Source organism: Spermophilus citellus, assembly GCF_964194105.1.
Source record: "Spermophilus citellus genome assembly, chromosome: 14".
NCBI lineage: Eukaryota > Metazoa > Chordata > Mammalia > Rodentia > Sciuridae > Spermophilus > Spermophilus citellus.
Genome location: NC_138194.1, coordinates 97,743,508 through 98,031,865, shown reverse-complemented (window position 1 = coordinate 98,031,865; position 288,358 = coordinate 97,743,508). Strand labels below are relative to the sequence as shown.

General features: G+C 46.3%; 1 protein-coding gene across 5 annotated transcripts; it reads left to right on the top strand.

The window, feature by feature from the left end:
• The first annotated feature begins 79,272 nt into the window (after nucleotides 1-79,272).
• ZFAT (zinc finger and AT-hook domain containing) lies at nucleotides 79,273-273,471 on the top strand. 5 transcript variants are annotated; one of them, XM_081266608.1, is made up of 16 exons: nucleotides 79,273-79,469; nucleotides 108,018-108,194; nucleotides 122,018-122,269; nucleotides 145,862-146,047; nucleotides 147,708-147,858; nucleotides 153,022-154,505; nucleotides 155,325-155,557; nucleotides 164,422-164,509; nucleotides 166,186-166,335; nucleotides 169,529-169,702; nucleotides 195,097-195,185; nucleotides 230,944-231,082; nucleotides 243,305-243,423; nucleotides 248,867-248,993; nucleotides 249,469-249,599; nucleotides 272,679-273,471. In XM_081266608.1, the coding sequence occupies exons 1-16, from the start codon at nucleotides 79,451-79,453 to the stop codon at nucleotides 272,916-272,918; spliced, it is 3,759 nt and encodes a 1,252-aa protein (XP_081122734.1). In that variant the 5' UTR covers nucleotides 79,273-79,450; the 3' UTR covers nucleotides 272,919-273,471. The 5 variants fall into 5 exon arrangements, 4 of the variants coding, with proteins under 4 accessions (XP_081122734.1, XP_081122735.1, XP_081122732.1 ...); XM_081266606.1 differs by lacking the exon at nucleotides 79,273-79,469 and adding an exon at nucleotides 79,504-80,276; XM_081266607.1 differs by lacking the exon at nucleotides 79,273-79,469 and adding an exon at nucleotides 85,342-85,363.
• Nucleotides 273,472-288,358: the final 14,887 nt, after the last annotated feature.

Here is a 288,358-nt window from a genome sequence, read left to right as displayed (position 1 = left end):
AGAAGTGAAAATGGTAAAAGCCCTGGCAAACTTTCTATTTATTGCATACTAGTTATGTACCTGCCTCTGAGCTCAGTATTTAATGAACAGTCCGTTATCTTATTCAATCCTGACAATAACCCAACAAGATAGGTATTTTAAATATTATTTTACAGATGGGAAAGTCATCACAGAAAAATGAAGTCACTTTCCCGAACTCACTGTCCCAAAGTCACAGAATTAAATGTTTGGCCTAGTTCTGTCAAACTGTAAAGCCTGGGTTCTTAATTACTGTCTAATCCTGCCTTCCTAGGAGTAGCCTATCAGAAAGTCATTCTAAAAAAAAACTTTAAAAGGACAAATGCTCCAAGGTTGGAGTTCAAAACATTAAGAGAATTATAACAACAAGGATTCATATGTTCACGTTGTCACTGTGAGTGATACCAAATACTGTGTTTGCTGGTCATTTTGAAAGACTGAAGAGAAACATTGTTCAGTTCTTGCTAAGCACACGGTTCCAGTGATTCACTATGGATATACTTGTCTTTTCTGAACTAGGATGATGGCATTTTGGTTATTGGTATTTTTATTTATTTTTTATTAGAAATTATGCAAATTTCCCCAGTGATATCCTGAGTGGCACCTTGGTTTGACTGCTGTTTGGGCCCTCTGCAGCTGCCTGCATCAGAGAGCTGTCTGCAGCCCTGCTTCCCCATGTTCAGTGTGCATGCTTTCATGTTTGTGAGATCTGTTGGAATATAATTAGGATAATCTTGTTTGTTTTGTTTTTTTTGGGGGGGGTTGGGTTTTTTTTGGTGGTGCCGGGGATTGAACCCAGGGCTTGTGCATTCAAGGCAGGTACTCTACCAACTGAGCTATATCCTCAGCTAATTAGGATAATCTTAATTCTGCAGCTTATTCCTTCCATCCTCCAGGTACATACCACCTCTCTTTAGAAAGTTTTGGAGAATTTGTAATTCCATACTCATACTTTTTCCTTTCAAATGTCTCACTGGTTTTATTAAGACTTAAATTATAAATTTTTCTGTGCCCACATTCTGCTTTCTGTTCATTAGCTTATTCTTGGTTTTCCTCTTCTATGTTTGTATTGCCTTTTGTTTACTATTTAAAACTCTTTTCAGAAGATGCAACCCTAACTCAAGTGCTAGCCTTGCTTCATACTTTATAAAACTAGAATCATATTTAAATGAACTGGAATCATTGTACTAAGATCTTCCTCTAGAACTTATATAATTACCTTCACTTTTAAGAGGAAAGAACATTATATGAAACAATAAACATTTAACACTGCTACATAGACTTCAAGGAATTATGAACTTTTTTACCTTTAAGCAAATCTCAGTTCTATAATTTTATTTAATCATCCACTGTGTTAGTCAGCTTTTCATCATTATAACAAGTATCTGAGCTTATCAACTTACAAAGGGAAAAGGCTCTTACTCGTTAGAGGTTTCAGTCCATGGTCAGTTGGCTCTATCATTTTGAACCTATGGCAAGTACATCATGGCAGAAGCATGAGGTAAAGCAAAACTATTTGCCTCATGGCCAGGGAGCAATAGAGAAAGGAGGAGAAGCTGGGGTTCCACTATCCCCTTCAAAGGCACACCCCCTGTGTGACCTGAAGACCTCCCAGTAGCACCACTGGGAACAGGCCTTTAGTACATGGGCTCTTGGTGGGCATTCCAGATCAGACTATAGCACTGATCCTCACTGTGAAGCAGACCTTCATGGTCTGGACCATCACAGCACCTTATTGCCAGTTGCTTATCCTTATGTGTGTCACCAGCAGTTTTGTCTGTCTGAAACAGGAATCTCATTGTTTCAAGTCTTAAAACTCTCCACTGGTTCTTCATTGTTCTATAGTCTCGAAGCCACTAACATGCTTCATCCAACTTTACATGCCTCTTTTCGATTTGTAAGCTCCATGAAAATAGGTACCTTACCTGCCTATTCACCATTCCTTCCCAACACCTAGAACAGTGGCTGGAAGAGCTGCTTACTCCAGGGCTTCCCCAAAGGTGTGTCCTGTAGCAGGTTTCAGGTGTGTTGAAAGATTTTGATTGAAGTCTTCCATCTTTGGTACAGCCACATGGGACAGGACTCATGGTTTAGGGTTCCACTAAAAGTAATTGAAGTCCAAGCCTTCATAATGATGATGATATGCTGAGCAGTGGCAAGAGGATGCTCCGCTACCTGAATATCTACTTTGGCAGCTCATTTCAGAGTATGCCTCTACCCACTGTGCATGAGGCCACATTGTTGCTGGAGATCAGTGTTCCAGGTGCCTGAGGAGCTGGCTCAGCCAAAGGGGCTTCTAGTCAGAAGTCGGGAGCTGGAAGCAGTAAGAGCCAGGCAGGGTTTCTTGACTCCAGAAAGAAGTCTGAACTCTGTCTGCATAGGTAGCATACATTCAGTATCACTGCACCTGATATTCCCGTTAGTGGCATTTACATTAGCGTAGGCTTCCCAGTGTGTATAGTTCATCTGCAGTTATTTTTAAATCATTTCATCTGGTGTGAACTTGATTGGAAAGTGTTCAAATGGCTTTGACACCTATTCATATTATCCTAAGAATTCTTTACATTACTTGCAAATGAAAACGTTTTTAGATGTTTAAATATAATTTTAACATAACTATTTTAATGATTGAAAGTTGTTTTCTTTTTATTTAATACCTTTATTTTATTTATTTTTATGTGGTGCTGAGGATCACACCCAGTGCTTCCCATGTGCTAGGTGAGCACGCTACCACTAAGCCACAACCCCATCCCAACAAAGTTTTTTACTTGAGTAAATACAGCATGAGTTTTGTTTATACCTTTATTTACATAGTAGTTTATTCTTAAGATATTTATTCTTAAACTAATTTTTAATACTAATATATTTAATTCACTGCAAAAATTTACAGGAAATCTGGATTATGTTATAAAATTAAAAGCATGATTAAAGCCAACTTTATCTTTTAAAACTTTAGCTTTTTAAGATTTTCTTAACTGGGTTTGGGGATGTGGCTCAAGTGGTAGTGCGCTCACCTGGCATGCGTGCGGCCCAGGTTCCATCCTCAGCACCACATACAAACAAAGACATTGTGTCCGCCAAAAACTAAAAAAATTAAATATACATATTAAAAAAAAAGATTTTCTTAACTGAAAATTAAACAGGCAAAGGAAAGTGTTTCTAACATAATAATGACATCATCACTATAGATGGATGCAGCTGGCTTATCTGACACCAATGAGGCCAGCATCACTGATCCCCCACCTTGGGTCAGATACAGCTGTCAGATACAACTCTGGAACTCCCTTCTACTCACTCAGAACAAGGCTCTCCTGGTTGTCAGGTCATTCAGATGCAAACTTTTGCTTTCAGGGAGAGGTTTTCAAGGAAGTATTAGATACAAACCTATAAACATCTACTTTAGTAAAGTACTTTAGTCAAGAAATATAACATCTTTACTATTTCACATGTACTTTTTATACCACATAATTTTATTTAGTCTTTGCATTCAGTATGTAAGAATTTTTTCCTTCCTGTTACAGGTCTTTCTTGTTTTACAAACTGGGGAGCTGATTGGGAGTGATTGAGTGACTTGACTAAAGGTCACACAGCTAGCATATAAGTGGAATGTAAGGGTTTAAATGAATAGATGTGACCTCTTATAGGAAGCTGTGAATAGTCTGACATTAGGAAGGACAAATTAATAGGAAAGTCATTTATCTCTTGTGTGTATAAGAGGATTCTTCTTAAATATAGCCATAAATGGATTTTTAGTAGAAAAGCTTGAAAATAGATAACAGATATGATTTTTTTCCTGAGAATTAAACTGCTCTGAAATTGAATAAGTAATAAGAAGCATGCTTTAGAGTATGCCATCCATTTGAGGTTAGATGCGTGTTCTCTGTATTACAGAGGTTCACAAGGCTTCTTAAATCCTTGTTTGCTGACTTATTTTTGTTTATGTGTTGAGGCTGAAGTTGGCAATTTTTCTCTAGGTATGGATTTTGAAAATAAGTATACTTGTTGAAATGTGATTTGCATTATACTGATGTATTTATCTGGTGCCTCCTTCCAGGATTATGGGAAATTTACCTGTTTTTGTTAGTTTATAATAGACTCTGTGAATCATAGAAAGCACTCTAGAATCTAGTTATCAGTTTTATTTTGGGTGCAGTCTCTAAAGCAGTTTTCAATCTCTGCACACCATATTACCTGAAGAAAAAGACTGCCTTTTGGTTACCAAGTGCTGTGGGGTCCCCAACTCACTAGCTTATCCTTACTTAAGTGGACTTAATACAGCTATGAGTTACTAGTAACTAGTTTCACCATATTCATGACTTAGGATTTTCTATGGCCAGTGTATCGAGAATCTAAAAAATGATGCTAGTTCCCATTCATTTTGCTATTAGCTTTGGTCAGAAAATTTGGGAGGGGGGGACATTTTGATCTGTATAAAGTTTGCTAAAAAGTATTTGATGGTTTTGCCCAGATCACTCCCCTAACTACCTCTCCCTCTATGTTTCTTTGTTTTTGTTTGGTTTTGGTGCTGGAGATTGAAGCCAGTGCCTCATATGCTAGGCACATATTCTACCACTGAAATATACTTCTAGCCCCATCTAGGTTTGAAGTACTCCTATGTAGACTGTTTTAAGTCAAGTATATAACAAACCAGAACTTATGTAAATATATGACTATGTTATAGGAAACTAAGTTACACATTCTTTGTTCAGAATAGTAATGGAGAGAATATGTAATTACATTAAATGATAAACTAAATTATCTATTAATATTTTGGGGAGGTTTTTAATGTTACCTTTGCCCTCCACCCAAAATGGAACATTCCTTTAGTCCATCATATAATCACTCCATTTTAAGTGAAGAGTTTTTTCTTAGCTTTGACCAGTAATTTATAAAGAAAGCAAATTTATTTCTCACACTTTTGGAAGTTGGGAAATCCCAAGTGTAAGGGCCAGCATCTGGTAAGGAGCTTCATGGTATAGCATCTCATGGCAGAAGGTGGAAGAGCAAGAGAAGACATTCACATGTAGGCCAGGGAGTGGGAGGGAGGGGTATAAATTCACTCTTTTATTCATAACCTCTACTCCATCTATAACAACATCAATCTGTTCATGGAGGAAGAATTCTCCAGATGGATCACCTCTTAAGGGTCCCATCTCTAAAGAGTTGGATTGGGGATCTCCAACCCATGAACTGGGGAATAGATACCAAAGCCATAGCAGCCCATACAATAGCAGTTTTGTCTTTATTACAAATTGTCACATTTTAGGAAGAGATATATTGAGGTGTCAGAATTTTTTTCACCATTGCACTGGAGGGATCTGTGGTAAGTTGAGGCATGAAATCCAACATATATTGATTGCCATGAACTGATTTCAATGACCTGATTTGACAGACACTTCAGTTACTGCACAGCAGCACTGCTCCAGCCAGTGGAGCAGTGAAAGTCATTTTTATCTGGACAGCAGATTGTATGCCTGCCTGTACATTCTGCCCTTTTTTATTAAAAATGAGTTATCAAAAATTAAAGTGCTAATGCTAATAGTAAGAAAAGTAATTCTCAAGCACATAATATATTTGTGACAAAAATGGAAATCATGGGCTGGGTGGCCTAGCACATGTGAGGCACTGGGTTCAATTCCTCAGCACCACATTAAAAAATAAGTAAAATAAAGGTATTGTGTCCATATGTAACTAAAAATATTTTTAAAAATGAAAATCATAAAGCATGACAAAAATGGCAGATCTTTCGCCTCAGCTACCCCCTCAGTAAACATGACTTTTTACCATATATTTGGTTATGAATAAAAGAACATTATGAGATATAGGTTGTATATTTTAATGAAAATTGTATCTCAAAGATAATTGTGTAATTATAGAAGGTATTTTGTAATAGGTTTTCTTATAATGTATACTTAATTTTTCAACTTCCATCCATTTATTTTTTATGTCTTCAATAATAATACATTATACAAAAATACATCATTTGATAAAACTTACTCAAAACTCGAAGAAGAAACAGATAAAGGATTCTTTTGATCAATCTTTTAAAAAAATGAATTGAAAACAGAGATAAATTGTTTAAAGCAGATAGCTGTAATAACTGGTTCATTGCAATTTTATGTGCAGCATCCTCATTAGTCAAGTATCATGTGCCTATCTAGGCATGAAATAGCCTTTTTTTTTTTTTTTTATAATTTCAATCTGGAAAGTTTCAGTTGTCGAACAACTTGAATAGTCTTTGTTGTAAATAGCCACTGAGGTTTTTTTAAGTATTTGTCTTCAAAAATAATAGAGACCACATGCACCTTTCCCTATTATTTTCAGCATTATTTCTATAATGAATAGAGTTATTTACATATTTAAATTAAAAAAGAAATTAGATACCAACCTTTAAATATTATCACAGAAAATTTCAGTGACCGAAAATCTCTATTCCATAGTTCCTCCCAAAAAAGTGTTAAAAATTATGACCTTTCAAAATTATTTATATTGGTTTTTTCATTCTCTAGGGTGGGGGTGAAGTACACATCCTCATGTATATATGTTCATTTCTTGGAAATCACTGTGACTTAATTGCTTTAATAGGTTTTTAATTTAAAGAAAAATTATTTTGCATGTTTCAGATTAAAGCACATCAATGGATTGCAGATTTATCATATGTCATTTAGATTTCTTTCTCTTTCAGGAAAGTAATGTGGGAAACAAAATGGTTTCAGTGTATTGCTTTGTAAACAAAGCCAAGATCATGAGTTTATTCCTCTTATTAACCACTTTGCCTTGCTCATTTTCATTGACTGTACATACCTAACCTAGATCAGCTGGGGATAGTGGAAGAAAATATTAGCCTCTCAACTTACTATAGATCCACTGCAAGTAAAACTGCTGTTATCTAAATTAGGACACTTTTGCTAAGAGGACATTTTAATAATTATAACAGAGGCTGGGGATATAGCTCAGTTGGTAAGAGTGCTTGCCTCGCATGCACAAGGCCCTGCTTGTTAAGGTATGTGTAATCATTAAGATTGTTTATTACTAGTTTTCAACTCTGGGCTTAGAAAAAGAAAAAGCCATATTTACATGCACTAGAAAAATGTATCCTCATGTTAAGATAATAGGGGAAAATCTTTACTATTGCATATCTGCCAAGAGAATCTTGTAATGTGTATTTGCTTTCTAAGTAGATAATTCAGGAGAAATTGCATGTAGTGAGCCACTTCTTCCTTGTTAATTAGTAGGCTTAACCTTACCGTTTTTGTTCCAAGATGGCACATCATTCAGCTCTAGAATTCTGTAAATCTTTAGCTAAAGGTGGTGACTGGCAACATCTGTGTCTAGTCCCACTGTTAACTTGCCATTCAGAAAGTCTGTTGCTGTAAACATCCCCGACTGGAAGCTGTAGGACACAGCTGAGCTTTCAGTCAGATGTTTGCTGCTGCCGGCTCTCTCAGCCTGCGTGAGTACACTGAGGGGTGGCGCTGGGGATGCTGGGAAGATGTGGGCGGCCTCCCTTCACTGGCCTCTCTGACACAGCATGTATGTTAAAAGTAGGGTGCCGACAGAATAGACATTATGATTGCTGTATGTATATAGGTGACTCTGTGACCAGTGTGATTCTGCAATCTGTACAATCAGAAAAATGAAAAATTATACCCCAATGATTCAAATGTATGAATTGCCAAGATCATTGTAATATCGTGTGTAGCTAATAAAAATTAAAAAAAGTAGGGTGCCGAATTAGGTGCTGCTGGACTTTAAAGAAGTTAGTTTTTAAAAGTTGGGTTTTTTTTTCCACTCTTGGGTTCTATCTGTGTTTTTACCCTGTCACAAGTGTTTATTCTTTTAACCTTTCTGAGTAGGCTGGGGTTTGCTTCCTAGTAGTTCACAGCCTTATTTTCTCATCGACAAATTCTCTAGAAGGTACTTAACCACTACTGCCTAGCTGCATACAGTCCAGGGATTTCAGTCTTTTCTGTAGTGTTGAGATGCACCCATCCCTTTCCCTTCCTCCTCTTTTCCCTTGCTCTTCTCCTCAGTGATGCTACACTCTGAATCAAAACTCCTCTCAGCAGCTGTAAGTCTTCAAGCCGCTACTCCTGTTTGCAGCATTTGCAAATGGTCACAAGTGCCTCTGTGTTAAGTGTACTTTGCTAACTATTTCCAGGTATCACTGGCTTTGGGCTGCCTTGTGGGCAGGTGTGCTCTGAATAATCCAGAACTTCTCATGTAGATGACATTCAGCATGAACTAATTAATAATGTACAGTTTTACAGTTTTCTTAAGTTTTAAAAACTTGTTTTCTCATTTCTGTTTTTCTTTTAATTACTGGAAAACGTATTTTATTGACATTTTTCTCTTTAATAAGACATTGGTATTTTTATCGCTTATTAAGAAATTGCCAGGCATCGAAATGTGTTAGTTTCAGTACATGATTAAGGCAAAAGATAAAATTCTTGTTAATATATTTTATATGCCTATCTTATTTGATTAGATTACAGACTTACCAAGGACAGATTTAGCTCTGTTTTGGTTTCCTGCTGTAAACATCAGGTAAAGCACCTTGATATATAGGGCTCAAATAATTGTATTATTTTATTGCAGCAATATCTACTGTTTGCCTTCTTAATCAAACAAATAAATGACAGTTTGTCATGGTGAAGTGAGTCCACATATATCTGTGCTACAGCATTTATTTCTAGAAAGGTAATGTGTGTACAAGACTTACATGGGTGGAAGGAATTAGTTACTCCAGATAAGGTAACTTTTTAGACTTAATGATTAGCATGCATGAAGCATTCCTTCCTATGAACTCTTAATAAAGCAGATTTGTTGTATATTCTGTGACCCTATATTTTAGCACATTGGAAGCCTTCAGTTCCAAATAGCAATTGGATAGAGCCATTGCTTGGAACCCAGAAGTGCTCCCTGCCAGAGATAGAGTATAATGTGTAATCTGTTAATAGAATTTTTTGTTTGGCCAGGTAACATTGTGTTTTTCCCATAAAAACTTGGTAACCTTAAAATCCACTGAGATGAATAGAAATTGCACAATTTAATTATTTGCATAGCTGAATTTGAAATGTTTTCCAAAATGATAAGCCAAATCTAAGCTAAAAGAAGGATAGGTATTCTGCATTAAGCTGTTATACTCTGCCCAGCTAGTCCAGTCATCTTTAGATGCTGCAGGATTAATGGCGCAATCTGTTATGTAACATTTGCTGTATATTATTCTGCCCTGGTGAAGTCAAAGACCATGTTAGCTTTAATTCTGAATGTCCTTGCTTCATGTACTTAAATACAAACCTTTAGTCATTTGCAGTTGATTTCTTTTTATTTTAATTTTGAAGAACCACAAACTTGCTATTGGCTTACAAGGTTAACATATGATTGTTTAGAACAAATGCCTTAAAATATTAGATTATCAGTATTAATAGTAAATTAATAACAACTTGTTTCCTTATCCTTTAACTTAGATACTTAAGAGAAAAGTGTGTGGTCTTAATTGACAAGATTTAGAAAACTCAAAAATTCTTTACTATTTAAGATTGGCCTGGGGCTTAAGATTGGTGGGTCCAGTTAATATTAAAAAAAAAAAAAAAGTACTCAACACCATTCTGCAGATAACATGTTTCCTTAGTATATGCTTTGACATTACTTAGAGGTTCTTTCTTTAAGTAAACAACCACAAAATTTTTCGAGTCAGCTTTATACAGGATATTCTTGGTTTGAAAATGGTCATAGAAATACATGATTGGTTAGAAAAATTGAGGCTTGGAGGGAAAAAAAGAAATACATGATTGGTTAAGTCCTCATTGGTGTTAGTGCCTGAGTCACTTCTCTATAGAGGCAGAGGGTTGAAGGGCCTAGCACACGAAAGGCCCCAGGTTCTGTCCCTAGCAGTATTGGGGTGACCCAGAAGTGGACCATGAACCTTTAAACCCCCTTATGCCCATTGCATGTAACATGTCCCAGCTGATTCCTTCCCACTCCTATGATTAGACAACATTTTTCAGTTGATGAATGTGCCATTATTTGCTGAGTATCTCAGGAAAGTTTTTGTTCTTCATTTGAATCGGTCTAAGCTTAATTACTCACTAAAATTATACTATTTTAGTTAGTCTCTGCCATAGTTTCCCCAACCTGATTAATTGGGGGCAGACATTTGGTCTATATTTGTCCTTGCTTCTGTAGCATATTACACACTTCCATATTACACCTCTGTTTTTGCTTTAGCTTTGCAGTATATTTGAACAAACCATCCACTGGTTTTCAGATACTAGTGTGCATCAAAATTACTTGGAGTGCTTAATTAAAACACATATTGCTGGGTCCTGCAAGAAGAGCTGCTCATTCAGTACTGTGGGACTTGGAAACGTGTGTTTTCCTAAGTTCCCAACTGCTGCTGCTCCTCTCAAAACCCTAGAACTCATCTTACTTTCCCTCTTAGGTACTGTGCCCAATTAGAGTCTAAAGTATGACACAGAAAGTCCCGCCCCACCCCAAGAAAAGTAGTCCAAAAGTTTGATTATAAAAAGGTACATTGGAAATTTGAAGTCCTTTTACCCCTCCCCCCTCAAAAAAATATAGCTTTTGTTAACAGCTCTGATGTAAACAAATGCCAAACTGGGAGTATTATATCCCTTTCCAACTATTCGCTCTTCTAAACGAACAGCTGGCTTCTGTGGTTAAGTCCCTGACAATTGCTAGCAGGGCACTTTCTGTCCTTTAGCATTTTCACAGTAGAGCTAATAAAGTAAAACAAAAAAAAAAGTATATTAATTGTTTAGCCCACAAAAACCTAATCGAGCTTGATGTGGCGGAGCACACTTACAATCCCATCTACTCAGGAGGCTGAGGCAGGAAGATTGAAAGTTGGAGGCCAGATTCAACAATTTTAGCAAAACCCTGACTCAAAATTTTAAGAAAGTTCTGCATACATAGCTTAGAGAGGCATAATGCACCAAGGTTCATCCCTAGTACCAGCAGACATTCAAATAAATAGATTTTTCAAAACGGCTGGAGCTATAGCACAGTAGTGGAGTGCTTGCCTAGCACAACTGAGGCCCTGGGTTCAATTTACAGTTCAGAAAAAGAAAAAACTAAGAAGAGTAAAAATCTAATTGAACACGTTTGCAAATATAAGCAAAAGAAAAAATGTGCTTGCAGCAGTATTAATTAAAACAGAAAAACAATATGTTTATGGATATGTGAAGATGTGCATTTAATCTTGAAAACCCATACTTTAAGAAACAGCCCTAAAGAGCCAGGGTCCAGGACCTGGGGTGTCTTTGATATGCCAAAGATGTTTAAAGTTTGCTGGCAATGTTTATTATATTTAATATTGCTTCCAAATTTGAGAATTTCCTCTTCTTTGATATGTGATAGGGCCACTTTTAATGCTTAGCAGAAGTACTTGCAGTTAATCAGAGGAAGGAAGATGGAGAAAGACTTTGAGGCACCTTAATAACACTTGGTACAGAAGATGGGAAGAGGTGAAGAGAACTGAGTTATGAATGGGACAGAAGTGACTGAGCTCCTCACAGGTATTTCATTAACTTTGTCGTTGACCCAGATCAGAAATCTTAAAGACAAATGGTGGTCAGTGCTTTATATTGCCCATCAAATGGGTTCCTGTAAAAACAGGTCCAGTTGTTTGAAAGGGAATAATGGAGAAAGATGGCAGGCTGAGAAATCAGTGGCATTAGATTCAGAGCACCAACAGGTGCTATAAATTCCTTCAGTGAAAATAGTATATCTCTCTGCCTTTTCATTGGATTCTACATTTTGACTTGACTTTGCTGTGCCTGTTATTTTTTCAACAGATTCTACAAAGTTATGTTTTTAGAAAATAAATTTGTCGTGTACCTTAATGTAAATTTGAGTCTCCAGTAAAGAACCATTATAAACATAGTTAAGAGTTCCATAAATCCTGCTGTAAACCAAGTTGCAGTTTATGTAAACATCCTACACTCAGCTGTAATACATGGATTGGCTGGGAGGTGGATGTTTACTTCAGCTGACTTGGAATATCAACCAATTAACATTGATAAAGGGTGTGATGAGAACCTATACAGAAGCTTGATTTTTATTTAAGCTTGATTTTTCTAAGTTACTGTTGTGTCTTTTCCATTTTATTACTAAATCTCTGGCATGAAATAAGGCTCTGGTATCAGGACAAAATAGTGTCCTCCTTTGGGAATTGTGGTTAACATTTATAGGCATTGCAGTATTCGTTTAATAAGCATAGGTTTTGACATCAGATTTAGTCTCTGTTTGGACTCTACCAGTGAGTTGGCTACAAGAAGCAGTTTTGAACCTCGATTTTCTCATCTACAAAATAGGTATGGCAGTGGTTCATTAATACGGTACTTGTCATATTAAGAATTCAATAAATAATTATTATTACTGCAGTTGTGTTTAGGTATTCAATAAATGGTACCATAATGTTTAAGTATACTTTGTTTTAAGGTAAAGATGATGCCAACTTTTTGATTAAGTATACATGGTTTGATCTCTAGAGACTGCTTTGGACTGGCCACCCCAACTAATTTCAAAGGCCTTCATAAATTTCAAGTTCAAAGTGAAATTTTGTTAGATTTTCAAAAGAGAAATACACATTATCAATAAAGCAGTTTAAAGCCAAAAAAAAATATATATATACATGGTTTGAATCTTTGAAATCACAGTAATTTACTGGTAAAGAGTTTCGAAGACCAACTTCTGGAGCTGTGTTACTTTTGGTAAGTTATTTTCCCGTGCCTCAGTTTCCTCAATCTGCTAAATTATAGTTATGACAGTACCTGATAGCATTATTGGGACTAAGTGAGTTAATACCATTAATGTGGTCAGTATGATTCCTTGTACACACTCAGCTTTTGACAAATGGTACCCATTGTTGTTATTTTAAAAGCATATTTATCACCCATTACTTTTTCCAGAGTGGGTTGTGCCATATATTTCTAAACAATTTTTAAAGATAAGCTAATACCCCATAATTAGTTATAGATATGTATTGTTTGAGCAAAATGATACTTCCACATTTGTGCCTTTATTAGAAATAACTCAGAATTAATTTCATACAGTTTTGTTTTCCAATTCCATGAAATCAACCTTTTCCAATTCTGGTGACATATCCACATTCTTTGTAGGTAGAAAGCAAAACAACAGCTGCAAAACCAGAATCATGTTAAGAGCTTACATTGCTCCAGCAGCCTGACAGGTGTCTTAAGTTCTTGCCAGTGCCTACCTCCAGAATTAGAATTCGAATTTTGTGCTGCTTCTATGGAGGATGTCTACTTACTATAAGAAAAATAATTAAATAAAAATGTGAAATGAAGGCATGGGACTTGTTTCTGAAGGTGAGTGCTGTTTTTATTTGTTTAATAAACATTGCTTGCTATGAATAGGGAGCTATCTTGTTAAGTACTTGGATGCAAAGTATACCACATTTGAGTGAGTTCCACATGTTTATTGGAACTTGTCAAATGCTTACATTATTTTATAATTTACATAGTACTTTAAGAAATAATATAATCCATCATGGAAGGATATAATTTAAAAATAGTTCTATAAAATATCTTTTACAAATTAAGCATATTTGGGAAGTCTCCAACAATTCACATTTGAACATCTCAGGGAAAAAATTAATATACACGTGATTTAGGCTCTGCCAGATGGCCTGTAGGTTAAATTCCAAATTCTGCTGTCTAATTAGGTGTTCTTTATTCTGTTCCTTGATAGTCATAAGTTTATATCTTTACCTTATGTATTTTCCTTATTATGTAAAAGGGTCTTTGATCATGTGGGCTAGACTCTACATGAAGCATTGCACTTGTTTGAATGAATACGATGAAGGGTTTTAGTTGGAGTGAGACACCTCCTGCCCTTATAGGAAAATGCATACTTGATTTTGTTTTATTATATATTTATTAGAATTGTAAAAAGAAATTTTCTTCTGATGAATATGTGCTTGTTAGTTTTAAATATTATAGAATCTGAGCAAATGTTGAAATTTTGCTTCTATTTTCCCCCCTTGTTTACCATACTGCTTTTTGTTATTTAATTATGTTGATAGAGAACATAATATAAATTGAATTCCTTTGATAATTTTAGGATGTTTTGGAATTGAACTATTTTCTGTCAAGTTTGAACATTCGATATTTATTTCTCCCGTTTTATTGTATTTTTCTAATCATTTTCTCCCATTTTATTGTATTTTTTCTGAATGTCTCCTACAGACTTCAGTAATTGTCATTTAAGATGTGGGGAATCTGTGATTAATAGAGTTTATCTTTTGGTTATACTTACTTCAGTGTTTTTGTTTGTTTTTGTACTGTCGATTGAACTCAGGCTCTCGACCACTGAGCCACATCCCTAGCCCTATTTTGTATTCTATTTGGAGACAGGGTCTCACTGAGTTGCTTAACACCTCGCTTTTGCTGAGGCTGGCTTTGAACTCGTGATCCTCTTGCCTCAGCCTTCCTCCTGAGCTGCTGGGATTACAGCCATGCGCCATCACACCTGGCTACTTCATTGTTTTTAAAAATATTTTTTTAATAAATGTCAAAGTGTTAAGTGTGAAATATTATGCAAAATTATAGTTAGTAGCTAAGTAACTTCTCTTCATTATTTATCACTTAATATTGAAGATTTTTAAAACTAGTAATATTCTTTTTTCAAGTTGTAGGGTTAGAATGAAGGGTGTTTTTATTTTTTAACTTTTAATTCTTTATATAGCTCCCAGTACATGATAAAACCAACAGCAGAATTTTTATATGTATGTAAATCAGTATTACTTTTTTATATTAGCCTTAACTTCCTTTAGTTTTACAGAAAAGAAGTAGTCCTAAGGGTATGTTTTACAATTTGATACACATTATTCCTGTGAGGCTAAGTAACACTATTCCATGAACACAAGTCTTGGCAGTGCCCTTCAGCTGCTTTCTTGTCTGGGGACTGCCTGGGTTCAGTTATAGCTGGCTTAAGGCTTGTGACCTTTTACTAATTTCAAAGTGATTTTTAAGGTCTGTTAAGTTATAGCCAACATATGTCTTTCTGTCTGTCTAAAAACAGGATTTGGGCTGTTTTGCTTTGATTTTATGAAGTAACTTAAGAAAGTTTTTTTTGCCACTTGTTCTCCATATAAATTTTGCAACTCAGATTCCCTGGAAGATTAAAAAAAAAAAAAAGTACTTCTGTGAGTTTTGTTTTGTTTTGTTTTGTTTTTTAACGTATAAAAGGTGCCTAAAGGTATACAGTTACCTTTTCTATGTAGCCTAACCATTTTGACATTGTGAAATGCTTTTCTCCCCCTGTAGATTATCCATGAATTGTTTTGTTTTGGATGTCTTTATATTTAATAATCACTTGCTTAAAAATACCCACTGTGTGTAGTCAGTAGCACATACAGAAAAACCTCTTGTTTGCAGTTTATAGCATAGTCATTATTAACCAAAATACTAATTTGCTTTTGGGTAGACATATGAGTATGAATGAGAGTTTGGGAACCAGGTATTGTTAATCCTTCTCTTTCAAATAACTTTCTAAATATTTGTTCTGTAATTTAAATTTGTTAATGTTATAAATTCTGTCAGTGTCTTTGTATTAAATGTAGTGACCAAACTATGTCTCTAAACCTGATATAATTTTATATATTAGAACATGGATAATAAAAGAACAGTGAACATGCAAACACAGAAATTAATATCAGTAATCTAAGACAGCAAGTGAAGTTAATACATGCTTGCATTCCATATGTATTTAATAATGATGTATGAAGAATCTTTATGCTTCATAATAAATTTGACCCAAGGTAGATGCAGTTGTCAAGAATGACTGATAACTATTCATCTATATGGCCAAACTGAATTTAAATGTTTTCTTATGTTTTTCTTTCATCTCTAGTACCCATCACAAGTGACTCAAGTGATGCATGTTAAAAGCAAAAAAAAAAAAAGTGCTTTTTTCCTATTCTCACACAACACTACTCATCTTGCTTCTATCCCCAAATGTATGTGAGGATTTCTCCCCACCAGCAATCAAGGAGGGTTTTTTTGCACATTTTCTGTTGGACATCAGCTAGGTATCCTTTAATTATGATACTGCATACCTGGACATAATGCCAGATCTCACAGGTTGGAGGATAAGTCCTACAAACTGTCTCCCCACTTCACATGCCACCTAGCAAGCATAGTTTGTGGCCTGTGCCTCTGAAGTACTGGCTATAAACCTGGGTTCCCACTATCCCTTCTCAGATGTGATTAATTTGCTAGAATGGCTCAAGAAATGAGGAAAAGGCTTTATTCATATTTACCAATTTATTATAAAGGATATTACAAATCCACATGGAAGAGATGCACATGGCAAAATAATGGAAAGTACAAGTGGAGTGAAATCCTGCTTACTCTGGATATGCACCCTCCAGAAACTGCATGATCAGCTATGTAGAAGTGCGTCTGAACCCTTTCTCATGAAGGCTTCATTACATAGGGCAGTCCTGGAAATTGGTGAGTGGCGCCCAGAGTTTTAACTTTATTCTGAAGCTGTCTGTGACTCTAGCCACCAGTCATCTCATTGGCTACTGCAGACATTCATCACTATCCAGAGATTCCAAAGTTCTAGAAGCTCTGTGTCAGCAAACAGGAATGAAGACCAAATATAATTTCACAGTTATCACAAACATGTCCTTGAGAATTAGACTGCCAGTCTAATCTGTGTTCCATCACTTAACATTGGTGTGACCTTGAGTAAATTGCTGAACTTCTTTGGATAGTTATTTGTAAAATAAACAACCAACATCAGGTTGTAGGGTTGAGAGAGAGAGGGGGGGGTTGTAGGGTTGTGAAGGACCCAGCACAGTTAAGGTGTTCAGTGGATACTATTGCTTTTAGGCTCAAATGAGCTCCCTCAGTGTCCATTCCCAACTATGATGTTTATCTTAAGTCAGTATTAAAGTCATCCACCTTGAACCTTTAGGGTACATTATAAGATTGGTAGTTTTTATTATGACCCCAAGTCAAACCGTTTTCCCACAAATAATCAAGCCTTTAGCCTCATATTGAACAAAATTGTATGAAATGTCTAATTTTTATTATGGTTTGCATATAAGCTGTGTCCCCCCACTCCATGTTAATGCAGGAATAGTCAGAAGAAAAATGATTACATTATGAAAGATGTAACCTATGTAACAACCTATGGCTGTTTCAGTCCATCTTGTTTGAATGGAGTAACTGGACATGTGGGCATGGCAGGAGGTGGGTCACTGGGGCTGCCCTGGAAGGGTGTATCTTCCCTGTAGCCCCTCTACCCACTGCTTCCTGGCTGCCATGAGCAAAGCAGCAACCCTTCACTGCACCCTGCCTTATGTCATGTCCTTCAGAACAGTGGAATAGCCCTCTGTGAACTGAGACCTTGGAAACTATAAGCCCCAAATAAGTTGGTTTTGTCAGGTATTTTAGTCACAGTGATGCAAAGCTGAATAACAGTCTTGTATAGTTTAAAAAAAAAAAATAGTCATAGTCAGCTCAGACAAGGCAGGTAGAAGACTTCCTAGGACTGACATACCAAAAGACTGTATCAGAGTGCCTATTAGAAATCTCAGTGCGAGCCACGCCGTATTGGATGTTGGAATCGTCAGGACAGTAGATTACAAAGTATGAAGGGTGAGAGATGAAACTCTGAGTAGACTAGAACAGAATACATTAGAAAGTCTTTTTTCCAAAATTGTGTTGGATATCCTAGGATTTGATTCATGCCTTGTGTTTATTTCTGCATGTAATAGGTTGAGTATGGAAGAAGCAATATGCATAAAAATTGGCAAACTTGTTTGCTCATTTTCCAACCTTTCCAGATCATTGCTTATAAAACACTGGTATTTACAGTAAATATATTGTTTTAAATATTTGCTAACCCTACTAAATTGTGTTTCCCTATGCAATAGTCACTTAATGACTTCATCCTCCAGTAAGTTGGTATTTATTTGAAATTGCTTTTAGAGCTTAGGGGTTGTTTCAGAGAGTTAAAAGCAAAAGCGGGAAGAGAATAGCATTTTCAGGACAAAGTGATCCAGCAGACCCTTGATAAAATATGAGATATGTCTGTCTTTACTACACAGCCGTTGACAGAAAATGTGCAAAAAAAACCTCCTTGATTGCTGGTGGGGAGAAATCTGTTTTCTCTTTGACTCTATAAAGTAGGGTTTATCACTATTTGATGGTTAGTGGTTAATATGAGATAATATTCTTACAATGCTAGCACTGTGCCTGGTAAATAGAGACTCTCAAATATTTTCTGAATAGAGTTAGCTTATATTATACTCTATAAATTTTTCTCAAATTTATAGAGTATAATATTATACTCTATAAATTGGAGTATAATATTATACTCTATAAATTTGAGAAAAATCCAGTTTATTTCACCAGGTACCATAAATTTACTGCTTGAAGTATTGTTCAAATTAGTTGATACTCTGGCTTTATCTTGAAGAACAAAACTTAAAAAGTGACCAAGTCATTTTACTTCCATCATGTTAATGTTGTGGGGAAGAGTAATGAAGATCAAATGGCAAAAACGTACTGACAATTCAGTTGTGTGATTATGTTCTGAACACGCGAAGGTGGACCTTTACTTCATACTACTCTCCTAAAGTGAAAGCAGTGAGAACTCAAGTCATGCATGGGAAACTTGACCACCATTGAACTATCACTGCCATTATGTGAGAGTTTTGTCCAAATCATTTCCCAGTAGTCATGATGGAAAGCAACTCTTAAAATCCCCTCCTCATTTCTTCTCTCCTTATTACTGCTGAATAAACATTTTCTTTCAACCTTGTTTTGTGTTTTGCTTATTTGATATGCTTTTCAAAGTCTAACAGTTAGTGATTCAATTAAGCTATAGGGTAACAGAAACCCCAAAACAGAGGCTTAAGCAAGACAGGTTTGTTTTTTAAACTCTTACATGGAGTTCCAAAGGTGATTTTTAAAATTGCCACCATTACATCCTTAATAAAGACTGCAGGAAGTGGGAGGGATTAAGCCAGAAGTCTTGTCTGCGTCACAAAGTTCAGAAACTTCCAGCTTGTCTCCTTTGTCACAGTTTTATCCTGTGGCTGTTCATGAGCTGCAGCAGAGGCCAAGAAACAAAGTTCTTTTGCTGGGCACATTATCACTTGGAACAAAATCAAAGTTTGGCTTGGGTCACTATAACAAACTTCTTTAAGGATTCGGGTAGCTCTGTGTCACAGATTAGGAGATTTCCTATAAGGCTGAAGAACTTCATGGGATATGTCTGGAGATAGTGAAGCTAATAGCTAGGAATCTTGGTGGCATGGCATGCTGAAGTAACATAAGTTAACCTACCAGCACCATCCCATGGCTCCAGACTCAGATGCCAGATAAAACATATCAAACACACAGCTGACTGCATGAGAAGAAAAGGGAAATTCCAGCTGCCAGAAATGAAGAGAAAACAAAGCCAGATTGGTAAAGTCAGGAACTAAAACTACACTGACCCAGAGGATGATAATCATGACTCTGAGCCTCACCAATGGACTCTGGCATTTTTATAGCAAGAGATAGGTTCCAGCCCAATACAGGGAAGCTAGTACTGAGATTTCTGCACAAAGCCAACACCTAGAAGGTGCTATGGCCTTATGAAAGGGGGTAAGCAGAATTGTACACACCGGCCCAGGAAGCTGCCAAGTTGTCTGAACCGTTGAGGTGGAGGAAGGGTTTCGATGAGAGTTGACGTTCACATCACAGTTTTGCTCTCAGAAGTATGACAATACTTGGCTTTAAAAGTATTGTGAAACCTGCAGGGTGCAGTGACACACACCTGTAATCCCAGCAGCTCGGAACGCTATCACAAAGATTGCAAATTCAAATCCAGCCTCAACAACTTAACAAAGCCCTAAGCAACTTAGTGAGACCCTCTCTCAAACAATTAAGGTACAGGCTTTAGTAAAGCAGTAAGAAGTGTCTTCTTGGTTAGGGTTAGGGTTAGGGTTAGTGTGAGGCACTGGTTCGATCCTCAGCACCGCATTAAAAAAAAAAAAAAAAAAAAAAAAAGACATTCTTGTCCATCTACAGGTACAAAAAAAAAAAAAAAAGCAAGAACCAAAACAAAATGGGTCAAATTTAAAGTTGCAAACTGTATATTTCATGAGTGATTAATTACCTAAAGTTTAAAATATCAGGCTGAGCATAACCAACTAGACACTTCTTAGAAGAGACATATTTTGAATATTAGAGCACATACAGGTTGGAAGTAAATGCCTGGGGAAAGGTAGATGAAGAAACAATAACCAAATAAAAACGCTGATTAGAGTATTACCAGAGATTAAGGCTAGAAACATTATTAGAGATAGAGCACATTTTAATAAGAGAATTCATGCAAAAAATAAGGACCCTAAGTCTGTGCCAAAAACATTTAAAAATACATTAAGTAAAAATGACAGCAGAAATCTCTAGCCACAGTTGGAGAAATCCACATGTAGACAATCTGAAAATTAACAGTTGGCTAAGCTTCAACTTAAAGAAATTCACATTTTCTTCAAGTAAACATGAATCATTTGCCAAAGTTGACCCTATGCTGAGTCATAAAGCAAACCATAAATTTCGATAGATAAAACATTCATATTTTCTGTAACAGTGAAAGCTAGAAACTAGTAGAACTCAGTTAACAAAGAGATGACAGAGAAACTTCCAGCTAATTGGGAATTGTATGATTTCAAAATAGTTCCTGGGTAAAGAATAAAAACAAATCTTAAGATATTTTGAAGTGAACAATGAAGGGGAAAAAATAACGAGAGAAGTGCGAGTTGCAGCTACAGTAGTGAAGGAAGAAAAGGCAAGCAGCCTCAAACGCATACTAGAAAGGAAGGAAGGCTGAAAATCAATGTCAGTGACATAGATAACATAGTTTAAAGCCACAAAGCCAAAAGGTTGGTTCTTTGGCATCTAAAAGAAGTTATAAACTCTATTGTTTAACATTGTGTTTGAGATCCTTACAAGTGAAAAACATCCTGAAATAAAAAGGCATCCAGTTTAAAAAGGAGACTGCTTATGTACATGGAGAATTCAAAATGGTGTTTAGTAAATGACTGAATACAAAGTCAATATATAAAAACATTTATTTCTATATATCAGGAACAAATTGAAATTGTTATGTGATACCACATACATTAACATAAAATTTTAAATACCTAGAAAATTTTTTAAAGAAAATCATGTCCATATCTGTAATCCCAGCAGTTCAGGAGATTGAGGCAGGAGGATCTCGAGTTCAAAGCCAACCTCAGCACTTTAGTGAGGCATGAAGCAACTCATCAAGACCCTGTCTCTAATAAAATACAAAATAGGGCTGGTGATGTGGCTCAGTGGTTGAGTGCCCTGGGTTCAATCCCCCATACCAAAAAAAAAAAAAAATCACATCAAGAAATTCTAGAAGATCTATGTATAGATATCCCACATTCAGAATTTAAAAAGCAATTTTGTAATTTAGTTCAGTTAAATATAGTATCAAGATCCAATTATAAATTCAAGGAAGGACACTATCAAAAGTAAATAAGAACAACAAAACTGAAACCACCACAAATATGAAGACCCGTAATTATAAAAATATAGCAGTGACTAAACTGTAATGTTGACTAGCATTAGGATAGATAAATAGTATAACAGAATAGAGAAGCTAGAACAGATGTTGAAGTCATTCAGTTTATAAAAAAGGGATATTTGGCAATGGTGCGATCAGTATAAGTAGATATTGGGTGGGAGGAAGTCTCAAGACCCCTTTGTTCATACCATACATACAAAAAATTCCATATGAAATATATTCCAAATGTAAATAGAGTGCCTTTATGTTTTGGCAATCATTCAAAGAACATAAAGCATAAATGAAAAAAACTAATGCAGTGATAGGATAGAGGTTACCATTGTCTTGGCAAAATATTCAGTAAAAAAAAATAACAGGAAAGAAGATACTGAAAAGACTTGTGTTGGTGAATTGTAGGGATCTGTTTGGAATAAGGAGAACCTAAAAACCAGGTAACATTATTTGGGGGTGTGTCTGTAAGGTGTCTGCAGATTGCAATGTGTATCTGCATGGACTAGGTGGGGAAGATCTGCCCTCCAGTAACCCAGCACCATCCAATGAGCCAGATTCCCAGAGAGAAATTTATGATAAATTTTTTTTAAAGTCCAAGAAATAGAGAAGAATATGCCCATATCCTGATCTAGAATATGCTGTCCTCTCCTGTCCTTGCACATCAGGATCTCCCGCCCTTGGACAACAAGGCTTACCCAGAATTCCCTCCTGCCTTGGGTTCTCAAGCATCAACCTGGGGCTGTGAGTTACTCCATTGGCTTCCCTGATTCTGAGGCCTTTGGACTTGAACAGAGCTGACTTCCAGAACTTGCAGCTGGCAAATGGCCTGCTGTGGGACTTCTCAACCTTCATAACCATCATGCAAACCAATTCCTCTAATAAATCCCCTTTCGTATCTATACATTAAAATATCCTATTGGTTCTGTCTCTCTGTAGAACCCTAATGAGTACAGGACATAATCAAGATTTTTTTTTAATTACAAGGCTATTGAAAATTTATGTGGATAAATTTGAGATTTTAGAATTTGTTTTAATATATTGGCTGCCAAAGTGAGTACTGATAACTATATTTTAAGTGTGTTAACAAATGTATATTACCAAATAATTCTGAACCTGTCTTGAAAATCTGCCCCAAATAATCATCCAGATATAGATGGCTTGTAATATGGCATATCAAACCTTCAAGAAACAAAGCATCTTAAAGTCTGTTCTAGAGACCAGAAGGAAGGGAAAAAAGGAAACTTCAATTTTGACACTAAAATCAAACAGGTATGAGGGGAAGAACCAATAATAGGCCAGTCTCTCTTAGGAACATGTATAAAATATCCTAGTATTAGCATTTCAAATTCATAAAGTACCCTCATTGTGACTAAGGAAGGTTTAGAGCCAGAACGGAGGGTGGTTTCACATTGAAAGGCCTTTTCATATAGTGCACCCCACCAATAGATTCAAGGGAAACCCATATTCCATCCCAGTGAACACAGGGGTGAATAAAAATTCAACAGGCACACTCATCCATGATTTTGCAAATTCAAGCGAATGAAACATCCGCTTAAGAGCGAGGAACTTCCTTATGATAGCTTACTAGAAACCCTTAGCTTGCATGACAAGTTAATGATACAGCTTTAGAGATGTTTCTGAGAGCAATAGGACCAGAATGGCTATTGTACATCGTGGGAGATCTTGACCACTGCAATAGGACTACAAGAGGAAAGGAGATCAGACTGGAAAGGGAAATGCCATCAGAGGGCAAGGTAATTGTTTATTTGAAATTCCAAGAGACATTTATAACTAAAAGGAACCAATTTAAAAAAAAAAAGTCCAAAGTATTAAATAATTCAATTGGGGGTTGAAGGTTTGGGCATAATGGACCAATATGTAAGAATCAATATTGTTCCTTTCATCTTATTTGAATGTGTACTATTTAAAAGAATTCCATTGACAATAAAAGCTATAAGAGACCTAATAATATACCCAATAAAAATGTGAAAGAGTTGTGTAATAGTAGACCAAGATAAATGGAGCAGTATTTCATGTTTGGAGATGAAAAATTGTATATTAAAGCATAATTATAAATGCAACTAAAATTCCAATCAAATTCTCAATAGAATTTTTCATGGAACCTAAAAGTTCTAACATTAAATTAACATGGAAAGACAAAGAGCTAAGACAGATTTTTGTTTTGTTTTGTTTTGTTTGTTTTTAAGGAAGAATTAGGTGTACATGGAATATAACAGTTTTTCAACCTTGTGACCCAAGATCTGACTTAAGCAACTTAGAGGAGAAAGATTCATTTTGACTCATCCTTTCAGAGGTCTCAGTCCACCTGCCATTGCCTTCATTGCTTTGGGACTAAGGCAATGCAAAATATGGAAGAAAGGTGTGGCAGAAGCAAGCTGTCAGCTCATGGAAGCCTAGAAGCAAAGAAAGGGGCTAGGGACAAGAAATACCCTTCCAGGGAACTCTCCCAGTGGCCTACTTCCTCCAGGAATGCCCCATCTAACATTCCAACCACCTCCTGCGGATGTCATCAGATTCTTAATACATCAGTGGATTATCTACTGATGAGGAACAAACCCTTAACACATGAGCCTTTGGAGGACATTTCAGATCCAAACTATAAAGAGGAGGTTGGGAGTTCCTCTCACACAAGACAGCAGGACTTAACTGTAAAACTACAATAATAAAACTGTCCTAGTGGTGCCAGGCTAGAGATACAGAGCTACTTTGTAGAAAAGAAATACATGTAAGAACTTGATATATGACAGAGAGTGGGGAAATGAGTGACTTAAATAGATGGCACCAGGACAAATGCATGCCCATGTGGGAAAAAATTAGGCACCATATGCAAAAATTGGAAGGATTAAAGACAAAAGGGGGAGGAGGAAACATAAGGACAAGAGGGAAAACTGTATCCCATGTAAGGAAGGAGTTGTTGAATGTAACAAAAAAAAGTAAAAACCAAAAAGAAAAAGATTTACATTCTGACTCTATTAATAGAAACAGAATGTCAGAAGACATTAAATATTAGGCAAGCCACAACTTGAAAGTTACTTCAAATATGTCCACCAGCAAGTGACCAAGGAAAGTTCAGATTTCATAAAAAAAAAGCAACATATGAGAAAAAAATCAAAGGGTTAATTGGCCCCAAAAAGCTTTAAGCTTACTAGTAGTTAAGAAAATGTCAGTCAGTATAATTAGATCCCATTTCATAGTCAGATAATACCCAGGATTGGCAAAGATGTTGAGAAAATTCATTCATATTTTTTTTTCAGTCCCTTCAGTGAAGTTGAAATTACATACTGCTTATAACAGCAGTTCAACATCTGTCTTTTTACAAAACTAAAGCTGTGCATCGTGTTTAGTTTTAGAAATTAAGAGAGCACTTGTTGGCGCTTGTAGAGGAGACAGAAACTGAATTGCTTTTTCCAAAAGCTGGAAAATTGCATTGATGCTTTTATTGTAAAACAAATCTTAGCTGTGGAGAGGAAAAAAAGAACTCCAATATTTTGCTTTAAATTCAGCTACATTTGAAGATAATAGCAATAAATGCGGTTTGTAAATAACTGCAGTCTCCTACATGGGTCGTATTTTGACTTTCCACAATTATCTAAGCCTTGTTCCATAACCTTGACATTCATACAAAGATTACAGGTCAGATTAGAAAATATGTGTAATAAAACAATTTTGACAAAATTCCTTTGTTTGTATTTAAACAGAATAAAGACAGAGTACACATGAGACTCAAATTTAATATTATTTAAGTCCTTTCTTTAAAACATAAATATCTAACAAACATTTTCTATTTAGTTCACTAGATCCTAAATTGTTTTCCTATTAGAGAAAGCTCAGATTTTTATAACCCTGCTTCTAAATAAATAATTTCTGGATGCTAGGGATTAGCATTATAAACTGGTTTCCTTTTAAAGGAAATACATAAAAATTTTCTATTTTTGTTTCTGAAAAAAGCCACCTTTGTCATTGTTTCAATAATACATCACAGATGAATGCAATTTCAAAAGTGCAAGAATGTTTCTTACATCAGTATTTTAAATAGCAGGCAAAAAAATGCAACTTGCATGATCCTAGCACTAGCTTTTTCAGTCAAATCCAGTCCCCGGCCTGGAACCTAAAGGGTTTTGATGTGTGTGCATGCAAGGGTTGACTTAGCAGGTCCCACGTGATCAAGCCATGCATGTTCCAAAAAGAGGTCTGGCTCTGAGCCAGCTCCTGGGATATGCCTCTATGCCCTTGGAATGTCCTGCCTGATACAGGTGCCTGTGCTTACCTGGGTGGGGCCTGGGGTCACACCACATAGTTTATGCTAATCAGGAGTTATGATGGGGCATTGCACCTGGCGGCATCAACCTAATTTCTCAGAGACTGGAAAACAAGTAATTGCAGCCAGATGGGTTCACCATGCTCCTGTGACTAACCCATCCTAAGAACCGTGAACCCTAGGTCTTGGCTTCCTGGTTGACAATATTCCATATCAGTCCTGCATCATTTTGGGAGGATTAAATATTATTCATGATACTCCTCTGAGTGATGACAAATTAGAGCTTGCTCCTGGTTTCTCTCAGACTCTTTCCTAAATACCTCTTACCTTTGCAGATTTTAAGCCATTCTTTTGCTGCAATAAACTGAAACTGTCAGTGTAAGCATTTTCCAAGTTTCTTGTAGTCATTGACCTGGACAGTGGTCTCTAGCACTCTGACATAACAATTTAAAGTCTTATTAAATTTAATTTGTATATAGAGAGAGACCCAGCTATACCACTTCTTGGTATTTATCTTAAAGAATTAATCATACTATAGTGATACATGCATAGCCATGTTTGTACTAGCACAATTCACAATATCCAAACTATGGAACCAATCTAAGTGTCCATCAACAGATTTATGGATAAAGAAAATATGGCACAAACACATACACATACCCACACACAATGGAGTTTTATTCAGTCATAAAGAAAAATGAGGGCTGGGGATATAGCTCAGTTGGTAGAGTGCTTACCTCGCATGTAGAAGGCCTAGGTTCAATCCCCAGCATTATCACAAAAAAAGGAAGGAAGGGAGGGAGGGAGGAAGGAGGGAAGGAGGGAGGGAGGGAAGGAAGGAAGGAAGGAAGGAAGGAAGGAAGGAAGGAAGGAAGGAAGGAAGGAAGGAAGGAAGAAAGGAAGGAAAGAAAAACGAAATGTCAGTTGCAAGGAAATGGATGGAACTTAAACTATATTAAGCGAAATAAGCCAAAGTCAGGGGTCCTATATTTTCTCTCATGTGTGAAACTAAAGAGGAAAAAGGAAAAGAAAGATCACACAGTGGTGGGGTCTAGGGATTCACATGAAAATAAAAGGGAGATCAGTAGAATGGAGGAAAGAGACATTGGGGAGGAAGGGAAGGAAAGGGAAAATGGTGGGAAGTGATGTTGGCTAAATTATATTGTCATGTTGTGTGCCGTACAAATGTGTAACAATGGATCCTGCCTTTGTGAATAATCATAAACCAATAAAAATATGGAAAGAACTTTCCCTATGCTTATATGGATATGGTCTCTATATATGCAGATGGTTTCATATGGTATCTACTTGTAAACAGTAAATTAGTAAATTTAACCACTAAACTCAGATTTCTAGTTTATAAAGTTTAATAAAACTTTCTGTATTATTAAACTTTATTTTAATACATTTAACTACATTCCAGGAGTTACTAGGAAAAGCAAACAAGACAACATCAAAAAACAAACAACCCCCCCACACCTTTATAAATGTTGAAAAACCATGTAAATGAGTCTTATCAAAAGTATTGCAAGGGCTTGGATATAGCTCAGTGGTAGAGCACTTGCCTAGTGTGTGTGAGGCCCTGAGTTCAATTCTCAGAACCACCAAAAAAAAAAAAAAAAAAGCATTCCTAGCTCCCTGACTGCGATGACACACTCACATGGGCTAATAATTTCTATGGGGGGCAGGGGGAGGACACGACATCGCTCTTTGGTTTCCTGGACCAGAGGTGAGCTGGGTCAGCTAAAACAGGGAAAAGCACCAGATGTTCCTCTTGTTCTTTGTAGCTCCTTCCATCTTATATAAACAAGAAGAGAGGAAGAGGATGTGATTCCTACTCTTATTTTCAATTCAGCATTTATTGAGTACCATTTATGGAGCATGTGATAGAGGGAGGCTACATGCTTTCTATAGTGTTGTCGTCACATTTGCCTGAAATGGCATTATGCTCATTTTTAAAAACTGAGCTTCAGATAAGTTACATAACTTAAAATCCAAGAGGTCTCAAAGTAGCATTTGAAAACATCTCTCTCTGGCTTTAAAGTATGTGCATCACAAAACCAACAACACAAGGAAGTGAGGATCCAAGTGTTAAATAGTCTAGTAAAAATAAACTGTTGATGGAGGTAAAGGAAAAAAGATACTCGCGAGGACTGCGGCTATGGGGGGCTTCCTGCAACCACTAGGTTTGGGTGAAGGAGGAGTGGGAGCAAGGGAGAGTGGGAGCTGCACTCACCATTTATTGGGCAACTTGCCTGGTTGGCCAGTGTGTGTCTTGGAGAATGAGAACATTCACATGGTAGTACTACCTGTGGCAATAATATGGTTTCAGGACAAGAAATAGGGGCAGGTGAATGGGGGCATTACTGAGACGGTGTTACTGAGAAGGTGTGGAGAACCACGGATGCCTACAAATGATTGTTTCCAGAATTCAAGAATAGAGTAAAGCCCAGACCATCATGTCCATAATTTTGTAACCAGCTACATCTGAGAATGGCTTGGACATTCTATATATGACAACTGATGTTTAAATCCTTTCTAGAGTACTGGGAGTCACGGTGGGGTAGCTCAGAGTTGGGATTTTGCAACACCCGGGTGGAATGCAGTAGACCTGTATTCCGTGCCTTTTCCCTCCACAGAGTCCTGATTGTATGCATTAATAGGAATGTTTTGAGCCAGTCACGGCATTTATACTACTTCTTGGGCTGTGAATGAAAAACTGATCTGTATAAAAATACTTTTGAAAACACTAGGACTGGTGTAGACAACAGGTCTGATTTCCAAGCAGCACTGACCTCAGGACAAGTGTCCAAAGTCACCTCTAGGAATTCATCAGGACCTGCTCTCGTGGCTCTAAAGGCCTTTTTCCTTCCTTAAAAGATTTATAAAATGGATGTTTTATATTTTTTATTCTTTCGGTGATGACTTTTAAATAGAACTAGATCCTATTCTTCTGACCGGATTTTCCAAATGAAAGAGGGAACTGGAGCCAAAGGCCCTAGTAAGGTATGAGTGTTATAACTTTAGTTTTCGTATTTTTTTCATTTTTTTTTTCAAAAGGAGTACACATGGTGAATTCCCTCCACATGTATGTTCCCTGCTGGTCACCAGGGGCAGGAGATATGTAAGCTATCAAATAAGTGACTTTCTGCATCTTTATCACATCTGACCTGGCTTACCTGTTTGTTATTATGTAGCATTTTTAATCCATATTCCACCACAGAGTTTTACCAGATTTTATCTCTTATAGTTTGCATTGATAAGACAGTACACAGCTTTTTCATGATCTACATTGTTACATTTTTCAGACATCTCTCTCTCCTCCTGTTGAGACCCACTGTCCTGTGGGGAGCGAGGCAAAAGCAGACACAATGTCTGTCACTCACTCTGTCAAACATGGATTTCACAATCAGTTTCACAGCCCTCACTTTAGCACAAACACTTAATTACCCAGGCCAGTGGTTTCCAACTATTCTTTTTTAAAAAATATTTATTTTTTAGTTGTAGTTAGACACAATACCTTTATTTTATTTATTTTTATGTGGTGCTGAGGATTGAACCCAGGGCCTCGCACATACTGGGGGGGGGGGGGGGGGGCGCTCTACTGCTGAGTCACAACCCCAGTCCTTCCAGATATTCTTAGTAGTAGAACCTATTCTTTTAAAAGAAATCTTTCAGGGATGGAGTATAAACCAATGGTAGAGTGCTTGCCTCACATGTGCAAGGTCCTAGGTTCAATTCAGAATCAGAACTGCAGACACACACACACACACACACACACACACACACACACACACACAATCTTTTTGCCAAAGCCGAATAAGTAAAGCGCATAAATGTGAACCTACCTGTTGAACGGCTCCCTTGTAGCATCTGAGGTGCATAATTTAAAGACAATGGATACAAGCCCACCCCCTGATCTTCACCTCTGGAGCAGACCCTCCCAGCTAGCCACTTAACCACCTTTAGTTCCTTCAAAGAGCCCTGTTTTGTAATCTGTGCCCTTGTCTATCTTCGCTTCCACTGTAAACTCTCCACTATCCTCCTGCCACTTATTGATGGCATTTAATTGTCCTCAATAAGATCTTTTCCTAGAAATGATCCCTGATGCCCTGGCCTGTGCTTCCTGTGCATTCACTTCATTCCTGGGAGAGAAGTCACTGTACTACAACAGTGATTTAGCTGTCTGACCCCCGCATGGTAATTGTGTTCTTTCTGGAATACATTCTCATTGATAGTCTACCTCCAGTATCAGGCACATGGTTGGTAATCAGTAATGATGGATGGGGGGATGGATGGATGGATGGATGGACAGAAGTGCAGAAAAAGGAATACCAATAGACTAAGTGAATACGGTGTCCTAAAACCTGGAACTGAGAAGAGGAATTGAAGGTACTGACAAAGAAGAGACTTCCCTTCCTATAGCCAGTTGTTTGTAACTTGCCTGTTGGTTTGGAATTGAAAGTGGACCTGAGATACTTCCCAGAAAGCCATCATCATTGAGCTGGCCCCTGGGAACTGTCCGGCATGAGTCATAAGCCTCTCCCCATATCTGGTGCCATGTATTTATAGCTAATGCGGTGGTTTTTCACTTGTTAAACAACAAAAGAAAAATGGTTGCATGAAGGCCAAGTGGAAGACTAATGGAAGTGGCTTTAATAATTAATTTTTTAAAGGCTTACAAATGACAACTTATAGAAACACTTAGGCTGAAGTTTCAGCGAGAGGGTGCTGCTCTGGATTGTTCTTTGGGGGTTAAATTGGGGTAATTTGAAAGGCGAAGAAGATCAGTGCTTTTTGTTTTGCCTGCTTCTCCTCTTTCTTTTTTTTTCTTTTAAACAGAAAGTCATATCCTTGGGAAGAAGAGTGTTGTGCATCTGAGCACTATGAGAGGGTGAGCATCAATGAGATGAAGAGTGCAGGAAGCAGGAAGCAGTACTGCTTAACATTCATTTTATTGTACAGCCCACTTCCCAAAGTCAGTCTTAGATCATGTTCAAGCTTCCTTTTCCTTATAGTTTACATGGCACCTTGTACCCCCCATGTGATTATCACAGAATACAGACTTCTGTGTAAGTTTCTCCTTTCTGTAGGTGCTTCCATTAATGGGGTTCAATGAACTCCCAATTTAAAAAATTTAGAAAATTAAATTTATAACTGCATTAAATTAAATTTCCCTGGATGAGAGAAAAAAATGGAACTTGCATTTGCGGAGCATCTGCCATATCCAAAACACTGCTAGGTGTTTGTCATGCTGTACCTCTGGAAGCCTTCCCAATTGCCATTGAACAGGTGAAGAACCAGTCCTGGAGAGGGGATGCAGCCTGCCCACCCACTCAGCATGTGGCACAGCTGAGACTTAATGCTTCAGTTCTGTTCTTTCCACTGTGTGAGCGTGTTCCAAAGACCGTGCAGTGGGCAACTTGCCAACAGAGTGGGGGGTGCAACAGGAAACAGAATGCTCCAGGATGTTACCCCTCTCCTCTCCCTCTCTGGTCCTCTTTCCTCTGGAACAGGACTACAAACCTATTTCCCTACTGACCCCTTCACTACTCTATTCAGTGCCCAGGCCGATGTCTTTGAAATAGGTTGATCTACATTTGAATGGAAATTTGAGAGTTCACAAAGAATTTATGATGTTTTACTTATCCTCATTTTACAAAGGAGAAGTTAAAATCCAGTTACCCGAGGTCACAGAGCTAATTAATAGCAAAGGGCTTGTAAGTAAATTTAGAATTCCTGATCTCAGGAATGAACTCTCATCTTCCCACTACATCCTCAAGTGAGAACCTGTGATTTTTCACTAAGAGGATGGGAGCTGACTTCACTCTAGATCTGTTTTGTTCATTTCTTCTCTTGAGAAAAGCTTATCCTTGGAAGGCGTGAAATGTCTTAGGGACTCACAAGCCTATCCACATCCTAAGGTAATCTGAATGTGCAGGTGCCACTGTGCATCTTGGAGACCCCACAGCCAGTGTGGGGAACATCCAGTGTGGTTGGATCATTGGAACTCATTCCAAATGATTTGAGGATATGCTGTCCTCCACACAGCAAAGAAGCCTTACCAATCCACCCGCTGCAAGGGAGCTGCCTGCCCACAGTCCTCCCTGTGACTTCTTATATAACTGCTACATGGCCAGCCGCTAACCAGGCCCACTTGTTTTCTAGACAGGAAAACTGTCAGAGCAGAAGGGAGAATCCTGGACCTTGCTCTCTCTTGACTTCTCATTGTACTTGAAGAAAGTTGAGCTGGGGGAGAAGAGGTGACCTTGAATCGATTTGTCCAAACTGAGCAAGTTAAATGGTAGAATGGGAAGAACATGAGATTTGGATGGCAGAAGCTGGGAGCCCATATTCCACTTCTTTAAGTCCCATTTTCCTAATCTTTAAAAATGAACCATGGTTCAGCATACTGTCAGGTGATACGTGGGCAGAGGAACTCCTGCATCTGAGTAGGAGGCCCCATGAACTAGGAACTATCTATACAAAGACGGTGGGTTCAAGATGCTCAGTGTTGCTACACTGGAAAATTGGAAAACATGTTTGACCACCAGGCTCTAAGTATTATAGATTCTGCTGTTTTATGGTGATGAAGAAGATGTCAGGAATGAGGTGAGTCTAAAACCTGGCATCTCCTTTCTTCCAGACTATTGATCCTTTTACTTCCTTTTGTTGCTCTGACTATTGAACATGCATACTTTTGTGTGTAGTTATTATACTTTTATTCATGTAGAGAACTATTCCTTGATCTAGCAAATAATTTTAACCATTAAGGACTTGGGGGGAAAGAATAGCAGGATTTTCTCTTTCTAGTAATAGAAAGTTCACTAATTTGGACCAAACTTCCCCGGCTCCCCACAAAAAAAAAAAAAAAAAAATATATATATATATATATATATATATATATATATATAAAGTAAAAAATAATTAATAAAATAAGAATTGCTACCTGACATCTGAGAATAAGTGCAAGCATAGAATGATAAGCCCCGCACTTAACAACCACTTTTATCTTGATAGCATTTGCCAAGTTAAAGAGGAAGTGAAATGTCAGCACTGCATATTCCTGGTATTTTGGAGTCTATAGTTACAAAAGACAAAGTTCAAGGCTTACCAAGGTGGGTATTCTCCCAGTAAGTCCACACACTTTGGTCTGGGACTCAAAAGTTAGTATCCTAAGAACAAGAAGGAATTGGAAGTAAAACAGCCATCCGTTTTCTTAGCCAGATTTCATACCCAATGGATGGACAGGAACACAGAAAATCTTGAGTTTTGTGAGTGCCCCCAGGTATCAAGTCGAAGCAGCAAAATATATTATTATTACTGCACATTATTTCTACGAACAATTTTCCAGTTATACAGCATATAGATTACCCAGCAGAGATTCCTCTCAGCCATGAATGAGATCAATTGGAGAGTCCTCTTTCCCTCTTTGACTCTTCTTAGTCACCATTCTCTTCCATTGGGACCATATTCCAAAATAAGTTTTTGCATGCAAGCCCTTCTCTCAACCCTGCTACATTCACTAAGACTCTTGGAACCACACACAGTCCCACGATGGATATTTCAGATGGATTCTGGTACCAGACTGATAGGAAAATGATGGTGCCTCATCCTTCTTGGTAAGTGGGTGGGTCACTCCTGCTGGTATGCAGCCACCTCACGAGTGCTGACCTTTTTGCTGGTGTGAATTGAAATGATAAAAGTTAACATTGGCTAATGTGCTAACCCTAGACATAAGAAATATGTGGTTAATTTTAAGGAGCATAGAGCTAGCTGACCTTTTGGTTTATGGTCTTTGGAAGTCTTGTAGAAGGAAAAGAAAATGGCAGGCTCAGCTTAGCCAACTATCAACCTCAAGGAAGGTTGAAAGCTTCCACACAAGTGTAGTGATCTGCCTCCCAGCCTCTGCCACAGGAAGGTTGCTGGAACTCAGTGCCAGGGTTTACCTGTGAGTACAGCACAGTTACCAAGAAGAACAAAACAGCCTCACCAGATCTCCAATGACAGTGTTGGGTCCAGAAGAGACACAGTAGCCTTGAGACATGGGATAGATTATTCAAGGGCAAACGTGCCGCCTTGAACTCTGGATTTCCTGAATACCAGAGGAAGCAGGATCTGTCCTGCCTCCCAGAGAGAGTGGTCTCCTTGTCTGTGGATCCTGCAAATCCTGCACCAGATATAGGAGCCTCACCAGATGGGTTTGCACTAAGATCTGCTTCTAGCTCCTCAGTCAACCCAGGAAGAGAAACATAGCTTGGCCTGGTGTTTGTGCCAGCTGACAGGGCACTCTTGTCACTCTGCAGCTTCTCTGTAATTATGAGGACAGTGGTTAAGGCACATCTCCTAGCTGACTATTTTATAATCATCCATCTTTTGTCAGGAGATAAAAGGCTTAAGATGGATAAATAGGTCACTTAGGCAATGGCAAATGGTTAGTGGCCTGGGCCCTGGAAAAGACAAGATTGGAAGAGCAGAGACCAGAAAGTCTATAGAGAGCCAGAGGTGGAGCTATGGGAGTAAATACAGAAGAGAACCACGGAATCTGCCATTGTCTGCCAGACACGGACACCTGCCGAAGATGAGCTCAGCGACCAAGATGGACTGGCCCTTGTGAATGTCCGCCAGCTTCTTTCCTTCATCACCACAGTGCTATTATTGCTTTATGGATTTGGAAGTCTTGTAGAAGAAAAAGAAAATGGCAGGCTCAGGTTGACCAACTATCAACCTTAAGGAATGTTGAAAGCTTCCACACAAGTGTAGTGATCTGCCTCCCAGCCTCTCATGGGAGGCCCTGGTAACAGGAATGGCAACTGTGCCGGGGTGCCTTCTCACTAAGGCTGACATAGTTACTGCTACAGCCCAATGCCCAGGCTGCCCATAGCCGAGACCAATGTTGAGCCTCTAATGTGACTCCATCCCTTGAGGGGACCATCCAGTCACCTCAGTGGCAGCAAGTTGATTACATCAGACATTTTGCACCCGAAGAAAGCAACAATTCATCCTTTAGGGATTGGCAGCCACTTCAAGTTTTGCCTTCTCTGCCTGCCATGCCTCCGTGATGGCTTCGCAGCTGGATTTAAATCCTGGCTCACCAACTATAATTACAATACTTTTTGAGTGGTTACCTGATGAGACTGATATGAAAATTAACTGAGATAATACACAGGCCACATTTAGTATGATATCTAGCAGGTAGTTGATACTTATCAGGCAAAGAAAATTTCCTTCTCTTCCTAGTCTCTTAGGTTTAAAAAAAATACTCTTAGGTTTAAAAAATGTTATTAATTAAATTTGAATGTTATAAAATGCCTTTTTTGCCACAATGGTTAATTTAGTGTGTTAATTTGACTGGTAGGTTATGGTGCCCAGTCATTCAGTCAACACCTGGGTAGTTGTCACTGCCAAAGTAGTGTGTGGATGGGATTAACATTACATCAATTAACTTGCCCTCCACAATGGGTGGGCCTCAACCCGTCAGCCAAAGACTGGTATTTTGTAGAGACAAAGGCATTCAAGACTGAAGTCTGGCCTGGGTCTCCAGCCTGCCTGGATCTCCTATGGGTCTTGGATTTAAGATCGTGACCTCCACACCTGTCACACTTACACCCACATTGTATCATTGTGTGAGTCAATTCTTCAAACTCAGTGTCTCACTCCCTGTCTTTATGTGTGCGTGTCGCGCACACACACACACGCACACACACACACACGTGCATGCATTTTCTCCAAAATTGTTAGGTCTTAGATTATTGACTCCCTTTGAACCTTAATTTCTTTCTTATTAAATATGGGCTTACTAGTGTCCACCCCAGTATTATTTGGAAGGTTAAATGTAATTTGAAAGCATTTTGTAAACTCTAAAGCACTGCACAAGTGTCAGTTGAGGTTATTATGACACACAAAAGCTAAGTACAGAACTCCCTGCACCCCCTGGCCCTCCTCAGAGAACTGCACCATGTGCTCAGCGGTGGCAGGAGGACATGCAGGAGGGTCTCTGCAGTTGTGTGTAGCCTCATGTGGTTTTTCCCAGGACACCTGAGGCCACCTCTTAAGTCTGGTGTGCTAGGGGCTGGGGATGTGGCTCAAGCGGTAGCGCGCTAGCCTGGCATGCGTGCGGCCAGGGTTCGATCCTCAGCACCACATACCAACAAAGATGTTGTGTCCGCCGAGAACTAAAAAATAAATATTAAAAATTCTCTCTCTCTCTCTCTCTCTCTCTCTCCCTCCCTCCCTCCCTCCCTCCCTCCCTCTCCCTCTCTCCTCTCTCACTCTCACTTTAAAAAAAAAAAAAAAAAGTCTGGTGTGCTATTATCTGCCAACCGATTTTCCTTCTCTACGCATGGAATGTAATCATTAACGAAAATCCACCCCACATCGCACTGGGACCATTTGTTTTTTCCAGTCTACTTCATTGCTTTTTCTTTCCATCCAGAGGAAAAGATCTTATTTTTCAAGGGGGAAAAACAAACCCAGCTCAGGAGTCAACAGGTTGAGGTTTTATGGCCATTTATGTCCAGAGCAACTAAAGTAATGTGACCTTTTCATTGATCTGTTTAATAATGCTGTTCTCACCTACTTGATTTTGTAATTAGAGTACTGTGTTAGACATCTCACATAAGTTTTTGAATTAGAATAAGATTAAATAAGTGCTAAATGTTATAATTTCAATACTGGGGATCAAACCCAGGGCACTTTACCACTACAGCTAAATCCCTAGCCCTTTGAGTGTTATTTTGCCATAAGATCTCAGTAAGTCACTGAGGCTGGGCTCAAACTTACCATCCTCCTTCCCCAGCTTCCCAGGTCACTGGGATTACAGGTGGGCACCACCACACCCACCTTGAATGTGCTATTTTAATGATGTGCCCTAGGAGGAACTCAGTTCTGAGATTTGTGTAACCTTCATTAGACACAGTTAAAGGAAAGAAAGGAAGGAAGTAGCCTGACATTTCAAAATCACCAACATCCCAGGATATGGCTTCAGAGTAAATGCTTCTACGTTTGCGGCGCGGAGCCACCTGAAAGTGTTTTAAGCAAAGTGTCTGTTTGTCCACCTGGGACAAACAGGTCATGGGCACTGCCAGCGCAGGAACTCCGGAGCTCTGCCAGTGCTCAGGGAGGCACGTGGACCCCTGTGGGGGGCTGTGGTGTGTGGATGAACCGTGGCCCCTCAAGGCAGGTTGCCTGGGATTGCATCCCAGCTTTGTGTGGCCTCCATGTTTCAGAGCCTTCATCTGTAGAATGGGAGTGTTCAGCTTCTTAGGACTATTGAAAGACTAACTGATTTAATTTATAAAATGAATGGTGGAAAGCACCATATAAGTGGCTACTTAGCACCCCAATGTCGGCTTGCTCTTGTAGAGCAGAGATGAACAGAGCATCAGCTGTGGATGTAAATGAAGCTGAATAAGTGAAATGCCCTGGGATTGGGGAAACTGGAGGTGTGGCTAACAGTTTAGATGAACCATGATTAGTGGTGGCTGAAGCTGGGCAGTGGTTATGTGTATGGAGTCGTTACAATATTTTCTCTGCTTTTATAAACATTTTAACATTTACATGTTAAAAGTGCTTTCTTAAAAAAAAATGTTGGCCCGGGAAACCCAACAGTTCCATCTGTATGCTATGCCCTCATTTCAGTTCACCCTTGCACTTGACCATTTATTGGACTAGGAAGCTGAGAACTGATACACTGGAATAAAGTTATGTTCACCTCATATTCATGTTTTAGAAAGCATGTGTTCATGAAATATTTTTAAAAGAAATAATTTTGTTAAACTCTCTGCTCTCAAGTTGTGGTCATCATTATAAATGTTTATTGGTGACTAATTAAATCATTAAGAAAGTAGGTATTTGACAGGAAAATGTGACTAAATTTTAAGTCAAATTTAGGAAGTAACTTCTATATAAACAAAATTTGTAACAGAGAGAGACAGGGTCAAGGCCTCCAGTCTGCAAAGAGCATTATTTATTAACAGATCTTTCTGGGTTATACAGTAGCTAAGATAATTTGGCTGTCATGTTTAACGACTAGTTTACAGAACCTCACAACACTAAACTGAAGACTGAGCTCATTTATTTTTCATGCACACTGTAAGCAACAGCACCTGTAGTTCAGGACAGAACTCTCCTGTGAAGAGTGAGTGAAGCGCAGTTGGTAAGCAGGTGTTTGTAAAAACTGTGCCATTTCTTGATTTCCTACTGTACTTAGGTGGTGGAAGCCAATAGATTTTTTTAAAACAAAAAAGCACAAGTGCAATCAATGTCCGTGTCAAGGTATGGAGGATTTTTTAGATTAAACATTGTAACTCAAGTCTGATTTTCATCAAAATGAAGTACAAGGTCTGAGACAGACTTGGGTCCGAATCCAATTTCCACTAGTCACAAGTTGTATAATTCTTGGCAAATGTCTTAAGCTCTCTGAGCCACAGTTTCTCATTTGTAAAGGAGCATTAATACCAGCCTCCAGTGACCTGGTAAATGTTTAACAATTAGCTTCCAGTGTTAGCAAAAAAGCCCTGATTTGTAGGGTTTGCTGATTTCCATGGAGTAATCATTCCCAGCACAGCCTGCTTCAGGCTGCCAGCAGGGAGTCCCTGAACACAAATATGCGGGGAAGCCAGAGGCAGCAACAGTACACCTCACACAGTGCTTCCCTCACCCCTTGAGGGTCAGGGGACCTCAGTGACCCCAGGAGCCAGGATAATAATAAAATCTAGTGACAAAGTAACAAGGAATCAGAATGTTTTAAGTGCTTATTACTTTTGTTTTTAATATGTATTATTTAATTCTAAGTTTATGTTATTGAATTTTAAATAATGGCAGTCTGTAGACTCCAGCTCACCAGATTGCTGAGAATCGAGCTGCTGCTCTCATGAGCTGTGTATCCTAGTTCCAGCACACTGCTGCCCATTTCTGGCTCTCAGATTTCTGTAACACTGCATCTCCATGATGCATCCCTCGTGATAGGATGTAAAACTGGAAAGTGACCAGGTGTACTGCCTGATTTGTCTCCAAAATGATCTTGCCAGCTGGCCTTCCTACTAGCAGCCCCTGTGGATTCCCACAGCTCTTCTGTCAAGGTACATCACTGAGGAGAGGCAACACGTGCACACACCCTGCCATGCCATGCAGCAGTTGAAGGAGCGACAGGTGTCCGGCTTGGAACATGGACTGGTGAGCCTGGGAAGGTGAAAGCAGAGTCAGCTTTGTAGCATAGGGCTCTTGCTTTAAATGCATACAAAACAGTACGCTTTTCCCCCAGAGTATTCAAATAAGAAGACATATATCAGATATATCTGAGAGGTTCTTCACAGAGGGCAGAGCCGCATTGTGTCAGGGAACCACTTTCAATCTTGTATTCCAATTGTCTCTAATAAATCTGCATGAGTTTGCACATTTATTTTCCAGGAGAAAAAAAGCCACATGGAAACTACGTTAACTGAATTTCCATAGTGAAGCAGTATTTCCAGCATAGGAGCAATGTACAATAGTCTTCAAAGCTTAGAACCATTATCCCTAACTGATCTGTATGTTGGCAGTATATATTATGACATTTGCAGAGGAATAAGCAATTTTGATTCTGTCTTGTGTGTATTATCCCTCCTAACCTTCAGAACAAAGCTTAGAGGCGTCAAGATTTTCATCAAAAATAAGAGAATTAGCAAGGACAGGAGTGCACTGCCTAGCCAATACCAGAGTTACCTGGCACTCTGCCAGAGAAAAGGAAGACTGATATGGACCTCACTGGGCCAATGTGAGGCTACTGCACATTCTACACCTTCACTACTCTCTCAGGCATTCTTTGTCTCCAGGCAGAAGGCAAATATTACAACAATGATTAACTAAGTAATGGGTAAACTGGCAAGCACCTTGTAAATTTTAGAAATTTTTTTGCTTTTATTTGCATGATGAGAATAACAGCTTAGAGAGCTAACTTTTCTAATTTGCCCAAGGTCACACAGAAAGATTTTCATATACCCAGAATAGGAAGCCCAGTTATCTAAGAGGCCAGGTACTTTTAGTTTAATAGAATCAAATAGTCTGGGGAAATCCTGGAAATTCTAGAAGACAGGGGCATCAGCAACTTTAGAACTTAGACAGGGCATGGTGTCCTCCATCATGCGATGGGGAGAATGCCTGATGTGTGCGGTGGTTGCATTTATGCATTTACTTGACAAGTGTTTATGAAGGCAACTTCTGTGTACCAGTCCCAGTTCTAGGCACAAGGATATGGTGAAAGAGTAGATGCCATCAGTAAGATAAACAGATGATGCTAAAGCCTGTAGCTCATGGTAACACTGGGAACAGGGAATTGATTTCATATCCGATTTATAATTGAAAGATTTCTCTGACTAGATTTGAGAGGGCCCAAAAGTGGAAATAGCCTAGTTAAGAGGCGATTTCATTAACTCTCATAAAGAGCTGAAGGCAGCTTTGGCAGGGAGGGTGTGGCGGAAGTGTGAGGAGCATTTGGGATATTTGTAGGCCTGGGCAATCTCCTTTATGTTGTTTATTCTTTGTGCAAGCTGTTTAAAAAATTCAACTCTAGGCATGAATTCAGTTGTAGCATTTTCCCAAACTGTACAGTTTCTTTCTTGATTTTTCCCCAAAGGAATAATCATGTTCTTGTCTGTGGTCCTGCACCAAACCACTGCTTCTTTTCTACACCACTATCCTCCCTCCCATCAAAGTTTGATTTACTAGATCAGGATTGAATTAGCAATTACTAGCTTCTGTTCAGTAGGTGATGTGCCAGGTGTTAGGGATTTGGGAGTTTGATGCATTTCAGGGTGGAAGAAGAGGCAGCTGGGACTGACATCATGGTGGCTGTCTTAAAACATACTATATCCCATTCACTTCCAGGGATGGGGGTCCTAAGAGCCAGCCAGTGACAGGCCCATCTCTTTTTATTTTTTATTTTTTGTTTAATTTTTTGGGTACCGGGGATTTAATTCAGGGATACTCAACCACTGAGCCACATCCCCAGCCCCATTTTGTATTTTATTTAGAAACAGAGTCTCACTGAGTTGCTTAGTGCCTCGCTTTTGCTGAGGCTGGCTTTGAACTCACTATCCTCCTGTCTCAGCCTCCTGAGCTGATGGGATTACAGGCATGCACCACTGCACCCCGCTCAAGCCAATCTCTTTTTAGAGTCTACTTCCTAGGACCTCTCCTCATATCAACCTCCTCAGACTGGAATCCTTGCAAGTAGACACTAAGCCACAGAGTAGATTTCAGAAAATGTACTGAAACTGATTTCAGGAGGCGAACCTTTGCAGAAGAAAAGCAGGAATAGGTGGAAGGAGAAGCTGGCCCATGATGTGGTTGCATCTGAGGCCTCAGCCAACCAGAAGCCTCCATGTGCTGACCCTGTCAGCACATGGAGGCTCTAAGTACCTTCAGACGGGCTAGGTTTCACGACATGAGTAAGGACAGGCATACTGCACAGCAATAGGGCTTGTGGCAAGCCCCCTCTCCAACGTGGCAGCTTTTCAGGATCCTGCAGGGAGCTCTGGAGCAGAGGTGGCCTTTCACTTGTCCCAAAGGTCAGTCATTGGTCCTGGGTTGCCCCTGAGCAAGGAGCCAAACTCAGGTGGGACAGTCTCACCATGGACAGCAATTCCCAGTGAGGACCCAGCTACGTCAACTAGCAGGCAATAAGCCCATCTGGGGGTGGAGAGGAAACCCTGGGATTTGGGGTGGAGAACAAGAGGGCTCACCATACAGGAGCATCTTTAAAGGGAGCAAGTGGCACCATGCCAGAGAGTGGAAAGGAGAGTAGGTTTGGCACATGCCTGTGTTTGTATCCTGGTGCCTGGACTTCTTGTGTGCATATGCTCAAGTTATTTCACCTTCCTGAACTTTTGATTCCTCGTTTGAGAAATGAGCATGACCCTTGCTCTTCACTGCACATGGCTGAAGTTAAACCAGGTGAAAATGTGGGTGAGAGCCCCGACAAAATGCTGTAGAGCTATGAGGGTTCTCATGAGATGGGCTGGTTTGGGTGCTGTGGGTTCCGAGGCAGAGCTCACTGAGCTTGTGCCAGAATGTGGGCTGGCAGAGTCACAAGGAGGCGGAGACACTCCTGTGTATGTATGTCCAGGAAAAGAGGGCTTGTGGGGAAAAGGCCCAGTGAGAGGAGGAAACTTGGTCAAGAGAAAGATCAGGGGAAGAAATAAGGAAAGAAGGGAAGAGAGCCAGTGTTTGTTAAGACAACTACCATGTGCGGCACTTGCTGTGCTTGGCATTTGTACCTACATTCTACTAGGACCCTTGATTGTAAGTATAAGGAAATCCAACTTTGTTAAGCATTCAAGTACACACACACATACACACACACCCGATTTGTTGGTCAACAACCAGAAGGTAGTGCTGGCTTCTGGCATAGGCTGATTCCAGGATTTACACATCCGTTCCTGCCTCTTCGCTCTGCCTTCAGATCTCTGGCCTTGACTCCTCCTGCAGGGTTGACCAGGAGGGAGGCAGTAGCTCCCACGTTCATCCCTCATTCAGCACCAGGGCCTGGGGAATATCCTGTGCTAATTGGCCCAGCACCTACGCAGACCAAGTGGGCAGAGTTGACCGCAGATGGTAATCCTGGTGAAGGGAGTGGACACTGGGCAAGAGCCACAGCGACTACATCAGAGTCCTTTGGTTCATTTTAGAGGTGAGAAAATTGGCACCGGGTGAGATTGAGTGACTCACTTAGGACACAAACTCCCAACGGCTGTCAGAGGGAAATTATGATTGAAACATGGTCAGAGAGTGGTTGTTCTGAACTCTGACACTCTGTCTGCATGGCTCTGAGGCCAGAGTTGTATTCCTATCCTAAATATTGACTGCATGACTTTGGTCTGCTCACCTGCCCCTTCTAACCTCTGTCTCCTCTTCTAACTGAAATTCGACAACTCAACTTTCAGCAAACTTACCTCTAGATGAGATGTGAAGCAGAATCCAGACATGTCCTAACTGCTGCCCAACACCTGGTTCTCTTTCTTTTCAGTATTTGTTGCAAGTGAGAATAAGCCCAGTTCTGCTCAGCCACCACCGAAGTGCTCAGGTTCCCTTCAGCTCATTTGTACCCAAGTACCCAGGGGCTCGATTCCCCGTCCCTAGTGGGGAGATAATGGAAGCCGTGGCCTGAATCGTGTAGTTCATTGAACAGTTCAAATCCTCTTCCTCCTTTACCCTCCTTTCCCCAGTCCCCATTGTCCTATGCTTCATTATAAAACAAGTGCTTCTTTCCACTATATTGACCCCAAATATTTTGTCAATTCACTGTGTCACTGAAAGCCAAGTGTTTATTCAGCTTGGTGACAAACAAAGGCTACTTTGTCAGGCTGTGGCTACAGACATGCCAGCCTGGTTACCTGTTAGAGGACTGATTGGTTTTTAGTTTTTAAACTGTCTTTGAACACAATGTGTTGGTGGCACACAATCACGTGGCCCTGACAGTCTTTTGTCTCTTAATCCATACCGACTTCTAGTTTTGTCTGTCCTTTGTGACTGTATTTAGGTAGCTGTAGGATTATGCAGTTATATTTTTATATTGTGTTTGTCTTCCTTCAAAGATTTTTCTGTTCTGTTAACCTAGACTTCACAGTTTGAACTGATGCTTTACATTCTAACAACACTTATTGATTCATTCAGCAGAGCTTTATTTAATAACTGCTTAACTCTTCCTCTATGAGTTGCTTCCAGGTTTATTATTACAAATGATATAATAAAATCTTTGTATGCATGCCTCTCCTGACCTTTTGGATTATTTTCTTAGGATGAATTCCCAGAGGCGAGATCATTAGGATGAGCGGTTTTATACATCTTAAAGCTGTCAACCGTGTGACAGTGTGTCACAAGGGCTGTCATCTCATGATCCTCCTCACTCATAAGATAAAATTCACATTATTTTTGGTAAATACAGGTCTCCTCTATGAACCAGCTTTTACCTGTCTCTAATTTTCCAATAAACCTTAACTTTATTTCTCTCATTACCACACAAAATGTAGCTTTTTTTTTTTTAATGTACAGGATACCTTGTTCTGAACATTAAATTCCTGCTACTGTAGTTCTGTACTGGAACGGGTTCCTGGACATGTGTCCAAAGGCCATTGTCAAGCATTGTCCCCTTTACTTAGTGCTAAGTGACTTTAGAGGTCATTTAACTTCTCTTTTTGGAGACGCAGTGTTTTAGTCAGCTTTTTTGCTGCTGTGTCTAAAAGACCTGACCAGCACAATTATAGAGGAGGAAAAGTGTAGTTGAGGGCTCCCAGTTTCAGAGGTCTTAATTCACAGGCAGCAGGCTCCATTCCTCAGGCTCAAGGTGAAGCCCCACATCATGGAGGAGGGTGTGGCAGAGGGAAGCAGCTGACACAATACCAGGAGGCAGAGAGAGAGAGACTCTAATCACCAGATACAAAATATATACCCCAAAGGCACAGCCCCAGTGCCCACCTGCTCCAGCTGCATCCCACCTGCCTTCAGTTACCACCCAGTTAATCCCATCAGGTGACCAATTCACTGATGGGGTTAAGACTCTTGTAACCTTAATAATTTCTTCTCTGAACCTTCTTGCATTTTCTCACAGCTCCACACCCCAATCCAATGTTAGAGTCTTAACCCCAAAGTGTCAGTATTTGGAGGTAGGGCCAGGGGAGGCAATTAGGTTTAGATGAGGTCATCAATGGGATTATAGAAAGCGACACCAGAGGGCTTTACGCTGTCCCTCTCCCTCTCCCTCTCCTCTTCTCATTGTGAGCATACAGCAAGAAGACAGCATCTGCAAGCTTGGAGGTGGTTCCTTATCAGACACTGAATCTGTTGCACCTTGATCTTGGACTTACCAGCTTCCAGAAATGTGAAAGCCATCCAGTCTATGGTATTTTGTTATATCAGCCTAAGCTGACTTATACACTCTGACTTATACAATCTTAACATGCGCAATGTTAATAGATAATTAAATGAATATCTAAATAGATAACTTAGAATTTACTGTTTCTCAACATTTCTTATTTTATGTAATCTTCAAGACAGCTCTGTGAATATGCCTATTTTCTAGAGCTGTAAAGGTCAACAGGAGTATTTGGAACTCTAAGTAGCTCAAGATGGCTTAACATTGAGAGGAAATCACTGGACAGATGAGAGGACTGCAGAGGCACAACGTGAAGGGCATTCTGTGCCAGGTTCAGGGATTTGGTCTTTGACCAGCTGAGGCTCATATTTGGAAAACTTCAGCAAAGGAGCAACATGGTCAGATGAACTAACATACCAGAGATAGTAGCTCTGACAGCAGTGTGGGGGTTACCAGGGAGCAGGAACCCAAACAGGAGGCTTGCAAAAGGGAGTGTGACAAGGGCCTTCCGAGTGCAAGGCACAAAGCGAAGGAGACTTTAGAGGTCATTTAACTTCTCATTTTGGAGATGTAGGAACTAAGGAACAGAGAGAAAATAGAAATGCGTCCAGGGCCCTCCAGCTAGTTCAAGAATGTATTCACACACCTCTACTGAGTCCCCTGTGATAGGGCACTGTGCTAAGCACCAGGGACAGATTCCCTGGTGTGCAAAAGACGTGTTCTCAGTTCATCGTTTGTAAGGGAAACTAATATTTTCAAGTTAAAGTTATTATAATCATGCTATGGTGCCCCAGGAGAACCTTAGTAAGGCCAAGGTGCTACTAATTTGTGCAGCAAAGCTCAGGAGCAGGGAGTTCTGAGTCACAGGCCAGTGCTTCTTCATCGGCCAGGGCTGCCTCAGCTGCCTCATGTCAGGGACACATCAGTGATCACCTGATTACTGTTGGCTAATTTGCCCAACCGAATAAAAACTCCCAAGGGGCAAGGCAGCCATCTGTAACTCTTGTGCGCACAATCTGATAGCTTAATGGGTGTTATATGATAACATTAAAGTAATAATGCTTTCATTTAAATAGCTGATTAATATAGCAATAAGTAGTGATTTCTTTTACAAAAATACCACCACAGGACTGGGGATGTAACTCAGTGCTAGAGCACTTGTCTAGTATGCATCAGGTCCAGAGTTCAATCTCCAGCCACCATGGCTAGCTTCATTAATTACAATATTTTGGAAAGTATAAAGAAAATTATTTCCTCCCAATACACTTGCCCCTGGCAATGGTAAAGGCTGGATGTGTCCGGGCTGCTTGTCTTCCTTCAGCCAGATTTGTTCCTCCATCCTTCAGCTGGACCTCTTGACCACACCACACAGGCCGCCAACTTGACACCTCTTGTAGCTATTTCTATGGCAGACAAAGAAGGGAAGAAGCGCTTACTGTGACCCTGCAGGAATTGAGTCAAGTACTTTTATTTGTGCTTCCCAGTTAATTACAATAGAATCTCTGGTTGGGTGTTTTGGTTCTGAGAAGGCCGCAAACAGGAAATAGGAAACAGAGCTGATGGGAATGTGGGAGCCTTATGCTGGACGATCTGCATTGATCCAGTGCCTCTGGTTTGCCTGAGATTATGTGACACCACATCTCAGAAGAGGACAACACTGAGAATCAAAAGCAGTTTGAATCAGAGGGGCACTGATTTGTCATAGGGACTACAGCTAACCCTCTCTCCCTATTCCTCTTTCATCTTTTGACCCATTATGGTAGGGATGGATTTTTCCATCTTCTCTCTACAAACACCTCCCAAATTCTCCTCTCCAAGCCAGGAGGCAGAATATAATGGGAGGAGGATTTTGGTGGGAGAGGTTATTCCACTTCAATCTGGCTTTGCCCACACTCAGCAAGAGTCCAGGGGAGGGCAGTCACCAGAGGGGAGAGGAGGGCTGTTGAGGGATTCAGCTTTCTAGCCCCAGTGGATGACATGTAGCTGATACACATTTTTTTTTTTTTTTTTTTGGTACCAGGGATTGAACCCAGGGACACTTAACCCCTGAGCCATATCCCCAGCCCTATTATTATAATTATTACTAATTATTTTGAGATAGGGTCTCACTAAGTTGCTTAGGGTCTCACTAAGTTTTTGAAGCTGGCCTTGAACTTGTTATCCTCCTGCCTCAGCCTCCCAAGTTGCTGGGATTACAGGCGAGCACCACCATGCCTGGCTGTACAATGTATTTTTTTAAACCTACTTCATTGAAGAAGGTTGGAAAGTAGAAGTAGAATGAAGTTGTGTAAATACCAGGAGAAAGAGGGAGCACAGTCAAAGTTTAGTAATTAGATATGCTTGTAAAAAGTGTTTCTAAAAATATGTTTGTAAAACACCTCCAAATTTCTGTGCCTATCTCTGGGGTCCTGGTCTCCCCAGCCCTGGGATTTGAACGAGTGCAGCTTGTGGAAGGACAAGGATTAGGGGATGGGACACGCTAAATCTGTCTGTCTCCAGGTCTAGCTTCACTCCACACTCAGGCCCCTTCTAGGGATTTAAGGTTTTCAGTCTCTCTCCCACCCCCACAGTCTTCGCCCTGCCCTCCTGGTGCCCCTTGAGCTTGCTGCTTCAGCCCCCAGGACCAAGCCTCATCTGCGCGAGACTTCAGCAGGCCCGATCGCATCTCTCGGGTTCATTCCTTCTCTTCCCCACTCTGATGCTCTGCCCCATTCTGGTGGCTCCTTTGTTAGCGTGGTTCCTGCATCCCTGCCTTGGTCCTGGGGTCCCTGCGCCCCTGCCTTGGTCCTGGGGTCCCCGCGCCCCTGCCTTGGTCCTGGGGTCCCTGCGCCCCTGTCTTGGTCATGGGGTTCTGGGTCCTGCTGCTGCACCAGCTCTGCGACTGCTCTCTGCCTGTTTTTGTCTCTGCACATCCAGAAAAACACTACTATTTTTCTCAGATGCCATCATGTACACTTAAAAAATCCAAAGGAATCTACACCTAAACCATCACTGATAACAAAAATACCAATATACAAAAATCATTGTATTTCTCTATTCCAGGAAAAAAAAAGCAGTTAAAAGTATTACTTAAGATGATACCAATTAAAAGTATAATTTTATTTTATTATTTTTAAAAAATATCTTTATTTTTTAATGTGGTGCTGAGGATGGAACCCAGGGCCTCACACATGCTAGGTGAGCCATAATCCCAGTCCAAAAAGTATAATTTTAAAAGTATCAATTACTTAGGAATAAACCTGTGAAAAGATGTTAGCGAAGGCTTCTAAAGATAAAAAATTAAAATATACTGAGAGGCTTGAAAGACTAAAGGAGAGCTATATCATGTTTATGAGTTAGAAAAATCAATATTTTTTAAATGTCAGCTCCTCTCAAGCTCAGCTATAGATTCAGTATCATCTCAATCAAAACCACAATAGGTTTTATTTTATGGAATTTAACAAGCTGCTTTGTGGAGGAGAGAGAAATGTAGAATGATTTATTTTTATCAGTTATCAAGATATAATATTAAAGCTATCAAGATGGTATGATAGCTAAGCAACTTTTTTTTTTTAATAGTCCAGTGAAACAAAATAGTTTAGAAAGAGATCTCACATGCACGAACTTGATTTGTGACAGAAGTAGCTGCAGGTAAAGGGCAGCGTTTTCGGTAAATGATAGACAGAGATCCATAGCAGAAAACAGAGACTGCAGCCCTTCCCCACACTACACGTTGGATCCTGTAGACTGCTGTGGCACCCCCAGAATTCACAGGTTGGAATCAGATGCCCAAGGGAAGGTGTTGAGAGGTGAGGCCAGGTGTGGGGGGATCTACTCAAGAGGGTCCCCCACTCCTGAGAGTGGACAGGGCTCTTATAAAAGAGCTCCCTTTCCCTTCCATGTAGAGGCACAGAAGGGGCTATCCCTGAGAAACAGGTCCTGCCCAGACACCAAAGCCGCTGGAGCCTTGATCTTGGACTTCTGAACCTTCAGAACTGTGAGCAATAGTTTACTGTTGCTTATAAACTACTCTAAGGTGTTTTGTTATAGCAGCAGAACAGAGCAAGACAAAGACCAATATGATGGGCTAAAGACTGAGATACAGAAAATAGTGTAAGAGAATGTCTTAATAACTTTGGATACATGTCTTAATGTTAAGAAGCGCTTAATAAAAAGGAAAATGAAAAATTTGGGTTATATTAAAGTTAAATTTCTGTTCATCAAAAGAATCAAAATACAAGTTGAGGATATAGCTCAGTTGGTAGAGTGCTTACCTTGCACGCACAAGGCCCTGGGTTCAATCCCCAGCACCACAAATAATAATAATAATAATAATAATAATAATAATAATAATAATAATAATAATAGAGTAAAAGACAGGGAGTGGGAGAACATTGTGTTGCACTGTATATATTAGTTTTAAGTGGCGAGTGTCCAGAATCTGTAAGGCATACTAAAAGTGAATGAGAAAAGTAGACAACCTGGTAGGAAAAAATTGGGTAAAGACTGAAACGTGTGCTGACCAGGAAGTGCTACCTCGGTGGCCCTGGACCCGTGAGAAGTGCTTCACCTGGAGGTTAGCTAGGAAATACAAACTGAAGTCAGAATGAGCTGCGACTACACACTCATGTGATGGGAAAAGGTGAAAGACTGTCAGCGTCACGGGTTGGTTAGGGTGTGAAGAGCTGGAAACTCGTGTTCTAGTGATGAGAAGGTGAATTGGTAAAATTGCTGTGGCAAACATGTTGTACTGTTGAGTACAGCTGAATACCCCATGTGCCTTAGAGATGCACGTATTTACACAGGCCCAGGAAAATGAACGACAATGCTCAGAACAACATTTTTCAAAATTACCGAAACCTAGAGAGAGATGAAATGCCCACTATCTGGGATATTCATGTAGTGGATTACTACACAGCAAGAACATAAATATTTCAGTTACACGCATCAGTGCAATGAATCTTAAAAGGCTGAGCCAAAAAAAGTGTCATAGAGAATAATACAGGATAACTCCATATTTAAATAGTTTAAAAACAGACAAAACCAATATGTAGTCTAGGGAGGCATCTGCAGGCAGTAAAACAACAATGAAAAGCAAGGAAATGACCACTGGGAAAGGACGCGGTCACTTCATGGTGGCAGGGAGTCGGGTTAATTGGCAAGAACATAGAGGAGATTTCTGTGGTGCTCTTGAGGTTCCATTTCTTGGCCTGAGGGGAGACTGCCTGGTGGTAACTTAGCAATTGTGTGTTACACTGAATATATACATTTCATGCATTTGTCTATATATTTTAATTTTTTTGTACTAGGGATTGAACTCAGGGGCACTTAACCACTGAGCCACATCTCCTTTTAAAAATACTTTAAAATTAACAAAACCCCAGATATTTCTAAGAGCCAACAAATATCTTATTTTATAATAAAATGGATAGTTCTATCTGAACAAACTATGCACAGTTATTATAAGAAATAAGCTTTGTTTCTTGTTGTCCACATTTTATTAATTCTGAACTTCATCAATGTCAAAGCCCAGGTGTCTGTCATCCAGCACCCGAGACCAGTTGTGCTTCAGATGAATTCATATCTCCTGTGGTCCGCTAAGACCTCAACATGATGTGGAGACCTTCATTTTAATAAAGAGAAATTTGCAACACAAAGTTGTAGGACCTCATAAAAAGGAAAAGATTACCTTAAAATAAGAACAAGTAGAAAGTCTAGGTTCTATAAATGCAAGTTCTATAAATGTAGTTCACAACCTTGATATGTTTGGCTATATTTTGGAAGTATGAAAGTTATAAATAATAATAGTTAGAAACATTGATAGGATCTTACTAATTTGATGTTTTGAATTAATAGGATAGTGTTAAATTTTTAAAAACATCTACTAAGAAAAATACAGAAGCCAATTGCTAATATAGGTAAGGTTTAAAAGTGTACTTAAACAAACGTTTTAATCAGTTTTCCATCACTATAACAAAGTACTTGAGATTATCAACTTATAAAGAGAAAAGTTTATTTTGACTCACTGATTTGGAAGTTCCAGCTCATGAATGGTTGGCCAGGGAGCAAAGAGAGAAGCAGGAAGGGGCTCAATGACTTGAGGATGTCCTACCAGGTCTTACCTATTAAAGGCTCCATCACCTCCCAGTAGTACCACCCCAGGAACCAAACCTTTAATACATGGGCCTTAAATACGTTCAAGATCCACACTACTGTGGAAAGGTTTCAGACCATTCTAAAGATCTCTAGAAAGAAGGGAGACTGCATATTCCAGGAAAGATTATAACAGCATCATTATTGTTTGAATATGGCATGTCCCCAAAGGTTCTTGTGCAGGAGACTTGGTCCCAGTGTAGTGGTATCTATGGGTGGTGGCCAAGTAGAAGGGGTACTAGGTCATTGGGGCACCACTCTTGGAAGGGACTAATGTCCATTTTGGGGGAGTAGGCTAGTTTTTTTGGCACTGGATTTGTTAGTACAAGAGTGGGTTGTTGTAAAGTGAGTTTGGCTTCCTCAGCTCCCTCACATGCTTTCTCTCTCACCAAGTGACCTCTACTTCACAGGCACTCTTGTGATGTGAGGCTGTCCACATGAAGTCCTCACCAGAAACTGATGCTGGTGACATGATCTTGGATTTTCAGAACGGCAAGCTAAATAAACTTTTTTTCTTTTCAAAGTTTTAAGTCCCCAGTATTTTGTTGTAGCAACACAAAACAGACTAAGCCAAGTGTCAGTCCCTGTCAAAACATTAGGTTTTGACTTTTAGCCCTGGTTTGTGATCATTAGTAATGACTAAAAATCAGCATGGATTTTCCAGGAAAAGATTATTTATCATTAATCTCATTTCCATTTTAAGAGAATAGCTACGGTCCTGAATAAACAGAATGTCACAGACATATCATATCTCACTTTTCACAAAGCCTGGATGCTTGTGCAATTAAGGGCTGAATAATTTTTAAAAAAACCTGTCAGGTGGGCTGGAGATGTGGCTCAAGCAGTAACACGCTCGCCTGGCATGCACGGGGCGCTGGGTTTGATCCTCAGCACCACATAAAAATAAAAAATAAAGATGTTGTGTCCACCGAAAACTGAAAAATAAATATTTAAAAAATTCTCTCTTTAAAAAAAACTGTCAGGTTATTGAACTTGTCAAGTAAACCCCACAGAATGTTCTTCAGCCTGTTGATTGATGTCTGCAGAAAGAGACAGAAAACTGACTTAGCGCTGTGCTGCTGACCCAGGACAGGTGGAGGAGCTGACACATGCACTGCAGATTCCGACTCAGGAGGAATTAAGGGTGTTCCAGAAGAGAGTTGGAACAAGGGTTAGGAGAAGTTCAGCAACGCGTTCAGAATGGAGTGGTTCTGCCTGACGTCAGATCAGTTGAGCCGGGCACAGGGTTTCAGCCCCATGTGATGTAAATATGAGGGAACGATGCTCCTGGAAACTCAAAAAGCTAATGTGATTTTAGCATGCCTGATGCCAATACAGTGTCCCCGCCAAGAGGGTGGCTGTCTTGCAGTTGGACTTTGCAGATCACTCTTCAATTGGGGGGGATCTCATTTTAAGATGAAAATAATTAACCAAAGACTGCCCAGAGTACAGGTAGGATGATGAATGATCTGGACATCAAGTCCTGGGGGGATGGTGGTGGGAGTCTGGGGAGCCTTGAGAGCTACCGTGAAGGATTTGAGTGGCGCTCAGAAGCTCCTTTTCACGGACAGGCGGGTTGGTGGCTTTTCCAGTGTGTTGCAAAGAGCAAACTTCGAGGCAATTCACAGAAGGGTAGATTTCAAGTTACGACGATTCTGCAGGCAAAGCTGATGAAACTGGGAGGGGGTTCCCTGTAAAGCGTTAGCAGGAGAGACCCAGTGACAAGGAAGAGCCCGTGCAGAGTGGCTGAGGTGGAAAAGTAAGATGACACTTCACAAATTGCAACCAGCAAAGGCCCCGGAGCCAGACAGAGGGGCCACCCGTCCTGTCTTTCCATACTGGATAGCTCTATGACTGCCCAGGTCACTCAGCCTCTCTGAATTTCAGTTTTCTTATGTGTAAAATGGGGATAATTATGGAGACTTTCGCATCTCACAGGACTTTTGGATGAGTAAAGGATGGAACTAAAGGCACCTCGAGGAAATCCCTTTAGTGAGGCTTGGATCCCAGACTCAGAAGATGATGGAAGGAACCTTCGATTCTTACCCCCTGGAGAATCTCCTTTGGCTAGAAACCATATTTGCCTCTGGTAAAAATTGGGATAAAGGCAACACCTTAGCTAATCTAATAATTAGACAAAAGAATTTGTGATTTCACATCATTATAAGCCCCCATTTCCCCCTCTTCCGTGGTGGAGAAAGTAGTAAAGTCCCAACCAACTCTCACCTCACTGTCCCCTCCCCTTCCTGGAACATTCATCCAGCTGTGGACTCAGGGCAGAACCTTTCTTCATTTATAGCTCTCGGGTGTGGGACTGTCCCACCCATGGCACGGTCCCCACAGCCGGCCCAGGGCAGTGCAGGGGGAACCTGGACTCTGCAGGCACTGCTTGTCCTGGGGAGCTTGACCAGGGGGGGCAGGACAGGCAGAATGCCTAGTCTCAACCCGGCTGCACAGGCCTGCAGCACTCCCTTCCCTCAGGGTGTGGACAGGACACCACATGGTGTGTTCCATTCCCAAAATGAGGTAAATGGTGAAGAGATTTTGCAGATAAGCTAAGGTCCAAATCCAGTAACTTTGAGTTAATCAAGAGGATCATCTTGGGTGTGCCTGAACAAGCCTGTCCGCCCTGTAAGGGCTGAGTCCTCCCTGAATGAGGGAACTCGGAGTGCGGGAGACTGTCCTTCTGAGTTTGAAGAATTAAGCTGCCATCTTGCAAGAAGACCAAGGAGGAGCAGTGTGGCAAGAGATCCTTGGGCTCTAGGAGTTGAGAGTGGCCCTGCTGACCACCAGCAGGAAAAGAGGGACCTCGTCCCACAATCAAGAGGAAGTGAATTCCACCAACCATCAGTGAGCCTGGATAGAACCCTTGAGCCTTAAGATGGGGACACTTGGCCAACACCTTGATTTTAGCCTGGTGAGACCCTGAGTATCCCGTGAACTCAAGCCTAGATTCTGACCCAGGAAAAGTGATGCATCTGTGTAGCTTCCACTTATTCCAGCCACTGGGTTTGTGATAATATGCTGCGCAGCAATAGGAAAGTAACGCAGCAGTGAGACAAGTGTGTGGCCTCTCCCCATCGTCATCTCATTACAGCCCACATTTTCTGTCTCAGTGCAGTGAAGAACCAATGTAAGGGACCCTTTGCCCAAAAAGGGTCCCCAGCCTTGTTTGGCAGGCCCTGGGCAGAGACACGCCTCCGCCGGTGCTTGGAAAAAGAAAGAGGTAGAAAAGTGAGTTTTTAAAATTTTTCTCATTTTATCACTAAAAATAGTGACAAGAATGGAGTACAGACCTCAGGTCAGAGGCTGCTCCAATGATCCCAGATGGTGACCTGATCTTTGAGAGGACACGTGGGGACAAATGATGGTCAGAGAGGTGTTCAAGAGAAAGACTCTGAAAGACTTGCTGATTGGATGAAAGAGGAGCTAGTGAGACAGAAAATGAAGTTTCTAACCCGGTGGCGCAGTGCTCCACAGGCGTCATGTTCAGGGCTTGGGAATCAGGATGGGAGCAGATGCTGTTCTGTTGGGGGGTCTCCATTTTGTGTGTCAGTGGGATGACCGAGCAGGCAGGATGTGTGGTCTGGGGCTAAGAGAAGCCAGACTGGGTGTGGCTTTAGGTTGCTTTGGCATATAGAGAGGGTGGTAGTTGACTTTGGTTTTTAACTTGACTGAAGTGAGGAAGGCCTACAAAATGAGTAAAGCACACTTTTGGGTGTGTCTGTGAGGGTGTGACCGAGCACATTGGCATGTGAGCCAGCAAACAGAGTGGGCAAGGCCTGAACATGGTCAGTACAGTCCAATAGGTAGGGGGGCTGGGGATGGAGTGAAGAAGGGGAAGGAGGGGGTAGTGCAGGCATTGATCTTCCCGAGCAGCTGGGCTTTGGGCTGCTGCTGTCGCTTGTGCACAGCAGATTCCTGATCCTTTGGTCTTTGAGTGCAGGCTATACCAGCAGATCTTCAGGGGACTTCCAGGCCCTTAGCCTCAAGGGGCTGCGTCATGGTGCCTCTCATCTGAACCTTCCGGCTTCTTGGACTGAGCAGCTACCAGTTTCCCTGGCTCTGCAGCCTGAAGATGGCCACCGTGGGACTTTCCAGCCTCTGACTGTGTGAGCCGGTCTCATATATCCCCTTGTTGGTTCTGCTCCTCAGTAGAGCCCTGACGCAGATGGTCATCTAATCCACAGCAAGCGTTTCCTCCACGTAGGGAGAGTGTGTGTGCACAGTGAGAATGGAGAGGGGGGCAAGAATCCAGGGAAACACCTGCGTTTAAGAATTGGCCAGCAAAGAACAGACTGGCAAAGCCAAACGACATGGCACTGGTCAGGGGCAGAAAGAAATGAGGACACGGTGGTGCCATGGGAGCCAAAGACAGAGTAGGACCACACGGCACAGGGAAGGCAAGGACGGCAGACCCAGAGAGGTGTCTTGATGGTGGGACCCCAGGGAGAAGGAAACGAGGTGAGAGCAGTTTCAGAGTTGAACTGGGGCACGTGAACTGGGGCAGAGCCAGAGCACCCGATATTGAGGGGATGAATGTGAGGTGAAGAAGGACAGGATCGTTCTTTCAAGAACACTGTCTGACCCACTTCAATCTAATGTATGAAATATGATATGTCAAGAGCTTTGTAATGTTGTGAACAACCAATAAAAGAAAAAAGAATACTGTCTGTGAGGGGTGAGGGGAGTCGGGGAAAAGAGGAGGACAAGTGAGGGTTCTGTTCTGGGAGGAGAACCTGGGTATATTTGGATTCTGATGGAAAGAAATCAATATAGGTGCAGAGGCTCTGGGTTCCAGACATCGATTACAATCTATTTTCCAATTGCTCACTTAAAAATGTTCTTGAGCAGTGACAATTTATAAGGTCCTGGGCTAAGTAGGTTTTCATGGAGGGAGAAGACAGGGAGAAAGGTCACATAGGAAGCTTGATGACTTTCTAGCCTATTCTTAGAAAGGCATTTCAAGTCGTCTTAACAAGTCAGGTCTGGTAGACAAAATCCTGTGGCCCCTCTCACCTGATGTCATTTGTTACTAGTGAGTTCTGGAGTTCATAGGCCGGTTGCACTAGGGAAACCAGTAGACTGGGCTGATGCAGTTCCCCTGCTCTCCTAGGGCAAGCTCATGAGCTCTAAGTCCTTGGAAAACTGGAGGCCACAGGTCCTTCCAAAGGTCAGAACATTCCATGGTTCCGGAGGCCCCAGGCTAAATTCCATGTGAGGGGCCCTTGTGCTTTGTTTTCTACTAGGTTGGCCTCTCTGGAAAAGGCCTGGGACAAAGCACAGCTTATTTAGCTTTTGGACGGGACAAACAGAAAACTTGTGGTTAAGAAGAGAACTAGGTTTTGTGCAGAAGAGCCTCCCAGTCTCGTGTAGCAAAGCTCTGCATGGTTAGTTTCTGTCTGTCATGGATGAAGGCTTACTGGCACTCTGTCATCAGACCTGCAGCGAACCTTTCGGGGACCTGCGTGGTTCCAAGGCGCTTCGAGTGGCATGGTTCATTCTCCTCTTAGTGACCTGCCGACTCTGACTCCCTCTATTTAGCTCAGTTCAGGGGCTACTCTTCCCTGAGATTCTGTCTCACCCACTTTTCCTCAGAGGGAAGGGGTGGCTGCCGTCTTACAGTGCATTTGCCGAAGACAAGAAAGGATCTGGGTAAATAATCCTAGAAACTACTGGTGAGGGAATGGGGAAGGAAATGAGAAACAAGAAGGAGAGGAACTGGTAAAGCTGTGGGCTCCGGCAAGTCATCACGTGGATGGCGGGCACTCGGTCCTGCTGAGAGATGGCTGTGTGCTCACCTCACCTTGGAGTTAGTCTGCCCGAGGCCTGGAGAAGCGGGGATTGCGCCACCACGGTCATTCCTCTGCTGACAGCTGCTCACAGGACGTGAATTCCTCCTCACTTTCAGCCCACAGGGCAGATCCAGTGGCAGAGCAGGCTCCAGGCAAGGACAAGCAGGTGTCTGCCTCGGGAGAGTGTGTGGCCCCCACTGGTGGTCCCGTCTGTGTTCTGTGCCTGCTATGGCTGGAGTGTGTCCCCAGGGTTCACATGTGGAAAGTTTATTCCCGTGGTGAGGTACTCAGTGGAAACTTGATCTGACCGTGGTGGGGCCCTTGGGTCACTGGCGAAGGTCATCAGGGCAGAGCCCCTGTGATTGAATACCGTTGGCTCTATAAGAAGGGAGGTTCCCTAGGTAAGAGAGTCTCTGTAATAAGGTGTTATCCTTTTTCTTTCTTGTCCTTCACCACCTGTCCTCTGCTCTGTCCCCATGACGCTCCCATTTTAATCACTAGGGTCACTAAAGGCCAGGCTGCCCCGCCACCCAGAGTCACCCTGTTAATGGACTTCATTTCAACATCCGGGTTCCATTCAGCCTTGGTTCCTCCTCCTCGGCCTCTTATAGGGTTGACTGGGACCCAGTTTCCTCCTAGGACAGGTGGCTGGGCCTTAACCTTGCTGGCTCCCCCTTTGGAGCTGTTGTCCTGCCTCCACAAGACCATAAAGTGCATCAGTCAACGATGGAATCACAGGTGGCTTCTTCAGTAATGGCATCTTCAGTGATTATTTTTGGTTACTTTTACTTTTAAAAGATCCTGACTTGTGCTTGATTTGGCATAATCCTAGAATCAGTGAAAAACCTGTTTGAACCTCTTGAGATCCTGGTGAGCTTGCCTTTGATATGGCCTAGTAATATAGGAGTGAAGTACAGACTCGTCATTTGCATTTGATCTTGACCAGGGGCCTCATGGGTGATTTATTGATTTCATTGTATAATCAACAAGTAAACAAACAAAACCCCACTCCCTCAGTTTACATTAGTTCCTCAGTATTACAATTTCATTTCCAGATTCAAGTATCAGGGGAAACTCACTGGTAACAACAAAAAGGAAATAAAATATGAAAATACATACATATGCTTAAGAAAAGTCCAATTAAAACTTCAATTATAATGGGTAAACTAAAGAGTCAAGTTCTGTCAGACTTCTCAATTTTTGCTCTATTTCATATGGTAGGAAATGGGTTTGTAAAGGTGTAGCTTCACCTGACCAGGCAGGGTCAGCTCTGACCCTTCCAGTTTCAGTGGGTGCTCAGGGCCCTACCCACTGCCTGGTGCTCTTGGTGAGAACACTGCGCCACCTTTGGGCAGGTTTATTTGGCATCTGCTTCCAATGTAAAGGGTCACACAACCCTTTCTTACAAAGCTTGGGAGCCTGTCCCTAGAAAAAAAGCACCCACACCCATGTGTCCTGGATGCTCCTACGTCCTCCAAAGCCGTGGACCCAGATTTAAAACAAAACAAAAACCCTGCTCTAAACTCGTCCCAGGCCTGACATGGGAAGATCATAAAAGCCCATCTCTTGATGGCATTGTGTCAGACAGCCTATCGAATCCATCATCGGGTTGGAACAGGTGACAAGTAGACATTTGTAGCCATGTGACTTGTAGCACATGCTGAGCACGGAACAAATGGCAGGTGTGGTCCACAAGCCCTGGCTGCTGAGCTGTTGACAAGTGGAGGACAGAGCAGAAAGAAACAGAGGCAGGATGGAGCTGGCTGATCTGATAAGAGGATTGGGTTACGCTGCCCTCCCCCACCCTAATGCCCTCAGACTGAGCAGCTGCGGGAGCTTGCTGTTTAGCAGAAAATGTCTCTCTGTCCAGTCCGTAGCTGAATGCCAGCACCCCTGAGCCACCAGCCTTTCCCAGAATACAGGATGTTCTTTCACACTTGTGCCCAGGCAGAGCTGTGCCTTCTGTGGGGAACACCCCGTCTGCCTCTGCTCAGGGCCTACTTGATCTGTGAGGCTGGGCTCAGGTTTCAGCTCCTCTGAGCTGCACCCCCTAATTCTGGGGGCAGATTTTGCTGCTTCCTCCTAGGCTCAGCTGGGCACCATGCCCGCCCCTGTCCCCTGTGTTTGCCACACTGTCTCAAAAGCATTTGTTCACACAACCTCTTCCTCACTGAGATGACCAGGTTAGCTTCCTGCACAGCGTCTGGCACACAGTTGCTTTGCAGACCTTCGTGAGGTGCTCAGGACTGTGTGGTGCATGGTTAACATGCTGAAAGAGAGCGACTGACATGATAGAGGACACAGAGAGGACACAGACCCTCTGGGGAGGCACCAGGACCCATGAAAACTTCTCTCCTAAAATTGAAGACTGGTCACAAGAGTTTAGGAGCAGCCTCCTGTGGCAGGAGTAGCCTGAAGTAGCAGGAGTAGCTTAATGTCACAGGAGCACTGAAGTGGCAGGAAGCAGACCAAAGGAGAAGGGGACTGGATCCTGGAGGGTGAACACAAAAGGCAGCTTCTGCCGAAACCCCGAATGGAGTCTTGAAGCAGGAGGGGCGCATCCCCGCTCTCTGTGACAGGGGTGAGCACCCTGAAAGTTCAAAATGTTCATGCAGGATCTCATCGCCCAAATCCACCACAGACCTGGTGTTTGTTAGGCCTCTGTGCTTTTAATTAAACCTCGTGGCCTTAACCAGGAATCCACAGGGCCTTGGAGGAACAGGTGTGGCAGGAGGACAGAGTTGGTCCAGTAAACCAGATTAGAAGGGGGTATTCCATGACAGGCACAGATTTGTCATAATTGGTGAACCTCAGACCATCAGGTTGCCCTGATAGTGTCGAGGTGATCTCTCAGGGAGGAGACACTAATGGAAAACTGGGGTATGCAACAGAGAGCACTCCGGGGGGTTAGTCAAGGGACACAGCAGCCACCTTCAGCTAGTTACTGCCTTTTCAAGCCTCAGTTTCCCTATCTGTTAGGAAAATGCATTAGGCTAGTTTGTACTTGAGTTTTACTCATGGACCACTTTCCTGGAATGGATGGTAAATAGTAAGTCCAGGTGCAACTGATGAAAGAAAGGAGCAGGGGCTCAGAGCCCTGTCCCTTCCCCAGCCCTAATGCCCCTGGGGCAGGGAAGTCCTAGGAACTCAGCTCCAAAGCCATTGTAGTGATTGCTCATTTTACCCACCAAACTCTATAGGACAGACAGAAACCATAAAGGGTGACTTTCATTTGATGATGGCAGAATTGGGATGTTCTAATGGAGAGAGCCCAGAGAAGGGGTGCATCTTCTGGAGGAGGGACTCTTTTGGAAGCTGGCCATCGCTGAATACAGACCTGGGCTTCCAGACAGGTTTTTCCATTGAAGTCAGAATTTAAGGTCCTTTTGATGAGTTAAACAGTAATATTTTGGGCTAGGGCTATGGCTCAGCAATAGAGCACTTGCCTAGCATGTGTGAGGCCCTGGGTTCTATCCTCAGCACCACATAAAAATAAATAAATAAAGATATTATGTCCAACTACAACTAAGGAATTTAAATTTAAAAAATAAATTTAAAAATTAATAATATTTTTAAAATATTAGTGGACTTTATTCCTTTAAGGAAAATTTCAAGATCACAGGAAAATTGAGTGTGAAGTACAAAGACTTCTTAAATGTTCCTTCTTCTCCATTAAACAGTTTCTCCTTTTATTAACAGATTACGTGTTTGTTATAATTTGTGAACCAGATATTATTACTGCTAAAGTCCCTGGTTCACATTTGGGCTCACTATTTATGCTGTGCAGACTGTAGATTTTGACTGCTGTGTGATGACATCATTCATTCGGATATTATACAGTATGGTTTCAGTGCCCTAAAACTGTGCTCTGCCTATTCATTTCTCTCCAAACTGCCCCTGCCAACCCCTGATCTTTTTTCTGTCTCTGTATCTTTACCTCCAGAATGAGAGATAAAGATGCTCCTCAGTTTACAACATGACAAGCCCATTGTAACTTGAAAACATCCTAAGTGGAAAGTGCATTTAATACCCCTACCCCAGCAAGTGTCCTAGCTTAGTGACATGGCAGCTGTGCAGTGTGGGTTACTTCTCCCTCCTGATGGCAAGATCCCAGCTGTGGCTGCTGCGGCCCAGTCAGGAATGAGTCTTGGGCCACATATTGCTAGCCCTAGAAAAAAATAAAATTCAAAATTTGAAGTAGGTTTTGCTGAACATATATCACTTTTGTATCATGAAGTAAAAAATTAAAAGTCAAACCCTCATAAGCTGAGGACCATCTGTAGTTGGAACTCTTCAGTATGTAGCCTTTCCAGCGTGGCTTCTTTCACTTAGAAATGTCCAGGCTTTCATGTAACTCCCCTGCTTCTTCACCAATGAGAACTAATCAAATGTCCCCAAACACTTCCCTCCACACCCTTCTCTGAGTTGGGGGAGGAGGGACTCTCTCTTGCTCCATACAATCAGCATTGGGAGCAGGGGGCAGAGGTGACAGAGTCCCAGAGAGGTGAACTGTGAAGGGTAAGTGGCTCCCAAGGACGTGCTTCCAGGAGCCCTCTGGCCTGGTTCCTTATGACAAGTTCCTCCACTCTCAAGGTGCCACCACTCAGCCTCCCCGGGCAGTGGAAGCTCCTTCACCTAGCACCTGGTCTGTTCTCCCTCTCCCCAACCCCACCCATGCCCACAGGGTAGTCCTGTGTCCCTGACATGCCTGTAGCCCCCCGCTCACCCAGAAGCAGCCGGCAGAACATCATAACTTAGGAGCCAGGCTGGGGGCAGCAGAAGTCAGGGACAACTGGGCGTTATTTCTTAGCAGGGTGCTTATAGTTTATTTTCATACACGTGCAGTGCTCATGTAAGAAATGCCATGTCTGCCTTTAAAGCCCCAGGAGGAAGCTTAAGAACAGGGTGGGGTGTGGGGAGAGGGGCGAGTCTAGTCAGAATGAGCAAACCTGGGCTGGAATAGTGGAGGTGCTGCTGCTTACTAGTGGAGGACCGGCTGAGTGTGTGTCTTCTCTGGGCCCCAGTGATGTCATCTGCAGAAGTGATGTCATCTACAGAAGTGTGTACAGTAATTCCTTCTCTGAGAGTGACCATCAGATTGAACGCTGAGTCCTTGTATAGAAGAGTGCTTCCTGGGTGTTGGTTCCCTCTCCTTCCCTAGAGCGGGAGGCCTGGGTTCCAGTTTTGCTGTTATTTTTGATCTGAGACTAGTCAACAAATCATGAACTCATAGGCCAATAGCTTTTTTTTTTTTTTTTTTTTTGTCCCTGTGTTTTAAAAACTCTTGGTTGAAGACCTTTTTTTAAAAAATAAAAAAAAATTTATATACACTCAGAAAGTATACATCATAGCTGTGTACCTTAAAGAATCTTAAAAAACTGAATACACTGTGTACGCCATCTGTTTTGTAGTTTTTTTTTTAAACAGCCATGTCCATTTATTTCTGTATATGTCTATGTTGATGGCTGATTTTGCACTACAGTGACAGAACTTGAGTAGTGGAGGTGGAGACCATATGGTCTGCAAGGCTGAAAATACTATCTGGCCCTTTACAGAAAAAAGTCTGACTCTTTCCTTGCAGTACTCCTTGTGTGAACACCAAGGTTTATTGATTGTTGGTGAGCAGTTGGGTAGTGTCCAATTTGGGGCTATTGTGGATAATCTGCTGTGAACTCATCAGGTATGCCTTCTGAGTCTATCCCTAGAGTGGAATTGCTAGAACATTGGGAAGATGTAAGTTTAACCTTATTAGAAGCCAACAGTTTCCCAAAGTGGTTGTGCTGTCACCCCTTGCCCAGAGTTCCACCCGCCCCTTATTCCTTCAATGCTTGGTACTTTCTGTGTTTATCATCTTAGCCCTTTTCCCTGCCGACATTTCGATGCCTTCTTTCTCTCTATAAGTTATTTCTGTTTGTGTTTGGCACCTCCAGGGAGCACACTCAAGGATTCAGGGGCGACTGTTTCATCTTTAGACACTTCGGATCTCCCAGGATCCCTTCTGTATACAGTAGTCCTTCATATATTTTAAAAGCTCATATTCCTACTGAATGCCATCTTCTACAAGAAGAGAAACCAAAATATTTCTAGTTTCTTTACCGTAGTTCAAAAGATATGGATTTGCATGCCTTCATTATCCTGGTGGCCTGATGAACAGGGGCAGCTTCTCTGGGTTTCTGGCCCACCATCTCTAAAATGAGGGGGTTCAATTAAACTAACAGTCATTTTAACTCCAACACTGTGCTAAATGTTATTGTGGGGTAGAGATGCCCCTATACATCTCTACACTGGGACCACCCTCTCCCTGAAATGTCCCTGTTGACCTCTCCTAGCCATCTACTGACTGAGAGAATGGAGATGCTTATTCATCTATTTTTGTGTTTCTCTCAAATGGTTCCTGTATGCCAAGGAAGTTCCAGGAATGGTTCTAGGAGTTCAGCATTAGACTGATAGAGGCCTCTTTTGTGACAAACACAGCTCTGGCAGGAATGGGGAAGAGAAGAGTAGATTGTGTACCTGGGTGTCCCTGAGCATCCATGGGAGGTTGTAACTGGGCCAACGGCATCCTAAAAAGGCAAGAATCATGGGAAATGTTGAGGCTGATGATCTTCACCAGAGGCTGCAGGATGACTACTAAGAGGGGAAGAGAGATAGGTTTGCCTTAGCCCTGTGCCCGGGGGACTTTGGCCTGGGGCACTGCTCCTTTTGGAGACATAGTCAGAGCAGGTGTCCCCCTTCACATGGCCAGATGAGCTTCATTAGCAGCAAGTGGTCCCCAGGCCAGACTTCTCTTTCTGCTTTTTTTCCTGACACAGGTGTAAGGACCAGAGGACAGGTCACCAAATCCTGATGGCAGACCCCTCTGGTACTTGTATTTGGCGGAGACAGTCCTAATTTAACCGAACCAGGCACTATCAAAACTCAAAAGCAGGGAAGAGGAAAGGAAAATACTAATTCAGGGTGTGAGATGTTAAATTCTACAGTCTAAAAGGAACGAGCCTTTGAATATTTTAAAAGAAACGTAGCCCTCACATTTACATTCACGCAAGCCTCGCAAGCGCGGGCAGTGAATGCTGTCTATCTACCCCGATGTTTTACAACAGGGAACACTGAGATGCCCGGGGTTTGGGACTTGCCTAGGGCACCTCTTACAAATGTAGAGCCAGGGTTTCACACTCAAGCAGCAGAGCTTCGAGGTCCCTGCTCATAATGAATCCACTTCAGGGTGACAGCAGTGAGCCTTGTGCTGAGGGAAATATTCACTTTTAGGTCAGAATTAGGGCCTGGCACCCTGGCTAGCTCTGTGTTGGGATGGCAAGCAGGATGAATTCCCAGGGGAGCTAACCTAATCCTCGCCCTGTCTTACAGACTGGCCTGGAAATGAGTGTTCCTGGGCTGCGGAGCTAACTCATGTGTTAGTAGCAGGGATGCAAACATGCCATGAGGGTAGGGAGATCCCCTGGAAGCAGTATGCTGTCCTCAGGAGGAGGAGGGGGTGCCAGGCAGGCCAAGAGAATGGTGACTGCAACTCGCCCAAGGTCCCACAGCCAGCCAATGAAAAAGCGTCTTACTCAAGCTCAAGTCTGTGTCCTAGCAAAGCCTGTGGTTCTGTGGATGTCTCTTCTTTGTACAAAACCTTAAGAGAGACATTCTTTCTAGTGACTGATGTATTCGTCAGCAATCTGTATACGGGGTAAAAATGGGAGTTCATAACCCACTTGAATCAATCTGTGAAATATGGTATATTAAGAACTATGTAATGTTTTGAACAACCAACAATAAAATAATTAAAAAAAAAAAAAGAGAGACATTCTTCCCCCATGTCTACTCAGCCAAGCTTGGAGTCACTCAGCTGTGTAGAAGGCAAAGGGTGGTAAGTGTGGTAGACTGCATTAATGGTCCCAATTCTTTGCCCTACCCTATAGGTACATCCCTTGCCATGTGACTTATCCTCTCCACCTCCACCCCACCCCCCAAACACAGAATATATTTGCCCCTTGATTCTGAGTCTGGCCATGAAACTCGATTTAGGCGATGGGAATTTAAAAGGGCCGTAAGAAGCCCTGAGAATTTCTATTTGTCCTTTTTCGTTTCTGCAGAGGCTAACTCACTGTCCCAGCAGGAAGACAGGATCCACATGGAGCACAGTTACCCAACTAAAGTGCTCTAGGCCAGCTCAGCCCAGGACAGAGTCCCTGTTCCACCTGCTCTGCATGAGCAAGCATGGCTGAGCCTAGCACAGACCAGCCAAGCCCAGTGAGCCCCAGAAGCTGTGATAATGAATACTTGTTTGTTTTAAGCCACTGCATGTTGGGCGTTTGTATGCAGCAAAGACTAACTTTGCACCTCTTTTGCAGAGTTATAAACACACATCCAGTTAGTAACTTAATGTCACTATCTTGACCATTTTATTTGATAAAAATAAGTTGTCACTTACCAATTTTTGAACTGACTCACACAAATCCTTCACCAAGACTGTTAAATGTACATCAAATGTTCATGCAAACAAGTTTTGAAATATGATGAAGTTTTCTTGTTCTTCCTCTAATCTTCACACACCCTACATTTTGTTTAAACCCATGCCCTGATTTTTCATTAGAAAGATTATTTGAGGTTTGAGTTTGGTTTGAACATGTCTGAGCATTATTGGCCCCCATCCCTGACACAGGTGTTAGGTGGGATGTTATCACTTATTAGAATAAACATGTTTCCTTTTCTTATAGTACAATTCTACTAAGAAGAATATTTAGCAATTGTTTTACACTTTTGAATATGATAATTCTGTATGGTATTGTCAGAATTTCAATTTTTTGGGGGAGGAGGGTACGGGAATTGAACTCAGGGGCACTTATCCACTGAGCCATATCCCCAGTCCTATTTTGTATTTTATTTAGAGACAGGGTTTCACTGAGTTTGAAATTGCGATCCTCCTGTCTCAGCCTCCCAAATAATTTCAATATTGAAATTAAAAAGTCAAATTTTATCTTACCTCTGATTTTAAAAAATTCAGAAAAATTAATTAATTATTAATCACAAATTCAATAAAAGAGAAGAGAGGTATGTTGTATTATGCATAATTTAATTTAACATTTCAGAATAGGCACTCTGCTATCTGTGTGCAGGTTGATTTTTAAATAGAGACCCTAAAATTATAACATTTGAAAGCCTTGCTCAGGAATGCAAACTTACAGCTGCCACAAGCTCTGAAATCTTTTATTAGGATGTTAATCAACAGCCTTTTATTAGGCTGTAAACCAATTCTTTACTAGCAGAGGGAGTGGTTGAGCATCTCCCTAGGCTTACCTGCCTGGGCATGATGGGAGTAGGAGCCCTGCAAGCATAGCGTCCTCAGAGGCTCCAGAGTGGTCTCTGGACCTAGAGCAGGGGAGTTTGCTGCCAGTCCAACTAGTGGATGAGCTGAGCCCTGCTGCTAGCCTGGTGCATCCACTTCACATGAACCGCTCATGATCTACCAGAGGACACAAGGCAGGACTGCACAGACTTCTGGGAAGGGTTTGCATTCCTGTTTCCACATCCACTTGCTTATACATGTTTTGCACAGCTCCATTTGAGGCTGCCTCCTTGTACCTGTCACTGGGCAATAATCTCCAGGGGAGCCTCATTCACCTCACTGACCTGCCTGAAACCGTGGAAGGCAGCCACAGTGGCTGTGAAGAGCCAGATGGAGTTTGGCTTGGTCTTGGGAACATGTTATAATTAAAAATTTTAATACTGACCTCTAAAAAATGGTTCAATAGAATTACACCTCAAATAGTCTATGGGTGACTGCTTATCATGCCACCTGACTCAGTGTGTCTGCTCAATGCCAGATCATAGGACCACCTAAAAAAATACCTTGTGCCTAGCTCACAGCTATGCTAAACTAATAAAAATGTATTTTTGATAATGACTTTATCATTAGGAAGTAGATCAGAGACTGTCAAACTACACAGCCCTGGGGCCAAGACCTATTAATGCCTCTTTTGTAAATAAAGTTTTATTGAAACACAGCTATTCATTCACACATTACTTTTGGCTGCTTCCATAGGGCAGAGTGGAGTACTTCCAGCAGACATCCTGGGGCATGGAAATGTTGACTATCTGAAACTTTGCAGAAAAAAAAAAGATTGCTAACCCCTGACATTGATGGACAGCTTTAGTTTCTAGTTGTGTTATTTCTTAAACAATGACTACCAAAAAAAAAAAAAAAAAAAAAGAAAGAAAGAAAAACCCACCTCACTATCCTTTTGAAGTCATAAAACTGCCTCAACTTGTGTTTTATAATGTGTAAAATAAGTAGTACTTTAAAAAAATTATTTGGAGTATTTTAAAATTTGCTTTTATATTTCTGAGTCTGTGGAGGTCCCAAGAGAGCACACTTCCACGAAAGGAGGCAAGCAAGGGTCTTCCAGAGAAAGAGGTGGGGCAGGAGGAGGAGAAGAGCAAAGTAGAAGCAGCAATGGGCCCTTTTCCTCTCCCCCACCACACAGAGCCTGTCCCTGCCTTCCTGCCTTCTCCTGCCTTCGGACCTTTGCACTGGCTACTTCCTCTGCCCAGATCACTTTCCCTTGGTATCCCCCAGGCTGGTTCTTCTTATTGCTCAGGTTTTAGCTTAAGGTTCACCCCAGTGGAGAGGTCTTCCTGACCACCACTCTGAAGAATCATTCATTCCCTTCCTGCAGAGGCACTCTAGAAAACATTTCCCCTGGAGTAGTTTCCCCTTTTGTTGATCTGTAGATGAAAGCACCGAGTGTTGTTTAGAGGTAGTCATCCCAGACACCAGGAGAGAAAGACTCCTGCCTGTCTCACCCCTCACTGTACGCTCCAAGTCTGGGAAGGACCTGGCTCACCATGGATCCCAAAGGAAGAGAAGTAGCTAATGGAATGAGTTAAATCCATGAATTAATCCATTCCATTAATTAACTAAAAGAATGGTGAACTAAACAATTAACGATTATACCGTAATTGCTGAGTCCTAGGCCTCAGTTTCTCTTCCCACAGGGCCTGACCTCACAGTGGACAGCTGTGACAGGACACAGGGACAAAGACCAAGAGGGCAGGCATGAGTGGCTTAATTAACATATCACAAAGGACTACAGCTTGCTCATGCTGCTTCAACTCCTGGCCCATCTTCTGACTCATTCAATGCTTATAGAATGCCCACTCTTTGCCAGGCACTTGGACCTGTCCTGAGGGAGTTTACGGCTCTGGGGAGAAAGTCAGTAGGCAAGTGGTGACAGTATTGGAATAGGCAGCAGAGAGTGCCCCGGAAATGTGCAGGAACGATGCAAACTTCAACCCTCTTGTTCAGGTCGGGAACCTTCACTGCGTACATGACCTCCAACCAGATACCTGGAGAGTGAGGAAAAAATTATGCATGCCAGCTGGGTATGGTGGCAATGCCTGCCATCCCAGCATTTTGGGAGGGTCAGAGGATGGTAAATTTGGGGCCAGCCTATCTCAGGGCTGGGGATGGGACTCAGTGGTAGAGCACCTGCCTAGAAAGTGTGAGGCCCTGGGTTCCATCCTCAGTGGCCTGAGTAGAGGGCTAGGAGGCTTAGGGACACATAGGTGGCTGCTTCCTCAAGTCAGGGAGTGTGGCAGTCCTTTAAGGGACACGCAGAGATGCAATGGGAACTGAGTCTAAGATGGAGAGTACCATGGTCAGAGGCCAGCCGGGATGCTGAGGGCCTCGTAGGTGTCAATCAGTAAGGGGGGAGGCTCTTTTCTGGAAAGTGTGGGGCAAATTCCCCCAGAGTCAGGGTGGTTCTCACTCTGCCTCTTCCCTGTGAAGGTTTCTGACCTGTGCCACAAGATCTGACTGAGGTACCATGGCTAGTGCAATAATACTTGAGATGGGACCAAGTAGGTTCCTGAACATGGGACTTCCAGTGTGCAAACCAGAAAGCCCCAGACTAGTCTGGGTCAGCTGGTTATCCTGCATAGGACTGCTGTTCAACCTGTACTCAGGTAGGGTTATGGTGGGTGGGTATTACAATAGCAAACCATTTCCATATTTAGTGGTTTAGGAAAGCTGTACCCTGAGCCCCTGTCCCCATAGTCCTGCAAACTCCACCCAAGGTCAGGGCCCAAGACTCAGGATGCCCTCTGCCATATCTCAACCATATTGCAGGGACATTCTTTCTGATTATCCAGCATCTGCTATATCTAGTCACAACTGTCACCTTGGGTTGCCCTTGTTTCATTGCCCTTCCTTCTGCTATCCCTTGATTGGGTTTGGGGCTATGTCTCCTTGCCTCCCAAGATGCTGACCCAAGAATTTTCAGGGCAGTTACCATCACCCACTATGGAGAGGACAAGGGTATGGCAGCCAAAGGCAGTGAACACACAGAGTTTTCTTCACTTGTCTTCTCTCTGAGCTCTTTCACAGGTAGTGGCCTGAGCCTATTTATGGAAACCAGCAGAAGATTCTGCAACAAGCGGTGCCCACAAAGGCTACTTCCAGATCCTGAGAACAAAAGCAAAGTCAGACTGTAAATGTGTTTAAGCAGCCCCATAGGTTTTGATCTACTTGGACAGCTTAATGTGGCCGGATGGAAGGCGAATTGGTCACCTCTTTTATGTGAGAGACTGTTTTTAAACAACTGGCAACTATTGAGATTCCCATGGCAGCTTCTCTCTCAGGTTACCTGTTTTCTCTCAGCGGTGACAGCATTTTCATCTGAGCCAGGTACTGCACCTCTATTATAGGCTGAAATATGCATTTACTGAACTATTCATTGTGCCTGAGATGAGGGAGATGGCTGTTCCCAGAGGCCACCTTCATGGACCAGGGCCCTCCCAGTGGTCTTCAGCCTGGGTTCATTCTGCCAAGGGGAGACTCTGGCAGGATGCCAGGAGGGTGGGACGAGAGTAAGGTCTGGGCACTCACTCCCCAGTCTCCTCCTCTGTTAAGCCACAGAGGATTGGTGGCACATCTTGCTGAAGGTGGCCTTCTCCCTGCAGGCCCTTCACTGGTTCTGGGTCCCAGCATGCAATTCCCTGTCCTTTCATGCCTGGGGTGGGGGAGGGCACTGTGTGATACATTGTCTCTTTTTAACTTCCTTAACACCCTACTTACACATTTGATGACAGTCCCTTTATTAAGCTCTCTTATACTGTGCAGTTTGAGGTGCCATCTGTTTCCTGCTGGGGTCTGACTGTTAAGGAGCTGAGCTGTGCAGCCGAGTGAGAAAAGGAGGGTACAGGGTGCTGGGTGGGGGGATTCAGAATGCAGTGCAGCCTGCAGGTCGACCAGTTAGCTCATTCAGAGTCACTCACTTGAGGCTCTGGCCAGCAGTGTTCATATCTGTCTGTTTCTCAAGGCTGAGTGTTAGTCTGCCAGGACTGACATAATTAATATCACAGAATGGGTGGCTTAACCAAGACATTTATTGCCTCAAAGTTCTGGATGATGGAAGTACAAGATCAAGGTGTCAGCAGGGTTGGTTTCACTCAGAGCCCTCTCTCTTTGGCTTGTAGTAGGTCACCTTCTTTCTGTGTCCTCACATGGCCTTTCCTTTGTACATGTCTGTGTCCTAAACTCATGCCTCTTTTCCTGTTTGTCTTTTGGGCCAGCTGTGCTCAATCTCATGATCCCAGCATCTGTCTCCACAGAGTAGGTTGTGGGTCACAGGGTGCTGGCCAGGTGAGAGCTTGTACAAAAGTCATCACTTGTCTTGGATCGGGGCTGTGAGGGACAACCTAAAACAGACAACTGAATGGTTTGGGGTAAGGAGAGTCATCTTTGAGTGCAACAGGGTGACCCTGTTTCCTTATATTCTTTCCTCCCCCCAGGACCGCATGGCCCCGTGGCTGGCATGCTGCTTCTTGCCTCTGAACCTTGCCGTGGCCACCCCTCTTTGCTGGGTTCCCAGGCTCCTCCAGGTTCTCTTCTTGCCATCCGCCTTGACTCTTCAAACTGGGCTGTGTCCCCCTTGCTTTTCTTTCCTGTCCAGGGCGGGTTGTTACACTCATCTTCTTAGGCATCATTTTTTCTTTTGAGCCATGAATTCTGGGAGGACAGATCCTGTGGCCATGTTGTGACTTTAAAAAGCAGTTTTGGCACTTGGTGGACACTCCATAAGTGCTTAAAGGATGAATGAGTGAGCCAACCCTCTGTTCATTATGAATTCCTCCCAAATGTTATCCAGCTAACACGCTAACAGTTGTTTCATCTCCTTACACTAAATTGCCTGTTCTCTATCAATTTATTCAACCCTGTGGGTTCAGGTCATCTGGGGGAGAGGGCATAAAGAAGTGAGTTAGTACCCACTACTGGCCTGTTCAACAGGAAAGACGTGTGAACAAGTATGGTATAGTATGTAAGAATCACAGAAAGGGCTGTGGGAGTCACTAACCTGCCTGGGAGGTAAGGGCTTCACAGAGCAGGAGACATGTGGTCCATGTTTTGAAAAATGCAAAGGAATCTAGCAGGTGGAAATGTTCTAGATACATGCAAAGGACTCAGAGTTGCAAAACTGTCTGGCCCCTCTAGAAATGCCAAGCCATCAGGTGAAGTGCAGGGAGTCTGGTTTAAGATGCAGAATGCCATGTGTACTAAGAACATCCCTGTGGAATAGAACGTGCATTTCCTCAATCCTGTGGTCTCCTCCTCTACCATGCTGTGACTCCTGGGCTGGAATAGTAGGTCTGAGAATTCCATCTTCTCCCTCCAGCATCAGTTAGGGAGGCTGGACCCAAGGCTGGTGGGCACAGTGATGGGCACTTGGACTTGAGTTCATTGTTAGAAGAAAAGAAGCCAACCATTTCCTGTGGGGCTGAGAGGCTCATGGTGTGCTGACCAGACATGCTGCAGAATGAATCCATGGGCACAGGGCATGCCTGGGGGTTGAACAAGTGCCAGCAGGGTGAGTGGAATGTGGCATCTCACAGTAAAGATGTGGGCCAGGCAGCTGGGTCAGGGTGTCGCCTTTCCATAGTTAGGCCTTCTTTCCTCCTGCTCTCCCACCACACTTGTCTAAACACTCACAGTACTGCTCCCCTGCCAGCCCTGCCAAGCTTCTTGTACCTTTCGCAGGCACATGGCTAGAAGAGGCCTTTCTCTACGAGTCGACCCCTGACTAGTGTGTGGTGGAGGGGTCAGCAGAAAGGCTGGCAGGATGGTGCGAAGGCTATGTGACATGGAAGGGCCTGGAAAACTCCAGGAACCTGGGCCCAAGCCATCATTATTATTTTACTCCATTTCATTTCCACCCACTTTGGCAGGAAGGAGGAGGTTTGTTCCCACAGCAGCTACCCATGGTGGTCATATTTTGGGGCCCCAAACAGTAAATGTGATCTGATAGTTGTGCAGATGAACTTGACAGAATACTTGACTTTGAGATTCTTCTGGAAAAAGACCTTCTCTTTACCAACTTAGTGCTCCCTGAGTGGCTTCTTCTGGCCGTCTGACCTTCCTGGTGTTTTGACTGCTTCTGCTGCTAACTTATTTCAGAGGCATCTCCTGGCCTCTACTCTCTGACCCAGATTCTAAACACCCTTAACATCGCAGCCCAATTTCTCATACATTCTTCAATAGTTTCTTAATTGAAGGACAGCTTGGGGTCCATCCAAAAGGCTGTCCATCTTATTCCCCATTTGCTTCTGGAGAAGCAAGCTTAAGGCTGCTTCATCTCCTCAATGGATATTGTGGGCTCTCAAAAGCCTCATTGAAAGTAAAATTCTAGCTTTCACATGACATTTATTGCTGCTCAACAAACCACCCCCACACTAATGGCTTAAATCAACAAGCTTATCTGTTCAGCTGAGTGTCCTTCTGTGCTAAGCAAAGCAGCCAGGTTCATCCACGTGGCTACACTGGCTGGGGAGGAGCTAGGACTTAGAACACCAAGGAGGTCTATTGTCCTCTGTGTTCTCCCTCCTGTGGCTTCGTGTCATATGAGAGTTTGGCTTAAGCTTCCTTACAGCATGGAGGTGGGCTTCCAGGGCAGAGTTTCAAGAGGATCAGACCCAGGTTGCAAGAGCTTATCCAGCCTCTTGATGTTTATTAATGCTCTGTTGGTCAAAGCAAGTTACATGGCCCATTTCAAAGTTAGTGTCACAGGGAACTAGGCTGTGATTTCCGGGGGCCAGCACCACACAGACTGCCAACAGACCCATTCCTTCTGAAGGTCTTTACAAGAACAGTTGAAACAATGAACACATGCATGGCTCCTATTAGATTTAGGCAAGAACACCTCAAAGAAACACTCTGTTCTGCAATCCTGCCCCTCTTTTACCATGAAATAAGACTCAAAGGGTCAGCACCTGTCCAAGGGCTGGCTCCTCACACACTTGTAGTGGGAAATGCTGGTTTTGTGTGAACTCACCCACAGGCTTTGGTATGCCTCTGTTTGAGCTGGAGCAGCTTCTAATCAGTGCTGTAATCATGTTTTGTCTTTGCTTTATAGTAGACATGAACCTTAGAAATCACCTGGTATATTCTATATTCCCCCACAACTGCGATTTTACAGATGACACTGAAATCCAGATGCTTAATTTTTTTATTTTCGTGCATTTTAGTTATACATAGTAGAGAGATTCATTTTGACATATTTATAAATGCATATAACATAGTTTTCCCCTTTCCCTCCTCTTCCTCTACACTATACGTCTTCCATTTTTCTATTTTAATTGATGCATTATAAGTATATATAAAATTGGAATGCACAGTGTTACATTCATACATGCACCTAGTATAATATGGCCAAATTTATTCCCATTCTTCCCCTTTCCCTCTCTTCCTCACTCCCCAGGGGTCCCCCCATTTCAGCTCTACTGATCTCCCTTCTATTTTCACAGGATTCTTTTTATCCCTTTCTTCTCTCTAGCTTTCACATGAGAGAAAATATTTGACCCTTAACTTGGAGTCTGGCTTATTTTACTTAGCATGATGTTCTCCAGTTTCATCCATTTATAGGCAAATACCATGATTTCATTCTTTTTTATGGCTGAGTAAAACTCCATGTGTATATACATCACATCTTCTTTATCTATTCATTTACTGATGGGCACTAGGCTGGTTCCATAACTTGGCTATTGTGAATTATGCTATTATAAACATTGAAGTGACTGTATCACTATAGTATACTGATTTTAATTTTTTGGATAAATTCTAAGGAGTGGGTTAGCTGGGTCACATGGTGGTTTCATATGTCCTGAGTGATCTCCATACTGCTTTCCAGAATGGTTGCACTAATCTGCAGTCCCATGAACAATGTATGAGTATACCTTTTCCTCACCAGAACTATCATAAGATCCAGACACTTTAAGGCTGCTTTTTGAAGTTACATGGCTGGATGGTGGCAGCCCACATCGGAACACTGTCTGGCATGTTCTCTCTTACCTTTTCTGTTGTGTGGTGTGAACTGCTTAGGATCCCAAATGCACCGAAGCTACTTGATCCACCACCAACCCACAGTATGAGTTGCGTTTTCTGGACTGCTGTCTCACTTCCCTCCCACAGTGCTCTGATGTGGGGTTCAATATCCTTGCCTAGAAGAAAGCACAGCCCAAACAGGTGACTTGTCCTAATTCAGGTAGCTACTGAACACCTGATTCAGGCCAGAACCCAGAGACCGGGCTTCCCAAGCCTCTTCCTCTCTTCTTGTCTCATGCAGTATTTAGGATAGCCTTCAAGTATTTCGTCAGGATGATCAGTGAAAAGAAGGTCTCCCTGTGAGCAGATCTCCAGGCCCAGATGTTGTTCAAAGGCTGGCCGTTCCCACAAGAGGCTCTCCATCTTTCCACGGATTCTTTATGCACCTACAACCATGTTTACATAGTTCCTATAAAACTGTTCTCAAACAGTAGCATGCTTCACATGCTGTTCTGTACTCTGCTTTTCTCACTTGATGTGGTGTCTTGGAACACACCCCACATCTCCACATGTCAATCTCTCCTGCATCGGATTTCCTCGTAAGGCTAGACCATATGACCAGCCCAATGATCATGAACACCAGATAGACACCCATGCTTTTCCCAAGTCTGTTTCTTCTCTGTTCTGCCATCTGTGCTGTTTACATGACAGCTACAAATTAAACATTTAATTGTGTGTTGTTCCTTTCTTCACCTTCCTGGTTCACCCATGGAGTAGATCCGTCTTCCTCTTCCTTCATCAACTGTGTATTGGTTCCCTATGAGCCTGAAATCCTACCAGGCTCTGGGAGTTCTGTTCTTTTCTTCTGTTGCTGGGATCCAGAGACACCCTCCTCCTTTTTTCATGGCCCAGTTACTGCTAAAAGAAATTTGTGATGTTTATAATCTAGTCATTTTTCCCTAAACTACTTAAACACAACTGACGAGTCAAAACTTAAAACCTTATAAATCAAATTTTTTTAAAACATTTACAAATTGTCCTGTTTTGATACAGCTGAGTCTTATGTAACTTCTAAATGCTTTTAAATGCTTCAAGTACCTTAAAAATAGTTTTTTACTGCATGATACCCAAGCCTATCTGTATGAAGCATCACTACTGATAATTTTTTATCTCTGTAAAACATTTTTGTATTTTCCCAGGATTGCATTTATCAGACTCTGAAGAGAAAAATTATCTCCTTCCCAAGTGCATTAAATTCATAGTCTCTGGGCTCCTGACTGACAGATTCGCAGATGGAATGTAGAATCCTTCAAGGTGAGTGAAATGGCAGCAGGTACTTCCTACTTGGGTCTCCCTCAGACCAGGTTCCACTGCTATGTCAACAGGACTTGTAAGTAAATTCTTGCAACCTTCATACCCATGTACATTAAATTTGGGGTATGTATGTTCTGCCTCAATTTATAACAACAAACTTCATTAGGTGGCATTAGCATTTAAGTATAATTTGCAGGGTCATGTAGTTTAATTTAACAGCTATTTTCTTAATCCATTAACTTGCAGTACAAATTATGGGACTTTTCCTACCTGGTTATTTATGAGACTACTGGTCTTGGCTTGCCTTCCTGGCTTTGGCATGGTTCCTACTGTTTTTGGAAATCTTTGACTACTATGGCAAACTTACTCAACTACTGCAGATTTACCATTTTGTAGACAGACACACAGAACTTCAAGAAATAAATCCATATATATCAAACTTATGTATTTACCAAACTATCCACTTTCTATACTAGTTTTGTAATTACAGTTCTATGCACAGTTTGAATACATAACTTTTTTTTCCTTCTGTGCTGGGGTTTGAACCCAGGGCCTCGTGCATGTTGAGCATTAGGGTGGGGAGTGGGGGCAGCTCAGTGCTGGAGCTATGTCCTCCAACACTAATACTAAACTGTTTTTAATCATTAAGGATTCAGGACTTTTCAGAGTCTACTTGTACTTGTAGACCAACAACTATAGCTCAGCAGCTGCTTTTTGTGATATGCAAATAGTCACAATCTGGCCTGTTACAACCTCCTTCTACTTTAGCTGGCTCCTCTATTTTTCAGCAATAGGCTAGCATTTTTTGGAGCATCTGTTTACTAGCAATATTAAGATATTTCAGGCCATTCTAAATTGTCCCATATTGCCAACAAAGAAACCAGTTTCTTTGAAAAGGCCAGGCTACTGCTAATGAGAAATACTACTGATATCATTATCTGGGTGCTAGTGTACATCTGGGTGGGTGCCACAAGGAGACTGGCAATGAGACAGCATTTGACGATTCCTTAAAAAGGTAGAGCCAATCTTAGTTATCATCTCCTTTAGGACCATAATTATACTGACAGTGATTGTTTGTACAGCTCTAATAGTACCATACCCTTTTATACAATTACATTTTTTTTCTTTTGTGTTACTAGGCATTTATCATAGAGCCTTGTGCATGCTAGGCAAGTGCTGTCACTAAGCTAAACCCTCAGTCACTTCTGTACAAATTTTACATGAATTGTCTACAACATTTAGATTTTTGACACTTAAAACTGTTTACTCCCACCTCTGCTTTTAACAATGCTGGGTGCCCAAGACCCTGTTTTAATGTGATCTATGAGTATTCTTATCAAAATCTGCTTTCTATAACCTATGAAATCGTGTACATAAATTTTATCATATTTTCATGTAAGGGCATCTGTCACATAGCTATTATTATAACTGTAAAATTACTGATACAAAATATATTTAATTATGAAAATTGCATTTCTTACATAATTGCTATGTTATGTCCATAAGTTCATTGGTGTGAATTCACTTCTGAGCTAGCCTTCTGAGCCTGGCTGCTTCCAGCAGGCTTGCTGGGAAGCTCATCTCCTTTAGGACCCATTGTTGCAGCAGGAGGCCATTAATTACATAATTTCAAGTGATTTACAATTAATTCCACTAATGCTTTTTCATTAATTGAAAGCATTTTGAAATACTACTGGCAAATGCAAAGAATAAAGATGTTTGCTGATTGAAAATGTGCAGGTCACACAGGCAATGGAAGAGCCAGCTGTGGGCTCACCTTTCCACTTAACAGGTCTGAGTTTCCCAAAGAAGGGGGTCTTCCCTTAGCCCCTTCCATATGCCCACCTCCAACAGTTTCCCACAACAGATGCTCAGTAACTTTTCTGTGGAAGGTGAATGGAGAGCAGGAAGGAGAGGCCACAGGAATAATGAAGAAAAATCAAAGCTATCCAAATAATTAACCTAGGACCATCACCCACAGTTGACAATTTCATCTTTTGACTTTAATATTCTGAAATAATTGGGTTCTGAGGTAACTCTTAAATTGCTTCATTTCCAAAATTCATTTTGGTCACAACAACCAGGAGCAACAATCCATCTGCTAATCAATAAATAACATTTAGATACTGCTGTAAGAAAGGCAACCCAGCACAAAACCAATATTGTCAGCAACCCAGAACAACTCTAATTTCCTGACAGAAATCGATTCCCCACCAAAGTGATCATTGTAAATATTTATAGTTCTAAAAGAAAAACTCATCGCTGTAGGTTTTTGAGCAGTTCATTTCCAAATAAGTTTCTGGTGGGCCCCACCTAACCATCCATCTTGCATCCACGATGGGGGTGTGTGTTGGGGTGGCAGTAGCTCTGTGGAACGCCTCTTTTGGAGGTCCTTTGGTAGCTGGTGCTCCCGGGAGGTGATATTGCCAAGTGGAAAAACACTGGGCATGGAGAGGCAAGTCCACATACTCTAATTGGCTTGCTGGCCTTAGAAAGCCACGTGAACTCTGAACATGGCTTTCCTCCTGTTTAACTTAACCTCCTGGGTGGTGAGGATGAAATGAAGGGGGCTGGAGAGGAGATATCTCTGAACGCATACTTAATAATTATCTGGCAAGTTTGGGGTCTTGGAGCGACTCAGTATCTCCTAAGAACAGGATTAAGGAACAAGGAAGAAAGGATTCTTGAGAAATCCAAAGAGCCATGCTAAAGCTCATAGCCCAAGGGCATTTTATCACTAAAACCCAAGTGTGTTCTGAATGTGTTCTTTCGGTAATGTTAGGATGCAATAGGCGCCAGTAAACAAAGATGAAAAAGACTTGTAAGGATTGTGCTTGGGAAGCTCATGGTCTAGTGGAAAGCGACTGTGCACACAGCTAAATGCCCTTGGACTTGGGGGACTCAGCAATTCAAGTATGACCCTGAGATGTGGAAACAGAGGCATGAGCACTGGGGCTGTTAGACAATTTCATTACATGGAGGAGCAACAATAGGGGGTCACTCCAAGAAAAGAGTGAGCAAAGACTAACATAAACACACGTTTCCCAAGCTTCAGTCACTTGAATTCTGCTTTTCCATTTATGATTTTCACCACTTCTCTGCGTTATGTATACCATTTTAAGTTGAATACTTAAAAAACGAAGTAACCTAAGTTGTATTTACAGCAATAACTGCCATCAACAAAAAGTCAGTTGTTATGTACGGAAATGCATTCAATAATCGTCTAGCTCTGTTATCTGTAGGAATAGTTACTACATGGGAACTACAAAGTGACTTGGGAAGCTTAAGAGGGCCACCTGAGAAGTTATCTGAGCTGAGAACTAAAGGGAGCCTTAGAGCTAACCACCTGAACATCAAAAACAAAAACAAGGTCATCAGATTTCAAACAGATAGAGGAGCCCAGCAAGGTGAGAGGGGAGGTCACACCCAGGCGAGGGCTTCGAGACGGATCCGGAGGGGTCGCTTCTGCACATGGAGCGCAGGCTGTCCACCCTACCTACCGACCAAACCGAGCTGGGCACCCTGAGCGGCCGGCGTTTCGCTCTTGGGGAAACATTGCAACCCGAGGGTGGTGCAGGCTGTATCCACCCGAGTGCAAATCAATAACCGAGACCAAGAAAAGTTCTTGCTAAAGCAGTAGTACAGGTGGTAGGAGCTGATAAAACGGCGCCTGGAGACCAAGTCCGAACTCCGCCTCCGGGTCCAACCCCGCAGCCCACTTGCCGGTGGGAGGTGGGCGGGCAGGTGCAGGGCAGGACCGGGAAGCCGCCGGATCCGAGATCCGTACTCCGGGCACCCGCAGAACCGCTTCCTGGGCGTGGCTTAAAACGCGGAGTGGCGGACCCTCTGGAATGGAGGCAGAGCGCGTCCACTGGGCGCGAGCATGCGCACTGGCCCGGCAGCGCCGCTGGGGGAGGGCCCCCGTGGAGGACGTCGCTACGCAGGCGTCCGGGCCCCGTGGGGAGGAGGGCGAAGACTCCATCCGCCATGTTGGATGCCGCAGATTCGCCATAACCTCGCCTGCTCTTTTCTTAAAAAAATAAAAATAAAAAGCGAAGCGCCAGCGGGGCGCCCCGCCTTCTCGGTCGTTACAGGAGGGGTCCTGGAAGAGCCGAGGCTTTTTTTTCCTCCGCGGTGGGGGCGTTGCCATGGAGACGCAGGCGGCAGGTGAGCCGAGCTGGGGGTTGGGGTGAGGACGGGGTGGGGGTGGGGCGCGGCGCGGCGCGCGGGAAGCCGTTCGGAGCGTGGAGTCGGGTGCCGCGCGCAGGCCTCGGGGCGGCGGAGGGATCCGCGGCAGGATCCGGAGAGCGGACGTAGCGACGTCCTTCGGCCACACGTTCAGTGTTCCGCCGCCGAAAAAAAAAAGTTAAAAAATAAAGCTGGAGCCAAGGAGGAGAGCGCAGTGCGCGCGCGCACAGGCGCCGTTTCCAGGACAACGGGAGGCGCCGGGGTGCGCTCCCGAGACGGAGCGCGGGCGTGCTCGCGGGCGGGAGGTTCGAATCCCGGTGCCGCCAGCTCTTTGGCGGGTGGGCTTTGGCTAAGCCCGCCTCCTGTCTGGCCCCGGGTTCCTGCTCTGTGACATAGTTCCCCTGATTATCACATCCAGGCGCTTGGCCGGGATATTTGAAGGGTCAGGGCTTCGAAGGAAAGTTTCCTTGTGTCCCGTAGAGGGAGCCACAGCGCCAGGGGGTAGCGTTGCCATGGGTCGCCCTGCCACACGCTTCGCAAAATTGTCCTTTACCCCGGCCCGCTGCCCAGCCATGTCACCTCCTTCAGGCAGCCTCCCCCGGCTTCCCGGCCAGAAGCCGGTCGGCCCTCTTGAGGTTGGCGCCGTCCCTTTCCCTGCGGCTGGCGCCCTCGCCCCCGGCTTCATGCGTTTGGCTGCGCAGCCCTGCCGGCCGCCCTTAACTGGAGGTCATTCACTGGGGGGAGAAGTTCAGAGAGGCCAGAATCCTAAGGTTAACCGTGGCAGAGGTGAGGTGTAAGGGTGAAGTCCAGACTCCTGCCTGGCTTGTACCTCCCACCCCAGAATAGTGCGCCCCCGCGGTAGGTGTCCAGTGTGGGCCCTGGCAGGTTTCCTTGCTGGAGCCCAGGTGACCTTTGAAATGCAAATGTCATGTCACTAGGCCCACTCTCCACCACCGCCCCTCTGCAGCTTGCTCCCTAGAGCGCTCAAGTTCATCTGTGGAAGCCTGTGGAGTGAGGGTCCCCGTGCTCCCGGGTGGGATGGGCGCGCCTTTCGGCTGCTTTAGTTCCAACTGGCAGCTTGGCAGGCAGGTGAGGAGCGGTGGGGACCTTTGTCCTGCCCCATCCTCTGTGGCCCCAGCTGTATCAGGTAGGGGAGTGAGGAAGGGGCCCAGAGCCAGAGTGGCGGGACTTCACCTAGTGACTTCTCAGTTCGCTGCCTTCCTTCTCCCTGTCAGTCCCTGCTGCTTGGACCCAGAATGACCTGCTCACCTGGCTTCTGGGGGAATTCACCCAGCAGCCCTCAGAAAGAACCCTGGACTTAGGTTGTTTCCTTCCATTTCTGGCTGAAATGAATGAGAAACGAGCAAGTTTTGAAAAAGTAATGCAGTTAACTCAGGACAGCTTATCTCTAGAAACTAAACTTTCCTGTTTTGGTGGTTAGGTTAATTTTAAAGCAGCAGTACAATAGATGGCACCGAGATGGAGTGGCACATGCCTGAAAGGTGCAACTTGGCTGGTAAATGAGCTGCCACTGCCCTGCTCCCTTGTCAGTTGGCTTCTGATTCTTCTGGAGGAAAGGTTCCTGCTCCTTCCTTCCCAAACCTTATAATTTACATAACGACTTTTCAAAGATGGTTATCCTTAAGTAGAATTAAGCAGCTGCCTAGGGCAAGGGCAGTTAGAATTAGATGTATTAGAAAGACTCTCTTTAATTGCATTTCCTTTTATAGATAGTTTCATGCTTGTTGCCTCTAAAGACCTCTGCACCAAGCTGGGCAGATTTAATTATGTAGAAGTGTTGAGCTAGAGTTCAGTTTCCCTCTTCTCAGTGGTTTACCTTGCGAAGCTTTCCTTGTCTGAAATTTCCCAGGGTCAGGTCTCAACTCTAAGGGCTGGAATGGGGCAGAGGGTGGAAAGAACAACACCCCTGGGCTGCACCCAGCCCTGAGGATCCCAGCGCCTCATCTGCAGTAGGAGACCTGTTCCTCCTCCTGCACTGTGGATGCTGGTGGCACTTGAGATGCCAGCTGTCCCCTCTGACCCAGACCCACTCTCTCTATTGTGCAGCTCAGCACTTTGTCATGCCCTGACTTTTAGAAGCATTTGTGACTGGGACTTTTGGATAGAGTTTGATTATGATACATTTCTTCGGAAAGAGAAAAAATAATTTGAGAGCAAAGCAAATCAACTATTTTAAACACCTATTACAGATCTGAAGTTGCTTTGTTTTTTTTTTTTTTGAACATAAAATGTGTAGATAAAGTCACGTTTCCTTGTAAGAAGATAATGCTTGACATTAATACAAAAATGGGAATAAATTTGGGTAACAGAATTTTCTTTGTTCCTTTTTAAAAGTTTTAAAGATTATAAATTGAAAAATCATAGTTATCTATAGTTATGGTGTACAAAGTAGTATTATGATTTATGAATATGATATGGAATAATTAAACCAAGGTAATTAACATACCCATCACCCCCCCGAACATTTGGTGAAAGCCCTGGAGACTTGCTCTCATGCTTTGGAAATGTGCAGTGCATTGTTACCTGCTGTGTTCACCCTGCTGTGCAGTCCACCCTGGTCTCACTGAGGCTCTGGTAGAACCAGTGTTCTATTCTGTGCCTGAGTGCACTGTTCCAGATCCCCTGTGTGAGCCCCGTGTGTGTGCTGTTGTGTGCTTGGCTTATTTCACCTGTCAGGATGTTCTCTAGCTCCGCACATTTCCACAAGAGGCAAACTGTCATTTGTAAGGCCCAGTTATACTCCAGGGTACTTGTATGCCCCATTTTCTTGACCCTCACATGTCAGTGAACACTTAGTTGCCTGCACCGTGTCTGTTGTGGCAGCCTGCAGTGAACACGGGAGTGCAGATGTCCCTGGCACACACAGATTTGGAATCTGGATTCTTTCAAATCATGGGCAGGTGACATCGCAAAGCATGGGACTCTGGAATCTGGCGCCTTTGATGCCAGCAGTCTGGGCTGAGGCAGGTGGGCAGGGTAGGGACCTGGTGTACGGCCCAGCTCAGGCTGTGGATGAGATGGTGGCAGGAAAGTGGACAGGAAGGAGGCGAGGGGACCCTGAGCCATGGAGCACGGGAGACAGTGCAGCCTGGCATCTTTGAAAGGCGTTGTACCTGTTCTTCCCAGGGCTCCTTGGGCCCTGCCAGCTCCCCTAGTGTCAGAGGTTCTGCTGTACTGCTATAGGTGGTGCTGCCATAGGGCTTCAGAGGCCACCCCATTCCTCCTCCCCACAGGGCTGTGGCTTCCCACCACCAGACTGGTTCCAGCTTCCCTCAGATGTTTGCTACCCAGTGCTGGGGTGGCTCGTCCTCGCTCTTTCCCCTGGGGACTTCACCCAGTCATACCAGTGGGAAGCCAGCTCCTTTGGGAGAGCATGCCAGAGCCACTCAGTCTCCCTGTTTCCTACTTTAAGGTCATAAAGATATACTTCTGGGTTTGTTTCTCTACTTTAAAGCTTTATGCTTCTTGCCCTTAGGTCTAGCTCTGTCATCCATCTCAAATTAGTTTGTGGATGGTGTGAAGCAGGGTTCTGGTTCTGGTGTCCAGGTGGATCTCTGTTTGCTGGAGCGGCAAATGTATTGAATTACCTTGGCTCTTCTGTTGACAGTCATGTGGGTCCATTTCTGAGCTTTCTGGTCTCATCTGTTTATCCTTTATCAGTGCCACACCATTTTGATTACTATAGCTTTAAAGTAATTTTTGGAGTTATAAATGATAGGGGCATTTAGAATATTTTTTTGGAAGGACAAAAATCTAGGCAGGAATCTTTCATTGGGTTGTGTCATGGCACAGCCCAGGTGTTGAAGCTCACCCCAAGATGTTCACAACAAGGTGGTGGCTGGGAGGCACAGAGGGAAGACAGATTTGCAGATATAATTCAGAGAAAAAAAAGCCCATGGAAGTTTTGACCAATTGGATTTTACCGTAGGGTCCAGCAAGCCGCCTGTCTGTGTTTTTGGGGAAGGAGGGATGAGGGACACAGCAGGCCCAGGGATGGGGAAGTCTTTGCAGACTTTGCACCTGCTGCCCTGGTCCATGATTTTAGTTCCCTTCTGTGATGTGGGGAGGGGGCCTTTGTACTCTGCTTCCCATTTTACTTTGGAGTTGGGCCAGAGCACTAGTGTAGGGCTTGCCAGGTCCTAGGGGAGCCCTTTCTTGGGGACGGAGGGCTCTCTCCCCTTATGAAGCTCATGGGGTGGATGTTTTGTGCAGTCTCGAGGGTTCCTTGGGTGGAAGCATTCAGTTCCTTACAGTGAGCCCTATAAGGAACCAGGTAATGCAGGGAGCAAGAGAAGAACTGGGAGGTAGTCCTGGGACCTTGCCCAGTCTCTGAAGCCACCATGGCCTCTTGTAAAAAGGGTCACTGCAGGCCACTGGGCAGTATGTCTCTAAAGGTCCCATAGTGAAGCACTGGGCACACATCTGGCCTCTGTCTGATTTTTCTCTTTTTTCATCATCCATCTGTTCCTTCCTTTCTCCCTCAGCCTTTATCAAGCCTCACCTTCTTCCCCTGAACATCTTGTAGTTTTCAATATTATCTTTGAAAATTTGAAGCATGCTGAGAGTGATCTGAGGTGCGATGCAGTGGCCGGCCTTGTGCAGCCCTGCCGTTGTAGGGTGAGAGGGGCTCTGGAAGCACCATATCTGTAGAAGTTTCTTTTCTTTTCTTTTTTTTTTTTTTTAGTGAAGGAAGCAGAAGCTTGCACTGGGCCAGCTGTAGAATCACTGAACTGCTCTGGGCGGGGGGACTCAGTCATGGGTTGCTGAGTAGCCACTCAGTACTGGACCTAGTGTAAGGCCTGTGTTGGGCCTGTGACTCCTTTAAGAGGCTGCTTCTAGATCTTTTGTTAGAACCTTGCCTCGTCCAGAATCTGGGGCTTGCCCAGGCTGCAGGTGAGTCAGGTGTCAGCTCCTTAGGTCTGGTGAGGGGGGGAGACCTGAGCAGCCAGAGATAAAAGAAGCCTGGGTTGGGCTGCTGTCCAGTGCCCCTGCAGTTTGGCCATTGTGCTTGCTGATTGAGTCACACACCTGCCTAATCTGGGCCGACTGGCAGCTGAGGCCTGAGCCTTTGTGTGGCCTCATGGCTCGGCTCCTGTGGCCCTCCACGGGAAGGCTGCTGCCAGGAGCTGAGCATGGTGGGCAGGAAGGCCTATTCTCCAGGAGCGTACTGCCTACAGGGCATACAAACCAGCTCAAAAATGAGCAAAAGTTTGTCAAGAGGCAGTGGTACCTTGCTATCCACAGGGGATTGATTCCTGGACTTCCCATGGATACCAAAATCTGCAGATGCTGAAATCCCTTGTAAAAATGGTACAGTGTTTGCATATAACCTGTGAATATTCTCTTTCTGTATGTGTTCAGTACAGATACTTTTGATCCATGGTTGGTTGAATCCATGGAGGTAAAACCCATGATACAGAAGGCCCACTGCTCTTTGCAGAACATATACAGATGGCTGAGAAGCACATGAGACGATGTTTGGCATGTCAATAGGGACATGCCAGTCGAAACCACAGTGAGAAACTACTGCATGCCAACTAGAATGGCTGAAATTAAAATAATTTACAGCCCCACTTGTTGAGAATGTGGCATCTAGGACTCTGATACACCATTGGTGGAGATGTAAAACAGCAGGTCACTTTGCAGAATAGTTTGGTGGTTTCTCGCTGTGTTAAGCATACACTTAAATAACTCATCTGTCGTCATGCTCCTAGGTACTTACCCAAGAGAAATAAAGCCTGTGTCCCTTTGAAGACATGTGTGCACCAGTCATAGCAGCTTTATTTGTAATAGCCCTAAAGTGGAACCAACTCAAATGCTTATCAACTTTGTGACTGGCTCAACAAATTGTGGTATGTCTTCACAATGGAATACTACTCAGCAGTGAAAAGAACAAACTACTAATGGACTAATCTTAACAGCATGTTAAATGAAAGAATCCAGGGAGGATAGACTACATACTGTTGGGGTGTGGAGCAGTTGGATCTCTTGTGTGTTGTTATGAGAATGTAAGACCCTGCAATTGATGTAAACAGTATGGAAAAACAGTATGATGGGCCCCCCAAATTCTAAAAGTAGAATTACCTTATGAAGAATTGCCATATGAAATCGCCAGCAATTTCACTTCTTTATATATATCCAAAATAAATGAAAGTAGGGTCTCTAAGAGATACTTGTGCACACATTTTCATAGTAGCATGACTCCCTATAGCTGAAAGGTGGAAACAGCTCATTTGTCCAGTGATAGGTGATAGATAATCAAAACATGCATATACATACAATAGTATATTATTTAGCTGTAAAAATGAGGAAGATTTGATACATGCTAGAACAGGCATGAACCTTGAGGACATTATGCTAAATGAAATGTCACAAGAAGACAAATGCCATATAATTCTAGAGTAGTCACATTCATGGAGATAGCAAACAGGATGGTGATTGCCAGGATCTAGGAGGAGGGCAGTGAAGAGTTGAGGTTTCATGGGTAGCGAGCTTCCACTGGGGAAGGTGAAACTTTTGTGGAGGTGGCTGGTGCTGATGGCTGCATGCCATCGAGCTGAACACATGGCTGAGATGGTCAGTTTTCTGTGCATTCTATGGTAGTTAAAGAATACTGTGTAATGTATAATTGTATTATAAGAACTTCTAGAAAACTTGGAACAATAGGGACAGAAAAGAACCCGTGCTTGGCAGGAGCTATCAGGGAGAAGGACTGCAGAGTGGGGGAAGTGTCCTACACCTTGACTTTGGTGATGGCTCCGCTCGCCTGCCCTGTGGTGAAACTCACTGACCAATCGAGCTCCTCAGGTGTACTGGAGGTGTGTACAGGGGTGGAGTAGGACACGCCACGTATTCATTGCTGCCTGGGATGGGGAGGAGCTCAGGAAAGCCTCGAAGGTGATGTTGAAGCAGAGTGACCAGGCCAGGAGTAAAGCAGGTGAAAGGGGTAAAGGCAGGTGAGCTGCCTCTGCCCATATGCGGGCCTGGCCAGGGCAGCGACCCTCCACCTCCTTATGCCCTCTTTGCCCAGTTCCAGGCCTCTGAGCCCTGCGGTGGGGAGTGTGCTCAGCCTGCCTGTCCTGCCTGGAGCCCCCAGCCTCGCTGACTGAGGCCTGCTAGGTCCTGCTGGAGTCCTGGGTGTCCACTGGTGTTCCGTCTGCAGTGCTTACTCTTGCATTCACCCCAGCTGCCCTGGCTCAGCTCTTTGCCTTGTCTCTTGCTAGGCTGAGTGAGTGGGGCTCCCCTGCCTCCAGAAATATATGCTCTGGGAAATGGCACTTGCCCTGCACCCCGGGAGAGCTGACTTGCATTTTACCCTCACCATGGGACGGTTCTTGTGACCCACTTTAATTTTGTGGTATGGGGGATTGAGTCCTGGGCCTTGTACACACTAGGCAAAAATCCCCAGCCCTTTTTGTTTTATTTTGAGAAAGGGTCTGCGTAAGTTACCCAGGCTGGTCTCAAACTTGTGATTCTCCTGCCCCAACTCTCCTGTGATTACAGGTGCGTGCCCTGTGCCTGGCTCTCGTGAGTTGTTTTAAACTTTGGTGTCCATTTCTGTAATATTGGAGCTAAGCACGTCTTTGCCTCAGAATTTTATTCTCTGAAGAATTGAATCAGGGGAGGCACATGGGGAAGTGGCTGCTGTTCAGGGAAGAGTTTCGAGGCAGCTTGAGAGTTCTCTAAGACTCTGTCCCAGGCGGCCTGTGGTACTTCTCGGTGTCCTGGGATATCACTTCCTGACAGAGCACAGGATGCTGCTGTCCCTGGCTCCCCTGTGTTGGGCATGGGGGCCGGGACAGACAGTGTGCTGCTCAGTGCCCTTCAGGTGGCTGCCAGCCTTCCCTTGGACATGGCTCCTGCCCTGCTCTGCCCACACACCTGTCCAGCTGAGCTGTCCGTCGAGTGTCCCAGTGCCGTGAGAGGGGCTCTCAGTCCTTGTCTCTGCTGCTGTGACTGCAGTGCTCCAGCATGGCGATATTGCCTTTGATTCACGGATAAGCCGAGGGTCAGAGCGGTTTGGTGACACGAAGGCAGGTGACCAAGCCAGGATAGGTATATGGCCTGGCTGACCCCAAACCAAACCCTGTGCTCTTGAGGTTACTGAGCGGATCCTGCACTTATGGAGCACCAGGAATGTCAGTGTCTCGGTCTCATTTAACCCTCATAAGGCCCCAGGGAGGCTGATGCTGTCATTGACATCATGCGGATTAAGAAATCTGGGCCTAGAGAGACAGAGTCCTGTCTCAGAGCCCCAGGGCAAGCCCTGCTCCACCAGCCCTGTGTAGCCCCAAAGCCCAAGTCCTTATGCCCGCTGGCCTGGTTGGTGCCTCTGTGTTTTCACGTCTCTGTCCCTCCCCCTCTCTGGGTGTTCACAGAAGCATTCTGTGACTTCTGTCTAACCCTTTGTCTGACAGACTTGCTGTTTGCTCTTGCGACAGATTTGGTGTGCACTGTGGGTGCAGATCTAGTCTCCCTGTGAAGTGTGGGTGGGGTGGGGTGGGAGCAGGAGACCAGTGGGCGCTAGAGGAGGCGGGGAGCACTGCAGATACAGCTGCAGAGGTCCGAGGCGCCCGGGCACCCGGCTTCCGTTCTGCTTCCTTCATTCTCTTTCTCCCCCCTCTTCTCGTTTTCCTGTTCTCAATTTTTGGAAAACAAAATCATCAGGAAAAACATTCTGCAGTTTCCATTCTCTCAGGTTTTTGGTCTCTAACTTAAAGACCAGGCATGAAGTGCCCACAAGAGGAACATGAATTGGCAAAGAGTTTTGGGGTGGGAACCGAGAGGCAGGCAAAGCCCATGTAGATTGACAGGAGCGCTGTGGGAATTGTTGACTGCTCCTGGTTCCAGCCCAGGGGCAGAATCCAAGGTGAAAGGGTGGCCTGGTGGCCCTGGGAAGCTGGTCCTGTCTGGCGCTACGAGACCTTTGTTGTCCACATGGTGGGTACCCATGGCTCAGTTGGCCTTTGGAGGTCACGGCAGGAGAGATTTGGGTGAGTTTCATGTTTGGAACCCCTGGACGTAAAGAACCCAGATGTGACCAGGGCTCCCTTTAGTGCTACTACTTTGATCACTTTAAACAGGAGCTCTAGTAGTAAGCCTGCTGGAGGCCTGTGAGCATTCCGCGCCTGTGTTCTGTGTTTCCTGAGGGCGCTCACTCCCTCTCTTCCACCCTGGCTGTGCCTCTACCTGCACCACTGTTTTTTGGATAATCTTCTCTGTTCCTTCCTGAGCAGCTCGGTGGCCACTCATCTCAGCATTTCCTGAACCATGCTCAGTGTCGGGTCTCAACAGGTGAGAGCTATCAGGTGACAGAAGGGTCTGCTGCTCAACACTGGGGAGATAAACATCGTTCCAAGTTTCTTTCAAGATGACTCACTGTCTTTCCAAAGATAGATAACATTCAGGTTTTTTCAAACTCATTGGTGGCAGGACACATTTCGCTGAGGTCTTCTGGGGCCAGGTTACCTGCAGCCAGCAGGGGGTGGCTCCCTCTGGGCGGGGCTTGTTGCTCAGGCCAAGCCTCCTGGACGTTCTGGTTGGTTGATGGAGTGCAGCCTCAGGTGCATACACACTGGGCCAAATCAGGGTCTCCAGTGGCTGCAAGCCACCAGGTCCCTCCTTGGCCTGTGGAGATGGAGTGGCTTATCCTGGCAGAGTGAGGGGGTCTCCCTTTGCAGGGTGGGGAGGGAGGAGGCAGCCCCACTCATCCTTTGCCCTTTTGGTAGAAAGTGTGTTTTAGAAAGTAATTTTCCCTCTGACCCTATTTTCCACCCAGCCTCTCTGGGACCTGTTGTTCATGGTTGCTGGTGCATAAGGATCTACGACTCCAGTGACAGCTGTGCCTCTTGTCACTAACCTTCATGCTGCAGGAACAGGGACTGTGTGAAAAGTGACTCCTGGTGATAAGCTGGAGAAATGGAGCTTTAGGATCCCATGAGCCTTTGAGGACCTCAGTGAAGAGCATCTGTGGGCTTTCAGAGGCAACCCCAGAAAGCCCCAGACCATGCAGCCTGAGACCCAGCTGGAAATAGCAGGTCTCCCAAATGGCCTTCCTGTGCCAGACCACAGTAGGTGCTGCACACTGCGGGGATGGACCTGATGAGACCCCTTCTTCCAGACCTGCCGCCGCCTTCGGCCCACTCTGGCCCAGTGGTAGGATGACCTCTCACACCTGCTGGCTTTGGGGCTGCTCCCGGGCCCTGGTCAAGTCCAGCCTTCTCTGCCCTGGCACCTTCTCCCTGGTTTTCCTTGCCCAGGTTCCGCCTCTGAAACCAGAGAGTGTGTGCTTGTGGCCTGGCGGGCTGGCGGTATTTCTGGTGGGCTGCTGTTGGCGTGAGAATCCTCCCTTTCTGTGGCGACTTTATTTTTTATGTATTTTCAATATTGAAAAGTATTTTGAGCACTTACTTTCTAACTTTCTTTAAACCTTTGATATGTAACAGGAAAACATTTAGAGAATTTAATTATAGTAATAACTATAGTAATAACCGTTTTGTTTTTCCTCTCCAACACCCACATGCTTCTCAGGAGAGGGTTCTGTGGCACGGAAGCTTGTGTTCCGAGCAGCTTGTTGGTGTGAGGATTCAAGGGGGTAGAGATATGGGAGCTAGAAGAGCAGAAGTTTCTGTGAATAAAAGAGGATCTGGAGGCTTCCAGAGGTAGGGCGAGAACCAGCGATGGAAAGGAGGGAGGGAGAGAGCCAGAGAGAACTCAGACACAGCATGTTCTGTAGTGACCCCTCCTAGAGATGCTCAGATACTGAGGAAGCAAAACGGACCCACTGAATTATGTCCCTTTTAACTTTTACACAATTTCCTATTTGCAGAAAAAATGAGAGAGAAAAAATTCTCATAAGCCGGTCACTCTGAGTCTCCAGGTGTTCCACACCTGTGATTTTACTGCACTGGTTTACCTTGCCTGCTTCTGTCTTTGTGCTCGCTGGCTCTCATCTGGGGTGGAGTTGCAGGTACCTTGCCCCTTTACCTGCTCCTAAGTGTTTTCATGTTTATTTCCTTAGAACAAGGACGTTTTCCTACATAGTCACAATGAGAAAACAACATCCTTCAATGCGCTGTCCACGTTTCTCAGCCGTCCATATGATGTCCTTGTGGCAGGAAGAAGTCCTGGGTTAGGAGTGCGTTCAGCGGCCCGTCCCTTCACTCCTTGTCTGGAGTACTTTCTCTTCGTGCTTCATGACACTGACTTTTTTTGAGGATTGCAGGCCGTTGATTTTGTGGACTGTCCCTCCCATGGCTTTGTGCAATGTCTCCTCATGATTAGATTCAGAGTCTGCCTGTTTAGGGCAGGATTTCCACAGAAATGGGCGGTTCTCAGCACATCATGCCGGTGGACACACAAAGTGACTTGTCCTGTTGCTGGTGATGCTACACATTTGAAGCAGCCAGGGTCCTGTTTTTCCCTTTGTGATTAAACGCTGTGGGGAGGTGTTTTGAGTGTGTCTGTCCGGCTACCCCCCACTCCTCGCACTGCCTCTCCCCTCGTGGGCTGTAGTGCCCGTTGATGGCTCTTGCAGAATCAGCCACCGTTATGAGGGTGGCTGCGTGGTTTCTGCTTCACTTACTGGCTGCCTTCCCGTCTTCCTGAGCTGTACTGAGGAGGAACGGTCATTCATGCATTCAGGTAAACAGTGTGATGTTTTGACGTGGTGTGCATTGTGACAGTCACCACAGTGAGCTAAGTGACGTGCCCGTTGCCTCACACAGTGGCTCTTGTGTTCCTGGTGTCTTTCTCTGTAAGTTGGAACATTCTCTTTTCCTTGAATTATTGATAATCACTGTGGACACAGGACTTCCAACTTTAGTCGGTGGTTTATAATCCTTCTCATGATTAAATTTCCTGTCACATTGCCCCCTATCTGGCCTTTGTGTTCTTCTGGCATGCCCTCTGTTTCTTGAGCACTTCTGTGTTCTTAGTGCACCAGGCCACGCTGGGCTTGTTCCCTGCTCCCCCTGTTCAGCTCGGGCACTGGCTGTCTCTGCCAGGGGACTCTTTCTTTTAGGGAGAGTGGTGTTTAGAAGCAGGTCTGGGGACGAGGTGAGCTCATTGTTACTGGTGTCCTTGCTTCTCAGCCCTCAGCCCACATGGCTGGGAGCTAGGTGTCTGTCTGCCTGCCACACACGTGTGTCTAAGCTCCCACATGCTCCTGCATGTCTTCAGCTCTTTCTGTTCCATCCTAAAGATCATGTAGTATGTGTAGGTTTTCCCAGTCCCAGTCCAACAGCACCGTGTCTGTTCTGTCCTTCCCCCTTTCCGTATTTGTAGGTCTTTCTCTGGAAGGGGACGCTGGTGCTCTGAATGCACAGTATGCTACTCCTTTGATCAGTCCTAGAATATACTAAAAACAGTTTCAGAGTCACGAACCCATGTCTCCGGGATAAAGCAGCTTCCTAACTAGATTTCAGCATGCTACTGGTCTTTTTTCTCTTTAGCTTGAAGCTCAGGTGCAAATGCCACCTTTCAAAGCCTCTCTTCCCATTTCATGCAGTCATGGTTATTTCTTTAAAATATGGGCTCTCCATTTGTTCCAGCTTGATTTCACTGTAGGATTCCCCCATGCTTGTTTGTTTATGTTTTTTGAATATGTAAATTTTTGGGGCAAGGGAATGCCTTGTATTTCAGTGAAAGGACTGAATTTTGCTTCTTTTTCTTCTTCATCTGTTTCCTCCTCTTCCTCCCTCTCCCCTCTGCCTGCAGTAGAGAGCCAAGGCTATAAGTTTCCAGGGAGAGCAAAGCCTGGGGGAGGCTGTGGAATTGAACTGAGTTATCTCACTAAAGTGGGGCTCTGGTGCCCTGCCAGCACCTGGCTTCTCTGGGCCTTCATTGAGCATTTTTCTTCCAGGCGCTTGTCTTGGTCTGGTTTGAATTCCTTCAGACCACCATTCAAATGCTGCACTTTAGGATGAGGAGTCCAAGATCAGAGCTGTTAAGTGCTTTCCCCTGGCCAGGGGTTGGACTGCAGGCTTCCCATCTGAGCCTGCTTTCATTCCCCCAGCAAACCCTAGTCTTTGTAGCCGGGAAGCATGAGTTAATAAGGTTAGCATTGTTCTCAGGGATTCTTAGGTGAATCATCTGGAAATGTCCTTGCCACAAGGAAATGTAGCATTACTCTGTTTATAGGTGAATATCTTTTATAATATTTAACATTGTTCTTTTTAAACATTTAACTCTATTTGGAATAAAATGATATTGATGTTTTTGGAGCTCACAGTCTATTAGGGGAGACAGAAGTTAAACAAATAAATACACTATTAAATACATGATTACTAGTCGTGGTCCCATACCAAGGCAAATGGGGGAGGAGGAGTCCTGGCAGCCTAATTTATATTGAAGGGGTTTTAAAAAGTCTCTCTGGGAAACCAAGACTGGAGTGAGACTTGAAGATTGAGGTTCCTGAATTAAGAGACAAGCTGGATAAGCAGAGGGCAGGTGCTTGCCAGTCCTCCCCACCCTTGGAATGCAGCCTGTAACCCAGAGCCAGCTGCCAGCTGGACTGGAGTTCTCTTTTGCCCATTATCGCCCTCTAGGGGACATGCGTGTGAGTGGACTTACTACAGGTGGCTTGAGAGATGCGCAGTGGTGGAAACAGGCCTCTGGGCCATAGTCACAGGGTGGCTTCCCCTGACCATGGGATGCACCAGGAATGGCTGAGGGGCCAGGGTTCCAGGCTTACAGGAGAGAAGACCCAGCCTCCCTCCCCCGTGGCTCTTTCAGTTCTTATAGCTGCTCAGCTGTGGAAAGGGCTGGGCTTGTCAGGGTCACCCTGAGGCCGTACTCCTGGGCCTTCCTGGGGATCCTCCTGGCTCTGTACTTCCCACTGGTGGAAGCATTGTGGCAGCTGCCCACACAGGGGTGTCTGTGTGGGCAGCTGCCACATATGTGCTGGCCAGGGAGCTGAGCTCGGGCATTTCTGTGTTCCTTCCAACAGCAAGAGTCTACAAAGTCAGACCACAGGCAGCCCTGAGGTCATGTAAAATGATTCTCCTGGACAAAACGTCATTGCCCATCTGTATTTCTAGAGACAGGGCCTGTGTCGTCCTTGTTCTGACTGTGGCTGGCATAGAGTGTGGCACACATGGGGCCTCCGTTAATGTTGACTGACGAGGCCAATGAACATAGGCTGACTGTAGAGCCCAGGTGCTTGGAGAATAGGAACAGCCCATCCCATGATCTAGTTGCCAGGAAAGGGTCGGATCGTTGTGTTTGGCTGGGGATAGGTGGGTCCTGGGGTTTGGAGGGTTCTTCTTTTCCCACTGGCTCAATCCCTTTAACTTGAAATTCTCTTCTGGAATCTCAAATGTTGTTAGATGTGCCTGAATATTGAAGGGCAATTCTTTCTTCTGAAATTAATTTTGGAACACTTTATAACCAAAACTAATCTCAGGCTTTTATAACAAAGCAGATGTTTAAAAGATGGAGTTGAGTTTACCTGTTTTCCACATCTGCCTCCGGCTCCTGTCCAGGCTGTTATTTTATCTCATCTCTTTGGTTTGTGGCCCCGGGGAGCCCTGAGCACACAGCCCCCGCTTGAGCCTGCAATGGAAGTGTTCCTCTGCTGTGGCCACTTCCAGCAGAGGCGCCCAGGGGCACTGGCCTTGCTGTTCCTTTGCAGCAGTTTCCTAATATGGTAAGCCCCAGATTTGGGGGAGGCCAGAAGAGGGACCTGTGTGTCGCAGCTCTCTGATCTGCAGTGGAAGAGGTGTCTGGTGTTCTGGAAATAGAGGTAATGCTGTTGTGCCGAGTCTACTTCGTGATGTGCTGTAAGTGCCGAGTAATGCTGGATTCTGAAAACTTGTACAAAAAAAGAAAAAGAAAGAAAGAAAAAAAGAAAGAAAACAAAAATGAGTTTTTTTTATTGAGGTTTAAAAAATAAATTTTAGGTTAAATGACACTATTTCGGTTATATTGGGTTAAATAAAGTATATTTTTGAAACTAATTTTATCTGTTTATTTTTATTTAATGTGGCTACTAGAAAATTCAAAATGAACCCCTGGCCACCTCAGAATTCTGTTGGACAGGGCTGTTCTTACAAAGGATTCTTTTTCTTGGTCCTGGGCCTGAATTTTCTGCAGAGCTGTACATCTGTCTCCTCTGGCCTGGAGGCAGGTCTACTCACATGCCTGTCTCTTCTGCTCTGGTTGGTTAGAGGATTGGAGGGTTTGTCCAGGGGCTTCGCCTTGACTTACAGGCAGATGAGGATGAGCCTGCTCCACCCATTGGATCGTCCATCCTTGCTTCCTCCTCTGGAGCCTCCTCCAGGACTTGTCCATAGCAGGTGCGGCTTACATGTTTGTTGAATGACAATGCTGCCCAAGTAGCAGGGGGTTGAGTAGACTCATCTCTTGACTCATTTCCTCCCCACCCCTTTTTTTTTTGTGCTACTGGGGATTTAACTCAGGGCCTCCCTACAAACTGAGCTACATCCCAGCCCCTTTTTAGATTTAAAACATTTTGAGCAGGGTCTTGCTAAGTTTTCCTGGGGCTGTCCTTGAACTTTTGATTCTCCTGCCTCAGCGTTCCTGGGAGTCCCTGGGACTAGGGTGTGCACCACAGCATCTGCCTGGCCGGATCAGCATTTCCAAGGCCTTTCTTTTTTTTTTTTTTTTTTTGCCTGGTTGGATCTCTTGTCCAAGAGATTTCATGTCCATAAACTGCAAAAATGGGGAGGGGGCAGGCAGTGCCACCAGGTGTTGTGCTAAGCCCCCCTCTCTGGAGTTGCCGTCTTGGTCTTGAATCTGGAGGCAGGGGAGAAGTGCTGCACAGGAGCCCTCCCCTGTGCTCACCTGCTTCCAGGCTAGTCTGGTTTCCACTGGCTGTTGTCACCTGTGCTGCATTGTTGTCCCTCTAAGAGCTTCTGTCAGGCTGCCTCCTTCGTGCCACTAAAAGTAAGAAAGTGTGTGGATGTGCATGTGGGGCGTGTGCATTGTGTCTCTCTGTGGTGCACATGGGTACATGTGTGTATTTTACGTGTGTGTGTGTGTGAGATACGCATGTGTATGAGGGTAGCAGAAGACTCCAGGGACATGGCGGGCAGGTCTGTCAGCCAGCTGGACTTTCTGGATTAAGATGTTCCCTCTTCTCTCCAGTTGGCATCACATTTAGCAGTCTGCAGAATCCCAGGATTCTCCCACACAGTGACTCCCCCAGTCACATACCTGACCATACTCATGGTGTCAGCAGGGTGGCTACAGCTGTCTCCGTGTGGCGCTAAATCTAAGTTCCACAGGTGTAGAAGTGGGTAGCCGATAACTTAGGACCTAAACCTAGGGGATTTTTGTTTGTTTTTTTGCAGTGCTGGTGATTGAACTCGGATCTTGCATATATTAGGCAAGTGCTCTCCACTGAGCTACTTCCTCAGCCCTTTTTATTTTGAGACAGACCCTTGTTATGTAGCCTGAGCTGGCTTTGAACTTGAGATCCTCCTGCCTCAGCTTTCTGAGTGGCTTTTCTGGGCATTGCTGAGTGCTGAAGCTGACTTTGAGGCAGCCTTTAGTCAGACTAAGATGGGAACAAGTGACGGAGCCAAAGCTTGAGACCTGGGGGTGTGGTGGTGCTGGTGGTGGCTGTGGGCATTTCTCTTTCCCCGTAGGTCCACCAGAAGATGGGAGGGGATTTTGCTTGGTTTATTTTTAATGCAGGAATAATCACAGAGACTCTTGTCATGGCGGGCCTTCCTGAAGGCCTCTCCGACAGTCTACAGACAGGATCTGCACTGTTGGGCTTGCACCAGGGTCCCCACCCCTCAGTGCTCCCACATGTGTACTCGGAGCTTGGGCTGCTCTTCTCTGTATGAAATGCTGTCCTATGGACAAGGCCACATTTTTCAGCTGTGATTATCACAATAAATGTGAATATACTTCATTGCCCAGGGCTCTCACTTTGAGAGTGCTTAAAAATAACTAAAAAAAAAAAAAAATTTATGCCAGGTTTCAACATGGAAGAAATGTGTGTGCATAAAATTATAATGCAACTGTCGGCTCAGCTTTAATTATTGTGGATATTGAGCATTTCTCATTTTATTTTGTTAACCCAGCTTCAGCAAAGAAAAACACCCGTGGGATTCCTCCCTGCGTTTAATAAACACGTTAACTCTGCGAGCTGTGGAAGCTGACGTGTTCCTCGGCATTTATGAGATGCATGGTGAAGTAATAATTCCACAGTTTAGGGGGGAGCATTTACTGGAGCCTCAGAGCTGGGAGACACTTCAGGGATTATGTATGGGCAGGGGAGGTTGGTTCACGTGTGCCCCCAGGCAAGGGGAGGTGGCACTGGTGGGTCTGTCCCATCCTTCTTTGGTTCTGGTAGCCCTGCCTCTTGTCTTTGCACATTAACTTCTGGTTAGGGCTTGAAGACCAGGTTCCACTTTGCAACATTACACGGCCACTTTTAATTTGGGCTGTTCATCTTTAAGATGCAAAAAATGAGGCTTAAAGAGTTCTCGAGGAGGCTGGAGGGTAAGAGCTGGGAGCCTGGCTCCTGCCTTGGACCAGGCCCTTTCTGCCGCCTCATGTAGGATGTTACCTCTAAAGAGCTGGGCACTGAGCTAGGCACATTGCACTTGCGATGTCCTGCCATCCTCCCCCGCAGTTCTGCACAGAGGAGGAAACTGAAGCATTTGCCGAGGGTCACACAGCTACGTGGACCAAAGTAGTGTTCAGATGTGTTGTTTTAAAGAAGAGTTCACCTGTGAATCAGAGCATTGTTTTCCCCTGTATCTTTTTAATGTTTTCAGTTTAAGTTTTCTGGAGATGATGCATGGCATGTGCATAGAGAAACACACATCCCACAGAGGACCAGCTTGATGAGTGTTTGCAGACGTTCACTGAACTCGCTGTGTAACTAGTAGCAGATCGGGAAACACAATTCCCCTGTACCCCAGGAGACCCCAGCCCCCGCCCATGCCCAGGGTTGCCCTGTCCTGTCCCAGAGCGAGTAGCTGTACCCTTCGCAGCCTTAATGGCAGTGCCGGCAGGCGCTTGAATAAATCAAGTGCTTCTGCTCAGTCATTTCTGTTGTGCAAAATGTGGATGTGACTGGCAAAGCCCTGTGAGATTTGGAAGTGACTTTTAGTGAAGTTAATTGGCCAGGAAGTGGCTGGTTGTGATGAGTACAACCTGTGATCAGAGCTTTGCCTGACTCACCTGCTGGAGTAGGCCAGGTGTACTTGGCTGCCAGGACAGACCCACCTCTGCAGCATAATGGAGCTGTGTGTCCACCTGCTGTGTAGCCTTGTGTCCTGCCTGATCTCATTTGCTCTTCTTAAAATGGGCAGCAGCCCCTCAGTTGCTGGGTTAATGTGAAGGTTAAGTGGGTTACAGGCAAAGCACAGCACCTGGCAATTTATCGATTCAGTAAACCATAGCCCTGTTTTTAATATGGCTATTGATTTGCAATGCCCCAACTAACCACCAGAGGGTGCTGTTAGCACATGTGTGGCACCTGCCTATGGGACCTCCATGGTGTTTTGCTAAAAGCTGTCAAGCCTCTAACCTGGTGGTATACCACTGTTGCCTGCTTCTGGATCTGTTGCCAGGCTGTGCAGAGGACATGCTTAGTAAGAATGTGGTTGGGTGAGTTGTACTGCTCACTTCTGGCAGTCTTTCATTTTCTGGCATATTACTCCCTGAAATGAATTGTGGTAAGCAATTATAAACAGACACGGGGAACACAGTTCCCTTTTTAGTGTAGCTACTCTCAGTTGTAATTACTCCATCTAACCATGATCTGTCTTGGGTTGGGGGTACCGAGACTAGCATTCCTCACAGCAACCACTGAGTATTTCAGGAAATACCAAAGGATCTTCCAAGAAGGATGGGGCGGGCACATAGCATCTGGGCAGATACGGCAGTTAGCTTGGAAGGTCTGGGTTAAGTTCTGATTTGTTGTTTACTTGTCTGGGGACTCCTTTGGAAGCTCATTAACTAAATGCTCCCCCCCCTAAACTGTTAGGGGCTTTTCTGAGCCCCAGATTTTTCCTTTGTAAATGGGAATCATAATGATGATGATGGTGATTATGATGATGGTAGTGATATGATGTTGATAATGATTGTGAGAGTGATGGTGGTGATGACGATGGTGCTGGTGTTGGTCATGATGGTGGTGGTGATGGTGGTGGTGATGGTGGTGGAATACTGCTTGGGCAGCATTTCATTTCGTGGTGATGTTGGTGGTATTGATGATGGTGATGGCACTGCCCATTGTTCGACGTAAGAAGACAATAGGGAAGGTCAAGCACTGTCTTGAGTGTGAAGGTCTGTGTCATTCACTGGAGGAGTAATGTCATTCTGCAGTCAGTCTGGGCGGGGAAGGTTGGAGGTACCTCTTTGGACTTTGAAGTCTTTTTTCCCCACTTTTTAAAATTGGTGCATTACACTTGTACATATTGATGGGATCTGTTGTTATCACTCCCTAGCACTTCCCCCTTCGGCTGTGAAGTCTCGATACTTCTTTTTTGGATGGCGGACACATGGCAAATTCTTGAACACCCAGTTCTGGGAGCTCCCCGTCCCTTTATGTCTGGCCCGGCCCCTGGGTACATGTTCCACTCTACTCACCTGGCCCACACATTTGTAGGTTTGGAATGTGCCATTTGAGATGAGGCTCACTAGACGGTGCCCACCAGGCCTCTAGTTGCAATACATGTTATTTGTGTCATGAACATTTTTCCACATCAAATCTAAATCTAAATCTAACTTGATCTTGCTACTGGCTAAACCAGTTTCCTCTTTTTTTTTTTGGTTATTTTATTCGGCTGGCACATCATTATGGGAGAGAGGCAGGAAGAGGCACAGGACATGTCCCACCTAGTGCGCTGTCTCCTCAACCTCAGGGAGCAGCGCTCGGCATCTCGAGGGCTGACTCGCTCCATGTCCGGAGCTGGTGCAGCCTTGTTCTTTTCCTCAGAGCTTCATGGCTTGTCAGGCCAAAGCCATTGGCATCAGTGACTCTTCTTCCCCCAGCAGGGCCACCCCATTACTTTGCCAGGCATTGTTATACCTTTATTTCTAACATCGTCCTAAGTAGTTTTTTTTAAATTTACTTTTTCTTGGATTGTACACATGGTGGCAGATGGGAAAGACCTAAGAGAAAGACTCTGAGCTGGAAGATAAGTCCATTCATCGTCCACCGACTCAGAGCCAGTCCCTGGCACGGGCTCTTGAGGAGCTTTGTGGATGGCAAGGTGTGTGCCCTCTCTCTCTTGCTCTCTGTCACTGCCTGCCTTTCTAGGCCTCCTTTCCTGACTTCCTGCTGCGCATGAGCAGCCTTTCCTGGATGACAAGTTGCAGACTGGCTGCCTGGGGCCCCCTCGGCCTGCAGACTTGCTGTGCTGGGCTGCACACTGTATTTTTAATTCGCTTACCCCCTGCTGGGAGACGCCAACACAAGTTTAGCTTTGGGCCCCCACTGGTAGGACCTGGGTGGTCGCCTGTCCTACTGCAGGCTCCCCCGTGCCGCCACTGCTTCCAGGCCTTCCTGGGCAAGCTGCCGTCCCCGGAGGGGTTCCCAGAGTGGCAACGTGGCCCCCTCAGCTGCTGCTGTCCTGCTGGAGGTGCAGCAGTGTGCCTGTCCTGTCTTGAGTCCACTCCCCTCTCTGCACCCCAGTGTCAGGGGCTCCTCAGTTCTGCCCACTTGGTGTGGCTTCTGCCGCCTTCCGCCCACACTCCTAGAGCTGTGTCACACTTCCTGGGCCAGCTCGGCCTCCCCTCCCCTGACGACAGGGATTCTGGCCTTCTCCACAGACTCTCCTAGGGTGTGAGGTTAGAGTGATTGTTATGGAAGTCTTCTGTGTGTTGTGAGTGCTCCCTTGTGGGGGTTCTGGTGTCTGCTGCTCACAGGGGTGCCTCATCTGACACGGGGAGTGTGATGGGGTCGCTGAGGCTCCTGCTACTCATGTTCAGCTCCTTCCCCTCTTAACAGCAGGGTCTGCAGCGCTGTGGCAGAGGTCGGCTCGGAGTGTGTGGGGCGTGTGAGGTGGGGAGATGGGGCCTTGCAGGGGACAGGGCTGGGAGTGAGGCTTCCCAACCTGCGTCCAGCTTGGCCCTGACTTGGGCTGTGCAGTGGGCCCTGACTCGACCCACATTGCCTCCCTCAGGATAAGGGACCGGTTCTGAAGTCAGGTGATCCTGGCTCACATTTCAACACCCTGAGTCGGAGTGCCTTGGTGTTGGTGCGATAAGAACCAGCGGTCTTAGTCTACTAAGTCTACGCAGCAGCATTTTTGTCTTTTTCAGTGCTTCTTACACTAGATGTTGTCTACAGTGGAGCAAGTACAGTACAGACCTATATCATAGCTGGTCTTGAAGATGAGGTCGGCCTGGTGTGAGTCTTGTGTGGTGCTGTGTCATGGTGCGGGCTTGATTAATTCAGGCTTCTGGTCTCCTCTTCCCCTTCCAATCCATTGTCTTGGTTCCAGCAGGTCTTAAATGGGTGTGATGATGATGTGGCCTGTCCACAGCTGCTTTAGAGTGCTGTGGTATGAGCCATGTGGAAGGAGAGTACTCTGTCCTCGCCGAGTCTCGCCTGAAGACAGAGGAGCACAGTAGCTTCAGTTTGCACAAAGCTACTTTATTCATTGTGTTGGATGTGATAGCAATCTCGCTTTATGCTGTTGAAGTACGTCCCCTCCTATTGGGAAGCTGCTGGCCTTATGAATCTAATAACAAGGGACAAGTGGAACACAGGAAAACAAAAGTGTGCCTCGGGAAACATTTGCCACCTGCTTCTCTCTTCTGAGATAGATGACTTAGTAGGGTCTTAGCTGTGGCTGTTGAACTCTGTTTAAAGTAAATAAATCCAAGTAAAGATAGTTGCAGAGTGGAGAGGAAGCAAGAAATGTTTAAACTATTGCCTTTAAATGGAGTATTTAATAGTCTAGCAATGTCCATTTTGTCTTCTTGTGCTTACTGATAAATGCTTAGGCATTTTGTAGCCATCAGTTCAGCTGACACTTTTTGGGTGCTTACTGGATCCCTGGTGGTGTCAAGGCCAAGAGAAGGATGTTGGGCCAGCGGAGCTCTGGCTGCCAGTCACGTGTAGAGACCATGTGGAAGGTAGTGGGTGAAATGAAGGATATACAACCAGCCCTTCAGATCCTGCATCTCCCTTGCCCCTCAGAGATGGAATGTGGACCAGGCTACATCCCACTGAGCCTCTGTGGCTTCTGAGCCTCACCTCCTGCAGGGCATGGTTGGGACTGGATGTTTGCGATTCTTCTCCTGTAGAATCCTTGCTGGAGGATTCAGACTGGTTTTGTTTGCCATTGTATTTGAACTAAGTGTAGATTCATAGGAAGTTGCAAAGATAATACCGAGAAGTCTCATGCACAGTTTACCTTGATGGATTATGCTTAAAAATTTTTACTTTTTTTTCTTTTTTGGTACATATATGTAAGATTTACCCTTGTCCTCAGTGTTGAGAATGAACCTCGCTGGGTTCATTCACGTGGCTGTGCAACCTTCACCACTGTCTGTCTGGAGAACTTCTTTATCGGCCTCACCCGGGGGGCTGCCTCTTAAGTCAGCACCATACCTCATACCCAGCAGGTTGGCGCCAACATAGCTAGTGTGCAGTCAAATCTGCTCTTACCTGTGGATTTGCTGCCTTGCTCCAGTTAGCACAGCCTGTGGAAACCATGCCTCCCTGAGGCTCCCTGCGCCTCCCTGTGCCTCCCTGCGCCTCCCTGCACCTCCCTGAGCCTCCCCTGAGCCTCCCTGAGCTGCTCCTCTTAATAATTGCTGTGACTCTTTCTTTGCATGCAGTGAGCCCCCATTATAGCTGTGCTTCTGGCTCCAACCATTCAACATGATTTAGAGAACTCAGGAGGAAAGTCCCCTGCATGTGCCCAAGCATTTATACCATTGTTCTGTCATGTGTTTGATGGCGCAGCACTCTTGTTGATCCCTTCTGTTGGAGAGCTTCCATTAGCCACTCTTAGGTTGCATCTGCCCAACACAAGTCCCCCCCTGCCCCCGCTCCTCTGTGCCTTGCTTTTCACTTCACTCCTGAAGGACACCTTCCCTGGAGGTGGGATCCTTCCAGCACTTGAGACTGTTGTGCCACTTCCTGCTGGCCTGCAGTGTGTTGGAGAGAAGTCTGCAGTCATCTGGATTGTCTTTCTATGTAGGAGTTTGTTTCTTCTTGCCACTTCCAATTTTTGCTTTGGTTTTAGTTTTCAGGGTTTAACCACAATGTTTCTTAGAATGAATTTCTTTGAGTTTGTCCTGTTTGGGATTTTGGCTTCTTGAGTTTGCCGCTTTACCCTTTTTTAAAATTTGGGATACTTTGGGCTGTTATTCCTGTGAATATTTTTCCAGGCCTGCTCACTCTTTCCCCTCCCGGATCTGAGGGCACAAATGCTAGATCTTTCACTGTGGCCCCACGGTTCCTGAGGCTCTGTTGTTGTATTTAAGTCAGTTTCTTCTGTGATTTTGTGCCTGCTGCTCTCTGCAGGATCACCGAGTCTCCTGGACTTTCCAATCTGCTTTGAGCCTGTCCATCCAAGGCTCTGGCCTCCTGCTTTCTTGGTTGTCATCTGTCCTCTTGCGGGTGGCAGTGCCCGGGGCTTCTCCGCCTGCCTCTTGGCCGAGCGTCTGTCCTGCTGTCTGCTGTGGGTGTGTGGTGAACTCTGTGGACGCGTTTTTAGGAGGCTGCTGTTCTCCTTGTTGGGTGGTCCTGGCTCCATGTTGTGCCACGCTGCTCTCTGTGGATGGCCTTGTCTCATGCCACTTGAGATTTTTCTGGTTCTTAGGAAAGTGAGATGAATGATTTTGGGTTGAATCCTGTGAGAGCCTGGATTTCACTTAAATCTTCTATTTTGGCAGACTCCCTGACTCTGCTGGTAGGAGGGGGTGCTGCCTCCTCACCGCCGGTGGACGCTGAGGGAGGCGGTGAAAGCAAGCTTGCCTGCCTGCCTGGTGGCCACTGGGGGTGTGTGGTCCAGCCCTGTGTCTGCTGTGAATGTTATCTGGAAGGATCCTGTCCTTCCGGGCGGTTGTCTCTTGTCCCTTGGCTGCAGAGAGCAGGCTTTTCTGGGAGTTGCTAGCCTGTGACTGTTGGGCCCTTGTAGCCCTGTTGGCGTCAGGAGGCAGAGAGACACCTGAGCACGTCATCACTTTGCCGTTTCTTGGGTTGGAGCTGGTGAACTGGCCTGTCTTCCTCGCAGCTTTCAGCCTTCCTGTATTTGTCTGACCTATAACATCCAGATTCTTCAGCTGTTCTTGGTGAGAGGAGTGGGGAAAAGCCCCCTAGTTCATCCTTAGGGGACGCTTTGCCACTGCAGCTGGGAGAGTGAGTGCTGGTCAGCGGGCTGTGGGTGCTGCTGTGCAGGCTGCAGGGTCCTTCCGCTCCCGTGTTGGCCTGACTCGAGGGCCTGGGGTTTGGGGAGGAGTTCTTCAGAGCAATCCAGCATCAGTGCACACTTGTGCCCTGCTGTTGAAAGCATTGGCCACCCCCGGCTATGCATTGTCAACTCACAGCAGTCTGCAGAGTTGGAGGGGTCCATTCTGCTGGGACCCAGGGACTCATTCCCATTCATGGCCACCTTCTGGGAAGGGTGAGGCAGAGCCCTTATTCATCCCTGGGTCCCCTGGGCAGGCAGAGAGGCCAGAGATCCAGATAGGACCTGGCTGTTCCTCAGATCAGAGACCAGAAGCAAGGACCAATTAATGCACTTAAAGTTTTCCTTTCTATAGTACAGAGTAGCTGCTTGAAAACCGGCAGATAATTCATAGCAATCGCATGCCCAGACCCAAACCACTGTGATTGTTCTTGTTCTGAGTACGTCATTTTCCCCTTGAATTCTTTTGTTAAGCATGAGAGCACAGTAATTGGACCTAGAAATGCATCCAAATTATAGCATCTTCATCAGAATTAGCTGACAACATAATTATGATTGTATTTCGGGGCACAGATACATTTTTTTCATATTAGTCCACTATAAAAAATAGAAGTGGCGCCTTGGTTGCTATTTCGGCAACTTAACAATCTTAATACTTGGGGAATGCACCCTCTGTGTGCCTGGCATTCTGCTGTAGACACACTACTTTAGCATGTCTCCAAGGGGCACACCATCGCCCTCCACGTTGGACCCTTGTCTGAAGAGGGTGCACCGTGTACTTTGCCTTGGGTAATGGGACATCTGTTTTTGCAGAGGAGAGTATAGTGTTGGTAGCAAACAGCCTGTTGCCAGACACGCACGTCAGCTCAGGGTGATGTCCTGCCTGCTGGGCCCAACTGCATCTTGGTCTTTATCTCTGCTCTCAGCCCTGGCCAGGCCTCCCTGACTGCAGTCTTCCCCTCAGTGTGTCAGAGAACTCCTCCCTTCTTCAGCCCAGGCAGCTGGCTATTTTGGGTGTGCCAATGTGACCAAGGCTTTCAAATTCCAGGGGCACTGGAGTAGTGGGCTTTGCAGGCTCCAGGAGGGCAGGCATAGAGAGCTGCCATGGCTCTGGTGTGCGGAGCTGCAGAACTGGCCTCAAGCAGGAGGCTGGCCCTCTCAACCAAGGCCGCCTCTGTCTTTGCTCTGATGGTGGACTCCCAGCCCTTCCAGGAGCTGCCTCTCCTGCTGTGCTGGCTGTTCTTGGCCCTGGGAGCTCTGCTTGAGTGGGTACAGGCCCCTGTACCAGCAGTAGATCTGCTCATTTCCCCCGTTCCTGACTCCACGCAGCTGTTGCTTCTTCCCGGGTCCGCACATCTGCGTCCTGCAGCTCTGAACTCCACAGTCCCCTGGCTGAGAAGCCTGTCCTGCTCCCAGCACCCTTTCCCACCCACGACTGTTCCATGGCACCCCATCTCATGGCCCACGTCTCAGGTCTGAGCCCAATATATAAGGGTCATCCTAGGTCCCAGTGCTCAGCTCTGCCTCCACCTGGGAACTTGAGGCCTGGACTTGCTGTGGGTGCAGGTGGCTCAGGCAGACAGCATCCTGGGCTGCCCAGGCCTCAGGCTGTGGAGCTGCTGGGTGTTAGCTTATTCACAGCAGTCTCTGAAACCTGGTCATCAGTAGATGCAAAAGTGTTTATTTAATTTCTAGTCAATGCTCAGTGTGCCTCTGAACTTGGAGACCTCCTGATAGCTCTTGGCTCCCTGGAATTTCTCTGTTAAATGTTAGAAAATTCCCTTCCTCCTGAGAGCAGTCGAGGAGCCAGGAAAACTTGGAGGCCAGTTGGGAGACAATTTTAGTACCCACCATAAGGTGCAGTTTTGTGACACGTCTCTTTCCAAGGTGAGATGGCCTCTCTTAGGCAGGGCCTGGGCCTAGGTTCATCCCTATGTCCCCAGCTCCTAGGGCAGGGCTTGGAGTCTTGCTCAGTAGATGCTTCATGGAGCAGGTGTGGGGTTGATCTGTGAGGTAGGCCTCATGTTCTTCTCTATTCAGGGTTTCTTTTCAGAACACTAGAACACTCAGCTTGAACTCAGCTAAAATACTTAGAGTCTGCTTGTAGTTCTGTAGCCAAATATATCTGTGAAACCAGGTTGCAAAGCATCTGCCCTCTGCACCCTGTTGCTGTGACAGGCAATTGACTTCTCCCCTCCCAGCCTCAGTTTCCTCATCTGTGGGCTGAAGATGACAAACCCCTTTCTGCTTAAATCAGGACTGATGGAGGTGTGGCAGGAAGCACCCTGAAGACGATGTCTCCTGTATGCAGACAAGTACTGCCATGACCTTCTTGTTTGGGAAGCATTTTGGGGTTCCTTGGGAAAGAAAACATTTCTTGGAAAAAATAAAGATATTAATTGGCTGTTCCTGTGGGACAGTTGTTGTTCAATAGGGAAGACTCATCTGAGGCTCTCCTTCCCTGTGTGTTCTCGGGAAGGCCTTGTGTGGCTGTAGGGAGGGGCTCCCTGCCCCGCCACCCCCCAGGCTTGACAGCAGTTTTGTCTTCACCCCAGCGGGGCACAGTGGTCTGTGCCTTTCCTTCTTCTCTTTCTTGTGGTGGAGTTTTGCCAAAAGGAGAAAGGTGGAAAGGTGGGCAGAGAGCCTGGGGAAGCGGGCTCCAGAGCCTTTTGTTCCAACATGAAACGGGCATGCTTGCAGGCCAGCGGGAGAGCTGGCCCAGAGGGCAGGACCACTGACCTTGGGAGGAAGCGGAAGCCGTGGGAGCAGTGTCCCGAGGGACGAGGGCTGGGTTCTGCACACACTGGCGGCGTGTGCCCTTGTCCGGCAGTGTTTCTGGGGGAGCAGGAAGGGTGTGCTGTCTGCAGAGGAGTTTAGCACATCATGCCAGCTCCATGTGGCTCTGCTCTCGCTGTCCCCGTGAGCACTGTCAGTGGAGACTAGGCCCTGCCCTGGGTGGGGGCTGCCCCCACGTCCCACCGTAGGGCCACGGCTTGTGCAGACCCTCACCCAACAGCAGCGAGGCTGGGGGATGGGGAAGAGGCAGGTGGGCAGGGGAAGCTGATCTCTAGCTGCTGAAGTGACAAAGCAGGCGTCCTGCTGTTGAGAAGGGGGGGGGAGGAGAGGCTTGCTTGCCACAGGCCGAGCTTGCGGGTCCCAGAGATCCGAGATGGCCAGCTGCTTGCCCAGCCGTGGCAGAGGGGATGGCATAGAGATCCTGGGAATTGCCTGGCAGGCTGAGTGCCCTGGAGGTCAGGGGAAGCCAGTGGTAGAGGTTTCTGGCGGTTGCTGCATAGGCACAGGCACAGCACGTGGAGAGGTGGGCTGGGCTCGTGGCGCTGTTCCCGGTGTGCCCACGGTGTCCCTGCTGCTCTGCTTGTGTAATTCCCCACAGAGGGATTACTGCTGCTTCTCCCAGGTCGCCTGGCCTCACCGCATCTAGGGACTGGCTCAGGAATCTCAGCTGGGTCTGTCTGGCTTCACAGCTCTTGGCCTTCTCATCATGTCAACTCTTCCTTTCAGTATAAATGTGATAACAGAAAAGCCAGCTTTGAATTATGTGTCCTCAATTTAATATTTTGTATGCACCTATAATTATTTTATCAGATTTGAAGATGAGTGTTTTTTTCCCTCATTATGTCTTACTGCCTAGTATACAGGGAGGAATATAATGGACTGTGCACTGTTTTGTGAACAGTGAGAATGTTTAAGTAGGAATTAAGTGGCTTTTAAAAAGCCGCAGATTCCTGTCCTCCTTGTTATGATTTTTAGTTCCTGAGCCAGTCATTGAAAGGTGTCTTGGCTCTAGAGAAATGCTGTTTTGGCCAATTTTTCCTTTTACCTTAATTCAAGAGAGAGAGTCTGGTGGGAAGACTAAGATGCTTGATTGCATGAGTGTGGTGGACTCTTTGAGGACAGGATTGAACTTTTCAGGTTCCATGGGCTGGGGTCTGGGCAGAAGGAGGTCCACGTCAGCCACCCTGATGAGGGTGGAGGCTCCTAGACCCAGAAGGAAGAACCCGAGATGAGAAGGAGACTCACTTGAGGCTGGCATTTGCATGGCATGGCAGCCCCTGGCATTTTCTCCACCCATTGGGCGTAATCGTGTATGTGAAGGCAAAATAAAACATTTTCCTTTTTTCTCTTACAGAAAGCACGGCTATCTTCATGTGCAAATGCTGTAATCTCTTCTCGCCAAATCAGTCGGAGCTCCTCTCCCATGTGTCTGAGAAACATGGGGATGAAGGGGTCCGTGTGGATGATATCATCATTCCCCTTAGGCCCCTGAGTACTCCAGATGCTCCCAACCCAAGCAAGACTGGAGATGGTAAGGGCAGCTGTGTGCGGGGGGTAGGGCTCTGTCAATGCCCATGTACTCTCCATGTGGAGATGCCAGCTCTGTCACATGGCCCAGCAGAATCCTGGAAAAACCCAGTAATTGTCTAGTTGTAGACCTTCCAGTGAGGTGGCGTCTTTGAATTCCTCTCCCCACCCCTCTAGGGTTGCTCCAGCACCTGGCTGGTAGATGAATGAATGAATGCAAGGAGCCTTTAGGATCCGGTGATATAAAAACACGAGCTTGTTGTCAGACACGGGTATGTTGCCCCCAGCTCTAGCACCCACCAGAGAAAGTACCTGGAGCTAATGATGTTCATTCTCCAAACCTCACTTTGCTTATCTTAAAAATGAGGACAAATACGCAGATTAAGTCAGAGAATATACCTATTGAAGATGATGTAGGAGACAGTAAAAGGAGGCTGTTGTTAAACTTGATTAATAAATTACTATATATAATTTTAAAGCATTTCCAGAATGATAGCATGAATCTGGAGCAGGGATTCAACTTGCAGAGCCTCAAATCATTCAGAGCCCTTCATGTTCGCAGTCAGGGTGTGAAGTGAGACCCATCTTGTCTGGTGTCCAGGACTCTCCCTCTGGCTGATCGAGATGCTGCAGGCGTGTGGACTAGAGCAGCCATCCAGGCACTGTAATTAGGTCCCCACGGACGACAAAGAAAATATATAGCACAGAAGAACCGCTGACGAGAGTGAGAAAAATCCCCACGAAACTATTTTCATATGATGAGGGACAACAGCCAGCCTCTTGTGCAGAGGCCCAGTGTGTGGTGGTCCAGGCCCCGTCTTAGGATTCGTCAGCCACACTGATAATCCAGGTACTCTTTCCTGGGAATATTCAGACTGGCATTTCTAAACAGGCTGGCTTATTGATGATCTGTCAACAATGTTAACAAGCAGAGACTCCAGACAAAAAAATGTTTGGTTAATAAGTCCCTCTGGCCTGCTCCCAGGGTGCTTGAGAGGATGAAGTTGTTGAGGAGTTAGGAAGTTCTGCTAGTTACTGTCAGTGGCATAGGAGAGAAGCTAAGGGAATCCAGCCCCTGAAACTGGTGCTCAGGAGAGCAGTCAGTACTGGTGGCATCAGCATTGATGGCGCCTTGGTGGTGTTTCTCAGGGTGGGCACGTCTACCTCTCCCCACTCAGAGGAAGCAGGAGTGAGCTGGCCAGTCCTAAACAATCACATCTCAAGCTGCTGCTTGTGTTCCAAACTCTGCTTTGAGTAAAAAAAGAGGAAGAAGGTTTCTGTGGGACAGGAAGATTCAGCATCTCCCACGTGCCAGGGCCTCCAGTGCCTCCTGGTGCCTGCTGTGTGTCGGGTGGGCAAGGCCTAGAGTCCTGCCCAGAGAGAGGCTGCTGGCTTATGTCCCCAGGACCTCCCCTGCTGGCCTGTGAAGAGTGCAGCTCCCAGAGGACCCAGATCTTTAGTCACCAACCTGGAGCCTTTGGGTGCCTGCCTCGGGTTGAACTTGATGAACTCAGAACCTGGCTTCTTTCTTCTGTCTCGTGTGTACGGCAGAGGGAAGCCTCCTGGTTAGCAGGGAAGAGCTTTGAGGCTGGCTCTTGCCAAAGCTGTGAGTCCCATCTTTATTCAGATTTGCTTATTAAGATTTTCTTCTTAGCACAAGACATGAATAGAAAATAATTCTACATTTTTTATTTCTTTTATGAATAAGGAATGGATACATGATAATAAGGCAGATAGAATTTCACAGAGTTACTTGTAGTTGTGTTCTGGGTGCATCCCGTCCTCACGGGTCCTGGTGACGGACATCGCCGTCCCTTCTTGGTGGTCTGCCCCCTCTCCTCACTGCAGTAGCCCCACAGGCCTCTCCTTCTCTCAGGACCTTCTGTCTGCAGCCCAGAGCCCGGCTGCTGGGGCAGCAGCAGTCTGTGGAAGGTAAAGCCACCTGTGCCTGGGCCTGTCTCTCTCCTGCAGGTTACTGGGGCCCGTCCACTGTGGGAGCTCTTCGAGGCTCTGTGTGGGTTGGTGGCCCTTCTCTGGGCTTCTGGGACCCCACGCCTTCCCGGTTGTGCATACACTGTCATTTTTTCAAGGAAGAGCTTTGGGCTGCTGTCTGATTTTCCACCCAGCGTAAGGTTGCCTGGACTGGCCATGTTGTCTTGTGTGTCAGAACTTGGCTCCTTCCAGGGTGAGTGATACCCGGGTCTGTGGCGGTTCTGCTCTGTGTTCTTCCGCTGGTGGGCATTCCCGTGGTGACTGTGTGCCTGTGCGCCTCTCTGCAGGTTGCTGTGTGGGTGGGTGTTTTCATTTCCCTTTCGAGTATGTCCAGGAAAAGGGATTGCTGGGACCTGTGGTAATGCTGTGTGTAAACCTTTGAGGACTGTCAAATTATTTTCCACTGCAGTCGCCCCATTTACTTTCTCATCACTAATATAGGAGGAACCCAGTTTCTTCACATCCTTGACAGCATTTATTGACTGTCATAGTTTTAATTACAGCCGCCCTACTGGGTGTGAACTGGTGCCTCACTGTGATTTTGATGTGCATTTCTTTGATTACTAAGGACCTTGAAGGTTTTGGAGGTCATCCATTTTGAATTAGTTTTCGTGCATGGTGTGAGGGAGGGTTGCTGAATTCATTCTTTTGCATCTGGCTTCTAGTCATCTCGGCACCATTTGTTGATGAGACGTCTACCCTCCCCCCTTGAGTGGTCTGGGCACTCACCCGTTGGTCTGTGTCTGTCCTCATGACGCTGCTGTCTGTTGAAGGGCCACAGCTTTGTAGTGAAGGGGGGAGTGCAGTGCTCCAGCTTTGCTCTTCTTTTTCAAGATTGGTTTGGCTTTTCAGGATCCCTCTTAGCTCCTTAAGAATTCTAGGACCGTTTGTCTGTTTCTTCAGAAAAGGAAGTTGAAATTTTAATAATGATTGTGTTGGGTCTGTAGATCAGTTTGGGTGCTCTCTTAACATATCATACCTTCAATTCATAAACATGGGTGGCATTCCATTTATTTAAATCTTTACATTTCTTTCAACAATGTTTTGTAGTTTTAGTGTACAAGTATTATACCTCCTTGACTACTTTTATTTATAAGTATTTTATTCTTTTTAATACTATTGTAAATGTATTATTTTCTTTATTTTCAAATGTTCATTGCTAATTTATAAATGCAGCTGTTCCTGGTTTTGTATCCTGTATACAACCTTTCTAAATCCATTTATTGATCTAATATTTTTTTAGGGGTTTCTTTAGGGATGTGTGTGTCTATATATGATAATGTCAGTCTGTGAGTAGAGAGAGTTCTATTTCTTTCTTTTCAATCTGGGTGCCTTATGTTTCATTTTTTGCTTAATTGCCCTGTCTAAATCTCCAGTACGATGTTAAATAGAAATACTAAGTACATCCTGTATCCTTGTCTTCTTCCTGATCTTAGGGGGGAAAGCATCCGGTTTTTACCATTATTACAGTAGCTCTTTTTTTCCTTCATAGTTTCATTAGGCAAAGGAGGTTAGTTCTACTCTTAGTTTGTTGAATTTTTAAATCACAAAATGAATTTTGTAAATTTTGAAAAATGCTTTTTCTGCATTGTTTTAAAAAAATGTATTCTACCAATATGGCTTTTTATACTGATGGTTGAATACGTGGGATAAATCTTTTGGATTATGTTGAATAATCCTTTTAATATAATATGCTGCTAGATTTGGTTTGCTACTATTTTTCTGAAGATATTTGTGTCTATAGTCATAGGATATTGGTCTAAATTCTTTTCTCTGATGTCTTTGGTTTTGGTGTCAAGATAATTGTGGCCTTATAGAATGGCTCGGGAAGTTTCTCATTCTCTTTTCTGTTTTGGAAGAATTTTGAAGTATTAGTTTTGATTTTTAAAGTTTTTGTTAGAATTCACTAGTAAAGCCATTTAGGCCTTTCGTTCGTTTGTGTGTTTTCCTTTCCACTGAGAAATCCTTCCTTACCCTGCTTTGGTACCTCCCTGGAGTACTTTACTACTGAGTAAAGTGCCTTTTTATTTTTTATTTTGAGACAGGTTCTCCCTGAGTTGTGGAGACTGGTCTTGAACTTAGAGTCCTTCCGTCTCAGCCTCCTGAGTAGTCGAGATTGCCTGGCTTCCACTGGGGGGGTTTGATTGCTAATTCGGTCTGTCTACAGGGTAGAGGTGTATGTACATCTTCTATTCTGGAATTTAGTAGTTTATGTCTTTCTAGGAAAATTTCTATAGAAATTTCATCTAGATTATCTAGTTTTTTGGTGTACAATTATTCTTAATAGTCCCTTATAATCTTTCTGACTTGTCAGGTTGATAGTAATACCTCCTCTTTCATTCTTGATTCATTCATTTATTTGTTTGTTTATTTATAAATTGATTTTATTTTTTAAATATATGACAGTGGGATGCATTACAATTCTTATTACACATACAGAGCACAATTTTTCATATCTCTGCTTGTATGTAAAGTATGTTCACACCAATTCATATCTACATACGTGTACTTTGGATAATGATGCCCATCACATTCCACCATCATTGCTAACGCCCTGCCCCCTCTGTTCCCCTCTCACCCGTCTGCCCTATCTAGAGTCTGTCTGTTCCCTCCATGCTCCCCCTCCCTACCCCACTATGAGTCAGCCTCCTTATATCAGAGAAAACATAGTTTAGCTAAAGATTTGCCATTTTTTTGTTGATCTTTTCAAAACTTTGGTTTTGCTGATTTTTTCTTTTGCTTTTCCATGTTTCTATTTCATATCTTTCTACTCTAATTTTTATTATTTATGTCTTTTTTATTGCTTTAAGTCTACTGTGTTTCTGTTTCTTAAGTTGGAAGGGAGACTATTGATTTCAGATCTTTTTGTTTTCAAAATGTGTTTTCTCTCTTATCTTTATTGAGGCATTATTGATGAACAAAATCATACAGATTTAAGATGTGCATTGTAATGATTTGATAATCATGCAATGACTATCACAATCAAATTAGTTAAATTGTCTATCACTTTACCTAATTATGATTTTTGTGTGTGTGTGTGTGTGTGTGTGTGTGTGTGTGGTGTGAGTACATTAAAAGTCTACTCTCCTCCACCTCCCAACCTCTGGTAGCCACATTATGCAGTCTGTTTTTGTGAATTTGAAGTCTTTTATATTGCACATGTAAGTGAGATTATAACGTCTTCTCTTTCTCTCTTTGACTTATTACACCTAGTATAATGCAGTTGGGGATCATCTATGTTGTCACAAAGGACAGGATTTTCTTTTCTTTTTTTTTTGGTATGGCTGAATTCTATCTGTCTGTATCTACCTGTTTTCTTTTTCCATCCATTAATAGACACTTAGGTTGTTCCCATGTCCTGAGTATTGTGAATAATATGTAATGAAAACTAGAGTGCAGATATCTCTTCCACCTGTTGATTTAGTTTCCATTTTATGTGTATCCAGAAGTGGGATGGCTAGATTGTATGGGTGTTACATTTTTATTTTAAGCAACTTTCATGTTGTTATCCATAATGGTTTTGTTGATTTACATATCCTTGTAACATTTGTTTTCTTTTGCTGTTTTGATAATAGCCCTAGTATCTTCTCAGTTATGAGGTCATAGCTCATTGTGATTTTAATTTTTTGACCATTAGTTATGTTGAACACCTTTTTCATGTACCCATTGGCCATTTATATGTCTTTTTTTGAGAAATATATATTCAGTTTCTTTGTATATTTTAATCAGATTATTTTTTATTTTGCTATCAAATTGTATGACTTCCTTGTAACCTCTTGCTAGATATATGGTTTGACAATATTTTTTTTCCCACTCTTAGGTTTCTTTTAATTTTGTTGTTAACTATTCAGAAGCTGCCCTTTTAAATTTTAAAATGAGTTATGGCCTAACATGTGACCTTTCCTGGAGAAACCACCATGTGATGTTGAAAAGAATTTGTTTTCTGTTTTTGGATAGAATGTTCTATATATGTTACATCTTGTTGGCTTATAGTGTTGCTCCAGTCCCCTTTTTCTTGTCTGTGTCCAGATTTTATAATTGAGAAATATGTGGTTTAGAGACTCAAGAAGTTAAAATAACTTTCGCATGGTACTTCGTTAGTAAGTGGGAGAGGGGTTGAGGCCCAGCTGTTCTGATCGTGTTTGTGTGTTCTTGTGGTACTGTGGGTGCAGAAGGTCCCTGGCTTAACCACCGTGTGGCTTACAATTTTTCAGTCTTACAATGCTGTGAAAGCAATATTCATTCAGCAGAGACCATATTAAAATTTTGAAACTGAATCTTTTTCCTGGGCTAGTGACATGTGGTCTGATCCTTTTTTTGATGTGGGCAGTGTTGTGAGGCTCAGCTTTCAGTCAGTGACATGATCACAAGGGGAAGCATCCCATGCTCTGTATTTGCCATGTTGCTAAGCCAGGATATTTGATGGGTTAGGCATATTCAATGTATTTTTTTAAAAACATTTATGATGTTTTAAAAGGTTATGATAGGTTTACCAGAACATGACTCCATTATAAATTGAAGAATATCTTCAGTAGTTCCCCTGTATCTATGGGGATGTGTTCTCGGACCCCCAATGGATGCCCCAAACCATGGGTAGTACCAAACTCTGTACATACTATGTCTTTTCCCCCTATATACATACCTGTCATAAGGTTTAATTTATAAATTAGGTATAGCAATAACATCAATAACATAGAATAATTACGGCAATATACTGTAATAATATGGTCACTATTCTTGTGAGGCCATTATTAAGTAAGATAAGGGTTATTTGAATGTAAGCATATGATGCCTCATCAGTTGATCTGATAACTGAGCTGGCTGCTAAGCTACTAATGGGTAGGTAGTGTATACAGAGTGGATATCTTGCACAGAGGGATTAATCATGTCCCAGGCAGGCCAGAGTGGGACAGTGACAGATTTCATCATGTTTCTCAGAATGGTGTGGAATATAAACTCACAAGTTGTTTAGCTCTGGAGTCATTTTTATTTAGTCTTAGGAGACTGCTCATGGGTAAGTGAAACCAAGGGAAGCCAACGTGGAGAGGGGAGGGACAGTATAGGTAAGTCCTTTCCACTGAGTACTCTTATATGTTGTTTTCCTTTATTAAATAACTTGTGCCTTGAATTCTTCCTGAATGCATTTTCTCTTTTTCTGTTGTGTATACTGGAAGATTAATTGCCTGTGTAGTTTAATTTAAAAAACTATTTCTTAAGACTTTAATTAAACTCAGCCTCTTATAGTAGAAAATTTCTTCAGAAGTCTTTCATTAAGAGCCTCAAGCCCTTCTTTTTCTCTTTGTGGAAGTCCATAAAATTTGAGGCTTGTAGAGGCTTCGTTTCTCTCTAATGATTTCCATTCAGGTTTAACCTTCACAATTCATTTTAACTTGAGAGATACTTGAAATGCTTTGATTAAACTTTTAACTGAGTAGTAATTGATTTATTATTTTGGTTTCCCTTTAGAACATGGAGGTTCCTAAATTCTCTGGTTTATTTTATAGCCTTTTAATCTTTTTGGCTCCTGGAGGAAGTGGTCTTCACAATGACCCTTCATTTCCCCCTCCTCCTAATCAGATTTTGACTGTGATCCAAGCAGAAATTGCCTGATGGACTTAGCTCTTTCTCCTCTGTGCGTGTGTGTGTATAGTGCAGATGTGTGAGTATTCACGAGTGCGTTTGAGCGGGCCGTGGGAGCTAGTGCCGATTGTGTGTGCACGTGTGCTCTGCTCTCCTGGCTCTGCACAGGTTGGCGGCTGCCCTTGCTGAAAGGGAGAGTTGCATGGGCCTCTGGAGCCTCGTTTTGGTTCTTCTGATTTCCCCCTTTCACACCCTCCTTAGAAACTTTTCCTTCTCTTTTCTACCTGTTACTTCCCTTCCTTTGCCTCCTTCCACTTCTCTGTTCACTCCCTGCTGATTGAGGGCCTGCTGTTTGCCTGGGTGCTGTGCTAGGTGCTGGGGGTGTGTACCCAGGCTGTTCCTGTTTGGGTACCTCTTGCCTGGTGGACAGCAAGTTGGCCAGGAGGCCCTGTGTGCAGCAGGTGAGTGCCTCTTTAGGGTCAGCCATGAAGTGGGTCACTTACTCTGGCTTGAGAGTAAAAAGAGGCATCCTAGGAGGTTGATGTCTAAATTGATATCATAGTGTTGTCTCTTCTGAAGATTTGCCACAAATGAAGTAATCATGGGTATATTAGGGATACTGTGCTGGTTCTTCTAGTAACAACTGAGACCTTAGCCTTCCAGCCTGCCCTGGTTGGCACTGTGGGTGTAGAGGAAAGGACACACACCTTGGGATCCCCTAGACTTGGTCCTGGTCCTGGGACTTTCGTGTAGCTCCCAGGGCCTGGTCGAGCACACCGGAGCCTCTGTGCAGATTGCAGGAGGTGCCTCTTCTGGGATGAGTTAGTCACAGGTACTTTCTGGGTGAACATACATGAAAGGTACACAGGACTGATGCAGCCAGTGCCTGAGTATGAAGCTTGGCTGGTGCAAGTTGGCCTTGCAGGGTCCTCCAGGTGTGACTCTTGTCATCTGTCACAAGGAGATACTGGCCTTTTTCACAGGTTCTGAGGCAAGCATATGTTTGTGCACGCCACTCTAGTGCTTTGAACATAGTCCATAATGAGTGTTCTGTGCGTGGCAAACCTGCCCCCTCCCTTACGCACAGTGCTCTTTAGTGTTGGGAGCTGTCACACTGAGGTGCATAGCTGCCTGAGACTGTCATTTTCCTGTAGAACTTAGAGGTCAGCCTCTGTTACTTCTGTGCTCTGTTAATTGCACTGACCAAAGGACTTGCTCTCCAAGTCAGGTCCATTTTCAAATCTTGCCTCTGGCACTGTTCTGTTCTGTGAGCTTGGGACATATTAATTAATCTTTGTATGCCTCAGTGTTCTTGACTGTGTAACGGGGACAATACTAAGGATACCTTTGGGTGTTAAGTGAGGAAATGCATGTGAAATATTTGGCAGTGGTGCCTGAGGTCTGGGTGCTGGATCAGTCACTGCTCTCGTTCACGAGGCATTTCCACCACAGGGCCGTTGGAGCCCTGGGAAGCCTTGGGCCCTGGTGCCTGGTGCTGCAGAGCAGGATGTAGTCTGGCCCACCGAGGGGGTGCGCATCCTCCAGACACCTGAGAGGCTCACACTTCCTCTTCTCTGATAAATAATTCATTGTCTCCCCTAGTGCTTCTTGGGCTTTGGATGTAAATGTCAGGGAGATTGACTGTCAGGGCTCTAAAATGTTTGTCTTTCAGGATCTTCCAAAATTCTGGAGCTGGTGTGACTAGAGATTGAGTTGCCAAGTGAGAGCACCAGGAGGCTGTGTATCTGTGCTCTTAGGCAGAACAAAATGGATGTGCTCCTGATTATATTGGATTTCTTGGTGTATGAGCTACTGTAAAAGGAAGAAATTAAGGAAAAAACATGCACCGAGTCAGAATAAACAAGAATGCATGTACATCAAGGAATCATATAATCTAACAGTGGACTGGCTAGGAAGAGAAATTCCAAATCAGGATATTAGGGACGATGGCCAAAATAATAAACAGTAGTTGTTTTATCAGTCCCTCAGTACCATGCTCAGACTATAGTGGATCACTGTTGTCAACAGTGACTCTGAAAAATAGGGACAGTTCTGTGTTTATTTTTCACATTGGAAACTGAGGCTCAGAGGGGATTTGCATCCAAGTCTATGTAACTCCAAGTCAGTGTGCTCTGTGCCATGCGCATTGGCTCCTTTAGTGTGGAAATGACCCCCAGTACCCATAGTGGGTGAGACTCGGCAGGAACAGTTTGGCTGGAATGAGGAAACCCAGGTCCCAGGGTTGCAGCTTGGCGGCTCCCTGGAAGGGGTGCCAAGCCACTGGAACATTTGGGCTCCCATTTCCTCTTCCGTTGAAGAAGTTATGTTTGCTATACTCGCCTCGTAAGGGTTTTAAGAATAAAATGAGATAATAGCAGAGAAAGGTCTTGCGAACTTGAGTGATGTACATAAAGAATTCATTATTAAGTTTTTGATTATGTTGGGCTATTTTTCCATGATGCTCATGTCTTGATTGAATTAAAAAGTCTTTGCCTCATGCTTTCTGTCCCTTGTCAGCTTTCTCTTGAGATCTGCATGGGTGATTATCTGACAAGAGGGAGTTGTCCCCAGACTGTGGGATTAGAGCAGGTTCAGATGCACCATGGTCCAGCCCCCGTTTTTCTAATTGGAAACCTTGGAACATAAGAAATGACTTATTTTCCAAATGCCTCTTTTTCAGTCATCAAACAGTGGATCAAAGTGTTTATTAAATGTCTATTCCATATTCAGCTCTGTTTAAGTTCCTGTGGGACCCAGGACTTGAGAGCTCAGCTCAAACCTTACTGTTTACAGTGCAAGGAGAGGAAAAGGGCAATAATTAGGAAACTGTCCACACTCTGCTGTGAGGAGTTCATGTTGTGAGGCGGGTCAGCTCGCGAGGGCCTGACCTGCTTAAAACAGCTGGGAACAGCCTAGGCAGGAGGTGCTGAGACTTGAGCTGGACCTGAAATGTTGGGATGTGAACTGGAGTTAGGGGTCTGATTGGGAATGAGGAAGATGGTCACAGACAGGGGGACTAGAACTGCATGTAAGTAAAGAGTCAGGGACTATCTGCATGTCTAGGGGAGGGCACTGAGGGGTGGAGGGTGAGGCAGGGAGAGGGGGTGCTGTATGTATGTGTGAGAGTGTGTGTGTGTGTGTGTTTCTAGGGTTATACCTAGAAGTCTGGTCTTTGTATGTGGGCAAAGTCATCCAGAATGATGGAAGATTCTAGAGCCAAGGAATGACAGGGAGACAGGAGCTGGGGCCAGGGAGAACCTGGAATGGCACCTTGGAGTCTGGAGACTGTGTGCAGGCATGGGATGGCACAGTTGCCCTGGGTGGACAGGGGTTTTCCCTGCAGATGTTTTTGTGACAGAATCTCCAGACTTGAGTGACACTTGAGTAAAGGAATTTGGGGAGGAGGAAGAGGAAGTATAGACAACTAGCTCCTTCCAAGTGTTTGGATTTAGAGCTTGTATCGTTTTCCTTGCCTGGTTCCAGGATTCTCAGCTCTTTTTATAAAATGTGGGTGGTTGACAGTAGCAACTCGTTTCCAGTGCTTAAATTATTCCAAGTTCATTTATGAATATTTCATTTTTAGCTAACTAATTGGTCTTGAGGATCTGAATTATGGATGTAGCAAGATGGGAGATTAGTTTTGTCACCATTGTGTTTGAGTCTTTTCAAAGCTTTCAGGGCCGATTTTGTGTTTCTTCCTTGACAACCAGATGGCACCTTGCTCATCAGTTTAATTCAGCCAGCTTTACTGGGTCAGGGCACCAGGCTAGGTGCAGAGTGGATGAGGCATCAGCAGGGCAAGGGCTCTGCCTTCAAGGAGTCTCCACTCTGTGGGAAGACAGACTTCCAGACAGCCCTGCTGGATGGCACCCTGGCTGCATTCCCAGCCTGCTGCCAGCAAACTGTCTTTTGCACAGTCGGCACTGCTGCTGTTGGCTGTGTGCTTAGGTGTGTTGTGAGAAAACGTGAGGACTTGCCATGCCAGTTTGCCAAACTCCAGGTTAGGAGCACAGGGCACCACATGACTAAGTCCTCAACAGGCTTCTGACACCAGCCACAACCCGGGGGGGGGGGGGTCTCCAGGGCCACCTTCTCTGACCAGCTAGCTGCAAATTTGGGGATCTCTAGGGCCTTCTTTAGGCTTGATAATTTGCAAGAATTCACAGAACTAAGGAAAGTTCTATTATTTCCTTTTGGTCCCCTCAGGGAGTCCTAGACATCTCCTCTGTCTTTAGTGCATGACAACAGCAAGATAATCTCCATCCAGGAAGCTCACAGAGCCTTGGCTGTCCAGAGTGTCTATTGGGCCTCAGTGACACACAGTCACCTGAATGGTCTCCAGACCCTCCTTGAGGTTGTGACTGCTCTCCAGTGCCTCTGGAGGTTGGAGCTGATGTACTGGAGCCAAGGTGAAGCATCATCAATCATCCAGGGGCCAAAGACCCCAGGAAAACACAGACCCTCACATCCAGGGGGACATCTAGGAGTCTGGGGATCCCTCCCAGTCACCCAGAGAAAGGGCTGGACCTCTCTTGACTTAGGTTAATTCTTGAATACGCAGCTGTGTCCTGAGAGAGCATTTCAGAGCAGTGGCTTCTTCATGGAAGGATGCCAGAGTTGATCACTGGGGTTAGATCTGGGCCACAAACCTCAATAGACTGTTATGAACCATGTTTGTGCAGCTCAGCGAATGTGACATGTGGTGGGTGTTTCATAGACTTTGCTAATTCGGCTGCTCTGATATCAATTGCTGCTTCAACAGGTTGTACATGCTGTTTTGAAGAATAATAATAGGAAAAGTTTTAATGACTTTGGGGTAAACACTTTTTCCTTACTCACTGCATTCCTTCTCTCCCCCATCCCCACATGTGGGGGCTGGTCCTCCTGGAAACAGCCTTTGTCTTCTCCTTGAAATTCAGTATTGGCGAAGGGACTGAGGGCTCTGGTCTGCTGCGTGTTCTGTCTGGACTCTCGGTGTGCCTTTATGGTTTGTAATTGTTCCTGTTGCTGTGGCTGGAGAGGCTGTGGTTGGACCCTCAGCCAAGGCAGACCTGTGCATTGCAGCTCAGCAGAGGCTTTGCTCCTGGAAATCTCCTGCCCCAGGAGAATGGGTGCCTGTCTCTCTATGTTCATGGGAACCCAGTGCCAAGGTCAGCTTCCTTATCTAGAGTGCCTGCAGGTGAACTGCCTTCCCTGTAGACTCTGCCCCATAGCCTCCCTCTCTGACCATGAACACAGGCCACCCTTTTCATTAAAGGATCTCTGTGGTGCTAGCAGTGGGTAAAGTGGCTGGTGTTTCACTGTGCAGAGCCACAACTTTAGAAAGAGCAGGAAGGTCCCCCAAAGATGTCCTCATCCACAGACCAGTCTTCAACCAAAATGATGCCAGGACCCGGGAGTCCTCCCTTTTCCCTGCTGTCCAGATTCCGAGGACTGCCCAGATTGCATTCTTTAGTCAGACAGATGGCTGTGGTCTTGGGGACTTCGGCCTGACCAGGAGTGGCCCCCTGGTTGGCTCTTTCAGGGGTTCCTCTCAAAGTCACATCTTCTGCTTCACTTTGCACCACTGTACATGCTGCTCTGCTTCCCGACCCTGCTTTGCTCTTAATTTCTACCTTTATTTCAGAGATGAAAGCCTTAAAGATGAACACTAGTTAAGAAGAAATGCATGTTGTAAAATGATTTGGAACTTGGCTTTAAAGCAGCTCTGATCATGCCATTTAAAGTCAGTAGGTCGCTAGGAAACTTGAAAAATATTGTTATTGTCTTTGCCCTATAATTTGTGGCTTTAGATTGTAATTATTTTTTCTCTTTCTCACCAGGACAATTTGACTTCTTGAAATAATCTGAATAGTTGTCTGACTCATTAAGAGTATGACAAGCTCAGCAGTGTTTGAGAACTCTTTGCAAAGAAGCAGCGAGATCTGGATTTAAAAGGAAGTAGTGGTTAGCGAGGATTTTGGTCTGGGGGCCAACAGCCACAGCTTAGGTCTCAAGCTTCATAGAAGGAACTTGTGCAAAAGTTCACCCGACAGTCTTGAGGCAGAATATCATAAGATCCGGTGCCATCAGCATTTAGGCACAGGGACAGTAGGACTGGTGATGCTGCTGCAGCCGGGCCCTTCTAGGGCTTCTTTAGACTTTCATTTTTAATAAAATGGGAGACCTGAACATATTCTTACATTTAGAAATTGAGTGCGTGCCCTGCCCTGCCACCCGGTGTCACTCCACCCTGCTTTCTTGTTTCCTTTGCAGAGTTTTTGGTCATGAAGAGGAAGAGAGGCAGGCCTAAGGGGTCCACGAAGAAGCCCAGTGCTGAGGAGGAGCTGGTGGAAAACTTTGTGAACCCTAGCGACGAGGGTCCACTGGCTCCAGAGGAGGGGGCTGGCTTGACCCCAAGCAGCCTGGAGTGTGGCAAGTGCTGTCGGAAGTTCTCCAACACGCGCCAGCTGCGGAAGCACATCTGCATCATTGTGCTGAATTTGGGTGAGGAGGAAGGAGAAGCAGGTAAATGGACCAGGTGACCATATGGTTTCTCACAGAGATGTACCTATGGATACTTGCTGACGGCTTTGCTTGTTACTTGGAATAGCATGCACTTATTCAGGTCTCCCCCATCTCATTTTCATAATGGTTACTGACTATTACTGTGTATAATCTTTGGAATTAATGTGCCATCTGTGAGCTGGAGCCCATGGTGTGCAGGCCCAGGGTGCCTTGGTGGTGCTTTGGTGGGTCGTAGAGAGAGTAAAACAGTTTCTACCCTTGATGATCTTATGTTCTGTGAAAGGAGATTTGAGTTTTAAAATGCACAATGACAAAGGATAGAAAATTGTTCCTGGGAGAGGTTGTACTGGTACAAAGTCAGTGAATCTGGTGCCACAGTTTGGCATTTGGCTGACAGGTGGGAGGTTGTCTTAAGGATGGACAGGGCCATGTGCATAGTGTGAATGACTTGGGGACTCAAGGCCGTGTTAGGAACCGGATTGGCCACCAGTGGCTGAGGACTGGAGTGTGGAGGTCAGCTCTGAAGTAGCTCCTACAAAGGGCTGGAGAGGAATGGCCTCCAGCAGGGAGGACAGCTGGGGGACAGCTCCTCTTAGACCGCCTTCCTAGAGGAGCGAGGTTGCAAGGCTGTGCTGCAGGCACAGGCCTCCAGTGGCTCTGTAATTATTGTTTGCTTCTGAGCTGTTTTCCAAGATTTCAGGCTGCTCCCGTGTTTAGGAAGATCTTGGTGTTCCCTACTTTGCTCAGCCTGCTGCATGGGAGGCCATTCAGGTAAAAAACTCTGGCTCTGGAATGTGGCTCCTGGGGTTGGAATCCCACTTAAGCACTTCTAAATCCCTTCTGCCTCTGCTCAGTCTCCTTGTCTGTAACATGGGGCTAGAAGCAATGCTGTTGCATGTGGTTGCTCTGAGTATTAAATTAGACAGGACTTGTAAAGAGCATCATAGCCTTACAGAAGTACCCAGTAAATATCAGCTGTCCTTTTAGCTGCTGAGGGCCATGCAGAGACAGCACTATTTTCATTTTTCCTTTTGAAAGGATACACTTGGACACTGAAAGATGAAGTAATTTGTCCCAGGTCTCTTAGTCAGGGGACCTGGCCTTTGAACCCTGGCCACCCTACTTTAAACCTCTGCTCTTAAACTCTTTGCTGTAAATGCCTCCCTCCGAACAGTGAAGCCAGACCCTTGGTGTGCAGAATCCTAGCACAGATTGGATGGATTATTGAGTAATTCATCAGTTAATACTGATGAACATCTAGGATGGTGGCCAGGCTCATCGCCAACATCTGTGCAGGTTGTAGAAGATGTATGATGTGGTTCTTCTCCTGCAAAGCCTGTGGAAACCTTACCACTGTGGGGTTAACAAGCAGCAGCCCAGGTCCCAGCTCTGCAGTGGGGACAGTGGTCCCGAGTCAGTACGGGCAGTGGCCATGTCAGAGGAGTGGGCAGCAGCTGCAAGATTGCGGAAGGGTCAGTGCTGTTCGGGAGCTTGAAGTTCTTTTGGAGAATAAGGACAGTTTTGGAGAGGAAATATTGAGGAGCAGACCAGCACCCACCTTCTCCTACCTGTTGCCCGGCTTTGTCAGTCTCTGCACTTGGGTGATAGGATGTACCAGTCTCTCTCTGTCACACACAGACATGCGCACACACACCCCCTTCCCCACGTGTCCCAGTCTCTCTCTGTCACACACAGACATGCACACACCCCCTTCCCCACGTGTCCCGGTCTCTCTCTGTCACACACAGACATTCACACACACCCTTCCCTACGTGTCCCAGTCTCTCTCTGTCACACACAGACATGCACACACACCCTTCCCCACGTGTCCCAGTCTCTCTCTGTCACACACAGACTCGCACACACACCCTTCCCCACGTGTCCTAGTCTCTCTCTGTCACACACAGATATGCACACACACCCCCTTCCCCCCGTGTCCCAGTCTCTCTCTGTCACACACAGACATATACACACACACCCTTCCCCACTTGTCCAGTCTTTCTCTGTCACACACAGACATGCACACACACACCCTTCCCAACATGTCCAGTCTTTCTCTGTCACACACAGACATGCACACACACCCTTCCCCACGTGTCCCAGTCTCTCTCTGTCACACACAGACATGTACACACACCCTTCGCCCACGTGTCCCGGTCTCTCTCTGTCACACACAGACATGCACACACACACCCTTCCCCATGTGTCCCAGTCTTTCTCTGTCACACACAGACATGCACACACACCCTTCCCCATGTGTCCAGTCTCTCTCTGTCACACACAGACATGCACGCACCGCCTGCCCCGCATTTTACGGCACAGCTAGTTAATGGTTGTTGCATTTTAGCCAGAAGGACCTCTCTGTCTGACAATGCTGCCCTGTTTGTGTTTCTGCCTGGTTTTTCTGAGAACCCAGTTCTCTGACTGTCCAGTGCCATCTCCTCACACATCGGTGTTGTTTTTGTGTGTTGTTTTGTAGATATCTCCTGTCAGGCTTTTTTGTGATGCACCCAGCCACCTTGGTGACTAGGCTGGGATGACGGATTGCACTCTGGCAATACCAGACATTCCTCTTCCTTTCCCATCCCCAAATCTCAGGCCTAGGTCTGGCTTTGGACAGTGTGAGTGGGTCATAAAGTGTGTGGATGTTCCTGGCTGCAAGGGTCAGGGCCTGCTGTGTGTATCAGTCCTTCAATGTCCCCTTCACCTTACCAAATGACCCTTGCCGTGTGGCACTGTGGTACCATTTTCCCGTGCTATGCAGGACTTTGTTTTGCTGCCAGCCGTGGTACATCTGATGAAAGTTCAGGTTCTGTCAGATTTTTTTTTGCTGTTGTAAATAGCTCTTTAGTAAATTCTTAGTAAATCTGTAGGTGTATGTGTGAACATATGCACGTATGTGTACACATACGTGTTTATTATGAGTATGTACGTGTATATCTGTTTCTAGACTTCTAGAAAACTCCCAGCAACTTACATTCCAAAAATGTCTTGAAGAGTGCTAATTGGAGATTATACTTTTTGTTTTCTTTTTTAATGACATAGAAAATGCGAAGAAGAAAACCACAGTGGCCCACAACCTCGCTGCCCAGGCCTGGCGCCCTTTGTGCTGCTGAGGCCGAGAAGCCCCTCCTGTTGTGCACCCTGCCTGGGCCATCAGGATGGGGTCGCAGTGCTCTTGGGTGGTCTTTTCTAGTTCTCCATGTGGCAGGCACATTCTTTATGATAGTATTTTTCATCTAATGAGCTTTTTCTGATACTTTTTATGTTACAGAGGCTGTTCTCAGCGTCTCATAGCTAATCACTCTCGGAGTTCTCCTGGCAGCCTTCAAACAAGGCACTGTCATTATGTCCATCGTATAGGAGAGGAAACTGAGACAGCGAGGCCTAGCAGTGGGCCTGTAGCACACAGCCTGTGAGTGGTGGACTTGGTTGTGGCTTTTGACTGGTTGCTGTGGGTCCTGACCCAGGCAGTCAGTGACTGGCCACTCTTGTCATCTTTAGAGCCTGTACAACATCTCATCACATGTACAGGCCACAGATCTTACCCCATTGGTTTTCAGGTGATGGATGTTTAGGATTGTTTCAGCTTTTTCTGCCTGATGAAAAAATACTTCTCAGGTGAGTAGTCTTGAGCATGCATTTTTCCTTCATTATTACCATCTTTTACACTGTGCCATTTTCATCTTAGGTAATTGCCTGGTAACTAATTGCTGGGTGAACAGGGCTTGTTTTGCACGTTGACACGCAGGTACATTGTCAGACCACCCTGAGAAAGTGTCAGTTTCTACCCCAGCTGTGTTGCTCATGTTGCCTTGTTCTCTGGTTTCTCCCCGCCAGTCTCAGGTGGGGGTGATTGTTTTAGTTTGCAGCTCTTTGGTCACTTAGGATTGTTCCTGTACATGGGTATTAACTACTTGTGTTTGGTGTGTGGTTGGGAATATTCCTTATTAATGTCCTTTACTTATACCTTTGAATTAGCACATAAGCTGCAGATATTTTCAGTTTGTCCTTTATCATTTAATCTATCTGTAGCCCTTTTGGCATTTTGCTGGCACAATATATTTCTTGCCTTTGTATCATAGTTAGAAAATTTTCCCAAGGCCTGGCATGACAGGAAGTATGCTTCTGTGTGCCTCTGTGACTCAGATGCTTTCATTTTACCTGTATTTTTGATTTGCCTGCAAATTACATTTTTGCATCAGTTGGAAAGTGAGACACTTATATATATTTGATCAATAAATTTAAACAAGGGAATAAACTTAATAAATGCAATTTAGCCAATGAACTATTTTAAATCATAGGGTCCATGGACAAAAATTAGGGTGTGATAGTTCAAAATCTAAAAAAACCCTTTAAAAAATAAGCCTTTGCATTTCGGAGGTATTATGAATTCATAAGAAGTTACCAAGATAATGCAGAAAGAGTTCATGTGCCCTTCACTCAGGCCCCCACCCACGTGCTGTATCTCACACAGGTGTAGCCTGATACCAAGATTGTAAGAATGTGTGTGTGCTCGCCTCTGTCACTCGTCACTCACCGCAGGGGGAGACTTGTGTCAGCAGCTGCTCCAGTAGGAGGCAGAACTGCCCTGTCCCACCAAGCTGACCTTGAGCTGCCCACTTCCCTAATCCCCATCTGGAAACCACTGATGTGGTCTTGAACTCTGTGATTTTATCATTTCAAGAACGCTGTGTAAATTTAATCCCAAAATATATGGCCTTTTGAGATTGGCTTAAAAATCCTGTTTAGACCCCATTTCTAATTTGATAATTGAGGAATTTAGGTCCAGAGGTGATGTTATGGAGTGTCCCTGCTCATTTGGGGTGGCAGTGGGGGCAGGATCCCTGTTCCTGCCCAGTTACTAGCCCGCCCATCACATGCCTGTCTCACAACCAGTCTGGCTTCCACTTGGAGGATATGGAGTTGAAGTGTTTCAGTGCTCCTCTGCCAGGTTTTTCTCTACATCACAAGAAATTGAGTTCTACTTGTGCTTTTCCTGGTGTTCACTGTCTATAGTTCTCTAGCAAGGGTAATAGGCACAGTCCCTTCTAATAAGATCTCAGCTGCCTCTTGCAACAGGCAGTACAAAAATTGGTCTCGTATTCCATGATTTGAAATGACCTGAATGGACTTCAATTTCATAAGTACCTAGTGGGAAGGTGCAAACTCTGGGTGTGTTTTTCTCTCTGGCCACAGTAAAAGCTTCTCAAATATGCAGAAATGACCTTATGCCCAGCTGCCGTGTGGCTGAGGTCCATGCAACTGCACCATGTTCTTGAGTTTGCCATATAACAGTATTACCATTTGGAAAATTCTCACATGATTCTTTTAATATATGCTCTGTAAAGAGCAGTTCAATAATATTTCAAACAATTGACCCTGACTCTATAGCTTGTTAAAACAATTAGAAGAAAATGAAATAAGATTTTTTTCCTCTACTGTGAACCCTGTCCAGTTAAAATAACACTTTTGATATGTACTCCACATTTATTTCATTCTGCATTTGAATAGTAAACGAAACTGGAAAACTAGACTTTTTCCCCCCCGCTGCTATGTGGAACAGCTGGTGTTTTTGAGAAACATTTTGCAGCCTATAGAAATCAGTATGTCTAGTTTATAAAAGTGGCTTCTGAACCTTTCTAAGCTTGTTATTTCTGGGGTCATTTTATGCAAAGAAAGTTGTAAAAATTTCCTTTTACTCTTGTCAGACCCTTCCTTAGAGGAGCAGGCGTGGATTTCATGGCTGCACCTGAGGTGCGCCTGTGCTCTTCATGGGGCTGTCTCCACAGCGTTTCGGGACCCTGCCTCTGCTGCGTTTGTTAGTCACACAACTGACTTGGTAAATACCTGAAAATTGGGTTTGAGTTGTATTTGAAAATTTGTGGTGAGGAGGTGGTGCAGCGCCAGTCCCTGAGCGTTACACTTGTCTCTGTGGAAATATGTGTACTGGCACCGTTTCTTTTGGCCACCTGTATGCCCTTGTTTTTTCTCAGTACTACTCAGGGAATGAAATTTGCAGTTCTGTAGCTACACTTGGCTTGGCAAAGTTCAAGGTCCCTCTGTGACCCTCTTCCCCAGCTCTCCTCCTGCCTCTCTGCTGCTCCTCTTCTGCCTGTCTCAGCACTATCCCTGATTCTGCTAGTGGTGGGGACTGGGGCAGGCTGCACCCCTAGAGCAGAGCTCCTCCAGGTCACAGGGATATGACCTCACCATGCTTACCATGCCTGCTTTCTTGTGGGTGCTGCATGTCCATTGCAGGTTCTCAGGGGGCTCTGCTTGCTCAGTGACCCAGCGAGGAAGCAGTCACCACCTTGAACTTGTCAGGTCACAATACAGGGGAGAAGGAGAGCCTTGGGTGGTTTCACTTTGGCCCAGGAGTGACATCTGCTGTTTCTGTTTATGCAACTTATTGGCCAGGAGGGGTCATGCAGCCCCACCTGACTCTGGGACCAGGAAGTGCAGCCCTGCCATGTTCCCAGGGCAACAGGAAACTGAAGTGCTTGGTGGCCTTCATTGTGTCTGCCACACAGTTTCTAGGCATTATCATGGTTCTGGTGTCCTGCAAATGTTTTCCTTGCCCATATTTCACTCTAGGTGTCCCACAGGACTTTGCCACTGACCTCACTGTCCAGCTCCTAATAGGTGTTCTTCCTGGTTCCTTCTCGGTGACTGGCCCCACCATCCAGATACCTCAGTCAGAAGCCCCCTCATCTGCCGCATCCCTTTCCTTATCACAGTGGCTGGCTTCCTGCTGAGTAGCTCCCCTCCCCTCCCCTCCCCATCCCGGCCCCTGTCTCTGTGGGTCAGGCCCCAGCATCTTTCCAGTGGACTCTGCTTAGAGTTCAGCTCTGCCCTTCCACTGCCGTGGTTGGCAGACAGTTGGGGGATACATCTCTGGTCAAATCCATTCATTTACTAGTAAGCTGTATATTTTTAATGTAATGAGTATTCAGAGTCCTTACTGTGGACCTGCCATTTTTCCTAGAATTGTACACATATCAACTCATTTCTTCTTCATAAAACTCCCATGAGGAAATCATTATTTTTGTCCCCATTTTACAATTAGGAAACCAAGGCATACATCCCGTCTAGTACCACATTGTAGTCAGTGATGGGTCTGGAATATGAACTGAGGCATTTCGGCTCAGTTAGGTACACTGCTATATCAATATGTTATAGATATTATAAAACATATGGAAAAGACTAAGTGTCAGAAGGATGAGATAAGAAGGGTAAAGAGGAATTCTTGTCCTTACCCTGAAATGGCCTTCCAAGATGCCCATCACTGTTCAAGAGAGTCTGAGACCCTTGAAAGCCTACTGGGTCGCTTGAGAGCTGGCTCCTGCTCCACTCTGTACCTGACTTCCTTCTTAGCCCTTGCCACCTTTCCCACCCGGGGGGAACAGGGGCCTTCAGAGGCCTGTGAGTGGCAGGTATCCTGTGCTCTCCTCATCTCTTGTGCACATCATTTCTTTTGTTTGGGGGTGCCCTTTGTCCTTTCTGCTCCAAGAAACTGCACTCCTTCAACAATGTTGGAACCCTGGCAGCCCCCTGAACCACTGGGGCCCTGTCATATCACCTGTGCCTTCTCCTTGGACTCTCCCATGCCAGTCACTTCTTGCTCATCTCTAGACCGCAGCTTCAGTCCCATTGGTAATTAAGTCTTTTGATGAGGTGTGTCAGTTGGTACCACGTATCCCACCCTGTCAACTGCTGGCATCCAGGGCTGTTAGTAAGCAGGACAGGCTCAGGACCTTTTATGGGTGGGGAACATTCACCCACAAAGTCCTTTATTCTAGGACTTTTGAAAGTAATACTTTCTTGATCAGCATCATGGAGGCCAGCCTGGGGATTGGTGCTCTTAGGGACTCTGGTGGAATCCAGTGGACTGGTGCTTAGAGGCAGTATCGCTGTCTGAAGCTTAGTGGGCTGCCCACTACCTCCTGGAGTGGAGGGCCTGGGCCTGGTGGGTGTGATGCAATCCCTGATGCAAGGGATGTAATGAATGGTTCTGAGAGAAGCAGGTGGCTGTTGTGCATTGTGACCATGTTTTGAAGGAGTGCTGTCTGTGGCAGTCCTGAGGTCTGAGATACTCTGGAGTGACGCCCCTGGGCCCCATGCCCGTTGAGGCAAGACATGCTCCCCAGATGTTGAGGAGGTTGGCTACAGCTGTGGGCTATGTGAGGTCCCTGCAGCAGCAGATTCTCGTCTCCTACTCCTGAGTAGCTCTTGTGGGTTCTGAGCCAGACTTTGGGGATTGAACTTGAGTAAGAGGAGTTTCTTCCCTTGAGCAGCTGAGTCTGGAGAGCAGGCAGGGATATAAATAGATGAAATGTGGTAGTGGGCTGAGCCACAGGTGAAGGGGCATGTCCTGGAAGTTTCCCTGGAGGAGGGGGCTGCAGGCTCTGGGCTGCAGGCTATGAGGTACTCCTCTATCGATGATTTGGCAGTGGGGGAGCCGGTGGAGAGGGGGGGGCAGGAGGCATTTGCTGCCTGAAGTTTCATGCAAAAGCCTGCAGCTGGGGGAATGTGGGCACAGGTCAGGAGTGGGGTGGTTTGTGGCAGCTGTATGTGTAGTGACTGGGGCAAGGTGCAGGTGAAGGCCGCATGCCTGTCCTGGGTTTGTGTCAGTCAGTCCCTGTGGGAACAGTGCTCTGGAAGCAGTGCTCACCTGTCCTTCTGTCATCACAGGAGAGACAGGAAGATGTGAGAAAGCCCCGGGGAAGAGGGAAAGCAGAGGATGCATATTCAGCAGGTAACAGAGCTGCTAGGTCTGAGAAGCTCTTAAACTGCTGTCTTAGCAGGGTGGAGCAAATTGGTGGCAGAGCCCCAGAATATAATCCCTCATCAGTCTGCTGTTCTGACAACTGTTCTGGGCCTTTTGTTAATGTGGTTGATAACATTTTTGCTCTCTGGGGCATTTTGAGATTTAATTAGTTCTGGGGCAATTTAGAATAGGTACTTTAGAATATTAGTGCAGTGTTAATTATAAATGAATGCATATGAACTAATTTCTTCAAACGTGTGATTGCATTTACATTTAACTCTTCACCTGCCCATTCTCAGTGTAGCATATCTTGTCTGACTATCAGGTTGCAAGAGGGGACTCTGACAAATTGTGCTGGGAATTCAGGGGTGAAACATGCACACCCAGATCACATAGGATTGGGAAACAAGGTAGGGTCTCTGCTGAAGGGGCTCCCAGGAGAGGAGGGGTGGAGGGCAAAGCACAGGAAGCGTTTGTGGTAAAAGGAACCTACTTGGATTTTGTTCCAGCTGGGTTTCCTTCTTGGTGAGGTTTCCTTGATCAGAGCTTGGGACAAGAGTGTATGCATGTGCATGTGTGTGCACTTGTGGGCACCAGGGGGGCTGCTGGCATGGGGGGAGGTTCAGCACTGGGGCATGGAGCGTCTGCTTCCCCTCCAAGGTTCACATGCCCATTGTGCACCGTCATCACTTTAAAAAGTGCTGTGGGGTTTCCAAAGGAAGTGAAATATAAAGAATGATGTCAGTGTGCTAGGGGTGAAGAGCAATATGGCACAGATGTCAAGAAATTAAAGTCACAGTCCTGAGATTGTCAGTGACTCCCGCAGGCTAGGTGGCAGGTGAGGCAGCGCTTCACTGCTGCTCTTTATTAAAACCATAAATGAAACCCGAGTGGTCCAGTTGTCCCCTTCTCTGAGGGAGCTACGTCCCCAACACCCTCAGCTGATGCCTGGACCCATGGATAGGACCAAACCCTGTATATACTGTGTTTTTTCCTGTAAATAGATATCTATAAAAAGTTTAATTTATAAAGTGAGTACAGTAAAATAGAATAATTAGAACATTATACTCTAACAGAAGTTATTTGCAACCTATGAATTGATTGATTTCTGAGATTTTTGGATGGTGGTTAACCATGGGTACCTGAAGCTATGCACAGGAGCCTGGTGTAGCTCCAGTCTCAGGCCTGAGTGGGACTTTTGCATGTAGCATACACATCTCAAGGGCCACTGTGTGTGTCTCACCATGTGAGGGGCTCTGCGTCTCTTCTCTTTTGTGAGCCTTACAGTGATTGATTCTGCAGATGCGATCATGGTTCAGAGAGAGTTCTAAGTTCATTTAGCTGAAAGGCAGAGCCCAGGTCTCCACTTAGATGCCCTTGACTCCACATCTGGCTTCTCCACCATGCCTTCTCTAGATGGGGACGTTTACTTAAAGTGGTCTTTGGAAGAGTATCTCGTGTGTCCCGATCCAGTAGATTTTAGGTTCTTGCTCTTTAGGGGTGTTCAGTGGCTTGTGCTGCAAGTACACCAAGGAGGACGTGGGAGGTTGTCAGGGGAGCTGGCTGGGACCCCACTCACCATCTAAGGAGTCATGTCCTTCTACCCTTGATTATGTTGAAATTGCCCAAAGAGGTCATTTGGAAAAAGTCCTGCTCTTAAAAAGACTTTGAAAGGCACCGTTCTGGTGCATTGATAGTCACAGCTGGATCCTCCTAGGACACAGCTTGAAGTGAGGCTTGATGGACCAGGGACCGTAGCTAGGGCCTTGCTTTCTGGAGGACCACATTGGTAAGAGCGTTGGAGAGAAAAGTGAGATTGAAAAGACTGGCTGAAAAGTGTGTGGATTAGTGGTGTTTCAGGGTGCTAATTGTGCCTGAAAGTGCTTTGCAAACCGTCTTGGTACCCCGCGTGAGGAATTGCTGTGGTAGAGTGGTTTATCTCTGTTTGATGATGCTGGTCAGAGGAGAAATACCAGAACGTGTACACTGCAACTAGATATTTCTGTGTGAAAGCCACATCTTCTGAGAGGATCGATACTGCTCTCCTTCCCTGTGACCTGGCTCCCCAGGGTAGGGTCAGAAAGCATTTATAGGGTTATGATGTCACCTACTCTGGCTTTTAAGCATTTCAGACAGATTTCAGTTATTGATCTTTCTAAAATACATTCTGTTTTTTTCTTGGATAAGAATCTTTTCTAGAGCTCAGTGAAAATATTTTCAAATATTTGCTACAGTTTGAAAACAGAATATTACTGTAGATTTGTGTGTGTGAGTCACAGTCTATTACTATGACAAAATACCTGAGATAATCAACTTACAAGATGGAAGGGTTTATTGTGGTTGGTGGTCTCAGAGGGTTTCAGACGTTTTAGTTCATGGTTGCTTGGCTCTGTTGTTTTAGGGCCTGTGGTGAGGCAGCACTTCATGGCTGGGAGTGCGTGGTAGAGCAAAGTTCCTCACCTCATGGTGACCAGGAAGTAAGAAAGAGATAGGGAAAGGCTGGGGGACCAATAGCCCCTTCCAGGGCACAGCCCCAGTGACCTATCTTCCTTCCTCTGGCCCTACATCCTGAAGGTCCCACCACTTCCCAGCAGTGCCAAGCTGAGGGCCAGGCCTTTAACACAAGGGTCTTTCGGGAGATACTCCTTATCCAAAGCATAGCCCTTGTGAGTCCCACATGCCCCTGAAGCAGGACATCTGGAAAGCAGTTGTTTTGAAAGAGGCATCTAGAAGACTTGGATAGACCTGGATCCCCTCCATGCAGCCCCCTTGATGTTTTTATTTTCCACACTAAGATGTCTTTCTTAGGACTTCAGCTTGACCACTGCACCTCTTCAGGTGCTCTGCCTAGGCTCGAGGTCAACCGGACGTTCTATGGAACAAGGATAAATGAATTATCCGTAATTCCCATTTGATATTAGTGGGCAGCTGGATTTCTGCTGGGAGCTCTCTGACTGCCCCATGTCCTGCCATCCCAGCAGGGTGACTCTTCGCAATGTGTGTGTTGCTAGGGGGTTCAGACTGTCTTGGTGTAGGCAGATGGCCCTGATTCTTGGAGCATAGATAGCTCTTGCTTTCTTTCTCTCCCAAGAATCATCACCACTTAGCAAGAAGTGGCTCTGTAGAGCTGGAAGAGCCCGCATGCTCTGGGCACGCGTAATGGATTATAAACGCCTGGCCCTGGAGGCTGGCGCTGGAATGGCGATCTGCTGTGCCTCGAGCCAGCGGTGCAAGCAAGTGCACTGTGGACCTTGGCTGCAGGCTCCACTGGGACTGTTCAACTGTGTAAAGCCACTAGGAGCAATTGTCCTTGGCTGAGGACCCAGAGAGCAAGTGCCAGCTTTTGTTTTGCTCACCTTGGCCTTTAGCACAGTGGCCCTGGGATCCCTGTCAGGGGGAGGTGGGTTGGGGGTGGATGAGCTGCTCAGCAGCAGTGTTTGGGGCTGTGGTACGTGAACAGACCTTCAGTTAAGCTTTTTCTTTCCCCCCAGAGGAAGCAAAAGAAAGGAAGCTGAAGGGAATGTGGGCATTATCTGGGGGGGAAAGTAGGAAAATTTAAAAAATCAGTAACTCAGAGGAAGCAGGAAACTATTTAAAAGCACCTTCTTTTTTTTTTTTTTTGCTTTTTTAAAATTATTAGTTGTTCAAAACATTACATAGCTCTTGACATATCATATTTCATACATTTGATTCAAGTGGGTTATGAACTCCCATTTTTACCCTGTATATAGATTGCAGAATCCCATCGGTTACACATCCACGTTTTTACATACTGCCATACTAGTGTCTGTTGTATTCTGCTGCCTTTCCTATCCTCTACTATCCCCCTTCCCCTCCCCTCCCATCTTCTCTCTCTACCCCATCTACTGTAGTTCATTTCTCTCCCTTGTTTTTTTTTCCCTTTCCCCTCACTTCCTCTTGTATGTAATTTTGTATATCGATGGGGGTCTCCTTCCATTTCCATGCAATTTCCCTTCTCTCTCCCTTTTCCTCCCACCTCTCGCCCTGTTTAATGTTAATCTTCTTCTCATGCTTTTCCTCCCTGTTCTGTTCTTAGTTGCTCTCCTTATATCAAAGAAGACATTTGGCATTTATTTTTTAGGGATTGGTTAGCTTCACTTAGCATAACCTGCTCTAGTGCCATCCATTTCCCTGCAAATGCCATGCTTTTGTCATTTTTTAGTAAAAGCACCTTCTTGAAAGGCCAAGTTACAGGTGAGCTGGGTGAGAAACGCCATGCACTCACAAAAGCACCCACCAGCATGACTTCCAGCAGGAGTCTAGGAGGCGCGTCGGTGGGGAAAAGTCAGCCTTGCATAGTGCAGAGATGGGTCAAGTGAGGGTGCCGGGAAGTTCATGAGCACCCAGGTCAAGTGGGAATGCGAACTCTGGTGTCCAAAAGGAAATGAACACAGACTTACCAACAAGACTTGTTAAAATGCCCTTCTCTTCTTCCCTCCATGTTTCCTGCACTTTCACAAAGAAGTGCTGAGCCCTTGCACTTGTGGCCAGCGTCTCTGGGTAGCATCCAGGTCTTCATGCTGGCCCTTGTCACCAGCCACATGCTTGGTGTCTGACCTTGAATTATTTGTTGCTTCCTAATACCCTGGGCACTGACCTCAGCGAGTGTACCTGCTCTTCTCTATAGGACCCTGGTCCTGGAGCCATCTGCCAAGATCATCGCCAAGAACCACTTCTTTAGCTGCTCAGTGTGGTTCCTGGCCCAGTGTGCCCAGAGCCATGAGAAATCCTGTGCTGAGGCTTCTGAAGCTCTGGAGACGAGAACGTGATTGGCCTGGGCTGTGGGTCCACAGCGGGTGACATGGAGAACAGAGGCTGTGGGGCTCCCATCTGTGCACTTCGGGTAGTCCTGGGGGTATCTTGGTTTGTGCGCCCGGGAGCCACTGTGGCTGCAGGCATTTATCTGGATGTAGTCTCAGGAAGTGGGCGTGCGGGTGTGGGGACTGGGTCATTGCAGAGAGGGAGCCAGGGGTTTTTCACAGGGTGCTGCTGGGCTGTGGGTTTGGACTCTGGGGATGTTGCCACAGTGGATGCCAGCATCAGTCACTGCAGTGGTGGTTCAGAGAGATGCTGCTGGCTTCACTGTGGCTGCTCCTGCGTCAAGGAGGATCCGAAGTGTGCAGAGAGCCCACAGGCCCAGGCAGGGGGCTGTTGGCTGTCCAGTAGCATTGAAAGGCACGTGGTTGTCACCTGCTCTGTCTTTCCCAGGCTTTTTTCCTACCCTGTCACATTTCTTACTCCTTCACCTTCTTTTACTCCTTCACCTTCTTTTTCCTGCCACCTGTCATCACTTTGGCTTTGGGCAACAAGACTCTGGCAACTGTCTCCCAGCTGTTGCAGTGGGTCAGGGTGCATGCGCGGGTCCAGCAGCTGCAGTAGCTTGGGGGGTTTGGTTGACTTGTGGTTCATATTGTCGGAGCCCACAGAGGGAGCGTGTGTGCTTGGAAGTCATGGCCTTATCTGTGCAGGGGCAGAGTATAGGTGGTTTATGGCAAACCTCGGAGGGCTTTATCTACTACCTTCTCCGATGAGGAAGAGAGTGTAGCCATTGAAGGTGTTTAAGGAGAAAGAGACAGTTCAGGTTTTTGAGGAGAAAGTGTTTCACTCTAGGGTCGAGGTATAAGGTGGTTTCTGAGTGTCTTATTCAAGACCTTACTAGTAGAGGCATCATTTAAAAACGAATTAAGAATCGAGTCTCTTCCTTATGTGACAAGGAGTCTGGGCCTTGGGTCCAGCACAGCTGTGCCATTAAGTTCAGGATCTCCCTTTTCCTTTGTGACCCTGAAGGTGAAGGCACTGACCCGGGCTTCCACTTGCCCTGTCCTGGTGGCTGGCCCCTGCTGCAGTTCTAGGCAGGGGCATGGCAATGTCCATGGCAGTACCTCACCTACTGGGCGGCAGAGCCCCTCTCAGAGCCCCTGGCCCCCTTCTCCTGGACACCACTGGCTGGGCCCAGGTCCTGGAGGAAAGGTGCAGCAGCTTCTTAGCTCTGTGGAGGGACTCTTGCCCCCAAAGAGGGGTGGGAGCTGGAAGTGGGTAGGGGTAGGGTGGGTACCAGCACTGGCACTTCCCAGCAGCCACTTTCCCAGAGGAATGGTCAAGCAGGAGCTGCTGAAGAGTTAGCCGACAGACAGGCGGATTCTGGCCCCCACCCTACCCCTACCCACTACTCACAACTCAGGGCTTTCCCCACACTGGATTTTAATGTGACAAGGCTTCCAAACCTTCCCCACCCCCGGCACCATGTTCATCACCAGCTCTGCAGTGTGCTCACAAGGCCTGCCGCCTAGAGCAGAGTGGTCCACTCCCTCCCTGCAGAGCATGGGAGCTCTTTAGCCACCTCCTACTAACCCCACCTTCCACTAACCCCACCTTCCACTAACCCCCCACCTCCTACTAACCCCCACCTCCTACTAACCCCCACTCCTACTAACCCCCACTCCTATTAACCCCCACCTTCCACTAACCCCCCACCTTCTACTAATCCCCCACCTTCTACTAATCCCCCACCTTCTACTAATCCCACCTCCTACTAACCCCACCTCCTATTAACCCCCACCTCCTACTAACCCCACCTCCTACTAACCCCACCTCCTACTAACCCCACCTCCTACTAACCCCACCTCCTACTAACCCCACCTCCTATTAACCCCCACCTCCTACTAACCCCCTGCCTCCTACTAACCCCCTGCCTCCTACTAACCCCCTGCCTCCTACTAACCCCCTGCCTCCTACTAACCCCCTGCCTCCTACTAACCCCCTGCCTCCTACTAACCCCCTGCCTCCTACTAACCCCCTGCCTCCTACTAACCCCCTGCCTCCTACTAACCCCCACCTCCTACTAACCCCACCTCCTACTAACCCCCACCTCCTACTAACCCCCACCTCCTACTAACCCCCACCTCCTACTAACCCCCACCTCCTACTAACCCCACCTCCTACTAACCCCACCTCCTACTAACCCACCTCCTACTAACCCCCCACCTCCTACTACCCCCACCTCCTACTACCCCCACCTCCTACTAACCCCCACCTCCTACTAACCCCCACCTCCTACTAACCCCCACCTTCTACTACCCCCACCTTCTACTACCCCCACCTCCTACTAATCCCCACCTCCTACTAATCCCCACCTCCTACTAATCCCCACCTCCTACTAACCCCCACCTCCTACTAACCCCCACCTCCTACTACCCCCACCTCTTACTAACCCCCACCTCCTACTAACCCCCACCTCCTACTAACCCCCACCTCCTACTAACCCCCACCTCCTACTAACCCCCACCTCCTACTAACCCCCACCTCCTACTAACCCCCACCTCCTACTAACCCCACCTCCTACTAACCCCACCTCCTACTAACCCCCACCTCCTACTAACCCCTCCTCCTACTAACCCCCCACCTCCTACTAACCCCACCTCCTACTACCCCCACCTTCTACTAACCCCCACCTCCTACTAATCCCCACCTCCTACTAACCCCCACCTTCTACTACCCCACCTTCTACTACCCCCACCTTCTACTAACCCCCACCTCCTACTAACCCCCACCTCCTACTAACACCCCCACCTCCTACTAACCCCCACCTCCTACTAACCCCCACCTCCTACTAATCCCCACCTCCTACTAATCCCCACCTCCTACTAACCCCCACCTCCTACTAACCCCCACCTCCTACTAACCCCCACCTCCTACTAACCCCACCTCCTACTAACCCCACCTCTTACTAACCCCACCTCTTACTAATCCCCACCTCCTACTAATCCCCACCTCCTACTAACCCCCACCTCCTACTAACCCCCACCTCCTACTAACCCCCACCTCCTACTAACCCCCACCTCCTACTAACCCCCACCTCCTACTAACCCCCACCTCCTACTAACCCCCACCTCCTACTAACCCCCACCTCCTACTAACCCCCACCTCCTACTAACTCCCACCTCCTACTAACTCCCACCTCCTACTAATCCCCACCTCCTACTAATCCCCACCTCCTACTAATCCCCACCTCCTACTAACCCCCACCTCCTACTAACCCCCACCTCCTACTAACCCCACCTCTTACTAACCCCCACCTCCTACTAACCCCCACCTCCTACTAACCCCCCACCTCCTACTAACCCCCCACCTCCTACTAACCCCCCACCTCCTACTAACCCCCGCCTCCTACTACCCCGCCTCCTACTAACCCCCGCCTCCTACTAACCCCCGCCTCCTACTAACCCCCTGCCTCCTACTAACCCCCTGCCTCCTACTAACCCCCTGCCTCCTACTAACCCCCTGCCTCCTACTAACCCCCTGCCTCCTACTAACCCCCTGCCTCCTACTAACCCCCTGCCTCCTACTAACCCCCTGCCTCCTACTAACCCCCTGCCTCCTACTAACCCCCTGCCTCCTACTAACCCCCACCTCCTACTAACCCCCACCTCCTACTAACCCCACCTCCTACTAACCCCCTGCCTCCTACTAACCCCCACCTCCTACTAACCCCACCTCCTACTAACCCCCACCTCCTACTAACCCCACCTCCTACTAACCCCCACCTCCTACTAACCCCCACCTCCTACTAACCCCACCACCTACTACTAACCCCCACCTCCTACTAACCCCCACCTCCTACTAACCCCCACCTCCTACTAACCCCCACCTCCTACTAACCCCCACCTCCTACTAACCCCCACCTCCTACTAACCCCCACCTCCTACTAACCCCCACCTCCTACTAACCCCCACCTCCTACTAACCCCCACCTCCTACTAACCCCCACCTCCTATAACCCCCACCTCCTACTAACCCCCACCTCCTACTAACCCCCACCTCCTACTAACCCCCACCTCCTACTAACCCCCACCTCCTACTAACCCCCACCTCCTACTAACCCCCACCTCCTACTAACCCCACCTCTTACTAACCCCCACCTCCTACTAACCCTCCTACTAACCCCCACCTCCTACTAACCCCCACCTCCTACTAACCCCCCACCTCCTACTAACCCCCCACCTCCTACTAACCCCCACCTCCTACTAACCCCCACCTCCTACTAAACCCCCACCTCCTACTAACCCCCACCTCCTACTAATCCCCACCTCCTACTAACCCCCACCTCCTACTAACCCCCACCTCCTACTAACCCCCCACCTCCTACTAACCCCACCTCTTACTAACCCCCCACCTCCTACTAACCCCCCACCTCCTACTAACCCCCCACCTCCTACTAACCCCACCTCCTACTAACCCCACCTCCTACTAATCCCACCTCCTACTAACCCCCACCTCCTACTAACCCCCACCTCCTACTAAACTCACCTCCTACAACCCACCCTCCTACTAACCCCACCTCCTACTAACCCCACCTCCTACTAACCCCCACCTCCTACTAACCCCCACCTCCTACTAACCCCACCTCCTACTAACCCCACCTCCTACTAACCCCCACCTCCTACTAACCCCCACCTCCTACTAACCCCACCTCCCTACTAACCCCACCTCTTACTAATCCCCACCTCCTACTAACCCCACCTCCTACTAACCCCCACCTCCTACTAACCCCCACCTCCTACTAACCCCCACCTCCTACTAACCCCCACCTCCTACTAACCCCCACCTCCTACTAACCCCCACCTCCTACTAACTCCCACCCCTACTAACCCCCACCCTCCTACTAATCCACACCTCCTACTAACCCCACCTCTTACTAACCCCCACCTCCTACTAACCCCCACCTCCTACTAACCCCCACCTCCTACTAACCCCCACCTCCTACTAACCCCCACCTCCTACTAACCCCCACCTCCTACTAACCCCCACCTCCTACTAACCCCACCTCCTACTAACCCCCACCTCCTACTAATCCCCACCTCCTACTAACCCCCACCTCCTACTAACCCCCCCTCCTACTAACCCCCACCTCCTACTAACCCCCACCTCCTACTAACCCCACCTCTTACTAACCCCCCACCTCCTACTAACCCCCCACCTCCTACTAACCCCCACCTCCTACTAACCCCACCTCCTACTAACCCCACCTCCTACTAACCCCACCTCCTACTAACCCCCACCTCCTACTAACCCCCACCTCCTACTAACCCCCCACCTCCTACTAACCCCACCTCCTACTAACCCCACCTCCTACTAACCCCACCTCCTACTAACCCCCACCTCCTACTAACCCCCACCTCCTACTAACCCCCACCTCCTACTAACCCCACCTCCTACTAACCCCCACCTCCTACTAACCCCCACCTCCTACTAACCCCACCTCCTACTAACCCCACCTCTTACTAATCCCCACCTCCTACTAATCCCCACCTCCTACTAACCCCCACCTCCTACTAACCCCCACCTCCTACTAACCCCCACCTCCTACTAACCCCCACCTCCTACTAACCCCCACCTCCTACTAATCCCCACCTCCTACTAACCCCCACCTCCTACTAACCCCCACCTCCTACTAACTCCCACCTCCTACTAACCCCCACCTCCTACTAATCCCCACCTCCTACTAATCCCCACCTCCTACTAACCCCCACCTCCTACTAACCCCCACCTCCTACTAACCCCACCTCTTACTAACCCCCACCTCCTACTAACCCCCACCTCCTACTAACCCCCCACCTCCTACTAACCCCCCACCTCCTACTAACCCCCCACCTCCTACTAACCCCCCACCTCCTACTAACCCCCGCCTCCTACTAACCCCCGCCTCCTAATAACCCCCGCCTCCTACTAACCCCCTGCCTCCTACTAACCCCCTGCCTCCTACTAACCCCCTGCCTCCTACTAACCCCCTGCCTCCTACTAACCCCACCTCCTACTAACCCCACCTCCTACTAACCCCACCTCCTACTAACCCCCCACCTCCTACTAACCCCACCTCCTACTAACCCCACCTCCTACTAACCCCACCTCCTACTAACCCCCACCTCCTACTAACCCCCACCTCCTACTAACCCCCACCTCCTACTAACCCCACCTCCTACTAACCCCCACCTCCTACTAACCCCCACCTCCTACTAACCCCACCTCTTACTAACCCCCACCTCCTACTAACCCCCACCTCCTACTAACCCCCACCTCCTACTAACCCCCACCTCCTACTAACCCCCCACCTCCTACTAACCCCCACCTCCTACTAACCCCCACCTCCTACTAACCCCCACCTCCTACTAATCCCCACCTCCTACTAACCCCCACCTCCTACTAACCCCCACCTCCTACTAACCCCCACCTCCTACTAACCCCCACCTCCTACTAACCCCACCTCTTACTAACCCCCCACCTCCTACTAACCCCCCACCTCCTACTAACCCCCCACCTCCTACTAACCCCACCTCCTACTAATCCCCACCTCCTACTAATCCCCACCTCCTACTAACCCCCACCTCCTACTAACCCCCACCTCCTACTAACCCCCCACCTCCTACTAACCCCACCTCCTACTAACCCCACCTCCTACTAACCCCCACCTCCTACTAACCCCCACCTCCTACTAACCCCCACCTCCTACTAACCCCCACCTCCTACTAACCCCCACCTCCTACTAACCCCCACCTCCTACTAACCCCCACCTCCTACTAACCCCACCTCTTACTAACCCCCACCTCCTACTAACCCCCCACCTCCTACTAACCCCCCACCTCCTACTAACCCCCCACCTCCTACTAACCCCCCACCTCCTACTAACCCCCCACCTCCTACTAACCCCCCACCTCCTACTAACCCCCACTCCTACCAACCCCACCTCCTACTAACCCCCACCTCCTACTAACCCCACCTCCTACTAACCCCCACCTCCTACTAACCCCCACCTCCTACTAACCCCCACCTCCTACTACCCCCACCTCCTACTAACCCCCCCACCTCCTACTAACCCCCACCTCCTACTAACCCTACCTCCTACTAATCCCCACCTCCTACTAATCCCCACTCCTACTAACCCCCACCTCCTACTAACCCCCACCTCCTACTACCCCCACCTCCTACTAACCCCATTTCCTACTAACCCCTCCTCCTACTAACCCCCACCTCCTACTAACCCCCCACCTCCTACTAACCCCCCACCTCCTACTACCCCCACCTCCTATTAACTCCCCACCTCCTACTAACCCCCTGCCTCCTACTATCCCCCCCCCGCCTCCTACTACCCCCCCCCGCCTCTAACTAACCCCCTGCCTCCTACTACACCCCCCACCTCCTACTACCCCCACCTCCTACTAACCCCTACCTCCTACTAACCTCACCTCCTACTATCCCCCACCTCCTACAACTCTGCCTCCTACTAACCCCCAGCTATAGTGTGTGTTTGCTTGTTTGGTTTTTGATTCATGCCATCAACTGGCTTATGCTTTGGTGAGCTCTAATTTTCAGGTACTTTTTATGGGACCATATCTGTTCCTAGCATATCACCCACATATTGAATTGTATCCCATGGCAAATTCTATTATAGAGTGAAGCATCATTTTAAGGGCAAAAATTCTATAAGATGTTGTTTCTACCTTTTTATAATAACCAGCATATTCTGCTTTAGTTATTTAGGCATGTGTATCACCCAATATGCAGACTACAAAAAAGACTTCTATGACTCAGACAATTTGTAGACCTTTGGAAATGTTTTTGTTATAGCCACTAAAAAATAAAATAAAATAAAATAAAGCCCACACTGCTGTGGGCATGAAGCCACCAAGCCTGTCAGAACGTGAGCCCAAAAGTAGCTGTGGAGACCTCCAGCACCAGCTCCGCCTGTGCACCCCCAGAGGTGTCCTGTGTCCTTCAAGGATGGACATTGGTCCTTGAATTGGCCTTGGAGTGAGGTGTGCAGTTCTGTCTGCCTCACGAGCTCAGCTTCTCATTTTTCTCTTCAGTTTGATATTAACAATTGAATGTTGATTCTGATTATATGGTTAAGGACCTTTTCCAGTCAATTTGAAACTTCCCTAACACTGTTTTATGACTCTAGAGATGATCCAGGTGCCTGGACTCCAGGCCAAGCACTCCAACCTTCAGTTGTAGAACAGAAACTGAGAATGTGGGTTCTTATCATTAAACTCCTTAGCCAAGTTTTTCTCTGGCCTCGTCGTGAGGGACTCTCCTTCCCGGAGTCAGTCCATCCTTCTCCAGGCTGCCTTTGTGGTCTAGGTGTTGGATTGCTGAGGCTGCCTCAGCTTCCAGGGAACCAACTGCCACTTTGTCTTTGCCTGCTTCCCTTGACTTTTCCCACCCACCTGGATTCTTATTGCTCCTGGCTCTGGTTGCACCTCCCTGATAACCCCACATTCCAGCACTTTTCCAGACGCGCTCCTTGTGCCTGCCTGTCTATTGCCTGTTGTGTGCCTACCCATTCACCCCAAATGCACTCTGAAAAAGACTTATGTGGAGTGGCATGCACTCTGAAACAGGGACCCAAGGCAGGTCATTATAGATTCTGTGACTTTCATTCTAAGAGAGCTCCCCACCCATCCTTCCTGTATTTCCTTCTCTCGTAGGGAGCTCAAATAGCATGCTCTCACAGCATTCAGAGAGGACTCTGTGCTCCTTAGATTTAGCAGAGAAGCTTTCCTTGCCCCTCTGGAGGATACCGTGTTCCTCTGTGAAGGTTGCTGCCAGTGGCGATGGACTGGTTCTGTGTGTTTGAGTGCTGTTTGAGCTTATCCAGTGCATCCTCCACAACACTGATGCACACTCAAAGCATGGTTTAGTCTGCCTGTTCTCTGGCTTGGTCTGCTTTGGTGGATCACCATTGCCTTCCAAGAGGTGCACCTGGGAGTCTGCCATTGTGTGGGAACTAGACATGTTTTGTTTGGCTCCTCATTGCTTTAAGGAATTCTAGATTAGGGTCAGCCTTGGATAATTAGATTTCTCCCTTTGAACCTTCAGGAGATGTGAGTCACCATCTGAACAGGGGCCCTGGGAACAGGAGCCAGGCCTGTGCTCCGTCATTCAAGCCACTTCACAGCTTCTCTCACTCAGCTGTGTGACTGGGCTCCGTGATCATTGGAGGTTCACCCCCTGGCAAGCACCAAAGGAAGATCCAGACTTCTCCTGGGCAGTCAAGCCCTCCAAGACTTGGACTTACTCCCTTTACCAGATTTTTTTTTTTTTTTTAATGCCCTCCTTCCTCATGAGTCAGAGCTCTGGAATGCTCCTTGTCTTTTCTTTCTCATCCTGGGGTATCCCCATTTCCTATCACACTGACTCCTTTGACACCACTCTCCTTTGACTCTGGGCTCTGACTGCTATACTCCCAACTGCCCGTCACTAAACTTGAATTTTATGCATAGCTGAGGGATGTTTGTCTAAGGCCTTTCTGACTTCGCAGATGGATTCTTCCTTTCTGTACCCTTCTGTTCCATTCAGTGCAGAGCAGACTGCTCTTGACTGCACACTTTGCATGTGTGTCTCTCCTGTTGGGCCACAGGGGCTGCCAGGGCAGGGTCCGCCTACATCACTGTTTACACCCACCAGGCTGCATGCAGAGGCATTGGGCAGGTAAGCCAGTAAGAGAGTGGCTTCTTTCTCAGACTGTGAGTGTTCGGTGCAGTGTTGTTTGTTATTGAATCTGAAGTCAGCTTCACCTGTCAGTGCATTCCTGTGCCTGCAGGTGGCCTGGGCTGGGTGCAGTGAACTGCATTGCACTGAAGGGATAACAAGCCAAGAGATGGTGCCCGGAGTGACACAGTGGCCTGCATGGCTCTGTGGGCCAAGGAGAGGCAGGGAGGTCCCATCTCCTTTACTGTCATCACCCCAGGAATGACTCTGTCACTAATTTGGAAGGCTAGTTTATATATCTTGGCATTTTCTCCCTAGGTAATGAGTCGGATATTGAACTAGAAAAGAAGTATAAAGACGATGATCGAGAAAAGGGCCCAAAAAGACCTCGGGCACAGAAAACAGAGAAGGTCCAGAAGATCTCAGGAAAGGAGGCGGGACAGCTTTCTGGAGCCAAGAAACCCATCATCAGTGTGGTTCTAACTGCTCACGAAGCCATTCCAGGTGCCATGATGGTGGGAATGGCAAAATGGGCTTTCGGCAGGACTGTCCCGGAGCAGCCTGGCAGGGTAGTCTTATCGGGAGTTCGGGCTCAAACCAGAACTGTGGTCGGTGGTTCATTTGCCGATGGGGCTGTCATTTAGTCACCCATGAATATGGGACAATGACAGACTTACTTCCTCCCCAGGACTGTGTGGGTAATGTGTGGAGTAGAAAAGGCTGCTGCCCACAGAGCATCTGCCTGCCACAGTGTCTCTGGATTGCCTCTCCAGGAGCACTGGCTTGTGTGCTCCAGAGCCTCCACTGGAGGTCCCCTCCCTTGCTACCAGCACCTGCCTCTTCCTGGGAAGCCAGCCTAGACAGACGCTGCTGCTCCCCTGATCCCGGGAACTCTGCTTAACTATTTGTATTTTTAGTGGGTTCTCCAAATATTGTGTATTACTAGAAATTTCCATTTCTATTTCCTTTTTACATGAAATAACTGGTGGATATGCCATGCTATTTTTTAAAGTCTCTTCTAGGATGCGACATTTTAGACAAAAAGAGGCTTATAATAGTAGATTTCAAAGCATGATAATATTTTGATTTTTTTCCTATTTATTTGGAATGGTAGCTGTCAAAAAATTTACAAGATCAAGTTTAGGATTTTAAAAATAGCTACTGCCTTTTAAGTATCTATTTTCTTTGCTTTTTTAAAGTAAATTTTCAATGCTAATAGTAACTCACAATTTTAAGTGAAAACTCTGAATAAATATTTCACTGCAGAGTCAGGCAATCAGTACAGAATATACAATGTAAAATTAGGTGCCTAGAACTTTCTGGAAAGTCACTTTGCCCAATTTCACTTCAGAACAGTATCATTCTGTTCTGAATGATTGTTCTGTTCTGTTCTATTATTATAGGAGGGTTTTCTATTTCCAGTGGTTGCTAGAGAAAGTTTCCACAGTTTTTCTCAAAATTTAGTGGCAATATTTTGAGATTTTGACAGTAAGGTGAAAGTGTAATTAGTTCTCTTTGATATTCCAGAAACAATATCAAACAATATTGGAAACTTTTCTAAACAGCAGTTGACACCTCCCATCCCCCTGACACACGGGTCCATGCGCACACACACTTGGTATGTGTATACACGTGTGAGGGTTCACTGCTATAAAAGTGGTCTTTGATCATTTCACATTATAAAATTGCAGAAGCAAAGGTGACCTTAGAGATTTTTCATTCTGAACTTTTCATGTCATAATGATGGCATGGAAGGAGAATTCCAGAGATGTTAAGGTAATGTCGTATTTGGGACTGACCCCAGAGGGTGTAAATTCCTGTTTGTATTCTCTTTTGTCCTTCCATGCTATCTCCTGCAGCCTGTGCTTAAAGCTCAACATGTGTGGCTCTGAATAAACCTTGCACACATCGTGTATATGATTGTAAGTAGAGATGTCCATCATGAGGACGTTTAGATGGATTAGAAAACTTGCCCCTTCTCCCCTCACACACACATACATACACTTGCATACATGCAAGTTGAATGTGTCAGCTGGAGAACAGCGAGTGTGTTGCACAGGACTCCTGCAGTAAGGAGGTAGCCTTCCAGCAGTACTGCCTCTGCTGGGATGGGTCGCCTTTTCTAGTGCCTCCCAGTCAGCAGTTTATTGTGCCTCCACCTCAGGTGCTACCAAGATCATTCCAGTGGAGGCGGGGCCTCCCGAAACAGGAGCAGCAAATCCCAATACCACTGCAGCAGATCTGGTGCCTCGGAGAGGGTACCAGGAATACGCCATTCAGCAGACCCCCTACGAGCAACCCATGAAGTCAAGCAGGTAAGTGTACTGATCTGTGTGACCCCAACTGGAGGGTAAGCATAAGTGACCTCCACAGAGCACTAGAAGGGTCAGTATGTTTGTTCGTCTGCGGTCTGTTTACAAGCTTATTTGTGAAGGATGTTGCCTTCTTGACATGAGGAAAGAATTCACCCTCCCTCACAGCTCCTAGTATATATTGCCTCTGAAATGCAAGGCAGAGCAGCTTGCTTTTGGAACTGAGCACCAATTGGCTTAATGAAGGTGGAGCATTTCACTTCAAGCGAATGTGTTTAACCTTTATTAGGAAAGGTATAAACATAGCCTGTCTTCTCTACTCTACGTATTGTAAACAGTCTTCATTCCCCTCTTTCAGAAGTACTACAAGCATGTTGTAAATGGTTCAGACATCCCATATAATGTGAATTCATGTAAACCATAGTTCCCTTTTCCAGATTTAATGACTTGGTAGTTTGGTTCATATGTCCATAATTTTATCATGATATATTAACACACATTGCTTTAATTTTATTATGTTTTCAAACATGAAATACCAACTGTATTATTCTCAGCTTCTAAAAGAACATACTGCACCATGAAAACCTTTCATTTTAAAAAATATTAAGAGCTGGAGATATAGCTCAGTGGTGGAGTTCCTGCCTGGCATTTGAAGGGCCCTGGGTTTGATCCCCAGCACTGCAAAAATTTGTGTTTGCTATCATGTGGGCCTGTTTTCATTTAAATAGCCAGTATTTGCTATGATGGACAACGTAGTGATTAACATTCTGAACCCTCATCTTCCCATAATTCTAGGCTTCTTGTGGGATAAATTGATAGAAGTGAAATTGATGCATGGTAGGGTATGAGTCCTTCAAACATGAACCACCATTAGACACTATGCTCCCAGTGCATGGAGCAGTCAGTCTGCCCTATGTGAAGGAATGTGTTCCTTATTCCCTCCTCCTGGGGGGTTCTCTCAGCTGTGATATGTCCTTGCAGAAGTCCATCAGCAAAGTGACCACCAGAGTTCTGAAAACATTTTCCCAGATACAATAAAGGCAAAGAGATGCCCATTGCCAGTGTTTCCCTGTTTCTAGAAGAGGCAAAGTAAAAGCTTCTTGGGTAGAACTCAAGCCCAAAGACCGGACAACCCTATGGTGGCTCTAGACTCTTCACCCTGAGTTCAACTCGGCAAGCCATGTGTCTGTTAAATGCTAGGTGCTGGCATGTGACAGAGTCTGACCCAGTCCCCATGCTGTGAACCTTGTGCTCTGTGCAGCTTGACACAGTCATTTGCTTTTGATCATCTGTCACCCTGGCCTAAGTTGTCTGATAGAATCTTAGTTCAGGGTGAGAATAAATGATGAGATGTGAGTGTGATGCCTGACACACATCACACCATTACACTGTCACATCACGTGGTGAGCTCCATAATTTGTAGCCTCAGTCCTCTGTTGTTGTAAATGTGAACAACTGAAGTCTTTGATGGAGTTGTAAGAAGACTCATTCCCTTGACGAATCTGTAATTGAATTAAATCTCATGATTGTTCTCTGTCTCAGGGGGATTTGCTTAACCAATTATCGTCACAGTATTTCAAGGTCTGTTAGGAGCTGAATGACACCCTAGTAACAGGAGAATGTATTCAAAATTCCATCGATAGATTTAGGCCACATTCCTGTTATGTGTGTTGTTAATATTCATTGTGTAAATTATAAAATAGTTAAGAAAGGCAGCTTTTTTTTTCATGAGGACTCTGCTCTGTAAAATATAGATTAAGAAGTTTAGGTTATATCATTTTTTTCTTTAGGTATGATACAGATTTATATAGAAAATTTTCTAAGTCCAGAAAGCTAAGGAAAAAGTAATTTGTCACTACCCAAAGTCAGTTCATATTTTGATGTATTGCTCTATGGCCCTTTTCAGTATGTTCATTTTATAAAATTGAGTTTGTGTTTTATGTGTGATTTTGTATTTTGTATTTGAAACTTAGTCACGTTACATTTTCATTATTACTCGGAGCATTCCCACACATCTTGCTTCTCAGCTATATGCTATGACTTATTAAGGATGTAGGATAGTCTGCTCAGCTCTGGACATGGAAGCCAGTGAGATGACTTTAAAATGCTCATCTGATTTGTTGTTACCTTGAAGGGTTCGCCTTGGTGTCAGGAGAACAGGCCTTCTCAGGCTGGCCCTGCTACCTCAGTCTCCTTCCCCACTGTCTCCTCCTGAAGGAACGTGAGCTTCGGCCGCCTGCTCCAGCCAGCTGACCGTTTTCACTCTCTGACCTCCCCTGTGGTACCTGTTGCCCTTCCCTGGTGCATCCCCGCACCCTGGCTTAGTTAGCTGCTGTTCGTTCTTTGGCTGTCTGCTCAGACGTGCCGTCTGCGGGGAGCGTTCCCTGCCCCTCAGATCAGGTCATCTGCCTGAACAAGGTGCTGGAAGCGTCCTGCATTTTCCTTCCAGCAGGGAAGATCCCTGCTGCTGACGGTCAGATTGTGACTGGAAATCCGCAGGCTGAGCTCCCGAGAGCAGGGATGGGTTTGCCTTTGTTCCCTTTTGTATCTCTAGTGCCTGTAACCCTTTTCTAAATGAATGAATGAGTGAAAAAAAGAATGTGCAATGAAAGTAGTTCTGTATGTTGATGCCTTCAAGCAGCTTTCTGTTCTTAAAGACTGGAAAATGGACAACGAGCAACTTCATCTGAAATGCTTTCTTTCAGAGAGATTCCCAGAGGTGGATCAACTGGGCTAAGGTATATGAACTTTTAAAGTTTCTTTCTAAATGCAGGGTGACATTAGCTCTCTCACTGAATAGGCAACATTGGAGTAAATTAATCTAGTAGAAATTCTGTGGACTCTGCATCCCTGTGCATCTGCTCACAGTCATAGTGGTTTGTGATCAGAGTCAAAGGCCAGTTGCCCTGCCTCTTCTCTGCCAGGAACAGGGCACCTAGGGCTTTGCTAGGTACTTGTCTAATAATACAGAAGCTCAGAAGATTCTCTTAAGACCATTTTGATCTTGCATTATAGGAGGAAATGCTCTCATTTGTTTATTTAATTAACATTACAGGGATTTTTTTTCTTTACTATTCTTTATACGAATACAATGTATCACCTTATGGATATCTTTGTCATTTGGGAAAGGTACAAATTACTTTGCTTAAATATGCCCTGGGTCTAGGCTGCAGGCATATTAGGAACTTTCAAATTTGAATATTTAAATTACATCATTGAGTTGTACCCACTGGTATTTATGGACTACAGTCCATTTAAATGGTGTTGATTCAGAGATGAGGTACAGTGTATTGATCAGACCTGGTTGTGTGGATAGTTTCACAAATGCAGACTTACAGTTGTAGTAGGTAGAGCTCATGCTATCTGATCAGTGGCTCTGCATGATTACTGTTGTGTCACAGGTCCTTCTTGACTCACTGGACACACCACTGGGAGGAGCAGTGACAGCTACAGAGGAAGTCCTACCTGCTTCTTTGGTCTCCTCTGCCTGTTCCTGTCTCTGGTGCTACTGAAGTACTTTTGGTGACTGTCATGTGCTGAAACAAGTATCTGCCATTTCGACAGCAGTGAAACTCATACAGGAGCCTTCTCTGTGTGCAGGATCCCTGGGGATGCTGCTCTGCATCAGTCATTTCAGGCAGCAGAGGGAGAGGATGAGTGGGCAGGCTCTAGAAGCAGGTAGTCTGCCAGTGTTCAGATCGCTTACCAGTTTTAAAATGTTGGGCAAGCGCTCACTTTCCTTATCTGTAAAATGGGCATGATAGATAGGATGGAATAGTCGGAGCACAGCTGGCCATGTTAGAGGTCCTCAATAATCATTAGCTGCTGCTCTATCTTGTTTAGAGTTTGTGTTGCCACATTGAAGGGTACAGGCTCTATGAGGCACACCATGCTTTTATTTTCTACCACATGCAAAATCTGACAGTGTCTGTCACACATTGGCAGGTGTTAATCACTGGCAGTCATTTGTTTCAATGTATATGAGTTTAATAAATGACAATGTGTTTTCCCATCTGAGGTCTAAACCAGCCATGATGGAGGAGAAGGACAGAGTCTGATGTCAGTTCTGCCCCTGACAGCTGTGGGGACTGATCTTTCGAGCTGTGCTACAGTGTGAGGCTGCCTGCTGCTCACACCTGCAAGCCAAGCCACTGCTGGCCCTGTGTGCAGATGCCTCCCAGGCTGAGCACCTGCTGTCTGCACAGCCAGGCATCTCCTCCAGAAAGGGAGAGGTGGAGCTCAGCTAGAGAATTCTAGGACTTGTTCCAAATTCACCAATTAGATATGTTAGTTTTCTTCTCCTGGAAGAAGCAAAGACCTGGAAAAGGCCTGGGGTGTTTCCCTAATGAGTGGCCTTTACACAGAAACTTGCAAAATGGGAATGAGGTCATCCCAATAGTTAGTGGAATGAACAGGCAGGTCTGAATTTATCAAAACAGCAGAACAAGGTGAGCGTGGGGGCACAGGCCTATAATCCTAGTGACTCAGGAAGTTGAGGCAGGAGGATGGCAAGGTTGAGACTGGCCTCAGCGACTTAGTGAGGCCCTAAGCAATTTAGCAAGACTCTTCTCAAAATAAAAAAGTAAAAAGGGCTGGGGCTGTGATTCAGTGGTAAAGTGCCCCGGTTCAATCCCTAGTACCCCAAACAAACACACAGACCCTCTTGTCCCCAAACAACAACAAAATCAGCTTAACAAACTAGTTGTATTTAGTCTCATGGAGACTGAATTTATCCCAGTAAGACTGGTTCTTTTAAAAAATCCCAGAATGTGAATAGATCAGCTCTTGAACACACATGATTGCTGTCGTGAGTGACACATCTCACATCCCTCTGCTTTCTTTCTTATTTTTTAAGACTTTCAGCAAGTTTTTCCCAGCTACCTTCGTCCACATTAGAGGTCTCTCTCCTTTTACCCTGCATACATACCTCTCAGTACCTGCCACCCTGTCCACAGTGTTGTCTGGCCTATCTTCTCTTTCCCTAGACTGAGCTCCTACAGGACCAGGACCCGCTCTTCCATCTGGTCTGTGACTGGCCAGCTCTTCTTCCAGTGCTATTTGTTGAGTGAATGATGCGTTCATACGTCCTCCACCTCACTGAGTTCACTGCTACGCATTTGGTGTTTGCTTACTGAGGAAAGTGACTGTGCTGTCTTCTGTCTCTAGGCTAGGTCCCACCCAGCTGAAAATCTTCACTTGTGAGTACTGCAACAAGGTCTTCAAGTTCAAGCACTCATTACAGGCCCACCTGAGGATCCACACCAACGAGAAGCCGTACAAGTGCCCCCAGTGCAGCTATGCCAGCGCCATCAAGGCCAACCTCAACGTGCACCTGCGCAAGCACACCGGGGAGAAGTTTGCCTGTGATTACTGCTCTTTCACTTGCCTCAGCAAGGGCCACCTCAAGGTGCACATCGAGCGGGTGCACAAGAAGATCAAGCAGCACTGCCGTTTCTGCAAGAAGAAGTACTCCGATGTCAAGAACCTCATCAAGCACATCCGGGACACACATGATCCACAGGACAAGAAGGTCAAGGAGGCCTTGGATGAGCTCCGCCTGATGACCAGGGAAGGCAAGCGGCAGCTGCTATATGATTGCCACATCTGTGAGCGCAAATTCAAGAATGAGCTGGATCGTGATCGCCACATGCTGGTCCATGGTGACAAGTGGCCCTTTGCTTGTGAGCTTTGTGGCCATGGGGCCACCAAGTACCAGGCTCTGGAGCTGCATGTCAGGAAGCACCCCTTTGTGTACGTCTGTGCCATCTGCCTCAAGAAGTTCGTCAGCTCGATCAGGCTGCGCTCCCACATCAAAGAGGTGCACAGGCCAGCCCAGGAAGCCTTGGTTTTCACCAGCTCCATCAACCAGAGTTTCTGCCTCCTGGAACCCGGGGGGGACATCCAACAGGAAGCCTTGGCGGACCAGCTGCAGCTCGTGGAGGAGGAGTGTGTGTGCCAGGGGATGGATGTGCTCAAGGAGGAGACCTGTCCTGAGGCTGCTCAGCAGGACGAGGGGCAAAAGGAACTGGAAGTCCCTGTTCAAATGCCTGACTCGGCTGTGCCCTTGGCTACCACTCAGGTGGAAAGTACTGCCCTGTCTCCCTGTGAACTGGAAACCACGGTGGTCACATCAGATTTGCATTCTCTGGCTGTGGTTTCAGATGATTTTTTGTTGAAAAATGATGCCTCTTCTACTGAGGCTGCTGCTGCTGCTGCTGCTGCTGCTGCTGCTGCTGCTGCTGCTGCTGAGACAACCCTGGGTCCCCAGCATGGAGGCTCAGCCCAGACTCAGGGGCAAGAAATCACACTATTGCTGTCCAAGGCCAAAAATGTAGGACCCACTCAGGAAGCCGAGAGTGCTGAGAGCCCACCAAGCGAGGGCCAGAAGGGAGCTGTACTTCCAACCAGTGAACCAGATCCTAGCAGATGTCTCAGGTCAAACCTTGCTGAGGCTGCGGACCTCCTTCCTCAGGCGGCCGATAGTCGGGACATCATGTGTCGTCCTGACTCTTGCAAACCTGCCTCTGAGCACCGGCCTGGTAGCACTGCATTCATGAAGGTGTTGGACAGTTTGCAGAAGAAGCAAATGAACACCAGCTTGTGTGAGAGGATCCGGAAGGTTTACGGAGACCTGGAGTGTGAATACTGTGGTAAGGAAAGGCCGCACCGGGTGTGTGCCAAGTAAAGCTCTCTTTCCCAGCAGCCCTGTCCATGCCCAGGATTCTGTTACCTTGGGCTCTACTTGAGCTCATGTCTCTTTGCAAAGAACATCTTTTAAATGAGCCACCCTCCTCCATGGTAGATAGGAATAGGTGACCCTGTGTTGCAGGTAGCAGTTGGCATCTTTGGAGGCAGCCAGGATGACTGCACAGTTGACCGTTCTGGTGTGGTCACGTGCACATGCTGAGGGTTACACACAGCCTCTACCAGCACTTTGCCTAAGAAGAATCTTTCTTCTGGTATGTGACAGGTGTCAAGTTGAGCTGTGAGTTGTGGCCACTTCTAGGTGAGCAGAGAGAGGGTATGAAAACGGCTGCAGCTCTTGGTAGAGAGGCCCCGAATGACACCCTTCTAGTGCACACTGAAAGCATGACTCCTGGGTCTCCTGGGAGTTGGGGTGCAGGGAGTGGGGAGCCCAACTCCAGACCCGGTGTCCCGGGACTGCCAGTGGGGTTGGTTTAGCGACTCCTTTGGTTGTGCATGTGCAGCATAGTGTTTGGTCCTCAATGAACATTTCTTTCCCTTCCCCATCCCTGACAACATGCACAAGGTGATAGAACCTTTAATATGTGCAGTCTGCCACTGTTGAAAAGGAATTTCCAGACAGAATTGTGGTGGAAAGCATGAAGGGTGACCTGGACAAGCACGCAAGGGAGAGATCTAGTATTAAAAAATAATAATAATTTTTAAAAAATTCAAATTCAGTATAAAAGAAACTTCCTTGTTCTCATGTGAAAATATTTTTTTAGGCAAACTTTTTTGGTACCAAGTGCATTTTGACATGCATGTCCGCACCCACACCCGGGAACATCTGTATTATTGCTCCCAGTGTCATTATTCTTCCATCACCAAAAACTGCCTTAAACGCCATGTAATTCAGAAACACAGTAACATCTTGCTGAAGTGTCCCACTGACGGCTGTGACTACTCGACTCCAGATAAATATAAGCTACAGGCACATCTTAAAGTTCACACAGAGCTGGTAAGTAGCACGCCTGAGTGGCAGCCCTGTCTCCCCTGGGTGCTGATTGCTTTCTCAGATTGATGCATATGGAGGTGTCCCCGCTGCAGGCCATCCACATGTGGACGTCCAGTTCTGAAAGCAGAGAGGGCCTTCCCCTCCCAGCTCCTCCTTCACGGAAGGCACCACCAGACTGCTTTCACAGCCAGGAGTCACTAACATGTTGAAAAAAATGATTAGAATGAACAAATTGCTTTCTGTGCAAATTTGTCAGCATCTGAGAAACGTCCCCAGAAGAAAGATCTACAGAATAGAAATAAAGCAAGGATTTCTGAAATGACGTTTTTGAAGAGTTACCAGCAATGGGGATGATGATAATAGCTGCCACTGAATGTTGTTGGGAGATTAAATCAGATGATTGTACTAGGAGTATTGGGCACATTTAAGAACACAGAGAATGCTAGTGAGGACTGTTGTCATGTTATTGTGTTATTTGTCGTAAAGCACTCATAGTGTCTGTGAAGCACTTTTATTAAAAAAAGTGATGTGTTAATTTGAGGTGCTGTCGGTATTCACAGTGGCAGTATTGGTTTAGTTCTCTGGTGGAAGATCATGTAACATGAATGAATGCTTATTTTTGTAAATTTCAACTTGACTCAAGAGGCTAACACCTGAGAGTGAACTGAGCTCTCTCAAGTCATAGAGTAGGCACACCTGGCCCCAGAGGTGGTTGTGTTTTAACTGCATGTTGTTTACTGGCACAGATAGCACAAGATGAGGCTTCAGAAATTTGGTGTGCTGCCATGGCATAAGAACTACTAACCCCCTGGCATTTCGTCACTAAGGGTGAAGTCAAGGTGTTTGGGTACAGTGGGTTTTGAGGCTGAATGCTGGCTTCCAATACTGTCTCCAGCATGCTCACAGGCTCTGTGGCTTTGGACAGATCACCTGTCCTTTCTGAGATCTTTCACAGCATTTTGTGTGAAACATAAAAATCCATTTTATATGCATGCACACACATTTACATACATGCTTACATATCAACTCAGGTACCTATCTACACATTTATATGCAGATGTGTTTACATACCCCCTCCCTATGTGCACATAGATGTTGTGGAGCTCTCCTGTGGATACTGGGAGGTTGTGTGGAATACTCTAGGTAAAAGAGGTGGGCGTGGTGCTGGCCATGTGGTTGGTTTTGTGTGGCTTCTGCTTGGCATCTGGCACTTCCTGGTTCACAGTTTCTCTTCTTCCTTGTTTGTCTCTCCTCTCATCCTCCCCACTCCTCCTCCTCATCTTCCTGCCACCTCTGAGCAGGCCATCAAGCAAGTTTGTAATTTTTTATGGAATTACTGCCTGTTTGACATTGCTTCCAGTTCCCTCTTAGGGCAAGAACAGTGGTGGCAGAGTTCACTAAAGTGCCTTTGCTGCACAGTCTTCTGTGGTTGAGAGAGAGAGAAGCTGGTGTGAGAGCAGCTTCTTGGGAGAAGACCTGTTTGTGGTGGTTGAAAGCAGGAAACACACTGCTGGGCGTTAACCCTGGCACCCCATTTCCCATGTGCAGCCTTGGGCTGAATCCCATCACCTTTCTGTGCCTCAGTTTACCCATGCTCAGCTGAGGATGAAGTGAGGGATGTTTGTCATTTCTCCTCATAGTGCCTGGCCTGGATAAGCACTGTGGACTGTAGCACCCTGGATTTCCAGGCTTTGAGCCTTAGGCTGTGTGAATGACAACTGGGGCCAGTTGTGGATGAACTTGGCCGGCTGGGCTGCCTCGTTTATTCCACACTCAGGTTTTGCTCCCATGCCAGTTATGTTCCAGGAGGCTCCTGGTCTAACCCAGCTATCTTTTTGCTCCATGTTGTTGCTCAGCTTCTTGCCACCCTGGGGGCCTGCAGTCAGCAGGGGAGTGTTGGAAACATCCCCGAGGTCATTGGCTTGAGTCAGAAGCCTCCATTCCTCTCGACACTAGCATTTCTCTTTCTGTGGGTTTGAATCTTCCTTCTAAGGGCTTGTCTCATCAATAGGAGGTGAAGGCATCTGGGGAGGTAGGTGCTGTTTGCATCCCGTGGCCACGAGTGCGCTATTTACTTAGTAATCTCCAGGAGCAGAGGATTATTCGCCACCTGGGCATCTCAGGAGGCTTCTTGTGCACACTCTCCTCCCTGCCCCACACTGTACCCATTGTGTTGGCTAGTCATCCTCAACCACACGGTTCTCGGTGGGTTTTCTGCCACTCTGTCATTTAGAGGAGCAGGTGGAGGTAGGCTTTGTCCTTGGAGGGCAGAGGCTACGTGGGTGCTTTCTGTGCTGCTGCGTGGCCCACGCTGTGTTAGTGAAGGTCTCTGCGCGTTGCTCATGGAGAGGTGCAGGGCTGAGCATGGCAGCGTGACCTGGCCAGCCTGTGAGAGCCATGCTGTCTTGCCTGTCGTCAGCATGCACGTTTTCTTAGCAGTGTTACAGTGTGATTTCCTCCTTGGCCACACTGACATTTGCAAGTCTTACAAAGGAGACCTGTTCAGAGATGAACAGCTGCTGCTCCTTCTGAAGCAAGAGGTCATCATCTCCAGCTGGGCTTCAAGTACGGGTAAGGTGGGTCCCTGCCTCTAGGCACTCTTCCTGTTGTTGGGGAGAAGTGATCAGTGAGGGCAGTAGGCAGTGGGTGTGAGCCAGGTCACCAGAGTGCCTCATGCCCTGTGCCCTCCAGGGAGGGCTTGCAAGGAGGATTCTGAAGTTGATGAGCAGATCTGGGTCAGGCAAGAGGACGTGGGGGCCAGGGCCTAGGAGACTCCCTGGCACAAGTCCAGGGAAAGCTTTTTGATTGTATGCCACGTGTGTGCTGTTGCTGCTATGCTGGGAGCATGATTTATGAAAAAAGGTACCAGTATTTTGAGTTTAGACAACACTTGTCTTCTGAGCCTGTAAATTATTTCTGTAACGAAGCCACGGGTTCCATGGGCAAGCTGGCACTGGGAAGTCTTCTGCTCCCCTGAATGTGGATGCGTTTGATCTGACAGTAAAGCTGCTCTCTCCAGATGTTTTACGAGGAATTCAGGGTCTGCAAGGAAAGTTACCAGGAATTTTTTTTTTGGTAACAGTTTTATTGAGATATAATTCACATGCCATACAGTTTGCTCATTTAAATGTGAAATTCAGTAGTTTTTATTATATCCATAATTATGTGACTATCAGCACAATTAATTTTAGAACACATTTGTCATCCCATGAAGAAGCCCATTTCCATTAGCTCTCGTCACTCTCTGAGCCCCTACTTTCCATCTCTTGATTTGCCTGTTATGGACATTTCTGCCTGAGCCGCCGTCTTCTGTGACTGTGTCTTTCATCTTGTCATCGGTAGTGTAGCATGTGTTCACACTATGCTCCTTGTCATAGCTGGATGGCTCTGTGTTGTGTGGATGCTCTGCACTGTGCTGAGTTTGAGGGACACTTGAAGCTGTATTTCTGGTGGTAACGTCACAGGGTGGAGCTCCCAACTATAGACTATCCTTAAAAACATTTTCAAAAATTTGAAAACTGTAAGAAGAAACTGCACCCCATCCTTGTCCAGCAGTTCTGTCTTCACGGTCCCTTCATTGCCCCTGTTCCTGTCGGGAGTGATGTCATCATTGCCGTGATGCTGATGAACTTAGGGATGTAGGTCACAGGACAGGGTGGCAGCTCCAGTTCTGTATCCTTGTGCAGACGTCTTCATTTTTTCTGAGCTCTGTTTCCCTTCTCCAGAAAGTGGAGTGACACCTCCCCCTGTTTCTGAGATGGAATGTATGAGAAGTGAAAGAGCCTAAGGATGTCCTCGTGGTGGAGCTGAGGTTCCCACCACGGCAGCATCTGGCTGGGTTAGGGAGTGGCACTGTTAATCGGGAAAAGCATGGAGACTGGAGCTTTCTTCCTTTACCCATGCCCTGGCCATGGGAGTGGGTCTTGCTATAATTCTGGCTGGGATTTTCCATATTAGCTTCAGCTTTTACTGCTTTGAGCTCAGATTTCCATGCAGAGCAAAAACTAAAGCCATTTAAAATAGCAGCCCTCTTACCCTTTAAAGGACCTATGTCTAGGTCCATTCCTGTTGCATTAGGATGCTGGGATAACTTGGCAAATTGCCCATTCTTTCTTAGCTAAAGATATATGTAATGACTGGAAAGAGTGTGCACATGTAGCATAGTTCTTCCCACCACTTCCTCTTTTCCATTAGTAACTCTGTGGTGTCAGTTCATAATCAAAGATATGCAATCATCTTTTGGTATCCATGGGGATTGGTTCTAGGTTTCCCATGATGCCAAAATTCAAGGATGCTCAAGGTCCTTACGTAGATTAGTATAGTATTTACGCATAACCTCCCAGGTATTTCAGATTGTTCCTAGACTTCTTATAATATCCAATACAAAGTAAATGCCATCTGAACAGTTGTTATACTGTTGGCTAGGGAATAATAACAAGAAAAAGTACAGACTTTTCTTCCCAGTATTTGGGATTCACAGTTTGTTGAATCCACAGATGAGAAGCCTATGAATTTGGAGGGCTGGCTGTATTGGCATCAAGGAAATTTGGGGACCTAGTCAAGGAAGTTAGTCGATGACATTTCCAGAGCAAATTCTTTTTTTTGTAGCATTGTGTAAACTCTGTAAAGAGAAGACTTCAGAAAACACGATTTCAGGAGAAGGAGAGGGGGCTTTGGGTTCTGATATGCTGAAGTTCAGATGTCATATCCATCTCTGTGATTTTGGGCCAATTGCTTAGCTCTCCCAAGCCTCAGTTTTCTCATCTGTAAAATGGAGATGAGGTCCTTTCTCCTATTTCTCAGAGTTGTGAGGATGAAATTAGAAAATAAGTCCAGAACACCCAGGTCAGCATTCTTTCAGAGGAAAGATCCATGGGTCATGATCCATGAGAAGCTTGTGAAATCCATTTAGTATGGCATGGCTAGCTATTTTAAAAACAAAACAGGATAGAATAAAATAGAACTCCTTAGCAGTGTTCACCCATAGCCAGGGCGAGGCTGCTTTCTGGGGCCTGGGTTTAAGATTAAGCATTCCTCTGTGAGTGCATACAGTGTGCGGGCTGTGCTGTCAAGTGGGCGACCTCCAGGGGGTCCTGTTTTAGAAGTCTGTGGCTTACAATCCATGGGGATTGGTTCTCACCTCTGTGATATAATCAGTGACCTCCTGAGTCTCAGTCCAGTGGGGGCAATTGTTAGAGTGCAATTCCTGGGCTCCCAGCTTCGTCACAATTTGAGGGGCACTCTGGGATTCTGTCAAAGCAGTTCCTCCTAACAGAAGTGTGAAACAGCAGGGAGCCGGCTTATGGTGTGTGACATGACACTTAATTCCCTGTGCCTTGGACTTTCTCTGTTTTTTGTTAGGAAAAACAACAAAAAAAACCCCAAAAACCTCTTCATTTATTTTCGTTGGTACACTATAATTATACATAATGGTGGGCTTCATTATGCCATATTCACATGTGCACATACATAGCAAAGCACAGAGAAAGTAGAGGAAGCTACCTGTGATATCTTTCTGGAAATAAATGGGTTCTTCTGGTCAGTATGTATTTTTATCGAGTAGAGGAAACCATTATTTAAAGTGATTGAACATAGTGTTCTTCTTTTTTCAAGAGCTGCAAGAATGTGGTCTTGTCTTATTGGATCACAAAGCAAGCTGGTTTCTCTGTTGGGGCATTTCATCTACTGTGCAAGAGGCCTTAGGCGACCAGAGCTTGAATGTAGAATATCTGTATTTTAGCAAGAGCTGAGATTCGCGCTGAAGGGGTATGTCGTGGCAAAACAGGACTGTCACCAGTGGAAAGTAAAGTCTTCTGCCACAGTCCTCAGTCAGGTGCTTCTAACTTGATCAAACCTACACGACCTAAGCACCGCATTTCCTGGGCCTCCTCCCTCCGCGCTGATTGGTGGGCTCTGAGTATGGGTGTGTCTCTCTAGTGAGCTAGTGTGCCCTGGGTTTCACACCTTCATCCCTGGCACGTAATGGGGCCCTGTAACCTTTGAGGAATGAGTGAGTGAGGCTCTAGAGGTAAGTAAACTCCATGACCACAGAATTTATTTGTTAGTGTGAAATTCCCTCCCTGTGTTTCGGTGACTTGATATTGGGTATTTCATAGGGCCACTTACTCCTGCGTGGGTTACATATGTGTGGTGTGGAGGTTCAGTTTGATATTGTCACCCAGTACTAGTTTTCAGTCCTTTGGGGCCCAAGCCACCTGCCTCAGGGGGCTCCGAGTAGTGACTGGGCTGTGCACCTTGGACCTGAGGCTGGCTCTGTACCACTTGCCATGCCGTGGCTCATGCTGGCACCCCACTTCTTTCAGAGGGTCCTGATTGCTTTGAAGGTGCCTCCATCTGAACACACAGACTCCAAGGCCTGGGCTCTTTCGAATTCATATGACCTGACCTCTCTCCCACTCCCCAGCCTCTGCCAGGAGTTCTTTAAACCACAGCTCTCTTTAAGTTTGCTGTGTGTGTTTGGGCTTCATCTCCAGGAAGAAACTGATATTTTGAAATTGAAGTAAATGGGTTCCAAGAGTTCACCCTTTTCCCAACTCCTTCCAATGCTGCCTGTGTCCTTCTGGCAGTCTTCAAAGGCATCACAAAAGAGGGGTCCTTATAAGCTCTAAGATGAATTGCTTTCAGACTATCAGGGATTAAAAGAAGAAAATCAAATAGCAAGGGCCCCAGGAGATCAGTGTGGACTCCTTCAAAGCCCTTCTGAACACTCCCATCAGCCCTGATAATGAGGGTGCTCAGGGGCCACTAGGGTGGTGGGGCCTCCCCAGGATGGTGCAGGGAGGGCTCGGTGCATCTTTCCAGCATGGCACTGTGAGCGCAAGGTCCAGGGCCGTGCAGGACAGGGACAGGAGTACACCGAGAAGCAATAAGTTGCTAGATGTAGCCTGGTGTTGCAGTAGGATCTGTGGTTGGCCAGAGAGCTCAGGATGGGTCCTCGGGAATTGCCTGGACTCAGACGTGTGGGCTTAGCAGGCGTTTCTGGGTCCCAGGCGTTTGGTGGGAAATGTGTTCAGACTGTTCTGAGAGACTTACTGTGTTTCTTAATTCAACATCCCCTTTCCTGTGTGTGCTCTGGGGAACACCAGTCTCAGGAGATATTGTGCAATAGCACAGAGACCCAGTCCACAGAGGAGTTTGGGGGTACTCATTTAGATACCCCTCTCAGAGAGATTTCTGGGGTACATTAGCCCAAAATAAGGTCAGCATCTTGTGCCAAGTTGCAGAGTGACATGCAGAAGCGTAGTATGTGAGCCGAGATGGCTGAATCCCCACTTGCTCTGTATGTTCTTGACATCCTTGGGACCCCATGAGTGAGACACTGTTTTTATTGCCATTTAATAGAGGATGAAACGGAGGCACTGGAAAGTCAAATCCCTTGCAAGTTCCCAGCTCTTAAGGGGGAATCTCGGGGGCTCTGAGATCTGAGTCTGTGCCTCTAATCATAGCCTCACAAGAGCGCTCTGGAGGCCAGAGGCCTGGTTTGGATTTCCATCTCTGCCCTTTGTGGTGGCATGACCTTGGCACATTCTTGTGTGTGTGGTGTGGTGTGGTACTGGTGGTATGTGGGTGTAGCATGGGCTGTGGGCATGCCTCCCTTCACTGAGGTAGGGATGCACTTACGGGGTGCTGAGTTCCCAGGTGGGAATTCTGCCACCAGCCCTCATGTGAGCATGGACTGTTCCCAGGTCCAGAGTGTCTCTTTAACCAAGGGCTTCTGTGAGTCTTGCTTTCGGGTTTCCTTCATCTGCATGCAGAGGTCCTTCCCACCAGGCTTTGGCTGCCCGGAAGACATGGGCTTGGGAGGTGTGTCAGAGGAGCCCACACTGGGAGGCTTACACAGCAGGCCTCTGTGGTCTCAGACTGAAAGTCCAGGGTCAGCATGTCAGCCGGTCGCTTCCTTCTGAGGACTGTGAGGGAGCATCTGCCTAGGACTCTGTCCTGGCCTCAATGTCCTTGGCCTGTGGGTGCCTCAACCTGAAACTCTCCCTGAATTTGTATATAAACTTTTTCTTTTTATAAGGATACTAGTCATGTTGGATTACGGCCCACTCTGGCAACCTCGTTTTACCTGGGTCCCTTCTGTAGGGACCTTTTTTCCCAAGAAGGTCACATTCTATTGGAGGTCAGGACTCCATTACAGTAATTTTGTGGGGACCTCAGTTCAACTCATAACACCGACTCTTCTGGGGAAAACTGATGTGAAGTAGCTCTCAAGTGAGCTCTGGGAGACAGGGAGATGAGCAAAGTGTATGGTGGGGTCATCCTGAGAGCTGCTCCTGGTTGGGTGTGTAACACAAGCTGCCACTGGTGCAGAATGAACTCGTTTCCTGCAGCCTTGGGGGGACATGGTCTTGGAGTGGCAAGAGGCCTCCTGTGGGGACACCTGGACACTCCTATTCTAACACCCGATCCTTCTCTCAGACTTTGGCCTCAACTTCTCCATCTATAACATGAACATGAGCAGCTCTTTCCTCTTGTTGGTGCTGTGAATCTCAGTATAGTGACTCACATGAACCCCTGCAGAGCGCACAGCGATTCCTGCGAGTGCAGTCTGCTGCTGGGTTGTGCAGTAGCACTGGTCCAGGTGTCAGGGCTGTGGCTTCTAGGCCCCTTCCTGAGACAGAGCTGATTCCCGGCCCCTCCACTGAGCTCTCTGGGCTGTGCAGGGCCCAGTGGAGGCAGTTAAGCTCTTGGAAGTGTGCACCATGTGTCTAGTTTTGACAAGACTGCCGCTGCTGATGGTGGAGGTTGTGGTCATGGTGGTAGTGATGATGATGGTGGTGGTGGTGATGGTGGAAGATACTTTTCTACAGATGGCCAATTGATTGTGTTCTCTTTCTATTAAGGACAAAAGGAGTTATTCTTGTCCTGTGTGTGAAAAGTCTTTTTCAGAAGATCGACTGATAAAGTCACACATCAAGACCAACCATCCTGGTAAGGTTATGGATTTTGGAGTGGAAGGTTAATTTTAAAATGCTTATGTTTATTTTAAAACTCAGCATTTTACATTAACTGTGCTATGTGGGAATGAAGAGGGATGAAGACATGCTAAATTCGAGGGAAACAATCATTCGTATTTAAAGCTGGGATAGCTATATAGCTGTTTCATTTTTTGCTCTCATCTGGTCTTTAGCTCTGCCTTCTTCCACCCCTGGTGGTTTCAGTGACCCCGCTCCCCTTCATTGTGAACCCGGATTCCTTTCCATGGGTCTCCTCAGCTTCAGCCCTGACCTAGATCCTTCCTTATGCCTGGCCCTTGTCCTAAGTTGGTGTTATCCAAAGTGGTGGTGTATAAGTGGCGATGGCCCCCACCAGGCTGAGAGGCTTCCCTGACTTGGAGTGACAGTATGGACTTCTCACCCCATACTGCTCAGACATGTGATCCATGACTATCTGGGCATCCACATGAGGAAGCTACCCTCTCTTGCCTGGTTAATTCCTGTTCATTGTCCTCCCTCAAAGCCCTATCCTCTGGGAGGCTCTTGTGGCCACTCCGCCTGCTGACACTGTGGTGTGCTGGCCGCTTGTACTCTCCCTGTCCCCCACGGGATCCTTGAGGTGGGGCTTCCCCCTACACATGCAGGGCCAGGGAGAGCAGACGCCAGTCCTCTGCACTGTGTAAATGTGTGACAGACAGGACATGTGGCTCTCTGCGTCCTTGCCTCTTTCGTCTTTTCCCATCTGCCCTGGCATAAAGGAACTAACTCGCTGATTGTGAATGACAAGACACGGAGGCAGATAAATAAGGGAAGGGCAGTAAACACCTCTGTTTCTCTGGGAATGGACTGCCTGAGCCCTCATCAGTGTCACAGCACGTGGGCTACCTGATGCTGTGAAGGCCCAGTTCTGTCCTTCACCTGGTAACCTGTGTCTTAAATGATCAGTGGCCCAATGTGGGCCAAAGGTAGTCATGTAAAATTTCCAGCCTTTGAAGAGAGGTGAAACATTCTTTCTTCATTATTTTAAACTTTATTATGGAAAACCTCAAATTCGAAAGTACACTGAAAAAGTTAAGGACCCCACGTATGCATCCGTGACTCAGCTTCCACAAGCATCTGCACTTTGCAGATTCTCTGTTAGTGTATCTACCTTATAAACTTTTTTTAAGAATATGATATCATGTCGTTTCCCCATGAAAACTTTACAAATCATATCATACTAAGTCAGAGTTTTCTCAACCTAACCACCGTTTCACCATGAGAAGCAAAATTAACAGTGAGTCCTTCTTTCTACTTGTATTTGTTCATCTAATCTTAAGTGGCAGGCATTTTTGTTTAGTGATTATGTCACTTGCCTGTGGCCCCCCAGCCTTCCCACCCCGACCTTTTCTCCATGCTATTGATTTCTGAGAGAAACTGAGTTTCTTTTGTAGAGACTGTTATGTTCTGCATTCATCTGATTATTGCTTTGGATTTTTTCTTCACGTCTTGTGTTTTATGGTCAACAGATGTTGTATCTGAAGCTTTATCAGATTCTGATTTAGCTTTTTAGACAAAAATGCTATCTCACGACACCATGAGGCATGTCCTGACTTGCGCCTGCACGGGTAGGTGCTGCTACCCTGGGCTGAGGGCCTTCGTCTCCCTGACTGCTGTCTACTTCTGTTTCAGAGGTCTCCATGAACACCATTTCCGAGGTTCTTGGGAGGAGGGTCCAGCTGAAGGGGCTCATTGGAAAGAGAGCTATGAAGTGCCCGTATTGTGATTTCTACTTCATGAAGAACGGCTCAGACCTTCAGCGTCATATTTGGGCTCATGAAGGTAAACAATTGTCTTTCCATATGGAGCAGCCATTCAGTTTTGTGCTTCTATGCTTCACTCTGGGAGTCTATGGGGAGGAAGCCCTGTCCTCACGTCCCTACGGTTGGGCTTTCTTTAGCTTAGAGAGCTGTGTCCACCAGCCAGGTGAGATCATTGATGGCATCATTACCTGATCAGCTGCATTTGCAGTGAGCAGAGGTTGCACTTCTTCCTAGCTCTGGGTCAGTTGAACTGAGCTAAATCGCCATGCCTCCCCTGCCAGAAAGCAGGTGCCAGATGCAAGACGCTGCCTTATTCACAGCAGTGGCTTGGTGCCTGCCATGGTGCATTACCTTAGCAGGCATGAAGAACTGTTGTGTTGTTACAAGTGAACGGAACAGAGACAGCAATGGCTGCAGGCATGTGGATTGCTGCCAGTCATGTCATGGGGAGAGATTCTGAAGGTGGGAGTGCCAAGTGGAGATGAAGTCATGCAGAGAGGATGTGGGCTCTGCTCGGGGCTTGTCTGTGGGAAGCATCTGGAGGAAGTTGGAGGTTGAGGTTCTATTAGAGACTAAGGATAAGGCAGGAGCAAGGGCCAGGAGGAGAACCCCTAGACTTTAGCAGTAGCCCCTTGCCTGCCTGTTAGGGGCCTGAAATGTGGCAGGGGAGAACAAGACTAAAGAGGGGCTGAAGGATGAGGTGTTTTCTGCAGTGTGGGGTAAAAATGACCTATTGTAAACTCTGGGGGGAACTGTTAGGAAGGGAGGGGCCAACAGTCCAGGAAAGAGAAGCATAGCTGGTGGTGTAGGAGCCAGGAGGAGACAGAGGCTTGGAGACCAGACGCCAAGGCTGGGAGGTGCTTTTTCATTTATCGGCATTTACTGATGCTTGTGGGCTGCCAGACAGTGTGCTCAGTGCTTTGCTCACACTATTGGACTCAGTACTTGCAGTAACCTTAGAGACAGGTACCGTGGGAATATGAACCACCAGGGATTTGGAGCAATGAGGTCTTGGTGTAAAACCTTCAGTAGAGGCTTCCTGCATTGGAGCTGGAGACCTGGGATGCTACCGCACCCCCATGGGATGTGCTTTGATGTGTATTTACCATTTGGGAGAAATCTAATATTTTAAGCAACTTTAGAATTCTGATAAAGTTTCAGAAAACCAAGGACTTCTGCTTTTCATTGGAAAGTCCTGATATTATTTTTTTTTGCTAGTCTATTTCTATAGTGATGAAATCATGTAGGAAAAAAGCATATTTGTGCACACTGCAGTACTTGATTCCATGGAGTTGATCCCTACATTATAATTATTCATTCTCTCTGTTCCCGCTCAAAATGAAACACAAAATAAGGAAAATAGAAATAATAACCAAGTACATAAAAGAGGAAAACATTGAAAATACCAAGAAAAATAAAGAAAACATGGAAAGTAGCTGTAGTAATTAACTATGTGTAGCCATGTTTTTATACACATACCATTTATTGTTCTGAGGATCTGTTTTTGTTCAGGGTTTCATTGTGGTTGAGTGATGCACTGGGACTATCCCCACAGCTGTTCTAAACACTGGCTTCTGCAGGTAAGAGCAAAGGAGCATGGAGGGGGCAGAATCTGGTCCCTTCCAGTGGGGCTACCTCACAGGGAAGCTAGAGGTCTTCATAGCCAGGCTGGCCACTTCAGCTGCACCTCTTCCTTGACCACACGTGACATGAGGGTATAGAGGTACATAGCCATCCAGGCATAGCCGGGCACTGGGAGGGTGAAGAGTCTCTGAGCTGCAGTGTGGCTCTCTTCACTCCTCTCAAGATGAAGAACAGAAGTTAGGACTTTGTCTTCTTAGGACTATGAGAGAGCCTCTGTCTGCATTCCTGAGCTGTTTAACCTTTTAGAAGAACACTTGGTCAAATAGTACCTGAATATAATTCAACTCTTCTCACATTTATGAAGTGTATTCCTCTTGTGTGGACTTCTCCTTGGTGACGATACTGCTGATCTGTCCTTAGCTGCAACTGGTGTTTGAGAGCCTGGTCAGGGTACTGGATCAGCATGTGATCCAGAAAGGCTGCTCACCAGGCTGGGACCAGACTGCAGCCTGTTCTCATGCAGGTGTATTAGAAGTGAACTGCCCAGAACACAGGCCAGCAGCCAGAGATTCCTTGGGAGGTGGTTGATGGTCTTATCATTTACAAACATGATGTCCATAATCTAAGCATTAGTTCAAGGTCATGAAGCTTATTTTGGTTATGGTTAGATTATTACTGTTATCTCCAGAACCCCAGCCCCATGATGGGCTTTGGTGGACTGTGAAGTATGCTAGTCCCATAAGTGTCTATGCCCCTGGACACATCCCACAGCCTCTTTAAAGCCTCCATTTTCTCAACTCCAAAGTCATAGATGTTATGGACAATGGGTGAAAATGTCTGGCCTGCCAAGCATTACCCTGTGTTTAGGGCTAGGGAACCCTCTGTCCCTCACCCTCATAAAATATTACCTGTGCTATAATGGCCTGTTTACTTGTCTGCATCTCCCACTGGACAGCTGGGGCAGGAACCAAGCCTTCTCAGTTTCAAGATTAGCCCTTAGAGGTTAGTGTAAAAGTAGGTCCCCTATAGATATTTGTTGAATGAAAGAATAGTTTGATGCCAGGTGCTCCTACAGTTTGAGTCATTGGCCCCAAAATGGTGTTATAAAGCTGTTAATCCTACGAATTAATGTATGTTTTCACATTCGATTTTGAGTGCCCAATCACACTGATTTTTGCAAAGGCCCTTGGGGTCCTTGATTTTGTTCATTTTAACTCAGTTCAATTGAATTTAATGACTGTCTGCTCTGTAAGTTGCTCAGAGTTTCTGTCCCCTGGGATTTCCTGTCTGGGGCAATGCAGATGTGAATAGCTTTCAGTATTGTGCTGTGAACATTCTAGCAGTAGGGTTATAGGATTTGGGAACCCTGACAGGTGGGAAATCTATGTGAGAAGGTCAGAGAAGGCAGCAGAGGGAGGCAACTTGGCTGCCCAGCAGGAAAGAGCATCCTTATGTGAGGGACAGGTTGGGAAGAGCCTGGCACTGAGAGTGTGGAGCGTGTTCAGGAGGAGCAAGTGTGCCTCCTTGTTCAGATGGACACTGTCAATATAAATCTGTTCCTTTGGATTCATATACACACACATGCAAGTGTGTATGTGAAAATGATATATACTTTTTTCCCCTGGTAGGTGTGAAGCCCTTCAAATGTTCTTTGTGTGAGTATGCAACTCGTAGCAAGAGCAACCTCAAGGCTCACATGAATCGTCACAGCACTGAGAAGACCCACCTGTGTGACATGTGTGGCAAGAAATTCAAATCCAAAGGAACACTGAAGAGCCACAAGCTGCTTCACACTGCTGATGGTGAGCCAGCGACCCCAGTGGGGCTCTGTAGATCTGTGGCTTGAGACTGACCTGCCAAGCCCAGCAGAGGCTGTGGTGTCCCTGGGGCAGGTGCACGGGGGTGGAGGAACAGAGGTGGTTTTAGAGAGTGGATCTTCCCAAGGTGCACTAAGGTCCTGGCCTGTCTTTCTTTGTCCCCTGCCTGAGCTGGAATAATCCTGACTTCCAGAAGGTGCTGGATAAACATTCTGGGATGCAGGTGTGTCAGTGAGATGTGGGGGAGAGAGCTTCCTGGAGTGAGGCATCCTCAGAAGGCCTTGAGGTTCAGAGAGTTTCTGCCTTCCTTAGCCACCATTCCACCTGGAGATTGGGGACACAGAGAGGCAAGTCTGATTGCCCCTGGCTTGATTTTTCAAGCTTGTGCTCTTTTCATCCAAGCCACATTAGGGCTCCTGTGTTCAGTTCAGAATGAGGCTCAACCTAAAGCCTTGACTTTGTGAAATATACCAAGTGGATTCTTGGTTTCATTCACTCCTTGAGAACCACTGGCTGATTATGTGTGTGCCAATCCTGATGGTAGATTCTCAGGGTGCTAGTCTGCAGGCACCATCTTCCCTGTCTACATAAGAAGACACCTTGCCTGTGTTCTTGCAGCAAACTCTACCAGCTCTCCCACTTCTGCCCCAGGGTCCTCTGTCAGGATAGGCCAGTAACTGTGCTGATTTGCTTTCATTCTAAGTCGAAGCCCAAATCCACTCCAAGACCCAGCTCTTGCCTTCAGGGAGGCTGAGATGTGGTGGGTTGGGGGCTGGTGGGGAGGCCACAGTGAGGATGAGTACTGGAATGTGGGAGGGCCTCTGGAGCCCTGGGGACCAGGGTAAGAATCTAGGAGGGTGGAGAGGCCCAGCACTGAAATGTGTCCCCTGGCATGGGCTGGACCCAGGAAAGGAGATTTGTTCTAAGAAAAATGTAGCTAAACCACAAAAGGCTTTAAATAACTGTAATTTTTACTTAGAAACCCCAGCTATATAAGGGACTTGTGAATACTCCAGATCTATAAATTTTACTTATAAAATTTTCCATAATTATATACAAAAAATAGAGTTTCCTGTGAAGGTAAAATTTCTCAGCAGTGATCGTTAACTTCAGAACTCAGGGGATAGTATAGCTGTTAGGTCGTGCCTTGTGTGCATGTTCTGAACATCAGTCCTGTAGTGTGTGCACTGATTGGATCCTTGGCAGGAATTGGGTTGAGCTTGAGGGACTGAGGGGAGAGGCTGTGGGTTGACTGGGATTCCCAGAAGTGATTGGTCAAGGGCTTGGTGAAGGGAGAAAACTTGTACAGTCCTATCTGCATACAGTCATCCATAATCAAAATAAAAACTATGAGGGTTAAGCAGCCAGGTGTGATTAGTGAAGGCATCAAGGCCATCTGTTGAGTGTGAATTCTGTACCTCCTCAAGCTGTAGCCTTACTTATCTCTCCTGTCTGTCAACATCTCAGCAAGAATCATGTTTCTTGACGTGGTTGCACATTTCTTGCTGAAATCCTCAGTCATGAAGAGTAGCTGTCCCCAGAGCCGGGAGTCTGGAGTGTTCCCTGCGCTGTGGTAGCAGGGTAAGGAGGCATTCATGGGGACTGGAATGGGCACAGTGGCCTCAGGAGTGGCTGGGGATCTGGGCCGTGTGGAAAAAGGCTGTGCAATGGCCAGGGTGTCTGCTCAGGTGGGCCCTGGATCACCAGTGTTGCCTTAGAGGGAGGATGTGAGAAACCCACGTGATAAAAGAAACTTTCCTCATTGGGGGTTAATTATTAGTTTGATAATGGTCTTAAAAATCAGTAAAAAGGAGAGAGGGAGAGGGAGAGGGAGAGGGAGAGGGAGAGGGAGAGGGAGAGAGAGAGAGAGAGAGAGAGAGACTCCGACTCCTCTGGAGGGGAAGGGTCCAGAGCTGGTGCCTGAGGGAGTTGGGGGTTGTCTTGACCCTTTATAGATTTCTGAATTTAGACAAATTATTCTACTTTAATAAGAAGAAATAGTTTGTTTTTATATTACTTTAATTGAACCTCAATTGAAAACTTTTGTAGTCTTTGTATGTATAATTTTATCTAATAGTAACCTGGTTTATAGTGAAGACACAGAACCAAAGCATTTGTAAGCCTTTTTCCATTTACCAATTTATGAAAACACATTTAATGTTTAAATATATTACCTTCTGGAGTTTAAGAAGTCAAGAGTTGTTGATTTTATACTTAGCAGATGATGTTTTAGAACTTTAACTTTGCTAACAAACACATTTATGATTATTCCCATAGATGTTAAAACTGATTTACTAATTTTTAACAGTAAAAACTAAGATATCAGACAAGTGTAGTTAACAGTATTAGCTGTCTCTTCCCTGTTGCAGCAAAATCCTGGAGGCAATAGATATTACATTCTAGACATTTTATAGAAACTAAAACTTTTTAAATTGTTTGACCACCAAGAAAAATTTGTGAGTTAATAATTTTAAAGACATATTTACTCTCATCTGTTTACCTAATTTAAATTGAAGTTTTTTTTGAAGTCACGTGAACTGGAAGGTATTTGGTCCATTTCTCATTTAAATTTTGATTTATGAGTGATCATTTATCTATATACCAATTTTGATACCATATACATGATGTGTGGACACAAGCACATGTGTAGACACAACAATACAATACATAGGTATGCACATATAAATAAACATTCAGGAAACAAAGATGTTGTAGCTCTTTATAGGTAGATCTCCACAGGTTGGAGACAATGCTAATACTAACCTATCTAATAGTAACCTGTTAGTAATCTGTTTTTAACCTGTTAGAAATTTAAATGGAGCCTCCCAGACTTTTACATTATGACTTAAATATAGGGCAGGTTTGTACAGCTGCAAATGTTAGATGTAAACTCCAATAGCCATTGTGGACACTGAAATCAAGGGTTCAAGTGCCACTTGTCCTTGATGGCTATCAGATTTATTCTCAAAATCACCATGTCTGTGTCTGTCTTATGATTTTGTGAAAGGAGATTTTCCAATGTATTTGAGAGCTAATCCTTGAAAAATTGACCTTTGAACAGAGAGTATTAAAAACTTGTATAGTTATATAAAATAAAACTTATCAGAAAAATATATTAACTTAGGCACACAGGATCAAATGTCAATTCACTATAAAACCAAAAGTTCAAAAATATAGAAAATTTTAAACAGGAGTTCTAAAACAATGACATGTCCATAATTACTCTATAAAGGAGCATGCAGAACCGCTTTATCAGATCAGATGGCACTTTTGGGGGAGATTAGAGTATGTCCAGTTATTTGAAGAATGTGAGAATCCTGACATCCTCAGGTAAAGAGTCTCAGGGTAAGGAAGACTTATATATATGGGACCATCCTATTTTGCCTCCCTGTGCTGTAGTGTTTAGGGAGCAACCTGTTTAGAAAGCAGGTGGTAGAGTGCAAGAGCAGGTACGATGCCAGCCATTTAGGTCCCACACCAGCTTGAATTTAAAAGTGACACCTTTTTTTTTCTTTTTTTGAACTTTGGTTAAAAAGTAGTTTGGGATGATTGCCTCTATAGCTTACATTTCATATGTAAGTCTGAGAGAATTAGGGATCTGGCACAATCTAAGAAGTAAGGAAAGCTGATGTTCTGAATTTGAGAAGCAAAACCTCATATATAGGGCATTTTAACCATTTTTTCTTTTGTTGAATCTGTCTCTTAAGGTGTGTTGCTATAGTTTATGTTTCCTCTGGAGACCAGAGTCTGTTCCCCCAGGTGGTCTGGATGCAGAAAATCAGACGAAAATGAGGCACTTTTTGAGCGTGTGTGGTTCAGTCTGAATCCCAACCTTTCAGTATTCAGACTAGTGGTGAACTGTTGAGAATGAAGTTCCCACCTGAGTATGAGAAATAGAACCCAGGCTTCTGGACCACAGGAGACTCCATTTTGTTAGGGTTGTCTCCCAAAAAGCTTCTCACAATCAGCAACATCCATCTATTGCCACGTGGTCTTGCCTGATTTACTATTGCCTCCTCGGTGAGAGTGAATGAGGCACTCTGGTCTGCCCTGTGACAGACCCTGCAGGATTGAGGGTTAGCAGCAAATGTCTAATGTCTTCTTGTCATCATAAACTTCCAAATGTGAGGACCCATGGGAAAATGACTTATAGTGGAGCATATTCCTCTGGTGCTGGAGAGGAGATCTGCAGAGAAATCTTTAAGATCCCTTAGCTAGTGGTCCCAGCCAGAATCTTGCAGTTGTGTCAACCCTTTGTTTTTCTTTTCTTGTAGCCAAAGACAAACTGGGATTAGGGACACTGTCTACTGATGCCAGATGTGCTATGAGCCTGGATAGGACAGTGAGAAATGGCTTTGGCAGAACCCAACATGCCTAATGCAGAGAATAGGTGATTAGGAGACACCTAGGCCCTGAATTCCCTTGCCGGAGTCTTGCAGCATGTGGTCTTGCACTACCTGTATTTAATTAGCTTGGGGTACCCATTATTGTCCTCCAGAAAGAGACAGAAGGGCACACCTCAGAAAAATGTAGGGTGCGGAGGAGCTTACTTCAGTGACAATCCTGGCAGAGCCCCCAGCTAATAACAGTCTTGAAAATAAGGATCAGGTAATGTTTCCCAGATATTGGAGATAAACAACTGAGAAATGCTGAGGCAAGAGCAAAAAGGTCAATTTTATTTAAGAAACAGAAGGCTGGGGAGGGAGAGGAGGGAGGCCAGAGATGGTGTCTGAGAGAGAGGGAGTGTCTTGCCCTTTTATAGATTTCTGGTTTCCTTTCTTAGGCCTCCTCCTCCTCTTATCTTGCCTATATGGTGACCAGAAGGCAGCAAGACAGCTGCAGGAGTTGATCCCTCCCCTCCCCTGGAGGCTCTTAGCAACTGGGTGATATGGAGTGTTATCTATCCATTTGCCTTTCTTTGATAATTGGCTACCTGTTCTTTGCCCCAGTCTCAGTTTCATAACATTTATTAAATTGTGTATTCATGAAGTTCAGTGTGCTGTGTGGTAGGAACCTCCTTTTCCATGTTTTTCTATCAATCTGGCATCTTTATAGAGAAATCAGTTTTTCTAGACTTATTTTGCAGAACTGAGATTCCCTAGGATGTAGGGTCTGGTTCTGAAATGTTGGTCTGTCTCAATGATTTTTGTTCTAGGTCATTGTTTTTTAAGATACTGCTTTAACAGAATTTTATTATACACATTTACTTTATTTCATTTTCTTTTAATTTTTATCAATATTTTTTAGCTCTCTCATTTATTTATTACTTCTTTTATAAACTTGGGATTTTTCAGTCAAGTTATGAAAAATGCCTTCCTCTTCCTCTCTGGGGGAGATACTCCATTTCATCTGTGCCGAGCTTTGTATTCACCAGGAACTGTGTGTACAGAGATCCCTAGGCTGCCTGTCGGAAGCCCGTAGCCTCTAACCATATCGTCAGCCTTTTATTTAACAGTAAATGTTGCTTCAGAGCCTGTCAGAGATCATTTGGTTTTTATTGTATCAGTATGATTCCGTAGGTCCTTCTGTAGAGAAGCCACAGGTGGTAAGTGGAGCTGGAGAGGCCTGGCTTTGGGTCTTTATCTGCTACTTATTGCAAGTTGACTTAGTTTAGATTGCTTCTCTGAGCCTCATTCGTCATCAAGTGAGGATAGTTTCATACCCTATAGTTACACACCCTGTGCCAGAGGGGTCTGAAGCTCCAATGAGCAGATTGCACCCCATGCTCCCTGGGCTTTCTCCTGCTTTTTTGGCTGCCCCTGCCAGGCTCCTGTTCTGTTCTCCTGTCTGCTTCTTGGATGGCTTCAGGGCTCTGTCCCTGGTGATTTCCTTGGTGTGCTCCCATGCTCCATGCTCTCCCTCTCCACAGTCTCAGCTTTAGACTCCATTTATGTGGAGGGCTTCCAAGCTTGTATTTCCAGCCCAGGCCCCAGGCCCCAGGCCCCAGACCTGCCACTGTAACTGCCTCTGGATATTTGTAGGCAGACATCTAAGGGGCTCTTCAAACTGGCCTGTTCAACTGGCTGCGGATCTTCCTTTCCAGACCCAGGCTTCTGTGGCCCAGGGGCTGCCAGACTTGTTAAAGAGACAGTTTCTGCAATATCTTCTTTTCCCTTTGCTTTTGTCTTTATAAATCTTTTTAAAAACATGTAAAAGCCATTTTTAACTTATAAATGCACAAAGCAGGAAGCAGGGTGGATTTGGCTGATCCCTGCTTACTTCTAGGTGAATCCTTTTTAGTACTCTCAGCACAACCCAGGATTCTCCTGCTTCTCAGCACCTCACAATATCCTTTTAGTGGATATTAACTCTTGCTTCGTTCTTTAAAAAAAATTAAACATACACTTATTTTATCATATATTTCTCATGTACATAAAAAAGAAAAATAGGGAAGTAATTTGGTAATTTTCCTGAATTATGTTCCCACTGTTCTGAGTGATTCTGGCCATTTACCGAGTGTCTTCAGTCCCCTGTGTGGTCCTGGGTACCCTGGGCACACAGAGATGCCTGCCCTTGTCTCCAGCATGCTCTTCCAGGCTGCAGTGCCCACTCTGTGAGTCTCTTGCTGGTGCTCTCGGATCCTGCAGGAGAGCATGAAATGCTTTTCCTTCTCACTGCTTCCTCATTCTGTCCTCTTTTCCAAGGGCTTTGGGAGTTTCTGCTCCTTTCAGTTGAACCTTTTTGGGTTGGGTGCAGCAGGCTGTCCTTTGCCACATGGGCTCGTGACTCACCATAACTCAGCTCTATCTGCTCTCATGAGCTTCCTTTCAGATGTTATTGCTTTGCAGGAAAACATGTGGGTCCTCCCTCAGGTGTGAATACCTGCTTCACTCATTCATGCCCTGTAGCTTTGTCTTTGACTTTGGTGGACGTGATAACCATTCATGTTTAGAACAGGTGTGTGTGTGTGTGTGTGTGTGTGTGTGTGTGTGTGTGTGTTGCTGAAGATTGAACCCAGCACCTTCAACGTGGCAAGTGCTCTGCCATTGAGATCATTGCCAGCCCTTAAAGTAAAAATTTTGTGAAGGCATTTCAAAATGCAATCAAATTCCATGCAGATACTGACACCAGTATGTGTAACTTAATTGAGGTGACAATATGCTCATATCATCAGATCAAGTTTACACCTGCTCACAGGGTGCCGGTGCCACTGGCTCTGACTGGGGGAACCAGTTGCAAACCTTTCCTACTTTAAGGCACCTTCCAGTTTCCGGATACTAAAATGTGAAAAATGTGTACGTCAGAAGTGATGAAGTAGACAGTTGAAGAGCCAGCATGACCTTGTGGGGTGGGAAACACCATCATCCTCACCTGCAGAGGGAGATACACCTGCCTCCATTCTAGCAGCCACCTCCTGGCAGCTCTCTCACTTCCCCTTCCAGGGGCTGCTCTTAGCATAGGGCCAGTGACTGTGCTGAAGCAGAGGTCAAGGTCCCACTCCAGAGTTCGTCACCTTTCTTATATCTGCGCTTATTTCAGTCAAAGCCCAGATCCTCCCTAAGCGCTAGGTGGCCCTGCAGCCTGCCCACATGCCCTCTGCCCTCATCTCCTCTGCTCTGCCCAGCTCTCAGCTCACCTACATCTTACACCCCTCGGTCCCTTAAACTTGCCAGGTACGCATAGGGCATTGGCTGGGGTTCTCCCTCCTAGCTGGAGAGTTCTTCCCCCTTGTCTCAGTGGACACCCTGGCCCTGCCCTTTAGGTCTTCACTGAAGAGTCCTATTCCAGGAAAGTTCTTCCCTAGGTTCTCCGTGGGTGTAGAGTCTCGGCACCCCTCAGCCCTCCACATTCCCTTGTTGGTTTTTCTACCTGGCTTTTCTGTTGTCTGAACTATGGGAACTCTTCTGCCAACACTTCATACTCATCCATGTTTCTTACCATTTCTCCTAGGCCTTTCTCAATGTACTCTTCAGTTTTCTGAGTCATGATTTTTCCGTCTTCTACTAGATTGTAAACTTGATGAGCAGGGATTTTTGACTTAATTACATTTTCTTTTTTTTTAATCTCTTAGTACCTTTTTTTTAATCTCTTAGAAGAGCACCTGGCTTATAGTACATGTTCTGTGTACTATAAGAGTGAATAAATGGAAAAAATGTAAAATACCCTGCATAAAGTGGTTGGGATATAATATTACTCAAAAAGTGCCAATTATTTCATCCCATTTCATTTCTCAGATAATTATGTTAAATCAAATTCTTGTGAATTAGATATTTTTAAAATATGGTTGAGGAACCCACTATTAAATGAATCTTCTTGGGCATCTTTTAATGAAGTAAAAAGGAATCGAGTGATTACTTCTCCTCTACCAACTTGCAAATCTTAATTTTTCATATTTATTGGCTTATTTAAAGTGATCTATCCCTGTTTATTGCATTTCTGTTTCCCAAAGGAGCTTATTACTGTACCTTAGGAAGGCCATTCTGGGTGAAGGTTTCACTTAAAAAGGTTTGCCAGGCAATATTTATAGAGAGAAATGGATCTGTAAAGGGCTTGATCAGATTCTAACAGTGTGCAAGGATTTAATGCAAAAATTATGTTGTAACACATTTTCCCTTTTTGACTTTAAAAAGGCTTACACGTGACGTAGTCTGGGGGTTCACACGTGATTTTGCCCACCCACGGCCACTGAGGGAGCTGAATTGTGCAGCGCTTGGTATCACATGATGAAACGAGAATTCTCTAATCATGCAGTGAAAAGCTTTTGAAGTTGAGGGCTGAATCCTTTGGGTCTCCACTTCCTCCAGTCCAGCCTTTCCTCATACACTATAGTTAAGAAGTTTCTTGTAAAATTTACTAAGAAGAGTCACCCAGGTTTTAAGTACTCTTATAATATGTAATAATTAGATGAGCGAAGAGTTGAGAAAGGAAATCAGGTCTGAGTGGAGGAAGCATATTGTTGCCTTGACATCTTCAATTCATAATAAAATATACCGTGGCTACATGTTGAAGTAGTCTAGGAAGAAAAAGTGTGGAGATTTCACCCCCTCCCTTTCCTCTCCCTTAAAAAGCCAAATTACTCTGGGGTAAAGTAGGCCCACTTATCCCGTGGCCACTTCTAAAAATCTGTCTCAAGAAGCAGGAAGCAAATGGTTCCTGAGCAACCAGCCTGCTTTGGTGAGATGGTCTCTCTGCAGCACCCTTGTCCCCATCCTTCCTCCCACTCACCTCAGCAGAGGGCTAAGGGTGGGCTATGAGTGGGGCCACTGGATGAAACACTGTGGGTTTCTGTGGCTCGTCTCCGTGGGCTTGTGTCTTTGTGATGGTGGGGGCGGTGGGGCTGATTTCAGGGTCCCATTTTATAGGTGCCTTCTGTGTGGGTCCACTTGCACTCTCTTTGACAGTTTTTTTCTGACCAATTGGAAATAATTGCACCCATACTATAAAACGCACTGTGCAAGCTTGATGGGCAGATAGCTCAGGCTGATTTACAGTGAACCATCGAGTAAGACGTGGTTACCTCAGACTTGCTCAGGTGGAGGGGTCTTGGGTGCAGATGTGAGCTCAGTGTCTGTCACTTTAAGCCAGCCCTGGCGCCTCCTCCTCCCTGTTCTCCTACCTGGCTCTGTGCCAACTCTCATGCAGATCCATTCCTCCTTGTATCAAAACTGATGCATTAATCACAGAGAATTATCAGGCAGAGTCTGCAGTTGCTTGAGGTTTGGCTCCTGAAGTACAAGAGACTTCTGAAACTGTATTTTTATTGCCATAGCTATTGCTGTTCTGATTCGCCATTGCATAAGTTACCACAGATGCTGGGACAATGTAGTTGTGTTTTCAAAGCGCCCATAGCAAGTTGCTCCTTGGGTCACCTCTGGGATGCTTCCTTCACACTAGGTGGTGAACCTCTGCATGCTGGGTAGAACAGTGGATTCAGGAGGCAGGCCCTGTTGGAAGGCCTCCTGCCAGGATAGCCTGGAACAGGTGCTTCCTCAGCCCTGTTGCGAATGTGTTCCTGTGACTGCTGAACAGATCACCCCAAATGCAGTGGCTTAGAACAACAAAAGTTGATCATCTCATAGCTCTGGTGGTCGCAGTCCAAAGACCAGGTGTCTGATTTGGGGTGGGAGTGATCTTCCTTCTGGAGACCCCAGGGCCATCTCTTTCTTCATCCTTTGTAGCATCTAGAGCTGTCTGTATATTTTGGCTTAGAGCCGCCCAACCCCCCCTGCCCCTGCTTCATTAGCACATCTCCTTGACCTGGACCCTCCTGCTTCCCTTTCAGTGGGCCTACCTGGCCAATCTGAGATCCTCTCTCAGTTCAAGATCTTTAACTTGATTTCCGTGTGAAGTAGCATGTCTGGGTTCCAGGGATTAGGGCCTGAATGTCGGTGTGCTGCTGTGGGGCATTATCTGCTTACCACCTGGGATGGGCTAGCACTAAGGGGGAGCTGGAGCCCAGCTGCCTGGCCTTGGTTCTGGAGACCAGGGTCCTCACATGCCCAGCATCTGTAAACGGTACACGTCAAGAGGGGATGTCAGCAGCAATGAATCCATATCATCAAAGAAAGATCAAAGTTCTCCTCATTCAGATGTCTGTCTTCAGGAAGACACAATACAATAAACAGTATTCAAGAATACCACTGTTGAAAAAGGGTAAATGTCAGTTTCATTAAAAAAAAAAAAGTGTAGTCAGTTTTCTGAAAACTGCTGAAAATTTACTTATGCAAAATACTACCTTTTTAAGTAATCCTGGATAAACAGTTATAGGAGGCACTCTCACTTTTATGCCTCTAGTTGTTATTACCAATAGCAGTTTGAATTTATGGTAATTCTTCCTCTAAGTACTTTAGTGCCCCTTCAAGTTTGAGGTTTACATAAAGTTTGCTTTTGAAGTGATGGTTGATTTAACAGTCATTTCAAACAAGAGCCTCAATCAGAAGGGATTTTCCATCACCATCTCTTTGTTCTGATGGAATTCTAATGCTGCAAGCCAAAGGTGACCGGTGAAGATTTTTCTCCCATTCCATTCCTCCTTACTTCTGCTTAGGACTCTATTTATAAAGTAACTGAACAACTGGGATCGGCTTCATGGAAGCTCATGGATCAGGTGAGGTTGTGTAAAAAACAAAGGAAACAACAGGTTGCCTGTTGGACCTGCAGTTGCCACAAGGTGGGGGCCACCTCAGTCCTGGAAGCAAGGAGTGATTGCCTTTATTTTCAGGAGCAGAACATGGGGACTCAGCATGTCTGTCCCATGTGGGTGCAACTCTGGAGTTCCAGGCTAATGCAGGTTCTTTTGGGTTTTGCTTCTACTTGGAGATGATCCAGATGGAGCCTGGACATAAGCAAAACAGATGCTCTGCTGGCCCCTGCCACAGTGCCCCTGTTGTGGCCAGTCCACGACAACTCATGGCAGGATGACCTTGGTTCCCTTGGGTCTGTTGTGCCTCTCTTTATCTAACCCAGCGCAGGATAATATGTATTTCCATTCCTTCTTTCTCTCTTCCTACCTCCGAATCCCTCTCAGCCCTGTCCTCAGAGGGCAGTCTGAATAACTGTCCCCGAGTAAGACCTAAGCAAGAGGCAGGGCGCAGGATGATGGGACTCAGGATCCTGTGCTCTTTTTGCTGTCTGGAGACACTCAAATTTGGCCAGCTTCCGCTTGCCAGCCCAGGCAGTGCCTAGGAGGTCCGAGGCTGGGTATGCTCCTCAGCTTGCTGTGTACAGGACAAGGCTGAGGAGTTCACGTTAGATGAGGGAGGGGGCTGCTTCCAAAATAAAACTTGAAAGCAGAGGCTTTGCACAGATGGGTCATGTCTTTTTGAGAGAGAACAGAAGTAGAGGAGAAGCAGCCCCACATTTGAGGGGCCACACATTTTTGAGGGAGATTGGAGCTGCTGGTGAAGGCCATATTTCAGCAGGAGCTGCAGCACCTGCAGAGGACACCTGAGCCACCTGGACACTCAGAGGGACACCTGACTGAAAACCACGGGCTATGTCATGCTGAGCGTATTCTTTTTCTTTCCACCTTCGACAGCAGCCTGAGTAATCTACAAACTGTCATGCAGTCCTCAGACTTTATCTTTGAACTCCACAACAAATCTTTCCTTCCTTGGATGAATTTTGGTGCCAGTCTCTGAGCACCTTCTGGGGGAAGGTGGCCTGTTGTGTTGTCATTATTTTTACCTTTTTAAAATGGAAATCTCATATGGTACACAGAAGTGCTGATTTATAAGTGTACATCTCAACATAGTATGACCAATAAGGACCACAGCCTAGGACAACCCGTGCAAAGTTGTGCCTGCCTTTCTGGAGGATTCTTCTCTGAGTGCTAGCACCGTCCCTGGGCCTTGCCTTTCTGTGAACTTTGCATAAACTGACCCACGTGATGTGTGTTGTTTGGGGCTTGGCTTCTTCCTTTTAACATTGTGTTTGTGAGATTTGTCTAAGTTGTTGTGAATTGGACTTTAACATCCTCTGGGCCTCTGGGTCAAATGACATGGATTTCACAAGCATCTGAGATGATTAATTCTGTGGTTAGACACCGAGAAAGCTTTGTTCTCATACCAGCTTTTTCTTGCCAGGGCACTCTTTCCTCAGTGAGCCTGGCTGCTTTCCACAGGAGTGCTCCTCGAGATAGGGGTGTGTCAGCTTGTGTTGTCCTCCTGACTGGCAAGACTTGGCTCAGGGTCACTTGTGATCACTTACAAAAGTTAGATTCTGCCTCACCAAATAAGACTGACCACCCTAGACATCATTCTTGGTTAGGCCAAGAAGCCGGACAGACAAAGCCCTGGGAAACAGGCCCGACCCTTGCAAGCAAGCGAGCACATGAACCTTCAAGTTCAGGAACCACTGGAGCCGTTGCCTTGAAAGACCTGTCTTATTGCCTGCGTTCAGTGAGGGTGCACACCCTGGCCTGCCAAAATGGGTGCTCATGATCTGGAATGCTGTTCCATTAGAGCACAGACAGTAGACGTAAGCACCCATCCTACAGGCAGACCTGACATGTGAGCAAGCCTTTACGATCCTTTATTCACATTCAGAGGCAATGACTATACAGTCATGATGAGGGCTAAATATCATTCTTGTCGCCTGAGGTTAATACTGAAGCTAGGCTTTAGCTGTATAGTCTGTAAATCACAAGTTTAGGCTCTATACAATGTTGCTTTAAGGTAGTGGTCCATGAGTAACTTAAACCATGTCCTTACTTTTGGATAAAATGTTGTTTTCTCCCCATACCCTCATTAGTATAACTTAGAGGGCAGGGGGCTTTTTTGTGTATTAACTTTTCCTTCTTTTGGATTCCTTCCTTGGGACACACTCCCAGGAGCAGGTGGGTGTTCTGCTTTGGCAGTTGTAACTGTGTGTTGCACCACCAGTGTACTTTTCAAAAACACATTTCAGAGATCTGGAAGTGTCCCATCTAAACTTTGATTTTTAAGACCTCATGTTACTAAAAATACTTGATTTTTCAAGTTTTCTGGGTATCTAGTCTTACCATGTTAGAACGTGTATTTATTTGGAACTCTAAAGTCCTGCAGGTGGTATAAAGGCTGGGTGAACTCCTGTTCATCAAGCACAGTAGCCTGCGTTCATCGTGTTGTGTGGCTCTGTTCTGTCACTGGAGCTTCTTCTGATGGGTTAACTCTGATGTTATTGCCTCTAGAGGCAGCTGCTTGGTCTTGCCTTTTTCTGTCTGCTTGAGTTGTGTGTCCTGTGCTCTTGTCTTCTCTGGCTGCTTCAGCCACTGTACTTGCTGGAGTTCTTTTGGCTGGTTGGCAGAAGCTATTTAAGGAGCTGGAGTGGCCAGGAGGCACGTGCTGTGAAGGTCCTGGGGGCCTTATGGACTCTGGCTCTTCATGTTTGTGGCATCTGCTTTCCAAACCTGTCTTGCATCCTGTCAGTACATTTCAGCTAAATATCCCTTCCTCTCAGGGGCCCCTGACCAGCTTGTCTGGGGGCACACCTCGTCCTGCTCGCTCATCCTCCACACCAGTCCGTGCCCTTGGTCATGGGTGGGGATTCTGAGTTATGTTGGCACACTTGCTGCTTCACATTTAGGTGATAAACTCCATGAGGGCGAGGGCTTTGTGCTCCTGTCCCCTCTCATCTGCCAGGGGCAGGTGTGGTCCTGGCACGCAGTGACCACTCAGCGATGCTTGCTAGGAATGAGCACAGCCATCCAGGTGGCCATCCGTACTGCCACCTTGCCCATTTTCTGCTGCTGTTTCCTCTTGACATCCTTTCTGTCTGTCTCTGCCGTCTCTCCCCACCCCTCCTGCAGACTGGCTTGTCCTCTTGTTTGGTCCACAGAGTGAAAGGACCACTGGCTCCTGACTGTGGGCTTCACCTCCGGACAGTTCCTGTGCCTGGTCAGCTTGGCTCATTTGTCTACTGTGGTCTGATATCTGTGGCTGGAGTGGCGGATGGTGGGCAGGGCCAGTGACACCCACCAACACGGTGTTGGTGGTGGGAGGGAGAACATGGAGACTCATGATGGGGGGCGCTCCCGTAACGTTCACCAGCCTGCCTCACCCTTCGTACCTACTTCCCGGAGAAGTGCATAGTCCTTGCCCCACAGTGCCCACACCTTGTGAGGGCACCAGCCAGACCAGCCGGGGGCCATGCGCAGCCTCTGCATAGCTGTGGGCAGCACCGACCAGCAAGCAAAACAAACCTGTCATGAGCTAAAATTCCAGTGAGTGAGACAGATGATAAACATGATACAGATCGATAAAAATGCTGTATTACAAGGGAAATAGGAAAATATCTCAAATGTAGAGAAATTGAGATATGAAGTAAAAATGTGAAATGATTCAGTTTCAATATAAAACTGTATAGGTCAAAAACGGTAGAAATGCCTCAGTAAGGGAGGATGGGCTGCCGTTTTCAGCAGGATGGCTCTGAGGGGATGCGGTGGGAAGGAAGGTGGCATTCCAGTGAGGACCTGGGGAGCAGAGCAGCAGACCATGAGGGACCTGGGGGGCATCCTGGGCACTGGGAGCAGCCAGCACAGGCCCGCGGTGCCGGTGGCGGTGGTGCTGCAAGCTGTGCCCGGGAGCGGGGCGGGCGCGCGTCCACCTCCAGGGCCCTCCAGCAGGGCTAGCTGAGGGCTCTGCTCTGGAGATGGGGCCTCCTCAGCTCGGGTAGCCTGGCTGGCTTTACAGGCATTGCCTCCTGCTGTCTCCATCTTTGAGCTTTAGGCTGGCCTAATTAGAGCTGAATCTTCTGATTGTCTCCAAGAATGTGAAAGGGAGTTAAAGGCACAGGGCACTGCCAAGTGGCCCTGGTGGCCACCATGGGGAGGGACTGCTGCTCCGTCCCCTATACACACCTGGCCTTACTTCAGGGGCTGCCTTACTTTCAGGTGTCCAGGATCTGTGTCTATGGCCATCCTCCTACCAGGCAGTGTTGACTCCCTGCTTTTTTCTGACGAGATCTCTGCGTAGCAGAGAAGAATGAGCCCAGGGTCATACAGGGTGGACAAAGCCAGACAGAGCACTTACATCCCCTGCCACTGACCCCTCAGGTGGCCCTTTTCAGTGGACAGCCATTCTGTGCAACAAGCCACTGTTGTGTGTGAGTGGCACCAGTGTGCCCGTTGCAGGTTGTTTTGGTCAGCTTTTTATTACCATGACCAGGAGCAACTTGAGGGAAAATTTAGTTTGGGCTCATGATTTTGAAGGTCTCCATAGGCAATCAGCTCTACTGGTCTAGGCCCAAGGTGAGGCAGCCAGGAAGCAGAGGGGTTGTGGAAAGGGGCCCAGGGAAGATGAGCCCTGCTAGGGTAGCCCCAGTGACCCGCCTGCTCCAGCTCTGCCCCACTTGCCTCCAGCTACCGCCCAATTAACCTATTCAAACAACTGTGGACTGATGAGGTCACAGCTCTCATTATGCAATCATTTTACCTCAGAACATTTCTGCATTAACAGGAGCTTTGAGTGGGGGATACCTCACATTCAAACTGTGACACTGGTGTAAATTGTTTCTTGCCTTGGGGAAGTTCTAAGGCACCAACATTAGCTGAAAGGACTGTGTGACTGTCAACAGGATTTTTGCAGTCGAATAGACCAAGGTTTAAATCTGGGCTCTGCCACCTACCACTTTGTGACCTGGCAAGTTGTTCAGGTGTTTGATCCTAGTTCCTTAACCATTAGCACCATTGGTGAGCAGTGCTCCCTGATTCGCAGACTTGGGTGCACAGTTAGACTGTGTGTGTCATGGGCTGGCAGTGTTCACAGTGCCCAGTAGGTCAGTAGGTAGAACTAGCCAGGTACAATGTGTGAAAAGTGAGTGATTTTTAAAAATCAGTCTCTGTTTCTTTTTTATAATTATTTTCTTTTGCTGCGATGCTATGTGACTTGCATCCATAGGCATGTGACATTCATCTGTTGCCCTTTGAGGTCACTGCAGCCGTAGTAAATGCTAATTTTTCCTGTCCACTTTCCTGTATTCTCAGGAGTCTCTTGATAAGAGTGCAACCTGATAATCTCACGTCATCTCTCCTTTACGACTAGTCATGAACCTGCATTCCATTATTTTAATTAGGCAGCAGCAGATCATGTCAAATGCTCTCCCAGGCCTGTTTGATCAGGGCTGTCGGGGGTTGCTGAAAACATTGGCAGTGTTGAGGCTCCTCCTCTTAGGAACACTCTTCTTTCCTGTCTGCTGCAGAGCTTGGAGAATCCTATATCGGCCAGGCTGACTCCTGATCTCGAGCGAGGCAGCTCCATTTACGCATTTCCAGTCTCCTTTTTTAGCACTTGATCTTTTACTCTTTGATCTGAGTGTTTGATTATGAGTGACAAAATATTTATCACCTCTGAGAATGGTTCTTCCACTTTCCTCCACTCACTGTGGTGGTGAAGGATCCAACACCACTTTCCTCAGGCTGCCTGGCACAGGGATGGCGTATTTACATGGTGATTCATGTATCAGCAGAGAAGTGTGCGTGAATGAGGTTATACTGATGATGTGTAGAAGTGTGTGGCCTTATGTGTGAGAAAAAAAGGACACTGTATTTAAGAGAAGGTTTCAGTTGCTCTCTGATGATGACATGGTTTACATGTGCAAATTTTTCCCACGTTTTGGACGTGGAAAATCAGTAAAGTCTAATTTGTTTTTTTTTTTTATCTTTTTTTTATTGGTTGTTCACAACATTACAAAGCTCTTGACATATCATATTTCATACATTAGATTGAAGTGGGTTATGAACTCCCAATTTTACCCCAAATGCAGATTGCAGAATCACGTCAGTTACACATCCACAATTTTACATAATGCCCTATTAGTAATTGTTGTATTCTGCTGCCTTCCCTATCCCCTACTATCCCCCCTCCCCTCCCCTCCCATCTTCTCTCTCTACCCCATCTACTGTAATTTATTTCTCTCCTTGTTTATTTTCCCATTCCCCTCACAACCTCTTATATGTAATTTTGTATAGCAATGAGGGTGTCCCTTCATTTCCATGCAATTTCCCTTTTCTCTCCCTTTCCCTCCCATCTCATGTCTCTGTTTAATGTTAATCTTTTCTTCCTGCTCTTCCTCCCTGCTCTGTTCATAGCTGCTCTCATTATATCAAAGAAGACATTTGGTATTTGTTTTTTAGGGATTGGCTAGCTTCACTAAGCATAATCGGCTCTAGTGCCATCCATTTCCCTGCAAATTCCATGATTTTGTCATTTTTTAGTGCTGTGTAATATTCCATGGTGTATAAATGCCACATTTTTTTTATCCATTCATCTATTGAAGGGCATCTGGGTTGGTTCCACAGTCTAGCGATTGTGAATTGTGCTGCTATGAACATCGATGTGGCAGTATCCCTGTAGCATGCTCTTTTAAGGTCTTCAGGGAATAGTCCGAGAAGGGCAATAGCTGGGTCAAATGGTGGTTCCATTCCCAGCTTTCCCAGGAATCTTCAAACTGCTTTCCAAATTGGCCGCACCAATTTGCAGTCCCACCAGCAATGTACAAGAGTACCCTTTTCTCCACATCCTCGCCAGCACTTGATGTTGTTTGACTTCATAGTGGCTGCCAATCTTACTGGAGTGAGATGGTATCTTAGGGTGGTTTTGATTTGCATTTCTCTGACTGCTAGAGATGGTGAGCATTTTTTCATGTATTTGTTGATTGATTGTATGTCCTCCTCTGAGAAGTGTCTGTTCAGGTCCTTGGCCCATTTGTTGATTGGGTTATTTGTTATCTTATTGTCTAATTTTTTGAGTTCTTTGTATACTCTGGATATTAGGGCTCTATCTGAAGTGTGAGGAGTAAAAATTTGTTCCCAGGATGTAGGCTCCCTATTTACCTCTCTTATTGTTTCTCTTGCTGAGAAAAAACTTTTTAGTTTAAGTAAGTCCCATTTGTTGATTCTTGTTATTAACTCTTGTGCTATGGGTGTCCTATTAAGGAATTTGGAGCCCGACCCCACAATATGTAGATCGGAGCCAACTTTTTCTTCTATCAGACGCAGAGTCTCTGATTTGATATCAAGCTCCTTGATCCATTTTGAGTTAACTTTTGTGCATGGCGAGAGAAAGGGATTCAGTTTCATTTTGTTGCATATGGATTTCCAGTTTTCCCAACACCATTTGTTGAAGATGCTATCCTTCCTCCATTGCATGCTTTTAGCCCCTTTATCAAATATAAGATAGTTGTAACTTTGTGGATTAGTCTCTGTGTCCTCTATTCTGTACCATTGGTCCACCCGCCGGTTTTGGTACCAGTACCATGCTGTTTTTGTCACTATTGCTCTGTAATATAGTTTGAAATCTGGTATCGCTATACCGCCTGATTCACCCTTCCTGCTTAGAATTGCTTTTGCTATTCTGGGTCTTTTATTTTTCCATATGAATTTCATGATTGCTTTATCTATTTCTACAAGAAATGCCGTTGGGATTTTGATTGGCATTGCATTAAACCTATAGAGAACTTTTGGTAATATCACCATTTTGATAATGTTAGTTCTGCCTATCCATGAACAGGGTATATTTTTCCATCTTCTAAGATCTTCTTCTACTTCTCTCTTTAGGGTTCTGTAGTTTTCATTGTATAAATCTTTCACCTCTTTTGTTAGGTTGATTCCCAAGTATTTTATTTTTTTTGAGGATATGGTGAATGGAGTGTTTTTCCTCATTTCCGTTTCAGAAGTTTTGTCGCTGATATACAGAAATGCCTTTGATTTATGCGTGTTGATTTTATATCCTGCCACTTTGCTGAATTCATTTATCAGTTCTAGTAGTTTCTTTGTAGACCCTTTTGGGTCTTCTAGGTATAGAATCATGTCATCGGCAAATAGTGATAATTTAAGTTCTTCTTTTCCCATTTTTATGCCTTTAATTTCTTTTGTCTGTCTAATTGCTCTGGCTAGTATTTCAAGGACTAAATTAAATAGAAGTGGTGATAGAGGGCATCCCTGTCTTGTTCCAGATTTTAGAGGGAATGCCTTCAATTTTTCTCCATTCAGAATGATGCTAGCCTGAGGCTTAGCATAGATAGCTTTTACAATGTCAAGGTAAGTTCCTGTTATCCCTAGTTTTTCTAATGTTTTGAACATAAAGGGATGCTGTACTTTGTCGAATGCTTTCTCTGCATCTATCGAGATGATCATATGGTTCTTATCTTTAAGTCTATTGATGTGGCGAATAACATTTATTGATTTCCATATATTGAACCAGCCTTGCATCCCAGGGATGAATCCTACTTGATCATGGTGCACAATTTTTTTGATGTGTTTTTGTATTCGATTCGCCAGAATTTTATTGAGGATTTTTGCATCTAGGTTCATTAGAGATATTGGTCTGTAGTTTTCTTTCTTTGAGGTATCTTTGTCTGGTTTCAGAATCAGGGTGATGTTGGCCTCATAGAATGAATTTGGAAGAGCTCCCTCTTTTTCTATTTCCTGAAATAACTTGAAAAGTATTGGTATTAATTCTTCTTTAAAGGGTTTGTAAAACTCCGCTGTGTACCCATCCGGTCCTGGGCTTTTCTTGGTTGGTAGTCTTTTGATGGCTTCTTCAATTTCATCCATTCATATTGGTCTGTTCAAATTGTGTGTATCCTCCTGACTCAGTCTGGGCAAATCATATGACTTAAGAAATTTATCGATGTCTTCACTATCTTCTATTTTATTGGAATATAGGTTTTCAAAATAATTTCTAATTGTCTTCTGTATCTCTGTAGCATCTGTTGTGATATTGCCTTTTTCATCCCGTATGTTAGTAATTTGAGTTCTCTCTCTTCTTCTCTTCATTAGCATGGCTAAAGGTCTGTAGATCTTATTTATTTTTTCGAAGAACCAACATTTAGTTTTGTTAATTTTTTCAATAGTTTCTTTTGTTTCAATTTCATCGATTTCCGCTCTGATTTTAATTATTTCTTGCCTTCTGCTACATTTGCTGTTGTTTTGCTCTTCCTTTTCTAGGGCTTTGAGATGAAGTGTGAGCTCATTTATTTGTTGGTTTTTTATGTTTTTGAGGAATGACCACCAGGCGATGAATTTCCCTCTTAAAACTGCTTTCATTGTGTCCCATAGATTCAGATATGTTGTGTCTGTATTTTCATTTATCTCTAAGAACTTTTTTATTTCCTCCTTTATGTCTTCTGTAACCCATCGATCATTCAGTAACATATTGTTCATTTTCCATGTGATGTAGGATTTTTCCTTCCTTCTTTTATCATTGATTTCCAGTTTCATTCCATTATGATCAGATAAAATGCATGGTATTTTCTTCACCCCTTTATATTTACTGAGGGTTGCTCTATGGCATAATATATGGTCTATTTTTGAGAAGGATCCATGTGCTGCTGAGAAAAAAGTATATCCATTTGATGATGGTTGATATATTCTATATATGTCAGTTAAGTCTAGGTTATTGATTGTGATATTGAGTTCTATAGTTTCTTTATTCAATTTTTGTTTGGAGGATCTGTCCAATGGTGAGAGAGGTGTGTTGAAGTCACCCATAATTATTGTGTTGTGGTCTATTTGATTCTTGAACTTGAGGAGAATTTGTTTTATGAATGTTGCAGCACCATTATTTGGTGCATAAATATTGATAATTGTTATGTCTTGCTGGTGAATGGTTCCTTTTAACAGTAAATAATGTCCTTCCTTATCCCTTTTGATTAACTTAGTCTTGAAGTCGATTTTATTCAATATGAGGATGGCCACCCCTGCTTGCTTACGAGGACTGTGTGCATGGTATATTTTTTCCCATCCTTTCACCTTCAGCCTGTGTATGTCTTTTCCAATCAGATGTGTCTCCTGGAGGCAGCATATTGTTGGATTTGTTTTGTTAATCTATGATACCAGCCTCTGTCGCTTTATTGGAGAGTTTAAGCCATTAACATTCAGAGTTACTATTGATATATGGTTTGTACTTCCATCCATGTTTGATTAGTTATCCTTTTTTTAAAAAAATTTAGTTTGTTTCTCCATGATTATCTTTCCCCTCGCCCTCTGTCTTTACCGAGGCACTTCCCACTGATGGTTTTGGTTATTGTTTTTCATTTCTTCCTCATGTAGTGTTTTGCTCAAAATGCTTTGCAATGCTGGTTTTCTGGCTGCAAATTCTTTTAGCTTTTGTTCATCATGAAAGATTTTTATTTCGTTGTCATACCTGAAGCTTAATTTTGCTGGATACAGAATTCTTGGTTGGCATCCATTGTCTTTCAGTGTTTGAAATACATTGTTCCATGACCTTCTTGCTTTCAGCGTCTGTGATGAAAAATCCATTGTTAACCTTATTGGTTTACCCCTGAATGTAATCTGCCTCCTTTCTCTTGTAGCTTTTAATATTTTCTCTTTGTTCTGTATATTGGATATCTTCATAACAGTGTGTCTTGGCATTGGTCTACTGTGATTTTGTGTGCTCGGTGTCCTGTACGCATCTACAATTTGTATATTTGTTTCCTTTTTTATTTCTGGAAAGTTTTCTGTAATTATTTCATTCAGCAGGTTACTCATTCCCTTGGTTTGAATCTCTGTACCTTCTTCTATCCCGATGACGCGTAAGTTTGGTTTTTTTATGTTATCCCATAACTCTTGGATGTTTTTCTCGTGATTTTTTTACCAGCCTTTCTGAGTTGGCTAGACTCTTTTCAAGATGATATATTTTGTCTTCATTATCTGATGTTCTGGCTTCTACTTGCTCCACTCTGTTAGTGATACTCTCAATTGAGTTTTTAATTTGGTTTATCGTTTCCTTCATTTCTAGAATTATTGTTTGATTATTTTTTATAATCTCTATCTCCTGATAAAGATGCTTAACTTCTTCTTTTATCCGTTTATGTAATTCATTCTCAATGTGTTCTTTTGCTGCTTGAATTTGCTGTCTCGTATTTTCTTTAAGGTTCCATTCCATCTGTCTAAGGTATTCCTTGAGTTCTTTATATGACCATTTTTCTGATGACTCTAGGTCCTCTTGAATATTTAGGCTGTCCTGCATTGTTTGTACTCCTTTTCTTCCTTGCTTTTTCAAGTTGCTCATGTTACTTCTTGTTCTGTTTGACTGCTAAGTTACTGTTTACTCCTATAAATTTATTTGATGCTGTAGCCCCAGGTTTCAATGAAGTTATCTCCTCCTCCGCAGTCTGGTGACGTCAGTTCTCTGCCATGATGGTATCTCTTGCAAATGGTGACAGTTCGTTTCCCTTTGCCGGGTGACCAATGCAACGGGTGGGTCCTTACCGTCTCTCCCAAGCCCTGTTTCAAACCTGTGGCCACTACCTATGAAGGCTCGGTTGGCATTTACCTCCGTAGGAACAGAAGGGCCGACCAGTTGTTTCAGCCGGATGGATTAGAGTCACAGCTGTTTGTCTGAGGGAAGCAGGCGAACGGGAGCTTGAATTCAGCCGATTCGGGCTCAGTGTGTGTTCTGAGAGGCCCAGACTGTTCGTCCCAGATCCACGTCAGTTCAGCATTGCCTAGTGATCCTGAGCAAACAGAATTTAGATTGTTTACGACTCCCTATGCCCGCACAGCTGAAGAGGTCAGAGACTTGATCTCTCCGCGCCCGCCACCATGTTGGAATCTCCCAGTAAAGTCTAATTTGTACCTGGAATGATAGTTACAATTATAGTATTGATGTTTATACCATTTGGATTTTGGAATTTCCCCCCTGCTTTTATCAAGGGTATTTATTCATGCAAGATGCACAAACTTTCCTCTTTGTTCCTTGCCTAGTTTAGCTTAGTAAAATGCATGGATATGTCCAGTCTTGCATGCACACAAGTCCTGGGGTCACCAAGATGAACAAAACATGGTTCCTACCTGTGGACAGTTTATGGCAGCCCCTGAATTATAAGCAGGTGGTTATAGTGCTGTATAAGGAGACCTAGACTGAGGTATATAGCTGGTGTGTAGGGGCTGGCTTTTGGCCAGACAACGTCTTTGCTAGAGAGATGTGGTTCAAATTGAGTTTTGAGTTAAAGCAAAAAATGGCCTGATGCTGAAAGACTGCTTTGCAGCCATGGAAAATGTCAGTAAAATCTCAGGGGTCCGAGACCACAGAGGTAGGCATATAGTTATGAGAGGTGAAGTAGCTGTGTTAACCAAGCTCATTTACAGAGGGGACAGGCACAAGAGGAGGTCACAGAAAGAGGGGGTTAGTTCTGATTCTGGAGGACCTTCTGTGTTGTGCTCTGGATCTTGAGCTGTTCTGCATTTGGGCCTGTTACTGGTTATGTGTGGTGGATGATGGACAGTGGATGGCTGGATGGTGGATCGATGGGAAGGTCTCACAAAGGCAAAGACACCAGCTTAGGGGCTCTTGCGATTGTCTAGGAAAGGAATGAGGAGGATCCAAACCAGTGTGAAGGTATAGAAACAGAAATGGAGAAGACATGTCGAGTAGTTAGGACATGAAATCAGATGCTGAAAAAAATAAATACATGCAGTGAAAGTTAGGGCCATAACGATGCTGAAATTGCCACGAGGTATCTGACTTGGTGGCCATGTGGGTGCTGAACTAGGAGGACTGGAACTGGAGCCTATCTGGTGAGGAAGATAACAAGTCTACCTAAGGACGTTTGGAGCAAGCCAGTAGAGTTGGATACTTAAGTCTCGGGTTTGGGGAAGAGATCAGAGTAGTGTAGACTTTGGCATCAAAGGATTATAAAAACCTGTGGGGGACAGTCATATGCAAGGATGCTTGCTGAATGAAAAGAATAGTTGTGCGGCTGGAACACTGTGGAACATCATGGTGTAAATGAAAGTGGACAGGAACCACCTCAAAAATACTCAGAATGAATAGTCAGAGCCCCAGAGAGGTGGAGTGTCATGGGTCCAAAGAGATTTCCGGAGCATGTCACGCTCAGTAGAGCTGTCCTCTACAGTCAGGCCTGAAAAATCCACCACGGGCTGGGCCTCCTGGAGCTCAGTGGTTACCTTGGTGAGAATGGGGTTTGCAGCCTGCTGCTGGCAGCAGACAGTTTTGGTTGGATTCAGGGGTGCGCAGCTGGAGAGCACAGAGTTTGCAGCTGTAGACAGCCACACAGCTGGCCTGAGAGGGCAAAGAGGAGAATGCTCAGAAGAGCCAGTGTTGCTGGGAGCCAGGCTGCAGGGAGATAGCTGTGTTCCCAGGATGCTTGCGCCTTGGGAAGCTGATGGTGAACGGTTTATTGCTATGGGAAGTAGGACATATTTCTGTTTGGTTGCATGCATTTTATTGTTGCAAATGGAGATTTTATTTACACTAATCAGGAACAAATAATTTAGTATGCCCTGTATATATCCATTAATTTGTTTTACATGTTGGCCTGTTCATCCCATTATTGAATATTTAAATATCGCTGAAACATTAATCTTCCCGAGAGAGCGGTGCTTTATACTCTCTGTAATCTTCTTTCTAGCATTCCCCCAACAACGCTGTTTACACTCCTAGCAGCTTTAGCAGTTCTGTGACACAAAGCTTGCTGCTTGAAAAATGTCATTCTGCAGCTTCCTCTGATTCTCAGGATCCCATCTGAGTTCCTGAGTGAGATACTCAGGCCCTTGACATTCTAGCCCCCAAACCCAGGCTCAGCTTTTGACTTCCTGCAGACCTCACCCTCAGGGTTCTAGAGGAAGATCCAGCTGCTCCATTTTCTTGACTTCTAGCTCTCACCTGTGTGTACCCCTCCTCCTCTCTGCCCTCTCTCCAGGTGGCTGGGCACACCCCGCTCTTTCTTTAGGAGCCTGCTGAGTGTCAATGTGGGGGTTGGGAAGTTCCTGGTGGACCTGGCTATTCCTTCTGCAGTGGCAGGCTCCTTTCCAGTCCTGCCTGTCGAAGACTGAGCATCCTGAGTTGCATCTGTACACTTCCTTCCTGTCCCCACCTGAGATGCTGGCTCCCACCTGGCAAGGGACACTGCATGTACCCGGTTCCATGCCTGGCCCTCATTCACATGCAGGGGCTGCCGGCCTGGTCCTCACCTTGTCCTCCGCTTCTTTCCAGGGAAGCAGTTCAAGTGCACAGTGTGTGACTACACGGCAGCCCAGAAGCCTCAGCTGCTGCGGCACATGGAGCAGCACGCCTCCTTCAAGGTAAGGGGACGTGGGGGAGGTGGGTTGGAGGTGCTGGCTGGAAATGACTGCTTTTGGGCATCACCTTTGCTTTTCAGGCCCCTTAGCTGTCACACACGGAGTCCAGGGAATGCCTTGGTTTCCTCCATGCTCTCTTTCTGGAAGTTGTGGCATTTCTCTCTTCCAAGACAAGGAACAGTGTGTAAAAGGATGCAAACAGAAGACAAGGCCCATTTTTACCATAAAAACAAAAAACAGTGATTTAGAGGAGAGAGTGCAGCTTTAGGGATACATATTTGTGTCTTTAGATCTGAGTTACTACTGTAAGTGTATCACCTGGTGAAACAGGTGTGATGAGACCCAGCTGTCGGGACGTTTGAGAGCAAGAGGCATAGCCCTCCATTGACCAGCATATGGCAGGGCTCCGGAGATGATTGCCTTCTGTATTCTTTTATTATCTCCAAATGACATTTCCTTCATATAGGCCACAGTATCCACGTGTTCACTGCTCACGGTGCAATTACTGAGCATCGGAACCGTGGTCCAGTGATTCCTTCTCTAAAAATGTCTGCTCATCGCTTAGGGCAACATCACCCTTAAAGTCACTTCTGCTGCTACTCCTTCTGGTGGTCTACACAGGGGGACATGGCCTCATCAGGATCTGCAAATGTGTTGCTCTAACATGATTTTGAAATGGTGTCTACTGTGAAATCCCAGAGAATCTAAGGTGCGGAAGGGACCGGGGGTCACCACGCTCACAGTTTGCATTTATTGAGCATCTCTTATATGCTGCTACTATGCCAGGAGCTAAATGTCTGGCCACTCAGATCTTCCCCATGTAGGTACTGTCACCCTGTTGGAGAAATGAAGAACCTGAACAACAGAAATCAACTAGTGACCCTTATTTTCTGTCATACACATCTCCTCATATGAAGTGGCCATTGTCACATTGACTCACTTGTGAAGTGACAAGGACCCTTCCCAGCAGCAAACTCATGCCACGCTCAGAGCTACCTGCGAGACATGAATTCTCATGCTTTCTCCTTTTAGAGTTGAAGAAGTTAAGTGGCTCAGGGTGAAGGGATGGTATGCTTTCAAAACCCAGCAGCGAAGGAGCTGGCAATGGTCTTCATCTCTCACTGTGGTCCTGTGCTCTTCTTCTTGCATCTTCTCAGTTATTTGTGCCCGGAAAGCGGGAGAGGACTAGAAACAGGAAGGCCATTGCAGCCTGTTGCTTATGTAGCTGCTTTTGACATCTATAATGAACACGGGTTCTTAGGAAGGACTCACGTGACATCTGGGGGAGTGTTGCAGTGTCTAAATTGGGGAAGGTCTTCAGTGTTATGCATAATTTGTATACAAGAAAATTAAGAGTTTTATTTCACATTTCACAGCTCCAAGGTGTGTTTCTTTGGGAGACCCCAGCTTTTCTGGATTAGTGAAGTTATTAGCTAGAAAGTAGAGAACCAAGACAGCCTTGCTACACAGATGGGGAATGTGGACCCAGCAGAATCAGTTACCGCCACAGCTGCTCAGCATTGGCAGGCTTGGCTTCCAGGCCATGATTTTCAGTGTGGACATTTCTCTCTCTCTCTTTTTTTTTTTAATTGGTTGTTCACAATATTACAAAGCTCTTGACATATCATATTTCATACATTAGATTGAAGTGGGTTATGAACTCCCAATTTTACCCCAAATGCAGATTGCAGAATCACGTCAGTTACACATCCACAATTTTACATAATGCCCTATTAGTAACTGTTGTATTCTCCTGCCTTCCCTATCTCCTACTATCCCCCCTCCCCTCCCCTCCCATCTTCTCTCTCTACCCCATCTACTGTAATTCATTTTTCTCCTTGTTAATTTTCCCATTCCCCTCACAACCTCTTATATGTAATTTTGTATAGCAATGAGGGTGTCCCTTCATTTCCATGCAATTTCCCCTTTCTCTCACTTTCCCTCCCATCTCATGTCTCTGTTTAATGTTAATCTTTTCTTCCTGCTCTTCCTCCCTGCTCTGTTCATAGCTGCTCTCATTATATCAAAGAAGACATTTGGTATTTGTTTTTTAGGGATTGGCTAGCTTCACTAAGCATAATCTGCTCTAGTGCCATCCATTTCCCTGCAAATCCCATGATTTTGTCATTTTTTAGTGCTGTGTAATATTCCATGGTGTATAAATGCCACATTTTTTTTATCCATTCGTCTATTGAAGGGCATCTGGGTTGGTTCCACAGTCTAGCGATTGTGAATTGTGCTGCTATGAACATCGATGTGGCAGTATCCCTGTAGCATGCTCTTTTAAGGTCTTCAGGGAATAGTCCGAGAAGGGCAATAGCTGGGTCAAATGGTGGTTCCATTCCCAGCTTTCCCAGGAATCTTCAAACTGCTTTCCAAATTGGCCGCACCAATTTGCAGTCCCACCAGCAATGTACAAGAGTACCCTTTTCTCCACATCCTTGCCAGCACTTGATGTTGTTTGACTTCATAGTGGCTGCCAATCTTACTGGAGTGAGATGGTATCTTAGGGTGGTTTTGATTTGCATTTCTCTGACTGCTAGAGATGGTGAGCATTTTTTCATGTATTTGTTGATTGATTGTATGTCCTCCTCTGAGAAGTGTCTGTTCAGGTCCTTGGCCCATTTGTTGATTGGGTTATTTGTTATCTTATTGTCTAATTTTTTGAGTTCTTTGTATACTCTGGGTATTAGGGCTCTATCTGAAGTGTAAGGAATAAAAATTTGTTCCCAGGATGTAGGCTCCCTATTTACCTCTCTTATTGTTTCTCTTGCTGAGAAAAAACTTTTTAGTTTAAGTAAGTCCCATTTGTTGATTCTTGTTATTAACTCTTGTGCTATGGGTGTCCTATTAAGGAATTTGGAGCCCGACCCCACAATATGTAGATCGGAGCCAACTTTTTCTTCTATCAGACGCAGAGTCTCTGATGTGATATCAAGCTCCTTGATCCATTTTGAGTTAACTTTTGTGCATGGCGAGAGAAAGGGATTCAGTTTCATTTTGTTGCATATGGATTTCCAGTTTTCCCAACACCATTTGTTGAAGATGCTATCCTTCCTCCATTGCATGCTTTTAGCCCCTTTATCAAATATAAGATAGTTGTAACTTTGTGGATTAGTCTCTGTGTCCTCTATTCTGTACCATTGGTCCACCCGCCGGTTTTGGTACCAGTACCATGCTGTTTTTGTCACTATTGCTCTGTAATATAGTTTGAAATCTGGTATCGCTATACCGCCTGATTCACCCTTCCTGCTTAGAATTGCTTTTGCTATTCTGGGTCTTTTATTTTTCCATATGAATTTCATGATTGCTTTATCTATTTCTACAAGAAATGCCGTTGGGATTTTGATTGGCATTGCATTAAACCTATAGAGAACTTTTGGTAATATCACCATTTTGATAATGTTAGTTCTGCCTATCCATGAACAGGGTATATTTTTCCATCTTCTAAGATCTTCTTCTACTTCTCTCTTTAGGGTTCTGTAGTTTTCATTGTATAAATCTTTCACCTCTTTTGTTAGGTTGATTCCCAAGTATTTTATTTTTTTTGAGGATATGGTGAATGGAGTGTTTTTCCTCATTTCCGTTTCAGAAGTTTTGTCGCTGATATACAGAAATGCCTTTGATTTATGCGTGTTGATTTTATATCCTGCCACTTTGCTGAATTCATTTATCAGTTCTAGTAGTTTCTTTGTAGACCCTTTTGGGTCTTCTAGGTATAGAATCATGTCATCGGCAAATAGTGATAATTTAAGTTCTTCTTTTCCTATTTTTATGCCTTTAATTTCTTTTGTCTGTCTAATTGCTCTGGCTAGTATTTCAAGGACTAAATTAAATAGAAGTGGTGATAGAGGGCATCCCTGTCTTGTTCCAGATTTTAGAGGGAATGCCTTCAAATTTTGTCCATTCAGAATGATGCTAGCCTGAGGCTTAGCATAGATAGCTTTTACAATGTCAAGGTAAGTTCCGGTTATCCCTAGTTTTTCTAATGTTTTGAACATAAAGGGATGCTGTACTTTGTCGAATGCTTTCTCTGCGTCTATCGAGGTGATCATATGGTTCTTATCTTTAAGTCTATTGATGTGGTGAATAACATTTATTGATTTCCGTATATTGAACCAGCCTTGCATCCCAGGGATGAATCCTACTTGATCATGGTGCACAATTTTTTTGATGTGTTTTTGTATTTGATTCGCCAGAATTTTATTGAGGATTTTTGCATCTAGGTTCATTAGAGATATTGGTCGGTAGTTTTCTTTCTTTGAGGTGTCTTTGTCTGGTTTCGGAATCAGGGTGATGTTGGCCTCATAGAATGAATTTGGAAGAGCTCCCTCTTTTTCTATTTCCTGAAATAACTTGAAAAGTATTGGTATTAATTCTTCTTTAAAGGTTTTGTAAAACTCCGCTGTATACCCATCCGGTCCTGGGCTTTTCTTGGTTGGTAGTCTTTTGATGCCTTCTTCAGTTTCATCCATTGATATTTGTCTGTTCAAATTGTGTGTATCCTCCTGACTCAGTCTGGACATTTCTCTTTCCTGACCAGACCCAGCTGAAGCAGTGTTTCTGCCCTGAAAACCTGACTGTTTTCTTTCCACGATTGTGGATCCTTTGGTTCACATGCAGAGGAGGAGGATTTGGAGATGGTTTTAGTTAAGTTCAACTGCTGTCACACAGTTGGTGTCCAATATACTGGGCCTGGAGCTGCTATGGCTGAGTTAATTCTGGGAAGACTCAGGCCTGAGTGAGGAATACTGAAGCCGTCCTTGGTCCCTTCACCCTGTAAGTCAGGGAACTTTCCTATGCTGGTTGGTTTAGGTGGTGTTTCCCAGTTAATCAGGTTTAATATGACAAAATGAAATTGCTCCATGTGGAGCACCTCATTCCACACAGTGGCTATTTTTGTTTCCCTGTCTTCTCTCCTTCCCACCCCTATATTAGCTTCCTTTGGCTGCTATAATAAATTACCACCGGTTTAGTGGCTTAGGACAGTACACACTTACTATCACACAGTCCTGTAATTTAGAAGTCTTGCCAGCGTCTCACTAAGATGGAGTAAAGGTATTGGCAGGCTGTGTTTTCCTCTGGCTGCTCCAGGAGTAGAGCCATTCACTTGCTCCCTTGCTTCTATAGGACACTTGCTTTCCTCAGCTTGTGGCCCCTTCCTCTTTCAAGCCGGCAACACAGCATGTCTCGGCATGTCTTCTCCAATTCGTCTCTGCTACGGCGAAGACCCTGTAATGACACTGGGCCCACTCACATGCCCAGGGTAGTGTCCCCATCTTAAGACAGATGATTAACAACCGTATTCCACCCACAGTGTTAATTCCTCTTGGCCATGCAAGGTTCCCTGTTCATAGGTTTCAGGGATTAAGACATAGATATCTTTGGAGGGGTACTATTCTGCCAATGATATTCCTCCACATTTTTTCCTTTCACATCTACTTTATCATAGAACATTTTCATCGAGGTCAGGAAATACATGGTATTGTGTTAGCTCTTGATGACTGTAATGAAATACCTGAAGAAATCACCTTAAATGAGGATAGATGGACTTTGGCTCAGTTTAGGAAGTTTTGGTATTTGGCTCTTGACCCCATTGCTCTGGGCTGGGGGTGAGATAGAACATGGCAAGATGGGTGTGATGGAGCAGAGCTGCTCATGTCATGGTGAAGCAGAGAGGGAGGGAGGGCGGGAGGAGGATCTGGGGACAAAATACAGTACCCAATGGCATGCCCAAGGACCCACTCCCTTCAATTAGGTCCCACCTCCCACAGTTTTCATCTCCTCCCAGTAGTCCTTTCAAAGTATGAAGCCATCAGAGGGTTAATTCAGTGATGAGGCTGGAACCCTCATGATCCAGGGATTTCCCAAAAGCCTCACCTCTGAATATTGCTACACTGGGGACCAAGCCTTCAAAAACACACGAGACTTTGAGATGCTTTCCAGATTCAAATCATAACAGCATGTATACATATTCCATGACAGTATTAAACATTACTAACAAATGAAGTTTCTTTGGCCTCAGAATCCTTAGATACTGATATACTGTACTTGGTTTATAAGATGAAACCAATTAGCTTTTCTAGATATAGATATATAATTTGCAATGTATAGTTTGTGACATGTTTTTATGTTTATTTTATTCTTTTAGGCATACATGACAGTAGAGTGCATTTTGACATATGTATATGGAGTGTAACTTACTCTGATTAGGATTCCATTCTATATGTTCACTAAAGATGATTTTGAAAATGTTTGTTGATTTCTTTCCTTATAGACTTCTTAAATGCATGTTTTGGATGTGGCTGAGGTTATATAGTGCATGCAGATTCTTTCTGCTGGAGATCACAGCATCAGCTTGATATCCTGATAAAGCTCTGCTGGAGAAAGTGGCTGGCTGAGTGTCCAGCAGGTTTGCTAAGAATACTTTACCTCAGAGTCAGGTAGAGTAATCTCCCAAAGACAAGGCTGGACTATTAATTGTAATGTTCATTTTACCATAATCTCACAGGCATTTCTAAAAACATTTAGAAACTACTTTTAATGGCTGCTTAAGAGTAAGTCTCATAGTTAACCATGTTTTTCATTTCGATACTTTGGTTGTTTCTGGTTTTTCTGTTAGAAATAACCCTGCACTGGACATGTTCAGACTGAAAGCATTTCTGTGTGATCCTAAAATCTAAAGGGCTATGCAACACAGAATGAAGCCCCTTAAATCACTGGGATTTATAAACAGTAAAGGTGTTAACAGGAACTTCTTGCAGCTGCAATTAAAATGCATTCCCTAGGGTGGAGCTAACACTTTCAGTCTTAGAGAAGGGCCAGAGAAGATATTGGGCAAGATGGACTGCTGCAGTGCCAGGGATGTTTAAAGAGAAATGACTTTTTCCTTCTGTGTAGCTGTTCGACTCCTTGCTTTCTTGTTGATAAATGAGTCTGCAAGCTGTTCTGTAAGGTGGTGTGAGCGATAGAGGGGGATTGCTCGTGGAGTTCTCACCTTCTCTCTGCTAGGCTCTCATGGCCCATGACTGTTGAGAGGAATGTTCTCAGTGACAGAGCTGGTTGATGCAGTGACAGTCGCCTTGCACAAAAGTGAAAAGTGCCTGCTTTAAGTAAAGCTTTATCTTTTCAATTAAAGAGGATATGCTTCTTTTTGCTACCATGTATATGTCATTACAAACTAAATTTGAGGGTTCATTTTATCTTCTATTCACTTGTGAGGCTAGATTGTAATTATTGATTCTGAAAAAAATAGTTGTGCTATTTTCTTTCTGGTCATGAGAGACATTGAGGTTGGGGAGCAGGTACAAAGAGAGGGGGGTGGGAGGCAGGAAGGAGAGAAACAGACGCATGTCAGGTCGGCTTGTATCACAGCCCACACAGAATGCTTCTTCACGGGGCCATTTTAGCTGGTTTGGGTCACTCTGCCTCCCTCATGGGGTTGCTTGGGAGCTTGATTGATTAGCTCATTCATTCCAGGAAATGGCTAGATTTCTTTTAGCCTACTTGTTAGGTATCAGTCTGAGAATGGTATTTTAAGATAACACTTTTCAAAAGCCAAGAAGAAAGTATTGAACAGCTGGAATTATTCTTATTTTCCTGTGGTGTTGGCTTTATGTGTCTTGCTGATTTGAATGGTTGTCTTGTATAAGCAGGAGGTGGGAAAAGCATAGGTCACCAAGAAGGAAATAGCTCTTGGCTACATGATGAAACATCCAGCTTCACTGATAGTGCAGTTTTACTTTTCTTTTTACTAAGATTTTATTTTTTACTTGGATTGGCTAACATTCGGAACTTTGAGAGCACCCTCTATTGATGAGACCTTTGAGGAATCGGCTCTTTTCATACAAAGCTGATAGCTCTGTAAATGGCCTACAACTGAAAATGGCCATGCCCCCGTGGAGGTCAGTTTGGCAGAATCTCTCAAAATTGCAAATTCATATAACCTGACTTAGCATTGACACTTGTAAGAATTTGTCTTCTACAGATACAAGTAGCAGATTTGAGAAATATATCTACATATGCATAACTGTGTAGTTATGCATATACAGATATGATAACTATGCGGGGCCAGTCAGTGGAAACAAATGAAACGCCTAGGCTAGGGTAAGGGCTAAATAGAAACGGGGCGTCCATACACTAGTAGGCTCGCAGCCACTAAAAAAGAGTACCAAAGCACTATGCTTATTTTATACAAAGACATTTATCATATATAATGAAGTACAAAAAAGGAAAGTTAAAAAGGGCAAAACTGTGTTATATTACTCATGTTGCTTTAAAGGCTTTACAAGAATTTATAAATCAACAAACATTTGTGTCAATGTTCATCCCAGCACCCGGGAGGGGGGTGAGGATGGGGCAGAGGAAAAAAACAGGTGAAGGTTGAAACTGGGTAGATGGAAGGACAGGTCTGTGTAAGACCTTCTAGCTGTGTATAATTTTTGAACTATGTGAATTGAATGTTTACCTATTCAATAACTTTAAGTTAAGAGCAGCAACATTTAAGTAAAAGTGATATCCTAGAAACTACCCCAAATCAGAGCAGAGTATAAATATGTTCTCATTCATCTCATCCTATGGAGATAGTGGTAAAATGCCTGTGAGAATTTTGGTGAGATTCTGTTTGGCATTTGAAAATCTCAGAGCAATGAGATCTTAGAAAAGCTTAGGATTTAGAACCAGATAAGGTTCAGTTCCTGGCTGTGCCGCTTGCAGGCTGTGTTTATTTAACTTCTTTCTATATGTTTTATTATCTGAAAAGTTCTGATGGTGATCTCTATCTCCTGGAGTTGGAGGTGTTAAAGGGAATATAATTTTTATGAGATGATATAGTACATGGTACCTGGTGGGCAAGCAGAGAAAGTTGGCTCCTCTTTCCCTCCCCTGTCTCTTTAAAATTATCCCAGTTTCCCAAAAGAAGTGAAGCAAGAAGTATAAACCAGCCTGATCATGTTCATATTCTTTTTGGTGAGATTAAATTGTGCTTAAAATACACTAAATATTTTCCAGATATTAAGTTCTTCTCTTTATTTGTTTTACATACTGATGCCATTTTACTTTGTAGAGTTGTTGGGGTTGTTGGCTTTGGAGTTAGGCAGATTGGGGTCAAAATCTGGATGCTGCTGCCTACAAACTTACTACTTGACCTTTGGGGTCCCTTTGCCTTTGAATAGCCGACTCCTTTGGAAAATGCGAATGATGATATGGGTGTTTCCAGGACTATTTTAGGAGGAGTTGCCCCAGGAAGCTGCCCAGAAGGAGTGTCTCCATTCAGTGTAGGCTGACTTGGCTTCCACCCTGCCAAGGCCACTCTCCTGGAGGAGGTCCTGGGGACGCCTCAACTTGCCCTCTCTGTATAGTGCTGGGGGCTTTCTTCTTAAAGGCATCTGGCCCCTTTCCCACCACACTGGCTCTCCTCCAGCTCTAGCCAGCATTGGGATCACTACGGGCTTTTGGCAAATGTGTGCATGAGGGCTTCTGAACCTCTGAACCCAGGAGGGCCCAGCCAGCTTCCTCTACCCAGGCACTTCCCATGTGGTCCAGATGTGGGGCTCCACGGGCCACAGTCTGATAGCCATTGTTCTGCATTTGGAACTCAGTGAAGAAAGGCCATGTTTAGTTATTTGCATTTAAATGTGTTCTCATAAACAGCGTAGAAGGGCATCTTACTTGTGTGTGTGCCCACATGTGTGATCTTGTGTATGTGTCTGGGTAACTAGTCTGATAATCACTACCTTTTACTCAGAGCTCTTAATCCATTTATCTTTAATGGGATATAAACATATTTTACGTTTGAATGTAACAGTACCATCTTGCTGTTTATTTTCTCTGTCCTGTCAGGTCTTTTCCCCCCTCCTCTTTTCTGGCTTCTTTTGGGTGAATCGTATTTTTTCATATCCCATTTTTATCTCCTCTATTGACGTTTTATTTTAGATGTTTATGGGTTACAGAAAAGTTTTGAAGGCCACAGGAGTGTTTTTCTATATCCCACACCCAGTTTCCCCTGTTGTTGCCATTTAATATAAACATGGTAGATTCAACAACTGATGAACCAATATTAATATGTCGTTACTAACTAAAGTCCATATTTTGTTCAGGTTTCTTTGGTTCTTACCTAATCTCTTTTTCTGCTTTTGGATCTCAGTAGCTACCATATTGCATTAGTTGTCATGTCATTTCAGGTCCTGTTTGCATTTGAAAGTTTCTCAAAGTTTCACTTTTGATGACCTTGGAAGTTTTGAGGAATCCTGGTCAAACGTTGCATTGAATGTCTTTTGGGGGGGGGATATTTTTGACATTCAAACTGCGTGTGTGCGTGCGCGTGCGCACACGCTTTGTGGTAGCTGTGAAGATTACATCATCTTTATTTTAGCATAGTCTAGTTTCCTGTAGTATGCTACTTCATGACAATGTCACTCTAGTTTGTATTACTCTCCTCCTATGTTTTTTCTCTTGTCAAATATATTACTTATGTTATAAACTCCTCAATATAGTGTTGTTTTTTGCCTTAATCAATACATATTTCAAACATACCCATGAAAATATAATTTTTAAAAGCCTTAGAAAAAAATAAATAAAGTTTTAGAACTTAATTTAAAAAATTAATAAGTGCAGATGTGAATTTACTTGCACGTTTATCCTTTCTGGTGTTCTGCATTTTTCCCTTTTAGGCCTGGGCTTCCCTGTTACATGTTCCTTTGGCTTGGAGAACTTCATCTAGCATTTCTTAAATGCTGGTGTGCACAGTGCACTTCCCTCAGTTTTTGTTTAAAACTGTCTTTATGTTTTCCTATTTGAAAATGGCTTTACTTTTAAAAGAGAATTTTGATGATTGCAGATTTCTAGGGGAACATCACTCTGAAGATGTTTTCCATTACTTGTTGTCCTTCAATATTTCTAACCTTTTAACCTTTATTATTATACCCCTGTGTGTAAAGGGTCTTTTCTCTCTGGATGTTTTAAGATTTTCCTGTTTTTTTTTTTTTTTTTTTTGTTTTGTTTTTTTGGTTTTCATTATATTAATGTCAGTGAGTCCAAGTGTGGTTTCCTTTACTTGGGGTTTGCTGAGCTCTTGGATCTGTGGTTTGATATCTTTTATCGGGTGAACCATTCTCAGTCATTTTCTCTTTAAATCCTTCTCTATTTTAATTTGTTCTCTCTTTCCTTCTTGGCACAATAATATCCCATACATTTAACTGATCTTTTCTCACATCATTCAGACAATCGTTCATTCCTGTCTTTGTGCTGCAGTGATTTCTGTTGACCTTTCTGCAAGGTTATTTACCTTTTCTTTTGATATGTTTGAGCTGCTATGAAAACTATCAGCTGAATTATTCATTTTCAGTGTTTGAAATTCCTAGTATTTTCCTTTTTTTTAAATAGTTTTTATTGTTTTGCTAAATTCATTCATCTGTTCATGCATGTTTTCCCTTTTCTCCCAGAGCCTTTATCACAGTTATTTTAATGTTTGGATCTAATAATTTCAACATCTGGGCCATCTGTGCATCAGTTCATAGAGAGTCTTTTTCTTAATTTGAGGTTACATTTTCTCAATTCCTTCCTTGTCTTGGAATGCTTAATTGAATGCCAAATATTATGTGTGAAAAAATAGTAGAGGCTGAGGTAAACATTTGGCATGGAAGAGTGAATGTTCTTACTGTGGGGATTGTGCAGAAGAGTCGTGGTGCAGGCCTCCTGCCTGCTTTCCTTTGGGAGGCCTGCTTACAAGCTTGGCCCTTGGCTGGTGTTTGGGAACTTGTACTTCACAAGAGTTCCCAGTACTCTGATGGATAAGAAGAGCTTTCTCTGTCCACGTGGTACAGGAGGGTGTTTCATGCTGAAGACCTACTTGCCTTTTGAGAAGTCTGGAATTTTGGTGCATGTAAGGCAGAGAGTACCCACGTGATCAGCCCCCAATAAAATCCTGGACAGTGAACCTCTGGTTAGCTCCTCTGGTTGCACCTTCATGTGTTGTCATCGCCCACTGCTGGGGAAATCTGTGTCCCATGGGACTGTTCTAGGAGAGGACTCTCAGCTTGCACCTGGTTCCCCGGGCTGTGCCCCAGGGATCTCCTCCCTTAACTGATCTAGCTTAGTCTTCTTTAGCTTTAACAAGTTGTGTGTTGGCTCTTGTGAGTTCTCTCAGTGAGTTGTTGAACCTTGAGGTAGTTTTGGGATCCCTCAGCACAGGAGTATGCAAGTCTAATGTGTAGTTGAGTTGGATCTGGGCTCTGTAGGTCCAGAGCTGGTCGTCCCCCCTGTGCCCCCCATCTGCAGCTGTTCTGAATACTTGGTCAGGTCCTTCCTTCTAGCAAGGCTGAGCATCTGATCGCCAGTGAGACTCCAGCAATCCCTCTGATGCCTGGCTAGCTGCTGGCTTTCTCTCTACGGGGCTTTAAGAGACTTACAGCCAGCCTCCAGCTTTCATGTTGCCAGAGCTCCTGCTTCTCCATCCCTGCTCTGGCTCCCATGCCTTGGGAATTCTCTCCTGTCTTCTGCCAGCCCAGCTGGAGAGGCTGCAGTGCACTGGGTGAGTCTGTGGACTTTGTAAGGGAGGGAGGCTTTCTCCCCCAGCCTGTGTCTGGTGACAGTCTATGCGTCACAGGGAAGAGGTGGATAGGCCACTGTGCCAGTCATGAAAGAAGCCATGGATTTCCTTTCTTCTAGGCATTTTATTCCCTTTCTGGATTTAGCTCACTTAAGTGCCTTTGTGTTCTCAGCAATCTGATGGATTTTAGAGAAAGTCTTGCATGCTTTTAGTGTGGGAGTGATGGTCCTTTATGGTTCTCCACAGCCTAACTGGAGCAGAAACTTGCTCCTTCCCCATGATTCTGACAGTGCCTACCATTGTGCCTGAGCGGTGTGGGTGCCGCAATGTTCACCTTGCCCTTTCCTGCCTGCCCTGACACGTGGCTCCTCAGCTGCAAGTCAGGAGCCAGGAGAGCAACTGAGCAGCAGCTTGACCCCAGGACCCCAGGTGTGAGAGACCCAAGTGGACGCAAGGTCACCAGGGCAGCGTCCACATGGCACTACCCTTGTGCAGGGCAGGGAGGACTGGAGATGCAGGGCCCCTGTGGAGTATGAGCAGGGGAGAAACCTCAGCGTGCAGGTGGGAGGATGCCTCCTTCTTACAGTAGATAGCCTTTCTGACATTGGATGCCGCACGGCACTTCAGCCAGGTGGCCTCAGGATCCAGCCCTGCCACTTTCTCTCTGTGTGGTCTTGGACAAGTGCCCTAGCCTTTGTAACTTACCTGTCATGTGGGGAATGGGGGCAGCACCCTTCTGAGTATATTGAAACTAGTAGGGAAGCAAGTGACGGGGACTCGGCACGTGGCTTTCGGACCCTAGTTCCCAGCAGATGCCTCCTCTTCTCTGCACACTTGTCCTGACTGCACTTCTCTCTCCCTCCATGCTGCCTTTGTCTCACATACTTGGTTGTGGCAGCCTCTGCTGCTCAGAGTTGAAGTCACCTGTTTCCATGGATGTGTTACCCTCCTTCATGATGTGACTGAGCAAAAGGTCTGTCCTTTGACACAGAACCTTGTGCCAGGTGTGCCTTTCACATGGAGTTCCTAGTAACTGGACCTCAGCTGTGTGTTCCCCTCCTGCTTGTCCTGCTGCTGTGCGCTCTAAATCTGACTCTGCAAGAGGGTCGCCCTGCACATGCCCCCTTCTCTCCTGTCACTGCCCTCCCTGTTTCCTTAGTTGCACTCAGAGACACCACAAGGCCCTGACACTGGAGGGAGCTTGCACATTGGCTCTTTCCTCTTGTGAGGTTTCAAGGGCACCAAGACATTCTTGGAGAGCAACCAAAAAATGTGGTGTGTGAATGTATGTCTGCAAAAGAAGAAGACCCCAGTCTGAAATCAGAAGCTTTGAAACCTTTACCTTTAGGAACTGCTGTGTGACTTAGTGCTGACCCTCCCTTCCTACCTGAGACTTGGCCAGTGGACCGAGAGCTGCGGTCCTTCTGAAGGACAGATCCATCCTCTCTCTTGCAGCCAGAAACCTCATAGGTGTAGGCAAGTTTGTGAAAACAGCCAGGGCCATCATGTGGACAACCACAGTTAAATTTATGTTTGATAGGTGTCTAAATTCAGTTGAATCCTCAAAAATTCATGCTGTGAAACCAAAGGACTCTATTGCCTGTTGCAATTTAAAATTTACATGACTGTGGTATTTTGATGAACTTTCCTGAGTATTCCATGTGGAGGATGTCCTACTGCAGTCCAGTATTCAGGATTTTAAGGACAACAGAAGGACAAATATGTGCTTTTTTTGTGAAAAGCATATGAAATATTTACTCTTTGGTTCAGCACATCCTTTCCAGGTCTCAGGCACTTCTGTGTCAGGCTCTCTGCCAGGCCGGGAGCTTGCGGGGGGAGTCTGGGTCGGACAGACTCACAGGTCTCAGCAGAGCCACATGTGCATCTTGAGGAATAGCAAATACATTGAGTGCTGCAAGAGAGCTACGTACCAAGGACTCTGGGAGCTCAGGAGACCAGCAGATTAACTCTTCAGCTTCACCAGCTTTAAGTCATGATGTAACTGGGGTAATATAATATTATCCTATTGTGTGAAACCTATAGCTTTAAAAACCTGCAGAGAGCTCTGTGTTGACTGTCATCTACCTCTTGTTGCCTTCCTGATATAATGGAATGGATCACAAAGGCCTTCCTAATGTGCTCGTGTGAAGCCAAAATGAGTTACACATACAAAAGTTGTGGGCACGGTGAGCACACACAGTGCATGAGGGGGCTTAGATGCCAAATCACACAGAGGCGGTGTTTGGATGAAGTCAGTCAAGGCTGTGGCTGCATGAGCAATTCACTTGAGGTTTTCATTCTAAGGAGAGCAACTGAGTGACAGATGATCTCAAATAAGCAGAATGTTTGGAAGGCACACACTGGTAAGCAATTCAGATTCACAACCTGAAAGTCCCAGTTCTCAGAGTGCTGTGTCATCTGCTCTGCTTATGGCATTGTGATTTTATTTATATTACAATTTCTGTTACCCAGGAGATGGTTTTATCTTTCCATGCAAAAGTTCTACCACAAGGCAGAATGTTTCAATGTCTAGTGTCAGAATAAGGAAGATGGACGGACCTTTTACATCAGCCACATGCCTGATAATACAGCAGGTGTTTTATGTGCGTTTTTTTTTTATCCCGAAAGCCCCTACACAGTAGGCATTAATATCACATTTTATGAACAAGCAAACTGAGGCCCAGAATCTAGTTAAGTAATAAGCTCAAGAGTCACACAGTTGTCAAATGGTTGCACAGGGGTTTTGACCTTGTGGCTTTATTGACAGTTTCTCTCTATCCATTAGTCTAGGGTTTCTCACTTTCAAGCAAAGCAGAGGGACATTTTTACCCCTTTTTCCTTTTTTCCCCCATTACCATCTTGATTATATAAGCCTGCAGTTATATGTGTAGCTATCAAAACTCAAGCAAAATCTTTAAGCAGAATGCTGACTGAGTGTGAAGTTAGCAGCCAGAATATTTTCCAAGTTCAGGGGAAATCACTGAACCCAGGGGCAAAGGCTAAGATGTAAAGTGAGGGGTTTTATTGGTGGTGTTTGTTTTGCTTTTCAGTTCTGAATTTTCAGGACAGTGAAGAATTGGAGATTGCACATGTTTCTCTTGTTTCCTTTGATTGTGGCATGTGTGTAGGAGGAAGAAGGATGGTGGGAGGTGGGGGCAGTTAGGAGGGGCCATTTTTAAAATTGCTTTCAACTGAAAAGTCTCTGCTAAAAACCTTGGTTTCATCTTCAGCTCCATGTGCTTTAGATTTTTAAAGCATCTTTGGAAAAAATGAAAATCAGATAGTTTCACGTTAAATTAAAATCTTGTCTATCTAAGAGTGTGCAGTATATTCTCTGGAAATATTACATTTTTGACAGCAGAGGTGATTACCAAAAAAATCAATAATCAGAGAATGCTAAAGAGTCTTCTAAGCTCTTGCATGAAAAGCAATTAGTGTGGATTGATTTACTGTTATTTATTGTGATGAGATAATTGCCTCAATGCAAGCCATCTTTGAACTTGTGGTGCCCCATGGTTTAAAACATTTATTCTTTTAAATTGTTTAATTTGTTTCTGGCCTTATTTTAATACCTGGCTTTTTCTGTCCGGATCTTTGCTCCAGTTTTGGTTTTGTTTCTGTTGTCATTTACCCTGAATGGAGCTCAGTTCCAACTTTATGCTCTCAAGTTTGAAAATCCTAAAGAGATGGGGGAAAAAGAAAGGGAAAAAGTCATGAGACTTTTGTTCCCTGGCCAAGGGAACTTGACCTTGAGCCACTCAGATTTCAGGAGGGCTCAGGTTACAGACAAGTGTGGCATACAGAACTCTGCCTGAACTATACGTGGCCATTGGACAAGGAGAAGGGGATGATCTTCTCATTCACATGGGGACCCTGTAAACATCATCCTCACTTTGGAACTCAGTTCCAACACCTTTAGAGGCTTACCATCAGGAACACTGGCTCCGGGAAACCTGCTGCCCTCCTGGTGCTCTTTGTGGTGTGGTCTTTTCACATCTCTTTGCTTGTGTCTCTTTCTCTGTCTTCTTCTCTCTGCTGTGACTGTCAGTGCATCACGAGGCTCTCTGTGTTCCTGTCACATCAGGGTCAGCCATGTGCCCCTTGCCCCACCCCTCTTTGTGTTTGCAGGTCTGATTTCCTACTGAGCTCAGTCGAGGAGGAGGTGAGGAAGGATTCCACTTGCAGATGCATTTGGGGAACTTCCCTTAAGAGTACCACTATGCATCTTATCATTTGCCATCTTGGTCCTTGTTCTTGTGAGTGTGTATATTTTTATTTTTTGGCTGGCTCACCTGCCAGTTCAGGGGAGCAGATGCAATCTTTGGAGCCTGCACATGGCTCCGCCAAAATGCCTCTAAGGAGGATGAGAGCAGACACTGAGGATGTCCACTGAATGTCTGTGAAATATTTCAGTCTCAGCCCACATTGTCATCTAGAACATTCTAAGAAGGTCACAGACTTGACTGAGCCATAATCTTAGAACCTGAAGGTTCTAAGATTCAGTGCAATGAAGTTTCTCTGAGTGGAAAAGAAGATTCTCTTAGGTACATTACCATTGAGTAGCAAGGTTAATCCCAGTGAATATTGGCTCTCAGTTTATATGACCAGAGAACTTACCCTCATTTTTAACCCAAGTGCCTCCAGTGTTTAGGTCTGTGAAACAGGAAAATACTGGTTAGCAGGAAATCCCAAAACAGAGAAAATAGTAAAATGAACCTGGGTGGCTTCTGGTGGTACTCAGAGCATACATCTTACAGAAGGCTACAAACCCCTGCCAGCTTGCCTGCCTGCCTATGGCTCACTCAGCCTCAGTCTCTACACGCCAAGTGTAGACTCTGTGTGGCCTGCACTGCACCCTCCTAACTCAGTTTGTGTCTGATCTCCTCTGTGTGCTCTGTTCCCAGATGGTGCTTGGGACCACTTTCAGGTCTTCACCCTATAGCTTTATTTTTATATGCTTAAGGACATCAGCTTACTTGTTCATGGTGCAAGAATGGAAATTCTGTGTTTTAGTTTTTGTTCTTCTCTCAGCACCTAGGCAGCACTTAATAAATATTTATTGAGGGAATGAATGAGTAAACAAATAGATTACACAGAACATTAGTGCCACAGATTCATCTCATATCTTCTTCAAGGGTGCAGAGCCCAAGGACTCAGGGTTCAAAAGATTATCCATTATGTGACTGTGCTGGGATCTCCACTCCATTCTCAGTTCACCATGTGGCCTTGAGCTCTCTTGCAGTAGTGAAGGGTGTGGTGGTCAAGCTGAGATGGAGCACGCATAAGTGCTGTAGAAGTGAGATGCTCTGTTCTGAGGGAACCAGCAGGGTCCCAGGTTCACTGGATTCTTTACATTCACCAAATGCTGTGAGCCAGTCCGTCCCTGTTGCCAACAGATGATGGCGCATCCCATCAGGAGCTGCCTCTTGGCAAAGAGCAGGTTTAATATCTATAAGAATATTGTTTTCTTGTTTTGGGCACAGTAAGCCTTGTTTCATTATTGTATTATGTTCAAGGAATCTCAGTGGAAATTCCTGTAAAAGGGCGTGTATGTAATCCTTTTCTGGTGTGTTCTTTGGAAATCTATGGAAATGCGGTCATGATCGATCTTCAGTTTTACAGCAGTGTTAACCCTGTTTGACCTGCAGGTTTGGAGGTGATGATAGACAGCAGGTTTTCATGGGCAGGCCAGACAGAGGTTGTAGAGAGCAAGTCCCCAAGGTGGGAGCAGCAGGACAGAGGAAGAAATGGCCAGTAGGTGGTTCTTCCAGAACCTTAGGTGCTGGAAAGACTACTGCGAAATGGTTGATGCTCTGAATGGTTGATGCCTGAAGTCATCTGCAGAGCTTCAAATATGGTATAACAGGGAGAGTGGCAGGAACCACCCAGGAGTCCATCAGCAGGAGTGATGGTTGCTAAGCAATGCTTGTTTGCAGTGGCCTTGGCAATGGGGACACCAGTGGCCCAGGAAAGTGGCCTGAACATTGAGGTCAGGCAGACCTTAGTCCAAACCCTAGTTTGGCTGCTGAGTGACTGCAGTGCCTTCAGCTCCACCTCCAAGGGTCTCATTTGCAAAATGCAAAATATTAACTCTTCTTTTCCATGCTGAATTGAGGCGTGCAGGAGAGACCGTGACCACTCTTGTTATCCGCAGTGAACTCGGTTGCCCCTTGATGTGCTCTCTCTCAGCAGTGGCAGGAATAAACATGGGAATTCTTAAAACTCCAAATGCAAACTTTCAGGTGAAAAGGAGTATCGTGAGTTCTCTGCCTTGGTGTTTGCACTTAGTTTCCATGTCCAAGCTGCCAGTGGTTAGTAATTTGATGGACCTCTTTGTGCAGGCTGCTCTGTTGACACTGTTACTCATTTATGCAATTGGTGATATCTCTACCCATCAATGAGAAATGACGCTGACCATAGATCTCTCCATGGCAAATGGTAGGGAACATATTGCAGAAACATCTGTTCTGATTGTCCTGTTCCAGAAATAAAATCCAGGTAAGACCTCCCCTTGAAGAAGTTGTCACTTCATCCTCTTCTTTCCAGACTCTGATTAGATGAAATTGCTTCCTCAGTCTCAGTAGTAACTAAATTAAGTCTGGGAGAGAGATGAGCCCTGAATTCAAAGTTCTCAAGAATTTGGGTTCCTTCCCCACCTCCTCTTAGCTCAGCTGCACCTCTCAGGTGACTTGGTGCTAGCTTGCATTTTACTGGATTGATGGCTACCTCAGACATTAATGAAAAACCTCTATCTTCCTGTCGAGTTTTCTCAGCTGCAGAAGCACTGCTGTAAATCTTATACGTGTCCTATCACTGAAGCCCCAGGGAAATGCTTGCATAATCCAAGACCGTCGCTCCACCCGTGGAGCTTGATTTAGGTTCGGCAATGCTAGAGTTATAGTTAATATTTTCTGCAGGCCTGTCACTCCTGCTGCACTCTCCTTTTTAGACACTTTGGGTTATGGTGGATATTCTAGAGCACATTTATAGTACCAGTGCAAATTTTTATTTTACAGTGAAAAAAAATAAACCTAAAATCACTTTGCATGGCCAGCGTGTCATCGTTAGTACCTGATGGTGACTACCCTGGGGTTCTCTGTGTTGTTCTAGGTCTTTCACGTAAATTACCTGCACTCCTCCTAAAAGCCTTGTCAGGGAGTGGGTCTGTGTCCTGTTTCCCCACTTAGTCGTCTGCTTTCTTTTCCTGCTCTTTTTTTTTTTTTTAACTTATCGTGAAATAGAAAGTATATCCAGAATAGTGCATATAGTTTAAATGCATGGAAAGAAGAATAATTCTTAAATGAACAGTTGTGTAGCCACTGCCCAGAATGGGCCATGCCAATCATCATATGTCCTTCTGCAGGGCCTTTCTGAGCCCACCACTTCTCTGTTCCAGAAGGGAGCACTATCCTGACTTCACTGAGAATTGCTCTTTTATTTTCTTTATAGTTTACAATCCTTGTGTGCATCTCTAAACAGAGTAATCTGGTGTGTGCTTTTGCGCATCTTAATTTTCTGTATGGATTTATATATGCGTTGTATTTTTGTCATGTGTATTTGTTTTGAGTATGCTTCTTTACTCAGCCTGTGTTGTAAGACTGAACAGTGTCCTTGAACATGGCTCTGACTCTTTTCATTTCTTTGCAGTACAGCATTCCATTTTGTGTAATAGTCCTCTGCTGCATGAACTAGCGTGACATTCTTATCCATTCCCTTGCAGATGGATGATGGGGTTTTTGTCTTGGTGCTGCCGTGAGCTCTGCTGCTGTGGACATGTATGCTGTCCGCTTCTCTAGACCACGGCCATAGCTCCCTGCAGCAGCAGCACACAGGAGTCCTTTGGTCCCTGCCTTGGTGCCTGGCCTGGGGGCATGCCAGCCTCTCTGTGTGGTGTCTTTGTTAGGATTGCTAGTGAGGTTGAACCTGTTCACATATTTCTTGACCTTGAAATTCCCTTCTTTCCTCCTTTTCTTTCTTGTTTCTTTGGGAGTAAAATGTCTGATTAATTATATCCCCACTTTTCTATTGGGTGATTTTGTTGTTTTCTCATTTTTTTTATTGTTGGTCGTTCAAAACATTACATAGTTCTTAATATATCATATTGCACAGTTTGATTCAAGTGGGTTATGAACTCCCATTTTTACCCCGTATACAGATTGCTGTATCACATCAGTTACACTTCCATTGATTTACATATTGCCATTCTAGTGTCTGATGTATTCTGCTGTTTATCCTATTCTCTCCTATCCCCCCTCCCCTCCCCTCCCCTCCCCTCCCCTCACCTCCCCTCCCCTTTTCTCTCTCTACCCCCTCTACTGTAAATCCTTTCTTCCACTTGTATTATTCTTCTCTTACCACTCATTTCCTCTTATATGTAATTTTGTAAAACCCTGAGGATCACCTTCCATTTCCATGCGATTACCCTTCTCACTCCCTTTCCCTCCCACCTCTCATCCCTGTTTAATGTTAATCTTCTTCTCAAGCTCTTCATCCCTACCCTGTCCTTGGTTACTCCCCTTTTATCAAAGCAGTCATTTGGCATTTGTTTTTTAAGGATTGGCTAGCTTCACTTAGCATAATCTGCTCTAATGCCATCCATTTCCCTCCAAATTCTATGATTTTGTCATTTTTTAATGCAGAGTAATACTCCATTGTGTATAAATGCCACATTTTTTTATCCATTCATCTATTGAAGGGCATCTGGGTTGGTTCCACAATCTTGCTATCGTGAATTGTGCTGCTATGAACATCTATGTAGCAGTGTCCCTGTAGCATGCTCTTATTAGGTCTTTAGGGAATAGACCGAGAAGGGGAATAGCTGGGTCAAATGGTGGTTCCATTCCCAGCTTTCCAAGAAATCTCCATACTGCTTTCCAAATTGGCTGCACCAATTTGCAGTCCCAGCAACAATGAACAAGTGTACCCTTTTCCCCGCATCCTCTCCAGCACTTGTTGTTGTTGGACTTCATAATGGCTGGAGTGAGATGGTATCTTAGGGTGGTTTTGATTTGCATTTCTCTGACTGCTAGCGATGGTGAGCATTTTTTCATGTACTTATTAATTGATTGTATACCCTCCTCTCAGAAGTGTCTGTTCAGGTCCTTGGCCCATTTGTTGATTGGGTTATTGGTTATCTTATTGTCTAATTTTTTTAGTTATTTGTATACTCTGGATATTAGGGCTCTATCTGAAGTGTGTGGAGTAAAGATTTGCTCCCAGGATGTAGGCTCCCTGTTTACCTCTCTTATTGTTTCTTTTGCTGAGAAAAAACTTTTTAGTTTAAGTAAGTCCCATTTGTTGATTCTAGTTGTTAACTCTTGTGCCATGGGTGTCCTATTGAGGAATTTGGAGCCCGACCCCACAATATGTAGATCGGAGCCAACTTTTTCTTCTATCAGACGCCGTGTCTCTGATTTAATATCAAGCTCCTTGATCCATTTTGAGTTAACTTTTGTGCATGGCAAGAGAAAGGGATTCAGTTTCATTTTGATGCAAATGGATTTCCAGTTTTCCCAGCACCATTTGTTGAAGATGCTATCCTTCCTCCATTGCATGCTTTTAGCCCCTTTATCAAATATAAGATAGTTGTAGTTTTGTGGATTGGTTACTGTGTCCTCTATTCTGTACCATTGGTCCACCCGCCTGTTTTGGTACCAGTACCATGCTGTTTTTGTCACTATTGCTCTGTAGTATAGTTTGAAGTCTGGTATCGCTATACCGCCTGATTCACACTTCCTGCTTAGCATTGTTTTTGCTATTCTGGGTCTTTTATTATTCCATATGAATTTCATGATTGTTTTATCTATTTCTACAAGAAATGCTGTTGGGATTTTGATTGGCATTGCATTGAACTTATAGAGAACTTTTGGTAATATCGCCATTTTGATGATGTTAGTTCTGCCTATCCATGAACAGGGTATATTTTTCCATCTTCTAAGTTCTTCTTCTATATCTCTCTTTAGGGTTCTGTAATTTTCATTGTATAAGTCTTTCACCTCTTTTGTTAGGTTGATTCCCAAGTATTTTATTTTTGGGGGGGATATTGTGAATGGAGTAGTTGTCCTCATTTCCGTTTCAGAGGATTTGTCGCTGATATACAGGAATGCATTTGATTTATGCGTGTTGATTTTATATCCTGCCACTTTGCTGAATTCATTTATTAGCTCTAATAGTTTCTTTGTAGACCCTTTTGGATCTGCTAGGTATAGAATCATGTCATCTGCAAATAGTGATCATTTAAGTTCTTCTTTTCCTATTTTTATGCCTTTAATTTCTTTTGTCTGTCTAATTGCTCTGGCCAGTGTTTCGAGGACTATGTTGAACAGAAGTGGTGAGAGAGGGCATCCCTGTTTTGTACCAGATATTAGAGGGAATGCCTTCAATTTTTCTCAATTCAGAATGATGCTGGCCTGTGGCTTATCATAGATTTCTTTTACAATGTTGAGGTATGATCCTTTTATTCCTAATTTTTCTAGAGTTTTGAACATAAAGGGATGCTGTACTTTGTCGAATGCTTTTTCTGCATCTATCGAGAGGATCATATGGTTCTTATTTTTAAGTCTATTGATGTGGTGAATAACATTTATTGATTTCCGTATATTGAACCAGCCTTGCATCCCAGGGATGAATCCTACTTGATCATGGTGTATAATTTTTTTGATATGTTTTTGAATCCGATTCGCCAGAATTTTATTGAGGATTTTTGCATCTAGGTTCATTAGAGATATTGGTCTGTAGTTTTCTTTCTTTGAAGTGTCTTTGTCTGGTTTAGGCATCAGGGTGATGTTGGCCTCGTAGAATGCATTTGGAAGTTCTCCCTCTTTTTCTATTTCCTGAAATAGCTTGAAAAGTATTGGTGTTAGTTCCTCTTTAAAGGTTTTGTAAAACTCTGCTGTGTACCCATCCGGTCTTGGGCTTTTCTTAGTTGGTAGTCTTTTGATGGTTTCTTCTATTTCGTCTATTGTTATTGGTCTGTTTAGGTTGTCTATATCTTCCTGACTCAATCTGGGCAGATCATATGACTTAAAAAATTTATCTGTGCTTTCACTATCTTCTATTTTATTGGAGTATAAGGATTCAAAGTAATTTCTGATTATCTTCTGTATTTCTGAAGTGTCTGTTGTGATATTGCCTTTTTCATCCCGTATGCTAGTAATTTGAGTTCTCTCTCTTCTTCTCTTCATTAGCATGGCTAAGGGTCTGTCGATTTTATTTATTTTTTCAAAGAACCAACTTTTAGTTTTGTCAATTTTTTCAATTGTTTCTTTTGTTTCAATTTCATTAATTTCAGCTCTGATTTTAATTATTTCTTGCCTTCTACTTTTTTTGCTGTTGTTTTGCTCTTCTTTTTCTAGGATTTTGAGATGAAGTATGAGATCATTTATTTGTTGGTTTTTCTTTTTTTAAGGAATTAACTCCAAGCAATGAATTTTCCTCTTAGAACTGCTTTCAATGTGTCCCATAGATTCCGATATGTTGTGTCTGTGTTTTCATTTAATTCTAAGAAGTTTTTAATTTCCTCCTTGATGTCTTCTAAAACCCATTGATCATTCAGTAACCTATTGTTCATTCTATTAGACTCTTGTACTTGAGAAGAGTTTGCTTGATGAACATAGCTGCACCATTGTTTGGGGCATATATATTTATGATTGTTATGTCTTGTTGGTGTATGGTTCCCTTGAGCAGTATGCAGTGTCCCTCTTTATCCTTTTTGATTAACTTTGGCTTGAAATCTATTTTGTTTGATATGAGTATGGACACTCCTGCTTGTTTCCGCAGTCCATATGAGTGGAATGATTTTTCCCAGCCTTTCACCTTCAGTCTATGTATATCTTTTCTTATCAAATGCGTCTCCTGTAGGCAACATATTGTTGGATCTTTTTTTGTGATCCATTCGACTAGCCTGTGTCTCTTAATTGGTGAGTTTAAGCCATTAACATTTAGGGTTATTATTGAGATTTGGTTTGTTCCTCCAGCCATATTTGTTTATTAATGTTACTAAACCTGATTTGTTTTCCTCTTTGATTACTTTCCCCCCTTACTGTCCTACCTCCCACTGTTGGTTTTCATTGTTATTTTCCATTTCCTCTTCCTGTAATGTTTTGCCAAGGATTTTTTGAAGAGATGGTTTTCTAGCTGCGAATTCTTTTAACTTTTGTTTATCGTGGAAGGTTTTAATTTCATCTTCCTTCCTGAAGCTTAATTTCGCCGGATACACGATTCTTGTTTGGAACCCATTTTCTTTCAGTGTTTGAAATATGTTATTCCAGGATCTTCTAGCTTTCAGAGTCTGTGTTGAGAGATCAGCTGTTATCCTGATTGGTTTACCCCTAAATGTAATCTGCTTCCTTTCTCTTGTAGCTTTTAAAATTCTCTCCTTATTCTGTATGTTGGGCATCTTCATTATAATGTGTCTAGGTGTGGATCTCTTATGATTTTGCACATTCGGCGTCCTGTAGGCTTCTAGGATTTGGGATTCTGCCTCATTCTTCAAGTCTGGGAAGTTTTCTCGTATTATTTCATTGAATAGATTGTTTATTCCTTTGGTTTGGAGCTCTGTGCCTTCCTGTATCCCAATGACTCTTAAGTTTGGTCTTTTAATGTTATCCCATATTTCTTGGATGTTCTGCTCATGGTTTCTTAGCAGTCTTGCTGAGCTGTCTATGTTCTTTTCAAGTTTAAATACTTTGTCTTCATTGTCTGATGTTCTATCTTCTAAGTGATCTATTCTGCTGGTAGTATTGTCAATTGAGTTTTTAAGTTGGTTTGTTGCTTCCTGCATTTCTAGGATTTCTATTTGTTTGTTTTTTATTACCTCTATCTCCCTGTGTAATTGATCTTTTACTTCCTGGATTTGTTTATATAGTTCCTTGTCAAAGTGATCTTTCATTGTCTGATTTTGCTGTCTCATGTCTTCCTTGAGACTCCAGATCATCTGAAGCATGTATATCCTGAACTCTTTATCTGACATTCCATCTGTTGCAGCTATTACCTCTTCTAAAGTTGAGTTGACCTGCATTGCTTGTGGTCCTTTCTTTCCTTGTCTTTTCATACTGCTCGTGTTTCTTTCTGCTTGGTGAAGCTGTTGTGTTTTTGAAATTTTCCCCCTATTTATTTATATTGCTCTTGTATAATTGGAAAATCTCCCTTGCAGGGCGGGTAGTGGCTGTGCTCCTCCTCTAATTAGGGTGATCTGTCTACCACTCTGGTCGGTCACAGGTCTGCCCACCCTGCGGGCGCGGGTGGTGGCTCTGCTCTGCTCGCACTCCAATTGTGGTCACGTAACTACCACGCCCTCGGGTCGTTGGTCCTGATCCGGATGTGGGCGGCGGCTCTGTTCGGCCCCTACTCCAATTGGTGTGACGTGTCTTCCACGCTGGCAGGCCTCTAGGCCTGTTCCGCCGGTGGGTCGCAGGTCTGCCTACCTTGCGGGCTCGGGCGGCGGTTCTGCTCAGCCCCCACTCCCAATGGGGGTACCTGACTGCCTCTCCAGCGGGTTGCTGGGCGCTGGGCCTTTTCCGGACACGGGCGGTGGCTCTGCTCCACCCCCGCTCCAACCATTGTGACGTGACTGCCTCGGTGCTACGTGTCCACCACGCTGGCAGGCTACCGGGCCTGTCCTGCCAGTGGGACGCAGGTCTGCCTACCTTGCAGGCTCAGACGGCGGCTCTGCACAGCCCCTACTCCAAATGGGGTGACTTGGCTACCACGCCATCAGGTCGCTGGTCCTGTTCTAGGCGTGGGCGGCTACTCTCTTCGGCCCCAGCTGCAGTTGGGGTGTCGTGATACCACGCCGGCGGGTCACTTGGCCTGCTCTGGGCGCAGGCAGCAGCTCCACTCTGCCCCCCTGGCCCCCACAGCACCCAGCAGGACCCGGACCGAGAAGCAGTCACCGCAGGTTCCCCAACCCTGGGCCAAAGCAGCTTCGGGAGCCAGAACCTGGCCTCTCCGATCCCGGCTCACGCTCCGCTAGGAGCAGGCTCCAAGGAGCGACCCCCACGGGTTCCCCTGCCCCAGGCCATAGCAACTCCAGGAGCCAGAGTCCGGCCGCTCCAAGCTCTCCGAGCTTGGTGCACGCTCCGCTGGGAGCAGGGTCAAAGACGCAGTCCCCGCGGGCTCCCCAGCCCCGGGCCAAAACTGTTCCGGGAGTCAGAACCCAGCTGCCCCAAGCTCAGCGCACGCTCCACTTGGAGCTGGCCTCAACATGCAGTCTCCGCAGGTTCCCCAGCCCTGGGCCAAAGCAGCCCAGGGAACCAGATTCCGGCCGCTCAGAGCCCGGTGCACGCCTTGCCAGGAGCGAGCCCCTAGGAGTATTCTCCACTGGTTCTCCAGCCCCGAGCCTGAGCGATCTGACTGCGAGACGCAGGCAAATACCAGCCTGAAATCACCTGTTCCGTAGCTGAATGAGCTGAGATCAGTAGAAAACAGGGATGATTACATCAGTTCTCCAAGATGGTGGCTGCTGTCCTCCTCCATGGTCTGACCGGTGTCAAGAACCGAACTGGACCGCTTCTCTCCTCTGTCTCAAAGCCGGAACTCAGCACTAAGCACGGCCATTGCACCACTGGCAGGAGCCCCCAGAATCCACATCGCTGCACCCCCGCTCCGGCACCTCGCCGCTTCCCAGCGTGCGCCGCAGACTCCAGCTGCGGGGCGCGACCCTCCGTGTGGAGAAATCGCCCGCGTCCGAGCCCCCGCAGCCGAATCTCGCGCGATGGAAATCTGTCCACTAGATTCTGGAGCACCTCAATTTCACTGGAAATTCCCAACAAGATAGCCTTCAGCTGTTTTACCTCGTCTTTCTCCCGCACAGTGACACGGCGCACTGGGGTGATGCACTCCCTTCGCCGCCATCTTCTGCAGTCCTGTTTTCTCATTTTTAAGAATGTTTATTTTTTGTAGTTGTAGTTGGTCACAATACCTTTATTTAATTTATATATTTTTATGTGGTGCTGAGGATCGAACCCAGGGCTTTGCACGCTCTATTGCTGAGCCATAACCCCAGCCCCTTCTCATTTATCTTTAGGAATTCTTTATATATTTGCACTGTGGGTTGAATTTTGGTTGTATGTTGGAAATGTAATCTCTCATTCTGTGACTTTTGGTCTCTTTATAATGTCTTAAAGTTCTTAAATATAATGTCTTTTTTAAAAAAAAAACCATCAGATTCAGATTCTTAGGGAGGTTTGTTATTGTTGTCAGGAGGGTTTGCTGAACTAACCTCACGTGAGTTTTTAACAGAAAGAGGCAGGTGATTTCTGTTTTCCATTTAACACATGACTCTGTCCACTGGGTGTCCACCTATGCTAGGCCCTGCTCTGGCTCCCGGGAGGCATAGGTGAGTGAGTTCTGAGTGGACTTCGCTCTCAAAGGGCTGCAAGGCTGGGACACTGAGCATGCAGGTAAAGTTGCTCAGCAGCAGACTTGGTGCCAGCTTCCCTAGATGTGGGGGCCAGATGGGGAGTTGTGAGGGAGAATGGGATATGAGCCAAGACTTTTGAGGAGTGAAGGGGAGCATGTCTGGAGAGCTTGTCCACTCTAGGACTATCAGTTTTAGGGACTTAGGTATAAAGAAAATGTTAAACTCATCGGCTCAGATCTGTGAAGCAGAATGGTGTTGTCTTCTTTCAGAATGTAAAAAGAGGCCTAGATAGGCAGACATTCTGACCCCAGGATGCATCCCTGGGGGGATCTAGGGCATAATGCTGTGCTTGGAATGAGCCGGTCAGCATGGGATTCTTGTTATTTCAGAAACATTTGCTGGTTTTTCACTAAGATAACCATATGTCTTTTTTATTTTGATGTCCTGTAGTGTTAGACTCATTCTTTTTCTTTTTTCTTTTTAGCACTGTGGGTAGAACCCAAGGCCTCCTTCATGCTCTATCACTGAGCTCTACCCCTGGTCCTGTTTATTTTTTATTTTGAGACAGGGTCTCATTAAGTTACTGAGGCTGACCTTAAACTTTGCAGTTCTCTTGCTTCAGTCTCCCAAGTAGCTGGGGTTATAGGTATGACTACTGTGCTTGGCTAATGTATTCTTTCTTGAGAATATTTAGAGAAAGAGACACAGAGCCTAACCCAAGGTCAGAAGTGGATTTCTGCATGCTATTCTTTGAGACACCTTCAGGGAACCGAAATCGCCACCTGAGCCCTAGAGCTTAGCCAAGCAGCGAAGGGTGAGGTAAGGAGTATTTGGAAAGGAACAGCTTAAAAATTTGAGTCAGAGCTGGTGGAGTGGAGTAGAGTGGAGTGGGCTTCCATGCAGTACCCAGCATGCACCTGCCTGAGTGCATAGGGAGGGTGATGAAGATTGTCTGGGCTCCTGCTGCCCACACCTGAATGCACAGCTTCTGCTGGGCACCTTGCAGACCCAGGGTGGGCGGAGAGAGGTCTGCATCTTAAATGCCCCTTGTCTCTATGGGCTGTGGACAGACTGTGGAGGCTCTAAGCAGGGGACTGGCCCAGGTGCTTGTGGAGAGAATGACAGGGAGGGGACTGGGGTGTGATGGGCAGTGGAAGACTTGACTTGTCCCCGGACACAGTCACACTGCTGGTGACATGTTCTAGGCGAAGTGAGAGTGAGGAAGGATCCAGTGTGGCTGGAATCAGGGAATAGGGTGACTGTGAAGAGGGATGTGATCAGAGAGGTGGCAGGAGCCAAGCAGGCAGGCCCTCTAGGCCTTGGCGAGGTGGGTGGGCTTTCTCCTTGAGCGCCCTCAGAGGTGGCTGGAGCTGGATGTGACATGGCCTGATTTACACTGTAAGAGACAATTCTCTGGAGGCTGCTGTAGAGGACCAATGAGGTGGCTGGAGCTCAGGCTGAGCTGTTGTTGCCCCATCATAGGGGGCATGCTCAGTGGGGCCAGGGCCCTGTGCCACAGAGTCTCACCAAGGCCTCCCTGACTTAGTGAGAGCCGTGCCAGACTCTTCTCTCTTATGCCATGCTCTCAGGTGGGAGTCCAGCTCAGGGCCTGGGTCTAATTTTTTAAGACGTGTTCAACTTAATATTTACATGATTCTAGTTACTTAAGTGCTTCTGTTGTAGAAAGCCTGGAAAGCATGGCAGTTATGAAGAACAAAAAAATAAGCATAGCCCTAGTTGTGCCTGCTGCTCGCCTTTTGGTGTGTTTTCTATTTTCCCCCTTTCCATCCCCACAGTGCCTAGGGAAACCCGGGCAGCTCCTGGTCATCACGGTGCAGACCTCGTCCCGAGGCATGTTCAGAGTCACTCCCTTTCCATCAGTCCTGAACCCCCACCTGCAGGCACCATCCAAGGTGCTGTAGGACCCAGAGATCAGAGCAGGCCAGAAACAATCAAGAGAAACAGCCTTCCTGAGCTCGACGCTCATGAGGAGGACAAATCAGAATAACCGCCAGCTGTGTGTTGTGTCAGAAGGTGATAAACACCAGGGAAGTACGTCAGTCGAAAGAGGCAGGGAGTGTAGTGGGGTGGCCCCCTGGACAGGTGGAGCTGGGCCACCATGGGCTCTGACCTGCAGAGCAGGAGTCCCGCAGAGGAGTGCGTGCCTCCGGGAGCCTGGTGGTTTTCTACAAGAGAATTCAGTAGGGAAAGATGTTGGGAAGCCATGAGTCCTCAGAATATACCATCCCAGATGAGGAGGAGAGGAGTGGGGGAGCAGGAGGGAAAGAAGAGACTGCTACAACTGCTCTCACCCCATGCAATAATTGTGTGCCATCAGTATTTTCTGACCCCTGATCTCAGAGGAGGAAACCCACACCAGGGTTTTTAGGGAAATGCCTGATGTTATGTGGCTTATAGGTGGTGGCATCTAGGCAGCCTTGGCCTCCTCATACACAGGGAGGCTTTGTGGCCACGGGCAGGCAGGCCTGCTGCTGTCCTGGTCCCCGCTCTCCCATCCCATGGTGCTCACTCAGCCTCAGCATTTGGAGACTGGTTGCTTCAGCTTTGACTGAGGGCCTTTTGGAGTTTCTAGAGAGAAGTTTTGGGGTCACGTATCAGCCCCTCCTGCCATCCTCCCTCCCTGCCTTCAAAAGAGTGTTCTGAAGCCGATTCCTTTTCCTCTCCTGCCATTTGTCAGTGGTCCCACCGTTACTCAGCAGCCTCCCTTGCCGGCTCTGAGTCGGTCTGGCCGTGCGCAGCTGAGGAAAGCCACTGAGTCCTGCCTGTGCCTGCCCATGCTCGCCCTCCCAGCCCCACTAGGAAGCAGCCTCGCCTTTTACCCAGGCTCATCCTTGTGCTTTGGCGCATAGCTGCTTGTCAGTGTCACAGCCTCAAACATGACCTGGTCACCAGCCTCTCATCTCCCTAAAAACTTTCCTGAGTCCCTTCCTTGATGGGCAGAAAGTGGGAGCAGCTTCCTTTGCATGTGGTTAGGTGTCTTCTAATCTCACTGGGTTAGAAGTGAGAACCCAGTTTTGCTGGTGAAATAGGGTTTCCAGTCCTCTTCTGCTTCTTTTCTTTCTGTTTGAAGAACTAGAACAATAAGTTCTCAAATTGTGAAGAAGTGCATTTACCTTCCTTTTAAAATCATGCTAATTGGTGATCATCACTTTAATCATACATAGTTCTCTGCTTTTTGACATAAGTCCAGGAACCTACAGAGCGTCAACCTCACAAATTCAGTTGTACTTTTTCTTTCAACCCCCACCGTGGTCTTTTTGTGCTGCATTTTGAATACAGGCCCGTGACCCAAAGCCCACTTCTGCCCTGTCTTCTCTCTGTGACTCTGCTTTTCTTTTCATGTGCTACTGAACCCTGATGACCCCTCACCACCAGGACCAGTGGACACTGGTGAGGCTTTTTCTGATTGGGTTTCCTTATGCACTTGACTATGTTGTCTCTGCCTCCCTGAAGCCAGCACTGTGTAGACCTCGTGACTCTTAGACCTCTGTTTCTATCTGCCTTTGTTCTCTCATGTCCCCCTTCCTGTCCCTCTTCATTGGTCCTCTCCTGTATTCCAGGATGCTGTTCCAGGGCTGTCTCTTCTCACTCTGAGCATTCTCCTACTATGGTGCCTTCTTTTGGAAGGCGTCTGCCAGTTGCCTGTGCTCAGAGCTGCATCTGTGGCCTGGAGCTTTCCTCTGAGTTTTAGACTCATGCCTCCATCTACTCTCTGGCCCCAGCCTCGTGGACATCCAGAGCTCTAGGAACCCCTGCCTCCCTGATCTGCAGAATTTCTAGACTGTGGCATTTTCCCCTCTCTGTCATCCAAGTGTGAAGTGAGTGAGTCCTCCTTCTTCCACACATCATGCCAAGCATTAGGTCTGGCTGATTGTCCTTCCTCATCTGCCTTAAATGCCCTCTTCCTTGGTATATCTTGTCTCAACCCCTGAAAAACTGCACAGTTTGTTCCTTTCAAGTCTTTCTTTCCTGTGGTTTCCAGACTGACATTGCTGAATGGAAAGTTAGCCATGTCGTTCTCCTGCCAGGGCCTGACATCACTTCCCACCCCAGCACCTGGTGTCCAAGGACCTGGCTGGTAGCTGCCTTTCTCCCTCCACTTCCCATCCCTGCCTTAAAGCAGCTCTGGTGCTGCCCACAGCTCTCCCAACACACGGTGCTCCTCATTTCTTAGAGTTGATGGTTAGAGCTGCGCTGCCTTATATCTGGGAGATCCAGGATACCAATCCAGGCCCCTCCCAGGGGGGTTTGGGGAACGATGTACTCAGGAAATCATGGCCAATGGGAAATCAAAGAACTCCTTTATTGTTGGCTGTACTTGGGGCCCCAAAACCTATACAGACCAATGGTCTGGCTAGAGGACTATGGAACTTGTGCCTCAGTTTCCTTATCTGTAAAATGAGAATAATAATTTTATATACAATGTAAGGTTATTGTGATATTCATTAATGGATCCATGAAAAACACCCTGTGCTATCTGAGTTCTCAGCAAATATTGCATAGTAATAATAAGGATTGTTAGGTCTTGTTACTCTGGCTCATAACTCCAACATAGCACTGAGTTTCTAGTCACAACAATGGGCCCCCTGTCTTGTTTGATTCACTGTCTTTGGACCACAAGAAGAACTTGGATGTTTTATTCCAGATGAACTAGGCTGGTGCAGCCTGTTTATATCTTCCTCCTAATTCTTGCCTGGATTCTGGCCTGAAAGCTCTGAATAAATAACTTCCCTTTTGAGACCTAGTGTCATTTGCTATTCGTGAGTATCTGACTTAGAAACCCCGTCTCATGATTTAGTTTGCCTAGATAGCATTTAATCTTTGGTGTTGACATTAAAGTCCAAAAACTTGTATATATTCAGAGAATCACAAATCCGCCTCACTCACTGCAGGGCCTCCAGGTCAGAGAGCCATGCCTGTCCTGCTGTAGGGGCCGCCAGATAGATGCTTCGGAGATGGCATCTCAGGGCTCACAGCATCAGTATGCACTCAGGCTTTTTGCCCCTGCTGTCTGGGGGCTGCCTCTTCCCCAGCAGCAGCCCAGTGGAGCTCCATGCTGGCCCATGGCCTGCCACTCAGGACAGAACTTGCTCTGCTGGAGAGGCCCAGCTGCCTCTCATAGCACAGTAAGTGAGGAGAGAGGACCCACAGTAGCAGGCAGCAGTGGTCGACTTTCCGGGAGGATTGTGAGGGGCGCGAGGGAGCAGAAGCAGCCCCAGGGAAGGGAGAGCATGGTGTCTTGATAACCCCTGTGCTGTGGGTGGCGAAAGGCTATGAGGCTGCTGAGACCTGGCGTCAAAGCAAAGCTGAGCAGACACAGACCCCAGGATGCTAGAGAGCGTCCTCTAGGAGGGAGGATTGGCCTCACTGAGGGTCCCTACCACCGTGAAGGTAGACACCAGCTGATCAGAGTGTAACATTTTCAGGTTTTTTTCTTTTTGATTTCTGTGTAAATGCTAACATTCCAAAAATAATAACTTCATAATACTTGCTTATTTAGAGATGAAAGCACTTGAAAATGGTTGAGCTTTTATTTTTTAACTTTGCACTAATCATATATTGGAATTTTAGACCTTTTGTTCTCTACTCAGTTGATAGATGAGAAAGCCTGAGTAATTTTGCCTTTGTGCCAGGTCCTTATATTTAACAAACTCTTGTGAGCCAAACCAACAGCATTCTCTTACATGAAGTACTGAAAGAAAGCAGAACTGCACAAAACAATCTGTGCAGAACTGCACAAAACAACCTACGTCCTGAGTTTGGCCTTGATGTCACGCATTCCCTGGGGACATCTCAAACCAAGAAGGGCCACTGGATTAACCACTTTGTGTATTTCTCTTGGAGAAGGACCCCTGTTCGGGGTGACTTGTTAACTTTATAGTCACACTTTTTCTGTCCTGCAGTGAAAGGACAGAGGGGAAGGGTAGAGTCTGGAGAGGTTCCCAGAAGACTGGAAGTTTCAAAATGGCTGAGTATAGAAGGAAGGAAAGACTAAGGTGACTGTCAGGCTTCTGTCTTTATATGATTAGCTGGTTTTGTAGAGGGAGTCCTCAAATTGTTTATTTGAGGGGCCTACAAAACATCCCTCTAGAGAGGCCTGGAAAGCAGTTGAACACTTCTGTCTGCAGTTCTAGAGAGACACTGGCTACTCTTCAGGAACGTCACCCTGGACATGCAGGTTCAACATTCAGTAACACAGAAACCATGCTGGGACCCAGGGCAGAGCAATGAGAGCGGCCCAAGGACAGCACCTTGGAGAGGGCCAGTCTTCGCCATCAGGCCTGGGAAGCAAATCTTGTCAATAAACCCAGAACATGCAGAGGGCAGCTGGGGAACCTGGCCACTGCGGTGCCCTATGTTGCACTGGGAGGGGCAGCCAGCTGTGGTGATGAGGGGCCGTGACGTCTGACGGGAACTTCAGGAGCTGCTTGCCCAGGAGAACCTGGGGCCTGGGTGGAAGCTGCTCTTCAGGAGGCAGAGGTGGGTGGGGTGGAAAGAGGGTGAGGACTTCGGAAGGCTCTCCTTTCATGTCCCCCCCCTTCTCCTCGGCCTGTCTCTCAATGGGAAGACTCAGCACATTTGTAAACTTGAGAGGAAGAAACCACTGAGAGAGGCTGCTGAGAGCCCCAGGGGAGAAAGGGTATCCCCTGCTCCATGTACTCCCCATTCGGGGTAGGAGTGGCAAAAATGTCGATGAGTCAGAAGGTCAGGGATTTCACGTAGTCTTAAAAGACTCAGTGGTATGTCAGCTCCCAGATGCTCAAGAGTTCTGATAAAATAGCAAAAAAAAAAAAAAAAAAAAAAAGTTGACGTGGCATCTTAGATGTCCGCTTACAGTAACATTGAGTCCTCACCACAGCTGCACAAGGAGCTGTCATCCACATTTCCCTGATGAGAAGACCAGTGCTCAGAAAGGCTCTATGACTTGTCCACGGTTCCATGTGCTCAATGGTCTGGTTGAACCCCCCAGCGTTGGGGCCATAGTTGGCTGCCCTGTACTCTTTCAATCCTGCTGGCAGGGTGGCTGCCATTGCTGGTGCCTGCAATGCAAAAATGAGGGTTCCTATAGCAGGTATCAGAACAGCACAGCACATGGCTCAGGAGGACACTTTGGTATCCTCCTGACCACGGGTAGAGCACGGGATGCCATAGTGATGAGATGCTTATCCATCACTGAGTTCATGGCCACATCCTTGGGCTCCCAAGAGGCCTGAGTGTTCTAGAGTCACACTGGCTACTCAAGTTCACCTCCTCTCTTCATGATTCCCTAAAAACAGTGAGCAGGAGGGCAGACAAGGCTGTGGATTCATGTGCATCCTTATCCTGAAAGTGCCTCATCTCACCCAGGTTGGGGTTGGAAGTAGGTTTTACCAGATGGAATTACCCAGTGACTACTACTGCATACACAGATTCTTGCAGGTAAATACCACGGACAGAGGAAGTCGTTTAGCTGAAGAAGCACAGATATCAGGAAATTAATTGTAATGAAATCTGCTTTTAATGACATTCACTTAAAAGAATGATCAGTTGCTTTTTTTCTTCTTAAACAAAACCTGTAGATTCTGGGTAGACCAAAAAGGAAAGGAAATTACGTAACGAGAGCACACTTCTTTGGGAAAGACGACTCCGTCCTGGGAGCACTTCATCCTGGTTGCCTGGTGGTTCCCACAGAGGCAGGACTCGGCATTCCTGGGATCAGCTCTTTCCCCAGGGTTTGTCACAGGGTTTGGGTGCCAGATGCTTACCAGATGGGCAAAGGGAGATGTCACTGGGGAAGCTGTGCTCCTTCTGCTTCCCTTGAGGCTCACTTTTCTGCACCCCCTTTCCCGCAGCCTTTCCGCTGTGCTCACTGCCATTACTCCTGCAACATCTCTGGTTCGCTGAAGCGGCACTATAACAGGAAGCATCCCAACGAAGAGTACGCCAATGTGGGCAGCGGGGAGCTGGCAGCAGAAGCACTCATCCAGCAAGGTAGGCCAAGGGCCAGCCCCGGGACTCAGGTCCTCCCAGGCCCAGACCCCAGAAGAGCGGCGGGCACCTGCGGTTCAGTCTGGTCCATGAATGCGAGCTTGGTCTCTCCTTCATCGTTCTTGTTCTGTCTTCTTCCTCATTATTAAATAACAGTTGTTATCTAATAGTTGTTATTTAACAATGAGGAAGCAACTGTTGCCTGGTAGGGATAGAATAGCCTTAATGAGGATCTAAACTGACAGCAGGAAAAATTTACCCACACACTGCCCCAGCCCCCAGCAGTGTTGAGCCGTCATGGTTCCCTCTACACCATCTAGACATGAAGTTTGCAGAGAGGAAAGTTCATGATTTTTTTTTTAACTCAACATTGATTGACGGGACAATTTTTTTCCTTTGATTTACTGTCTTCCTGACTGTAACTTTTAAGGGCTTTTTGCAATACAACATTGAATGCCAGGGATTTTGTAGTGACGGTTCTTCTGTTACTGAACATTGTGGGGTTCCTAGATTTTTTTATTTTATTTTTGCAGTTATAACTATTGCTATTGTAGTATTATTTAGAGATGAACTTTTTTTGCATTATCTAAAAATATTAGATACACAGATTACTTATTCATCCTGAAAAGGAAAAACATTTTAGAACATTTAAACTAATAAAAATTGAAGAAAACTTTTAATAGTATTGAAAAGTTAGACTATTTTTTGGTGTTTTGTTGCATTTTTAAATAAATAATCTTGTATTCTCACTTAGGAGGTGTAGGCTCATTTGCTGTTACTACATGGAGAAATGTTGTCACATTTATATCTGCACTTCAGTGATTCAGCTAAAATGATGGCAGCATTCTTTGAACCAGTTACTGCTCTTTCCCAAGTCTTGTGATGATCTGAAGCTAAGGACAGTTTTAGAAATCTGTCCCTGGTGAACAGCGATGGGGACTATGGGCCCTGCTGCAGCTGGGCATGCACAGCTTTCTGAGTCGGTGTGCAGCTCTGCCTGCTGTAACAGCCACAAGATGCTTCTTAATGTGAAACAAGTGAATCTCCAGCACCTTTCAGCACTAGCAGTGACAGAGCTGGTGTTCGGAAATAGATGAGCAGCTTAGAGATCTCAGGAGGGTTGCAGAGCCATCCATCGGGGTGACAAACCACATGTGCCTTTGTTTTCTGCAGTGGCAGTTTTATGGAGAAATGCGGAGGCCCTGGCTCGAATCTGATTCTTCTTTGGCTGAGCTGCCTCGGCCAGTTACCTAACCTCCTGTTCGCAGGCCATTCCTCTATAGACAGGATCTTGGAGCAGCCATTGTGGCAATATGGAGGAATCCCGGTGGAAGAACACTCAAGCATTGGTGTGCGATATGGTTTCCTTCTTAGCTTTGTGTTTTTGTTTTTTTTCCTGAAGGTACCTGAGACTGTGGAGCCACTGCTATTTTTCAGGGCCTTGGAGATGCTAGGAATCTAACCTAGGATGTGGCACATGTGGGGCAAGTGCCCCCCGCTAAGCTTCCCCCCACCCATTACATTACTTTTGAGGACCATTCTCATGTCCAGGAATCATGGAGGGGAAGATGGACTGGCTTAGAGTCACTGTAAATGTCTGGAATGGAGGGCTAGACCTTTGTTTTTATCCTTCACACTCGTGGATTGGATTGACAGGAAATAGACGTTTGTGGTGGCAGGTGGGACAACATGTGGATCTGATTGATGAAACTGTCATTGCTCTGTGCTTCCAAACTTTCATCACTGCCTTGTAAAACATGTGCTGAGGCTGAACTCTTTCATGCCCTAAAATTTCTGTTACTAAGATTCTCTGTAATCAGTTGGCATTTCCAGGCAGGTCTGGGTTTTATATTTAATGTTTATTTTCTTTCATGAACATCTCCTTCCCCCACATCTTCCTGGGGTATGTTGGAGGAGACACCCAATTTCTCCAGACTTTGCCATTGCGCTTCAGCTAGAGAGCAATCTCTGAAATCAGCTGATGAAGTGTAAACACGCTTTAGCCATCTAAGAAGCACAAAGCTCATGCTGTTCTTTTATCAGGAAGAGGGAAAAAGAATGGAGGGAGAGTGTGAAACTGGATTAAATTGTTTGGAAATACAAAATTGTTTGGTACTATCAGAATTTTTCATCCCTTTTTGATTAATTTCAAGTAATTCTCCCCATCTCCACTTGGTTTTGTCTTCTTATGCTCACTCCCCACAAAACATCTTTATGAGGCTTTGTAGTTTCTTTAAAATAGATAGATACAAAGGAAGATATCTTAGAATAATATAATAAAATCTTCTCACAAAATGAAGTTAGAGACTACTTAAACTAACTGTATGGATTCCTTTTCTGCCACCCGTGTATAAATGGTGTCACACTGTGACATGTGCAGAGCCACTGATTGCCAGAGAAGGCTGTCCTGCCCTCCACACCACAGGGATTCTGGGAAGGGTGCCAGCACACCATGCTTTTATGAAAGTAGGAAAAAGGATCTGAGTTCTTCCCAGAATAGATGTTTCTGTTCTGTGTAAGTTTCTGAGAAGCGACCACAGTCGTCCACAGAGCTTGGGTGGGTTTCAGTGCACTCCTGAAGCTCGCTGGGAATGGTGCTGCTCGGGCATCCACCAGCGGTGTGCTGGGAGACGTCTCCCAGGGAGGGGAGGGAAGGCCTGGTATGTAGCGTTGTCAGTCACTGTGGTGTAAATACTCCCAGAGGCCAGTGCTAAGCTCCAGCTTGGAAGTTGGGGAAGTGCGTGTGCATTTGGCTTTTGAGCTGTTTTGAGGCAGCTCTAGGATTCCTTGGATCCTGAGGGAACAGGGGTGACATTGCCAAGTCCCTGTCAGCTGGGCTTGTCCTCAGAACTCTGGTACTTTTTGGTCAGTAGTCCTGTCCTAAGTACTAAGTCAGTGTGTTACTCAGCTTCTGCTGTATGTGCATCTGATATTTTGAAAGCGGGTTCCTCTCAGCCCTCACTTGTTCATTAATATGGATTTGAGGCTCTCTCCCACAGAAATGCATACTTAGTTCTGTGTTGCTTCGATAGTCCTGCCCCTTTTCTCTCCTTGAAACATGACTCATTAAGCTACTCGGGAACTGGTCTGTAAATCACAGGCAGCAAGAAGAGTAAGGTGCTTTGGTGCCAAGCTTTAGGAGGCTTCAGCTCCCTCCAGTGCACATGGTGGGATGAAGGTGGAGCCAGAGGCCAAAGAACACTCTCAAGTCCCTCTAGATTATGGAATGAGCCCAGGGGAAGGACTCAGACCTGGAGGGGTCTCTGCTCACGAGGCACTTGGACAGGTACTCACCTTCTGACCTCTTTTTTTCCTCGGCAGAGGAAAGCTAATATTTACCTCAACAGTAGCTGCAAGGATTTGATCTCATTCGCTAAGATTTCCAGGCCGGGTCCAGCATGTAGTCAACGCTTGATAATGGCTCACATTTACTGTTATGTTTATCCATGTATTTCTTTGGGCACATATCTCTGGAACTCCTAAAATATGTCCAGAACTATGCTAGCCACTGGAATCTGTTGTCAAACGAGGCGATCCTATGGTAGTATTTGTGTTGTTGCTGCCTAGGTTGGGCATGGGGCGTGAGGCAGTTCCTTTTGAGGCTTCGGGTTCTGATGGTATAGCAGAAAGCACATCCTGCTTCTGCTGTGCCCAGGATGCAGATAGGAGGAACGTCAGCTGCTTCTCTCAAGTGGCTGTGCCTTCTCTGGGTCCCCAGTTGCAGAGGCATTGAGGTGAGGGTATGTAATTGAGATAGAAGAAGCAAAGAGATGAGGCGTGTCAAGGAGAAGGCTTAGTTGAAAATTTTATGTTATTTTGAACTATTAAATGAGAAGAATATAAAGACATGTACATGTGAACCTGGAATGTATCTGCGTATCTTATTTTTCACACCAGGTTCAGGAAAACAGCATATCTAAAAACTCATGAAATAGACCTTCAGACACTGTTATTTTAAAATTATATTTATTAGGGCCCAGATTCAACACATTATTGGTAGATGCTTCCAGTAATGTGATGTTGTACCTTGCTGTTGTCATTATCATATCTGCTAATTAATCCTATGCAGTGACCTTGTGAGGTTGGCACGGGCATTCCTGTTTTAAATGAGGAAATGGAGAGAGGGCAAAGGCTGACTGCAGGCCACAAAGTAAGGAAGTAGCCAAGCCACACCTAGTGTTCTTGCCTAGCACTATGCTTGCCACGCACACCTCGTGAGAAATCTGTAAGTCTGTGCTTGTTGGAGAGGTGAGCAGAAGATGGAGGCGGAGGAAAAGGCTTAGTCCTATTCTAGGGTGGGCTGGGTTGCACCTGCTGCTGGACCACGTGTCAGTGACTAAAGGGTCACACAGGGCTGCTGCTTACTTTCTGTGTCTTTGTACCTAGACTGGGTGCTAATTTGACCCAAGGATGATCGTGGGTCCTGTCTCTCTTTCTAGCCCTTCCCCCTGGTTACCCAGAGGGTCTCAGATCCCAAGATTTTGAGGAGTGTGGGCGGAGGACATGGGGAAGGCCCTGTTTACCAGGTCTTCCTCACCGGGGTTGGCATCATGGGCTGGCCTTAGACAATACATGTTGCTTTTCCTCTGCTGTACTTTTCCTCTTATCCTGGAAAGATGGGGCTGAGGTCTCATACAGGATTCAGATGTCACCAAGTCCCGTGGCAGATGTGGTCTAGCAGTATTTTATATCACTGCAACCCCTGTGTGGTGCTTGCAGGTGATTTCCTCTTAATTCCTACCCCTGGCACGTTTTCTCATTCTGAACTGGGATTCTGGCTGGACTGTAGGGCAGGTACCAAGTTCAGAGATGACAGGAGGTGAGGATGTCAACAAAGACCACGTCTCTGAACTAGTTTTCTCTATCCGGTTTCCTTTGATAGTTAATCTGCTTTTGCTCCGGTGATCCTTTAACATCTGTATTAGTTTCCTATGGCTGCTGTAACAAATGACATAAAACAGCACAGATATTTTATTTTGCAGTTCTGAAAGCCAAAATATGCAGTGAGTCTTCCAAACTAAAGTCAAGATGCCAACAAGCCTGTATTCCTTCTCTGGACTCTAGAAAGCTGTTTTCTTGCCCTTTCTAGCTTCTAGAGGGGGCCACGTTCCTTGACTTGGGCCCCCTCCTCCATCCTCACAGCCACGAATGCCCAGGGAGTCTTTCTCATGTGGCATCACCAGGGCCTTCTCTTCTGCCTTCTGTTGTAACGATCCTTGTGCTTTCAGTAGGAAAGCTTGAGGTCCTCAGGGTGTGTCACTGAATCACATTTGCGTGGCCCCTTTGCCATGTGAGGCAGCATGTTCACAGGCTCCAAGGGTGCCAGTGTTCTGCCTGCTGCCTGCTGCCTGCTGTGCCTTCTTTAAGGAATGAGCTTGAGTGTTTTCATCCTCTTGGAGGAGAACACTCAGACCCCAGGGTTGAAGGAAGTCACCTGGGTCACATGAGCTGTGCTAGATGCAGGTCTTCTGTCCACCTGCCATTGCTCCATGCCATTCTGAGACTTATATTATTGAATATGAAGTTGAATTTCCCATAATATTAACCTCTACAAAGGAGTGCAAATATTTTAATGCCTGAAACTCCTCTGGAATTATTACATTTCACAAAGGGCCAAGAATGCCAGGACTGGACTTAAATTCCTCCTGAAATTCTGTGCTTTTGCCTTGTTGGTCATTCATGTGAGGAAATTGTGATTCAGGGGTTGCAGTTCTTATGGTGTGCTCTTAACGTCAATGCTGCGAGTCAATCCACCACGTCTTCTGCTGACCTTTACTGAGCATTGTTAAGGATTTAACAAATTGAAATAGAAATTAATTTCTTCCAGCTTTGATGTCAATTAACTAGCATAGTTATACCTTCAGTCTAGATTACGCATTTTCATTTGTTTTTCTTTAATCAAAGTCACTATGGCAAAGGTTGAAGTTTTAATTAGTGTGGGGGCATTATCATATTAAGTTTAATTTAAACATAATATGAGGATGTTTTTCTCCGTAAATTAGTTTCCATTAAAGAGTACCCTAGAAGGAATCTTTAATTTTATTTTGAAGCCCACATTTAACCCTAGGTATTTGCTCTTGGCCATGGCTGCACATTAGGTCTTCCGAGAAGCCAGGTAAGTCCAGCCAAAGGCAGCAGTGGAGGTCCTTGCACCTTGGAGGTTCTTCAAAGATGATTTTTAGGAAGAGATGTCATTTTAAGTGATTAATAGGTGATAACAATGGAGATTATAAACTAAGTTTGATTATCTTCTGGTCAAGAAAGAACAAGCTCATTTGACATTTGATCTTGTCAAAAAAAGAGTACAGTGTGTTGCAGTTCAGAAAATAAGCAAATCCATTGAGCTGCCTTTCTGTAGAATATTCTGGAAGTTAAGAATTCACTTTCTGCTGTGGTCTTTTTGTGATGGTAGAAGCCACCCCACGCTGCCCTCTGGCCTCTGTGTACCTGCTTTGCTCTTTTGCACATCCCTAGGTCAGGGATAGCAAAGCAATGAGTGTGGGAAGCACACACTCCTGGCCTCTGGGTTCACTTGCAGTTATGCAGATGACGGTGGGACCACCCACCGTCTCAGATGAGGAACCCGGTAGAGGCCAGTGCCTTCATCCATTCCACTGACAAGGAACTGGGGGACAACACATTGTCAGTGCCTCTGGAAGATGACTAAATTGTGTGGTGTGCTGTGGGTGGTGGTGCACATTCATGGTCCCAGTGACTTGGCAAGCTGAGGTAGGAGGATTGCAAGTTCTAGGCCTGTGTAATGAAACCCTAATCTCAGAATTAAAAGTTAGAAAATAAAGTGCTGAGGATGTAGCTCAGTGGTAGGACCCCTGGGTTTAGTCCCCAGTGCCAAAAATGGGGGGAGAAAGTGTGCTATATCCCCATGAGCTTATCTGTTTCTTTAATAATTTGTCCAGACAGCCTCACTGTGAGGACACACTCAGTGCTCAGCCCGGCTCTCTTGCTGCCTAGACATAAGCATCTTGGTGATTCATTCAGGCCACAAAGGGTTCAAAAGGAGTTGTTTGGGTTGGCAAGTGAGGTCAGCGTTCTCATGTACTGCAGTCACACTGGCCCAGCACAGCCTGGCGTTCAGGATGTGAGTCCTGGAGTTAGACAGACTTAGGTCCAGTTCTTGATTTTTGCAGTATGGCCTCAGAAATGTTACCTTGCCATCCTGAGTCTCTGTGTGGAATAGGAAATCCTGGCCATTGGTGGGCTCTTGGGAAGCCAGCCCAACTGTGCAAGGTGTCCGAGAAGCGGGTGGTATGTGTCACCGCTGTTGGTGGTGGTGCTGGGAGTAAAACACAGTGCTCACGGGAGTGACAGTGAGGGAGCTGGGGCTCTGGTCATAGGCACAGCAGGAGGGTGGGTACAGGAGCCTGCTTGCTATGGCGACCTCAGCAGCCAGATGTTTAGGGGAGACCATTCTCAGTTTTAGTACTGTCCTGTGTATTGTAGGATGTTGAGCCTATCAGATATCAGCAGCACCCCCGGTTGTGTAACAATGGACATTTCTCCAGAAATCTATTGGAGAGGAAGGGCAGTGATGGCTTCGTATCATTTCCTGGTTTAGATTTATACTTAGTAATTCTTTTGGATAGGGTTATTATTCTCTCTGGAATACAATTTAAAGGATTCAGATGAATGAGTCATGAAAAGTAGCCCTCCTCCTCAGCCTCTCTCCCTGTTTTCCATCTCAGAAGAAGCCATGATGCCCTTCCTTGGAGATGGAGACTCTTCATAACATCCTCCCTATGATGCTTTAGATCTAGGTGTCCCCCCGAAGCTCCTGTGTGAGACAGTGCAAGAAAGTTCAGAGTGAAATGATGGGTTATGCGAGTCTAGCTGAATCAGAGCACGGATCCCCTGATAGGGATTAACTGCTGGGAACTGTAGGCTGGTGCAGTGCGACTGGATGAGGTGGGTCACTGGGGGCATGCCTTTGGGGTCTGTATTTTATCCTTCGTGAGAGGAGAAGTCTGTCTCTCTCTGCTTCTTGGTGCCATGTCCTGAGCTGGTTTCCTTCACCACACCCATCTGCCATGATGTCAGCCTCACTCTGCCCAGAGCAGCAGAGTCATTGTTTATGGACTGAGACCTCTGAACTTGAGCTCCAGAATAAACTTTCCTCCTCTAAAGTTGGCCCTGTGAGGTCTTTTAGTCACAGCAGAGAAAAAGCTGACTAAAACACTGGCTCCGCAGCAGGCTGCACCTCGGCAGCAGAGCGGGCTTTTTGGTCCAACTCCTCTCCCCATAAGACTGAGCATACTTCCTGGCTGAGGAGAAAGATGAAGTCAGAGCAAAGGGACAAAATAGAGGAGAGTTGGGGGACTCTTGGAAAAAGAGGATTTGAGGAGACCTGGAATCAGTGAGTCAGCGCCCATTAATTGAGGACCTACAATTGCTAGGTGCTGGGGCTTGAGTAGCAAGGTTGCTGGGCCAAGTTCCTGTCCTATCAAGGGTGTCATCAACAAGGGAAGATAAACAATGAAATGTGCAGGAAATATAAGTAATACAGCATCTCACTGATCACTGTGATGACTGATCCACAGTAGGAAACCCCTTAGGGCTTGGGTGGCTCTGTGGGTGGGGGGTCCCTTGGGCAGGAGTGTCTGGGAAGGCCTTTCTGAAGGGGCGAGTCTGGAGACCCTAATGGGGAGTGAGATCAAATGCAGATCTTGCAGGATGAGCTTCCAAGACAGGGAGGCTCAGGAGGGAATGAGCTGGGATGGTGTAAAAGACCAAGGAAGGAGAGGGCAGATGTGAGATCAGAGGGAGGCTGTGGGGGTGCTCGGGACAGGAGAAGCCAGGATTGTACTCCAGGTGTGTCGGGAAACCATGGGAGGGCTTCACACCTGTGCAACATGTGATTTAGTTTGTCTTTTCAAAGACCATTCAGCATGCTAGGTAGTGAGCAGACCAAGAGTAGAGGACCAAGAGGCTACCAGGAGATGAGGGAGGAGCCAGTTGCCCCCATCTGTGCAAAAGACCCTAGAGGCCTGGACCAGGAGATACTGGGAGCACACTACTTTGTTGAGCCTGGTGAGGGAGGGTGCCTGGGCCGCTTCTGAAGCCGCAGCTCAGTGCAGAAGGCTGGACTGGAACTAAGGCAGGGTCGTCATCAGCTCACGAATAACATGCACAGAGTGATGACTCCCTAACGAATCAGCAGGCCCCGGGGGCACCCTGTTTAAAGGGGACAAGAGGAGGACCCTGGAGAAGGGGTAAGCAGGATGCCCAGCTGCTGAGACAGGCAAACGAGGCAGGTATGGGTCCCAGAGCCCGAGAAACACTCCCCTAAGAGATGCTCAGAGTAGGGGCTACCTCTAGGGAGGCCGCAAACTTGAGGAGATTTTCTAAAATTTCTGTAATTGTGTTTACGCATTCACATTCAGACTATCTGTAGTTTAACTACAGTGTGTTATGTAACACGTTCCTTTCATTTCTCTTTTATGTTAGTGCATTCTGTTGATAGTGTGGTAGTACTTGTGTTTTTCACAGTTTTCATTTTAGAATGATAAGGGAGAATGTAGCCATAGGTTATGGAAATGGCCTCGAGTCCAGTGGAGCTGTACCAGGGCTGTGCTGGGGACACAGGGTGGAGGCTGGTCTCTGAAGGGAGGGGAACCTCATCACTCCTGGCGCCTGCCCAGGCTGATGTGCAGTGAACATAATTTTTTAGTACAAGAAGGCTTGTACTAAAAGTAGAAGGCAGTAACTTAGAGCATGTCAGGAATGAGGTGGTTGAGAATTGGTCACATTCCTGGGTAAGTGGAGGCGAACTAGGGAAATTCTGAAGTTGGAAACATGACAGTCAAAATGAGTATGCTTTTGTGATTTGCCTCAGCATCCTGGGATCCCAGCAAGGAAGGCTATGGTTGGGTTGATTCTGGATGGTGGATTTGCCATGCCGGTTCAGTAGGAAGAGAAGCTGCTGGAAAGCCAGGGCCCTGGGCGGGAGGCTGTATGGAGAGGAAGCAGAGGGAGCAGGGATGGACTAGGGTGACACGGGAGGTGGGCCAGACTCCATATCCTGTGGAAGGTGAGGAAGAGGGTAAGTGAGATGGCAGCAGCAAACAATGGACAGGATTTGGACTAAACAATAATGTTCTGTCGATGTTAAATGAACTGACTTCTGCTAGCTGCACTAGTTCATCCACAAGAAAGTCTTGTTCTAAGGAAATACATATTGAATTATTTATAGGAAAAATAATAGCAACTGAGTCTTAATGGTGGGACAGTTTATTTAGACTAATCCTTACAATGAAAAAACAATTTAAAAATACAAGAAAACAATTTAAAAATACAAGAGAACATTTTTAAAAATCTTAAAAGCCTGAAAAACTATCAAGATAGTGTGCAATTAATGAGCCAAACTTAACAGGAAAATGGAACCCAGAGTAGGTGGGCCCTGGACCTTCCCCTGTGAGGGATAGTCTATTCTGATAATCTAGCAGAGTGTCACTTGTTCTGATGGCCTCACTGGGGGAAGGGGTGAAAAGGAACACTCCCGGAGCACACAAGCTGGAGACCTCCAGGGCTGTCCTCAGTAGGGGTGAACCAGAGGTGTCCCCCCACCCCACCCCACGCTGCAGGCGCGCACATGCCCGCACACTTGCTCTCAGGCATACACACAGTCCTGAAACCTGGACTCCCATTTCCGGGAGGGCATGGGAACCTCAGGCGATGAACTTGACTTCTTTCAAGTGGTTCTAAGAGTGATAGTGCTCGAAAGAACCCAGGAGAAGCAGATAGATAGCGTCCCTGGACAAAGGCTTTTGCATTTCAGGCCTAAATGCATTTCTGAGAGGTTTCCAAGAATAATAACCAATTCACAGTAAAAGATAAATCAGCTTAAAATGAAAGAGATCATCCTGAGTGAGAGTAGGAGCAACACAAGACCCAGACCCAGGCTTCAGATGGAAGTATAAGCATGTGTAGCTGTGTCCAGGGGAGGAGGAAGAGAAGCAGTTATCCAGAATGCAGCCCAGAGATGATAGAGGTGACCACAAAGAGACATGGAAGGTAGGGAGAAGACCCAGTAAGTTCAGCTGGGACTTGAGAAAGAGAGGCCAGGGTGATATCCAGACGGAAAGTGAGCGGGTGAGACGGCATGGCCCTGGCCTGGCCTCTTCCTTATCTGGGGCCCCTGAGCATGAACAGCTACCACTAGAGGGACCTAGCAGAGTGCATGCAGATGGAGGGAGAAGAAGCAGGCCCTCCCCGCTGGGGTCCTTGCCTGAGAGCTCTGAGACCCCAGGACACACGGCATGGTAATGATGGCAAGGAGAAGCTGCTGGGCCCCAGTGGAGAATAAAGGGCAGAAGAGGATGAGGGGCTGACCACTGGGGAGTGAGCAGCTGGAACCCAGGGGCACTGTGGCAAGGCGCCCAGCCCCAGGTGTGCCCAGGCCCACCCAGCCCCTGGTGGAAGCCCTGCAGTGGCAGCAGGCGTCACTGGCTGGTAGAGTTGGGCTGATCTCAGGACTGCGGTTTGTGTCAGGAAGCCCAACTGCTCAAAAGGGTCTTTGTTCAGTCTCCAATTTGGTTGCTGTTTGTAACAGAAATTTAGAAAGACAGTCTTTTGTGTAACTCCAAATTTTTTTTTTAACCTCGAGTTTTATGTTCTCCTAATTAAAGCATCCAAACACTTCCTGGAATATGTGCAAAATTCAATCAGTTCAATAAATAGTGACATTTCAGAATGTGACCAGCTTTTTAATTGGTTCTTTGCTGGGAGATTCTTGTGAGAATTTGACCAATGACTTAGCTTCTAGTGTGAATGAGACTGAGGATCTGACTCCTGTCCTGGTCTTACATGTTTGGTTCAAAGGAGATCGACAGCAGCAGCCACTACCCTTCACTTGTGTTTTTGTCCCCTAAATTATTTGTCATTTGCAAATGAAAACATGAAAGAATGATTTTGGCCACTTATCCATTCAGCCAAGGGAATTATGTTACTCATTTTATTTCTTTCCGGCATCTAAAATATCAAGCACTGTTAGGGTCTCTGCATATGTTTTTTCAGTAAATGAGAAAAGTACACCAAGTTTTAATTTTTTTACCCTGAAAAACACATACACACTATTGCTATTGTGATCCAAAGCTCAGGTGAACTTTGATGGAATGTAAATGCTGGAGACATGTATTGAGGCAGGTGGGCAGGAGAGGAGCCTGACATTCCTGTATGTTATGAACACCTTCTACCTGTCTGTGCTTACAGGTGGTTTGAAATGCCCCGTATGCAGCTTTGTGTATGGCACCAAATGGGAGTTCAACAGGCACTTGAAGAACAAACACGGCTTGAAGGTGGTGGAAATTGATGGAGACCCCAAGTGGGAGGTAACTTTTTAAAGTATGGTCCTGATTTTGACATTTCTAAACCAAATGACAGACTGGGTATAACTGGGCACAGACACCAATCCTCAGGGCATTGAGATTGCTCATTGGGAAATTTCTGAAACCTTTTATAATTGTGTCTTGGGGTACAGCTGTGTAGGATCTGGGTCATGTATACATTCTTCTTCTGGGTTGAAGTTAGACTCTTCTGTGAATATTTGCATTGACATTTTTAATTCTTCTGTTCACAAATCCAGAGTTTCAGATGTTGCATCTGAGAGAAGGGAAGGCAGGGAGCATGTACCATCCTCACTGAAAGAGTTGCAAAGGCCCCATTTCCTGATCAGACCTTCTCTCCCTCCCTGGGGGCTGGTGCTCCTTCCTGCTGCCTTCATTTTTCCCCTTCAGTGTTGGAGCAGTCACCTGGCCCTCTTTTCAAATACCAGGTATCATTTCCGTGGACACAGGCAGGGTTTCTCAGACTCAGCACTGTTGACGTTTGATTTGGGTGAGTCTTCCTTGTGGAAGGCTGTCCTGGGGCTTACAGGATGTTTGGCTGCATTGTGGGACTCTTCCTACTAGTTAGCTACTGCATCGCCCCCTCCCTAGGGCATCTGTTGAGTAAACCAGGAATGTCCGAGGCATAGCATTGTCCGTGTTCCCTGGCACTCAGGATCACCCCAGAAAACAGAAGGGCCATGGCAGTGCATCCAGTGCTCACTTGAGGAGTCACAGTCCAAACACAGGTTCAGTAAAAATACTGTACAAAACCACCTCCAGCCTCTGTGTATGGTGGACATAAAAAATAAATGACTTTCATGTTTAGGCTTGGGTCTCAACCCCAAGATGTCTCATTTTATATAGAGATGTAGATGTGCATGTATTCAAAATCCCAAAAGTGTGAACTCGGAAGCACTTTTGTTACCAAGCATTTCAGATAAGGGATGAACAACCGGTGTGTGACGTGGTTAGTATGTAGCCTTACATTTCTCAGGCTTTCATGCTGAGAGGGCCTGGAATCAGTGATACTCGAGCAATGAGCACACCAGGGACCAGGTCTTGGTTTCTTTTTCTTTTCTTGGTACTGGGGATTGAACCCAGGACGGCTTTAACCCTGACCTACATCCCCAGCCCTTTTAAATATTTATTTTGAGACAAGGTCTCATGAATTTGCTGAGTGCCTCAATAAGTTGCTGAGGATGGCCTAAAATTTCTTATCCTCCTACCTCAGCTTCCCAAGTTGCTGGGGTTACAGGAATGCACCCCCACGCCCAGCGCAGGTCTTAGTGTCTAGTAGCATTCTCTGATAAGGAATGTAGTTGATCACTGGGCTGAGGCAGAGAATGTATAAGAGGATTCTGGAGCATATGTGGTACTAGAAATGTGCTCCAGACAGACAGTGATCAAAACAAAACAGAAAAGGAAAGGATGAAAAGGGGATGTATGTCAGAAGGAAACGGGAGGCAACCAGAAAGAGTTCTCAGTGGCCAAAGCTGAAAATTGAGTAACAAAATCAATACTGACCGCGTTGGATTATAACCCAAAGAATGAAGTATTCATGAGTCTGCACTGATATAAATAGGTGATTAAACAAATAAATGGGGGAGAAGGGACTATGCATCCTCGTAGAGGATTCTGGTTAATAAATGTAGACAGATTTGGGGAAATAGAAAAACAGCTCAGGAGTGATGCTGTGGACAAGTTTCCTCTGAGATTGCTGAAACCGCCAGGCAGGTGTGTAAGGGAAATAGGATGTTTGCATAACCTCAAGAATTCTCCACCCAAATATTTATTAATTGCAAGGGGAAAGGAAGTTCCTTTAGAGTGGAGCCTGTGGACCTTACACAGGGATGGAGGCTGGCATCATCAGTAGTAAAATGTACTGACACTGGTACCAACTGGTTGATGTCACAAGAAGGAGCTTTACAGAATTTTTCTTCTCAGACCGTGAGAACCATCAGACATGCCCACATCCACACGCTAGGCCTGGACTCCTCAGAATTGTCAAGATCATGAGTGACCAGGGAAGCTGTCACCTCCTGGAGGAGACTAAGGGACGTGGCAATTGAATTCCTGTGGGACGGGCTGCCAGCGTGGCTCTGCAGTGGAGCGCTGGCCTGGCACGTGCACGGCCCTGGTACCACACCCACACATGGGATCCAGGGAGGGTCCTGGAAGAGCGAGAACATAAGGAAGATCCAGTGGAGTCGGGTAGAGCCTGACTGCGGCACAGTTTTGACAATGGTGCGGTGACCAGGAAAGACGTTACCATTAGAAGATTAGGCTAATGATGCCTAATTTACTCAGAGGGCATGCAGCTCCTGTTTAAGTCCACAGTTACTTCAAAATAAAGTAGTTACAGAGAATAAAGAGGTGGGCATTGTGCATAGGGAAGGGGGAAGGTGAGGGAAGGACGGGGAGGGCTGCCTCTCCAGCACCCTGGGGTGTGGGTCTCACTCTGACATCATGGACACATGCTACATAGGAATAAACATTAAACTACAAAAAAGAAAGTCCTAAACATAGAGAGAAGAGGAAATGAATGATTCTAGCTATTCCTCAAGTTGGTGGCATAACAACAGACAGGAACTGTTTTGAGAGCCTTTAAAACAGTAATTGGATTGTACCTTCCTTAGGGGACATAACCTAAAGGCAAAAAGAATTGTACTCTTTTCCATTACTTCCTGTTGGTGGTGGTAGGGATGATACTGTTGTTCTGAAGCTGTTAGTACTTAGTAAACACAGTGGAATACATAAAATACATTTAATTTTATAAGTTTATAGTGCTGTTTGGGAAAAACAGCTCAGTCACCTTTATAGGATGCTAGAGAATCAGCTCTTTATTTTGAAAGTTGGTAATAAAAGCCAGGAATAAGCAATTAGCCTACCTTTAAAAAAAGAAAAACCCACCAGTGTGAGCATAACCAAAGATTTGGTGAGGGGAAGTTTTTCCTGTAGAAAATTACGATTTTGCAACCTTGTAATGATGCTGTGGGTCCAGCAGGGAGTGTCAGTCACTGCCAGTACTACACACGAGAGCCACGCAATGCACGTGCGGTGCCACCCTGAAGCCCTCGTTGCCAGGAGGGGACTCTGCTGTGATCGTGCCTCAGCATCATACTCCCAGCTGGTGACAACTAGGGACGGAGGGACAGGTTGACTGTCCAGGGTGATGTGCTCGGCCGGTCAGGGTATTGGACCTGTGAGGCGCTGCCTTCTTGCTTCAACAAACAGTCCCCAGAGGGAAGGCCAGCAAGGAGAGCACATGTGGGGTTTAAAAGTCCTCTGAGATGGACCGTCACTTCTCAGGAATGACTTTCACTCAGGTTTGGTTTGAACCAGCAGTTAAAGCTGGTTAAAGATAATTGGGAAAATCTGAATGTTACCTAGACACCAATAATATTCAGGGCTTATTGCTGAGTTTTTGAGGGTGACAGTGGAATTAAACTTATGTTTTGGAAGAGTTTTAGCTTTTAGGTACATTCTAAAATATTTATAGAAGAAAAGATGATTCCTGGATTCACTTCAAAATAATCCAAGGGCAGGGCATGAAATGTGTGTGGGGAAACCCTGCCTGCCATGAGTTGATGACTGTCAGACTGGGTGACGGGTACATGGAGGTTGATTGCACTCATCTCTCTGCTTTTGAGTATGTTGGCATTTTTTTTTTGTAATTTTTAAATTAAGTATGAACTTCTGAGTGACAGACAGTCCTGCCTCTATCTTCTACAAACTGCTTGACCTCGAGCTGTTGTTAAACCTGTGGCCTTGGTCCTCATCTGAACAGTAGGCTAATAATGCCTGAGAGGCTTAGTGGGTTGGAGAAGGCTGTGTAAGTGCTGGGCTCTGCCTCTGGCCCGAGGAAGCCCTGAGTACTGCTGGTGAGGCTAGTGTCCTCAGCTTCAGGCTCTGTCTGTGGGGACACGGCTAATCCCCTGGTGTTTCAGAGTCATGCTGCAAGGATTTGCTTTCTTGAACTAAAGAGATGTGGCTTGGTTGTGATGTAAAGCTTGTTCCATCCTGGTCACTGGTCACTGGTCAATGCATGCAGCAGGCCTCCCTTCCAGCAGTTTCCACCTTAAGCAGAGCAAAAGCAGTTGACACAAAGCCCTATCCTTGACCTCACAAGTGAGACAGTCGAGCAGCCAATAAGCTGGGCCCTGTGGTCGCCAGGGACTAACATGTTGCCTATTCTAGGAGTTTGGGCTCTCTGGCTCTCAGAAATGCCTTACAAAGGCAGATACAGGATTCTGTCTTGAAATTATTCAAGTGAACTGTATTTGGAAAAAATCCTAGTTTTTTAGAAGGTCAAATTTTTATAAATAAATTTCTAAAATGTCTTTTCTTTCTTTAAAATTATATTTTTCTCTTGAAAAACAAAAACAAAGAACTCTGTACTAATATGCAGTCCCCAGAATGAGGTGGCATTCCATGTGTGTGCCATTCTTTGGCAGGCTCAGGCAGGCCTGGGTCCAGTGTTAGCTAAGACATGGCTCAGTGGCTCCTGCGGGAAATGCCTTTCTTTTTGTTGATTTCTGCATTCATCAGGTATTTATTGGGAGTCTCTTGGGTCAGCCTGGAAAAACCTGAATGGAGCTGGCCAGCTGGCTGTGAAAGGACAGGTGCCTGGCCTGCCGGCCTCCGTCAGCTCCCAGCGAGTGCTTATAGAGCATGACTGTGGCTCCTCTAAGCCTCCTTGGAGGTCTTCCTTTTTCTCCTTCCTTGGTGACAGTCCTGCCTCCTGTCTCATAGCTCTGCTCCCATGCCCAGCCCGACCTGAAGGAGACCATTGCTTTTATCCAGCTCTGTGAAAATTCTCCCCACTTCTTCCCTGCTGTCCCTCTCTGTACCTGTGAACGTCCTTCCCCATCATAAGTGCTGATCTAGACAGATGGCTGTCTTGTAGTGAGTTTTGTTTATCGTACCTTCACATAGCTAACGGAATGGCGTGAACAGCTGGGATGCACTGGATTTCCCACACGCTGGCACCCAGGCTCTGCATGTCGTGTACTTACCCATCCCCCCCTTTCTTCTCCTCCTCCCTACTGTTGGCTGCTCAGTTGCCTCTCTTAGCCCCATGGCCTGAGGTCCCGTGTAAGGGGCAGATTCGTCGTGGCATTGGTAGCAAGGGGAGGAGATGGGGAAGCCACTGATAGTGCATGTGCAAGAATAATAAGCATGCTGTTCTCTGACTGTGAGCAGCATTCTCTGCTCTTCCTCCTGCAAGAACGAGGAACAAGAAGCTTCCACCAGAGCTGGTTTTAAAATCTTGGTACTTGCAAAGAGAAGGTTTCTCTTTGGGATTATTTATTGGAGCAACTGATTTCTCAGGAAAGCTAGGTAAATGAGATGTTGCCAGTGTTGCTTTGTCTCAGTACATTGTCTTATAGCCCCTGAGGGTTGGTCAGCCTGTTAGAAGACCACTTAGGTTTTGTCTTTATTTTAGCCAGCAACAGAAACATCTGAGGAGCCCTCCACCCAGTATCTCCACATCACAGAGGCCGAAGAAGATGTTCAGGGGACGCAGGCAGCTGTGGCTGCACTCCAGGACCTGAGATACACCTCTGAGAATGGTGAGGGCAAGTCTGTGGACACCCAGAGTGGGCCTGGATGAGTGAACTGTGAGTGAATGGTGTTCGTCCGTGGACCCGCCTCGAAAACCATGGCCTGGCCTTGAGAGTGCAGGGGTAGTCTGGCGCAAGGCCTCTGGCCCTGGAAAGGTTGCAGATAGAGCCCCAGTGGCAGAGGCAAACTCTCGAGACTGTTTTTTTTCTTTTTTTGGCGACTCAGTGACAGGTCTGTGAAATGGGGATAGAAGCACAATGCTGTCTCTTCATAGTTGCTGAGGTTTTGAAAGGTTTCTAGAGAGAATGCTTAGTAAGCTATAAAGTACTATACAAATATTTCTCTTGTCAAAACAAGCAATTATGGAGAACCCGTGCATCCTTTGGAAGAGGCCCTGTGAAGCACCCAGAGGGGAGGGTCCAGTTTTGCCGTAGGTGCCCTTCATAGGCCCTGATGGTCTTCTGTGTGCTTCTTCCTCCTAAGGTGACCGGCTCGACCCCACGGCCGTAAACATCCTGCAGCAGATCATCGAGCTGGGCAGTGAGACGCACGACGCCACCGCCGTTGCCTCCGTGGTTGCCATGGCACCTGGGACAGTGACCGTGGTGAAGCAGGTAAGGGTCCCCTCTGGGAAACCCCTGCTCCCTGTGTCACTGCACGTCCTCTGTCTTCTTATGTGGCCTGGGCATTAACTTGCCTGGGGGTAGCTTGGGACAGAACTGGTCTAAGCTGGCGCATCTTCTGCTACTTTGATGATCACAGGGTTGCATCTTCAGTAGGTCTCTCTAGGGGCAGGGCTCGGGGGAGAGGCACAGTATATTTCAGAACACTCTAGGAACGCTTCATTTGTTTCATTTCAAAGCATTTCAGAATGAAAAGGAGCATGATGTGGACGTGTGGCTGCATCTGTCGTGAAAAACAAAGCCTTCTTTGCTTGAGGCCTCAGCAGACAGTGGGCCAGTGGGAAGTGTGGGGACAGCCACAGAGGCCCGGCAGATTTCCCCACAGACTGCCCTTTTTAAATAGTAAGCATCATCTGTTCAGATCCACACAGGCTAGGAGAAGAGCCATCAGCTTCCGAAGAAAGGTCACACCGATTGGCTCAGCGCCTCGTGTGCTGAGCTGGACTTCCCGTCGGCAATTTAGAGTCAAAGTTCAAGTTCATGGTGGAGTTGGAAGTGCAGAGCATGGAGTTTTGTGCAGCTCATGGTGCTTCCTTGGAGTCACTGGGAAGTGTTTACCAGGTGCCTGTTTGAGGTGGTATTCTGGTTGCTGGGCTTCCGGTGGAAGCAGTGCCACCTTGGTGGTTACTCACTGGCAGGGAACAGGACAAACTCATGAATGAACCAGCAGGCCAAAAAGGGAGGTCAAGGCAAACCAGCAAGTGGGGAGAGGCAGGAAAGGGAGGGTGGGATGGAGGTGAGGGACAGGGGCTCTTCTATGAAGGGTCATGGGGGGCACCTGCAAGAGGTGTGGGCTACCTGAGCTATCCAAACTTGACTGTAAATTTGGTTGTGAATTTTACAACTGAAAACAAGGAAACATGAAACAGTCAACAGAGGAAAGGGGCAAACTTGGCCCTGACAGGTAGGGATAATTGTTACTGTGGCTCTCATGTGTACCCAAGGCTGTGTCCTGGCGACCTGCCTTTGGTGAGTCCCCAGTGAGCCTCCCAGTATGGTCTTCATGACTTCCCTAAGTGTGCCCAGGGCATGGCTCAAAGCATGACATTCACGCCAAGTAACCCTCCGGACAATCAGAACATTCTGGCTCAACTCTAAACTTCTTGGTCCATAGAGCAGACTTAGTTCTCCAGAGCAATGTTTGGATTATGTGTCCTGCATACCTCCTCCAGGGCGGTATTTCCCTCAAGAAGGTCCTGGAGGGAAGTTGGACAGTAGGCAGCTGAGTGCTTCAGCCTGCTGTGACCTGATGTTCTGCACTAGCTGAAAGCAGACCGTGTCCTTCCAGGCTCTGGATTTTCAGCTTTCATTGGCAGGTACCGGGTTGCAGTCTCAGATTGTCTTGTCTCTTCTGGAGCTTGGCGTTTACATCTTGGCATGTAGACTGCTGAGCTAGACTTGGTGTTTCAGGAAGGTCTAATTGGTCCTCCCATCCAGAGTGTCAGGAGGACTTTGGGTGTTTCTGACAGGCCAGATGCTTTTGAGAATGTGGGAAGGTGCTGCTGATAGTGATTTGTGTCTTCTTTCTAAGAACAGGATTGATTTGCTGCTACTCAGGGGAATGATTTATTGAGCACCCGCAACGGTGCCGTGACACACGAGGTCGCCGTGTAGGATACAGCGTAGATGTGCTTCCAGGCATTAGACAGATAGCTCAGCAAGCATCCGCTACAACCAGTGTAAACAAGGAAAAGGTGTGTGCAGGAGGAGAAAGCAGCCGCCCTGGAGAGCCGTCTCTTCCGTGAGCACGGGGCAGTGTGACACTGGGGAGCTGTGGGGAGGAGGTGCCTATGGCAATGTGTTTGCAGGAGCTCGTGTCCGCCGGGCCCAGCCCGGCTCACAGTGGCTGTTGGTGCACAGCAGGTGGGAAGGTGGATGGATGGACTGATGGGCAGGTGGACATTGAACACCCATGCCTCTAGCAGAGGCGTTTGAAAGGCTGTCGCCTCTCCCAGGTGAAAGAATTCCCCTGAATTCATTTGTTCCATCATATAAATTGAAGGATAGATGAGTTGGTCTCAGTTTTTTTCTTCAGTTGAACTCTGATTTAGGACTTTCTTAGTTGGGAAGTCATATCTGCCTAATGAGTGTCCTGAGCCACTCTCCTCCTGTACGTGCTAGGCAGAACGGTGCCCTCCTCTCTCTGCCCCTTGGAGAGCATGGCCTTGTGTTGGGGACATCCTCTTGCTCCCTCCAAGACCTCACAGAGTAGCTGCTCAATAAATGTTCGTTAAGTAGACTTGACTATGCTGTGGGTTTCATGTTTTGATTCTCCAGTTGTATCCTGTACGTCAGTACTGGACAGAACAAAGCAAAACTTCCACCAAGCCCCGTGTTGCACATCTGTGGTCCCAGCACCTCTCAGGGCTGAGACAGGAGGATCCAGAGTTCAAACCAGCCTCAGCAAAAGCGAGGCACTAAGCAACTCTAAATAAAATACAAAATAGGGGCTGGGGATGTGGCTCAGTGGTTGAGGGCCCCTGAGCTCAGTCCCTGGTACTAAAAAAAAAGAAAAAACAGCAAAACAGACACCTCATCCTAAAACACGTGGTGCAGTATTGAAACCTGAACAGAGGTTTGGATGCACTGTTGTGGAGCAGATTGAAAGAGCTTTCTAAAATTCCCTGCTTTATATGCATCTTCTGTTAGGCCAAAAATGAACTGTTGATTCTTTATGTTCAAAAGTGTCCAGATTTCCTTCTCATATGCACAAAGCACTATGTATACTGTTCTTAATTTTATTTTCCCCATGATCTACTTTTTCATTTGTTGTTTTTAGATATACAGGGTAGTCGGTGTATTTAGACACACTATACATACATAGAGTGCAACCCGCTCCAACTTGGATCCCATTCTTGTGGTCGTACGTGACGTGGAGTCACACTGGTCTCACATTCATATGTGAGCAGAGCAAAGTTATGTCCCATCCATTTCACTGTCTTATTCCCATCTCCCTCCCTTCCCTTCATTCCCCTTTGTCTAATCCAACCCTACCACCCCTTACCCTTTACTGTGTGTTGCATCCACATATCAGAGAGGACATTCAGCCTCTGGTTTTTAGGGACTAGCTTAATTTTGCTTACCATGATATTCTCCATCTCCATTCATTTACCAGCAAATGCCATAATTTCATTCTTCTTTATGGCAGAGTAATATTCCGTCGTATATTTTTACCACATTTTCATTACCATTCATCTGTTGAAGGGCACCTAGGCTGGCTCCATAGCTTACCTATTGTGAATTGACCTGCTATAAACATTGATGAGGATGTGTCACTGTCCAGTAATATTAATGTCACCATTCACCACTGGTAATTCAAAGTGACTAACGTCACGTATTTGAGATTAGGGCTTAGCAGCACTCAGAAGGAAGAACCCTGGCCATTGCCAGGGAAGAAAATAAGGGCAGGCCTGTGGGGAGGCTGAGTGTGGGGCAATGGGGGCTAAGGGGAATCTTTTGTTTCTGCTTCCTCTTACTTCTTGAAGAGACATGGACGAGATGAAGCCCATGGTTGGACCATCTGAGTCCTCACTGGACGCAGAAGTTGTGTCCTGTGGACCCACCACTTCCCTTTCCTCGTGTGTCGGCAATGCTGCCTCAGCACTGGGGACGTTTCAGTGAACAGTAGGATGAACGCGGCGGTCACAGCGCTCATGTGGCCGCTGAGGAACGTGAAGTCCAGTACGCGTAATATGTGGTGCATTTTTCTGGTGCGTCGGAGGTGAAGGGTGCAGAGGAAGGAAGGACAGTGTAGGCCCCGAAGAGCCTATCACCACAGAGGGCAGGGGATCCGCCAGGGGATGTGGCCAAGTGCAATTGTGCCTCTGCAGCGCACGTCATCAGCAGGGCCAGCCTGCCTGCCTTCCCGTCTCAGGGTGTTATTGTGAGGAACAGGACTATCTTTTCACAGCACAGCTTCCTTCTGCCAAGGTCAAGAGGATTTGCCTGGCTACAGTTATGATAATCCAGGAGCTTTTTATTCTTAAAAATCTGTGTTGTTGTTTCTTCTTATAGAATTTTTCCTATTATGGGGGACACTGGGTGCTTTGTGGGTGTTGACCCCGGAGGGTGAGGGACGGTCTCTCTGGGAGAAGGTCTCTGTATTGCAAGTGAAATGGTACAGATGGTTTGCTGTTCATTGTGTAGCTTTTACAAAACCAGGTAACTTCAGCGAGATGACCTTTCAGTCCAGATGTCACACGCGCTCTGCCCAGGACCTTCCCCTGTGTGTGGGGCCTCACCTCATGTAGCTCAGCCCAGCTGACGCTGTCCAGTGGCCTGTGCTTTGCCAAGCTCCCTTCCAGCAGTCGGTCACTATTGCTCCTCTGCTGAGACTGTGAGAAAGCATATTCTTTTAACGAGAATGATCCAGAGACTCAGCACCCACAGGGTGTGCGCGAATAAGCCAATGGCTCCTGGGATGGCGGAGGCTGACACATCCCAAGACAGCATCAGCAAGCTGAGGTCCAAGAGCCTGTTGTGGTTTTGGTTTGGAGGCTGGCATGTTTTAGCTTGAGACCAAAATCAGAGAATACAATGCCCAGCTCGAAGTCGGCTCAGCAGAAGGAATCCCTTCTGATTTGGGGCTCTCCACCACTGTGACGAGGTACCCTGTAGTGGATCCTCCTCACCACGGAGCAAAGCGAGCTTTTCACTTATGATTTCAGAGGTTCAGAGTCTAAGATTGGGCAGACCCACGGTTGGCCTCTGGTGAGATCATGTCTAGGAATCTCCCTCAGTGACCCTGGGACCACCTGTAAGTGCCACCACTTCTCTGTACTGCCAACTGTTGACCAGGCCTTCAGTTATAGGCCTTCGAGGGACACCCAAACCAGTGTCACAGCCAGGGCAGCACGTCAGCCTCTTTACTCTCTTGGAGTCTGAGACTGATGAGATCCGCCCTCTGCTTCAGCTCGGTCCGCCAGTTAGTCTCCCCAAAAGCACTCTCAGAGTCACATCTAGAGTAACATGTGGTCAAATACCTGGACACCTTGTGGCCAGTCAGGTTGACACTCAAAGAGTGCAGGGCTCTGTTTGTCAGGGGAAGGCTGTTAGTTTGTCCAGGGGTTATCACTCACTTGGGTGAATTCTCAGGTGTCACGGAGGCGATCTTGGTCCACAGATTTCATGGTGTTTGGGAACTGCAGGGATGCGCACATGTGTTGGCAGCTCCATACTGCTATCACAGTTGACACCTTGGTTCAGGGCCCAGGAATCTTGGGTTATATCGGTAGCTGAGAGTCAGTTCAGGAGCTGCTGTCACAGTCATAGCGACCCCAGGGTCCTCGGTGGAGCACCTGCATCCTGTTGTAAGCAACCAGCGCTTGGCGTCCTAATTGCCTTCCACAGGAGTAAATACCTCATACCCAATCTCTGTCCACGCAGGGCCACTCGCCTGCAGCCCTAGAGCCGCCTGCCCTGGCTCGTGTGTGCAGAGGCGTCACGCCTACTGCCATCCATTCCCAGCTCTCCACAGTGCCCCCGGCATTGCCACTCTTCCGTTTAGTGCTTTCCTTCCTATGCTAAGTGTTTCAAGCTGTCTGCTGGTGCCTTGTGGTAGAGAGCAGCAGGAAGGAGTAATGAAGTCTGTCTCTGGCCTCAGGCACCCCTCAGCCTGGCCTCCTTCACCATCCCAGCGTGCTTCCCATGTACCAAGCTGTTGATTTAAAAATAAATAAACAAATAAACAAATCAAGGCCAGAAAACTCATGTTGGTATCTAATTGCCATTGTAACAATATTGTGGGATGGGGCCTTGGAGAGGGGACTCAGTTATGGGGTCACCGCCCTCCTAAAGGAAGTCAGGCTTTTAAGAGTAGGTTGGTTATCTCAGAATCTCTCTCTCCCTCTCTCATCTAATGTGCTTGCATGCCTTTCTGCATGTCATGGTGCAGTAAGGAGACCTTCACCAGTTGGGCCCTGATCATAGACTTCCCAGTCTCTGGAGCTTGAGCCAAATGTAACTCTTTTCTGGAACTTAGGCAGGCTATGGCATCTTTTATAGCAGCAGGAAAAAAAAAAAAACAAGTCGTCAGGAATCCCAGCTCTGCCCACATCAACCCGCCTTCTCCCAGCTGCTGCTACTCTTGTCATCCTCAGGTGGTGGCTGTGGGTTGGCCCTGGAGGCTGAGGCTGAGGCGGGGAGCAGGCACCCCCGGCTCAGTGTGCAGAGCTTAGTCCAAAATGCCATTCTGGTGCTTACTAGGAAACCTGTGTTGGTTACCCGTCAGCACTGGGTCACTGTTATTTGCAGCTTGTTGTTTTTTTAGGTTTCTCCTAAACCAGTTGGCTGTTGGCAAAGACCTGTGTATCTAGTCTGCCCTGTTAGAATTCCAGGCCCAAGCCTTCGGGTCCCTGAGCCCCTTTCTCACAGTGCATCTGGACCAGGGCAGCTGCTGGGGAGACGCTGCACTCAGAGGGACTTCTCAAGTGAAGCTTCTGGCCTGAGAGAAGCCTGGGACCCCAGGAGGTATCTGCAAGGGGAGCCCAGACCTGGGGCCCTCCCTGGGGGCAGTGTTGAGCATTTCATGATTGTAGCACAATAACAGAGGAATATGGAAAGGGGTTTATGAGGCTTCAAAGTCTACTTTCACTATCACTTTTTGAAACAACCACTCTGTTGTATTAATCTGATTGTAAATATGTAGCAAAAGGCCTGGCTGAAGAACTCTCGAAAGATCCTCGTCCAGGAGATAGTGTCCATCTGAATTGCCTTAAAGGGGGACCTGGGTGAAACCTCTCCTCTTATCTTGCTCAATAGGACTGGGTGAAGTCCTTCCTTTTTCCATTATCTGTTTACGCTCCACTATCTGATGAGGAAATGGAATTTCACCTTTTTTGGTCCCACAGAGGCACTTTTTTGAGGCATACTGTAGACAACCTCTCCTGACTTCTAGGCGCTCCACATAGTGGAGATAAAAGGGGAGGTGTCCCTAGCTTGTCTCCCCCTCCTGTTTCCTTTCCCCTTCAGAGCCTGCCCTGCTATGTGGCATCCTGTTGCCTGTGCGGCCACAGCTTGTCCTAACAGCAGGTGGATGCCCAGTACCCTCAATTGTGCCATTTACTCTACTTTCCTCCTACTGTTTTTGGTCATTGTTATGGTTCCTCTAAGGATTTTTCCTAGAAGATAAAGAAAAAATGTGCTCACACACACATGCACACACCTGCACCCACACATACACATTATACACGCACACATACATTCACATGTGAATACACACATACATGCATATACACAGGTGTGCATATATACACGTGCACAAGTGCACACACATGCATATACACAAGCATGCATAGTGCACATGTGCATATTCACATACATACATACCCGCAGTGCAGTTTCTGCTCATTCACTATCACTTAAAGGTGGATTAAGCACCTTTGGAAGATTGATGCAAGGGGATCCCAGATGCCCTTTGGATAATCAGAGCCATTGTATATCACAGGGACTGAGGGCAAAGCTTCCTTCGCCCAGGTGATCTGATGCTGGATGTGCAGGCATGCGACCTGGACTCTGAGCAGATGTCTACCATCCAAGTTTAACTTTTGTTGTTTGATCCCCAGCTCTTTGGATCTTTGCACAGTGCCAAAGTCTCACTGAGGACTGTTTCCCCCTCGCAGCTGTACTATGAGAACCACTTTTCAGCTGCAAGTTTTGGTTGGTTGATGAGCTTCTGCTCCTGCCTAGAGAACTTCACAGTACAATTCATTTGATCCTGGGGCTCTGCCAGCTTTAATTATATCCAGCTTCTAATTACACATACAGGTAGCCTCTTAAAGTCTGATCATCCTTCCCATTCTCTACAGAATGTGTATTCTGCAGCTGCTGCGTGGTCACCTTCAGCCCTGTAGATGCAGAGACAGAAAATGCGTTTATCACAAGAGTGATGGCTTACTCTTGTACTTAACACCACCCTTGTCCTTTGTAGGCCTTTCTTGGTTCCCCTTAGCTGTTTGAAACTTTTCTTTTTCATTGTCTTTCAGACTCTTTCAGAGATTTCTGTTTCTGGCATTATTTCTGATGACTTGATGTGCCTAATTCTGTTTTCAAAGTTCTTTTGTTACTTACTGAGCCCTCTAATGCCATGGTAGTTACTGAAAAATTGCATCATTTTGTGAAATCTTCGATTAGTCCTATGATATGTCCGTGGCCATATGAGAAATGGTCTGAAAAAACTGGGCATCAGGGCCTTTCTCTGTTCTGTTGAGCCCCTTTCCCACGTCACCTACCTTCAGCTGGCCGAGGATGCTAGCCTGTTGAACTCGCTTCTCCCTTCTCTTCCTTTTCCCAAGCCCCATTTTCTATGATTGGTCTCCAGTAGGCAGTGACTATCTGCAGAATCCCACTTCTTTTGCGTTTTAATATTGCTAAGTTTACTACTGTTTGCGTGGTGCCTGGTCCTGACCTGCATCCTCAGCCTTCTGTGTGATCCCTTCCCCTCCTCCCTGACGCTGCTACCTGCACGTTCACCTGGCTGGCTGAGATCGCATAGCCTGTTTCAGCTTTGGGCCCAAGGCTGCACTGGCCCTAGCCGTTGCAGGCCAGAGCTGTCAGCCAGTCAGGGTGAGAGGCAATGCAGGCCTTCCTTGGCTTTGCCCTTGGACAGTGCAGCTCCAAGCTGGCCCTTGCTCTTCTCTACATTCCCAGGGGACAGTAATTGCCACCCTGGCCAGAGGAATTTCCCTAAGCTAGAATGCTCCACTTTCTCCCCTCCCCTCCTCCCCATATGTGTTACCCACTTGTAAATACTTGGGTGCTCAAGCTAGACCTCCTCACTTCTCCGTCTCCACATCTGACCTTCAACATGTTCTCTGGCCTTCACCTCCTGTGTTGCCTCAAATAGTCCCTCTGTCTCTATGGCTGCCACTTTTATCCAAGCCAAAATGTAGTCTCTGGCCCCACCCCAGGCCTCCCCTGCCATACTCTGCACTCTCCCAGCATCCTGTGCACATCAAGCACATGTCCACTGTCGGTCTCCTGCCTGGCTAGTCCACTCTTCTCTGGCCACACTGCGTTGTTCCTGCGGCTCTGAGGTCTAGCTTACCTAAGGAGGACAGCTCAGCCTTTTCAGTTTCAGCTCTCATGGCGTCCTTCACTCAGAGCCCTCCAGTGACCTGAGAAGGGCCCACAAAGTAGACTAGAGCCTCACAGGCCTGCAGTCCCCCTGGGCACCTGCCTCTCATCTCCCTTTCCTCCCCTTGCTCATCACACACCAGCCCCTGGACTGCCTTCCCTCCCCTGTCTAACTGAGCCTTCAGGTATGTGTTCTCTGCCCTGACTGCACATGGCCAGTCTAGCAAGATCTCTAAGCCTCTTCAGCCTCTCAGGACTGTAGGAGTGTTGTTCTCCAGGACCCGTGAGTATGATGAGCTGTCACCACCAATGGGTCGTTGTAGGCCACACAGTGGGCCCTAAAAGGAGGCCTGCCCACCTGAGCCTAATCAAATCCCTGAGCCCAAAGACAGAACTTTCCCTCCTGGTGGCAGACTTCAGCACAGTGAGAAATGCGAAGGACTTGAACTATTCCAAGCCACTAACACGGGTTGACATTGGTAAGCAGAGAGTGCCCAGGGTCTCAACACCAGCACGTCCGCAATCGCCTGTAGCACCCCACCATGTGGGGTTCTGCTCAGTGAAAAGCCTGCAGCCATTCGCGGGCTTCCTGCTTCCCCAGGAGCAGAGATTCGGGACTGAGGGGTCCTAAGGTCACTCTCTGATATTACCGGAGCCTGTGGGAGAAGAGGATATGGAGTGGCCATCCTCTGGGGGAAGACCCACCTCACCTGTGCTAACCACGAGAGTGGAAGATCTGGGAGAAGCTGCTTCCACATACAGGCAGTCACCACAAAAAAAGAAGTGCACCTGTGGTCAGTGTGGACTGTCAGAAGGGGATCCTCCTCCCCTGAGGGCTGAAGCTCTTCTCCCACTCTGGGCACTGGTGGAGATGGGGGAGGGCAGGCACACCCCATCCCAGCTCTTGGGCATCTTAGTTTGGCTGTCTGGCTTTTCTCCCCATCAGCTGAAACTCCTTGCAAGTGGCTGGAGACCTGGTGCCCTCTGTCTCCAGGGTCTCCGGCAGCATTTGGATCACTGCTGGCACACCGTAGAGGCTGCTTAGAGTTCAGAACTTCAGACTAGAGGTCAGGTGGAGGAAAGCAGCTAGTGGGGCTGAGGTTGAGAAGCCTTGGGATCTCCAGGCTGGCTGGGGGTATCTCCCAAGGTTGTGTCTCAGGGTAGAGAAGCCCTTGGTATAGCCAGCAGTACAGCAAGACTGCCTGGGTTGAGCCCAGATCTCACTTGACAACACTTGACCTTGGACAAAGTACTGCTCTTTGAACTTCTGTTTCCTTCTCAGTAAAATGTTAAATAATAGAGCCTGCCCCGTGGGTTTCTTGTGTGGGTGATGCAAACAAAGCAGGTGGCCCTGAGCCCCCACACGCTAAGCCACCCATAAACTCTCAGCTCCTGTGGTTGCAGACACAGCATGATTCCCTAGGCCGTGACTGGGCTGTGGAATTCAGCCCTGCTCTCTCCCCTTGGGGGTTCCCATCCAGCAAGCAGCAGGCACTGTCCGGGCTCTCTGCTGGGCACCAGGAGCCCAGCTGGGAAGGACATCACCTCTCTTTAGGGGAGCTCATTGCTTCAGGAGGACAGTTACACGAAGTTAACCAGGCCGCGGCTCAAAGCTATCTGCCCCCTTACAACATCTAGTTGTTGGGGCAATCTGACCTCAGGCAAGGTCCCAGGGAGGCCATTGGACTGGATGCTTGTGGCCCACAGAATTCATGTGTTAAAATCCGGCCCCCAATGTGCTGGGCGGTGCTGGGAGGCCAAGACTTTGGAAGGTGATTAGGTCATGAGGATGGAGCCCCCATGGGTAAAATCACTTCCCTTAGAAGAGAAGGCCAAAGCGCTAGCTCACACTTCTTCCACCAGTGAGAATACAAGGCAGTCAGCTGTCCACACCCTAGAAGGGGGCCTCCCCAAGCCCCACCATGCTGGCACCCTGACCTCAGCCTTTCAGTCTCTAGCACTGTGAGAAATGGACCTGTGCTGTGTGTGAGCCACCCGTTCAAGGAGCTTTGTTACAGCAGCCTGAGCTGAGGAAGGCAGAGGCCAATTGGAACGGCTGATGCTAAAGGAGAGCTGGGCTGGAGCTTGAACAAGAAGCACGTGCAGATCTGGGCACAGGCCCAGAGAGAGTCGCGTGTGGTGGGTCTTCATATCTGAGAGGAAGCCACAGTGAGTGAGGAGAGGTGGGCCCCATCATCGGGTGAATGGGAGTGGCACCCTGTGGGTGACAGCATGGGACTTTAGACTCCTGCGCCAGCCACTGTGGGGCAGGATCAGAGCTGCATGGGGCTCAAAGTAAGAAGGGGTTGACGGTCTCTTTGTCCACGGATCTGTTTGCTACTGATATCTTCATTAAGTTTGTTAAGTGTGCCAGGCGATTTAGGTGGATGGTGTTTCATTATGAAAACATATTTCAGACAACCCTGTGGCCCTGTTGCCCTGGGTTTGGATTCCTGCCTCGGGTAGGCGGGGCTCTGGCGGCACAGGGAGGAGCCCAGCCTGGCTCTCGCCTGCTTCACTCTCTTCTTCCACTCCACTGTCCAGCAGGCCTCTTCTGGGGTCTTGCGGGGGCTTGAGGTCCTCATGTCTGAGGACAGGGAGAAAAACTGCTAGAGGAAGCAGACTGCTGGACTGGGGGAAGTCGGCCCAGAAAGGACACCCCGGCTTCCCCAGCTGGCATGGAGAGGGCACCTCAGGGTGGCAGGCGGGGCAGAGGCAATCGCATCCTGCCTCTTGACCTGCACCTGCATCAGGCTGACACGGCGTGGGCAGAGAGGAAAGCTGGGGCCTGCAGGGATGGTTACTTGGGTGGGCATGTGGGTGCCTCTCCCTGAGGGGATGCAGCAGGATGGCCCACACGGCAGCAAGGGCATTGGTGGGAGGAGAAGAGCAGGCCTGACCCTGAGGGGATCTCCAGGCTGGGTGGAGATCAGGGAGAAGCGGCCCCCATGTGAGTGCCTGGCAATGATACGGAGCCCTGCGTGCAGCGTCTGGCACCAAGAGAAATGAAAATGCAGAGTCTGTGTGCTTAAAGGTCAGCAAAGTAAAGAGCCATGCACGGTAAGCCTGTCTAAATAGCAGCAGACACTCTCCAGTCAGCTGCCGCCGCCTCCCTCCTCACTGTGGCTACACCTCCATCTGTTTCAGTGGGGCTTTAAAACAGTCCTGAGGGACACACTAGGATACTAGAATCCCAGTCAGCATCTGATGAGTGCCTACTGTGCAGGGGCATGTGCTAAGCACACAGTAGTGCAAGCTCACAGGGAGCTCTGCTCAGTGAGGAGTTGGGCCCTCGCAGATTCTTTCCAGAAGGGTTGGCATCCAGCAGTCATCAGGAGTCCTGTGCCCGGCACTGACCCCTCCACCTCTCCTTGTTCTCACTCTCAGAGAATTAGAGCCCTGTTGCAGGAGAAAGTTTTTTTTCTTTCCAGGTGATTGTTTCAACCCAACCTCCTGAGTCAGAGAAGCACAAGGTGTTCCGGCCGGTGAGTCCTTTTGGCTGTGCAGTGGGGTTGAAACCTCTGTGTCCTCTTCCCCTAGTGCAGAGGCCAGGGGGAAGCCCGCCTGTGGCGCCTCTCCCTATTTGCAGGACCCTCTCACCACATAGAGAGCTGGCCCTTCCTGTTTGGCTTGGGCCAGGTGCTGCTGGACATATCATGCCACAGTGGTCCCCTCTGTGCAGCAGAGCTACATGCCCTAGTGCTCAACAGATGGGTTGTAGCCGCCCAGCGCCCAGGAGGCCCAGCACCTTGGACCTGGAGAGATGCAGGGAGATGACTGTCAGCGAGCAGCCATTACAGCTTGGGCTTAGGACCGTGCATGTCGTGTATTTCCAGAAAAGCCTACTGTCTCCTTACAACCAAGAAAAAAGCGGGTGGCAGGGCAGGCTGCGTGCCTCCCCTCCAGGAGTGCAGTCTGGCTGGGAGGGGAGTCCGAGCCTCCTCGCTCCCTCCCATCCTCTCCTTTTTAGAAGGCTTTCCTTCTTCCTTGACATCTGGAATGGTTTCATCCTGCCTGTGAATATCCCGATATTTTCACTAGTTTCTTGCAGATAACATCCCTGTTTTTGTCTTATATGTACATACATTTTCTAGAGTTAGGAATTTGTTTTTTTTTTTTAACAAACCACATTCATTTATGCTATCTCTGCACATAATTTGGGATCACATTTGCCATTTCTTTCTTTCTGACACGTGCGAGACTGCTCTGAGCCCAGGGCTGTGAAAGCAAATGTGTGTGCTTGCGACCCTCATAAAGTGGCTCTGCCTTCCACCCTCTCAGAATGCAGGGGACTGTGGCATGGCTGTCATCTAAGCAGAGGGAGAAGCCCTAATTGCTAGGGAGGGTAAGCTCCTGCCCTGGAGCCTGAATGTCCCCCATGGTGTCACCTAGAAGAATCAGCTTTGGGGTTCTTTGCTTGTTCTTGTGCTTGGCTCTCGTGGGCTCTTTGTCTACAGCCCTCTGACTCTCACCATGTCATGGAGTTGGGAACGTCTGAGGTAAAGGGGACCTCAGAAGATGTTGGTACCTTCAGTAAGGAGTACTTCACTGTACCCTTTCCTTTGATCTTGGCGTCGGGGAACACTAAGCAGCGAGGCCCAGCTCAGCCAGTGACAAGAGCTCGGCTCTGGAGAGAAGGATGGGCTGGAGCCCAGCCTGGCTTTCTAGTTCCAGGCAGAGCTGGGCACAGCAGGATAGGTCATCTTAGGAGACGGGCAGCTTGACCTGCTCACAGGGTCTCCACCCCACAGAGCTGGTCCTCTTACTGAATGGCGAATGTTATGTGACATCTATTACCATCTCAGGATGAAATTCATAGATACGATACGTGCGTGCCAAATGGAAGGCATGCCAGTTCCTAACTATAATGGCAAGGAGAAGCAAATGCAGTCCCTTACAGCACACCAGTAAGAATCTGTTACTACTCAGCCATGACTGCCTAAGAGACGGAGGTTGGCAGAACAGTGGCCCCCGGAGATGCCCAAGTCCCCAACCCCAGAACCTGTGCATGGTAGGTTCTGCATGAAAGAAGGAATAAAAGTTGCTGAATGGCTGAATTTAAGATGGGCAGATTGACCTGCATCCTGTGGAGGACTCAACCTCATTGCCCCTTTATGTGGGGCAGAAGAAGGCAGAAGAGTCAGAACCAGAGGACTGCATCCAGGGATTCCCCAGCCACTGCTGGCTTTGGAGGTAGAAGGAGCCACAAGCCAAGGTGAGCAGGTGGCCTCTAGAAGCTGGAGAGGCCAAGGAGGAATGCAGCCCTGTGATGTGGTGGTTTCAGACTTCTGAACTCCAGAGCAGTAAGATGATAAAACTGGGTTGTTTTCAGCTGCTAAGTTTGTGGTCACCTGAGCATAGAGTCTGTGAGGGAAGCACCAGCTTCCAGCCAGGCTGAGCGGAGGTGGAGTGGGGGGTCCAGACATGTGAGCAGCATGCGGACGCTGGGGGCTTTCCTAAGCAGAACCACTGCAGCCTTCCCTCAGCGTGCACAGCAGGTGTGCGCCTGTGAAATCTCTGCTTATGTGCAATTCAGAGTTAGGATCCAGGTTGAGGGGATCATAAACAGGGCTGTTGTTTATTCCTCGTGACTGGAGGGACATTTAGAAGTGGTTTGAGAGAACAGTTCTTGGTTGTGCATTGCCATCCACCCCCACAGCTTCCCTAACATCTCTGCAGCGGGTGGAGGGTTGTGCCTCTGAGACCACAGGCTTTCCGCACAGTGCAGGGAGAGGAGTGTGACACAGAGGACAGCGAGATGGAGAGGGAGGCCAGCGGCAAGTGTGCGTCTCCTCTCCAGGCTGCCAGTGGGAGCAGCCCTGAGGGAGCCGGGAAGGCAGGGTGTTTTCTCCAGACTCCTGAGGGGTAGCCGTTCCTGCTTTCTGGATGTAGGCAGGCAGGGAGGGGTCAAGAGTGAAGCCAGCAGAGGAGGGGAGTCCCAGCATGGTGCTCTTGGAACAGCTGGTTGGATTGCACTAGCACCCCCTGGTATGGACTAGCTTGTCACATCAGTTCTGAGACAAGGAATGTGTTCTATATCCCCTGTTGTCAGTCCTCGCCCCCAGGACAGTCAGTATGTCTAGCTGTCCCCTCAAATGACATTGTGCCATATATTGGAAGACACGGGCATCTTTTTGACTGTGCATCTTCTCTAGCCTGGATGGCTTGTGTATCCAGTGACTGTTTTTAAAGCTAGGCCACTGTCTTTTAGTGCTGTGTGATGGGTCTTAAGGCCTCTTTAAGGTTGGCCTCAGGTGTGATGTTACAATCTCACGGTGTTATGGTTTAGATGTGAAGTGCCCCCCAAAAGTTTATGTGTGAGATAATTCAAGAAAGTTTAGAGGTGAAATGAGAAAGTCCAAGCTGACATTTACACCAGCGTACTCACCATTTGCTCACCTTGATCTTGGTGCCACCTCACATGCCGGTACCTCTTGCATGTGCGCCTCAGTCAGACACAGCACCTCCCACCCTGTGTTAGTGGCCTTGAGAGGTGAGCCGAGGTGCCCACCCTAGTACTGCTACATGGATATGAGAGGTTGCCTAAGAGCCCTATGGTCAGACCCTTTGAGATGGCTGTGGCGTACCCAGGTGTGCCTGCAGAGGAGGGGCCTGGGAGTGCCAACTGCATCTTCATAGTGAGGGTAGCTGCTCCTGCCGGTGCTGTGGACACGGAGTGTGTGGAAGAGAAGAGGGTGTGGGTGCGTCAAAGCCCTTGGTTTGGGAAAATGGGCTGGTGGTGATGCCCCTTGCCCAGAGGAGGTCAAGGTCAAGAGGAGCATCAGAATTGGAGGGAGTAGTTGGATTTTGGCTGTTAACTTGGAAGTCGCCATTTGACATCCCGGAATATGTACCCAGCAGGGATCAAGCTCTGTGTGTTTGGGTTACAAGGAGAGGTCTGCTAGAGATGGATCTGGCAGTCATGAGCCTAAAGCCAATATTTGAAGTGAGTCTGGCTGAGAAGCTGTAGGAGGGAATGTAGACAGAGCAGTGGTCCTGGCTGAACATGGCGGCACTGCTCAAGGTCCAGAGAGGAGGGGGATGCAGCAGCGAGGACCAGAGGACACTGCTGGGCAGTAGTAGGAGGGAGGAGAGAACTGTGCAGAGGGAGCAAGTGAGGAAAGAGCCAGAGAGCCAGGTGCTGCCAGAGGCTGAGCAGAGGCAGTGACGGGGGTGGCAGTCAGACTCCAGGGACAGGGGTAGGTCCGGGAGGGCTAGGCATAAGAGCCTGCCTGGAGCAGGGTAAGAATGAGTGGTGTGTGACCACGAGGGACACCACTCTGGCCTCTTGCACCCTGTGCCCACTGGCTGTTTGGGCCCCATCCTCCTTGGGTGGATGCCGGCCTGCCCCTGCCTCCGATCTCCAAGACTTTCCAGCCTCCACAACTTTGTGTCTGCCCTCCCGACAAAAGGGATTGACTGGAGGTCTGATCATTTCTCTCCTGTCTAAAGGAGAGGCACCCATTAATTTTAGAGTCACATTGAAATCCATGTAGGTCCTCCAAGACATGACTTCTGGGGCCCTCTCTAGTCTTTTTCCTCTTTATCCATCTCTTGCTGGCTCATATCCTGTGCTCTGGTTGGGCTGAGTGTCATTACACTGGCTGTCAGGTTTCCAATAGGCTGCTGCTCCCCCCTGCTCTCCTTCTGCTCTCTCTGTGCCTCCTCTTGTCCTCTGACTCCTGTGAACCCTGCAGTGTTCAGGATCTGGATCATCATCTTCAGGAAACCATTTCTGACCACCATGCACCCCACCCTGGCAGTCCAGGATGAGTCCCCATCCGTTTCCTGCTGTGGGGGCAGAGCCTAGGTTCTGTCTCCATCTTCCAGTGGAGCACCTGACAGGTACTAGATTCTCACTGGGACAGAAGAGGGCCCAGAGGTCAACTCAGGCATAGTGGTGGTTCAGCCCATGAGAAACAAGACTTTCCAAGGCAGACTGGGTGGCTGGTCACAGCAACTTGCCCAGTGACTGGCTCTCCACTCAGAGGTATCAAGACACAGACGCCACTCTCTGCCTTGCAAATCAAGTGCTGATGCTCCCCACAAGTTTCCCTCCATCTTCTGGTTTCCTGGTCACTTCTGACCCTGCTTACCTCTGCTAGTCTGCCCATCTGCCAGCTTCATTGGAAAGGTGGCCAAGGAGCCTGCGGGGAGCCAGGAAGTCGGAGCTGCTCAGGTGAGCCCGTTGCAGTGACTCTGAAGTGCCTCCTGTCACTCCTTTGGGCATGCAGCAGAGTCGCTCATGGTGGTGACTTACCCCTTCTCTCCTCCAGTCGGCTGGACCTTACTTGTAGGTTACGGGAGCAGGTTAAGCACATTCTGTGTTCCTTATTCCTTGACTTACTCAAGGAGGAGGAATCCACTGGTTGCCCCTGGCCAGGGTTGGCCAGGCTCAAGCAAGGCAGGGTCAGAAAGACACAGGCTATACCTTCTCAGAGATGAGTAAAACCATTGCTGTGCCAGGCGTGATGGCATGCCTATAATCCCAGCAACTTAGGAGGCTCAGGCAAGGGGTTTGCAAGTTCAAAGCCAGCCTCAGCAATTTAGAGAGCCCCTAAACAATTCAGTGTCTGTCTCTAAATAAAATATTTATAAGGGCTGGGTATGTGGCTCAGTGGCTAATAGTCCCTGGGTTCAATTCCCATACCAACATAACAAAACCATGTTTGTGATCCCAGGGGGTCAACATATGGCAGGTGTCAACACAGGGCTCTATGGGAACATTGGCTCAGGGAGCCTGCAGAGGCTTTCGGAAGGGGGATACATGCCTCAGTTTCCAGGGTTAGATAGAATCTTGAGGGAAAGGGTGTGGTTGGGGCTTCATGCTGGTGGAGGAGCAAAGGAGGAAATTCAGAGGCAAGAGAGTATGTTCCAGAATCAAAGTTGAATGTGTGGGGGTGCAGGCAGGAAGGTCCTCACCTGTGTAGCAAGAGACCTGGGACCCCATTCTGAGGGTTGCAGGAGGCATAGTATAAAGAACTACCTAGTAAGACTGGATATTAGAGGCTCTGTGCATGGTTTCAGATTCTAGAATCATCAGTAACCAGCTGAGAGATCCTGTAAACTCTGAGCCCCTCCCTTCCTTTCACCTTTGTGGTGGGAATCCTCCTGCCCTACCTTTCTCACAGAGCTGTCTGGAATTAAGTGAGATAAAGGATCCAAAAACATTCATCAGGTTTTTCATTGCTGTGACTAAAAGACCCAACCAGAACAACTGTAAAGGAGGAAAGTTTACTTGAGAGCTCATGGTTTTAGAGGTCTCAGTCCACAGACAGCCAGCTCTGTTCCTCAGGGCTCAAGGTGAGGCTGAACATCGTGGTGGAAGAATGTGGTGGAAGGAAGCAGCTCATATGATGGTCATGAAGCAGGGAGAGAGACTCCACTCACCATATACAGAACATACCCCCAAAGGCACGTCCCCAATGCCCACCTCCTCCAGCCACACCCTGTCTGCCTTCAGCTACCACTCAGTTAATCCCATCAGGGAATTAATTCACTGGTCAGGGTAAGGCTCTCAGAGCCCAATCATTTCTCCTCTAAACCTGCTTGCATTGTCTCATATATGAGCTTTTGGAGGCCACCTCATATCCAAACCATAACAGATGGGGAGAGTGGAAAAGGTGTAAACCAGGAGCGATTTCTTCTGCAGCAGGCCCATGTTGAAATCTAGAGCTGCACACAGCTGTACAGCCACAAGCACGGGGATGCACACAAAGCTACGCCCAGACCCCACCCACACACGTGTGCGCACAGACATGCACACAGCTGTGTACACACACCTCCATGTTCATGCATGTATTCATATTTACATGTGAACCCAGAGTGCACACACTACTCCCGCAGCTGTACATATGCATGCACATGGAAGTGCATGTACACACACACGGGCATTGCATGCACACATTCTGCACAGCTGCATGAACATCCATGCATGTATGTGCAAGTACATACACATACCCATGTAAATACCCTACCCTCACACGCTTGCTGCCCTTCCAGCTGTCCTCCTCCTGGGAGTTTGTCTCCTTGAGCCCACCCGTGAGAGATGCTTGCTGTGTTCTTTGTTGATGGTCTTGACGATGGCTGTGTCCTCTTACTGGTGTTGAGTCCTTTCTGCCTCCCCCAGATCTCAGAGGGCTGCCTCTGGGACCAACTCTTGAAAGTCCTTAGAACTAATCCTGAGCAGTAGGAGTGCCAACGAGAGGAGGATAAATCGTGGCTTCTCTGTTCATTTCCTGGGCCGCAGCCCCAGGAGCCTTCCCTTCCATGGACATTAATGACATCTGAAAAAGGGTTATTCCCCAAGACACAGTCTAATAAATGGGAACCTGGTCAACTTATTTGAAAACGGATTTGAAACATGAAGGATGCCTGAAGCAAAACAGCCTCCTGGTGGTGGCAGCGACAGTGGTAGAGATGACGATGAACTTTCTTCCCCTGAAAGCACAAAGTACAATCACTGTCCTAAGCAGACCCTCCACCTGGGGTCCCTGAAGCGAAGGTGTTCATCATCTATCAGTGCCTGGTAGGCTGTGGGCTTAAGGCAGGACCCTGGGAGCATGGACAGTATCTAAACAGAGGCACATGATGGCAGTTTCATTTGAAGGTTCCAAACCAAATAGGGGTTAAACTGATGCCATCTTACTATGTGTCTTTCCATTTTCTTTTCATTTTAGGGCCAAGAGAGGGTTTCCCCCTTCTTTCTTTATTCATCATTTTTTATGTGCCTAGAGCCAAGTTTAAATGATGTGCTAAGTTGGATGTGGTGGTGCATGCCTATGCTCCCAGCTATTGGGAAAGTGAGGCAGCAGGATCCCAAGTTCAAGACTGGTTTGGGCAGCTTTGCAAAGCCCTGACTCAAAATAAAATGAAATAAAAGGCTGGGAATGTGGCTCAGTGGTAGAGTGCCTGCAGGCTGGAGGCCCTGGGTTTTCCCCAGTGCTAAAAAATAACCCAACCTAGCAGCGTGCTCGGTTTGACTTGGCCTGCCTGGAGCCTGGCAATTCTGGTGCCTCATGAGTATGAGTCAAGAGCACCGTTCAGGTATCGAGCTGATGAGGACCTGGCCAGCAAGGGCACTGGACCCAGGAGTCGTTGCACAGTGTTTTGAGAGCTATGGGGGAAAGGTGTGATGCGGGTGTGTTTACCCTGTGCCACAGCAGGTTCTGAGTGCTGTCTGGGTAGCCAGCTACAAGAGCCCCTGCCCTTCCCTCAGCACGGCCTCCATGGGCTGCAGCTTTTCCTTCTCTGAGTTAATTTCTGCCTGTCATATTTCAACGTCCTTGGCTCTGTCTGCACTGTTTTGATGTCCCAGCACGGGTTGTGGTCAATGCAGTGTCTCAAGCACATGGACTTGTATTCAGGGGTGGGTTCCAGTGATGTAGGTTCTGTGCACCGAGGTGAGGTCTACCCCAGGAAGAAGCCACCCAGGCAGGCTTCTCTAAGGGCCGCCCCTTTCCCTGTGGTCTTCTGTAGGACAGGATGCCCTCCTCACACATTTCTCCTGGCCATTGTCAGGGTGCTGCCCAGCCCAGTGGGCTCTGCCTTCCGAGGGGTCATCCTCCTGTCTTGGCCAGACCTTCAGGCGTTCCCGTGAGCATCAGGTCTGAGGCCTGGGCACGTAGATGGAGGAGTCCCTCAGCGTCTTTATTGAACAGGAGGATAGTGAGAATCATGAAGAAGGTGTGTGTCCCCTAACATGCCACCTCCCCTTGGCTCAGTCCTGCTCTGTCGGCAGTGAGCTGGGGTCTTGTGTTCATCAGAGGCGTGGAGAAACGGGGAACAGCAGCACAGCCTGCACCTGGGGCATGGGAGCATGGGCACACCAGAGTGGCAGCCCCTGGGGCAGCTTCTCTTCCTGCCTGAGCCCCACTGCCTCCAAGACAGGGGCACTGAGACCTCTGGGGTGCCTTGAAGACCCGGGGCTGAGGTGTGTGTGCTGCTTCGCCCAGCATCTGGCACACCACTTGCCCTTGTTATCGTTTCGCACATTGTTTGGGCCACTGTAAGCAGCAAGGAAGCTGAGCCTCAGAGCTGTTCTCACACTGTCCTGCATCAGGTACTTTCCTTGTTTAAACATTCAAGGGAAATCCTGCTTAGCACCTACCCCAGGGCCAGGTGTCCTTTGTGGTCTGCTGAGAACTCACCTGGTGCAGCGGAGGTTCTGTGGATCAAAAGTCATAACATCTGGATTCAGCTTCCAGTCGTGTGGCCTGGGCAGATTGTTCCCTGAGGCTGGGCTCCCTCTGTGGAATCAGGAGTTAGCCCTGGGACTCTGGTGCTGATGGGTGTTTCCCCCATGAAAGACATGTCACTCTCCCCACAGTCACATCAGTGGGGACCCAACAGGGCATGAGATAAGGACAGGAAGCTGCTGGGCCTGTAGTATGAGGCTGCTCTGGGTGACTTTCTCCTCACCTCAGGTTCTGCCTTGGGTACTTCTGGAGCTGTCCCAAGTCTTGCATGTGTGGCTCAGAACCACATGCATGTTCTGGGCTTGGAGGAGCCAAGGCTGACCCTGCTCCCAGGAAGCTGCAGGTCTTCAGAGCAATGACACAGAGATGGGGTGTAATGCAGCCCACACAGGGCCTCACGTAGCACCATGGGGGTGATGGAGGACCTGTCTTCCTTAAGGGGTCTTCCTGAGCAAGGAGAACTTCTGGGACTTACTTGGATGTTAGGAGGGAAACGCAGAGAGATGCTTAACCTGCTAAGAGTAGATTTTACAAAAATGTGCGAAGGGAGCTGGAGGAGGAGGAAAGGCAAAACTGGTAGGGAGTAGGAAGGAGCAGGGGTAAGGTGGTCAGAGTCAGCCCTGATGGCCTCCCACCCCGAGGGGTCTCCATCAGCACTGCCAGGTGAGTGGACTGTGGGGATTGAAGCCAAAGTGACTGGGTCTCCAATGGAGCTATTTTTCATGTCCGTGGAGCCCCTCCCCCATGTGCAGGGCTCTGGTTCTGTCCTAGGTTCTAGAGCCCTTGATACAGAAAGAGCTTCAGGACCCAGGGCCTGACCGAGTGACCGTCTGAATGGTCTCACGGGCTCTGGTTTCTGCTAAGCTATGCTGCCAATAATTTAGCTGAAGGACACATTAGATACAACACTGGGGTAATGGAGAATCCATCTCTGGGGGAATGATACTGTGAACGCAGATTATTTCTGCCACAGAGAACAGTGTTGAGACTGTGCTAATAGATTAAGCTACCAGAATGAGCATTCTGAACAGAGAGTGGTTGGGAGCTATACCAACAAACTTAGCCTGCTTGGACGTGCAGGACAATAACTTAATCCTATCAATCTTTAGTGTGTGGTTCCTTTAGTCACTGTTGCCCTGTGCCAGCTGAGGATGATCTCTGGACTTGGGTCACTCAGGCCAACATCCAGCTCTTGCTACTTCTCAATCACTTGGCCTTAGACGAGTCACTAGGCCCCTAGGAACTTCAGTGTCACCTTTTATAACAACGGAACAGAAATGCCCAAGCCACAGACATGCGTGAACAGTTGGGATGAAGATAGGAGAATATTCAGGAAACTGCAGGGGGCTGGGTGGACATCAGCTCCCCTGGGACAAGGGAAGGGAGCACCCAGTTTGTAGAAACTGCATAGAGGCAGACATGGTCATGTAACACCTGAGTACAGGAGGGGTGTGCTCCATGGAAGGCCTCACGGTCCTCTAGGGGCCTTCAGTGTCCCTGGCTCGTCCTCTGTGTATGGTGCTCAGAGGTGGCTTGCACCATTTGCCACAGTGGAGAGGCCTTGCCCACATTGCTGGTGCCAGGAGACCTTGCTGTCTTAGAACATGGGGCGAGAGCACACACAGCGTGGTTGAGGCTCTGGGCAGCCTAGTCAGGCACTGGACCGTACGAGCTGCTTGTCCACCAGAGTTGTTTTGTAGTTATTGCTCGACATGCGTGACCACTTTCTTGCCTTCCCCAGGTCACCGACGAGGAGCCCAGCTCCAACCACACGGTCATGATCCAGGAGACCCTCCAGCAAGCCTCTGTGGAGCTGGCCGAGCAGCACCACCTGGTGGTGTCCTCTGATGACGTGGAGGGCATCGAGACAGTGACCGTGTACACCCAGGGCGGGGAGGCCTCGGAGTTCATCGTCTACGTGCAGGAGGCCATGCCCCCCATGGAGGAGCAAGCCGAGGAGCAACCTGCCCAGGAGCTCTAGGGGCACCGCATCACACCGCAGAGCGGCCCTCCTTCTGCACTCCTGTCAGTGGCCAGACAGGACCCTCCTGGTCCTCCTTGGGATGGTCAGGGCGACTGCATCACCAGCAACCCAGGAGCCCGTTTCCTGGCACAGGTGCCCGTGACCCTGCAGCGTTGCTCTGGAAGGACGTGCATCAGTGCACCTGCCTCGTTGCCCCTTGCTTCAAGATGCAGGGACTCTGTCCCCTTCAGCATCTTTCCCAGTCACGTCCCAGTCCTCAGCCCCCATCTAGGTGCCCGTCCACATCTGGCCCCGATGTGCGGTCTGGGGGAAGGGAGACGGCCACCACACAGCAAGTGACCTTACGGTCTTGAGTCCCCACTGGGCGGGTGGGTGGGATGGTCCTGGTGCTCTCCAGAGCCCTACTGTCCTCACGTGTGGGCGCTCGTGGTCACGTGGAATAGCCACCACCCCTCACAGGGCCCAGCTTACCATCTTGAGATTCCTTTGCTTTTAGGAAAAATGCACTTTTACTCTTCGCCTGCCGTTGTGAGGCGGCGAGGTGGGTGGAATAAAAGCATTCCCTGCCTGTGGTCTCCGGCTCCTTGCTGGGAGGTGGGGAGGGTTCACAGTCCCCTGCTCAGCTCCAGATCTCCGCTTGGCCCCACCTGAAACATCCCAGGTCCTTACACTGCAGCTGGTGGTGCTCTTTCCTCCTCAGCATGTAGGTGGGCTTCAGGGTCCTCTGACTGGGGTCAGTGATCTTCTTTTTCCAAGTGGCCACTATCTGATTGACTGCCAGCCAAGAGGTGGCAGTGCCCCTTTTCCACTCTCTGTCTGGGAGGAGCTGTAAATTGACCATTAGAAACCTGTAGGCACGGTGTTGTGTGACTGAGATCCCTGGTCTGTGCTCCTGGTAGGTCTGCCACCCAGGCGAGTGCTGCCCACTCTGGAGTCTGTTGACATCTCCCCGACCCACCTCAGGCTTACTGAGGTCAAGGCTGAGTGCTCTGGGATCCCTCCTCTAGCTGGGATGGTGGGCAGGTGCACAGGCATGTGGCTGCAGATACAGCAGCCCAGGGCTTGGGCTCAGAGCCTGCACCTGGCCTCCCAGTGACCACCCTCACCTGCCCTTGCAGGGCTCCCACAGGGCATCTGGGGAAGTGTCAGGGCTGCTGCTCTATCACAGGAGGAGGTAGCCTCTGCTCCAAGGGCGTGAGGATGTGCCTGTGGCCTTTAAAGGAAGGAAGGAGGGCCCTCCCTGGGATGGCTAGGGAAGGCGTCCTGAAGAAGGGGCCTGTAAGCCACCTGCTGAGGCCGAGAGCAATTTGCTGGGGGGCGGTGCCTCGGGGAAATGACATTAAATGACATTAGACAGCCAGTTCCTAGAAAGGCACAGATGTGAGATCCAAGGTGTTAGTGATTTTACCTCTGAACCCCAGGGAGACCAAGGGCCTGGGTAGACCCAGGATGAGAAGGTCAGAGCAATGCCCCTGAAGAGTCCTGTCCAGACAGCCTGTTGATAATCAGGTTCAAGTCCGGGTCCCCAGTGATGAAGACTGAATACCCAAGAAACGCTGAGGCAAGCGCAAAAAGTTTAATGTAAAGGACAGGAGAGAGAGGGAGACTCCTCTGCAGAGGAGGGGGTCTAAGTTGGTTCCCGAGGGAGTGGAAGTATCCCGTCCCTTTCATGTTTTAGGTTTCCTTTCTTCTCATGCCCCCTACTTACCTAGTAACCAGTGACCAAAAAGTGGAGTGACCAGGGGAAGGGAGTCACCCGGGGGGGCTACTCATTAACAGTGCAGGCAGGTAACCTCAGCAACAGGTTGGAGGAGGGGAAGTGCTCTGGAGGGATTAGCATTCTATTTCCTTTGATGACCCCCCACCCTGTTCCTGACCCAATCAATCATTCGTTACCTACACTGACTGTCCTTTTGCCTCTGGCCTCCCAGGGGTCTTGGTGCAGGTGGCCAGGCCACATGTTCAGGTGGGAGGTGGAGAGCTCGCTCCAGCCCAGTGCTCACTTCTCATCCCAGTCCTGTGACAAGTTACTAGACTGCTCCAAGCTGCCATGTACTCATTTCTGAAATAGGTCTGAGGGCCATTTGAACTCCGCAGGTTATCGACAGAATTAACTGAGCAGAGCTGAGAAGCTGTTAGTACAGTACCTGCCTGCACTCTGTAAATATCAGTTATTGTTTGTATTCGTAAGAGTGAAGGAGGTGAACAGGAATGTACCCCAATCCCTCCCTCAGAGGGCTTGGGATTGGTAGGGGAGAGGGTTGGAATGGGTATTGGGAGACTCCTGGAGCACTCAGTGCCCCGTGGAGGCTACGGGAGAGCCGGCTCTTCCCCAGAATGACAGAAAGGAGATAGGAACTAAGGAATGGCTGACTGCCCTCTTGGGTAAGGTGCTGGGCAGGAGGGCCATTCCCAGGCTTTCGGGGGAACTTCCCCTGCAACTTTGCTAACCCTGTGGCACATTCCAGGGCCTATAAGAGGCAGCTGCTTTCCATCCCCCCAAGGTCCCTCTCCTCCTCTGCTCTTGGGTACTTTTTGACCCAGCTTGTATGTGGCGTCAGGCCAGGAGAAAACCTGTGCTCATAGGCTGAGTGACCGCTCCCTCCTGCCTGACAGCATGTCCTGTGCTTACCTGGGCCAGATTCATTGAGGCTATTTGACAGGGTCATTGGGTCCAGGCTTCCCACCACCTGTGTCTTCGGGAGATTGGAACACAGGTGCATATGCAGTGCTGACCTTGTGCCAGGACTACGATGCTGTCACCATCACAGCTGCCCAGTGAGGTAGTGCTATCATGAGGATTTAACTGATCAGGAATGTTGGCACAGAGAGGTTAAATAACTTGCTCTGGGTCACAGAAGAAAAGACCAGGAACTGAGCCCAGGCAAGATCTGCACATGTAACCAACATGCCTCTCTGCCAACCTTTCTCTCCCTTTTAGAGCTAAGAAGATGGTGGCTGGGTGAGTGACCTGCTTTGGGTGACACTGGAGGCTAGAAAGCAAGGCACCTGGGATAGGATGCAGATGTGAAGTTCCTGTGTCATGCCCTCAGGCACTTTCTGTATGCCCTGGGCCATGCAGCCTCCTGTATCTGCTTTCCTGACACCAGGAGGGCAGAGTGAGGCCAGGGGTTGGGGCAGAGGTCAGAGGCAAGTCTCTTGTATGAAGCTAAGATGAGACCAAGTGTGACCCAGAGAAGGAACAGGAGCCCAGGGCCAGCCTGAGCCAGAGACAGGTGAGCCACTCATAGTGCCCTGTGACACTTGGGACTTGGGAGAAAGCTGGACAGTGGTCAGCAGACCTGCCCCCAGAGGCCCTGGCTCTTTGCACAGGCACTCCTGAAGCTCCTCTGGCCTGAGCCCCCTCTGGATGGGCTGTTCCTCTGCAGCCTGGACTCCCCTCATAGGCTCCCATCTGTTAACCAAGGGAAAAGGCCAGGCTTTGAGTAAGGAGCGGTGCCCTGGATAGGCAGGAATGATCCGCCTCCTGTGCACAGGGCCTCTTCAGGGAGCCTCCTGTCCCTCCTGTGTTCTGCTCACAGGCAGTCCCGGGAGGGGTGAGAGTGCACTCAGGCAACATGCAGAGACATTCACAAAAGAGCCCCAGAGCCAGTGACCTTGGAGGTGATGTGCTGGGGCAGGGTGACCCCGGTGAGGATCCAGCATTGTGGTTGTGACACAGCCTTCTACCTGGCCAGCAACGCTGAGGCTGACTGCGTTAGTTGCTCTTGAGTTTTGCATTTTTGAGGAGACAGTGACTCATTTTGTAACCTGTATCTACAGGACTAATTTAGCAAATTAATTTTTCTTGTAATAAGTATTTAAAATTCATTAGCTGCCGTCACTGATGATTTTCCCCTGGCTCTTCAGCTGTCTTTCAAGGCTGTAGAAGAAAGACCGCTTGGTTCCAAATCCATCTCCCACTCCACCCCTTTGAAAATCTCAAAGTGAACTGTCCATCCTGCCCTTGGAAGAACTCCAGGTTCGGGACAGTCCCTCCTGGTGCTGATAGTTTTGAGTCGCAGCAGGAAGTCTTTGGGAATCAATTAAGTGACTAATACTTTGCTGGAGAGAAGAGTGTGCTGAGGGGCTTGATTCACCGTGCGCTGCAAAGTTCTCTTAGTCAATTATTTTCAAGTCGACTCGCCCTTCTCTTAGCCGTGACGGGACACGTTTGGATTTGATTTTAAAATTCTAATCTATCACTGTCACCATTCGTGCTGTAATTTAAGGCTTCGGTGGTTTGTGGTAGATAACAGTCGTTACACTTCCTGCAGGCTAAGAAGGCAGCCAGGGCTCGGCGCATTAACTACCACCAGGCTGACAAAAGGGAGAAGAAAGGACTGTGGCGACACAGGCGGTGGCAGGCCCGAGGCCCCTGGGGGAACCCGAAGGCGGGGGGGGGGGGGGGGGGGGGCTCACTGCCCCCCCCACCCCGGTCCTGGTTCTTCCATCCTGCACCTTTCTCCCGACTGCCCACACCAGACCTGTGGGTCCGAGACACCCCAGACAGCAGCCCTGCCCCGGGGTGTGTGACAGGGACAGGAGAACTGGGAAGGGGCCAACTGGTGGCAGAACTTCCCAGGTGCTAGATGGTGGTGCACCACAAGGCCTTCGGGCTTCCCTGGCTCCTGTGCTCGCAGGTCCCAGCATGGCCACTGGTCTTCAATTGGGTCGGGGCTCGTACACCTAGCCACTGGCTCTCTGCAGAGAAGCTTGGGGAGCAGCTGACCCAGTGCTGGGTCCGAGGTCAGAGCCCCATGCAGCAGTCCCCCAAGCCACAGGGTGGGCATCAGTGAGAGGACGCACCTTGGCTTCCTGGCCTAGCACAAGCATCCCACAGGCCACTCCTCTGAAAGATATCACCACCTCCACCAACAAGGGTTGTTGGAGTCCTTGAAGTCACTGTCATCGTTTTTACTCTGTGAGAGCCACACTTATCCTGAGAGTGGCAGAGAGGCTGGAGGGGAGGAGTCAGTCCACTCGAGCTGCTGTGACCGGATCCTTAGACTGGTGGCTATGGAGAGCAGACATGAACTCCTCACAGTTCTGGAGGTTGTCAAGTCCAAGACGAAAGTGCTGGTGGACTTGGTGCTACAGCTTGGATCTGGAGGGTCCTCCAGGGGCCCGTGTGTTAAAGGCTTGGTCCCCAGGCTGGTGCAATTGAGAGCTGGGGGAACCTTTAACAGGTGCAACCTACCAGGAGGTTTGAGGGGGATTACGGAACCCAGCCCTTTCTTTTCTCTCCTTTTTACTTCCTGGCCACGGGAAAAGCAGCTCTCCTTCGCCACATGCTCCCCACAGATGTGCTATCTTGCCACAGGCCCAAGCAACAGGGCCGATGGATCATGGAACCTTCAAAACTGTGAGCCAGAATGAACCCTTCTGTTGTTAAGTTGATTATTACAGGCATTTCATCGTTGTGATGTGTTTCATAGCTCCTTCAAGGTGCAGCCTCACGTGGTGGAAGGGTAGGATCAGCTACTCAAGGCTCTTCTTTTTTTCTTTGTGCCAGGGGTGGAACTCAGGGGTCTTCTACCACTGAGCTACATCCCCAGTGCCCCGGCCCACACTCCTTTTCTTGAAGACAGGGTCTCACTAAGTTGCTGAAGCTGGTCTCAAACTTGTGATTCCCCTGCCTCAGCCTCCTGAGTTGCTGGGATTGCAGGTGAGCACCACTATTTACAGGCAACTCTGGCCTCCTCTTTAGGACACTGACCCCTCCATGAAGATGGAGCCTTTGTGACATAATCAACCTCCTTCTTATATCTTTGCCACTTTGGGCATGCTGAGCCGGGCCCTCAGGGCAGCAGGGTTTCAACATGTGAATTTTGGGAACATAAACATTTAGACCATAGAAGTGAGTTACTACCAAAGGAGCTCTAGACATAAGAAGTGCTCAGAAGAGATCCCCCCTCTGTAGGCATCCAAGGGGTACCATGAATGCAGAGCAGAGACAGTGAATCAAGGTGCAGGGTGCCCTGGAGACCACCATACTGCCGTGTATTGTAGAATAGCAAACAGGAGTAAAAGGCACTCATCCAGTGCACAGAGCCAGTGAACCTAGGAGACAGCCCCATGTGGCAAGGCGTGTGTCTCAAGGAGGCTGAGGCTCCACATGGTTCTGAGAAGGCTTGTCCCTCTCTCCCCTCTCATCAAAGCCTTTGCCTCTTGCTGCAGCCGACCCCATTGCTCAGACCTTTTATCTGAAGGAGGCTAAAGGGACATCAGAAAGGGATCATTGCAAAGCCACCCCCACTGCAAGGACAAGTTCCTCCCACAATGGGGAATTCAGCCATCCTCTCTGACGTGGCTCAAATGTTGGGTGCCCCCCAGGAAGAAGGAAGTCACCCTTATTCTTAGACACTGTGGGACGGGAAGTCTGTTCCCAGCCCCCTAAGACTTGAAACCCACCCACCCACGGTACCTTATCTCTTTGCAGGAAGCAAAGCCTTTGTTGGAATATCTGTAAACCTAAAGCCGTTTGTTCCTTGTGTTCCTCCTTATCCTTGTCCTTTCTCTGTACATCTCTAAAGTGGGGAGGTCCATGCCTACCTGACCTTAGGACAGAGTGACAAATACACTACATGCACAAAATAAGCACGACACCAGCTGCCACCAGCATCAACCCTGCTGCACAGTCTTCTCAATGGGGCTGACAGCACGAGGGCCAGAGCACCTGCTGTCCCACGGAGGGGACTCTCCAAGTCCTACTGGAGGTTCTTCTAGTGTCCCTGAACCTCTGGCAGTTCGCGGCTGCTGGAACCACCCCCAGTGGTCGCAGTGTGTGGGGCGGGAGCACAGTGTGACAGGTGGGGAGTGGCTGGGTTGGAAGCCCTTGAGTGGGGGAGGGCACAGCTCCTCTGCCAGCCTGCAGCCAGCGCACTGAGCCAGGCCCTCATGTGTGGAAGGCTGGACAGGAGGAAGCCTAGGGCCTGGCACGCACTGTTTGTCCATTCAGCTCAGTTGGACAGTGTCTGGCCTACTGTCCTGAGGCCAGGATTCTAGATGAGCAGAAAGTAAAGCTTGTGTCAGCCCCAGACCTGCTACCCAGACCCAGATTTCAAAAGGAAGAACTCCAAGATGCTGTGCTTGCCATGTGGATCCCAGCTTGTCCCTGAGTGGGAGTGTCCTCACCAATTGTAGGACTAAAGCATGGATCTGCATGGCAGTGTTCCAGGCCTTGCCACCTCACGAGCCTGGTACACTGGCATGAGAACACTTGCCCAGTAGTCGGCAGTTGTTAGCATTACGTGTGCTCGAGGGTGGTCTATTGGAGGGTTCTTGAGGGCTTTTGAACCCTGTGAGGATGGGCAGTTGTTTCCTTTTAAGAGCCAGGTCCATATTTTAGGTTTTGTGTGTCTTGAGGTCTCTGTTGCAACTCTTCGACTCCATCGTCGGAACAGGAAAGCAGCCGGAAACATGAACAGGAATCAGCGTCCTCTCCTAGATGCTTGGGTCTACAGGGCCAGACTCACAGAAACTGTAAAGATAGTTGTGTTTTATTTCCATTGAACAAGCAGTTTTACACTCATGCTCTCTTTCAATTTTTACAACTGTGCTGTTTTCAAAGGGATTAAATTGAGGTCAATACTTAGAGATGACAGCTCTTTCCACACCGAGGGAGATGTGATAGAAGGCGTGGAAGGTGGCCATGATCTGATGCTGGCCCCCCAGCCCTTGTGTGACCTAGGGTTTCCCTTCTCTCTGGGCCTCAGTTCCCTGTTCTGAGTACAGTCAGTCATCCTGGTGGCTCCTGCCTGTCATGATAGACTAGATCAGGGAAAGAGCTACAATCATGTCAGCTTTATTGGCTTCTAATTCTTTTGATGATGCTCTGAAGGAAATCAGACATTATTGTAAGGAAGAAGATCCTTTAATTAAATTGCTGGGGAATTAGAGGATTGAATGATTGAAATGGGGGGGGTGCTCTGTCTAAATTAATTATGATGCCGTTCTGCTCCCTGCTCCCCATGATACCAGGGGCCTGAGTGCCCCAGGAAGCCCTTCCTCTGGGGCTTCTTCCCACACACAGGCTGCTCTCCTTGGGCCTCCTGCCCTCTCTGCCATGCTACAGCTCATGGATGGCCCATGATGGGCCAATCTTAATTAAGCTGAATGGTTTTCCTTGAGCTTGCAGAATAGTAGATGCAACTGGGGGTTCCGTTTGGTCCAGCCACCCCTTCCAGAGAGGCTGGAATAGCCTCTGAGCTGCTAACCCTGAGCTGGTCAGTCCAACCCCACACACTGTAGGTCCCTCCACCCCCAGGTCCCGGCAGAGTGAGTGTGCTCCATGAGCCAGGCTTTCACTTCACCTGAGAGCAGGAATGTGCTCCCTGTGGTCACCTGAAGGCTATCGTGTCCCCGACTCTGGCCATCAAAGCTCAGTACAGAGGACCTTGACTTTTCCCTCTCCTGAATGGATGGTGATCACTTCCTGCAAGTGAGAAACATTGCCAGTGTCCCGAGGGTATGCATAGAATACTCTCTGTGTCCTGTTCTCTACTGAGTCCAGCACATTCAGTCCTGTAGCCAGGATTTCCTGAGGACAACTTTTACCTGGCCTAGAGCATGTGTTGTCCCTCACCAAGGATAGTAGTGCTGCTCAGTAAACTGGGACTTGTCCCCAAGCCCACATGGAGCAGCCTACACCTTTTATCATTCAATCCTCTAATTCCCCAGCAATTTAATTAAAGGATCTTCTTCCTTACAATACTGTCTGATTTCCTTCAGAGCATCATCAAAGGAATTAGAAGCCAATAAAGCTGACATGATTGTAGCTCTTTCCTGATCTAGTCTGTCATGACAGGCATAAAGAGGGGAGCATGATTCCCTCCAAGCCCTCGCTGGAGTCTTCTGATCTGGCAGGGCAGAGAGATCGCTGGGAAATGACAAAACCAAGTGATGGATAAAGGTTTCCACCGGCTGTGGGGGCACTGAGCAGGGAGCCCTGCCCTGCAGGCCAGGTAAGCCTTCCTTGGGTTGCTGCAGGACGTTCCGAAGCCAAGTCCTTGGTGTTGTCCAGGAGTGAGCCAGATGAAGGATGTGACATGGGCAGAGGCCTGAGGCCAGCGAGAGCAGGACACAGAGCCAGTCCAAAGGAAGTGAACCAGCGTGAGCCTGAAGAGGTGAGAAGTCCAACAGGGAGTCGAGGTGCAGGGAGACGCAAAGGAGTGGGTGAACGGGGGAGTGCCACGGACATCCAGAGGGACAGGCTGTCTCTGAGGTTTGGAGGAGCAGCTGGGGTGGCCCTGAAGAGGGAAACCAGAGTCCCTGGCCCTCACCACCCGTAGTCCTCAAGCCACCAAGCCACACAGACTTTGTCCCTCCCAGCCCTTCACTCAAGGTGAGCCCTTTGAGGGGAGCCAGAGGGTAAGCTGCTCCATGTGGGCTTGGGGACAAGTCCCAGGTTACTGAGCAGCACTACTCTCCTTGGTGAGGGAGAGCACATGCTCTAGGCCAGAGAGTAAGTCCCTTTACTGGGACACTGTTTGCTCCTGTCCAAGACCCTCTGTGGGTTGTTTCCCGTCAGGGCTTTCTGGATGAAAGAAGCAGACAGCGGCACGTGCATTTGTGCTGTGTCTTTGTATTTTGTCCTCTGCTCCAGTGTCTTCATGGACTGGAGGTTTGGATAGTGTTGCCGTAACGGCACATCAGCCTGACTTTCAGCCCTGTGGCAGCTGGGTCCTTTTACGGGTGGGTAGACAGGCATGTCCTGCCCTGGACCATCCCTCACCCTCTCCCTCTGCCTGGCGTTCGCCTACTCCTCTCCCCTGCCCATCCTCAGTTCCCAGATATCCCACTTGGACTCCTGGCAGCTCCAGAGCAGCGCCCTCTTCAGCCCATCACCATGAACTGCAAGAGCCTTTCTCTGAACCTCCATCAATGGTTAATTTCACAAACAATCCACGAAAACCTTCTCCCCGTAGGCAGTTTAGACATTGCAGTGGGTGCTGAGTGGTCTTGTTCATCGTGCCCACTCGTGGGCCCAGTGATGATTCCAAGTGCAGATGCTGAGAACCCAGGCAGCTGCCAGCTCAGTTCTTCTCCACCCAAAGAAACAGTGCTCTCAAACCCAATCCAAGGTGGCTACTCTGGGTCGATGGCTTGGAGACTGTCCCTGTGCAAGGGAAAGACTTTGGAAGTGAAGTCTCCCAGTCCATGTCCACATTTCCCACCTGAGGTGGCAGAAGCCGAGGAGGTATTGTATTGCATGGCCACCAAGGAGTGAGTGACAAGGCCAGATTAGGAAACCAGTCTCTGCTTCTTCCTGGTCTAGGCTCTGTCTACCTTCATAACGTCAGTGTGTGAGGGAGGGTCCTCTGCCATCCATGGGTACTATTCCTTTCCCTCCTTCTGGGTGATTCTTCCCATCCTTCATGCAAGTGCTAATCAATTCTCTGCAAAAATGCTAACAGGAGTTATGCTTATCCTCTATGGTGTTTGAGACAAATTACCACAGACTTAGTGGTTTGCAGGACACAAATGTATTACCTTGGAGTTCTGTAGGCCAGCGGCCTGGCATGGGCCTGGCTGGGCCAGGAGCCAGGTGACATGGCTGTGTTGCCTCTGAGGCATTGAGGAGAGCCTTCTTCCTACTTGAACTCTACCAGACAAATTCCTCAGCGGTCCCCTTCCTGGCTGGCTGTGACGTGCTGACCATTCCCAGTTTCTAGAAGTCACCCACATTCCTTCTGGATTTCTACACCTCATAAAGTTTCCTCCTGGGCGAAGAAACTGAGGCCTGGAGAGGTCGCACAGTGTGCCCATCATACAACTGTTCTGACACATCTTGGGCAGCCGGGGCCCTGTTCCTGGTCTTCCCCACCACTTCCCAGGTGCCAGGCACTGGGGCCAGGCCTCTGGCCCTGTCCATCCTATGCAATGGAGGAGTACGCTGGTAAGCTGGCCTTGACCAGCCCGTGATGCAGCTGTGCAGGGGGTGCTGGAGGCTTGGCAGATGAACAACAGAATGGGAGACCCCGTGGGCAATGGCACAGCAGGAAACGCAAAGCAACACGCTTTGGAGATCTACCCAGAGACAAGAACTGGTAGGAAGGCAGCTCCTTCCTGGGCAGCTAGCTCGGCTCAGCCTCTTCAGTGACCAGTGTGGTCCTCCAGCCTGCCTCCATCTCTCCAGAGGCACACCAGGAGGAGCCACTCTAGACATGTTAGGTCAGCCATGGGCATGTGGCCTTGACCTGGTGTCTTCACCCTCCGAAGACGTACATGGCTTTCCAAGGCCCAGCCCAGGTGTGTGGCACAGTGCACAGGCTAATGATAAAGATGAACTTGAAGAGTTATGCATCTGCCCCTTCAGCTGTGCCAGCACTGGGCACCATGTCTGTGAGCATCCCTCCATACCACACAGCACACAGGTCCACACACCACACCCACGCCAAACACCACACACACACACACTCACCACATACGAAAGAACTCCATATACACCTCACCCTAAACACACACTACACACGCCCCCCACACGGGAGCCTGTTCTCTGAGCGCCTCCCACGCCCGGTGGCTGCTAATTGACTCCCGCTGCAGGCCTGTTTATCATCTCTCCCCAGTGCTTGGGCACCAAATGAAGACAGATTCCAGGAAGCTTTGAAATGTTCCAAACATGGACGCCTCGGATTCACACGCTTTGAAGATTAGAACAAGTTTTAATTCTCCTCCTCCCAAGCCTGGCTTCTGGCTTGTGTTTTAATTATTCCTTCAAAATACTCTGTTTCCTGCGACTTCCAGGAGACGTGTAGGCTGGCTGTGGATCTGTCACTCATGAGCTCTCACCGTGTACCAGCATGTGATCAGTGAGTCCCTGAGCTGCTCATGCTGTGACAGCCACAGAGGGAGGAGTTCCGTAATTCTCTTACCCAAGCGGCAGAAAGGCCTCTAGAGGCCAGACCAGAGCAGAGCAGATCCAAGCGAACCAGGCTGTCTGGTCCCCAGGCCGAGTTTGTTACCTCCTGGCAATGGCGCCCTCTGTAAGCTGTAGGTGATTTGGCAAATACAAGAACGAAGGAGTAAACACAAGCTTCCAGAGAACCCTACGGTTCCCGTTCTTGGTGGGTTATTGTTATTATAAGCATATATTTTATTTTTAAAAAATGGGCTCTTACTTATCTACATGATTATTTCTATGCAGTTATTTTTCCCATTAAATTGTTCCTTTTCAGAGACTTGAGCTGAGGCAGGAGGAAGGAGGAAACGGAGGCGGGGCAGCAGAAGAGTCTGTCAGGCAGGAGCTGAGCTGACAGAGGCCGTGGGCAGTGGTGGGCAGCCTCTCTACACCAGGACCAAGAGAGAAAGCCAGGCATTTCTTAGGGGAAAGAAAGGAGTGGCTTGGAGTGGGTGGTTCTGGTGGGCTGTGTGCCTCCTCCCCCACCAGGGCTGTCTAAAGTGTCAAACACCCGTCTGCGGGATGGGCCAGCAGCTCTGCCTCACAGGCTCTGGGGGTGTCCCTGCACGGTGTCCGTGTCCACACGGCTAGGTGTGCCAGGCAGCAGGGCCTTCGCTCCCCAGTGAGGCAGCACCCTTCTAGAATGTGGGAGCAACACGTGGATCCTGAGAGGAGGCAGCCTGCGCTCACCCACACCTGTCCCTGTGCACCCCCACCTGTCACTGTGCACCCACACCTTTCCCTATGCACCCACACCTACCACGGCAGCCGCAGGAGCTGTGCTGGTACCTTGGCAGCTGCCAGCCCGCCCACCCCATGTCCACCTGCTATCTGCTCTTGGCTGCGGCTGGCTTCCCTGCTTTTCTGCCTTTGTCCCTTAGGGCCATCTTCAACACAGCAGCCAGCCAGAGCCCACGAAAGCCTGACTAGGTCAGGGGGCTCCTCTGCTTAAGACCCCCCCCCCCAGGCTTCCCCTGTCCCTCAGGGCACAAAGTCCTTACGGTGGCCAGCAGTCCCTGTCACCCAGGCCCATAAACTCTCCGGCCTCATCTGCTGTGCCCTCCTTGCTCCAGCCACCCTGGACCACTCCAGCTCCAGGTGCTGCACCCTCTGGGCCTTTTCCTAGAGCACTCCTCACCCACAGCCCACGCCTACTCCCTCCGCAGGCTGTCCAGCTCACCCTCCAGCAAGATGGCAGCACCCTCTCCTATTGCTCCTCACCTGCTCCTGTCTTAGTCCTTGGTTTTATTTATCGTGAGCTGCTCTGAGGTTCTGAGTCCCACTGCAAGTGAGTGTGGGGTGAGAAGAGGCTGCACTGGGCGGAGCCCTTGCTGGAGGGAGAGGCCAGGCCCTCAGCCCTCGGCCCCGTGGGGCCTGCCGGGCCACCACAAGGTAGAGTACCCCTGCCAATGTGGGAATGGAGGAGCAGGGACAGGCATGTCCTGGGCCTCCTTTGTGGTGAAAATGGGAAAGTCTGCCCAGTGGTTTGCTGGACAAACCGCACCGGGAATCCGGAAGGGGGCACAAGGGAAGGAACACAGACATTCTGCACCACACTGGAGGCTGCAGGCAGCACCTGGGACGTTCCTGAAAGCTAGTCCCAGGGGTCACACCTGATAGGCTGCCATGGGCACTGACTGACGCCTGTATCCTGGGGATCTCCATCTGGCCCCCTCCCGTGAGGGCAGGACAAGGCTGAGCAGGACAATGGGAGGGAAGATAAGTTGTCACATTGTCGCTCATTTGATTTGGGTGGGAGGAAGGAAAAGCCTGATGCAGGGTGTCAGCATTTGTCACGGGCATGTCAGGCGCTGTATGACGTGATGGGCAGGCGCTTCTGGTCCCAGGCAGAGAGAGGGACGGGTGGGCGGTCCCCTAAAGGGGTCTATGGCAGGGAGCAGGTGCCGGAGACTGGGGGAGGGTGCTGAAGATGGCTCTGACTCTAGTCATTTAGCCACAGCATGAATTATTAATGGCTGGCTATAAACCACACGCTCGTGCGCGCGCACACACACACACACACACACAGACCTGAACATCACTTTCCCATCATTCAGCTCTGTACTCTTTTCTGTACTGTGTTGATTAAAGTTCCATTTGATTGGGGGTGGAAAGGCACCGTGGTGACTGCCGTTCCCCTTAGCAATCTCTGAGGATGAGAGGGACACAGCCTGGCTGGGTACTCAGAGGTCCCCTGCACTCTGATGGGAAGAGAGCCGCCCCGCCTTCCTCCAGCGGATGTTCCCCTTCCTCCCAGCTGTTGTCTCCCCCTGAAGGAAGGCTCCTGCCTCTCCTGTCTGCCACGCCTGCCTGCTGCAGCTCCCGTGTCCTGGCTGCCCTGGACCATGCTTTCCAGGGCCTGGGAAGCAGCCCTGAAATCAGTCTGCTCCAGAGGTCAGATTTACAGCTTTAATCTCTCTTGGTGCATTGTTGGTGACAGAAAAGAGCATGGCCCTCTGCCCACCCCCACGGCCCACAAAATATGGTGCGGGCTGCTGTGAAGGCCAGTGTTGCAGAAAGTTCTCAGCATTCAGAGCTGCTCCTGTGGATGGAGAGCAAGAGCTGGGGGCTGCCCACTCGAGGCTGAGACTCCTCAGCACCTGCCCTTGTGCCTTCAGTCTGCTGATGTGCTCCCGGGAGGTGGACTCTCAGACCTGGGACTGCCCAGCCTTTCTGGCCCTGGGGTTCCCTCTACTTGGGACTCCATGCCACACCCCCACTTCCTTTCACCCCAAATCCTGTCTTCCTGGTGAGGTCTGGGTCAACCTCACCTCTCCGTGGGCCTCCACATCTTGCATCTTGCCAATGAAGGTGCTCTTCCTTCCTTCCCTCCCTTTGTATTAAGGATTGGTCCCAGGGTGCTCTACCACTGAGCTACATCCCAGCCCTTTTTATTTTTATTTTGGGATAGAATCTTGCTCTCTCAGGTGTTGCCAAGGCTGGCATTGAACTTGTGATCCTCCTGCCTTGGCCTCCTGAGTTGCTGGGATTACAGGCAGGGGTGCCTTCTAGGGCTTCATGAATTCTGCTCAGTCCTGTTCCACAAGACCTTTGTCTCAACTGCTCCCTGAGCTCAGCACCATCGCTCTACTTTGCGGCTGATACAGTAGAAACTTGGAGAGGTGAAGAAACAGCCAAGGGCACTTGGCTACTGAAAGGCCATCTCAACTCCTCGAATATCCTGGAGTCGAGTGAGCAGGGCATTGTGACATCTGCAGTTTCCAGGGCTCCTCCCCAGTCTACACCCTGCTGAGGGCAGGGGACTGGGCTCCTCCAATTGCCATTTTGATTTCTTTCATTTACAGGAATCTCTTGGGTATTTATCCAGCCTCCTCCAGGTAACTTCTCTGAGCTGTGGGCCGCTCCCCTCCCACCACTCTTCCCCAGGCTGGCCTCCAGTGTGGAGGGGCTTCGTGACTGTGGCAACAAGGTAAATGGAGACCTGAATGCAGTGCTGGTGGCACCAAGTCATATTACAGCTGGCACACAGGTCTGCAGCCCCTGGCTTTCACTGGAGAGGCCGCCCTAGCCTCAA

What these genes read in the sequence shown, in the direction of transcription:
- ZFAT (XM_081266606.1), top strand. Translation starts at nt 80,003, where the DNA reads ATGGGTCGCCCTGCCACACGCTTCGCAAAATTGTCCTTTACCCCGGCC. An exon ending in AGAAGCACTCATCCAGCAAG is followed by an intron (nt 231,083 to 243,304) that starts GTAGGCCAAGGG and finishes CTGTGCTTACAG; the next exon opens with GTGGTTTGAAATGCCCCGTA. An exon ending in GAGATACACCTCTGAGAATG is followed by an intron (nt 248,994 to 249,468) that starts GTGAGGGCAAGT and finishes CTTCCTCCTAAG; the next exon opens with GTGACCGGCTCGACCCCACG.